This window comes from Taudactylus pleione, unplaced genomic scaffold (genome assembly GCF_031769625.1).
Source record: "Taudactylus pleione unplaced genomic scaffold, aTauple2 ptg000967l, whole genome shotgun sequence".
Lineage (NCBI taxonomy): Eukaryota > Metazoa > Chordata > Amphibia > Anura > Myobatrachidae > Taudactylus > Taudactylus pleione.
In genome coordinates, this window is record NW_028285368.1 from 2,980,616 (window position 1) to 3,268,973 (window position 288,358).

At 42.3% G+C, this 288,358-nt stretch overlaps 1 protein-coding gene across 3 annotated transcripts; it reads left to right on the forward strand.

Annotated features, from left to right (window-relative positions):
- Window positions 1-3,822: 3,822 nt before the first annotated feature.
- Window positions 3,823-203,864, forward strand: ZCCHC7 (zinc finger CCHC-type containing 7). 3 transcript variants are annotated; one of them, XM_088460051.1, is made up of 9 exons: window positions 3,823-4,024; window positions 7,435-8,120; window positions 118,507-118,550; window positions 124,066-124,191; window positions 131,607-131,777; window positions 149,595-149,630; window positions 180,708-180,803; window positions 196,491-196,608; window positions 203,272-203,864. In XM_088460051.1, exons 2-9 carry the CDS (start codon window positions 7,451-7,453, stop codon window positions 203,703-203,705), a joined length of 1,695 nt encoding a protein of 564 aa, XP_088316177.1. In that variant the 5' UTR covers window positions 3,823-4,024; window positions 7,435-7,450; the 3' UTR covers window positions 203,706-203,864. The 3 variants fall into 3 exon arrangements, with proteins under 3 accessions (XP_088316177.1, XP_088316175.1, XP_088316176.1); XM_088460049.1 differs by having other exon boundaries at window positions 3,942-4,024; window positions 7,438-8,120; XM_088460050.1 differs by lacking the exon at window positions 149,595-149,630 and having other exon boundaries at window positions 3,944-4,024.
- The last annotated feature ends 84,494 nt before the right edge of the window (window positions 203,865-288,358 follow it).

Below are 288,358 nucleotides of genomic sequence, written 5' to 3' on the forward strand. Positions count from 1 at the left end.
CCGTCCCCAGTGTGCGTCTCTCAGCCCCTTTCCCCCGTCCCCAGTGTGCGTCTCTCAGCCCCTTTCCCCCGGCCCCAGGGTGCGTCTCTCAGCCCCTTTCCCCTGTCCCCAGTGTCCGTCTCTCAGCCCCTTTTCCCCGTCCCCAGTGTGCGTCTCTCTCCCCGTTTCCCCCGGCCCCAGGGTGCGTCTCTCAGCCCCTTTCCCAATGCCCAAGGGTGCGTCTCTCAGCCCCTTTCCCCCGTCCCCAGGGTGCGTCTCTCAGCCCCATACCCCCGTCCCCAGTGTGCGTCTCTCAGCCCCTTTCCACCGTCCCCAGTGTGCATCTCTCAGCCCCTTTCCCCCGTCCCCAGTGTGCATCTTTCAGCCCCTTACCCCCGGCCCCAGGGTGCTTCTCTCAGTCCCTTTCCCCCGGCCCCAGTGTGCGTCTCTCAGCCCCTTTCCCCCGTGTGCGTCTCTCAGTCCCATTCCCCTGGCCCCAGGGTGCGTCTCTCAGTCCCATTCCCCCGGCCCCAGGGTGCGTCTCTCAGCCCCTTTTCCCCGGCCCCAGTGTGCGTCTCTCAGCCCCACTTCCATAGCCCCAGTGTGCATCTCTCTGTCCCACTGTCTCTCTGCCTCATTCCCCCGGCTCCAGTGTGCGTCTCTCAGCCCCAATTCCGCGGACCCAGTGTGCGTCTCTCAGCCCCTTTCCCCCTTCCCCAGTGTGCGTCTCTCAGCCCTATTTCTACGGGCCCAGTGTGCATCTCTCGTCTCCTTTCCCCCGTCACTAGTGTGCGTCTCTCAGCCCCTTTCCCCCGTCCCCAGTGTGCGTCTCTCAGCCCCTTTCCCCCGTCCCCAGGGTGCGTCTCTCAGCCCCCTTTCCCCGTCCCCAGGGTGCGTCTCTCTCCCCCTTTCCCCCGGCCCCAGGGTGCGTCTCTCAGCCCCTTTCCCCCGTCCCCAGGGTGCGTCTCTCAGCCCCTTTCCCCCGTCCCCAGGGTGCGTCTCTCAGCCCCTTTCCCCCGTCCCCAGGGTGCGTCTCTCAGCCCCTTTCCACCGTCCCCAGTGCGCGTCTCTCAGCCCCTTTCCCCCGTGTGCATCTTTCAGCCCCTTTCCCCCGGCCCCAGGGTGCTTCTCTCAGTCCCTTTCCCCCGGCCCCAGTGTGCGTCTCTCAGCCCCTTTCCCCCGTGTGCGTCTCTCAGTCCCATTCCCCTGGCCCCAGGGTGTGTCTCTCAGTCCCTTTCCCCCGGCCCCAGGGTGCGTCTCTCAGCCCCTTTTCCCCGTCCCCAGTGTGCGTCTCTCAGCCCCTTTCCCCCGTCCCCAGTGTGCGTCTCTCAGCCCCTTTCCCCAGTGTGCGTCTCTCAGCCCCTTTCCCCCTGCCCCAGTGTGCGTCTCTCAGCCCCTTTCCCCCTGCCCCAGTGTGCGTCTCTCAGCCCCATTCCCCCTGCCCCAGTGTCCGTCTCTCAGCCCCTTTCCCCCGTCCCCAGGGTGCGTCTCTCAGCCCCATTCCCCCGTCCCCAGTATGCGTCTCTCATCCCCTTTCCCCCGTCCCCAGTGTGTGTCTCTCAGCCCCTTTCCCCCGTCCCCAGTGTGCGTCTCTCAGCCTCTTTCCCCCGGCCCCAGGGTGCTTCTCTCAGCCCCTTTCCCCCGGCCCCAGTGTGCGTCTCTCAGACCCTTTCCCCCGGGTGCGTCTCTCAGTCCCATTCCCCCGGCCCCAGGGTGCGTCTCTCAGTCCCTTTCCCCCGGCCCCAGTGTGCGTCTCTCAGCCCCTTTCCCCCGTCCCGTGTGCGTCTCTCAGCCCTTCACCCGTCCCCAGTGTGCGTCTCTCAGCCCCTTTTCCCCGTCCCCAGTGTGCGTCTCTCAGCCCCTTTCCCCCGTCCCCAGTGTGCGTCTCTCAGCCCCTTTCCCCCTTCCCCAGTGTGCGTCTCTCAGCCCCATTCCCCCTGCCCCAGGGTGCGTCTCTCAGCCCCATTCCCCCTGCCCCAGGGTGCGTCTCTCAGCCCCATTCCCCCTGCCCCAGGGTGCGTCTCTCAGCCCCTTTCTCCCGTCCCCAGTGTGCGTCTCTCAGCCCCTTTCCCCCGTCCCCAGTGTGCGTCTCTCAGTCCCATTCCCCCGGCCCCAGTGTGCATCTCTCAGCCCCATTACCCCGGCCCCAGTGTGCGTCTCTCTGCCCCATTCCCCCGGCCGGCCCCAGTGTGCGTCTCTCTGCCCCATTCCCCCGGCCGGCCCCAGTGTGCGTCTCTCTGCCCCATTCCCCCGGCCGGCCCCAGTGTGCGTGTGCCCCATTCTCCCAGGCCGACCCCAGTGTGCGTCTCTCTGCCCCAGTGCATCATTCCCCAGCCCGTGTCACCCCAGCCCTGTGTTAACCCTCCCCTCACCTCCAGCACTTAGTACTGCTGCTCCATCCTCGGTTTGGCTGCTTGTGGGAAGAGCTGCTGCTGGGCATGCGCAGCAGATACCCCGGCGGCCATTTTTTTTTACAACGGTAAGCTTCTGCGCATGCGCAGAAGCTGTAAACTAGAGCTGCCGCGGCAGCGGGAGGGTGCAGGTTGGCTTCCGGCCACTGCCCAGGACGGCGGTGGGTGGGCAGCGGCGGTTTCGGTGAACTGGGCTAATGGGTGGTCCGGTGCACCCCCGGACCTCCCCCCCAGTTTCGCACTCATAGAGGTATGGGCAGCACAGACGGTGTAATGGTTAGCATTACTGCCTCACAACACTGAGGTTATGGGTTCAATACCTACAACAGCCCTACCTGTGTGGAGTTTGTATATTCTCTCTGTGGTTGCGTGGGATTTCTCTCACACTCCAAAAATATATTGGTAGGTTAATTGGCTCCCAACACAAATTAATCCTAGTGTGTATGTGATAGGGAATATAGGGCCTGATTCAGAGCCGGGCGCTATTTGCGCTCGCTTGTTCAGAAAAAGGGGCCGGCTATTTAAATTGAGCGCTCGCTCTTTGCGGTCTGTTGACGCCTCTATGTCTGAACGAGCGAACGAAACATGTGCTCGCTATTTTTTAAAAAACGCCCCCTGGCCGCTCGCATCCTACGTCATCTCTGCTATTTATTAGATTAATCGAGTACATCGAAAGGTGTATGAACTGCTCGCAGTGCTTGTGGTAGGATTTTCCTACCGCAATCATGCGAGCAGTTCAGGCTAAAAGACAACCAAGTGACGTGGTCGATGACGCTGCTTTGTTAATTATGCATACCCTTAAAACGCCCGTTTTGACCGTTTGGCATGCCTGCGTTCGGATCTCCACTCCCCGTTTTCAAGCACCTTCCCCTGTTACCACCCACAAACGCCTCATCCTGTCACTCAAAATAGCAGGCATTCGCTATTTTGCGAGCACAAAATTTCCGACCGCAATGACTGTTTCGCGCATGCGTATTAGAACCAATACACATGCGCAGTTGTGCAAACATCGCTCGGAGCGAACGACCGGCTCTGAATCAGGCCCATAGAGTGTAAGCTCCACTGGGGCAGAGCCTGATGTGAATGACCAAATATTCTCTCTGTAAATCGCTGCGGAATATCTGTGCACTATATAAATAACTGGTAATAATAACAGAGATGTGCAGGAAAATCAGTCATCTAGTGGCTACCACAACGGGACATCAAGCCTAACTGAATTGACCCATAAGTGTCTAATTGCTCCGAGCTGCTCCGATCGCGGCAGCGGGAGGGCAGCCCTCTTGTATACATAATAGGGGACAGTGTAGTGTTGGGTAATATTGAAAATTCGCGACATTTTCAGTGGGAATCATATTGTGGCTATGTACTATACGTGTCAGTAACATGTATATCGGGATGTGCATGTAACAGGAGAGCCAGCCCAGCAGTACGGATCCGAATTCCGACTGGTCTACTGCCTGCAGTACACAGTCACACACACCTTCAGAGCGGAACCAATGTGCTGCTTCCTGGGGAACCTGCTGGCAGTTACACCGTCCCCACGTGCAGCAGGGTCCGGCTCTGCTTCCTGCGGGAACTTCCTGTGATTACCTCAATGCTGCTGCCCATGTGGAGCCGGCGCAATCAGCTGTCAGGTAACAAGTTGGTGCTGCGCTTTGTTACACACAGTCTCCTTTGGCCCTGTTGCCTGTCTCAGCGGCGTAATACAGGGACACCGGGCTGTACTATGCCGCCAGCAGTAGCATAGTCTGATGTTACTTCCACTCCAGTATTACTGCCAACGTGCATGGGGTATTAATAGTGTGCACTAACTAGCTACACAACTTACTGTATTCGCTCTGTTCCCATATACCCTACTGGTGTCTTATTTCAGATGGATCCGCTAAAATAAAAAAAAATATATATTGACTTGGGGGAGACAGGGGCATAGTTAGACTGTAATGTCTTAATCCCCTTCACGGAGAGGACCCTGACTTTATCAGTCAGTGTCCAGCGTCATTCCCTGCCATCCAAGTGGGCATACAGGGGGAATATAACCATGTGGCAAGCGTGGCGAGCCACCGTGGCCGAAGCGTGCCGAGCACACAACAAACTTATTTAAGTGGGGACAAAGTACTTCTTTAGCTGGCCTTCGTGGGCAGGAACTGCACTTCCCCCCTCACTCACGTCACTTCCATGTCCCTAGCACGAAGGGGAAATACAGCCAACCATAGCTAGACCTATGGGGGGGGGGGCCCTCATAGCAAAATTTCTACGGGGCCCTGCCACAATTTTCCACAGAGTGTCCCCATTATGCAAAAGTGCCCCTGTATGAACATTATGCCCCAGTATTAAATATTATGCATACAGTGCTCCTTCCAGTATTCATATTGTGCTCTCAGTATGCCACACAAAGCCAAGTACTTACCTTTTGTGGCGGGCTCCACTGCTGATGATTTCCAGGAATAGTGCATGTACAGAACTGCTTCTAAGTACTTTAAGCGTAGCAGATGTGAGCTCAAGCGCAAGGGACTCTGGAGCCACTCTGTATGCACTATGAAAGTATGCATTCAGAAGCCGCAGCAACCTAGTGACAACCCGGGAGCGACACCTGCTCTCTGCATGCAAATGGGGGGTCGGACAAGCCCTGAGGCCCATCGTGATACAGAGAGGAAGCTGGCCCCATAGCAGCCACACCCCCTGCACCCACAGCAGCTACGCCCCTGGAGGGAGGTGTATCAACCCTTCGAATAAGGATAGTGATGGCCATCAATGGTTTTAAACTATTGATGGCTGAGTGCTACACATGTGCTGACCTACAACATTAGCCCGCGACCACGTTGTTCCTCCACATCGGCCTACTGCTGCCTGAGTTGCACCATTGGTGGCCTGCCCGTATTAACCAATAAGTTTCTAAGTATAATTTTATAGAATGTACTAGATTAAGGATAGCCAGAATCTGATTGGCTGATATGGATATCACAACCACTTTTCCTCCTTGATAAGCTTTCCCTCTAGATCGTAGAAGTCACCTCAGGCTTCTGACCAGTATAAATGCTTACTTCCTTAAGCCTTGTGCTTTTTATGGTCATGGAACTCTAATGTGAATTCTTATGTCACTATAATTAGGCTTGCCATAATATCTCTTTAATCCTGGACACCTATGATTTACACAGGTTTCGTGGATGATTAAAACCATCTGAAATCCAAGTTTGAATTTAGCCAGTCACAGAATCTATGTAATTCATATGTGTCCCGGATTAAAGGGATATTATGGCAAGCCTACTTATAGGGTATAATGGGAAGTGTATATGTATATAATAAGCTGATGTGCTGAACTTATCAAATACACGGTTATGCTTTTCTAGGTACTACAAGCTGTACTCTGTATTAGAAACACTAAATGTTAGAGGCACATGTTGCAATACATGTTCAGATGACCAACTCACACCAATTTTACTATGAACTAGGGGCTCATTTCAGACCCGCTCACTAGATGCGTTCGCACACAGCCAGCATATGCAAATCCGGCAAGCCCACAGCAAGGCAGACGATCGCACTGTAAGGCATTAGCACGCCCACTATGTCTTGGAGTGCGATCGCGCTGTGTATGCAGACACCCAGCAGCCTGTCTTAAGACGCCCACTTGTGCATGTCATCTCCAGGAAGTGTATGCAACCATTGGTAACATCGAGTACCATTGGATGCATACGCAGCACTTGTGGTTGACCATAGCCTGCCGCAAGCACTGCTAGCGCTTCAGTGTAAAAATCAGCCAAGTGACGTGTACTATGATGCTGCGTCTTAATTATGCATGCCTCTGAAACGGCGTTAAGACGCCCGTGCACGCCTACGTTCGCATCATCACTCCACCTTTTTCAGCGAGCAACCCCTGTCACCACCCACAAACATGTTGTCCTGTCACTCATTCTGCCAGGCTGTCTGTGCGCAGCGAGCAAAGGCTTCCCAATTGCTCGGACTGGTCCGCGCACATGCACTACGATGCGTATGCATGCGCACAATGCAAACATCGTCAGTCTGCATGCGAACTGTTCCTAGTGAGCGGGTCTGAATCGGGCCCTAAGTTTGAGTGTTAAGATGATCATTACTAGGCATATATTCCCAAGGCCCCCTGCACACAGCCTTTAAAGGGAAGTCTTACTCTAAGTCAGAGGTTCCCAAACTCAGCCATTACAGTCCAGGTCTTAAGGATATCAATACTTGAGCCCACATGGTTAAATCAAATTGACTGAGGTGCTAATTAAGTGACCTGGGCTCAAATATTAATATCCTTAAAACCTGGACTGTAATGGCTGAGTTTAGGAACCTCTGCCCTAAGTAGTGGCAACAATTAGACACTTATGGGTCAATTCAGTTAGGCTTGATGTCCCGTTGTGGTAGCCACTACTATTGATTTTCCTGCACACCTCTATGAGTGCAGAGCACATCAGTGAGCTAGGGATCGCGCTATGTATGGCACATCACAGCTACAGTAATTACATTGACTACTTAGGGAATCACCCAACACAAGCTGGAGTTAATAAATACAAATAATTGGTTTCAAGAATATTTCACCTGAGATGGCAGAGATCAGGCTTTTATGTTAAACAGGATGAATGAAAAATCCTGAGAAGTATTTTAGGAGAAAAATTAAAAAGTTAAAATATAAACTGAGTATTACTGTATTTACCATTTCCACCATTTTCAGTTAGATCAAAACTCCTACATAGGCAGAGACACCCTCTTTTTACAGAGTTAATTCTAAGTATCTGTAACTGGTTAGGCAATAGCAATTTTTACATATGAATACACTGTACCGACAATGATGGCGTTTCCAAATCGGCTAAAGGCTGAAACTGTACAACTAGTACTTTTGCACAAATAAAGTGATGCTTCTTGGATGTTTTAATACATCTTTTATTTTTTGGCTTCATTTAACATAAATAATTTCTTTCTATTGTGTTTTATTCGCTGTTAGTAGCACAGTCAATCATGGAACCCTTTTTAATATGTTGCATTCAATTGTTGCTAATTTATACTCATATTTGTTTGGCTTTCCTTGCAGCAGAAATTACCTCACTATGTTTAATGATGAGATGGACCTGGCTGCATATGAAGATGAGTTGTACCGTGAAGAGTCTTCAAGTGACGAGAGCATTGACAGTGAAGTGGAATGTTACCTGTATAGCCAGGTGCACTATTCCCAGAATCTCAATGAAGCCGACATAGAAGAGTTGGATGAAAATGGTCAGGGGACAGTGGTTGGTGCTTCACAAGGGATACACAATTTGAACTACAACAACTCCAGAAAGAAGACTAGCGTGATAGCCATTTCTGACAGTGATGACATAAAGGCTTCAGACTCCTCTGCAGTTATTATACTGTCAGATAGTTTGGATGAAGACAGTGTGTATTATTCCAAGATTAAAGGGAAAATATTGAGAATAGGAGGACAACCGGAGAACCAGTCCACTCCCAAAACATCTACATCTAAAAAAAAAGTGTCCAGAGTTCAGAGGTCAAAATCTCTAAACTCTAGTAAAAGTTACAAAGGTGGAGTAGTCCAGGAAGTTGTTGTGATTAGGGGAAGTTCAGAGGAAGAGGATGTTCATGTTGGGGAAGATGAGCTTTCAACGTCAGATAGCGACCAAAGTGGTGTGGAAAACTGGATGTTGCTAGGAAGAGCAAGAGAGGATGGTGATGCCAGTATTCAGCTAAATCTTGAGGGATATAGACGTTTTTCCAGTGAAGGTTTGTGTAATTACTAATTATTTAATAGTTTTCTTTAACATGCTTGAATATTTCAATGTATATGTATTTGCATTCATTGTGTTTTCAAGTTTTCATTACCATATATTCACTTCATTCATATATACACGTGGGTTATTGTTTAGTAGGTCACCTTGGTAAAGACACCAGGTGACCTATCACACTGGCGACGCCTCAATGTCTGGCTGAATGGGGTCAGTGTGAGCGCGTGGCACACTTGCTGTGTCTTTCGCTGCACTGCCAGATGTCACCACGGTGATTGGATCTGTACACATACCAGGGGCTGTTTTCAGGTGAGTACATGTTTCTGTTGTATATTTGTTCTCTGAAGAAAGAGATTGTTTAGACACGTCAGATTAATAGGCAATTTTTTTTTATTGTCTCAGAGTGCAGCCATTGCTTCTACTTATATACAGGGATCATTGTCTCGTGGATGGCAACAGGGCAAATTTTGTATATTATTTCAAATGAGTGCTGGACTCTTTTGTTACCTTCTCTCTCCCATGCACTTGCACTGATCTGTTTCTGTCTTCTGTGGGCATGTAAGCCAACTTCCTCGTTCGTTTACAACTTGTGGATGGAGATGGGATGCCTGTTTAAGATGGATATTGCACCCTGCATGGTGTGAGTGCAAGTCCAGATTCTAATGATGATGGGTGTAGAAGTTAAAACAGTGGACGGGCCTTCCTAATGCTGATACTCGCATTAGCTTACAATAGTAAGTAGGCTGGGGATGCATTTGTTATATATATGCAAAGTAAGAATGCTTTAAAAACAGGAAGTGGTAATAGTTTATTTTTATCAATTAATAAAATGCAAAGTGAATGAACAGAAGAGAAATCTAAATTAAATCAATATTTGGTGTGACCACCCTTCGCCTTCCAAAAAGCATCAATTCTTCTAGGTACACTTGTACACAGTTTTTGAAGGAACTCGGCAGGGAGGTTGTTCCAAACGTCTTGGAGAACTAACCACAAATCTCATGTGGATGTGGGCCTGCTCAAATACTTCTGTCTCTTCATGTAATCAGAGATAGACTCGATGATGTTGAGATCAGTGCTCTGTGCGGGACATATAATCACTTCCAGGAGTCCTTGTTCTTCTATACACTGAAGATAGTTCTTAATGACATTGGCTATATGTTTTGGGTCGTTGTCCTGCTGCAGAATAAATTTGGAGCCAATCGGATGGCTTCCTGATGGTATTGCATGATGGATAAGTACCTGCCTATATTTCTCAGCATTGAGGACACCATTAATCCTGACCAAATCCCCAACTCCATTTGCTGAAATGCAGCCCCAAACTTGCAAGGAACCTCCACCATGCTTCACTGTTGCCTGCAGACACTCATTATTGTACCGTTCTCCAGCCCTGCCTTCTGTTACAGCCAAACATTAAAAATTTTGACTCATCGGTCCAGAGCACCTGCTGCTATTTTTCTGCACCCCAGTTCCTATGTTTTCGTGCAATGTTGAGTCGCTTGGCCTTGTTTCCACGTCAAAGGTAAGGCTTTTTGGCCGCTATTCTTCCATGAAGACCACTTCTGGCCAGACTTCACTGAACGGTAGATGGGTATACCTGGGTCCCATTGGTTTCTGACAGTTCTGAGCTGATGACACTGCTGGGCTACTTCCGATTTCGAAGGAATGTAAGCATGATGTCTCTTTCATCTGATGCACTAAGTTTCCTTGGCCGACCACTGTGTATACGGTCCTCAACGTTGCCAGTTTCTTTGTGCTTCTTCAAAAGAGTTCGAACAGCACATCTTGAAACTCCAGTCTCCTTTGTCTTGTTGCTGTGCTCCGTTTTGCAATGTGTATGACCTGTGACATGAAACTGTCTTCCACAACCTTACCATTGTAGCAGATTTTGGCTGTTCCTCACCCAGTTTTAAGCCTCCTACACAGCTGTTTCAGTTAGTGACATATGAAAATGATGATCATTATCACCTGTTTGGTATGATTGGTTAATCATACACCTGACTATATTCCTACAAAATCTTTGACTATGTGCAAGTGTATGAAGAATTGATGCTGGGTATGATGTTAAAACCCCAGTGAACTCTGAGCTTGAAAAAAGTACTGTATGATATGCTGAATTAAGATTGCTTTCTGCTGTCCTTTCTGCTGCTATGATGGATTCTTGTGGAGATTAAAACGTTGTTATCACTTTGAAGACTGAGTGCTGGTCTCACATATACTTGAGCCCCTGGTGGAATCTCTTGGACTGGATCTTTTTTCTGTGTTTATTAAAGACACGGCACCGTCGTTATTGGATTTGGTGAAGTGTATACTGTATCTATAGCATACATACACACTCATACATACTTTTTTATTCATTATGTGTTTATCCTTCTGTATGACGATCCTTTGTTCTGTGTAATCCAGGGGGTTCGTTGATCACTTATAGTACTTTGTTTGATCTGCATATTGTTCTATTGTGATTTTTTTCCTGTTGCTTGATTAAAACTTTGCCTTAGATAACTTAACATGCTATGAGTTCCATGCAGCTGGGGTAAACTTTTTCTCCTCTTTTATCCATTTCTCTCTAGGTGATATTGGGAAACTTGGCACCAGGCGGATGCTTGTATATTTTGCTTTACATTGTGTGATACTCTTTGGTACAGTAGCATGTTCATATGTAATTATGTTTCTACTTCAGGGTCCATAGGGTATCCACAGGATACCTTGGGGTATAGGTGTGACGTCAGTCGCAGGGCACCAAAGAGTTAAGCTTTCAGCCTCCCAGGATGCACTAGGTCCCCCTCCTATACCCCGCCCCCGGGCCAAGGCACCTCAGTTTAGTTTGGTGCCCGGCCGGAGTCGGGTGCACCTGTTGGAGTGGGGGCTAGAAGAGCCCCTGAAGCTTTTTCTTCATGCAGCTGTGGCTGCACATCTGGATGAACAGCATGGACAGTCAGTCCTGACGTCCATGCTGTCTTCCCTACACCCCGCCGGTACCAGAACGCCGGTACTGATCCGGGGATGCTGGTGGGCGTCTGGGGTCACAGCTAGCGGTGACCCCAGATGCTCCGGACCATGGCCGGATTCAAGGGGGACAGAGGTAAGCAGCGGGGTCCCGCGGTGGGTCCCCGCTGATCACATGGTCCTAAGTCCCCAGGCAGGGGGCTCCCTGGGGACTGGCTGCAGCGTGGAGCCAGGCGACCAACCTGCGCTTCCACTACCCCCTGGGACAGCGGACCGCAGCAGAGCGGTAGCGCTGCGGCGTCCCAGGGGTTAAATGCATGCCAGGGGAGCGCGCCTTCCCTGTCTCACAGCCGGCGCCTCCCCCGCTGCACACAGCCCTCTCTGCACTGTGCTGACTGGTCCTGTGTCAGCGCTCCTCCCCCAGGCCAGCTTCTCTCTGCTCCTCGGCGGCCATCTTCTCTGCAACGCATGGTGAACGCTGCTGGAAGTCTGGAAGGAAGCATCGTGGTCTGGGTCCCCCCGCATACCTCTCCTCCGCTGTGGCTCAGGTCTGTGTATGCAGCGCTGTGTCCTACCAGGCCCTGTGTCTGTGTAGTTGAGTGATCAGCGCTGTTAGTGCAGGAATTGTTATTTCTCTGCATTGTATGTGACTGTGCTAGCGCTGCCTGTAACTTTTCTTCTCTAAACTGTCAGCTTTATTACTGTCCCTGTTCTTTCTGCTAAAGCCCTTGCGGTGCGGTGCTGCAGGGTGGTCTCTCGCCTATTTAATACTTAATTGGTGAGAGAGGTCACATACGTGGTGCCATAATGTCTGAAAGTGATTTTCCCCTCCGGCTACAGTGTACCACGTGCAAAGTACCGTTAGCGGAGGGGGAGGGTAGCGCGGAGGGCCTTTGCCGGCAGTGTTTGTCCATGGCGCGGCCTATTACGGTTACAGCACCGGTACAGGAGCCGCCCTGGGCTTGTTTCGCTCAGGCGTTAACAGCTTTAGTGGGCCAGTTAGCTCCGCAGCCCGCGTTTACTCCGATGGGTTTGTCCCAGCAGTCTGTGGTGTCGTCACCCATGCAGGGGTTCCCACGACAATTGGTGGTACCCCACAGTCTCCCTATTTCCCCGCTCCCGGGTTCTCAGGAGCCAGCGTGGGTTAACTCCCTGACGAGTTCTGTACAGCACTTGTCGGATGTGTTGCAAGGGGAGTCTGTGATGCGGCCTCATAAAAGGCCGGTGGCGTCTCTGTCCGCTCCTTATGAGGATGACGAAGGGACGTCTGATGATGGGGAGATTCTGGATCCTTACGATCAGGAACCTTTCCATACTAAGGACGCTGATGCTAAGTCCAAAGTATATATTCCTGGACTTATTCGGGCGGTCCGCACAGCCTTGGTGATTGAGGACGAAGTTCCCCCAGCGGCTAAATCTAAGTATGCCTTTTTCAAAGATGTGAAGGGCGATGCCACAGTCTTTCCTCTTTCGGGTCAGTTGGTGGACCATTTAGAGGAGGCGTGGAAACAACCTGGCAAAAGATACCAGCCGCAGAGACGCCTGGCGGTGGCTTATCCGTTCGCGGATAATTATTTTGCTAAGTGTGAATCCCCTCCACAGGTGGATTCTCACGTGACCCGTCTTGTCCGTAGTGCCACATTGCCGATGCCATCCATGTCCTCCCTTAAGGATGCTACGGACCGCAAGGTAGAAATCTGCCTGAAGTCCGCTTATTCCCTTGCAGGGGGGGCAGCACGGCCGGCTATGGCCATTTGCTCGGTTGCCAGAGCGATGGAGCGCTGGGCGGATTCATTAGAGGCTTCTTTTGAATCCGACTGTCCGGCCGAACAGGCGGAGTTGATTGGCAATCTCCGTGATTCGGCCACCTACATCAACGAGGCGGCTCTAGACATTAGTACTCTGGTGTCTAGAATTTCTTCAGCAGCGGTAGCTGCTCGTCGCACCTTGTGGCTGCGATCCTGGAAGGCGGACGCAGATCCAAGAAAGGTCTGGAAGCGTTGCCGTTTACCGGAGAAGTTCTCTTCGGTCCGGATCTGGATAAGATTGTGGCCACGCTGGCGGCAGCCAAATCTGCTTGTCTCCCGTCGGCCGCTGCTCCTTCTGGTTCTGGACCATCGTCCTTTCGGTCATCTAGGGCCCAGGGCAGGCCCAAACCACAGTCGTTTCCTCGACAGGCTGGCCCTAAGAAATCGGTCAAGCCCCGGAAACAGGCATGGAGTACCAGACGTCCGGCCCCCAAGCCAGATGACAAGCCTGCGGCCTGACGGTCCGGGTCTCCCCTTGGGGGATCCCAGGGTGGGAGGCCGCCTGCTGCAGTTCTCCCGGTGTTGGTCGTTCACTACGACAGACACTTGGGTTCTGGAGGTGGTCTCTCACGGGTACGCCCTCTCCTTCCGGCACAGACCCCCGGCTCGATTCTTCACCACGGGTCTACCATCAGACCGGAACAAGGCTACGGAGCTGCGGAAGGTATTGCACACTATGCTCCAGGCTGGAGTTATAGTGCCTGTTCCATTCTCCCAGAGGGGCCAGGGTTTCTATTCAAATCTATTTTTGGTACAGAAACCCAATGGGTCATATCGTCCGATTCTCAACCTCAAAGCACTCAACAAGTCTTTGCGGGTCCCGAAGTTTCGGATGGAGACCCTACGGTCCATCATTCTGGCGCTGGAACCTGGGGACTACATGGTGTCATTGGACATACAGGACGCTATGGCGGTCATGGCGGCTTCTCTGCGGCTGCAAGGAGTCCGCATGTTGCCGTACTTGGACGACCTGTTATTGGTGGCAGGATCTCCAGAGCTCCTGTTACACCACTTGGACCTGACCATTGCACTGCTGCAACGGCACGGCTGGCTAATCAACTGGCAGAAGTCCACTCTAATCCCGTCTCGGAGGATTCTGCATCTTGGAGCCTTATTGGACTCGGGACAGCAAAGGATCTTCGTGACGGAGGACAAGATCTCTGCTTTACAGTCAAGGGTGCGCAGTTGTCTGCACAGCCGCCGGGTGTCCTTACACTCGGCGATGAGGTTACTGGGCTCCATGGTGTCGGTGTTCGACATGGTGGAATACGCCCAGTTTCACTCCAGACCTCTGCAGCACCTGATCCTGTCCAAGTGGAACGGGCTGCCTCAGTCTCTGAAGTTCCAGACGATTGTGCTCACCCCGGAGGTTCGCCTGTCCCTTGCGTGGTGGTTAAAGACGACCCACCTCAACAAGGGACGTCCGTTCTGGGTTCCAAATTGGGTCCTGTTGACAACGGACGCCAGTCTTCGGGGCTGGGGAGCAGTTTCGGGTCCACACTTGTTCCAGGGCAGGTGGACACCGACAGAAGCGGAGCTTCCAATAAATATCTTGGAACTCCGTGCGGTCTTCAATGCTCTCCTGCAGGCACAGCGGTTTCTCCAGGGTCACCCGGTGCAGGTCCAGTCGGACATTGCTACTACCGTGACCTACATAAACAGGCAAGGAGGAACTCGCAGTCGGGCGGCTCTCGTAGAGGTCTCTTGGATCCTGGTTTGGGCGGAGCGTAATCTTCCGGCCATATCAGCGGTCTTCATCCCGGGAGTGCTAAATTGGGAGGCGGACTTTCTAAGTCGCCAGGACGTTCATCCAGGGGAATGGTCCCTGCACCCGGACGTTTTTCAACTACTGGTGGACAGGTGGGGTCTTCCAGAAATCGACCTCATGGCGTCCCGGCACAACAACAAGTTGCCGGTGTACGGGTCTCGCACAAGAGACGAAGGGGCGTCTCTGGTGGATGCTCTGTCCGTCCGGTGGACGTTCAGGTTCGCATACCTGTTCCCTCCGGTCTCCCTTCTTCCACGGGTAATCCGGAAATTCAAACAGGAAGGAGGGACGCTCCTGTTGATAGCTCCCGCGTGGCCCAGACGGCACTGGTTCTCAGACCTTCAGGGTCTGTCCGTGGACAGTCCTCTGCGGTTGCCGCTACGACCGGACCTTCTGTCTCAGGGTCCTTGTCTTCACCCGGACCTGACTCGGCTGTCTTTGGCGGCGTGGCTGTTGAGACGGCCATGCTGAGGTCCTGGGGGTTTTCCAGCTCTGTGGTGCGTACCATGTTACGAGCTCGGAAACCGTCTTCCGCGAGGATATACCATCGCGTGTGGCATACGTTCTTCCAGTGGTGTCGACCGAGAGGTTATGCACCGCGGGAGTTTCGTCTGTCTCGGATTCTCGCCTTCCTGCAAGCGGGACTAGATCATGGGCTTCGCCTTGCTTCTTTGAAGGTACAGGTTTCGGCCCTATCTGTCTGGTTTCACCGTAGGATTGCTACAATCCCGGATGTGCGCACCTTTATGCAAGGTGTTCTCCGTATTCAGCCGCCCTTTGTTCCACCTGTGGCGCCTTGGGATTTGGCTGTGGTCCTGAGGGCTCTCCAAGGACCGCCGTTTGAACCACTGGGCTCAGTGGATATTAAATGGCTAACAGCTAAGACTGTTTTCCTTCTGGCCGTTGCTTCAGCCAGACGTGTTTCTGAGTTAGGGGCTCTTTCTTGTAGACCCCCTTTCTTGGTTTTTCATGGGAACAGGGCAGTGCTCCGCACTCGGCCCGAGTTTCTTCCCAAAGTTGTTTCCCAGTTTCATGTTAACGAGGAAATAGTTGTTCCGGCCTTTAACTCACCGGGTCTTTCCGTGGGTGAGGCCTCTTTGGATGTTGTGCGGGCCTTAAGGACTTATGTTGACCGCACTTCTTTGTTTAGGAAGTCGGACGCTTTGTTGTCCTCTATGGCTTCTGTAAAAAGGGTTGGCCTGCTTCAAAGCAAACTTTGGCAGCCTGGATCCGTATGGCTATTTCTGAAGCTTATCTTCATGAAGGCCTACCGGTCCCTCCTTCTCTGAAGGCTCATTCCACTAGGTCTGTGGGTCCTTCGTGGGCAGCTCGACGTGGTGCCTCGGCAGTTCAGATCTGCAAGGCTGCTACGTGGTCTTCTGTCCATACCTTCGTGAGGTATTACAGGTTTGACACCTTCGCCTCTCAGGATGCTTCCTTCGGGCGGCGGATTCTCCTTTCTGCACAGGAGCGTCCCCACCCTTAAAGGATACTGCTTTGGGACATCCCCAAGGTATCCTGTGGATACCCTATGGACCCTGAAGTAGAAAATATGAGATATGGTAAGAACTTACCCTTGTTATCTCTATTTCTACGAAGTCCATAGGGTTCCACAGGACTCCCGCCCTGTCGCACCTGTGCTGCAGATGGGCTTTGCTCTGGTCACCGGTTTTCCGTCTCCCTCTGGTGAGAATGTGATTCTTGTATGTGTCCAGATCTTTGTTCTCTCTCTTCCTTCTCCTCCTCCGGCCTATGGCTTGGTAACTAACTGAGGTGCCTTGGCCCGGGGGCGGGGTATAGGAGGGGGACCTAGTGCATCCTGGGAGGCTGAAAGCTTAACTCTTTGGTGCCCTGCGACTGACGTCACACCTATACCCCAAGGTATCCTGTGGAACCCTATGGACTTCGTAGAAATAGAGATAACAAGGGTAAGTTCTTACCATATCTCATATTATTGTTTATTTAGGGCTGACCATTGCAGCTTTCCAGTCTGCTTTGTGGTTAGGAACTAATTAATTTGGTTTCTGGTAAATTGCTGTTCAAGATCTGTTGTTGATCCAAATGACATCAGAATGCAGGTTTCTAGAAGTAGGAGCACTTACTGTTGGTGAGGCATGGTCAGAAATCATGCGGTATTGTTCCTAGGCTGATGTCTTGCAAATATTATGAATTTTATGATTATTCATACTTCAAACAATAATGAGTTTACAGATGTATCCACATACACTATTGCTCCAGTCACGTTAAACAGCCCTTCTCGGCGCACCTGGTGCCGATGCGACGACACTGAGCTTTTCTTTTTTGCATCTTTGTTGCCCGAAACAGAAAACCAGGAGACTACACTGATTAATTTGCTAACTTGTATATCTGTGTCTGAATCTGTATACTTCTTTAGTCATGAAATTTCAGGGCACAGAACCATATATAAGCAGCACTTCACACCGAAGAAGTCGGCTTGTTCACTTCCTTCACAAATTTGTTATGAGCCTCAACTGAGGCTACTAGAGAGCCATGATCTTCTACAACTACAAGAGTGGTACGCAGCAGCAGGAGACTTTTGACCGACAGCAAGATGCTTTTGGGGAGGAAGCACCGTACCAAAACACTGTGTTTGAGTGGTCTGCAGAATTTCGGAGCCGGAGACATTCCCTGGAAGACTAGGAGCGGTTCGGTGACCTATGTCTGCCATCACCAAGGATAACATTGCTGCCGTGCGGGCCATAGTAGAGGTGGATGCCAGGGTGTCTGTGGCCAAGTTAGAAAAGGAGATAGTTATCTCACTGGGATCCATCCTCTCGAAACTCCACAAAAGCTAGACCTGAGCAAGGTTTCGCACGCTGGGTGCCCCATCAGCTAACTCACGGGCATAAGGAGGCTCAGATGACTTGGTGCCGCAACATGCTGGCCAGATCTTGGAGATCGTCACTGGCAATGAATCCTGTCTCAACCCCAAGACCAAACAACAGTGGGCGCAGTGCACGCCAGTGGGAAGTTGCCACCACAGAAGTTCCAAAGTGAGTGCAGCATAGCCATGCAGCTGGTGGCTGTTTTTGTGGCCAAGACTGGTCATGTAGCTACCGTTCCACTCATGCAGCAGCGCAACTCCACTGGGGACTGGTTCTCCAACCAATGCCTGCCGCAAGTGCTGGAAGCCATTTCCAGGCACCATCCAAGAACTCGTGCTCGTTGTGCCCTTCCCCATCACGACAATGCACCTGCCTACAAGTCCAGGACAGTATTGGGTTTTCTGGCCCTTGAAAGCATCCAGGAGCTTGGTCATCTGCTGTACAGTCCAGATTTGGACCCTGCAACTTCTTCGTGGTCCCACAAATCAAGCGCAACATGCATAGGATTTGCTTTGAATCACCGAAAGCCATAGTAGAGACCTTCATTCAGCATAAGACATACCTGCTTCGGACTGGCCCAGCTGTTTCACCAAGTGGTTTTAGACCATGCAACTTTACATAGACTCCTCTGGCGAATACTTAGAAAAAATGTAATGTTCACTTAGTTGTAAATATAATACTCTATGTGCATCGGGAAACTTATTGCACACCCCTCTGTCGCAATCCTTCTTCTCTTAGAATCAGCAAAGTAGCCCTTACATCAGTGTATGACTGAGAGCTCTGACATAGACCTACCTTAATATATTCTGTGAATGTAAGCATGCTAATAAGTTGCAGATGAATGAAAAGTGGAGGAGTAACACAGGAGGTGATATGCACACATAATTTCAGAATATTGAATTGTCACATTAGACCTCTGCATTAGAGAATACTGCAGTCATATAGCTCGGGTATTGCACCATCTGATTTTTTTAAAAATAATGTTACAAATGTTTAACATATCTATCAGTCTAACTATCAGTACATTTTTTATACTTACTGAAATAGTTTTGCACCCATTATGTGGCTGCATGAAATGAATCATCTTCTCAGCTGCAATAAATACTGACAACATCCTACTAGGAGAAGTCTGCCAGCTTTCGGCACATTGCCACTGCATGATCACATGATATTCGTTTTTACAATAATAGAAAGTACAAGATTAATAAGGAGTACACATTTATATCTGATTTTATGAAGAATGGCATACGTGTATAATACCTACGTAGCAAGGCTTTTACGTGATATTGTAATAATATCGTTATTTTAAATAAAAAAAAGGAGCACTTTAAATATTCGTTTTAAAATATCATACAATTTGGACAATCTATATTCTTTCTACCTGAAAAGCAAAAAACTGACTTATTTAGTTGTGTGTAAAATAAAACTGCAAAATCAGGTATGTGAAATGAAAATGAAAAGCTTAGTAAGTGCCACGTGAGTTTTTAAGGCGGGTATCCACTTAGAGATATAGAAACGAGAGCATGATTACGACATTGCAATCATGCTCTCGTTTGTATATCTAGTGATGTGCCTAGACTGAACGTTCGGATGTCGGAAGCGATCATGGGCACGCGCATCGCTGGTCGCTTCCGACCAAAACATGCCCGATGCATGCGCGATTTGGAAACGATTGCACGATAACGATGTCGTTATCGTGCAATCGCTTGGATAAGTCGCTAAATGGATACCCCCCTTTAGAGGGAGGGGAGATGCACACCAAGATGTCTTATGTTTTTTTGTTTTCTTTCTTCTTTCAATTAGACCTGTCATCTACTCAACATTACTTTGGAAACTGATATCTACATAAGCACAATGCGTTTTCTGCGTGTTATAGTTGTACAATTTCTTCTAAATTCATATTTTTACAAGTCTGCATTGAATTAACCATCTTCTGGGAATCTATAAATATTCATGAGTGTTACTGAGAATGAGAATGGTGTGTTGTTCAGAAACTTTCTGTGACATTGCTGTAAGTTTAGTAACTTCTTTACATTTTAAATAGTTGAAAAAAAAAGAAGAACCCACATATAAACACATCTGCTAGTCATACTGAGTTATATAAGGCCCAAGACAGGTGATATAGCTGCATTTAATTCAAAGTCATAGGAACCTTTTCGTTACATAAAATACCTGCTATGGTTTTATTAGATGACTGAGAAGCCTTTGTTACTAGCTATGTTTTTGTTGTACAAAAATAACTGTTTCTTTATCACAGTCAATGTGTGTTTTGAGGAGCATTCAGAATTTACTATTTAGGGTCTTTCTCCGCCCCCCCCCATTTGAGTTTCTGAAGCAAACTCTGTGATTACCAGATGTCTTTTTTTTTGGTCTTAGTTAAAATCCTGGTTACGTCTGGGAACACTAATTCCTATCCACCCCCTGAGACACCCAGATGCTTTGAATGCATTGACCAAGAACTACTAATAATATCAGTACTCTGTATATATGGGCATTTGTTTTAGTCTGCCCTAATAGTCTTCGTTCTAGAGATCCCTTTCCCAAAGGTAAGATAAAGTTCAGATACTGGGTTTTATTATTTATAAGTGACCCTTTCATTTTGTTGTCTCTAAGAATTTAATGTCTTACATTTACTGTTTTGTAAATAAAACTTAATAAATCCAGAAAGTTATTTCTTTAGTTCAGGTTGTTATTAATATAAGCTTTTATTGTAACTGATTTTCATACGTTAGAAAACTGTATTGGTCTCTGCTTTGATAGGTTGAAAGTTGTGAACAACTTTATTAAATGTGAATGTGAAGTTCAGTCACTCATATCTGGCTTACTGTCTGGTATGTGCCTATTGAGCTTCTATCATGTGCTTTGCATCTTTATTTATATAAATACAGAATGTTATATGATTAATAAGCCTGTGATTGTCTTATTTATTTTGTTTCCTTTAAAAAAGCATGTAGGCATGGTAAGTTAAGTCAGACAATATTTTCTCTCTTTCCAGCTTGCGTCATCTGTTGATTGATTTGCTGCAATGTTTTTTATTTTTTAATTTATTTTTTATTTAAATTGTTAAGGTACTGGAAAAATAGACATTATGTTTAAATGATCTAAAGTTTAAGGGTTAAAAAGCAATTCTAGGTTAATAGAAACTCGCAGCAAATCATTTATATTTGGAAAGCATCTAGTTCCATTTCTATTAATCCAGGTATGGCAATGAATAATGAATGTCTAGCCATATTAATCATCTTCAAAAAATACCCTTTGAACTGCCAGAAATCACACTTTAATAAATCTCTCTGCATAGTGTGAGATGTTTTAAGCTATTCTAAACCTATATCTGTTTGTGGCACTACTTAGCAGAGCAGCAATCAGGCCATGGTGTTGTATGTGGGCTAATAAAGTGGGCAAATGGGCCACTTTTTAGAAGGTGATTTTTTTTTTTTTTTAATTTAACAGTTTACTTTTTAATTCTTGTCAAATATACATTTACAGTGCTTTATAAATGGGATACTATTTTCATGTTGTGTGAATTTTCTCCACTTGCAATATATTAACTGGGTTTCCAAATTTTCTCCTCTCCTAAATAAGCGTGAAACCATGTATTGAGGTGTGCTTTGTGTAGGAAGTAGGACTGTAGTTACCTTAATCCTCTGAGGACCTGACATTTTGTACATAACATACACAAATAACATTTTTAAGTACAGTATGAGTTAACATGGTTTATAAAATAATGTCAGCAAGTGCCCTTATTCCTGAGTATCTGAGTATGTACTCATACATTGTAATTTGCAACAAACTCTTATAATTTAGCAGGAATGGCCTATGTTCTTGCTTTTCATAGTCCCCCTCCTTAATGCTTCCCAAATATTGTACTGATTGAAAAGACCTAAAATACACTCCTTATGGTATATACAGTGACGATAGGCTAGAGGAATTGGCAATGGAGGCAGATGTGTTGGTGATGCTCCTGACAACTGACCTTTTCAGTCTGTGCTTATACATTGTATCACCATGTTGTTCAGTCATTTTCCTCAATTTTACAGTGTTACTGAATACTTCTGCAAATCTTGCTCCAGCTTGTTAGGCATAAGAGCAAATATGGATACTTCTTAATTCTAGTTCCAAAGGGGTCTAGCGTGAATGGCAAATCAATTAATTGTATGCAGTTTGGCATATATATATATATATATATATATTTATATTTATACATATTCTTATCACTTATTGTCCTGATATTTTATATCTTTGTGAATAGAACTATACTGTTCTTATTGTGCTTTCTCAATCAATCTTCAGTCCCTGCTCTGTTAAAATTAACAATTTGATTTATTGAAGGTGTGCTCCTGCTGACCCCTACGTGTGCTGCTTGTCTTGTTGGTATATATAGATACTCTGTTATGAGTCAATTTACTCTGATCTAGTTCTGTCTCTAGGAATTCTATTCAAATACTTTAAAGATAGTTTTCTTCTATAATATAATAATGGCATACTACGTTATCTAGAACTGCTAATTGTCTTTGCACGTGTCATAAATTATCGTTTGACATTGTACATGTTTTATTCTGTTTTATCATTTTGAGGAGTTTGTGTCTGTAGTTAAACAATGAAATTAACAGGTTGCATTGATTTTGTTGTATGTATGTGCTCATCTGCAATGGTTTTAGCATCTTGATGAATACCATTTTTGGATCGAGAAGTACCTAATTAGTAAGATTTTCTGTGGACCTTCTTAAAATATATTTTCAGAATATGATAAAGTATTGAGCTTTTATGTGCAATGTGCACTTTTTCCTATTTCACACACTTCTACATGCTGGCTTATTTATTTGTAGAATATATAAAAAAAATGTTTTTATATGCTATATTTTTCACAGGTCGGTATGCCGATATCATATGTGTGTATATGTACAATGGGGAAGTATAGCTTAGAACATAAAATGAAGAGGTCCAACAGGCGAAGGAAAAGGCAGAACATTTAAAACAAATGTAATGGGGGGGGGGGAAAGAAAAATAATTTGTAAGACATACTAGAGGCGAAGGCACATAAAAATTATGTATATTTAGTTTCCATGTGTTAGATAGCTATATCAGATGTTTAGCACGCCTGTATTAGTTTCCGTCCTCAAAATTGCAAGTTGTCATTACCTTTGTCGGGACGCACAGGACTTGTACATAGATGAAATGGCAGAAATTTCCAACTTTTCAGTTTGCTCTATAAACCTTCATGTGTGTATGTATGTATAGCGTTCTTGCTAGGCTGTTTTAGCGGGGCGCCACTGCCTGCTCAATCTCAAAAGGGCAGAATGTGCCCTGCCCCCCTTGACAGTGCCCCGCTAAAACAGCCGCATTGTCCCGCAGGTGGTGAAAATTGTATATAGAGTACCGCCGGCATCTATTCTCAGAGACATGAGTGCTTGGGGGCAGTTCAGCGTGTTCGTAAGTGCTGGGCACGCCCCCAAGAGGGGATGCGGTTAAATTACCGCCGTCGGAATTCCAACCCGGGACTAAAGATAGGCGTCGAAATGCTGATACCTATCTTTAGCCCCACGCCGAAATCCCGTTGCCGGCATCCCAAACGAGGTAAGCCGGGGAGAGTTAGCTTGTAGGTACGGGGGGGAGGGTTATGTTTAGATACCCCCGAGGGGACTTAGGCTTTGGCACCCCACAGGGAGGGTTAGGGTTAGGCTAGGGGAAGGGGGGACTAGGGTTAGGTTTAGGATGTGGGGAGGGGAGGGTTAGGTTTAGGCACCCCCGAGGGGACTTAGGGTTTGGCACCCCACAAGGAGGGTTAGGGTTAGACTAGGGGAAGGGGGGGTTAGGGTTAGGCACCCCCGGGGGGAGGTTAGGGTCATCCAGCATCACTGGGCACGCACACACATATTTTTTCACTCTCTTTGTCCCCTTTTGAACTAAACAGTGGTTCAGCACATACAGAGAGTGAGTTTTAAGCGCAGACCTTCTGCATATGCCCCTCTTCAAACAAGGGTTAGGCACCCCCTGGGAGGGTTAGGTTTTAGGGTGCGGGAAGGGGGGGTTAGGTTTAGGCACCCTCGGGGGGGACTGAGATTTAGGCACCACTGGGGGGAAGGTTAGGGTTAGGCACCCCTAAGGGAGGGTTAGGGGGAGGAGAGGGAAGGGTTAGAGTACTTATAGGCCGCTGCCGGGATATCCTCCCTTCGGGCTTCCGGCGTCGGTATGAGAACCAGCGGCTATTCGTATATACTGTGTGTGTGTATATATATATTTATATATATATATATATATAGATATATATATAGATATAGATATATATATATACTCTTGTCTTGATGGTTTGAACATTATGTGACAATTCTGAACCTTGACAAAGGTCTCTCATGGGACCGAAACGTCGGATCTAGCCTTTCATATAACACTGGTGGTATGTAATTAAAAGGATATTTTTCTGCAATGGTGAGTGCCCTCACAGTTTGTGATTTTTTGGATACAAGTGGACCTCCAGACTTTTTCTGATGGACGGTATTGCTGCAGTGAGTGCGGGCCTTATTGGAACTATATATATATATATATATATATATATATATAGGGTTTATCATTTCATATACTGATTGGTCAGGATTCATCATTATGAGCTGTATTCATATGGTGTAACAGTTGATGTAAAAGTTTACCTGACCTTGGATAGAGTGTCTCATCCATTCTATGTAAGAAAAGATTCTTCAGGTATTTTATTATTGACCATTCTGTTTAATAAATATTTAAATATTAATGGTGGCCTTTTGGCCTGATTTGTCCGGGTGAATCTCTGGTGTGAGGGTGTATTTCAGCACATCCTGAATTAAGTGGTCAGAAATTTGGAGAAAATTATTCTCAAGTTCTCACTCTGCTGGGAAGAAGTCCTAGAAAACCTTTGGAATTCATCTTGAGAAAGAACTTTTCCCTTATTCCAATATCCATCCAGTACTGATCCGTTTTGAAATTTTAAAATTTCTAAATTGTATTTTATGTTTAGGTTTTTTCATTTTAGTTGAATGTTTTGATATTATTAGGTGGTTCACTTAACAAGGTGATTCCTTTAGAATTTAGGATAAGCGCCCTCTCTTTTTCACATTCACATTTTTTCTAAACCCTTCTAAAAGGGGGTTATTAGAGAGGAGCAGCTGATTTATAGAATATGGTATTAATTGGTACCACACAACCTAGTTTTAACGCATATTTGGGGTATTTCGTGCATATATATATATATATATATATATATATATACAGTGTGTGTGTGTGTATATATATATATATATATATATATATATGTGTGTGTGTGTGTATATATATATATATATATATAAAACTATGTGTGTGTGTGTAATATCTATACACACATTTCATCTGATAGTGTTCCATAGTCAGTCACTGGGGCGAGCAATGCTCATATAAATCAGGGACATACAAAGTGGACAACATAAATGCAGATGTGAAAGCAAAGGGCAGGGAGGCTCATAGATAACTTGCTAAGTTGAGATGAGGAGTGAGTAACTAAGTCTGGGTACACATTATTTGATCTATGGTTCGTACAGCCGACAAACTACATATTGTTAAGTGCATCTGTAAATGAGTACAGCCAATATGTCTGTGAACGACGTCGTTCGATGGTGTACCAGTGCTAATTGTATAGGTATGATCAGGGAATGGCCTGATAAAGTGATGCCATTTCATAGAACATGTGGAAAATTTTAAATTGGTGGAGTGACCAGGCATGAAAGGAAATTCCATAGGAATGTCAGTGTTTTGAGACAAAGGGATTTATTCATAGTGAAGGAAGTCTGTTCTGGGGCTGGATGCATCAATCATTGCAATTTGCATGTGATGCATCCCGCCACTGATCGCAAGCATACCAATGTTTAGTTATGCCGTATGCTTGTACAATTGTGGCTAAAATTGCACAGGACAGCTGTTATCAGGACTTCTGGGTTTATGACCCTGGAATCGTTCTGCGCGGCCTTCGGCCAGTGCATGCACGAGCAGCGGGTGACACTGGGAGGGATCCGAATGGTTCCCTTTCAGGGAACTATACGGAAAGAAGCTATACGGAAAGAAGCCCATAGGCTCCTATTTGGGCAACACCATATGTTTGCTTTCAGGAGCTTGGTGCATGTGGGGAATGTGATCAAACCTGAAAACAGCATTTTGGAGGTTTGACCACATTTTTTGTGTTGCTGCATACCGCCCCTGGATTGAGATTTTCTCCATTGTACTTTGCAGGTAGCAGGTTGTTTTGTGTCATAGTTGAGGTTTTGATATTGCCTGTTTGTGGTAAATGCAGCAAATCTTTTTAGAGCTGATGTTACTATGCTGTTGACAAAGAGACTTATATCGTTAAAATGTTTTTTTATAGAAGAGGTGTAGTTTTAGTGAAGATGAGAAGCGGACCAGTTAGCAAGCTTTTAGGTGTCGCTGTGTGCTTGCATCATTTGTTGCAGAGAGGACACATGAGTATGTCTGAAAGTATAAAGTTTGTGGTTGGAGAGCAGAAGTGTTGTGTCTTTTACAGATTAAGTCTAACTAGAGAGACCAAGGCAAGAAGTAAGCAGAAAATATTTTGTGGAAGCAGAAACAGCAGGTTGCTAAATTGATATTGGCTAATTTGAGAGTAGGTTGGTCAAAGGATAGGAAAAGTGTGAGCCAGGCAGCAAAACTACTAAGGGTTTGGGAGACTGGACCTGAGAGGTAATAAATGATCCTGCGGATCGGACAACATATCGTCCACATCGGCCAGTGTGTACCGACTATGTAGCTGATGATGTGCGGTCTCGCTCGTCGTCAGCGACATCGCCCGACGGACCTGCATGCAGGTCCAGCGGGCGATATAGTCAGCGCCTCCCACTGTCGCGCCGTCGCTGTTGGCATCGCCAAGTGTGTATGTGTAAGAGGGGCAAGGGGTGGACTGCTGTGTGCACCTGCTGCCGTGCAGGTGTGGCGGGACACTTACCTTTCACACCCCGTGACTCTCACCTTCAGGCCGCCTTGGTTTCTTCTACCGACGGTCCTGGGTCTTTCCGGTTTGACACAGCCGGGGACGGTCTAACCTGTAAGATAGATCGGACACGCTGAGCCTATAGACAGGACCTTGGTGCCAAAGGACTGACTGACGGACAGGTGTGCGGGGACTAGAAGATGGTCATCATTGGCACTTGTGGCCTCAGACTGGTTTACACCCGCATGCCAGGCACATGGGTGCAACCCGAACGGAAACGCCCGAAAAGGGGAAAGGGAGAGGGGATGACACACGACAATGAAACGACACACAATTGGCAATGCGCTCACCGGGTATACCCCTTGTCCCTTTGCTGGGCGAGTAGTCCTGGTCTCTGCTCCTATAAGAGAGCACGGCTGCCTGGCACCGCGCAAGAACAATACCTGCAGCCTAACACCGTACGGTGATGGTGCAGTGGATATGCAGTAGCCTAGCACAGATACAGTGGTCTCGGCCTAGCGCCGCACGGTGGTGGTACAGTGGGTACACAATAACCTAACACAAGGGTACAGTGGTCTCGGCCTAGCGCCGCACGGTGGTGGTACAGTGGGTACACAATAACCTAACACAAGGGTACAGTGGTCTCGGCTTAGCGCCGCACGGTGGTGGTACAGTGGGTACACAACCTAACACATGGGTACAGTGGTCTCCGCCTAGCGCCGCACGGTGGTGGTACAGTGGGTACACAATAACCTAGGTGGTACAGTGGGTACACAAAGATATACAGCAACCTAATACCAAGATACAAGGGCCTCACTGAGGGCTTACCTGAACCGCCAGCTCACGTTCGGGACTCCCTCCAGCGACGATCCGCCTGCTCCGAAGGCTCCTGCGCGCTCTCCTTCCGGGCCGCATGCCGGGTTTTAAATAACCTGCCACGCGGGCTTCTGGGCTTGATGACGCGGCGGGCCCTCATTGGCCCTCCGCGCCGTCGGGTGATGACGCGCCCCAACACGTGGGCGCTTCCGGCAATGCGGGGTCCGGTCCTTACCAGCGTCATGGTCCCACCGCGTCGCCGGGTGATGACGCGCCACAACACGTGGGCGCATCCGGTGACTGGACCCCCCGCCCCGGGTCCAGTCACCGCAACCAATGTCTTGCTTTGTACACATCGTTTAGTGTGTGTTCGGTTTATGATTACGGCTATAGGCATGTACCTCATAGGAGAGGACTGTCAGATACGTAATGTCAAAGGAGATAGACCAAGCTTCTGTATTTGCAAGAAGGTTAATGGACTTTAATTGTAGATCATGGAAGAATGCAATAATGTTACAAACCGTAAATTAACGTGTGTCTTAAAACCATCAGCGCTGGCCATGTGCCAAATACATACACAAAAATTGGCATTGCGCTGCAGTGTAATCCCAGCCGCAGTTCATTAAGGGGACTGTAAATAGAACTGGATGCTCGGTGCCTTATGGGATGCATTCCGGCTTAGCGCACAAACAGGAAGAAGTACTGTAAATAACTGCCCAAAACACCAGTAGCAAAAAGTCCAAACCAGAATAAAGTTAGCAGCATGTAAGAACACTGTTGTATTCTGAAACTGTGACTCAATTACTTTTTGATTATAGTTTGCTGATATCTTGAAAAAGGTCCCTTATAGGACTGAAACTTCGATTATGGGTCATTCCATGTAAAGTGGACCAATTTTGAAGACTGTCCTCACCTGCTGATTGTGGACTGCAGAGTTGGTGACTGTTGCACCTACCCCCACTTTCAGGGCAATAATTTTGCTACTATTGCATATTGTGAACTGCATTGTACTCAAAGTTAGCTCATGTATACATTTATCAAAATTGGAGATGGTAAGGGGGGGACCCCTGATCCACTTGACATGGATGACCCTAATAACAATTTTGTTCCTCTGATGTTCTTCTGAGATAATAAATCTCCAAACCTGTTTGCATCAAGCCTGGTGAGTGCCCTCTCATATCCTATTTTTTTACATATGGTAGCGGCACTCGAAGTCTTCATGAAAAGGTGAATGTATTCACATAGAAAGATACCAATGTTTTGGGGGGCCACACGCCTCTTTATCAAGGTGAGTTCAGATATCTTAGCTGCTCGCTTGGGATGATCCCTTGTCAGCGCAGGATCCAGAAAGGTCACAAGTTTCCCAAAGGGCGCCTATATTTTCATAATTGTTTTGTCTACTTTTTAAATTAGTTGCAATGTTCAATTTGATGTAAATCTTTATGATGTATTAGCTCACAGTTGGTATGGATGGAATCTTCACTTAAGTGGTTCACTTAGAAACCTTAATACCAGAGACACCAGAAAAATGGCAATATAGCGGCTAACATTTTTCCAATTTGTTTATTAAAAAAAAAATATATGAAATCCTTTATAAAATGTCCTTACATTTGGCACACTAGCAATGCAGTTCAAGCCACTTACCGTATATACTCGAGTATAAGTCGACCCGAATATAAGCCGAGGTACCTAATTTTACCCCAAAAAACTGGGAAAACTTATTGACTCGAGTATAAGCCTAGGGTGGGAAATGCAGCAGCTACTGGTAAATTGTAAAAATAAAAATAGATACCAATAAAATTACATTAATTGAGGCATCAGTAGGTTAAATGTTTTTTGAATATTTATTTCAAAGAAAAACAGTAAACTAGCTCTGTAAGTGGAAAAGAAAGTCAACAAAACCAATATGGTATCAACAATAACTTTACAAGTACAAAAAATCAGCATAGACATTGTCGTCATCACTGAGTTCGCAGTCATCACCATCACTGCTGTCGTTCTCATTCAAAGCGCTGTCTTCACTGCCATCCATAGCATTACTAATGCCACATTTCTTGAGGGCACGTTGCACCATGTCCTCTGGAATCTCTTCCCATGCATCACGAACCCACTTTGCTACCAATTCTATGTCGGGCTTCATCAGATTTCCAACTTTTGTCAATCGGGCTTGACCAGATGACATCCATTCATGCCACATTTTTCGCACACGGTCTTTGAAAGGTTTGTTTAAACACACATCTAGGGGCTGCAATACAGATGTAAGCCCACCTGGAATAACGGCCAAAGAAACTTGAGAAGACTTTGCCAATTTTTTTATGTTATCAGATGTGTGGCCTCTGAACATATCCCAAACTAGCAATGGTGGTTTTTTCTTTAAGGCTGTTCCTGGACGTCCGTTCCAAATTTCTTCCAGCCATTTTTTTGTTCCGTCTTCATCCATCCAGCCTTTAATATGTGCACGCACTGTAATTCGTGGTGGGAATTTGACCTTTTTAGGCAAGGTCTTTCTTTTAAAAATAATGACAGGCCGCAGCTTAGTTCCATTAGCCAAACATGACAGAACGACTGTGAAATGATTTTTTTCATTTCCTGTGGTTCCAAGTAAAATATTTTTTTCTCCCAAATTTGCCACAATTCTGTTGCTAGGAAGATCAAAGGTCATAGGTGTTTCGTCCATATTCCCAATATCTCCCAGGTCAAAGTTATGGATCCTTCTTTGTTTTATGATGAATGAATGGAATTACATCACTTTCTCATCAAGGTCTTTTTGGCAACTTCTGTGAAATCTTTGTTCTTTGCCGCAAACATAAGGCAAACCTATTCATAAAGCGGATACACCATCCTGCTGACGCAACAAAATTTTCAATGCCTGGTGCTTTTAATTTGTCATCTTTAGCCATTTGAAGGGCACGTAAGCGAATTCCCATACGTGTCACGCAGTAACCATTTTGACTACACTCCATAACCCATTTATGCAATTCAGTCTCTAGAGCTTCATATGAAGTCGTTAAACCACGTCGAGCTTTTTTTGCCTTTGGAATCTTTTCCAAGTTAGCTTTCATTTTCCGCCACTCCCTCACTTGTTTTTCGTCAACACAAAATTCCCTACTTGCAATACTGTTATTGCTCTCTTCTGCTCTTGACACAACCTTTAGTTTGAAACCAGCTTCATATGACCTGCGTTTTTGTTTTGCTCCAGGATTAGAAGTATTGGGATCCATTTCTAACAAGATAAAAAAAAGACTTTGAAAACTTTTGAACAGTACGCATGCACTAGGCCATGCTGCGTTGAAAGCCTGCTACAGTACTTCTATTTGCTCTGTTTGCAAGCTCTAGCCGTACACATCCATTCGCACAGTGAGCACGTTGATGCGCAAGGCAAGATTTCACTCCAGCTGACGTTGTCCAGCTGTTCCCGACATGGCTCTGCGCAGTGTGACGTGATGTCAGAGGTATTACCAGCACGAGCAGCTTTGTGGATGGCTTTGCATAGCGCTGTGCTATGGAAAGCTGTCCGCCCAGGGGGAAAGCCGCTCAGTGTGTATGGTTCTGGACACTGGCCCAAATTTTTTGGTAAGCGGGTATATTTTTTGGCGCCCCCACTATGCAGTGTTCCCGGTAGTGGTCCCCCCTATGCAGTGCCCCTTGTGCCCCCAGTAGTAAGCCCCCTATATAGTGCTCCCAGTAGTAGCCCCCCCTTGTAGTGCTCCAAGTAGTAATATCCCCCCCTGGTAGTGCCCCCAGTAGTAATATCCCCCCCTGGTAGTGCCCCCATAGTAATCCTCCCTTGGTAGTGCCCCCATAGTAATCCCCCCCTGGTAGTGCCCCTCAGTAGTAATCCACCCCCCTGGTAGTGCCCCCAGTAGTAATCCCCCCTTGTAGTGCCCCCAGTAGTAATCCCCCCCTGGTAGTGCCCCCATAGTAATCCCCCCCTAGTAGTGCCCCCAGTAGTAATCCACCCCCCTGGTAGTGCCCCCAGTAGTAATCCACCCCCCTGGTAGTGCCCCCAGTAGTAATCCTCCCCTGGTAGTGCCCCCAGTAGTAATCCACCCCCCTGGTAGTGCCCCCAGTAGTAATCCACCCCCCTGGTAGTGCCCCCAGTAGTAATCCACCCCCTGGTAGTGCCCCCAGTAGTAATCCACCCCCCTGGTAGTGCCCCCAGTAGTAATCCACCCCCCTGGTAGTGCCCCCAGTAGTAATCCACCCCCCTGGTAGTGCCCCCAGTAGTAATCCACCCCCCTGGTAGTGCCCCCAGTAGTAATCCACCCCCCTGGTAGTGCCCCCAGTAGTAATCCCCCCCTTGTAGTGCCCCAGTAGTAATCCCCCCCTTGTAGTGCCCCCAGTAGTAATCCACCTCCCTGGTAGTGCCCCCAGTAGTAATCCCCCCCTGGTAGTGCCCCCAGTAGTAATCCACCTCCCTGGTACTACCCCCAGTAGTAATCCCCCCCTGGTAGTGCCCCCAGTAGTAATCCACCTCCCTGGTAGTGCCCCCAGTAGTAATCTACCTCCTTGGTAGTGCCCCCAGTAGTAATCCCCCCTGGTAGTGCCCCCATAGTAATCCCCCCTGGTAGTGCCCCCAGTAGTAATCCACCCCCCTGGTAGTGCCACCAGTACTAACCCCCCCCTGGTAGTGCCCCCATAGTAATCCCCTCCTGGTAGTGCCCCCAGTAGTAATCCACACCCCTGGTAGTGCCCCAGTATTAATCTGCCCCCCTGGTAGTGCCCCTAGTAGTAATCTACCCCCTGGTAGTGCCCCCAGTAGTAATCCCCCCCTGGTAGTGCCCCCAGTAGTAATCCCCCCCCTTGTAGTGCTCCCAGTAGTAATCCCCCCCTTGTAGTGCCCCCAGTAGTAATCCCCCCCCTGGTAGTGCCCCCAGTAGTAATCCACCTCCCTGGTAGTGCCCCCAGTAGTAATCCACCTCCCTGGTAGTGCCCCCAGTAGTAATCCACCTCCCTGGTAGTGCCCCCAGTAGTAATCCACCTCCCTGGTAGTGCCCCCAGTAGTAATCCCCCCCTGGTAGTGCCCCCAGTAGTAATCCCCCCCTGGTAGTGCCCCAGTAGTAATCTACCCCCCTGGGAGTGCCCCTAGTAGTAATCTACCCCCCTGGTAGTGCCCCCAGTAGTAATCCCCTCCTGGTAGTGCCCCCAGTAGTAATACCCCCCCCTGGTAGTGCCCCCAGTAGTAATCCCCCCCTGGTAGTGCCCCCAGTAGTAATCCACCTCCCTGGTAGTGCCCCCAGTAGTAATCCCCCCCTGGTAGTGCCCCCAGTAGTAATCCACCTCCCTGGTAGTGCCCCCAGTAGTAATCCACCTCCCTGGTAGTGCCCCCAGTAGTAATCCCCCCCCTGGTAGTGCCCCAGTAGTAATCCACCTCCCTGGTAGTGCCCCCAGTAGTAATCTACCCCCCTGGTAGTGCCCCTAGTAGTAATCTACCCCCCTGGTAGTGCCCCCAGTAGTAATCCCCCCCTGGTAGTGCCCCCAGTAGTAATACCCCCCCTGGTAGTGCCCCCATAGTAGTCCCCCCCCCCCCAGTAGAGAGAGACTTAATAAAAAAAAACAAAAAAGCACTTGCCTGAAACCCCGCTCCTGGTCCCGACGCTCCTCCAGCCGCTGTGCATTATGGGAGAGATGTCGTCATGACGATGTCTCTCCCATTACCCACTGCGGGAGCCGGAAGATGGCTCCGGCTCCCGCAGTGGGAGCAGCAGCAGCCGCCGAGAGTCTGACAGACTCTCAGCGGCTGCTGATTACACCAACACGCAGCTGCCGGCTCCGGCGGCTGTGTGTTTGGCAGTGTGTAGCGCTGACCGAACTCCGTCCGGTCAGCGCTACACACGCGGTGCAGCTGTGTCACAGAGACACAGTCTGCACCGCGGCCCGCATGGTACGCTACTCAGCAGCGTACCATGCGGGCATGACTCGAGTATAAGCCGAGGGGGTTATTTTTCAGCACAACAAAAATGTGCTGAAAAACTCGGCTTATACTCGAGTATATACGGTATGTTTCTTTGTTTTCTTTTACCCCTTACGGGGCAGGAGCCTCCTGACAACAATATCATCTCCTAGTCGTCTATTTCTCTTTCATCCACTAGGGGACATTGGAAGCTTAGTACACTGGGGTATAGAGGCGTGGATAGCTGTAGCTGGCACTTTAATTAATTTAGAAGTGTGAAGCTCCTCCCCCTCTATGCCCCACCAGCCCCTCAGTTTAGAAAAAAAGTGCCAAGGGAGCTCCAGCAATATACTTTTCATTTTGTTTTTCATTTACTTCTTATAACACAATAGGGACCCTTCGCCACCTCTCTAAAAGGTGTGGGTCCGGGTCCTCAGATAGGAGTGCACATGGCTTCTGTAAAAGCAGCTGACAGCTCCTCTCCGCTGCAAGCAGCATGAAAGTGTCCTCCTCTAGTGGATGCAAGGGAGCACAGTATAAAATCCAAACGGCGCGTCCTCCGACGACCTGTTGATCAAAGCCCCATCGGAATCTCTTCTCTTGGACCACGCCTTACTGACATACAAGAATCTGACGCAGCATGGCTGGATGATCAATTTCAAGAACTCCAACCTAATTCCGTCTCAGAGACTCCAGTTTCTGGGGATGATCCTGGATACGACGTTACAACAGGTGTTCCATCTGGAAGAAACAGCCCAGGACATTCGACTACTAGTTCAGCTAGTCCCCAGACAGAGGAAGGTGTATTTGTCTTCGTTTCTTGGTAGCTGCCTTCGAGGCACTACAATTCAGATGATTTCACTCCTGTTGTTCCAGCTGGAAATCCTAACACAGGGGTCAGGGTCTCACTTACTAGTACATTGGATGATCCGGTTGGCCCCGACAACCAGGGTGTCTCTTCTCTGGTGGATGCAATCCCACAACCTCTTGGCGGGTCGAAGATTCGGAGTGTGGGATTGGATAATCACGACGACGGATGCCAGTCTCCGAGGATGGGGAACGGTGGTACTAGACCAGGGGTAGCCAACCTCGGTCCTCGTGAGCTACCAACAGTTCACGTTTTCCAGACCACCTAGCAGGTGCACAGGTGTATTCATTACTAACTAACACATTTGAAAAGATCCACAGGTGGAGCTTATTATATCACTTGTGATTCTGTGAGGAGACCTGCAAAACATGCACTGTTGGTAGCTCTTGAGGACCAGGGTTGGCTACCACTGTCCTAGACTGTCAGTTTCTGAGGCGTTGGTCTCCACAGGAAAGACTGTGGCGCATAAATGTGTTGGAACTCAGAGCAATTTACAACGCTTTGCTCGAAGCCACACAAGATCTCATCCAGTGAGAGTTCAGTCGAACAACCCAACGGCTGTCGCTTATATCAATCGACAGGGTGGAACTCGCATGGCGATGTGAGAAGTCACCCGGATTATCAGGTGGGCCGAGAGTCAATCAGTGATCCTGTCGTCTGTGTTCATCACAGGAGTGGACAACTGGGAAGCAGATTATCTCTATCGCCAGGATCTCCACTCCGAGGAATGAATGCTTCACCCAGTAATCCAAGCCTTGGTTGGCCTCAGGTGGACCTCATTGCATCTTGATTGAACCATCGGCAACCAAGATACGTGTCCAGAACTCTGGATCCGGCTGCATTGGCAGTGGACGCGCTAACCGTTCCATGGACCTACGACATGGTTTACCAATTTCATCCAATTCCTATACTTCCTCATCTACCAAAGCGGATAAAACACTAGTCGACCTTGGTCATTCTCGTGGCATCAGACTGGCCTCGGAGGAGTTGGTTCTCGGACCTTCGGACTCTCTTAGCAGAGGACCCGTGGCCCTTACCACTTCGTTCGGACCTCCTGCTACCAGGTCCTTTCGTGCACCCCAACTTAGCGCAGCTGCGTTTTACGGAGTGGCTGTTGAGGCCGCTATCTTGAGACGCAAAGATATCTGTTATCCCCACTGTGCTTTGTGCCAGAAAACACGGTTACAGCTGCGCATAACCACCGCATTTGTCGGTCTTATGTGGCATGGTGTGACGGTCGGGGCCTTCCGTCTAGGATTTTTTGTTTATCCAGGTTATTGCTGTTTCTTCAAATGGAGCTAGATACTGGTCTCCGTTTGGGGTCTTTAAAGGTGCAGATATCTGCCCCTTTCTATTTTTTTTCAATGCAAATTGGCCCTCATACCTGAGGTGCAGACTTTTCTTCAGGGAGTATTGCGGGTGGAGCCACCTTTTGTTCCTCCTATAGCTCTCTGGGACCTGAATTAGGTTCTTACGCTTCTTAAGTCTTCCATGTTTGAGCCACTTGATGAGGTAGATATCAAGTATTTGGCTTGGAAGACGGTTCTCCTCCTGGCATTGGCTTCGGCCCGTCGGGTTTCGGAGTTGGGGGCTCTGTCTTGTAAGCCCCCGTACCTTATCTTTCATGATGATAGGGCGGAGCACCGGACATAAGCCACTTTCCTTCCTAAGGTTGTGTCGGCTTTCCACATAAATCAACCTATTGTGGTGCCTTCCTTGGTTGAGGACTCCGGAGTGACCTCGACTCTGGATTTGGTTAGAGCTCTCTGTGTCTATGTGGCTCGGATGGCGTCTTTCCATAAGACTGATTTTTGTTCTGTATGATGCTGTTAGGAAGGGTTGGTCGGCGTCAAAACAGACGTTGGCGTGGTGGATTCAGCTGACTATACGACAGGCTTTTGTTAGCAGCGAAAGGCAACCGCCTCCATCTATTACAGCGCATTCCACGCGCTCTGTGGGTATGTCATGGGCGGCACGTGGGGACGCCTCCACCATGCAACTGTGCCGTGCGGCTACTTGATCCTCGGTACATACCTTTGTAAAGTTGTATCGGTTTGACACGTTTGCGGCTTCAGCCTCACACTTTGGCTGCCTTGTTCTGCAGGCTCCTCAGAGTGCTCCCGTCCGTGGGGCAAACTTTTGGACATCCCCAGTGTACTAAGCCTCCAGTGTCCCAGTGAATGAAAGAGAAATTGGATTTTGGTACTTACCGGTTTTCTCTATTTCCACAGGGGACACTGTTCACCCACGTCAGCGCTCTTCGCCTGCTTGTTTGCTTGGTTCTGTGTGTTTGTATGGTTCTGTTTGTTGTGTGATTTTCGCTTCTCTTTGCTCCTCTTATTCTCCATCTCCTCTCGGTCTTCATTTTTCTAAACTGAGGGGCTGGTGGGGCATAGAGGGGGAGGAGTTTCACACTTCTAAATTAAGTAAAGTGCCAGCTCCAACTATCCAAGCCTCTATATCCCAGTGTACTAAGCCTCAGGTGTCCCCTGTGGAATCAGAGAAAAAGATTTACAGGTACGTACTAAAATCCTATTTTTACACCCAACACATTTCATCAAATAGACTTCTTCCGTATAGTGTTAATTGGGTGGGTGTTCCCCACATATGCTCTATTCCTTACCTTGATGCTGATGGCACACAGGGGGAGGCGAGAGGCCACTGAAGGTACACGGGGAGGTGAGTTGTGGGGAGGAATAATGTGTAAGGGGCATTACTGTGTGGCATAATCTGCAAAGGGCATTACTGTGTGCTGTAATGTGTAAGGGGCATTACAGTGTTGCATAATGTATAAGGTGCATTACTACTACATGGCAAAATGTATATAAGGGGTAGTAATGTGTGGCATAACCTGCATGAGCTCTGTGTAGCATACCATGAATGGGCTCTGTGTGGGGGCAAATGTTTGTGGTTTTTTTTACCTCTGGAGGGGCCCTTTTAATGTCTTGCAATGTGGCCCATCCAAGTTCTAGTTACACCCTTGCATGAAAAAACAGAGGGCTGACTAATATTTATGGTCACTTCACAGTTTGACATTTGCTCAGACTGTGAAGTTAAAAGCATACTTTTGTAGCTTTCCCACAGGTTTTTGGCAGGCTGACAATTTTCACTTGACCCAGCCCTGGAATCTGTGTAGTTTAAGAGTATCCCCATTTTTAGGGATTGTGTGACAGTGTGTAGCCCTGCCGAAGTTCAACCCTAGGCAAAACCCTAATCCTGGTCAAACTGCACCACTCTGCCAAATTTGGTGGAGCTAGGTCCAACACTCTGGCCGTGCATAAAGGACAAACAGAAAAGTTTTTTCGCTTATTATATACTAGCTGGGATACCCGGCGTTGCCCGGGTTGAAGACTGGACCCTGAAGTACATCTTCAGCCTTTATTTGTTCACATTGTCCTCGTCTATAACTCCATTCTGTTGATCCTGAAAAGGACCCCACTGTTTGCTACCATGCATGCAAATCGTGGCGTAACTACCGTGGGTGCAAGGGGTGCGGCTGCTATGGTGCCCGAGCTGCCTCTGTGGCCCGTCGCTCCTCCTGCACCTAGGCACGCACACAAGTTGGGCCGATTCAGTCAGGGCCGTCGAGGGGGGCCCGTTTGTCAGCAATGTTGATTTGGTGCCAGCCCGCCACCTGATTACAGCTGGCACAATGGCAGGCAGTCATGGAGAGACAGCGCCGCCGGTTGCAAGGCAATCAGAGCTCGCAGACCGGCAGCCAATCAGCAGTGGTGAATCCTGGTTGATTGCCGGTCCACGAACTCCGATTAGGGGTTGTGTGACAGTGTATGGACTTGATGAAATTCAAACCTAGGCAAATACCTAATCCTTGTCAAACTGCACCACCATGCCAAATGTGGTGGAGCTAGGTCCAAAACTCTGGCCGTGCATAAAGGACAGACAGACACACTTTCTTGCTTATTATAAACAAGGTGTGTTACCCTTTATATTCCTGCAGCATATTTATTTACACACCATTGCATTGAAACTTTTTTTATATATATATATATATATATATATAATTAATTTACTAGCGCCTAAAATGTGGCAGCTGAGATGGCAAGACAGTATAGAAGGCTGTTAGTGGCCACAAGCAAATTATAGGAGGTTATTGGAAGTTTAAGGGTCATATTCAGTTGCAGGTCAAATTTGGAAAAACCACTTGGCGAGGCGTTTTTCCCACAGCCACAAGGTTTTTTCTATATTCATTTGAAGCAGAGCAAATCTTGCAGCTTCAGGGCAAGTCCAATGTTTTCTAAAATCGTTATTTTAAGAAACAATATTCGGGACTTCAGAACCCCTTGGAACGCCCTTCCCCCCATGACAAATTACACAATTGAAAGTTTCCAATTAGATTAATTAGTCCAATAATTGCATTACCTTCTGGCAGCCCTGTTTTCCTCCTACACTGCCGCAACATGCTGAAGGTCTCTTCTCCTGCCAAATGGCTTCCACAGGTAGCAGGGCAGCTTCCTATTCCTCCTCCTGCAGCTAGCTCTTCCTTCTCCCTCTCGCTGACCACCGATGGTCTGGGCTGGAGGGCCGGACTTTACTACTATTGCTGTCGGGCTGCCGCTCCAGAGCTCTTGCTGGTCCAGCAGGCGGATACGCATGTATCGCCATGTCTATGGCAGAGCGCACCTGGAGAGGACAGGTATCCATGTGTGGGTGAGGAAGGGCTTCCCTCTGGCATTAGCTGGGCATCCTGATAGGACCACAAATATACAGTATTAGGAATAGTATCACAGTAAAGCTGTGGCACTCAACTTCTAACCTGCAGTGTGTGCTTATTTTGGATTTTCACTGTGGTTTTTGTATCTCCTGCAGTTTATGCGGTAAATATTACCGCGGCCATTTTTAAAAAGTTGGATACCGTGGGTATTGGGAGCATGCACACCTGCCTTAATGATAAAAGTTGCAAAAATTACGTGGCCAATTGACTATGTCCCTAAGGGGGGAATTCAATTGTGTTTTTGGATGTCTTAAGTAATGGGCATCTATCGGAGCAATTCAAATGTTGCTCCGATCAGACTATGAAAAGTCCTTAGTTTAGACACCCAAATGGTAGTTTAGATGCCTAAACCAAGATTTTAAACAGGCTTAGCCACTTTTCACATCTAAACCCCGTGCTTTTGGGTGTGTAAAATTCTAATGGGTGTCTAATCAGAGCAACAATTGAATTGCTCCAATAGATGCCCATTAGTTAGATACCCAAACAACTGAATTCTCCCCAAAGGGCTGTATTCAATTGTCTGCGAAAAGTGCCGTTTGGAGAAAAGTTTTTGCCGATTTGGACCTTTCACCTTATCTCCGTATTCAATTCCAGGAGTTTTTGCCTAAGCAGAAAAAAAACAGGCGAAAAGTTTTCTCTATGTATAGGGTGGCGAATTGGAAGTGCAAAATCTCTATTTTAGGTTGCAAATGTGGGGATTTGGTCCAGGACCCTTTGGACACCACCCCTAATGACTTCTCAGTCAAAAAAAACATAATTTTTTTTTTTCAGATGAAAAAAGTGTTGGAAAATGGGGGGCTTGGTACTTTGGGGGGCTATATGGAAGGGACAGGTATTTTTGGGATTGCACGTGGTGCAGCAGGTGTATTTTTGATATTTTTAAAATCTTCACTTTAGAGACATGAAAATATGCTAGTATCCATTTTCATGTACCCCAAATTTGACCTCGGTACTTATTGTTTCCGAAAGAAATTGCTTTCTATCATTTTTCAGCACTTATGCATATGAGCATATAACAGACAATTTTGAAACTTTAAGAACTCAAAACACTTTTATTAGGGCTATTAGGACACTTCTATATTGATTTCTAATAGTAGAGCTTTTCCTGGGTACAGACTGATTTCCCCCAAATTTTAGGGACTTTTCACCAATTTCACTTTCTGATGATTTCGCCTGTTTTCTATTTTGCGTCTTTTGGAATTGAATACGGAGATAAGCAGGAGTGCGCACGGAAAAAGTATCGCCTAAAAACACGTGAAGGCGGCGAAAACATTGCGGCTTGGCTTTTCGCGGCTAATTGAATACTGCCCTAAGTGTCAAATGGTTGATTTTATATTATTGTCAGAAAGTGTTTTTCAGCAAATGAAAGTCTTTAAACACATTTTAATGTACTCCAAAATACTGTAATGTGATTTGCAAGATCAAAAACCTATGTCCCATTAATACAGTCTGTACCTACATGTCCCAGGACATTTAACCTATATCTGAGTTTTTAGGCAAAATTACTGCAAAATGGACATGTCTTCATTGTCCAATTTATACTATTTAAACCCATCCAAGTGCATTATTATTCATTGTGAAGGGTGTACCAGATGTTCTACACCGTGTCCCAACATTTTTACCTTAAAACAGAGGTTCCCAAACGTGGTCATCATGGTTGAGCACAGGTGGTTTGGTCAAATTGACTCAGGTACTAATTAATTCACCTGTGGTCAAGCATGGATTTCCTTAAAACCTGGACTGTTAGGGTGCCTTGAGGATTGAGTTTGGGGACCCTTAAAATAAGATATTCCGACCTCACAAAAAAAATTTGCTGGAAAACCTCAATGTGAGTTTGGATTTGAATTGCAATTGAGAATTGTGGTGTGAAACCAGCTGCAGGAACCAACTTGCAAAACTGACTTTGGGGCATATCCAATTAGCCCCAATAACCATTTTTTCTTCAAAATATTTTCACCAAAAATGATTATTTGGCTATTTTATTAGTCGTGGTTTCAACACATGTGAAAAGTGGTATACTGTAGGAATTATAGCAAATTTCTTTCAACACCTGTGGGCAGGTGGTAAGTTGTGCAAAACCCCTATTTTTGGTTAAAAATTTCAGGACTTGGTGCAGAACCAAAGGGACACTACTTAATAAAAAAATAATTAGCTTAATTTGGCCAATAATGACATGTCATTTCTGGGGTGAAAAATTAAAAAGTGATGGAAAATGGGTTTAAGGTAGTGGAATAGATATATTGGGGGCTGTATGGATGGGCCAGGTGTTTTAAACATTGCAGGTGCAAGTGACAGGTGTATTTTTTTTTTTTAAATGCCGTATATTGACACAAAAATATACTTACACCCATTTTAATGTACCCCTAATTTAACTACAGCATTTATTTTGCCCAAAAAATATTACTATAATATTACAGCCATTTGACAATTTAAGAACCCCAAACCCTTGGATTATAGCCACTAACACACTTCTATACCATTACAGTAGCTTAGTTTACCTTTTTTTGGGGTACTGGCAAATTTCCCCATTTTTACTTGTACTTATTGCCTGTAATCCATGCAAGAATTATCGTGTAAATTGGTTATCTCCAGTTCTGCAATAGGATAGCCATATAAACGGGAATGCGCAAACATGCGATAAGCTGCAAATTTGGGTGAATTGTCCGAAAAGTTTTCTTTTCAGAAAACGTATAGTTATCGCGGCTAATTGGATGCCCCCTGTCTGTGTAAACTTTGAATAGAACTGTAATAAACAACTAAGTGCTCTTTTCTCTGGTTGTTGAAATATAATTAATAAAAGGGTCTTCCCTCAAAGGGGTCAATTCAATTAGGTGCAAGTTGGATATTTTAAGGTAACACTGTTGGGACACAAAGCAGAACCTCCCCTTGGACGGGTTTGCATGACATAATTTGGCCAATATGTCAGTTTCCAGGTGAATGTCTCTAAAAAGGGTTAAATGATGTGGGACTGGTATGTGGATGTGTACATGATATGGAATAGGTATGTGGAGATGTAAGTGATAAGGGACAGGTATGTGGAGGTGTAAATGAGGAGGGACAGGTATGCGGAGGTGTACATGATAAGGGACAGGTATGTGGAACTGTAAATGATGTAGGACAGGTATGTGGAGGTGTAAATGATGCAGGACAGGTATGTGGAGGTGTAAATAATGCAGGACAGTATGTGGAGGTGTAAATGATGCAGGACAGGTATGTGGCGGTGTAAATGATGCGGGACAGGTATGTGGAACTGTAAATGATGTAGGACAGGTATGTGGAGGTGTAAATGATGTGGGATTGGTATATAGAGATGTAAATGATGTGGGACAGGTATGTGGATGTATAATGATGTAGGACAGGTATGCAGGTGTGTACATGATATGGGACAGGTATGTGGAACTGTAAATTATGTAGGACAGGTATGTGGAGGTGTAAATTATGTGGGACAAGTATGTAGAGTTGTAAATTATGTGGGACAGGTATATAGATGTGAAACAGGTATGTGGAGGTTTAAATGATGAGGGATAGGTATGTGGAGGTGTAAATGATGGGACAAGTATGTGGATGTATAATGATGTTGGACAGGTATGTGGAGGTGTAAATGATGTGGGACAGGTATGTGGAGGTGTAAATGATGCAGGACAGGTATGTGGAGGTGTAAATGATGTGGGATTGGTATATAGAGGTGTAAATGATGTGGGACAGGTATGTGGAGGTGTAAATGATGCGAGACAGGTATGTGGAGGTGTAAATGATGTGGGACAGGTATGTGAAGGTGTAAATGATGCAGGACAGTATGTGGCGGTGTAAATGATGCGGGACAGGTATGTGGAACTGTAAATGATGTAGGACAGGTATATGGAGATGTAAATTATGTGGGATTGGTATATAGAGGTATAAATTATGTAGGACAGGTATGTGGAGGTGTAAATGATGAGGGACAAGTATGTGGATGTATAATGATGCGGGACAGGTATGTGGAGATATAAATGATGAGGAACAGGTATGTAGAGCTGTAAATGATGTTGGGCAGGTATGTGGAGGTGTAAATGATGTGGGACAGGTATGTGGAGGTGTAAATGATGTGGGACAGGTATGTAGAGCTGTAAATTATGTGGGGCAGGTATGTGGAGGTGTAAATGATGTGGGACAGGTATGTGGAGGTGTAAATGATGTAGGACAGGTATGTAGAGCTGTAAATGATGTGGGACAGGTATGTAGAGCTGTAAATGATGTTGGACAGGTATGTAGAGGTATAAATGATGTGGGACAGGTATGTAGAGGTGTAAATGATGTGGGACAGGTATGTAGAGCTGTAAATGATGTGGGACAGGAATGTGGAGGTGTAAATGATATGGGACAGGTTTTGTGGAGGTGTACATGATGTGGGACAGGTATGTGGAGGTGTAAATGATGTGGGACAGGTATGTGGAGGTGTAAATGATGCGGGACAGGTATGTGGAGGTGTAAATGATGCGGGACAGGTATGTGTAGGTGTAAATGATGCAGGACCGGTATGTGGAGATGTAAATAATGCAGGACAGTATGTGGAGATGTAAATGATGCAGGACAGGTATGTGGCTGTGTAAATGATGCGGGACAGGTATGTGGAACTGTAAATGATGTAGGATAGGTATGTGGAGGTGTAAATGATATGGGACAGGTTTTGTGGAGGTGTACATGATGTGGGACAGGTATGTGGAGGTGTAATTTATGTGAGACAGGTCAAAGCCGTTAAGAGCCGGCCTGGGTGAAGAGGGTGTGGCCTAATCGCGAGAGGCGTGACCATGCCCCCTTCAGGAAAAAGAAAGGGGAGGGGGGTGCTATGAGTTCCTTTGCCCAGCGCAGATCCAGGGGGAGCGCGATCAGGATGATCTCTCCCCCCCACAGACAGAGGAGACTGCTGCTCTGCAGGAGAAAGCAGTCTCCCTTTGCAGCCCAGCACACAGCAGCATGTGCTGGGCTGCTCAGCTGACAGATAGTGGGGAGGGGGGCGACATCGGAACTGGGCCCCTCCAGCAAGCCCGGGTATATTAGTACACACTCTCTGCCCTCTCTCAGCTTCCCTGGGACAGGTATGTGGAGGTGTAAATGATGGGAGAAGGGATTTTGGAATTGCAGATGAGCGGTAAAAGTGTTTATTTCATATGTTTACAAACTTGTATAAAAACACTGAAAAGTTACTATACAGACATTTTCCTGTACCCCAAATGCTGTAAAGACTTTAATTTACTGAAGAACACTTGCTGCTATAATTTTTCAACTATTAATAAAAAATGCACAAATCAGTCATTGGACACTTTTTTGAGAACCTCCAGTACTTTCCCTATGGCCACTAACAGCTTTCTATATGGTCCTGCTGTCTCAGTTGCCACTTTTGTGGGGTCCAGTGTGGTTCCCCCCACTTTTTCATGCACTTCTCCCCGGTCGCTTTTTGTAGAAAGCTTCCACAAACTTGCTGCGGATACTGTAACTTGGCATTTCAAATTGAATCTCGCATTTCATATTTGCCTGCATTCATTCAGTGTATGTGAGTTTCATGAAACAAACTCACTTTCTGCTATATTAATTGACCCCTTAATGCTTCATTGTATATCTTATGCTGTTCCTTACAATGCCTGCTGGTGATTTTTGGGATACATTTTGGTAAGTTTTGCTTTATGTTTAAAAACGCTGTCTCTTCAAGTGCAAAGTTTTGGTTTGAGGGCAAGCACTTTCACATTGCGAGTTACGGCGCACATCTCTTCAAATTTAGGACATTGGGTTAGGGAAGGCTTTAGAGGGGAGTTGTCAATTGATAATAAAAGTTTTAGTAAATGGTACTGTTTTGTATATTTTTCGGTTTAGGTTTAACCCTTTAAAGGAATCTATCATAAATTGAATGGGTAACGTTAAATCAGGAATTTCATTTAAATTGTAATTCCAGTTTTGCACCAGGGATAACGTTGTTAAACCTGTTCTTTCCCTTGATAACACAGACTATCAAGCTTGATGTATTCAGTATGTCAATCAGCTTTTGATACAAAGGAGGTTCTTAAAATGGCTTATGCTTGGAAAGGGTTTTTTTCAGTGCTGAATTAAATAGCTAAGAAGAAGATTTCCTTCAGTGCAAAGAAATAAAATTCAACCTTAAGGCTTTATTTAGGCAAATGTGGACTTTTATTTTGACTGGCATTATGTATAATTGCATGGCTTGTTATCGTAAGTATCCTAAACTTGACACACAAATTAGAATCTCCTTTGTATAGTATGACAGTAATAATATACCTGCACAAGTTTAAGTGTATTTGCTCAGGAAAGATTCAGAAAATTAATATTGTTATGCTAAGGTTATAGAATTATATTTATTTATATTGGATGTATATGGAAAGCCTTTGTTTCTTTGTTAATCCTAGCTGACAAATTGTCCATAAAGTATCATCACTTTTAAATTTCTTGGACTGTTGAAATAGGCCCTCCAGTATAGAAGAAAACGACATAATAAACTTATTCTCAGATTACACGTATACAGTTCTCGATCACACCAGTATGAAAAATGCATAGCTGTACTCAACGAATGACGATCATTTTGTGGTTGATTCGCCAAATGCTCAATTGATATCCACACTCACCCAATATAAGCCCCACTGCTGATTTTGGCAGTGATCATTCTACAGAAAATTTTAACTGGGTGCACTCCATCTTGTAAAGAAATTGTTTGGGTCCAGTCATGGTATACTTTCTTCAGACAAGTAATTTTTCCCCACTTTTCAATGTAGTGACCAATTGCTGTTTAACACCATGGGGGTGATTCAATTACCCGCGGGACTTACTGCTGAGTTTTAATAGTCCCCCCCATGTTTGAGTTTTAAGTTTGGAGGGTGGCAAGAACTCTTTAAAGGAATGATTGCTTGTTTCAAGAGAGGATAGTACACTGAGCATTGACTCTCAGGAACTTAACTGACAAAATGTGCTAGAAAGTTGTGCTTTTTCTAGTTTTCTGACACTCAGCCTGGGACGGTTATCCATAATTCAGTTTAACGGATGCGATATGCTACTACAACAGAGGTGTAAATAGAGAAATCTCTTTACAAAAGGTTGAAATATGCAATGAACATAATATGTAAACTGTATTTTGCTTGAAATTAAAAGATGAATCCTATATTTATTTATTTTTAATTTGTTCATGAATGCGATTTTCTTTATTACAATAGTTTAAACCTGTATATCATGAAAACATATTACCATATGTTTCACGATATACAATTATCTCATCTGCCATAAAGAAGTATTTGTGGCTATCCAATAGAAATCCTCCTGACCTTGTGATGTCACAGCACAAATATATGGCAGTTACATAATATTTACAGCAGTTTAGGCTGTGATCGGATGTAAATATTTAAATTGCTTTAGAGTGGGAACACTTTGCTTGTAGTATTATCTTCTGTGATAGGGCCAAGGGCTTCTTTGGAGGCTACTGAAATATAATTCTGCACGCTACTGAAGTAACTCCCCTTTACTTTATATAGGGGATGATTCAGCTAGCTGCGGGACTTACTGCTGGATTTCAGCTCCCAGGTTAAGTAACCTCCTAAACTACAGAAGGTTTTGCTTTTACATTGGCTTTCATAGGTAACATTGATCTCTATGAATAAATACATGGCGTGATTTGTCATATGTGTTAAAAATGAGAAATATTGTTTATTATTATCAGTAATATGGATGAAAAATTCAGCATTATGTAATGCAGACAAAAAGCAATATAATTTTATTTTAGCACGCACATTACATCAAGTATTCTTATAGAACATGGAAAGTGGATACAATATACAGATGGAATCATTTATATAATACACAATAAAGACTATTCGACCTTTCATATATTGTTGGCGTAGTATAACAAAACAGGGAGCAGGTATTGTAATTATTTCTAAATGTGAATAGGATGTAAAGGATCAAAGTGCTAGAAAAAAAATTTTTTTTACATACTGCATCTTGAAAAACTTTTTTGGTTTTTCAAAAATATATGTAGGGAAAGCAAATTGATGTTTGTAGTATTTCATTCTCTTGTCTTCTACACTTTAAGATTACGCCAAATCCACAATTTGGGGTATTAATAAAATAAGGAATTCCTGGCTTCATAATCAAGACTTAGATTTAATAAAGCAAAGCACAACACAAACTGTATTTGTGAGTTTGAAATTGAAATGAGGTAAATTGAAATCGCCCATGGGTTGTAGATGAATAATACATTGTATTGTGTACCCTCATGACAGCTGACTGACAGCTGAGTGGGGTGACTATTACAGTGTATCCTGGACAGCTGTGAGCCAAAGGGCGCTCCTCACCGCATGTGCATCAAGCGCCAAATGCGGTAAAACAACATTGCTCTCTAGGATGGCAGAGAGAATTGGAGTGTCCTACAATGAATATGTTTAATGAGAGAAAGTTTGATGCACGTACGATTAGAGCAAAGGTGTTGCTTTTATTTTGTGTTCATATAAAGCATTTCACATTTTATGCATGGTATTTACATTACACTTAAGTGTATTCATTTTAGTTTGGAAGGTTAGCAATACCATCTGCTGGTAAGTTTCCATAGGTTATGTAGTAGCACAATTAAAAGTATTCCTTTTGTCTCGTTTAAATAAAGCTAATACATACAATGCTTTGCCATATTGTAAAGTGACTGCACAACAAAATAGGTTGATAGCTGTTTTTTTCTCATACAAGGAAAGCGATTATTATCATATTGAAATGTGCCTCCCAACCAAGTTTCAGGCAGCATAAAGAATTGATGCTTTGTCTCTTGAAAACACTAACTACTGCAAAAAGCTGCTGGTACATTAATTGCTTTCATGGTAACTTGATGATGTTGTTACCTCTGTAATGAATGTCCTACCGTGCAAAACTTATGACTGCATTTGCTCAAAGCATCACTGAAGCATTTAAAAGGCATGTGTGGAATACATGATTGTAAGTTGTGAAAAGACTCTGGTGGAAAAGATGTCTGCACTGTCAGCTCTGCGGAATATGACCAGGGTCTAGGGCTGGGAGTATTGCTGTATGAGCTATCTTAATGCTGGCCATACACCTGCACGATTTCGGGCCGATTGCCCGATTTTTGACGCGTTGTACGATGAATCGTGTAGAAATCGTGTATTTTTGCAGTAGGATACGATCCGATGCGCGCTCCCGCAGGTCCTAGAAACGTATCGTATGATCAGATGTGCAGCCCATATGATCCGTCATAATCGTATGCCAATTGTGCCGTGTTTATTCACCATGCCATGAATCGTGCGTCCAAGCAGCGTCATTTGTTAAATAAAAAAAAAGACATGCCGCCACGGGGAGATCCATGCTGCATGCATCTGTCTGTAATAAAATAAGCACAGATGCAGGGATGGTTCAGTGAGAACCATCCGTGCATCTGTGAAAAAAAAAAAAGTGTTTTTTAAAAAAAAAACGGCATGACCCCCCCAAAGAGCAACCAGCCCCGGGCTTTAGTGACCCAGTGCTGGTTGGGGAACATACGGGAGACAAACGTCGTATGTAAGCACAACCAGCATCGGGCTAGTCAGAGGCAGCCCTGGTTGCCAAAATACAGGGGGCTAACGTATTTGTCCCCCGTATTCTGCGCAACCAGCACTGGACTCTGATCCGGTCCTGGTTCTGGAAATACAGGGGGGAAAAATGCATAGGGTTCCCCTGTATTTTGCAGAACCAGCACCGGACTTTTTCTAGCAGGGAGCTAATGCCACAGCCAGTGGGAGCCCTTTCACCGCCCCCCGCCGAAGCATTAACCCTGATCGCCAGTCAGCCCAGGCCGGGGATCCCTGGGGAACCTAGGCGGTGGGTGCCGGCTTGATTATGTAGTTTAGTGTAAAAAAAGAAGTGAAAACATTGTCTTTATGAGTAGAACTGCAGGTCCCAGCAAGCCTCCCCCGCATGCTGGTACTTGGGAGAACCACAAGTACCAGCATGCGGGGCATTAAGGGCCCGCTGGTACCTGTAGTTCACCTGTAAAGAAATGTTTAAATAAACACAATACACACACACCGTTATAGTAAAGTTTTATTACATACATGCACACTCACTCACACATACTCACCCACATTACCTGGACTGGTCCCCTTCTCCCCGTAAGCATCCTAGGTCTTCGTAAAACAAAAAAAAGAAAAAAAACCTGAACCACGCAACTGATAACAACCACGATGGTTGTTATCTCCTGAATGAAGCGCTCATTCACGGCTTCTACCTTTGTAGTACTGTGTCTGAAAGTTCATTGGCTGAGAGAGGTCAGCCCCCGCCTCAGCCAATGAACGCCTCCCACCATTGACTACAATGGTGGGAACCATTCGTTGGCTGAGAGACGGAGGGATTGTCTCTCTCAGCCAATGAACGCTCAAAAAGTCTGGTGCTGGTTCTGGAAAATACAGGGGGACCCTATGCATTTTTCCCCCTGTATTTCCAGAACTAGGACCAGATTAGAGCCCAGTGCTGGTTGTGCAGAATACGAGGGACCCCTACGTCGTTTGTCCACCATATTTTGGCAACCAGGGCTGGCTCTGACTAGCCCGGTGCTGGTTGTGCTTACATACGGGGGACCACTATGTCGCTTGTCCCCCGTATGTTGCCCAACCAGCACTGGGTCACTAAAGCCCGGGGCTGGTTGCTCTTTGGGGGGGGGCACAGTTTTTTTTAAACACTTTTTTTTGTTTTCACAGATGAACTCCCCGGCAGGTCCCTGGCAGTCCCGGCCACACGATTGACACATGCTGTACATACGATCACACGATACGATGCATCATGCGCCCACCGACCGAGCGGCGTCATGCATCTGTCTTTAATAAAATAAACACAGATGCAGGGCTGTGTTTATTTTATTAAAGACAGATGCATGACGCCGCTCGGTCGGTGGGCTTACGATGAATCGTATCGTGTGATCGTATGTTCAGCATGTGTCAATCGTGTGGCCGGGACTGCCAGGGACCTGCCGGGTGGTTCAAGGGAAATCATAAGTAGAATCTTATCTTATGCTGGTCGTACTAGTGTATGGCCAGCATTAACCTGTGTGGTAGTTAAGAGACCTGTGTATGAAAGTGAATAATCTATAGGAAAGTGGTACAAATGGTTTTGCAGGTTATCATAAATCCATGCCTGCACACAGTTTATGCCAAAATCTAAGATATAAAATAATGTCTCCATTAACAGGGGCCGCTGGAATGCTAGATTGTCATTTTCGGATAACACATGAAACATTGCTTGATGGAAAGAGCCAGAGCTGCAGTGTAACATATGCTCTACCTTTTTATTTATTTATCTTTACGGTTAATTTGTATTATGCAATGTCATCTGGCTGTTGGGACAAATACAAAATGTTAAGGAATTTTGGCAATTGAAAGCTTAGTGGGAATTCTCATCTTATCACAGGTTGTATTTCTCTTATAGTGCAGGGCTTGTACAATTTAATTATGTTGTCTCCTCTATAAATACCCAATTGCATGACAGTTGTACAGTAAATATGTAGTAACACATGCTAACCTTTGTACAACAGAACGTTTTGCTTTATAACCTATAGTGTATACGGTTTCAATGTTCAAACAGTTAACTTCCCAAATTGCCTGCATAATATCACATTGGTCTCTTTCAAAACCTACAGTGGCCTATTTCTGTTCAGACCGTCAAATAGCCTGCTACATCTGTCTCCAACCTCTACTCTACATGTTAGGCTGCCGTCATTAGAGAATGATAAAATTGTAAATTTGATACATTTGTGGTTAGCATAAAGAGGGAAAAGGTAACTTGTAGAGATGAACCTGTGTTAAGCAGGGGATGTTGTTATATTGTCGGCGGACGGGATGCCAGACGCCGATATACCGATGCCGGCATCCTGCCGATGACAATAACCCAATGGATATCAGGATACCGGCATCGACATCCCAAACCGCCGGAATCCCGAATATCCACTCTCGGGTAAGTATACTAGTCTCCCCAGGGATGGGGGGGTTAAGTTTAAGGACCCCCGGGGGAGATTAGGGTTAGGCACCCCCCCTGGGAGGCTTAGGGTTAGGCTACGGGGAGGGGGAGGGGGGTATTAGGGTTAGGCACCACTGGGGGGGAAGTTAGGGTTAGGCACCCCCTTGGGGGAGTTCGATTTAGGGTGCGGGAAGGGGGGATAGGGTTAGGCACCACCAAGAGAGGGTTGGGGGGGACAGGAGATGGTTAGCATACTTACCTGCCCCAGTCGGGATGTTTAGTGTTCAGCCGCCGGTATTTCATACCCATTCCGTTAAGCAGCCATGATTAGGTCTTTCATTGCAATTCTTATTTTATATCTTAATGCATGGTTGATATCTTAAACTAGGTATCGTTTGTAAGCAGGCCAAAAGAGTTTGCTATTGTACAAATGTTGGCATATTTCATTATTTTCAGTAAATTCAATAAAACACTGATTTGGAAATCCAAATATATACATCAATGAAACCAACCAAATGATGCTTGGAAATGCATTTTACTGCATCTGTAACACATTGATTTGGTATATATTTGACCATTGAGATTTTTCCATTGTGTACTCAACTGTGCAATTCTGCCCACTAAGCATTTTGTGGCACTTTCCTATAAACACTTGTTTTGATACTATAATACTGTAAGGTTGGGTACTGGATACCGGAGTTCAGGATCCTTTCAGTCTGAATCCTGACAGGGTTAGGATACCCACACCTGTCACTAAGTATCCTACCCTACCCCCCAATCCCTGCAGCCGAAACTTAACCCCCCCCCACAGCCTAACCTTAATCCTCCCAATGGCGCCTATACTCTAACCCTCCCCCTAACCCCAATACTCACCGTCGGGATGCCGACGGTGGGATTCTGACTGGTGTCGGGATTCCAACGCCGGCATTCTAAGCGCTAGCATCCTGACCGCCAGCATCATGTGTCTAGCTCTATAAAGTAACCATGATACAAAGTTATGATCTTAGCACTCACAATTTTATTTCAGCTGATGCAGTACCAATTGTAGCCCAAAGGTTGTGAAACAAGCCAAACTTCCTATCTTAGGGCCTGATTCAGACCCGCCCGTAAGCGGGTCAACGGCCGGGCAGTGCGCACGCGCGAGCCCCGGAGCGAGCGAGAAATCACTCGCTGCGGCGCTCGCATCCAAAAGGGGTGGCTGTCGATGTTGATCGACATCTCGCCCCGTTTGGCAGACGGGTCGGGGGGGGAGGCTGGCCAATCGGAGGCGTGCCCATTTGGGGACGGCCCCACTGACATCACGAGTAATGTCATTGGTGAGCCTGAAGCTCACTAGGGTTTGCTGCAGACAAGACCCTACCACAAGGGTCTCGTCGCAAGCCCCAATGGTCGTGATGGTTGAGACCATCACCTGGCCGCTCGCTAAAGCTGTGGGTGGTCACCAACAGCTTAGCGAGCAGCCAGGAGGCCGGACAGAGAAAAAAAAAAAAACCCCTTCAGACCTGCGAGCGGGTCTGAATCAGGGCCTTAGTTACTTGTAGTGTATTATAATTTGTTTTAAAGCAATGTTTAAACAGTTATGCGGGTTGTTATCTCCCGAATGAAGCGCTCAGTCACGGCTTCTACCTTTGTAATGCTGTGTCTGAGCATTCATTGGCTGAGAGAGGTCAGCCCCCGCCTCTCTCAGCCAATGAATGGCTCCCACCATTAACTACAATGGTGGGAACCATTTGTTGGCTGAGAGGCGGAGGGATCGTCTCTCTCAGCCAATGAATGCTCAGTGGTGGGGTTTCCATTGTGAAATCCCGCCGCTAAGCTCTCATTCGGGAAGTACCCTTCTTATAGAAGGGTACTTTAGTTTGTGCCATCCTGCAAAATGCATGAGTGTCTTCTGGGGATGTGGAATGAGGCTGTTTTTTGTTAGATGTTTTATATTTACTTTAACCCTAAACCCCAAAATTGAAATCTTGAGATATGAAGCATGAAGGTCTATCCATGTCAAGTGGACCAATTTTGAAGATCGTCCCCAACTGCTGATTCTGCACTGCGGAGTCGGTAACAGTTGCATCCACCTCCCCACTTTGAGGGCCATAGTTTTGCTTCTATTGCATATTGTTAACTAAAATGTTCCCTAAGTCTGTCATATATGCCAACCTTCATGTGACATTTTATCAAAATTGGAGATGGTCAGGTGGGGACCCCTTGTCTACTTAATATGGAATGAACCATGAAAGTAACATACATAATTTGGTACTAAACTGACTCTCCACGCCAGATCTGTTAAAAATATTAATGTTTTAAATAATATTTAATATTTAAACATTTTAAGCTACTAACCGCATCTTCAGAGAATGTTTTATTGGGAAACTAAGACTGCACTCTGCTGAGCTGCTGTGATATCACTGCCTGCTTATCTGACTGTCAATCGAAACAGTGCATTTCTTTAAAGCATATCTGCAAACAATGCCCCAGAATGTGGGCTAGAGAATAAAATAACTTTACATGACTGTACAAATTTTTCTGTGTATGTGTGTATATATATATTTATATAAAACACACACACACTAGTAGTGTCGGCACTCCTGTACGATGTGTGGTTTCTCGCGTCTGGTTCCCTCTTGATTAACCCTGCCCTAAAGGAACAATAACATGTAGCAGACCTGCAGGCGGCATTATGGATGACTTGTAAAGAAAAATAATGTGAAACGATGTATCAGAACATGTATTCATTCATTCCTGATAAAAGAGCGAATACGAGGAGGGAGTGACCAGGAATTTTTGTATGCGCACCCGGTCAGAGCAACAATTGAATTGCTTCAGCAGGCGGCCATTAGTAACAGTGCAAACAATTGAATCGACCCCATTGTGTCCATTCCTTATTTTGCTAAATTTGAGAAGTAATATTACATCTATGTTTGAACCAATTGCATCTTATATCAGCAGTAAGGTTATATTAAGGACATCTGGGTAGCACAGTGTCCAGAAATTACAAAAGGCGTCTTTCAGATATGTTGCTTCTTTGTGATGTTGTTTTGAGACCATGTCTTGCGTAGGGTGAACTGTAAAATAAAACCATTTGTCACTGGGCTGTGGCATAGGTGGATTGGTCAAAGGTATTTTTAACCTATAGATAGACTATTAGATACTTAAACAGCCATTGTACAGTACAGTGTATTCACAAGACAATTTTGTTTAAAAAAAACCGGTGGAGAATGAAATGCAGAATTTATGAACTAGTCGAATCTAACAGCCATCAGAGTTTTATAGAGATAAAGGGAACTTGTGGCATCCATTTACATCAAGAAGTGTTCACTCTAGGAATTTTTTAGGGCAGAGTGCTCATCACTTAGGAGGGCACATCTGCACACATCAAAGGTGCCCAAAAAGAGGTGTGGCCTCTCTGGGAAGGGTGTGGTCTTGTGGTGCGCCCCTTCCTATCACTCTGGGAGCATGCCCAGCCTGTTTTACACAAAGAAGACGCTCATTGAGTAGGCACATTATAATAGGACACTGTGTGAGTAACAGTACAGGGTGTAGAGACAATTGCTGTGCTAGTACATACCGAGGACATTCAGGATACTCACCTATACTCGCACTGTGGGCAGGGGTCAGTATAGGCAGTCACCATGCACAGAGACCTCCTCCCCTACTAGCCTGCAGCAGAAGCTTCCACGCCCAGTGTTCACCTTCCCCAGCAGCTCATGTTTTCATGATTTCTCTGCAGAGAAATCGGGAGGCGGGGTGCCGCAAACATGCCGAGGTCAGCATGAGATGAACGGTGCGTCAGGGTGCCCTCCATAAGGGCAGGGTGCATTTTAGCAATTTAAAATAGGGCAAGGCGCTGCGCCCCGCTAAAACAACCTAGCAGGAACGCCAAATAGTTGCAACTCACAGAAGTTAGGAATCTTCTTGTACAGATTTGGCTAGCTGGTTTCAACCCTGGCCTATGAAAGGGGTAGATGGCTGGCTGTGCAGTCATTTGGAAGAGGGTTGGGTTCTCAGGGCAATAGAAACCTGGTCCCTGTTTATCTGTACTTTCATTCTTTAAGATGGGCAATAGATAGCCAAATGCATCCCAGAAACTTCCGTCTGTGTTATTAATCAGTGTGGTTCTCTCTAATAAAGTAATAATCAATTTGCCAATGACTCTTCTTCTGCAATAGATTGGGGAAGAAAGAACCTTTGTGTTAGGTTGGGATACCTTGATCCCCCCCCCCCAAATAAGAATACATTGAGGGCTCACACTTGATTTTCAAAGTAGTCTTCTGCATGTATTATATTCCCCTTAAAATGCCCTTGTATCATTGTACATGCAGGCTGTCTATGTATTGTTGTATGTCTAGCCTGTTCCCTTTTATCTCTGTGCATGCAGTCTGTCTTCATATTATTGTGCATGCAGCATGTTCCCTTTTATTGTTGCAGTCTGTGTCAAACAGTGACTGGACTTATATTGTTTTCAGCAGAACTCACACGCTCATCGTGCCCAGCACAAATGACATACACACTACGCTTTGTGCCCAGCAGTAAATGTATACATGTGGGTCGATACAAAGTCAATCACATTTTGGCAGAGATGCTACCACTTTTCATGCATGGAAAAAAAATGTGTATATGCTCATATTCATGAGATCTATACATGCAGAGTTGTGTGCATCTTGCAGTGAGTCGGCCCTTATATGGACACTTGATTAGATGTCATTATCATCAGTGCGCACTTACACCAGCCCTATACCAGATGCAAAAGAAACCTATTTACATGTTTGTCCAGTTACATCCTCACACGTTCACTGGACTTTACCTGCATGAGATTGCCCAGTTGCAACCTAGTTACTCCTACTGAGTCGCAAGTGGAGATGGCCCTAGCATGCATATGAATCTGCATTGTTTGTACTTAAACCATTCATTCTGCAGCTTGCGCAGTGCAAAAACATGCAAAATACTTTCCGCAAATAGCCATTCATTCAACTCTACATCACCCCCACTGTGGTGAACACAACCAGCTACACATTTTACATTTTGCCCACGACATGCAAATTAATAGATGATCAATTTATAATTTAAAGATCTATAATCGTATACAGGTACTACACAATCTGATCAATAGTTAATTGAGACCTTATTCTAGTTGGCTTTTTATAATACAAGGAACATTCTAGTAAATCCATTTACAATCCAGTGAGCATTCTAATGACAGATATGCTCAATCCAATGGCATATCTGTAATGGTTGCAGGTGTATGGTGTGCAGGGGGGCCCACACCGCCCTCCCTGCTTCCATATATAGTTATACTAACCGTTCCACAGTCTCCAGGGTCCTTCGTTTATCAGCGGCCTGGCGTTGCAGAGCAGCAAAAATCACAGGAAAATGGTGCAGCAGCCATTTTCCCATTGATTTGCTCATGTTCAGTAGAGATGTCCCCAGGAATAAGCCGCAGGCTCCATTTTCCCGGAGACTTGCGCGTGCTCAGTAGATTCTGGCACCAAGCCAGAGTCTACTGTGCTACCAGAGAGGAAGGCACCCACATGGAGTCTGCACACAGGCCCTCTGATCTTAAATTGCCCCTGGCCTCAATCCTTGTATAAATTCTGTGGATGCTGTAGAATATATGCACTGCACACACACCTCCCCATCCCCAAATGACAGTGGAACAAGTTCCAGACAGGCCATATACAGCGGTGAACCGTTGGTAGTTATTAATTTGCATGCAACTACAATAACCCCCCCTATAAAATATATATTTTCAAAATAAGATTTACTCCTTTAAAATGTTGTAGTGCTAACTGTATATTATCCCATTCTATAGGTGTCTTAGTCAGGGCCGGATTAAGGCCCACAAGGGCCTGGAGCTGAAAATGTTCAAAGGCCTATACTGAGAAGGGGAAGAGCTGTGATTGATGCTGTGTGGGTGTGATCAAAGGTACCCTGGTGTGTACACCCCGAACACTATGAACACAATGTCTCCCTAACTACATAGAAATAGAAAATTGCACAATATTTTTTTTTTTTTGGGGGGGGGGGGGGGGAACTAGAAAAACTATTTAAAATTTATGGCCATTTAGGCAGCTGGTAATCATGCTGTCATGTTGATTGGCCTATTTTTATGTGGAGGCCAGGAGCTGTAGATCCATCCACCCCATTGTTAATCTGGCCCTGGTCTTAGTATAAACCTGACAACATATTACAGTATATATATTTTATTTCATAGAGCAATGAAGGGAATTTTATCTCAATCTTGCCCTCTGGTGTAGCTTTTGTGATTTTCTTCTGCCTTTCTGTCTTTAGGGCATGTTAGCTTTTTAAATCAGTAAAACTGTTTAAAATAAAATTATTGCACATAGCTAAATACGTCAGCCAGGATAAATTGAGGGCAGCAGCATCACTGTGCGTACTGAGATATCATGTGTGGAACAATTGCTCTTGTGACGGTTTTTCCATTCAATACAAAGGACAAGGAGATTACCAATGACAAATGTACATTAGGCAGCCTTTGGAGTAGAATTAAGCTAGCTTCTCATTTTGTGACTCGCGTAAGATCCATTTGAATACAATTCCTTAATTCCTGGAGCAGCCGGCCAACTTAAAGCATTAGTCTGCTTTGCCTTCTGATATAATAACCACCTAGGGTATTAAAATTGGGTGGCTACAGCTGTGTCTGTTATACGGAAACAACGGCTCGAAATAGAACTGATTTGCATGCCAGAGAAATTTTCTTTGTCACTTGCTGTTTTTCATTGTATCTTACATGTAAAAGACCTCTGCACAATAGCTGTTTTCAACTACCCATCACTGTGCTCTTGCAGTTTAACATAGCATGTGGTCTGTGAATCTTCCCAGGTCCTAGAACAATGTAACAAGAAAATATAGTTTCAGAAAACATTTCGGACAGATACAAAACTCTTCGTGTATGTAGAGACCATCAAATCGAAATCTTTTTTTTTTTTTTTTACAGTTTTGTCTTTATCTTTTAATTCCACTTTCTTTATTCTGACTGGATAAATAGACCTTTTATCTATTTCCATATAGAAGTAGAGTATATGTATGCAATCAGGTTCCTTATGAAAGGTGGATACAAGAGACTTGCCACCTTTTGTAGAAGCACGAAATACTAACATTTTGTGTTGGGATTGTTATTGGAACCTTTTGCAGGTATTCATAGAAGACATTGCCATTTATATTAATGAAATATAGAACAATAAATATATAATTAGAATTGCATGTCAGTGGTGCGGCTTTGTTTTTGCCAATAATTTCTGGTAGAGAAAAACATGAAAAGCTTTAACAAAGGTAAAAAAAACAAAAACACATTAATTTAACCTGCAAGAAAATATTCACATTAAAAATTAATAATAAAAAGCCATGGTGGTTTTGTTTGTGGTTTCATAAAGGCAGTAGAAGGAAGAGATTAGAATAAACTGTTTCTGTAAAAATGCAACAGAAAATGATAAGTTGTTTTGCCTTTTTATAATCTGTACTACCTTCAAACTCTAACATGGTCTTTCCTTAATGTCAAAATAAATCACCACAAATTCTGTAGGTTTCCTAAAGCATGTTGTCCAAGTCTGTATAGACAGGCAACTAAACTGAAAGATTACTTCATGCATCCATTTAATTTAGAATAGAAGCTACGTGATGACCAAGTTATCTCTGTATTCCTTATTTATATGAAAAAAGGTACTGTACCTCATTGTTTACAAATTGTGAAGGCATTACTACTCAATACCTGTTCCACCTCATTTACACCTCCACATACCTGCCCCACATCATTTACACCTCCACATACCTGTCCCACATTATTTACACCTCCACATACCTGTCCCACATCATTTACACCTCCACATACCTGTTCCACATCATTTACACCTCCACATACCTGTCCCACATTATTTACACCTCCACATACCTGTCCCACATCATTTACACCTCCACATATCTGTCCCACATCATTTACACCTCCACATATCTGCCCCACATCATTTACACCTCCACATACCTGTCCCACATTATTTACACCTCCACATACCTGTCCCACCTCACCTCCACATACCTGTCCTACATCATTTACACCTCCAAATAACTGTCCCACATCATTTACACCTCCACATGCTTGTCCCTTACCATTTCCACCTCTGCATACCTGTCCCACATCATTTCCACCTCCACATACCTGTCCCACATCATTTACACCTCCACATACCTCTCCCACATAATTTACACCTACACATACCTGTCCCACATCATTTATACCTCTGCATACCTGTCCCACATAATTTACACTTCCACATACCTGTTCCACCTCATTTACACCTCCACATACCTGTCCCACCTCACCTCCACATACCTGTCCTACATAATTTACTCCACATACCTGCCCCACATCATTTGCACCTCCACATACCTGTTCCACCTCATTTACACCTCCACATACCTGTCCCACCTCACCTCCACATACCTGTCCCATATCATTTACACCTCCACATACCTGTCCCACATCATTTACACCTCCCCATACGTGTCCCACCTCACCTCCACATACCTTTCCTACATAATTTACACCTCCACATACCTGTCCCACATCATTTACACCTCCACATACCTGTCCCACATCATTTACACCTCCACATACCTGTCCCACATCATGCCTCACAATTGCGTCAATTTGGCCCTGTCCCCGCTACACAGTGCTGATAATACAGGCATTTTGAAGCAGGTCACTGCCCCCCCATCCCCTTGCTGTGGGGGATTCAGAGATAATTGCTGGGGGGAGGGATAGGAGGGGTGGGCGGCAGCTTGGAGGATTGCCTGCCTTCCCTGGAGGTCGGGAGTGGCACACGATTTTCGGGAGGCTCCCAGCCAAATCGGGAGGGTAGGCAAGTATGGTCTTTATTGCCCAAATTATGCTATTTAAACCCCTCCAAGGGGTGTACCAAAGATTCTGCTCTATGTCTCGACATTGTTACCTTAAATATAGATTTTCCCTACCTTTTTACATGCTTAGGGGGTGTGCACAATAAAATGCGAATTTCCTCTGTAAAATCAATGCACGTTTGGCAAATGTAAGTTGTGCTGAAAGCTTATCGTGAGAACGACTCGCATGTCCTAACTCGCACATGAATGAATTGAGCCCTAATACTGTTTCTTTCCATATGTTTAGCCTGATCATTGGTATCACAAGGCCGATTGCCAACTGTAACAACTATATTTGTGGCTTTGAATTACAAGATATTCCGCAGTATCACAACTCGTCTGATATGTACAAGCCAACAAGCATGAGTTATTAGAAATAACCCAAATTGCACATAGGCTGTGAATCTCTTGAGTCTTTCTCATTCGTTTTTTTTTTTTTTTTTTTTTTTTTTACAACAGTGAATTTATTTTTGTTCAAGATAAAACTGTTTAGATCATTGTGAACGTTATTTTTAGCAACTATTTAAATACATTAAGTGGCTGTCATCATGTGTGAGATTAGCTGCATAAAGCATAGTTATCTGTTGCTGTTGCTGGTTTATCTAGCATGTAAGATTTCCTCCCAGTGAAAATTTGACGTGGAAGTATCTTCTATGGCCACAGAACTAAAACAAATACAGACCCCAAACTTTGAAGTGGAAGTATCTTCTATGGCCACTTGCATAGTGAAAGATGTTAAATTGCAATGGCATTGCAATTATTAATATTAATGTTATAGAACTAGTTAACCTAAAAAATAATACCAGCATTTACAATTTTTTTATCCAGTGCATCCTGGAGAAGTGGTTGATCTATAATTGGTTTATCCTAGGTCACTGCTTTGCCTGTGATTTGGGAGAAAGAAGCAGTGACATAAACAGAGCTGTCTGAAATATGTTTGTGCGTTTATACATATATTTATGAGGGCAAAAATGGAAATGACTTACTGTCCTCATTGGCCTACTGCTGGCAGATAGTGATATATTTTTGTGTGTTTAAACTGAGTTCATGTATATATAGAAATTGCCTTTAGTTGTTTAAAATATATATATTGTATATCATTTTTATTTGTGCACGTTAAACTCTATCACCATTCATAGCAAATTAATGTGTGCAAACAAAAATTTATAGGCGCCAAACAAAGTAAAACTACTTTTTTTTTTTTATCAGCTTGTGCCTAAAAATGCAAACCTCTGGGATGATATTGATTGTCTGTAATCCTCATTTATCTGATGTTTTGCATACAGATGTGTCCACATCTATCTTCCGTGCGCTACAAGTCGCGTTACACATAACACGTGAGCGCCGTGCTTCTCAGTGGCACCAAATGTATTTTTGTGCAACCTTTTTCCCTTGAAATGCATCTTATTTGTAAAAAGATGTGAATAGGATGCACAAGCAGTTTATACTGATTAAAATGATCTACAGCATGCCTATATTCTGTGTGTGACTGTCGTAGCCAATAAGACTGTAACGTACCATTTCGCATACAGAAATAGCGCATGGAAGGGCTGTTTAACGCGCAAGGAGGCTAGATGTGTGTGGTCATATCTGTATATTTAAATAGTTGCTGGGCTATTCTGTATGGCATAATAAAATGAAAAATGAAACAGCCTACATAAGAATATTTTTGTTACTCATACCCCTTTCAGACATACGACCCGGGAAATTTCCTGCTCAGACCCGGGAATCTCTCCTGTGCAAATTCCTGGGTATTTGGTAGAGACCCCCCTTTCACACTACAACGTCTACCCGGGAAATTCCCAGGTAGACCCCTTTCAGATAAGAGCAGGGTTTTTTAGATTACATGGCAACTGCTGGACACAAAAATGAGGTGGAGCTGATGTGAGTGGTGCCAGGCCCTGATCACACACAACTATGTGCCCCCTGTGACTGGCATGCTGTGTATGTGGGGGTGCACATCATTTGAAACACTTCCCAACATGTCCCCAAACTACCTCCCATTGGTGCCCTGGCTGCTCGCCCCCATCCCCAGGCCTCTGGCTGGGCTGCCCCTGGACACAAGGCTCCTGCCTGGCACTGATCATGGGCACAGAGAAGAGCAGAACAGCGGCCAAGGTGCCGGGGCCGGACAGGCCGGGTACAGGTGCACGAAGAGCCGTTACCCACCCATATTTGCGGCAGCAGCAGCGTCCCACCCAGCCCTCCCCGCCTCTCACCTCTACAGTGGCCGGCACAACCCCCAGCGAGCCAGCATCTCACCCCGTCACCCGATGCTATGTTCGGGAAATAGGGGCAGTAGTGGTGGTCCAGCGGGAGTGTGGGCGGGTGGTGAGCAGCAGCGCTGAGCATTCTATAGGACGCTCTGCGCTGTCAGCTCAAAGCAGCAGCGCTGAGCGTCCTATAGGATGCTCTGCGCTGTCAGCTCAAAGCAGCAGCGCTGAGCGTCCTATAGGATGCTCTGCGCTGTCAGCTACATGTAAAAGCTGCTTGGTGCTGCCCGGGAGTAGTAAATTCCCGGGTAGCACCATTGAGACAGAAGCAGGGTAATTTCCCGGGACTTAAGTCCCGGGAAAAACCCTGGTCGATTGCAGGGGCGGCTACCCGGGAACGTGTTCCTGGGTAGGTACCTTTCAGACAAACAGGGCTACCCGGGAATTTGGCTGAGGCAGGCCAAATTCCCGGGAATCTCGAGATGTCTGAAAGGGGTATTAGAAATTAGATTCCTCAGTATATTATAATCCAAAATGTATTTTCATTCATTCTTCATATGCATGTATTGGGGTTAAATATCATTATCACATGAAATTTATATATTTTGTGTAAAAAAAAAAAAAAGGTAACCTGAAATGTCTATTTTTTTTCCTTTTATTTTTTTCCTAATACAATACATGTTGATTTTATTGTTAGCTAAACTCCCTTTCTAAAGTGTGCTATGACCATTATGGTATTATTCGTTTAACAAGCCAGAATGCCCAAAAGAACATTGTTCTGTGAACTGAGGAGAGAGAGGATAACAGCAATGCATAAGAAAATACAAAATGTAGCCATTACCTTTCATCTGGCAGTGTTACTCAAAAGGCTGAAACCTATAGACCAGGGATGGGGAACCTCAGGCCCAGGGGCCGTATAAGGCCCGCGGAATCATTTGGCCTGGCTCACTGAGCTTTTTTCTGCTAGCCTTATCTGGCTAGCAGGGTGCCTACAATGACACCCTGCAGCCAGAATCTATGCAGCAGTGCTGTCTGGAGGGTTCTTAGACGACCCTTAGACAGTCACACTGCTGCCCTTACAGCTCCCTCGAGCATCCCCAGGATGCGCCAGGCATTGCTGTAATCACCGGCGATTGTGGCCCGCCCCGTGTGACAACACACGGAGGGGGCGTGGTCTGCACCGGGCCTGCGAATAATAAGAGAGAAAATTATATATATATATTATATATATATATATATATATATATATACACACACATACATATACACACACCTCAAAATGGCTCTCGGCAGAAAAAAGGTTCCCCACCCCTGTTATAGACCAATGAGAATTAAACGGAAAGTGCTTGTGTTGTGAAAGTTACAGTTAATAAATGTATTTACTTAACACTACCCTGATAGAAACCCGTGCAGCCGTGGTCTGCATATAGTCAAAAGCACAGGTGTATTCCAGTGTTTTATCTTTTTTTATTTTATTTTTCTTCTTTAATATAATGAAAGGAAATGGCAGGTGGTGTCTCCTATATGTGACATTATTTATTTTATAGTCTACTAAAGATTAAAAGTAAGAGTAATTTAATGAAAAATTAAATTTTTTTATAGAACTTCTATATTCTAAAGCAGTTCCTATTCTGTCTAACACTATTTGGGTTCTCCTATTACCTCTCATTATTTTCCTTCTTCCCTCTCATGGTTGGTTTTTTGGTTTAAACAGCTTTTCTTTTTGTTTAAACCAGTTTTTTTTTTTTTGCAATGTTTTAATGAAGAAAAAATCGGACTCCTGCTTATTAAATAAATACTATGAAATATTACTATATAGTAGAAACCTTACCATGTTTTAATGCTTTCTAACATTAATAATCCAAAATTATTAGGATTTTTTATCTCATCAAAAGAGTGCCAGACTTATTCTGGCCATATACTAGTACGACCAGCATAAGATGCAATTCATAATACGTTTTCCCTTGAGCTCCCTGGCAGTCCGGCCGTACGATTTGGTGCTTTTTTGACATACAATGTACATACAATCTGACATACGATCACTTGCCCCTATACGAATGGCCGTGATATGTGTCCCCATCAGTATAATTAATATATAATAAAGATAATATCCCTTTTAGTATATTTAATGTTAACACATTTATTATAATAACCATTTCTCTCTCCCGCTTTGCTGCTTAGGTATTTCATAGTCTCCTTTCAATTTTCTTAGACTTGCATTCTCATGCAGCTGCTCCATTTCTTCTCAGAACTCTGTCTCAAGTTTACGCCAACCATCCTGCTTCTCTCATGCAGCCTCCTATCACACTACACATGAGGCAAAAACTGATTGCGAACTCAGGTTCTTTATCGCTTACTTTGGAGGCCATACTGATGAAGATTCTGCTCATGGGGCAGGTACATGTCTAAAGATGCACAAAGCAGGGATGTAGTGTCTGATGACACACAAAGTGGGTGCCCCACTTCTTGCACATTCTCACAGAAGGATGTAACCATGAGAAGGGCTTATACTAGTATTTGACACAATTCTGAAGAGATGGAGCGACTGATAAATGTGTTACTGACTAAAACAGTGGTCTCCAACATTAATTGAGGTGTGAGCTACTTTAGAAAAATTAAACCTACTGAAGAGCTACTAAAATTGTAGAAAAAAAATCTGGCTAATCGAACAATTGAAGGTCATTTAATGAAGAAAAAAAAAATGTTTCATAGAAAATAACAATGGATTTAGTTATTACAGTGATATTGTTGTAGTTTGTAAATAAAATTTAAGCACAGGCGCATTTCACTCTTTATTACCGGCTCCAAGGAGGCACATGCAGTAGAGGAGCAAATGATGTAGGCAGGGCTGCTGTGTGATTTTCCGGCAGGGCTGGGAAGGAGTCACTCGCTCCGCCGTAGCATAGACACCGTGGGTGGAACCTCAGTGAAGCACGTCAGGTGATTGCTGTAGAGGCTGTGGCAATCACCTGACGTGGTTCCCTGTATCTCCACCCATGGCGTTGATGCCACGGTGGAGCACACGTCAGAGGTCACTTCCTCATAGTTGACTCAGCAGTACTGCAGCTAGGTGAGCTACCAAAATGAAGACCGCGAGCTACCGATAGCTCGTGAGCTACAGGTTGGAGACCACTGGACTAAAAGCTTGTACTCTGGCCTCTCAGCTTCACCTCTGTAGCTTCTCCAGGGTAATGAGCGAAGTCCATTCACTTGTAAAGTAAAAATGTATATAAGTAATAGGAAGTATGATATTATAAGGGCTCTCATAACATAAAAAAGACCCTTGTGCCAGGTAATGCATGGACAGAAGGGACACAGACTAGCAAGCAAGTCGGTAAGTGTTTTGTTAGTGCTGTCAGCCAGTATAACCAGGGAGCTGATCATCCATCTTTTAACACTGATGCACACTTCATGTCTCATGCACAGAAACTGACGCACACTCCTTGTGTCACACACACATACTGACGCACACTCGGTATCTCACGCACAGAAACAATGACACGCACTGGTAAAAAAGGGGACGTGGCCTCGCGGCCCGAGCCCTCGTTCTAGTACATACAAATTAAAATGCTTTTCTAAGAGAAGAAATAGAGAAAAAATCGTAATGCATATTTTCATGCAGATCTATTAATATGTGGAGCATACTAACTGGAGTACCATTGAGTGTTGCTCCGCAGATGTTATGATTTCTTTGTCATTTATACCCATGGTTGGTATAAATGACAAAGTGCCTTCTCTTTTATCCACTCATCACCAGGGATGAAACCCAGCGTCTGGTGATGTCTATGCGTTCTAGACTTCAGGCTATAATTGCCTGCAAAGGATTTGCAACAGTATTAAAAAGTGAAAGTTAGATTTAGGATTGTTTAGTTTGTCCCATTACTTTTGGCCCCTTAAAAAGTGAGAGGTACATATAGAAACCGTTGTAATTCCTACACCGTTCACCTGATTTGGATGTAATTACCCTCAAATTAAATCTGAAAGTCTGCAGTTAAAGCACATCTTGTTTGTTTCATTTCAAAGCCATTGTGGTGGTGAATAGAGGCCAAAATATGAAAATTCTGTCAATGTCCCAATATTTATGCACCTGACTGTATATTGCTCCTTGATACAGAGGGTAATATAGCATATTAACATGCAATTTTGGGTTGATTTGCACAAGAGACTTTTTAGAACATTGCTCCAAAGAAGACAAAAAGAGAGGATGACTTGTCTACAATACCTCCAGCACACAATAAAGATAGTAATTAAAAAATCGGTTGCATAAATTGAAGTAATAGTAAAAATAGAAAATCTTCAGTATACTTTTTGGTTCCAACTCATGTCACAAACTATGGTACAAACTTTTTGTAAATATTTTACTTATTGATGTTCATCTGTGGTTCACTTTATATTATATTATTAGTGTCTTTGAATTTAGGATTTACACCAGCTATGATCTTATTATGCATAAGCATAGGTGAAACAAAACAGACCTATTAGGGTAGTCCTGTGTGTTTAAGTATATTTAGGCTATTAAAATAGTCCTAATTTGCATGCATGAAAATTACACAGTTTATATGGTACATTTGTAAATCAGTACTCTAACATAATTTGTAGTTCTAAAATCAAATATTTGATTTTGCCCATCACGTGTAATACTGGTGCAATAATAGGGTAGCAGTGAGACTAGTACTATATGAAATAGTAAAATCATTTGAACATTAGACCAAATGACAATATCACAGGTGTCCCTTGTAGTGCAGTTGTGCAAATGACCCAATTATCGGCTGACCAAATTTTTCAGATGTAAGAAAACAAATTGCTTATGACTTGTTGGCCTGAAATCCTCAACCAAGTGATCACATTTGAGAGCCATATTCATTGCCAGTTAATGGTCCTCTCCCGACATATGTGCAGTGGAACAGACAGTAGCAAACACATGGGAGTGGAGTAATTTAACATCTCTTCATACCACTTACCCATAAGTGGATTAATTAAAAGTGCTGTTTGTAGTTGTTGAAAGTAATATGGAGCGGCTTGTTGTAACCTTAATCTAATGTGGCTGATGTGAGTTTGTGACAAAGAGGCTTCTATAAAATGCTGCTAATCTACTTTTGGTTTAGTAGCTGGACATTTAACTCTAAGAATTAAAGAAAGCGCAGAAAAATTCCCTATATTACGACTGTAAGTCCAAAAGGATTACTGCCAAGAAATTGTTTTTCATAAACTTTTTAAGTGAGGAAATCACTGTCTTAGATTCGGTGCACTGACTATTATGAAAATGTTAAGTTCATTACACTGATGTTTTCTTATCCGTGTGAATATAATTTGAAGATTACATGTATCAGGGTTTATGCAGTTATACGGTTTAATCTCTAGGATCTTAACATATCCAGAGCAGCTGGCAAGGAGTGCTGTTTGCTTTAGTTTTCAGTATTTAATAGCATTAAGGAGGGAGAATTGAATCAGTTCTCCTATTGAAGATGAAAATTCAAATGTTTTATCTAGCCTATGCTGTCACTTAAATGTATAAATCTGCCGTACATCTGTACTAGCAATATGTGAGCTAGTACAAAATTCACTTCTTTGTGAAGCTAGCTAATCCTAATGGTGCGTACACACGGTCAGATTAGCTGTCAGATTTGTACGATAACGATCCTACCGTTATCATTTAAATCTGACAGCTTCTGGCCCCTGCAAACGACCAAACTATGGTCGATGCGGCCATGTATGGTCGTTATCGACCATCGACGGTAGTCCATGCAAGCAAGCATACCTGGTAGATATCGACCAGGTTAGCCTGTTTCCTATAGGGACCCGTGATCTTTAATCGCATGTCGTTATAGTTGTAAGGGGTTTGTAGCATGTGTTGGATGTTCGATAAGGATCATCCAACACATGCAGGACGATCAGATAACGATTGTTATCGTTATCTGATCGTCCCCCCGTCGTACCGTGTGTACGTACCATAACATTTACCATTAGTACTCTGCTACCTGCTTGTAACTTTTGTTCAGACTGATGTTTGTGTTGTCTTGCTTTAATGTTAATTATACATATGCATCACATTGTTGAATATAGATTATTGCAGTATGGTGTGATATATAAATTCTACACCTGCATGTTGAGACCTTACCATCTATTGGAGGCTCATGGTAACAGTGGGCCTGATTCAGACCCACTCGCGAGCGGCTGTCCGCTCGCAAGTGGGTCGATGGTCTGCAATGAGCATGCGCACGACGGCGGGAGCTCCGTCGTGCGCATGCGCGAGACGCGACGAGCAAAGGACTTTCCTTTGCTCGTTGTGTCTGATCAAAGGGGGCGTGCTGTCGATGTTGATTGACAGCACGCCCCCTTTGGTGGGCGTGCCTCCCTGACGGGGGCGTTCCCAAGGGAACGCCTACCGTCAGAAGCCGGCCCACTGACATCACTAGTGATGTCAGTGGGAGTGATTTTGGCTCTGATAGAGCCAAAATCACTCCGGGCCTTGCGGTTGACAACCTCAACCGCAGGCTCCGGCTCGCAGTTTCGATGGTCGCGATGGTCAAGACCATCGCGGCCATCAAACTGCACGCTCGTATAGGCTGTGGGTGGTGACCCACAGCTATACGAGCGTCCAGGAGGACGCTCCATAATTATGGAGGGCGGCCCTCATTCAGAGCGTGCGCTCTACTCAGAGCGTATGGCTCTGAATGAGGGCCAGTGTGTTTTGGTCAAAAGTGTTGATTCATAAGCAATATAGTCCTATTTTGTACATGTACCAGAATTACAAGTCATTATATTTTACTTCTAATCATATATGTCGTTTGGAAACAATTGTATTTTAAATGAAAGCCAATTCAAAGCAGGTCCACTCCGTGTCAAATCACTTTTTGTTAACATTTTACCTCACCAGCTCAGATTTTGTTCAAATTTGGTATATGGAGAGTATATATGTAGTCTAAGAAAAATACAACATTTTATTTAAATATCTCATGCCGTTTCCAAAATATGTAAAGTTTTCAAAAATCTGTCAAAAACGCACTACCAGCATATTTTCACAAGCAGCTCTCCTAATTAAGCTAGTGGTGTCATTTTACTGTGTTTTTTATGTCCTTTCCTATGATATACAACACAATAGGCTTTGTGAGGAAAAACTTTTTACAAATTCAAACTGAAATTTTTGATCATGATTATCTCAAAAAGTGCGTCGACAAAAAAGTAAAAAAAAAATCTGGAAATAGTCTGTACTAATGTTAAATGTTTTTCAAAATTTAAAAGTGGGAGGATAATGGGTTCATAGTTTAAAATAATTTTAAACAGGAGTAGGCACTGCGTTTGAAAAAATCAGGGCCTACTTTTAAATCCAATTTTATATGATGGAAGAACTAAAATTAGCCCAACACACAATGTTTGAATTTAATGTAAATTCTCTTAATTACTTTAGTCAATATCTACATGTGAGAATATATAATATAGATATTATATATTCTCACATGTAGAGATTGTCAAAAAGTAATTAAGATAATTTACAAAATATTCAAATATTGTAGGCCTAATTATAAAAGTTCCTATATGACTTTATTAACTAAAAACAATGAATAATGCTTGCAAGAAAAATAAATAATAATCTTCAATAATGTTAATGCATTGTTTATGAATCATTGTTCTCATGAATCAATGGTCAGGAAGCATGCTCAGTATTGCAGGACAGTTTGTAGCATGTCTGTGCAAGAAAACTTCACAAACTTGTGTTGTCACAAGCTAGACTTCGATGTTGAGGCCGAATGGCATTTTTCTGCCACAGCGCACGGGAAAGGCCCCATGTGATGGAGTTAGCGGCTCAGTCAAGAGACTGAGACTAGAGCCAACCTACCACGTCCATATGAGAATCAAATCCTCACACCTCTCCAACTTTATGAATGGGCAGTAGCAAATATATCTGGAATTAATTTGACGTTCACAACAGAAGAAGACTATATTGAGTCTGAAACATTTTTGAGTGATCGTTTCAGCCAGTCAGTAACTATTCAGGGAACACTACAGCAACGGAATTTACTGCGCTATATAAGAAACTGATAAATAAATAATGCTTTTATACCTGTTGACTCAAGTACATCAAAAATATCTGTGATAACCTTTTCTAAGGCTACAACATCATCTACAGTATTCGTTACAAAATCTCTAGACAAACTCCAGTTGACACAACTAAGGCTATATATCTATTGTGTATAAAAAGAAATGGTGGCTTCCTTATGTGATGGACAAGAATGAAGATGAATTAAAAGTGACCTTCCCTCATCCAGCTGGACCTTCACCATCATTCTTCTATCCAAGGAAGCCTGATATACTATAGATACCTCTAATAGATGTCTCATACAAAGTCGACCCTATAACTCCAACTGGAAGAATTTATTTCATGTCTCCTGATGACACTTTAAAAACCACTGAGGAATTGTCAAATTATCTTCAGCTAACATTGTTGACTGGCTAATACAATGTCAAGTATTTCTATTTAACTTAATTTATATAATTAAACTAATTAAGACATCAAATCTATTATTACCTATTACTACTTGTAATACATCCGGCTTTTTTTAATAAACTACCTTGCTTTAAAATTATATTTAACTATTATCCTCCCACTTTTACATTTTGAAAAACATTTAACATTAGTATAGACTTTTTCCAGAAATTTTTTTAACTTTTTTGTTGCTGCACTTTTTGAGATAATCATGATCAAAAATTTCAGTTTGAATTTGGAAAAAGATTTTCCTTACAAGGCCTATTGTGTTGTATATCATAGGAAAGGGCATAAAAAAATCACAGTAAAATGACACCACTCCCACCTCTCTAGCTTAATTAGGATAGCTGCTATGGCGATTTGAAAATATGCTGGTTGTGAGTTTTTGACAGATTTTTGAAAACATTACATATTTTGGAAACAGCATGAGATATTTAAATACAATTTTGTATTTTTCTTAGACTACATATATACTCTCCATATAACAAATTTGAACAAAATCTGAGCTGGTGAGGTAAAATTTTAACAAAAAGTGTGTTGATTTGACACGGAATGGACTAGCTTTGAATTGGCTTTTCATTTAAAATACAATTGTTTCCAAATGACATACATGATTAGAAGTAAAATATAATGACTTGTAATTCTGGTACATGTACAAAATAGGACTATATTGTTCATGAATATATACTGTACTCTCCATATACCAAATTTGAACAAAATCTGAGCTGGTGAGGTAAAATGTTAACAAAAAGTGTGTTAATTTGACACAGAATGACCCAGCTGGACTAACTTCAAGGCATATTTACTGAAAGGAACACTTTGCGGCGGAGGATGAGTGCTCCTCATATACTTTAAACTGAGGAGGATGTACCCTACTCATCCACTACAGCAATAAGGAAGCCAGAAAAAAAATACATGGAGTTTTTTTACAGGTCAGCAATGTGGATTGAATAGGATTTTTAGTTTAAAAAAATGGTTGGGCTACCATATTTTTCCTACACATTGTAACAAATAAAATCAAGACAGTGTAAATTGGTAAAAAAATATATAATTTTTAAGGGGTGAATTCATTTATTTTTCCGTGCCCGATCTCCCTTCTAAAGTGACGGGAAATTGATGTGCGATATTCAGTTGTTTTGGGCACCTATGCCTTTTCACCCCAAAACCACAAATTTATGCTCTCCACTTTAGGAGGGTTCGAGCAGAAATCTGTGCGCCCTCGGCCTTTGTGCCCCAATAGAGCAACAATAGAATTGCTCTGTCGGCCGCCCATTCAATTATCTGCGGGAATAACTGCACAGTTGCTGCTCCTTGGTTTAACGCCAAAAGGTATTCAGTTATTTGGTAATTTTCACATGCTGCAGACCTGCGGCTAACGTCCGTTAAGTCATAGCTCCTGGTTAAGTGCCCAGAGCTATGGAATTACCCTGCACGGTAAGTCACGTAGTGTGGAATTAACACAGATTTTTCCCCAGAGCTCCATGTATACACACACACACAGATGTGTCCTCACTCCTCTTTGCTGCAGTCATGCCAAACAGTCCTTCTCGGTGCGCCTGGTCCCATGAGACTATGCTAGTGCCTGGCATCTCTTTTGCCAAATATGTGTCTAAGTCACAATATGATGCAACTAGGACTCATCAGGAGACTGTGCTTATTTTTTTGAGATGTGACTGAGTTTTTCAATCAGCATGCGAAGTGCTACGATGCAGTGGCCACAGCTTTTTTCCACGCCAAGTTACGTTTACAACCTGAGTCGCACACAGATATACAAGTGTCACATATCAAATTAATCAGCACAGTCTCCTGGTGTGTACTAGTCACATCACATTGCCACTTAGAAGCACTTTCGGCAAAAAAATACACCCGACGCTAGCAGAATTGTATGGGACCTGGCGGCTCACTCATGCCAGGCATATCACGCATCATGACGTATTGAGGCTAGATGAGCAAGTTTTGTATACATATATAATTTCAGAGCAGTCCACACTCATGTCTATATGCAAAAAATGCTGGGGTAGCTATCCAAGAGGGATTTCAAAATTATCACAAATACACAAGAAAATCATACACAGGTGCACTCACCAGTCTACATAATATGTTTTTTATATGTCCATACTCCCAGCATGGCAAGGATATATAGCATCTACATTTCGGTCCCCCATATGGACCTTTGTCAAGATACCTATCTTGACAAAGGTCCATGAGAGGGAACGAAACTTAGATGCTATATATCCTTGTCATGCTGTGAATATGGATCAATAAAAAACATATTATGAACACTGGTAAGTGCATCCCTGTTTTTGATAAATATATATATATATATATATATATATATTATATATAAGATTTAAAATAATTGCTGCTTTAAAAATATGGCTAGACTCGCAGGAGTTCCCACAGTAGCTACAAGTCCCCTTCTATTACATAAGCCCCTGTATATTTTCTGAAAATGCACTGTATTCTGAAAAAAAAAAAAATAAACCATTAGTGATCTTGATGTTGGAATGTGACAAGCGCAAACGTCACAAAATTATCTCCGCATAGAACTGAGAAAACACTCATTTGCAAAGGCGTTAAGCTGTGGTTTGACAAACTGGGACTTATTGTTAAATAAAATACCTGGTTCTGGAAGGAAATATAGCTAATATGGTATGTTATTTCCACTATCTTACTTTATCTTTAAATTTTTTAAAAGCCAGGTCCCTAAAACGTTATCAGATTCCCACATCTAAAAGGTACCAGCCTAATGCTTAGTAACATAGTCCCTCTTTGTACCCCTAATATCTTTTGTTATGTCTGTTTTTTTTATCTTTCGTTCATTGTTCCGCATATGATCTTTGCAGAAACATTAAAGCTTAGAAAACACACACAATGGTTCTTCGAAAAGGAATGTAAAAATAAATACAATCAAAATGCTTTTCTATTACATTATATAAAAGGAGTTTATGCTTTAAGAAAAAAAATATAAAAATAAAACCTTGGCAATTATGGTTCCTTTATTACATTTAGAATAGAGTGCTTATTTCTGTATATATTCACATTTCTGTGCTTGTGTGTTTGAGATGAATGTATTAAAATATATGAGAAATTAATATTTTTTTAAAGCTTTTTAAATCACTATTTTATTTAACTGTTTGGTTTTATTTTTTATTTTTTTGTTAAGTTAAAAATAGTAGGAAAAATGGCATTAGCAATAAATGGACGGGTAGTGAGGGGATAGAATTGAAATCGGAAAGGTTCACAATCAAGTTTATTTCTAAACATAAATAATATCTCATTTAAGTATATCTCATTATAGAACGCATATAGTGAAAAAACAAAGAACACTTTGTCGCTTTCTACCATGTTCTGAGATGTTTTTCTGAAGTACACAGGTCAGGAGCAGAGATTTGGCCGTTTCCAGGCAAAGATGGGAAGAGAGACATCTGCATGTAAAAGTGGCATGTGAGCTGCTCCCCTGCAACAATACATGTCACCTTGAAAACCGTTTTCAAAACATAATTTCCTTGTTTCCTGCCTTGCATTATATCTTAAATTGAAGATTATGTGAGAAAGTAAACCTCAACGCTGAGGATTATACCTCGATTAGTAGTGTGTTTGCCCAAAATGAGATTTGGATGCTTATTTAACCTTTCAATGGAGGCAAAGGGACGAATGTAATTGAGTCTGTCTGAAAGCTAAATCCAGTTAGTCATGGGGAGATGTATTTAACTTTCCTTTTTCAGCTGAGCGGCTGTGTAACTTGTAGCTACTGGCATACAATGTGGCAGTGGTCTTCAACTACTCTAAGTATACACACATTGGAGGCTTTACTCATGCCTTCATTCTTGTGGTCAGTTTGGATTGAAGTCGTTTTGGTCCCTTGTTGAGTGCTCTTGGTGCCATGAAAGGCTCTTTGTGAGAAACATCGAGCAGTGCTTGTAAATAAATTTGACTTCTCCAAAATATTTCTCTCAAAATTGGAGAAAGGTTATGAAAAAAAATATTGAGCTGAATAAACTTAAGCAAGCTTCCTTAAATGGCTATAACATAATTTTAACAGGTATAAAAAGTTTTTTCAATTTGCAACAGCAAACTGAAATCACTCTCTCATGTATTTTATGAGTCTATCTGTAGTCGTTATCACTTGAAAATAACACAAGATTGCACATTACAGTAAGCAAGAAAAAAACACAAAACGTAATATATAGAGAAGATTGAACTACAGATTCTTAACTATGATACTGAACATGCAGGAGATTACTATTAAAGGGTTCTGGGCCACACACAGTGGGTCTGATGGTTATTTAGAAAGGGTAACACTTAAACTGATACATCATAGTGACAAGCTTTATTATAAGTTCTTTGAGTATTGCTAAAAGCACATATAACATTTGACCAGTATTTGTGCAGATGACACTAATAAAATTAATATTTGCTACTTATGTCTGTCACAATAGTGTAAATGTATTACTTAAATATATTTTCTAAAGATCAAGTAAGTGTTTCATGTATTCATTAATGCCAAGACAATAAAAACATTTTTATATCATGGATATAAAACAGTGTTTTGTTAGTCTTGATCATCCTTGAATCGAGAGGACCAAAATGCTGTTAAAATATTAAAATCTACAATTTACTATAGACTGCTAGTGTAATTTGTAGACTGGTGTGTGCTTGCTGCAAATATTAATTTTACGATGCATGTAACATTATATAACCTGTTTATAGAGGGTTAAAATAAATAAATCCATGAAATTTTGCCTTGGTTTTTTACTTAATTTAACATGTTTTGTGTGTCAATAGAGTGAGGATAATAAAAATGTGTCCTGTGAAAAGCTCACCTATATCTTTCTATATCATGTACATCGCTTCAGCTTGAACAGTTAAAATGTGTTAAATAATAATAAGCAATATTTAATTTAATATTTTTTTTTATTTGATAAGCTAATCAATAATTATATAAACTGGAGTTTCATACATGAAATTAGAATTTGTAGCTTTAATCATCCATGTGTGACATTGTTATTTCTCAGCCCATGGATATATATGCAATTTTGATGGTTTTTCTAAATTTGGAACATTATATTAAATAATTATTAGAAGTTGAATCCTAGTTCTAGATCATTTGAAGAAATTAAAAATAGAGCCCTACAAGGAATCAGAATTGAATTTATTAGGTACACGCTTATCATGATCTATAAATTTAATCAGAATACGTCCAAAAAAATTATTATAAAGTAGAATTCAGTTAAAGACTGAAAAATAATACACCTGCACAGTTTTAAATTCTCCATCTCATTGTGCGTTAAAGGTGCATTATAATAAATTAAAGTGGCAAGAGGGGAGCTGAACTACAAAAACATTTCTCCTTGCTTTCAGACCTGCCTGGGGACAGCATGACATTTTTAGTTCACAATGGTAACTTTTTCAGCAACCAAAAAGTTTGTGTATGTGACAATCACGGAAACGACAACTTAAAATTAAGACTAAAGGATATAAACCATGGTAAAAAATGACCATATGAGGCTGCTACTTCAAAGTCTCTCTATGTAACACTATCAGCTAGTTATTAATAAGTTTATAAGACACACAGATTTACAAAAATGAACCAGTTAGAGTGTTGTTGTACAAAATATTAATGGTTGAAAATTGTATTGAAAAAGCTGCATATGTTTTTTTATATACATAAATGACAGTCCAAACAAGGGACAACTAATTCCTCAAAACTGTTTAGATACAAATTATACACTATTTACGTTATTTCTCCTATGCTTTGCTTGTTGGCACTGGCTTTTATTCATTGCCTCAGACTTGCAGTTATCATGTTAGGAGTTAAATAATGTGAACTCTATTTGGTCACATAGGGGGGGTTTGAGAGCATTTTCTAGTTATCTACCACTTGTGCAATTTCTGTTCTTTTAGTCTCCTAACCTAAATCCCTACAATTCCCTTCGCCTCCGTGTCTCAACTGAGACCCAATTAGAAGGTTATGGTTCACCCAATTAACAGAGTATTGAACTCATGATTGCAAACCACCAAAATGGGATTTGAGTCTTCAGTCTATGTTCCTGGTGCTCAGCCACTCTTGCATCCTGTTCTGCTTGCCAGTGATGTACAATACTCTGCTAATTAGATGCACAATACCCTTTTAATTGGGTATCAGCTGCAGGCAGATTAAGTAAGAAGAATGTAGAAGTGTACAAATAAATGGTCTGAAGTTCTGAAAGTGTTTGCATCTCATAAATATTTTCACCTGTGTTAAATGCACCTATGCTTGAAATTTACTGCACAGATTGATAGTTTATGATCTCTATATTGTGATTTATGAACAAATTGTAATTTTTCAATACACAAACAACAGTCCAATATATTGTTTAATGCATTTAAGCAGCTATGCTCAGATGAGCACAAATCAAAACAAAAAAATAATCAGGGCTCACAATAAAACATTTTATATCCTTGGTACTTTCCTATTTTCCTTTTTTTGGCTCCAGTGTTTTTCTGATGTCTTTTAAAGGATTTATTGTTTTTGTTTTCTCATGCGGTGTGTGTGTTTTGTTATACAATTTTATATTGCATCGGGTGAGCTTGTGCGACTGCTGTCATAATAGTGTTTCCTGGCCGCCACCTTTGCTCAGCAAACAGGAAGACTTTGTATGGGAGCAGCTTAATGCTGACTTCTGCAATTCTAATAGAGAGCCACCAGACAGCAGCTCTCCATTGTCTGTTCAGCTTTCAATCAAACATTGGCATCTACTCTGATGGATGGCTGCTGTGTTGTCACAGTGCTGTACAGGTAACAGAAGAGATATTAGTAAAAAAAAAAAAAAAAGTATAGAGGGTAAAAAAAAACCTATTAAACTACTTTTCTTTTAAAGAGACACTAAACATAAAGGAGGAAATGTTTAAAACCTTGGAGAGAGATAACGTACCAGCTAATCAGTTTCAAATTCATTTTACAAACACTGTTTGAAAAAATGACAGGAGCTGATTGGTTGGTACTTTGGGGGAGATTTATCAAAGCTTGTAGAGAGATTAAGTGGAGGGAGATAAAGTACCAACCAATCAGCTCCTGTCATTTTTTAAACACGGGTTTATGTACTAAGCCTTGGAGAGAGACATAGTAGATGGAGATTAAGTACAAACCAATCAGCTCATAACTCATATTTCAAATACAGCCTGTAAAGTGACAGGAACTGATTGGTTGGTACTTTATCTCTGTCCACTTTATCTCTCTCCAAGGTGTAGTGCACAGACCTTAAGCCGGGAACACACTAGACGATATGTCGTCCGATCTGGCGGATTGGACGACATATCGTCCATATCGGCCAGTGTGTACCGGCTATGTTGCTGATGATGCGCGTTGTCAATGACATCGTCTGTCGGACCTGCATGCCGCATGGCCCCCGCTGTCGCTCCGGTGTTCCCGGCATCGGCAAGTGTGTACGCACTTGCTGATGCCGGCACCCCGCCGGGTCCCATCGCTAATGAGGTTGGTGTGTGTGTATCGTCTAGGGTGTACCGGTCTTTACAGTCTGTAAATTAACAGTTTATTAACGGTTTACCTGGCTGACAGCAGATGCGACGGACGACATATCAACATGATTTGGTGAGTGACCGCACAATATGTCGTTCCCCCGCCGCATCCAAATGTATGGAATGGTCAGTCATATCTTCAGATTGAGCATCATGTATGGTAGATCTGAAGTTGCAATTGACGATGAGGCGGCAGCTCGCATAGTGCGTACACAGATAATTTGTTGTTCCAATCCGTCAGAAAACGACAAATTGTTTAAAAAATATTGTCTAGTGTGTACCCAGCTTTAGAATCTGATTGCTTGGTAGTTTACCAATATCCATTTTATCTATTTCCAAGGCTTGAAATACAGTGCCTTGCAAAAGTATTCACCCCCTTTGCATTTTTCATATTTTGTTGCCTCACAACCTTGAATTAAAATGGATTGTTTGAAGGTGTGCATCATTTCATTCACAGAATATGCCTACAACTGTGAAGTTGTGTTTTCTTTATATTGTGAATCAAACAACTTTTAGGACAAAATAACAGAAAACTTCAGCGTGCATAACTATTCACCCCCTTAAAGTCAGTACTTTGTCGAGCCACCTTTTGCGGCAATTACAGCTGCAAGTCGCTTTGGATAAGTCTCTATGAGCTAGCCACATCTTGCCCCTGGGATTTTTGCCCATTCCTCAAGGCAAAACTGCTCCAACTCCTTTATATTGGATGGTTTCCACTTGTGAACAGCAATCTTCAAGTCTGACCACAGATTCTCAATTGGATTGAGATTTGGGCTTTGACTAAGCCATTCCAACACATTTAAATGTTTCCCCTTAAACCACTCGAGTGCTGCTTTAGCAGTATGCTTCGGGTCATTGTCCTGCTGGAAGGTGAACCTCCGTCCCAGTCTCAAATCACAGGCAGACTGAAACAGGTTTTGCTCAAGAATATCCCTGTATTTAGCACCATCCATCTTTCCCTCGATTCGAATCAGTTTCACAGTCCCTGCTGCTGAAAAACATCCCCACAGCATGATGCTGCCACCACCATGTTTCATTGTGGGGATGGTGTTCTTGGGGTGATGGGATGTGTTGGGTTTGCGCCAGACATAGCATTTTCCTTGGTGGCTGAAAAGTAAAATTTTAGTCTCATCTGACCAGAGCACCTTTCTTCATACATTTGGGGAGTCGCCCACATGCCTTTTGGCAAACTCAAATCGTGTCTTCTTATTTTTATCCCTAAGTACTGGCTTTTTTCTGGCCACTCTTCCATAAAGCCCAGCCTATGGAGCGTACGGCTTATTGTGGTCACATGCACAGATACAACAGTCTGTGCTGTGGAACTCTGCAGCTCCTTCAGGGTTACCTTTGGTCTCTGTGCTGCCTCTCTGAATAATGCCCTCCTTGCCCGGTCTGTGAGTTTTGGTGGGTGGCCCTCTCTTGACAGGTTTGTTGTGGTACCATGTTCTTTCCATTTGATGATGATGGATTTGATGGTGCTAAGGGGGAACATCAAAGATTTGGATATTTTTTTTATAACCCAACCAAGAATTATACTTCTCAACAACTTTGTCCCTGACTTGTTTGGAGAGCTCCTTGGTCTTCATGGTGTGATGCCTCTTGCTTAGTGGTGTTGCAGCATCTGGGGCCTTTCAGAAAAGGTGTGTTTATACTGACAGATCATGTGACACTTAGATTTCACACAGGTGGACTTCATTTTACTAATTATGTGACTTCTGAAGGTAATTGGTTGAACAAGAACTTTGAGGGGCTTCATAGCAAAGGGGGTGATTACATATGCACATGCCAATTTTCAGAATTTTATTTATAACGATTCTTTTTTTATATATATTTTTCAAATTTCACTTCACCAAATTAGAGTATTTTGTGCAGATCCATCACATAAAATTCAGATTAAAAAAATAAATAAATCACAGGTTGTAGTGTAACAAAAAAGGTAAAAAGCCAAGGGGGTGAATACTTTTGCAAGGCATTGTATATCCCCCAGAGTGCTGCTTACACAGCCTAATGTATTGTAGCATTACAAGGTGACTGAACAGCTGTATCTGTCCAAGTGGACCTTCCATATGTGAAAGGCCACCTGATCTAAGATCAAGTTATTAGGTGATCAGGTGGACTTGTCGTGTATGGATGCACCACGTGGTACTGTGTGACTTGTGTCAGGAAGGAATGATGGCAGTACCCGCATTTCTTAGCTCTTTTTGGCGTCACATACTAAGCAAAGGAAATCACTGATAACAGAACAATAAATTGCGCTCAGCTGCAGAGAAATAAAAGGCCATATCTTGAGTCCTTTGAAAGTACAAAATGTATATAATTGTGAATGTTATTAAATCAAACTTGTATTATTTGTTTAGTGGTCTTTTAAGATTAAAGTAGGAGATTTTATTCACCTGGTAATGTTGAATACACTCATTAGTACATTGTATCCAACACACCATTGTTCATAAGTGTGTAGTTTATTGACTTAAAAAACAAATACAAAATGTTGTTCTTCTTTTAGAATAAAAAAAGAATGGTCAACTCCAAACATAGTGCAAACAAAGTCAAACATATGCTGCATTTTCGTTTTCAACTGCCGATGGACTAATATAACAATTAAAACCCACTACATTGATATTTGTTTATTTCATAGCAGCTAACTAATTTTAATAAGTAAATATTCGCAAATATGTTGATTACGTTAGCATGATTTCTTTATAGTTCTATAAGAAGAGTTTTGATGTGACTTTATATTAATTTTATTATTAAGTAGCACATTTTAGGTCCCTGTGTAAGATAATTTTGATCAATGTTGCTGTTCTCTTACAGTAAGTCACATTACAGCCACCTGTTAGACAAGGTATGTTTGTGCCTTGAGGTTTGTGATGCAGCTGCAAACTCCCAAATACTGAGCCTGCAGATGGCAGCTGTTCATAATCCTCATGAGAGTTAATGTCCTGGAAGAGGCGCTTATAGCTCTAGTCCTGACGGTCTCTGTGACCCTAGTACCTGGGAGGGCGATAACAGAAGGCCATGCACCAGTTTCACTTCCTTGAATGTTGTCAAGACACAGGAACTTGTAGTGAAATCTCACAAAAACTGATTGTCTACACACAAAATAGCTTCTTCCTTTTTTAAAGCAATTTTATCAGTTAGTTAATTTTTGATTTGTAAAGTCAAATAAAACTAGTAACATAAGATACAATTACAGCATGCCTTAAGAACTTGGCTATAGTTTGCATTATGCAAAAACACACTCTAATTTTAAAATATAAAAAAAAGTTTGTTTTTTTGTGAGCGAAATTGCACAGAAGTTTTTATTTTATTATTTGACTGTTGCATTTAGCAATCCAGTCATAAAATAATATCATATGATTCTGGTTGAATTTAAATGTGAACCTATTACGGTATATGCTGTTTCATAAAATTGTTGAATTTGCTTGTGGTGGTGACGTGTGACAGAATGGCATATTTTAGCCCTAATCCCTAACTGAATAACCCTAACCCTCCCGGGAGTGCCTGACCCTAGCAGTCTGCATTCTGAGAATGTCGACATTTCACATGGCGACAGTGTAAACATGTCAACATTCTGAAAACGTCTACATGGTAACTGTCGACCAGTCATTGTACATCTTTTTTAAAGTGATTTCTGCAGTTACCAATCCTGCAACAAGTGACAATACTTTTGAATTCATCCTTATTAGTATTCTATTTGTCTGCTTTTGGGAAAAGGGAGGACAAATTCTATAGCAGTTCAACTTTCTACTGCAACCCATTCCAGTACCAGGAGCAGCGACAGCCCTTATAATGAGGTCTCCAGAAATGTCCTTGTACCATGGTATGATTCTGTTCAGTAAACCTATTTTGAGAAAAGTATACCATAATAATTACTATAATCAAATGATATAATATATATATATTTTTTTCGCATTTCTTAAAATTATTTGTAGACTTGAGGTACTTTAGAAATTTCTGGCCTGATCTTTTTTTACAACTTATGGCAGGTACGCACTAGATGATATGTCGTCCGATCCTGCCAGATCAGATGACATATCGGGCACATTGTCTAGTGTGTACTCTCTATGTCGCTGACGATGTATGCTCCCGCGCGTCATCAGCGACCTCGCCCGTTGGACCCTGCATGCAGGTCTGACAGGCGACATTGTTAGCGAGGGCCATGCTGCCGAATGCATCATGGCACCTGCTCTCGTGCCGTCGCTACCGGCATCGGCAAGTGTTCTTGCACTTGTCGATGCCGGAACCCTGCCGGATCGCTTTGTTAACGAAGTTCGTACATAGTCTAGTGTGTACCGGCCTTTAGTAATGTGTAATTTTTTTTCTTAAACATTTATATTCTTAAACTACCCTATTTGAATATTAGTTTTTTTTTCAGGACATGTAGTGGCTTATTTCCAGTTAGATGTATATGGGGGTTTTTTTGCAGAAATATACATATTCATCCTATGCATGCACACAAATAAGACTCCTGGGTCTGTATTCAGATTCAGCTATGTCTTATGCTCAAGGCTCCCTCCACTTAGACAGGTTGGAACGAGAGTGGGAAGTGTAGCCCAAGTACAGTAAAGGCACATACACACTTAATGATTCGCTCCATGATATCGTTAACGACGTCACGGACAGCATCCTTAAACATACATGTTCAGGGAGCACGCATCGTTAACAATATTTTGCATACACGCTGAACGATATTGTGAACGATAATAATATCGTTCAATGTTTCACAATATCGGCAAGTGTAGCATAAGTCTGTATTCATGAAAGTACATTTGAGTTAAACCTGGACACAGAAGCCTAGGCATCTGTCTGGAGGTGTGCAAAGCACACTTTTAATAGTGAAACTCCTTAAATTACACAGCGCAATTTACTATAAGTCTTAATTTATCTTATTACATGAATATTCATTTGTGTGTTTATATGTGAGCGCTCCGATTTAGTAGTTTCGATTAACAACAATGTCCTGTATCGTACCTATGGGCCTATTACGCTTTAAAAGACTGCTTCAGCTCCTCAGCATTTTGAGCTTTCATGCCATAACATTTCATTTGGGTTGAGGTCAGGTCTTTGGCAAAATCATTTCAAAGAATTTCATTTTTTTTCTGCTGTGCTATTATAATTTTTTTTTTTACATTTATGATTGTTGACTGGCTACATTAACAAATGCTTCCTAATCCTTTTGGTGTTAGAGATTTGGGAGAATTTTCTTAATTGATAGGCTAGGCTGATTAACAAAACATTTGTATATGTCACTCCAGGGTTTCAAACGGTCATTAGATTTTATTTTATTTTTGGATAAGTGCCGTTTTTATTTGTATCACGGTTGAGCTGGAATTTCCATCTGCTTTTAAAGCAACAATACCATGTTTTTATTTTTTTTTCAATCTAAATCACTGAAGCAGCTCAGTAGTTATTTTTTTGATGCCCTTAGCTTGTTTATTGATTGATAAAAGTGTAATCTGACTATAATGTAGTGGGCAAAGACACTTTGGAGCAGCCCTCTCTGTTTTGTTTCCACTGTGATGTACTCCCCTACTTTTCCCCAAACCCTATCTTCACATGACACCTTCGAGCCTGTCTATGTTTGGCAGCCAGGAAATGTGTTCTGTGCTTGCTCTTTGAAATATGACGACCTTCTCCTTCCCCTCTACCATCACATGACTTTCTGAAAGCTGTGATCCTGTGACAGACATTTTTATTTTCCCTCCAGAGAGGCATTGAAAATTAGATAATTTGTAAGAGGATAGCTAAAAAAAATCTAATCAAATGCATTATTAAAAGATACTTGCAATTTAATGATCAAAATAGCTGCTTTAAGATGTTGTAATAAACAAAAGTCATTGTTTTATTACCAATATGAACAACAGATTAAACACCGTTGTTAAAAATTAGCTTTTTAAATATAAAAAACTTTCTTTATTGAAGCCCGAAAATACAATTCAAGTGCACAATACAATAGTGTCATAGGGATAAGAATGAAAGACATAATAAATAAACTTCAAACCAGTTATACAGTAAAAAGGAGAACAAAACCAACAAAAAAAATGGTAAAGGTAGATCTGGAACCAAAGTAAAACCAGGAGTGAGGAACAACTCCCACGGACCACAACCAACTAGAAAAAAAATGCAACAATTAACTTGCAATCGGAAGCATAGTGTGGGTGAGGGTATAGCAAGTGAAAGTCGAATCCGGGGGTCCTGAGCACACACATGAGTTTTATACCAGAGCATACCCAAACTTGTACTTGAAGGAAGAGAAGAGTGGAAATGCTCAGTAACTCTCTTTTTGCATGGAGGACTCCAACCAGTCAATCCTAAAGACATGGTAGAACTAAGAAAGACATGGTAGAACTAGAGTAAGAATGAAGGAAGAGTGGGCTGTATCCTCAACTGAAGGATGCTTTTTTTTTTTTTGGCTGCTGCAGATAAAAAATAGCATTTTTAATAATAATTAAAAAAATAGGTTATTGGGGGGGGGGGCATTAATTTCAAATGCAAGCAGATATGCAAGGGATTGGAACCAAGAAATGACTTTCAATCTGACCCATGTCGTATGCGTTGCACTATGAGGGTTAAACTTTAAGTCATGGACTATAATCTGCCATTTTCCTGTGGAAGTTTATGGTACAACCAAGCATGCATTGTTCTCTCAGTTAGGATTAGATTGTTTTGCAGTGTTCTGTTTGCAACAATCCTGATTTTTTACAATTATGTCAAAAAGTTCTAAGTTTGCTTTAAGTGTTTAATGATCATTGTTCCCTTATCCTTGTATGTCATTTGGTGTCTTGTTCAGTGACTCTTGTTGTGTGGGCATTCTTGGAATAAGTAACAATAGTGTTTAGTTGTATTCAGGTCGCCTAGCCATGTATGACTAAGACAAAATTCTTGAGAAACAGTTACCTAATCTTACCACATAAGCAGCCACAGCCATTTTTAAGAGGACACCAGAAATTTCTGTTGATCTGGTTATGATTTATTTTGACAAACTTTCCTTAAGATCATAGTCTGATGATGACAGAAAATTAGATTTTTTTTTTTTTTTCTTGCTAACCATTTGTCACTAGTGTTCACTCTAGGTCCGGCGCGAGGAAGAGTGCCGGACTGTATAGAGGGCACTTTTGCGCGCGCCCGAAAAGGGGAGCTGTCTTGAGAAAAGGGTCTGTGTCTTTAAGACACTCTTGGGAGTGTGGCCAGCACTTACGGACATGCTGGGCTGCCCCCAAGCTCTCCTCTCTCTGTGAATAGATGCCGATGGTGATCGCTGCAGCACAATTTTTCCCTCCTGCAGGACACTTTCGTTCGTGGGTGGGGACGGCACCTGGCATGTTGTTTTACCGGAGCGCCGCCAAAAGAGCAGGGCGCATTCTGTTTTTTTAAATCTGGCGGGGTGCGGCACCCTGCTAAAACAACCTAGCGGGAATGCTAATCACCATACAGGGTTTACAGCTTTATCATCACAACCATGTCTGCATTGATTCCTTGGTTTCACCAATATTCATATTTTATATTGAGGTTATTGGGAGGATTGTTTTTATTATTATTATTATAATAATTTTAACAAATTAAAACATGTTTTATCTGTATTAGTTGGAGAAAAACTGTTGAACAGTTTTACAATAACAGTTCAAAAATTGCCATGAAATTATATAGTATATTGCCAGTATCCAATTAGCAGCGGAAAACTACCACTGCTAATGGATTCCCAGGGGCTATCCAACTAGCCCCAAAGTCCAGCCCGATGCCGACATTTACCTGGGATTTTTTTTTTCACAACTTGCTGTGTTTTCGCCGCTGCGATAGCGAAAACACATAGGTCCGTAAACTTATCATGGATCCTATGTGTTTTTGGCCGAAATGTACCATTTGTTCGGGCGAACAGATAGGATACAGTGCTAAAAACATTGTTTCAAAAACGGGGATTATCTGTGAAATATCCCCGAAATTTGCCCCCGAAAATGTATTGGGGCTAATTGGATACCGGTTTATATCTCTAGATTATATGGTTAAAAAAAAAAATTACTTCACTCAAGGTATTAGGACATTATAGTGTCAGAAAGAGGGTGGTGTTTGTTCATTTAATAAGAGTCGGACCTTTAGGAATCAGCAGAGAAATACGCTTAAACATTCTCCCACTGTGCATGAAATAGAAAATTAAGTAGCAATACTTTTGTATAAATAAAATGAATTAGAAACCTTAATAAATGAATACTGATCAAGCAAAACCCCTGTAATTTTGTCCCATATGTGATGTTTACTACAATTTTGTGATTTTCTATTAAGGAAATCAATGGTAAAAAACATTTGAAGCACAAACAGCAGAAAAATGTATAACTCTGGTAAGGATGGAGTGTACGTGTTCATTACCTGAATTTCAGTGGTTTTGTATAAATAAAGTAGCATGACTAAACAGTAGGTCTTCCCTTTGTTTGATGTGGTAAATAAGGCTAAAGGAACAATAGACACCTCCATTTTTGAACAGTTTTTTTCTTAATTTGTTAATAAACCAGTGACTTGTAAAGTTACTCTTGGTAGATCAAAAACAGGATCATGAGGATGATAAAATATTCAATATTTGAATGATGAGAAAATTTGTGCTGTAGCTCAGAGGCTCGAGACCTCTTTGTCTATTGAAATATATTTTCACAGCACTTAATTTGTCTGTAAAATAACAATGTACTATGTTAAGATTATTTTATTGTGTAAAGAAGGGAGCCATTTCTTGTTTATTGAAGATGCCCCTCTTTTATAAAGGTGTTCTATTTCGCTATAACAAAAAAGGAATAAAGAGCGCACCCACTATCTAGTGTTATAGAAAACTGGGGAGCGACAGATGACCTAGGGGTCCACCAACACCCTAAAAGGCAAAAACCCTTAAAACCAAAAAAGAGACTGTGGCAGAGCCATGATTAGTAATATAGGTGTTCAAAACCGAACCAACTTAAATACAAATCACAATTTATTCAAACAGCATTACTATAAGAAACATACTGTATATAAAACCAGCAAAACAGGTGATCTTAGTAAGAAATCGGCAATAGCAGGCAAAAACTCTAATCTAATAGGTAATATACTATATAAAAGTGAAAATTTGTCCTTCTATACAAATCCATAGTTTACAAGCCACGATCGTGAAATTTTACATACGAGATTATTTAAACATGGCGTGCGCAACTAAAAAAATTTGAAATCAAAATTATTACTGTTCATTTTTTAATGAAAAACCACAATTTTGGAATAGCATTCGCCCTCTACAGGTCAAGTACGGAATTACAAAAGGATTTAGCTTATCTACTATTTTTTCTTTTCTATCTTCCCTACTAAATGGAAATGAATTACTGTTAATTTTTAATTAATTAAAAAACACAATTTTGCCTGGATGCTCATTGTGGGGCCTCACGGCATATGGGTAGGGCCTCGGAGCAAGCGTTTTGTGTTGTCATGTTTTGTCATGATCTTAATGTTTATTCGAAGAGAGCTTTAGCAGGCTTTGCCAGCATTTTCAGCTCTCTGATTATACCAAATTATGCAACAACATTCACTTCTTTCTTCCAACTGTGTCAAAATGAGGACTTTGCAAGGACCCTGCTGTACTGTGAGCTGCTAAAATATTACACATGGAATGCTTCTCCAAAAGTTTTTCTGCGCAGAAAACAGGGAGTTGCTGTAGATGGTCATCCTGGTATCAGAGCAACAGAAGCTCTTGGCTGTGTTTACACTGTACATCCTACAAATTTTGAATGCTTCTATCTCCAAAGTTAGCTTTGCACCGTTACAGGTCCTACGTCCTTCGAAGACCTTAGGACTGTTGATGGGGAAGTTTGTCACACGTTTTGTGATGCCTCCCTAAGGAAAGGTTGGTTGGAGGATAATGGGTAAACAAACATTCTTAAAATCCCAGGCAACGCCGGGTACTCCAGCTAGTATAGAATATACAGCAGTCACATATACAATGATACAGGTGTTATTGGAGGTCTATGGAAGTAGGAATGAATTTATAAAGCTGAAATACTCAAATATTCCAAGAGTAGCAGAGAACACACTATATTTCACAAAAGATAATGAGAAGCGCTAGCAGGGTTGGCTGGTTTTAACTACCTTGGTTTAAACCAAAAGGTTTAAAAAGAAAAAACAGTTTTTTTTATTATGCTGTGACTTCTTAAAAAAAAGACTATTATAAGGGAATTCCCCTGGTATTATTCCACATTCTAGTTGCTTGTGGTCTTCATTTGAGTGAGCTGAACCAATACAGTAAATTCACACTCACTACAGAGAAATAGGGAGGGTGAACCAGATCAGAGAGGTACTAAATCCACCTAGCATCAGCTAAGACTTTCACAAACTTCTCCTCTAACAACCATTTAGGACAGGAAAAAAGCACAACTAACATTCTCAATCTTACAGGTTAAACAACTCCAACACATTAAAAAAGACAATACACAGAGAAACACCTCATGGTTTAATCTCCTTCATGTTTATTTCAATTCAAAACCTTCAGTCCTACTGAGATGAGTGGAAGGAAGAAATACTTAAGGTGCCCAGAAATACTTTAGGTGCAATCGCCCTTGAACTCTCTCCGGCAGCTGAGGTGAACAATATGCAGCAAAAACTGTACGATGTTCACCCAATCTATCGAGCATGATCTAATGATTTGCATAATCATTAGATTGAGTGCGATATGACATAGATGCATGTAGCACGGACCAGGGAGATCCATGTTACATGCATCTGTTTCATTGACACAGAAGCACGGCCAGGTTAGTGAGACCTGTCTGTGCTGCTGTGTATTTCAATGACACAGATGCACGCACGGACCAGGAGATCCGTGCTATGTGCATCTGTGTCATTGACACAGTGCACAGACGGGTCAGAGAGATCCATCTGTGCTGCTGCTGTAAGAAAAAAAAAACCTGTGTAAAAAATATGAAAACAAAATAGTGTGCCCCACCCCCCCCTCCAAACAAAAAGAGCAACTGGGCTTTTAGTGAACCAGTGCTGGTTGTGCTTAAATAAAAGGGACAAATGATGTAGGGGTCCCCTGTACTTAAGCACAACCAGCACCGGGCTAGTCAGAACCAGCCCTGGTACAGATGCATGTAGCACGGATCTCCCTGGTCTGTGCTACATGCATCTCTATCGTGCATGACATTATTCTGCACAAACACAGGACGATGTGTGCACGATAGGTCGAAATCTTACTGCAGATTCAGTTGATCTACGATGCCGATACATGATGCCGGGGACGCGCATCGGCATCGTAATCGTCCAAGAAAATGCCACTTTTTACACGATTGGTCGTTACGAACGGTCGAAAACTGCCATTTTGTGTAAAAAATCGCACCGTGTATGGGCACCTTTAGCCTGGCTCTCTTTTGATGAGATAAAAAGTCCTTAAATTTTGGATTGTTAATATTAGAAAGCATTAAAACATGGTTGATCAAGGTATCTACTGCATAGCAATGTTTCATAGTATTAATATAATATGCAGGATTCATTTTTTTCCATAAAACATTAATGCAAAAACCTGGTTTAAAAATAAATAAATAAATAATAATCAGTTTCAACCAAATTTTTTTAAACATGTTTTTTTTTCCAACCCTGATCTCTACTCTATTTTGCTATGCTTATATAGTCCTGTTATCTGATTTATTTACTTTATTCTTTTACAGTGTCTGACTAGTAGGGAAGAGGGGTCTAATGGAAATTATTGGATCAACTTTTGTGATGTCTTTCCTGCTTCTCTTTTTCATGTAAAGCCACTATTTATATACTTCACTAGTAAGCACACCATGCTCTTTCACTGACTGGTAGATAGGTCCAAAAATGCACTGTGCAGATTGGTTGTTTCAGGGGAATAGATAGAGATGGCATAGTAGGTCAGGGGTGCCGAGAGATGGGTGGGCGGGTACTAATTACACAGGCCTGGGCCTGCTGGAGAAGCAGCCGCAGCAGTCTCCTATTCCTGTGAGTTGGAGCAATCACAATGATCGTGCCCCCCCTTCCGGCTTTCCGCCGGGTTGCGGGAGAGCGCGCTGTAAAAATAGTTTTATTTATTTTTTAATCCTAAGGGGGCGTGGCCATTGCTGCCTGCGATTAGGCAAGGTCCGGCACAGCTCTCAGCGCCCATGGCTCAACATACCGCACTGCATTATCAGCTCTTTCCCTAGTATCAGGTCACATTAGGGCACTGTCCTAAAAATGTGGATGGCACTTTAGCTGTATGTACTGAAGTAAGGAGGTGTCATGGGTATAGTATCAAGACAATCAGGAAATAAATGAACACGATCTATAAAATCTGAAGTTAATTTATATATCATGGTTTTAAACAAATAACTGTTTGAGCAAACAAGGGGTCTATTTTAATGGGTTTGTAATTACAGTATATAATACTATTTTCCTTGTATATTTCAAGTTGACTAAACATAAATGTAAAATCCTATTTTATTATTATTATATAAAAATATTATAAAACAGATAAGCATAAATCTTGTATTTCACATGTTAAAATTACATGATTGTCCAAACTGCTAACTGAAAAACCTGAATCTATACTTAATAAAGTTGTAATGGTTGTGTCTATACATAGATATTTTATTAAGTGTACACCTGTGTGTATGAACTATGGAGGCAAAAAAAAATATTTTTTTTTCTGGAATTTTTATTTGTTCGTTCTGGCATCATGTAAAAATTACGGTATGAATTTTGATTGCATTTTCAATATTGTATAGCTTAGTCACCTAGAAAAAAAACTGAGGTATGTATTAGGGAGAGGAGTATTAAAGGAAAAAACAGAGGCTTGACAGTGTGCAGGCTCCTCAAGCCAAAAATGACTATAAATATATATTTTTTGAACAAATATACTTTTAGGGACTGTTTATGAACTATGGAGACTAAAAAATGTTTTGGCCAAATTCGCACAGGCTCCTCAAGACCAATATGACTATATGTATATATATATACACAATATATACATGTATTGCACACCCCGAATGCAAACAGTTATATAATTATGCATATAGAAATACATATATCTATATATCTCAAGATTTATTTTGCAGGAAAATCCAACTTTATATTAAGCACTAATCAGGCAACTAATCTGTAGTTGCAGTATACATGTCAGTCCAGTAGATGGCGCACCAAAGGAGCAGCTTAACATAGCTTGCTCACGAGTTAGTAGCCCCAAGCATCTTTTTGTGTTAATCCCTGAAGGAAAAAATGCAAATATTGTTTACAAAGACATTTTGTGATCAATGTCTACAATCTACATCACAATATTAGATGCCACTACTGTCTTTGTAAAATTGGTTCCACTGAACAGACATCCATGCGAGCAAAGCTGTGGGCAAACGCTAGTGCACAATATACTTGTTTATCTTCAAATTCAGTGAAACCAAATACCAGCAGTATCTATAACCTGTAGACCAGGAATTCAATATGTGGCCCTACTATACATCCCAGCATGCTTTGCCACCGTTTTAGCATGCCCTAATAGAAAAACTGTGACAGTTGCTAGGATGTGTAGTTCCCCAACAGCTGGAGGGCCGCATCTTGAATAACCCTGCTGTAGACAGAAGCAACTCAGGGGATTGAGGCTAGAAGGGAATAAGTAATTTTGGTAATAAGACACAGTGGAACATCTTTGGACCCATGGAGGCACACTTGCAGGGGGAGAAAATCAAAAACAGGTTGTGTTCCACTATAGACACCGATGTATGTGGAAAAACCAGCAAAGCTCTGCTAAATATCTTTAGAGGCCATGACTATTTATTCTTCTCACATGCTGGCATTAATGAATTCTGATACTTTTGTTGGGTGTTCTAATGCTGGTATGAGTTATTTTTGTACTGTTCCTCACATTTTTTCACTCAGTTGGTCAGACATTGACACAATGCAGTCTGTTTCTTTCAATTGAAAGATACACAAGAATATTTTTAATTCATGTTTTTGTGGACATCAGTGTTCTACTGCTGATATATTTATACCTTACAGACTTCCAACATGTGACAGATTATATTTCTACCACCTCCTCATTTCTTTTCCTAACAGTTCCATTCGGCTGCAACAAGATAGTTTTCACTATAACAGCATGAACAGAACCTGCTATTGTTATGAGAACAATAAATATCTAAAGCCTACTTTGTGATGGGCAAACTGAAAATCAAAATCATGGAAATCCATGTCTAGTTTGTTACTTCCAGATCAATCAGTGCTACAAAAATGTTAACAAATTCTTATTTACTAGTTTGTTTTTCCCTGATCTAGTATAGTTAACTTTAAAAATAGTTTTGCCTGTTCCACACTTGAGTGTTGGATGCAGTACATGTCTTCACAGAACTAAATACTTCTCATTGAATAAAGATTGAATGCTCTTGGATCCAGATCTGAAATTTGTAAGGTATTTTATTTTTAAATAAATAGTTTCATTACATGGGCAACTTAAACCCAAAATGTGTAATCAGTGGTTGTGATCATCGTAACCATTTTTTCCAGTGCCCAGTTAGAAAAAAAAACAGCTTTCTGGAGCTCATTTTAAAGTCTGGAGCTATCATGCAGACAACATTAAGTACCCTGTATTCCACAGTTGTTCCTCATTTGCCAAGTCTATCCAGGTATTCAGCCAAACTGGTTTATAATGAATTCATTATGCAATGTGTGACTAGCTTTCCTCAAACCTTAGTCCAGGCAACCAGTCCTTACTACAGCTAGGGAAATCTTTCTTTTGTGAGTTACTGTATGAAGTATAGTTTTTAAACCATAACGTAACCCAATGAACATGCTAGTACTTGTGTTGTGTACTTGTAAGTGCATTTTGCATACTAGTTTTACATTTCTAATGATAAGTATTTCAGAGACAAATATTGTATCTGTCTATAATGATTATAATGATACTCACTAGCTGGGTGAATATATTAAAGCAGTGTTCCCCAAACTGGGTGCCGTGGCACCCTGGGGAGCCACAGGGCACTTTTGGAGTGGCCACGGGTTGGTTGTTCAGGACCAAATGTAATTATGGTCCATGTGATAGACAAAACCAGTACCAATGGCTACTAATAATAAAATAAATGGACAATGAGAAGCACAACCCTGTCCACCACCACATAATTCAAGGATGACATGTAAGCACAATGTACTTAATTTATAAATTTTTGCTAAATTTCTCAATAAGAAACTTATGTGATACTTTAGGTCGCCATCAATCAAGAAAGTTTGGGAATCACTGTATGAAAAGTAATGTTCATTATTGCAGTATATTATAAGCAAGAACATGGCTATTACCAGTATCAGTCCTAAGTTTTAAAGATTTGTCATTTGTGTTTTTGTCTGAAATTGTGTCCCTATTAGAAAATAATAATTTATCACCTCTACAATATTGCTTTGCTTGTTTTACTGCATGCAACTCTCAGTATGTGTTATTTTTCTGTATGCTGCATATTTTAGTGTTTGCTCAACTAGTGCATGTCACATGTCATAAAAATACATTATTATCATGTCAGTGGTCATTTCAAGTGCCTTGTGTCTTCCTGAAGTGCAGAACTCTGCATACATACACCTGTCTAGAACAGCAAAATGTCTTTACAATTTTAGTCTAATGTTGGTCAGAGCAAGTTATGAGAAAATAGGTTGATCTTTTATATCCTCATTCATTTCCTGAACGCTGAAGAAAAGTAAAGAGAAATATATACTCTAGGATGCGTTATATTTAAAACTTTCCTCTATATATATTATGGCCATTTATTTAACTTCCCGAAAAAATAACTCTGCAATATTAATTAGAAATTGTGTTTCTAAAAAGTGTTGTAGGAATGGATTACAGGATTGTGGGCACACACAGACAAATTAGAAAACTGCTAGACAGCTAATTTTCTATACATAATGAATCTACTTTTCTTATGAAACCTTTTTTGCACAAACAGTTATGAATATGAGCACCTAATTTGCCTGATGATGAACTGAGGGGGGAATCTAAATTAAAACTTTAAATACCACTATTTAATTACCCAAATGGCCATGCCTGTGTTGAAGTGGGTTTGGGATTATTCTGTTTTTCAATTTGTTTTAATGCTTCCTTTGCAAAAGCTGATGCATCCCCAGGCCCATTGCGGTCACTGATGAACTATATAAAGATAAATGACATTATGGTAAATTCCACTTAATGACACATATTTAATTTTTAGAACACAGACATTTTCTGCCTGGCAAGCGGAGGCTAATTACCCGGAGATCGAAATAAAATAACTCCTCATTTTCTGAGATAATAGAAAAGAAATGTTACAGATTAATGATGCTATTTATCTCTTTAAAGTATAAAAAAAATCTGTCTTTATCTTGATAGAATGGTTCCCAAAGGAACCTGGTTATAAAATGAATCAGAAGTTGCAATTTAATAGGTTATTAAAATTGTTTGAGTACAGGCTGCTCTGGTTCATTCCTGTAAATTTAAATTAAAGATCTGTATTTTATTATGAGGTGCCAAAATGTATACTACAGGGAATAAATTCTATTATTGACAAAAAAAAATTTAATTTTAAACCCTCTTTATCTAAATGTTTTATCTAATGTACTTAAACAATAAAAAAATACACTGGAGTATAAATGGCATGTCTTGTATAGCACAACAAGCATTTGTAAACAACAAATTGGATATAAGAACATGCATACATTTTGGTGAATAAATGTAAATAAAAACCTTTTTTTTAAATAGACTTCTAGAAAAATATAAATTACAGTCAGTCACTGCCTGTCTTAGAGAAGTATTTAATTGTAAACACTCAGAAGTAAGGACACTGCCCAAGTTAGACATCACCTTGAAACAGTTCTTCTGATCCATGTTCCTTTAAAAATACTTTTAAAATTGTATGGCAGTAAATTAGGCCTTGGAAAATTAGGCCTTGGAAAATTAATTAGCATTTTCTCAATGATGTGGTGATGAGAATAAAATTCAGCAATATTGAGTAAATTCACAATTTTCGTGTAGAATTGTAAGGACTATCTTTTCATTTATGCGGTTTCACACATACAAGTTCAGAATATACTGTAGTTTATTTTATAACATATAGATCCTAGTAAACCTGTTTCCAGGCTTTATTGTTTTGTTTGTAACTCCACACCTTTTTGTTTGGAACCAAAAATTCTTCAGATTGTCAAAGCCTTAGTACATTTTGTATATATGTGGTTCTGATGGTGGTTAGTAGAATTGATGTATGCCTTCCTTGTGTAATACTGTCATTACTAAATTGAGCCGTCTACATTTTCAAATGTTTTTTTTCTTTTTAAAGAAAAAGAAACAAACTGTTATTAAATATTAAAGCATTGCGCCATTGTTTTTCTTTTTGTCATCATTTCTTATTACAGGCTGTTGTGTACAGGATTTTTTCTTTTAGAGGTGGACTATTCTTGCAGCTGTTGTTCCTTACCCATCAGTGCTCATTCAGGCTTTTTCTAGCGTTTTTCACATTTAAAAAAAACAACTATTTTTATTTTTTGATTAAAGAAAAAGACAAAAGTCAAATATGTTTATCCACTTGAGGCCAAAGGCCTAACAATAAAGAAGCATAACAGTGGTAATACAAAGGTGGATGTATTAAAAAAAAATCATATAGAAACACACAACAAAATACAGTTGTTACACAAAATAGAACAGTTAGTAATTTGTGAATAAGTATCACAGTAAAAAGAAATATAAGAGAGAAATAAATAAATAAAATACATAGACACCGAGGGGGATGGGAGAGATTGGAAAGTGTGGTAAACAATCGTGGTACAAAATATCATACAAAAACGAGGGCACAGTGTTCAACACTTAATATATGGCCAATAACTGAATACAGAGAAGAGTTGGATGTGTCCTAATAGGGGTGGTAGGGGTGTTTGCTGCTTTTCACACTCTAATGCATAGAAAGCACATTAATAATAAGTAAAATAAGAGGCAGTGGTGCTACTCATTACAATGTAATATTTGAATCCTACGTTTAACATTTTCAAACATAGTATGACTTATCTCTCATGCATTAACACATACTACTGGCACAATATAAGTCTATGGTATAAGAGTAACCCTTGAAAGCACAAAAATGCATTACAAAAACATGCTTTAAGTATGTTATATTTGTGCCATTTTACCCATTTTTCCAATGCATGTTTGTGAACAAGTACTCAGTGTGTCTTTGCTGGTTTGTTCATATACCTTGTCGACCTTCCTGACCCCCCTTCTGCCTTCATAGCTTTTTACTAGCAGGAACAAATTGAAAGCTGTTGTGGCAAGAGGAAAGGCTACAAATCACACGGGAGGGAGTTGGGGTAGAACATTAATTAGTATTCTAAGAATATCTGACACCTTCAAAGAAGCAAATAAGCATGCCATGTTTTATCTGGTCTCTTAAAACGGAAAGCATTCATTTAGAACTAAACAACAGAAATGGTTCTTTATTATATAGGTTCATTTTCTATTGATCTGATTAAATTGCATTCTTTCAGAGGTGTTCGGAAATGGCTTTTAGTCTATGGAAGGATGCCTCGCCTAATGTCTGTTAACCTCTTCATATGAGTAGAGCTCCTGTACTTTTGGGGAAATAGTCTTTGTGCAGTAAACTGATTGGACTAAATCACTGTATTCACTGATTAATAACTTTTCCACCATTTTAAAAGGAGCAACACGTATGTCCGTAGTTCATTGGAGTTTTGTACTAAACTAATGCTTTTCTATTTTTACAGACTTGAAAAAAAATAAATAATTTTTTGCCATGACTCTATGTCTACAGAACAGTTGAACATGGTTATGCAGCTATCTCTTAACTGCCAATATATTTGTTTCTGACAAAAATGTGAAATATAGAAAAGTGTATTTTTTTATACAAACTTTATCACCACATGCAACAGTTACATATGTCATCCCATAAATTGTATATGAATATCTGCATTTGAGGGAATTTTTTTGTAATGCATATGGATAAATATGGATAAAGGATATGCTTAAATATGGATAAAGGATAATATGTAATGCATATGGATAAATATGGATAAAGGATAATATGTAATGCATATGGATAGAGGATATGCTTAGAGCAGTGGTTCCCAACCTTGTGTGCCGTGACACCCTAGGGTGACTCCGGGCACTTGCAGGGATGTCTCAGGTTGGTGATCTAGTACCCTATAAAGTGATTTTTAGTCAGTGTGATAGGCAAAAGTGCTAATGACTGCCATATAAAAAATATGTAGACAAAAAGAAGTGCAGCCCTGTCAACCACCACATAACTGAACCTAAGGGTGACATATAAGCACAATTTACTTAAATTTTTGCTGAATTTCTCAAAAATAAACTTTTTGCCCAGGGGTGCCGTGAAAAAAAAACTAATACTATGGGGTGCCGTGATCCAAAAAAGTTTGGGAAACACTTAATAGGGGCATTTCAATTGTTTGTACCGGCGGCTGTCAGTGATGGGCGCCCAACGGAGCAATTCAATTGTTGCTCCGTTCGGGCGCGAATAGTCTCCGGCTCCGGGATTTCTGCTTGCAGCCTCCTGAGGTAGTGACCAGAAATGTGTGAAAAGTTCTGGTTTGGGGCGCCCTAACCAGGACTTTAGACGGGTTTAGCCACCGTGCACGTCTATACCCTGTCTACTTGGCTGCGTCAAGAGTGATTATTAGTGGGTGCCCAAAACAATTGAATTGCGCCAAGTAATTATCGAGGTGCCCAAAACAATTGAATTTCCCCCTTAGACTGAGATATTTACAGTTGATATTGGTTTACTTTTCAAAATGTCTCCATATAATGTTATGAGTTAGTCATTTGTTTAAGTACTTTAAAAAAGGATTAATATTTGATGTATTAATTTTTATGATCCTGGATAATAACTCATTCATGAGTGACTCAGTGGTTTGCATTGCTGCCTTGGAGAGCTGGGGCCATGGATACAGTTCCAACTAGGGCCCTGGCTATATGTGTGGAGTTTGCATGTTTTCCACATGTTTGTGTGGGCTTCCTACTTGTGCCCAGGCTTCCACCAAAACATAATGGTAGGCTTCTCACAAAAATGGACTCTGTGTTTGTGTGGGGAATCCTATTGGCGCTTCTAAGCTTCAATGGGACATTGACTGATGTGAAAGATTCAATAATTTCTGGAAAACGCCACATAATATTATGGTGGTATACAAATAAATCATGATAAAATAAATTCAACCTTTGTACTGTAAGTTGCTGTCGCCACTATAGATAACTTACACTGAGTAAGAGTGAGTAAATATGCTCTATATATTTTACCTAACGCTTAAAAAGTAATAGGTCTAACAGAAACTGAGATGAATAACAATATTACCTTAATTCTCTAAAGTGGTCTAATAATTTCAGACCTCTTTAACAGACATTTGTAAATACGTGTATATCTGCGTAAATATAGAAAAAAAATATGTTCTAATTGTTTGTGCGTGCTTTGTTATCAATTTATATTGCAGTAGCAGTAGGCTATGAAAGGTGCGCATATGACATATACTGTACTGCTAATTTATTAATAGATTTTAGATTAGTCAGTTTTGCATGAATGTTGTATGGTATTTTTATACCTGTAAAACTTTTTTCCTAATTTATACTAATATAATTAGAACGTTGTGTCTGTCTGTTTGTTCCGAGTTGGCTCAAAAACTACTGAAACGAGTTTCATGAAAACTGCATCGTATTGTAGTGGACACTCCTAGAAATAACCTGCACGTTGTTTCATCTCGATCCGTCAAGTTAAAGCTGAGCAATACCAAACACAAAATTTATTGACATTATCAATGCAAGAGTGTGGCACCATGCACTCGGCAGGTAAGGGTTGGGGGCAGTGGTGCTTTGGGCCTTGCAATCAGTTGATTAGGATAGACTACATAACAGTCTGTGCACAGGACACCCAGTGGTGGGTGAAGGCGCTGCTGCCACCAGTCTGTATAATGCTGCTGGTCACGTGGTTCACTCCCGCGACAAGGTATCTATGCAAAGCAATACAACTAGAAGGCCTCAAATGAATAAATGTGGGCAGAAGTGAATTTATCATGGGCGAAGCTGCGGGCAACAGCTTGTGCAATATATTTTTTCCATTGAACACTCTCAAATGGCCTGTTGGACAAACACCACCTTTCAAGTTGAGTTTAATTTAGCCATGCCATGACTGTCTTTCATGCATTTGCTCACACTGTAGCAAGCCTTGCTAAGCCTTTGTGAAAAGCCTCATTATAAATTCATTAAAAAAAAGTAACTGCCTTTTTTGTAAATTTGAATATGCAATTAACTTCTCCTCCTCCCTGCAATCTATTGTCTCCTGTTTTCAGCCATTAGACACCAAAATCCTACATACAGGAAATCTGATGTGCACAGGATGAAATCCCTGCATATGAGCAAACTGTTTTCAGTTCTACATCTATAAAAATTTGTCTACATCTGTGAATTATCGAAATCCTTTTGCATGTCAGGTTTATTGGTCTTTTAGTATGCAAATGTAATCTCTGACTGAAATACTGAAGCTTATCTGTAATTGTTAGATGTGACAAGGGCTTTCCTTTCTAATACTGCACGCAGAGCATGTTGTCTAATTTTTTTTTTTACTACATGTATCATATACCCACCCCCATTGACTGAAAATCTATATATGGAAATATTAAGCTGTGGACTTTCTCCATACTTAGGGGCATTTTCAATTGTTCCGGTGCTCCCGTTTAAATTAACCGAGAGCTTTTCAATTGTTTTGGGTGCCTGTCACTTATCGCAAATTTCTGCTCACACTGCTCTTAACACGGGAGAAGCTGCTTTTCGCGGCTAACCCTCTGCATTTTGGGCACGAGAATGCGATTGTCGCAACCAGTCCCGGGTTGGTTACGCAAGCAATTGAATAGCTTTTGTCACTTTGGATGGGAGCTACTGGCGCCCAGAACAATTTAATCGCCCCCTAAAGCTTAAATAATAAAGGCTCAGACTTCAGTTTCTAAATTAATTTTTCCCGACATGTAATGTCTCATTCTATAATAATTGCAAAGACAAAAAATAAAATTGGTATATATATAATATTATTTAGCCTTGAGAAAATCCTTCAGCCTCAATACAGAACAAGTGTGAAGTGTGTACTGATATGGTAGTTATGTTTGGGTAGCACCAAAATTGTAAAGTCATTGTTTGGTTCAGATGATCAACTGCTGCTATTCTATTTGCAGATTGCTGCAGTCGCGTCAAACCACCACGTCCTGTGTTTTTTGCACGAAAATGCGTCTTAGTTGCAATTCCATGCGACTAATGCTGGGTACACACTGACAGATACATTGACCGATTAATTGATCGGCCAATGTATCTGCTGCCCGTCGGCCAGTGTGTACCTGCGATATGTCGGTGAACGTCGGCGTTCACCGACATATCACATTGGCTGTGCTGCACAGCCGATGGACAGATATGTCTGCAGACATATCTGTCCATAGGCAAGTGTTTACGGGCGGTCTGCAGACATATCTGTCCATCGGCAAGTGTTTACGGGTGGTCTGCAGACATATCTGTCCATCGGCAAGTTTGTACGGGCGGTCTGCAGACATATCTGTCCATCGGCAAGTTTGTACGGGCGGTCTGCAGACATATCTGTCCATCGGCAAGTGTTTACGGGCGGTCTGCAGACATATCTGTCCATCGGCAAGTTTGTACGGGCGGTCTGCAGACATATCTGTCCATCGGCAAGTTTGTACGGGTGGTCTGCAGACATATCTCTCCATCGGCAAGTTTGTATGGGTGGTCTGCAGACATATCTGTCCATCGGCAAGTGTGTACGGGCGGTCTGCAGACATATCTGTCCATCGGCAAGTGTGCACGGGCAGTCTGCAGACATATCTGTCCATCAGCAAGTGTTTACGGGCGGTCTGCAGACAGCCCGTACACACACAGCAGCAGCAGCTGCGAGGAGGAGGGCGGGACACGCCGCTGGGACCCGAGAACACAAGCAGATAATGGATATTCAGTGTGTATGTATGACCATCACCTGCAGATATATCTGTCAGGTGTGTACCCACCTTAAGATACGCCAGGAGACAGCACAGATTAATTTGATGTGTAACACTTATATGTGTGTGACTGAGTCTGAATCTGTGTACAAAGTGCTTTGATGCAGTGGACACAGATTTTTTCCACGCCAAGTTCCATTGTGCTTCGTATACAGATTCAGTCGCACACATATAAACAAATGTTGCATATTAAATTAATTAGTGCAGTCTTGTAGTGCATCTTAATCACATAACATTGTGACTAAGGGGTATATTCACTAAGGTGAGAGTTTTTAGAAATGGAGATGTTGCCCATAGCAAAGAATCAGATTCTACCTAACATTTAACTAGCACCTTCTAAAAGATAATAGCTAGAATCTGATTGGTTGCTTTGGGCAACATCTCCACTTCTAAAAACTCTCACTTTAGTGAATATACCACTTAGACTCATTTTCAGAAAAAGATAAAAAAGGCGATCGACAATAGCTGAGTCGCACAGGATCTTGCGGCTTACTTGCACCTGGTGTCTAACACTGCATAGCGTATTGAGACTAAGGACCTCATTCAGAGTCGGTCGTTGCGGCCACACGGTCGTACGCCACCGATGTTCGCTAAACTGCGCATGCGTAAACTTTGCAATGCGCGTGCGCAAACTAGCTGCTACGATCAGAAATTTCTCTCTCCTTGAACACAGCCAGGTCAGTAGTTTGAGTGACAGGATGAGGCGTTTGTGGGTGGTAACAGGGGAAGGTGCTTGAAAACGGGGGAGTGGAGATCCGAACGCAGGCGCGCCTAGTTATGCGAACGGCGTTTTATGGAAGTTCATAATTAACAAAGTAGTGTCATGGCACACGTGACATGGGTGGTTTGTACACTGACCTGATTGTAGTGGTTAGGAGAGGGTATGGTCAACCTTAAGCTCTAAGACCAGTTCCGATGGTATCGATTAATCCTTATATGGCCGGAGATGACGTGTAATGCGTACGAGAAGGGGGCGTATTTTTTGTCTTACGGCCGCATCCTCCCCTTGGTCGGCCAGCTAACGATCCGATCTTAAGGACGCAACTTGCGAGTGCATCATTTGCATATCCGGCCCCTTTTCCCTTACGACCGTGCGGCCGCAATGACCGACTCTGAATGAGGTCCTAAGTGTATGAGAACACATCTGTACATTGTCACAATGACTAGACTAGGAAAGACATTCGGTCTGCTTGCTGTTTTGGAGTCGGGAAGAAATTTCTTTCCTTATTTAAACAATTTTTTTTTTCCTTGCTGTGACTAAGCAGAAAACAGACTATGGCTTGCAAGTGGTAAATGATTGTTGTTATTTTTAGAAAGAATGTGGTTGTAAAAAATTGAACATTAAACAAAAGTAAATGGAATAAATGACTACTATGCTGCTTTGTGTGTATGCCTAGTTTTGTAATTGCCCTGCTGTTATGACTATAGAGCTGAGGTGTCCAAATTTTTCTTGGAGTGCCATATTAAAAAGATTACATTGAGCGGAGAGCCAGAGACCCCCTCGTTCTTATATTCCAGCCCAGAGCCCCCTAATGAACTTTTATACCAGCCCCAAGTTACCCTTAAGGGATTTGTATACCAGCCTATAAAACACCCCCTTCCCCCCTTATGTCTTTATATGCTAGCCTAGTACTAACCTCCTGTCGATACTCTCTGGTTCCTATAGTCTATTTGCGGCTTGTCCAACACCAGCCACTGTACTGCCTCTGACAGCTACTCCAGTGGCCGCTGATTCTGGAGGGGTAGAGGAGCCAGACCAGCATTGACATCGCCACGCCAAACATTTATCTTCTCCAGATTCTAGACAGTGGTGTCCCGAAGAATCCCGGACAGGGGCCACAGTTGGGATACCCCCTGCTATGGACATAGGAAGAGGCACTGTAGTTCTGAATACCTTTATTGAGGAATTAAAGTGATTGTCGGGATCCCAGTATTTGAGAACAAAAATGCAGAGATATGAATCCTGGGATTGGCACTTTCAATTCCAGGAATTACGGGATTAAACTGTGCATGATGAGCTTAGCCAGGCAGCGCTGAGTCAGAGCATGCTGGCCTGGTGGGCGTGACGTCAGAGGTCACATTGCGCAGCCGCACACCAGCCCGCCCCCTCAACAGCCGCGCCTGCCTGCCCGCCACCCGCGGAGGTGAGGTGAGCAACTGAGCTGCTGCCTGAAGCGATTGGCAGTGGACTGAGAGGGGACGGAGAGAGTGCTGGGCCAATTGGTGACTGGTGGCGAGGTGAGTGACACTGGCACAGTTTCACTGAGTCCGGTCTCTGGAGGACTGGGTGGATTGTTGCTGCCACCAGGTTCCAGTGATGTGCTGCCTGCTGTGTGGTTTGGGTGCAAGCTGCAAGGCTGAGTGAGGAGGACTGTCACTGGAGTGAGGACGGAGGCTGTCCTGCCTGGAGTGTGCTGCTGACACAAGTGCTGCTGCTGCCTTCTGGACTGGACAGTGGACTCTGTCTGGAGTCCATGATTTTTTTTCTTCTTACTGTGGTGTGGCTGGCCTGGCAGGAGGGGGGGTGTTCATGTAATTCAAATTATTTTGTTCCTGTAGCGGATAATTTTTTCTGTGTTTCTGGGCATTGATGTCTGATGTTATTTTATTCCTGCGAATCATGTGTGGGGATGGGCTGGCTGGGGGGGATAGGTATGAAAGTTATTTTTTCGTTTCTGTGGGGGCTAGGATTGGGGGGCCCAGAAAGTTGGGGGTGGTTGTGTGTGGTAATCTATACGAACCACCTCACGGATTCCCCCGTCTCCCCATCCGCTCGCCTCCCCCCTGTACACCCTCATCCCCCTCCACCTTTCCCCCAGTCACCACCATCCCCCACCTATACCTGTGCAGCGCCACCCTTCCAAACCTTCAGATACCCATTTAGAGACCGGACACCTCTCAGGGAAGCTGCACACAGACTACCTCCCCGCTCCCCTCAGCCACCATCATCCCCCACCCTCTCCCTCCTACAAACCCCTCCCCCGCTCCAACCAGAATTCAGTATTCAACCATTGTTATATGGGCCTGTTCATTAGACCACACACACACACACCACTGTAATTAAATAACATTGGGGGTCCATGAAAGTTTTATTTTAATAATAATATAATTTTATAGCTCAACTCAATCCCTGGACTTAGATTTTTTCAATTCCGGCATTGAAAAAAATTAGACGGGATTGGCTTCTCTAGTGCCTGATATTTAGAGCTCTAAATATAGCTCTAAAGCTGGGTACATACTAAACGATCTGTACCCGATGATGTTGCGACGATCCCAGCGCTGACGGGCCGACATATCTCGCGGTCCGTACATACTGGGCGATCAGGTCCCCTAGCATCCTATATTCAGGGCCCGCGCATAGCGTTGCATGGTATTGTCAGCTGACGACCCCACGGGAGCGCTCACTACACAATGTATACACACTACACATTTTTAACGAATTGTCGTTGCGATGTTCCGGAATCGGCCAAATCGTTAAAGATATTGTGTAGTGTGTAGGGGCCATAAGGCTTCCTTGATTCAGTTTAAATATTGCAGTTCTATTTCATAGAGGCAAACCATTCTTTATTTTATTATTATTTTGTTTTTACCAATTTTACCTTAAATAGCTCACTTCACTTAGGGAAACAAAGCTCTATAACATATTAATATAGGCATTCACAGTTGTTGTTTTTTTTGTTATGAATCCTGTGTGAGGTAGGAGATGCTGACCTTCACATGTTCTCTATTCCAAAAAATTTCAAAACGCAATTATACAAAGCCCTGCAGATACTGCTAACAATGCAGTTATTGAGAGAAATGAGAATGATTTATACTCTGATATTATAGCTAAAACATTTTAGCACCGAGTATGAGTTATGTAAATGAAAAATGTTGCCATTCTGAACAAAGCTCCATCTTCTGCTGAGTCGGGCATGAAACCTGACATTGGCTTTCTTCTTTTCATCCTGATGACCACATTCCTGCCTGTTTTTAACTTCATCTTCTTGTACACTAAATTGAGTGAGAATATAACTGGCTTATTAGTATTTAATGTATTGAACTGTTACAAAGAAACATTAAGTAGTGCTCTCACTAAAGAACCAAATGCAATATCTTAACCTTGACTGTAAAGCAGGGATGGGGAACCTCAGGCCCGGGGGCCGTATAAGACCCCCGGAATCATTTGTTCTGACCCTCTGAGCTTTTTTCTGCTAGCCTCGATTGGCTATTCAGGGTGCCTAGAGTGGCACTCTTCAGCCAGAATCTATGCAGCAGTGCCACCAGGAGCGTCATTAGGACACTTCAGACCGTCACACGGTCACACCGCATCCCTTACAGCATTGCTGTAATCACCGGCGATTGTGGCCCCGCCCCTGTGTGTCATCACACAGAGGGGGAGTGGCCTGCACCAGGCACGCGAATAATGTTATATATATCAAAATGGCCATTGGCAGAAAAAAAATTCCCAAACCCTGCTGTAAAGTGTGGCTTTGCTGTTTTGTGTTATTTTATTTTATTTTCGTTTTGCTACATCATCACTACTCTGCATGCGTAGTTGAGGTGATAATGCGGACTACATGAACTGGGTGTTAAATCAAAGAGCTTATGGGGGTGATTCAGTTGTTTTCCCCAGAGGCTCTTACAAATGGGCACCCAACGGAACAATTCAATTGTTGCTCCATTCAGGAGCGAATAGCCAGCGGCATTTCTGCTCACACCCTCCTGAGGTAACGAGCAGTAATGTGCCATAAGGTGGCACTTTGGGTGCCCATAAAGAGCCTTTAACAGTTTAGTTACTGTCTTGTTGTAAACGCATGCTGAATTATTAACTTAATAATTTCCAATCCATCATATATTGTCAACTCAAATGTTTTGCTTATTTTAAATTGCTCAATGAGAAGCCTGTAACTCTCAAGGAACACTGTTGCCATGAAGGTGGTGTACTTGGTCTGCATGTTTCAGTGGCACAGTCCTTAACACGTTTCAATATAATGATGTTTTTATACCTTTTCATTAAGATATCATATTTAAACTTGTTAAGGACTGTGGACCTCATTCAGAGGCAGTCGCAAGAAGCGATCGCTCTCTCTGAATGAGGGCGGGCGCTTCTTGTTTTTTGGTGCGGCCTCCTGGTCGCAAGCTAAGCTGTGGTGCTTAGCTAGCGACCAAGGTGATGGTCACGATGGTGATCACCATCGCAACCATCGTGGCTTGCGACCAGACCCTAAGGTTGGGTCTGGGCACTCGCAAGCCCCAGGGAGCCTTCTTCTCTGATGCGGCCACCCACAAAACGGTAGGCGTTCCTTAAGAAACGCCTCCATTTTGGAAACCACCCCCCCCCCGACCGCCTACAAAAAGGGGCGAGCTGTCGATCAACATCGACAGTCGCCCCTTTTGTAGCGAGCTCTGGAGCGAGAGAGTTTCTCTCTCGCTCCGGGGCTTGCACACGCACCCTCATGTTGGAGGAATTTTATGGGAAAAAAGAGAATCACCAGTAAGGCCTTTCTAAATTTATGCTCGAGTAAGGGTATTCAATGTGTGCGGTGAACCCTTGTGGTGCTGGATATTTTATTGGTAAGCTTTGTACTTTCAATTAATGGTATATATTTCACAAGGAAGTTGGTACATGGAATATTGTCTGCAAGCAACTTTATCTGGAAAGCCTAAGATCACTTTCTTCTTCATATTTTAATCAAATCACAAAGGTGATTTTAAACATAGCACTGGAGGAGTAATATAAATGTACTGAATAGATAAATTAAGGTGTAAGTGCAAACCCTTTTTCACTGGAGCTAGAAACGGCACTCTTGCGCACGGCCGGAAAGGGGGCGTGACCTTGAGAAAAGGGGGCATGTCTTTAAGGCGCGCCCCATTTTTATCACTCTTGGGGGGCCTCCCAGATACTTGATGACATGCCGGGCTGCCCCAAGCTCTCCCATTCCTGTGAATGCGCCCGGCATCTATTCACCGGCGGTGATCGCTTCACCGCAATTTTCCCTGCACGTGGGTATGGCACCCGGCAGGCTGTTTTAGTGGGGCGCCGACAAAAGGGGCAGGGCGCATTCTGCCCTTCTGAAATCAAACAGGGTGTGACGACCCGCTAATACAGCCTAGTGTGAACGCTATATTTTGTATATTGCCAGACCATATCATAGCCAGCATTGATGTTTTCTGCAATTTGTGCTACAGTAGGTCTTCTTCGGGATAGGACCAGGTCGGCTATTCTTTGCTTTCCATGGCCATCAGTGAGCTTTCACCGGTTGTCCTTCCTTAGACCACTTTTGGTAGGTACTAACCACTGCATATCGGGAACACCCTACATGACCTGCCGTTCTTGTTCAAGTCGTGTAATTTGGCTCTTATCAAAGTCGCTCATATTCTCACACTTGCCCATATTTCCTGCTTCCAACACTTAAACTTCAAGAACTGATTTTTAACTTGTTGCCTAATATATTCCACCCTTTGACAGGTCCCATTGTAAAGTGGTAATCAATGTTACTCATTTCACCTGCCCGTGGTATTAATGTTATGGCTGATTATTGTATATGGTGTATTTGTACATTAGACTCACAAGAGGAAATAAAATGCTAGATTGCACCTCACTATCTCCCTATTCTTCCCCTTACCTGATATTGTTTTGGTCTTTAGATATACATATTATAAATCTGCACCCCCTGATGAGGTGCACTGTTCCAGGGCGCAGGTGTGCACATGTGATTTGAAAAACATGTTGCCTCATTTGTTAAGCCTACTTGTCGCATTGTCTGATCAATAGAATATGTAAGTAAAGATGCAGTATGTTTACTGTGTATTAGAGCTGTATAGTTTATCGTCTATTCTTTACTTTATTTTTGTTTTTGTTTTACATGACAGCACAAAACTATTTATCTTCTTGTGAATTAATGCACACGTAACGATTTTTGGAATGATTTAACTATAATGATGTCGTTCAATCGTTCAAAAAATCATTTAGTTTCTGAGTTATAACGATGAACTAAAATCGTTCAAGCGCGCTTCCGTTTGAAGTTTGTAGTTCATTTCAGACTGTCCAACAGAACGATTTTATTAAGGGAAGGAACATTTTTCATCGTTGTAAAAATCGTTGATTACACTTCAAAAAATCGTTCACTTTTCAAAGGAAAATCTGACAGATAATCTGACTGATAATCGTTGGTTACAAAATCGTTACGCGTGTATGCAGTTTAAGAAATCTTTTTTGACTGGAGCTATGCTTCTGACATTATCAAGCTGTTAGCTTTCTTTATACCTCTAATTCAAATGATGTCCAAAGCATTTATTACACAGAGAGAATGGGGCACAGTTTTATAATTTTAAAGCCCTATTTTAGCCATAAGGCGGAGACCACTTCTTAGCTATATTTGGTTCAAAAAGGTGCACCATCTAGTTTCTACCTGAAAAATAAAAGCGATAGCTGCTTTTTATGCGCACTGGTGTTTTGTCTGAATTGCCTGCACTTTTTGTGTTTTTTTTATGACTTATACTGTATGTGGTGATGTGATTTGCATTTTTTGGCAGTTTAGTCTAGTTGTCTACATCTAGAAATACCTTACTAGACCTTCTTATGAATCACTGTAGTAAGAGTCCTAGCCTATTATGTAAAAAGCCCAGGGCCGGATTAAGGGGGGGCGGGGCGACAAGGGCGGTCGTCCCTGGGCCCCCACACACAGAGGGGCCCCCACACAGGGTCGATGTAACCCTGCCGAGAACAGGTACCAGCTGCACCTGTTCCCAGGAGGAGGGCGCTCTGCAGTTGCGGCCATTCTATTGCATGCAGCAGAACAGTGAGTGCTGCTGCATCAGCTTGGGGCAGGGTTGTAGTGTGGACGGCACATAAGTGCTGTCCGCACTACACAGCTCAAACACACAGCCGCCGGCGCCGGCAGCTGTGTGTTTGTTTTAGCAGGCGATGAGAGTCACACAGACTCTGATCGGCTGCTGCGCCCATGGTTCCGGCTCCCGCAGTGGCTGATGGGAGAGACGTCGTGACGTCTCTCCCATCATGCAGAGCGGGCCGGCCCGGGAGGACGCCGGACGGAGGAGCAGATGACGGAGCGGGGATTAAGGTAAGTGGAGTTTTTTTTTTTTTCCTGTTTGCGTCTGGCAAGCGGACGGACGGACTACCACTAGGGGCACTGCTGGGGGGACTACTAGGGGCACTGCTGGGGGGACTACTAGGGGCACTGCTGGGTGGGCACTGCTGGGTGGACTACTACTGGGGGCACTGCACACTGGTGGGACCACTACTGGGGGACACAGCATAGAGGGGGATTACTACTAGGGGTACTCCTGGGAGGACTACTGTTGAGGGGGGACTGCTACTTCGGGCATGGCTGGGCTGGGCTCTGCTCTGTGTGGCTTGAAGGGGGCCCCCGCAACTTAGTTGCCATGGGGCTCCCACAAACCTTAATCTGGCCCTGAAAAAGCCACTAAGGTTAAATTCAAATAATTTTATTTAAAATTGCTTATATAAAGTTATTTGAATTAATATAAATACAACATTTTCAGAAAGCGTCAGATTTAAAGATATTCACAATCCGATTGTAAACATGGGGCAGTGATTTTTTTTTTCTCCATGCAAACTGGAGTTCATGGGCATCCGTGGACGATTTTCTGTTCAGCCGCTGTAGCCTACTTACTTCCTTATGCTAATACAAAAATCCGCCTGTGCGTCTGCATGGGGGAGCCTATCTCACCCACTGCTTTTACATCTGCAGCCATCATCATCATCATTTTCTGCACTTGCACCCACCCCATGCTGTATGCAATGATCTATCCGAAAGAGGTGTCCATTTTCCATCTGTGCATGAGCACAGAAGTAGGCATACCAGCCCACGACACTCCCATGAGATGCAACAGTTCTGTGCATTCACCTGGTTGCCTCCCAGAAGCGCCTATTTTCCGTATAGTGTGCTCCGTCAATGGACAGGTTAGTCCGCACGCACTAGCGAACTCTGGGCCTGATTCAGACCAGCTCGCAAGCGGGTCAATGTTGGGCCAGTGCGCATGCGCACGACGGACCCGGCTCCGTCGTGCGAATGTGCGAGACCCGGATAGCGACGGGCAAGCCGTCGCTATGGGTCTTGCTACAAAGGGGGCGTGCTGTCGATGGTGAGTGACAGCACGCCCCCTTTGGTGGGCGTGCCGGGGGCGTGGCGATCCCATGGGAACGCCTACCAGCTGGGGCCGGGCCCACTGACATCACAAGTGATGTCAGTGGGAGTGCTTTTGGCTCTGATAGAGCCAAAAGCACTCCAGGGCTTGCGGCAGACGAGACCCTACCACAAGGGTCTCGTCGCAAGCCCGATGGTCGCGATGGTCTTGACCATCGCGACCATCTTTTTGGCCGCTCGCTATAGCTGTGGGTGGGCACCCACAGCTATGCGAGCTGCCAGGAGGCCGCTCTAAAATCAGGAAGGACGACCCTGATTCAGAGCAAGCGCACTGTCAGAGCGTCCGGCTCTGAATCAGGGCTTCTGTCCATCTACGTATGACTTATCCAGCGAAGGCACAGATTTCTGTCTTTGGCACATGAAATCCGAGAGATCTGGCCATTTTTCCACTGTCAGAATTACTGACTTAATGCTTGAAAGAGGTGACTTGAATTTAGCCACATAACTTTTTTACTAATATAGTACATTTAGTTTTTTTCTAAATTGAGCATTTACTTATATGATATGCAGTCACTATGTCGGCATTTAAGATGTCGACATTCACGTGTCACACACGTCGACATGCTGAATGTTGACAGGGTCAATGTAGACATCATTAACATGTTGACATGATGACCATGTTGACTTTTTCATGTAGGCATGATGAGTGTCGACATTGTGACTGTCTAATATATTGAACCCACTTATATTAGTAGGAGTAATATTCTGGTTTGGATCAGCTGCATCTTGGGGTTAGTGGAGTCTCTCTTCTGTGAAAAACTTTGCTGCTAGCTATGAATTTAAATGTCACACAATTACATTAATTTACAAAATGAAACTATTTGTAACTATTTTATGAGTATATGTGTTATTTCACAATTTAACTTTATCAGTGGTTTAATAAAGTGTAATGATCTGAGCCACTTTACTAAAGACTGAAATATTAAGACCTTTTTGCAGCTGAATAGAGATCACACACAAGAAAACCAAACACTCATTTGGAAGCATAGTAAAATAATGCTACGCTCTACGTATATTTAGTTTTTTTTTATTTCTATTTGGTTAACCTTTATTTCCCCCAGACCTTTTGAGTAGATGACTTAAAATGTTTTCAACTTTGCCATGTATTGAGTGTCATATGCCCTCTTCCAGGATGCTATCAAGTGTCTCTTTCCGCAAATTATTTATTTATCCCTGTTGTATCTTTTAAGCCTTGTCTATTGTATAGCAATTTAATGAGTTGTGTATCCACCAAGATAGTGAAAGATCTCCCTTAAGCAATTTTTCCTCTCGCTTTCCCACTTCCCCCAAACTTGCTTTTGTTATGTATTGCCTTGCTAATCCTTGTGTTGAACGGTATCAGACATCACCTTTCTTTGGGGCAGATAGTCCACTCTTCCGCTTTCTTTGTTCCCCTTCTCCTTTAATAGGAGAAGTCAACAGGGAGGACAAAAAGAGACTGAAAGTTGTATTTAATCAGGGTCAGAGGGGTGGTGTTCAGACTGACGGGCCCACAGGCAGACTGGTCTTTTATGCTTGCCGACACAGATGGCCCAGTTGCATTCATGTAAAAGAAGAGAATGCATCCCAGTCCAAGCCATTGTAGGCCAGCATCGTTACACTTGACGAAGGTTGCCGAGGGCAACAGACAAGTATCACCAGAACCGTGTGATCACCAGTCTGCGCCATTGAAAGCATTGAGTTAAAGCACAGCTTTCCAAGGGGCTTTCTGGCAGGTTGATGCTCATGTGTTGCATTAGCCTTCTTTTATCAGATGTAATTTGTTTCCGGACTCTCTTGCCATCATCAGAGCTTTAGAAATTCATCTCTCTTTAGCAGTAGCCTTTCTTCTGATGCAGACCACAATTTTATTTGATCATGACGGTTTATTGTTGTATTTACTTAGTCAGTTATTGCTCTTTGTATTCATTGTTACCTGCTGACCTCTAACAAGATGATTTTTATGCTCTTTATATACAGTAGATAATGAGCACCACAAAATTTATTGATGCATTGTCATTTTTTTGGTCCCACCGTTCAATGTCAAAATGTAGCATTGAACATTTTTGGATAAAATTGCTTATTAAAGGTCAGCAAATTTAATAGTATGTGATGTATTCAGGTTTTGGATAATTTTCTCTTTCTTGATAGACAAATATTTCTCGTCTGTACTTGATGACCTTTGTCAGTGGAGGTGCAGAATATTGGTCCGTACTACATTTTAACCTTTCCTATTTTTGCCAGTCATGCTATGCATTTTTTCCAGACAGACTATTTTACTTGTCCCTAGGGTGAAACAAAGGTTAACTGAAATTTCCTCTGTTCTGTACCTGAACAAATCAGCAGTTTGAGGAGGAAGTCCCATTGATGTCTTTTAAGAGTGACAGACCCTATTTAAAGAACTCCCCCAACTGTGTGGCAGTCCAAGCATGCCATGAATTTAACTCTTCCTGTGGTCCACTTCCTTGTAACCTACAAAGAGGGCAGAAGAAAGTGAACACTTTGTCCAGTGAACATCATGCTAATCTTTAACAACCCTTGAACCCTTTACACTAAACCGCTATTCTCTGTCTACAAATCTAGAGGGTTAAAATAAACAAAACGGTCACATTGAAAACAAGGACTCATTTTGTGGACATGCACAAACGTCAATAAGTACTAACCTTTCAATTGTAAATATAGTAAAACAACTTTTTTTATTTATGGCACATGAACTTGCTTAAAAGAAAGTCATAACCATTTTATGCTGGCTATTGGATTGCTACAAAGGAAACAAACATGCAAGAAATCTAGTAGGCATGTGTTGTCTGTTCTAGGTCTGCAACATAGTTTATGGGTCACTCACCAGAGAAGAAGTCAGTGCTAATCATACAGCTTCAGTCTGACATTCAAATTAGCCTCTTTCTCCTGTTCTGAAAGTACCATGTTGTGGTTTTAACTGCTAGCCCTACTAGAGAATGTACAGTGTTCTAGGCTTTACACATGAGAAACTGGATGCTGCAATTGAATACAACAAGTAATCAGTGTCTCTGTCTTTACATTTAGTATTTACCTGTAGAATGTACAATGTGGACAACTTGTGGTTTTAGTGTTAGATATCTCATTAGGTGGCAGATATGGACACAATACTGTAGACTGCCAAATAGAGCAGCCAGCTAGCTCTTCTAAGCTTCCAGAGAAGGTGTCATCTCCTTTTTCAATTCAAAAACTTAAGCACAATCCATAAATTTTTAATTGTTATTCCCCCGGGATTCCTCATGCAATCCTATTTTCACAATATATATAAAAATGTTATTTAGAATACGTAGCAGAACCTATGGGTATATTTAAAAATCATCAGCTTGTAATTCTTTGTGGGCTAGCTCAAAATTTAAAGCAGTACTATTTAATTGCATAGCCCACAGTGTTTTGCATTTGATATTAGTTATTTAAGTACATCACAGTGCACACAAACACATAGAGGCCGATCAATTCAGCGCGCTGTTGATAGCGCGGGGAGGGAGGTAAGCTGCAGAATGATGGTTCTCACGACTAAAACTATGTCTCATTCTCCGACTAAAGTGCCGGCCGCGGGGCTGTTAGCGCCGCGCTAAGCTGGAAAACAGTCTCGCTGCCGGCACTTTAGTCGGATTTCTTTTAATGAAGAAATCATTTAGTCACCCTAACAGCGCGCTTGATTGAATAGCTCCAGGAGCTCCCTCCCGGAGCGCGCTGAATTTAATCAGCCCCAATGTGTTTATCTATTCCCTGTTACACACACACACGCAGGTCAAGAAATGTTGCATATTTTCAGAGAATAAGGTAGCAATAAGGTTGGCTTTTTTACTCAAAATTAGTTAGTGTGGAAAACATTTTTAATACAGGGCAGTGTTGTACAGGTTAGTAAACAAGGGCAGCACTGTGCATCACAGCACTGAGGTCATGAGTTCAATTCCTGTTTGAGTACCCTCTGTGTGGAGTGCCTATGTTCTTTTTGTCTTTGCATGGGTTTCCTCACACACCCCTAAAAATATACTGGTACGTTAACTGCATTTCTGACAATAATAACTTGCATGTGTGCTTGTATTTTAGGGGATGTAGACTGTAAGCTCCAATTGGGCAGGGAGTGAAATGAATGACATATTCACTATACAGTGCAGTGTAAATTGGTGGCTCTATATAAATAATAATGAGTACTTTGCTTAAATAAAAGGCAAGCCTTTTCTGCATAGCACAGTTTTCTAGACTAATATGTATAGTACTAGTAATAAAGATCAATATACTTGTACAAATACCCATACACACTGTACACATCACATAGAGGCCTCCGCTATGACATATTTTATATGGCTTGTCTGACAGCTTCTAAACGTAAGGATGTAACAAAGGCACCATTTGTTTCTCAAGTGTGCAGCACCTCACAATGGAGTTTGTGCACAGAGACTTGCTCTTCAAGTTCCTTTTGTTTTCATTAATTCCAACGGGTTCAATACCATCTTCTAATTTCTGGTAAAGGTCTTTTGTATGAAAACCAAAAGCAGCAGCTACAAACTCATGCAACAACCAATCCAATTCCGAAACAAAGGTGTTTTAATTGAGTGGAGCCGTGTAACTCTGCAGTTGCCCATTGTTTCACCTTGTACTTTTCTGCAGTGATTACAAGAGGTCACTGCCCCCAATTTGCACAGTGTTGTGACTGTATCTCTTGATGCATAATAATGTAAGCATGGCAAACAGATTTTTGGCAAGCATGGGGCATTAGGAGGGCATAACTGTCGCAGCGTGTGCAAGATTTTCCTTTTATGCTTTATTAGATCTGGTTTTCTGTTCAAGCTGCAGGTCAGTTAATGATATTGGATTTTATAATTTAGTATTTTCTTTTTTTAATTAACATGGGAACAATAAAGTCAATTATTCATGAACACGTAGATGTAATATTATTCATCTATGTTTTCTGTTTCATATTCCTGCCAGGATTATAATACCACCCCTATGTTGTATTTTTCTATACTGGAAACCTTTTCCATAGCTGTTTTTTTTTCTACTATCATTTAAAACGAACATAGAAAATATAGTGAACAAAAGCATTTCTGGTATCATATATGGTTCTCTGGTAACACAACATAGTGCAGTCTACAGCTCTCACTCTAAAGCTGATGTTGTAGGTCCAGTAGTGTGTTGGAAAATTAGATTATAATTTCTTGCATGTTTATACATCCTGTGCAAAGAGATTATTTTGTTTGAGGACTAGTATTTGGATCTTGGAAGTTATTTCCTCCTTTAATTTTTTGATCATGTTATTAACAAGTGGCCATGTGCAATATAGAAAGTGGCCACATGATTTCCCAAAATTATTAGATTAAATTTAATAATTTGTATTGAACATTTCACTTTTGTACAGAATTATTTCTGAAACTAACAATCCAACAGTACAAAATCTGAAACTGTCTGAGGTTGTTTGATCATCGCATAGAAAATAATATATTAATAATAATGACATATAACAGAATACATAACACGCTTTATTAATTTCTTAAATGATAAATTCAGAAACCTATTACTTTAACAAATATATAAACATATTGCATTGACTTACTGGGGATTTGCTCAAGCAAATTAATTTAACCCTGTTTTTTTGTCTATTGACTATCAAAGTTCTGTTAATTTAAGCTTTAGAGATGTGATGTTTAATATTGTTACATTGTTTTTCATCACATATGTATTCTCATAGTGTGTTTTTTATGGACATCCTATCTAACCTATTATGTAATTGTATACGCATCCAAGTTCAAGAAATTAATTTCACATTTCAGTTAAAAACTTATATTAAAATGTTAAATCGAATATCAAGCCCCTTTTTTAAAATGGTCTACAATTGTAGACCGTACTAAAAACACCTATATAATAGTATAGTTTGTTTTTGCTAGAACCCATTTAATAGATGTATGCAAGATTTCTGCAAAAATGTGTCCAAGTGCACTGACTTTATCAATAGTTAAATATTAATCTTATTCTGTTTTTATTTACTTTTTATGTTTGATTATTTTTTGAAATATAATATCTTTGTGAAGTGATGTAAAACAACATAATTCGCTAATATGAACAGTTACATTTATTTGCATTTGAACACATTTCCAAAAGCAGAAAAATAATGCAAATGTTTTTCACATTCTTTGTACAGCCAGTCATACACAAATATTGTCCACATTAATGATGTCATCTGACACCATTTGCTATACATTTTATACACAACAAGATTACCAAATACACATATAAAAACTAGATGCTTTCTATGTTATAAAAAAGCTTCCTCAATTTTGACACCTCTACCCTTCAAACTCCTTTTCTCTACCATGCCCCCCCCCCCCCCTCCCCACATTGCACCCATTCTCCTCTCCGGCGCTGCTGACAGTTCTACTTGAGTGTCTCCATGGTTAAAATCCTCTCCCTCCCTTGACCATATATCCTCTTCTGTTCCCTCTCTTGCAGCCTGCTCCTACATTGCCAACATGTTCAACATATCTTTCTCTTCCCTCAAATCATGTCTCTCCACCCACTCGCTCTTAGACCCACTGCAGTCCATCTTTCAGTGTCATTATTCCATCAAAACTGCACTCACCAGGGTCACAGCTAACTCCCAAGGCTATTTCTCTAATCTTATACTCCTTATACTCCTTGACTACACAGTAACATTCAACACTGTTGACCAAACCCTGCATTCTTTTGGGATGATTTTGCACTCATCTGGCATACTGCTTCCCCAGCTGCTCCTTCTATGTCTCTACACTGACCTTCCCTTCACTAACCCTTCTTATTAAGATCCTTCAGGGTTCTGTCCTTGGCTACCTTCTCTTCTTCCTCTGTGAGTTTATCTGCTCCATGGGCCTCTATTACCAAATCATTTCCCAAATTTGCCTCTCTTCCTCTGATTTCTCCCCTTCTGTTCTCTCTCGTGTTTCCTCCCGTCTGTTGGCCCTTTCCTCAAAGATGTCACAATGCTACCTGAAACTCAATATTTCCAAAACTGAAGTCCTCTTTCCCTCCCACTCACACTGTGAATAACCTCTCCCTCTTCTCTGTTTTCCAATCCTGATGTTTGGGTGACATTTGGACTCTTTGGTTTACATCTCTTCGCATCCAGTCCCTCTCCCAAACCTTTCATTGTCACATCTGCAGCATTTTCAGGACCAGGCTGTTTCTCACTTTGGAAACTACCAAAAGTCACATCCTCATCATTATGGTAATCTGTCAGTCACTGGCTACCTGTCAAATTCATTATCAAATTCATACTTCTCTCACCTATCAACCAATCTTCTCTTCCCTGTTTTAGTTCCCTATGTAGTTAACAGCTTCATTCCCTCTCATACGCCATCCTGCCCTATTCTCTTTGCTAGTTACAGCCGCCTCACCTCATCCTTGATTATCACTTCCCATTCTCTCCTTCATGATTTCTCCTGGGCTGCTTCCATTCTCTGGATGCCCTCCCATGCTCAATTGTACTTTCATCCAGCCTCCCAGTCGTCAAACATTTTTTTAAATCTCATGTTTTCATTCTAGCTTAATAACGTTTCTCCTAACTCTTCAGTCCTCCTCTACTTTGCCCTCTTTTCCCTACTGTGTCCAGCCCTCTAGATTCTAAACTATTGTGTGCAAGGTCCTTTCCCATTTGTCTTCGCTACATAATTATGTAATTATATGCAGTAATTGAGAGGTCTATGTACTAAGCCTTGGAGAGAGATCAAGTGGACGGAGATAAAATACCAGCCAATCTGTTCCAAACTCATTTTTCAAACACAGGGCCTGATTCAGACCCGCTCGCGAGCGCATAGCGCTCGCAAGTGGGTCGATGGCCGGTCAGTGAGCATGCGAGCCCCGTAGTGAGTGAATTTTCACTACAAGACGGGGTGGTGGTCCATTGTGATTGACAGCTCGCCCCTTTTTGTAGGCGTTCAGGGGGGGTGGCTGGACAAACGGAGGCGTTCCTGAAGGAACGCCTGCCGTTTGTGGGCGGCCCTACTGACATCACTGGGGCTTGCGGTGGACTAGACCCTATCACAAGGGTCTCATCGCAAGCCCGATGGTCTCGATAATCACGACCATCGCCAGGCCGCCCGCTAAAGCTGTGGGTGGTCACCCACAGCTTAGCGAGCGGTTTGGAGGCCGGTGAAAAAAAAAGCCCCTTCCTGATTCAAAGCGAGCGCTTGCAAATAGCGACCGCCTCTGAATCAGGGCCACAGCCTGTAAACTGACAGTTAGGAGCTGATTGGTTGGTACTTTATCTCCGTCCACTTTATCTCTCATCCTGGCTTAGTACATAGACCCCTATGTATTTATGTGATGTTGTATCAGTCTGCACTATTGTAACATTATTTGTACAGTGCTACAAAACTCTCGTGGCTTCTTTTATAAATAAAATATCATTATCAATTTTGCATATAAAATAACCATTCTTATTCAAATTAAAATTTTATTTTGTATCTTGTTCTCTCTAATATAGCAGTATGTTATTTTGATCTTTACAAATATAACTAATATAGGGTTTTGTTTTTCCTACAGGTGATGGTGGACTTCAGTGGTCAGTTAGTGAAAAGGATTCGGAGGTAAGAACATAAAGAATTATTTAAAAAAAAAAAGACAAACTTGGAAATAGTACAGTAAAATGTCAGTGCTACTTGCACGTACAGTATAGTCAAAGTAAATAAACAAAACATTTATAAGGATTGTGTGAAAGAGTCATGGCACAGCCAATACACTAAGATAAGACACAGTACTTACATGGCAACAAATATTTAGTCTAGACAAATCTACACAGAGAACAGGTAACACAAACTATAGTAATAGAGCAGGGAAGCTACTTTAAGTTTAGTATCCCCTATTATCTGTAAGCAATGAGTATTTTTTTCAACTAAAAATTACTCTTGAAAATCCTTCCTATAAATGGACTGGAATATAGGGATATCATTGAGAGGCCAACATTTTGCCTTGGAGCCAAGCTTAGAGGTACTTTTAAAAATGTATTCCATTTTTATGGCTGATAATTTTTTATTAAGGCAAGTGACACACAGACACTTTGAGCTCCAATGGTTTTTTTTCTGTAATCTGGTGCATACATACTGTATTTTTCTGCACATTACAGGTAATGTAAGTGCCAATTTTCTGTCACTCAGTGAGACCATGTGAACACTGTATACAGCACTCAATAGAGTGTTTCAGCACTGCTGTGCTAGGAATTCATTGTTTGCCGGATTTCTATAGTGGCAAATATATGGGGGGATTCAATTCAATGCGAATTGAATAGTGCCGGGAGAGAGCTCCCAAAGCTATTCAATTCAGTGCACTGTGTGGTCGGAGAATTCCGGTTATCGCGCCGGTGTTAAGGCGTGTTAACCGGCATTCTCTGACCAAAGTGCTGGGCTAAGCAGAAAAATAGCTGCACGCCAGGCACTTTGGTCGGATTTCTTCTCACATCCCCAGGGGGGTGCGAGAAGAAATCCTTAGCGCGCCCAAACAGCATGGTGAATTGAATAGCTGCGGGACCTCCCTCCCGTGGCTATTCAACATCGCATTGAATTGAATTCCCCCCATAGAGTGGAGTTCAATCTTCCATATGACCTAAATTTACAAAAGCACTGGTTTTAATATTAGCCGTAATCTTGATGTGATTTAAATATGTCCTTGTCCATGTGTTAGGTTTTTTTTTTTTTTTTTTTTAGAGTTCCACATAATGGAGTAGGGAATTCCTGATTCTCTTTATTTATGGCCATGGGTCTCATCAACGTTATACTTCAGCAGATATGTTGCTGACATAATAGTGCCAGCATTGGGCTTTCACACAGCCTGTTCTGGAACTCAATAATGGTCTTGTTCCAACTTTAGTAGTATTACCAATCAGCCACTCATTATCTTTGGGCTTGGATGCCATGAGCTTGTTACTCTTGTGGTGCAGTGGCCTTCAAATTGCAAAAATCTTGACTGTAATGGACAGCCCCCACAAACAACCAAAGGCCACAAACAAGGTGCAAATATATATAGACATCTATTTGTTTGTGTGATCATAAAAGGATTGGCATCCAGAGAGATACAATAAAAAAAGTACCGGGTAATTGTCATCCACAGTAAGGTTTTATGATCATGGCCTCCAAATAGGATAGCCATTGCAGTGCCCTACGGTTGTGGAAGTCAAAGGGGTCAATTCAGTTAAGAGAGGGCCACCACGATGGACGCGGCCCAATCTCGTCTCGAAATTGTGGACTTTTGCACGGAGCCCTATGGGGCTGCAAACAAAAATCCACAAGGCCAGCGGGTACCATAAGTGTGGTATATAGCCCCACTTAATTGAGGTTGTGACATAGTCGCATGTAACTGAATTGAGTCCAAAGCGTAAAATGTAAAGCACTCTGAGGTCCTTTGGAGAAAAGCGTTGTATATAATAAACATTATTTTTATTCTTATAAAAACACAGAAAAGCATCAACAAAAATTGGCTTATTAAATGTAAGGGCAAAACAAACACCTCATGTGTAAGCCGGCTGTAAAGTGTTCATGGGCATGATAAATTGGGGCAACCTATGAAAACAATATATATATATATATATATATACAGTACCAGTCAAAAGTTTGGGCACACCTTCTCATTCAATGGTTTTTGTTTATGTCAATTATTTCCAACATAGTAGATTAATACTGAAGACATCAAAACTATGAAAGAACACATATGGAATTATGTTGTAAACAAAAAAAAGTGTTAAATAAATCAAAATATCTTTTATATTTTAGATTCCTCAAAGTAGCCCCCTTTTGCTTGAATGACAGCTTTGCACACTCTTGGCATTCTCTCAATCAGCTTCATGAGGTAGTCTCCTGGAATGGTTTTCCAACAGTCTTGAAGGAGTTCCCAGAGGTGCTGAGCACTTGTTGGCTGCTTTTCCTTCATTCTGCGGTCCAACTCATCCCAAATCAGCTCAATTGGGTTTAGGTCGGGTGATTGTGGAGGCCAGGTCATCTGACGCAGCACTCCATAACTTTCCTTCTTGGTCAAGTAGCCCTTACATAGCCTGGAGGTGTGTTTAGTGTCATTGTCTTGTAGAAAAACAAATGATGGTCCCAGTAAGCGCAAACCAAATGGGATGTAATGGCATGGCACTGCAGAATGCTGTGGTAGCCATGCTAGTTAAGTGTGCCCTGAATTTTTAATAAATCACCAATAGTGTCACCAGCAAAGCACCCCACACCATCACACCTCCTCCTCCATGCTTCACAATGGGAACCACACATGCAGAAACCATCCGCTCACATTCTCTGCGTCTCACAAAGACACGGCGGTTGGAAACAAAAGTCTCAAATGTGAACTCATCAGACCAAAGTACAGATTTTCACTGGTCTAATGTCCATTCCTTGTGTTTCTTGGCCGAAACAGTTCTCTTATTCTTGTTGTTCATCCTCAGCAGCAGCAATACGACCATGAAGGCCTAATTCACGCAGTCTCCTCTGAACAGTTGATGTTGAGATTTGTCTGCTTCTTGAATTCTGTGAAGACCTTATGTGGTCTCTAATCTGAGGTGCTGTTGAGTAGCGGTTTCTGAGGCTGGTAACTCTAATGAACTTATCCTCTGCAGCAGAGGTAACTCTTGGTCTTCCTTTCCTGGGGCGGTCTCCATGAGAGCGAGTTTAATCATAGCATTTGATGGTTTTTGCAACTGCACTTGAGGATACATTCAAAGTTCTTGAAATTTTCCGTATCGACTGACCTTCATGTCTTAAAGTAATGATGGACTGACGTTTCTCTGTACTGAGTTGAGTGGTTGGTGCCATAATATGGATTATAACAGTAGTCAAATAGTGGTGTCCACTGTGTACTAACCCTACCTCTGCACAACACAACTGATAGTCTCAAACATATTAAGAAGGCAAGTAATTCCACAGATTGACTCTTGACAAGGCACATCTGTTAATTAAAAACCATTCCAGGAAACTACCTCATGAAGTTGATTGAGAGAATGCCTAGAGTGTGCAAAGCTGTCATCCAAGCAAAAGGGGGTAACTTTGAGGAATCTAATATTATAAAACATATTTTGATTTAACACTTTTTTGTTTACAACATGATTCCATATGTGTTCAGTATTAATCTACTATGCTGAAAATAATTTAAACAAAAATTATTGAATGAGAAGGTGTGTCCGAACTTTTAGTTACTGTATGTATATATATATATATATATATATATATATATACACACACATATACACAGACACTCAGACACTACCGTTCAGAAGTTTGGGATCACTTAGAAATTTCCTTATTTTTGAAAGAAAAGCATTGTTTTTTTCATTGAAGATAACATTAAATTAATCAGAAATACACTCTATACAGTGTTAATGTGGTAAATGACTATACTAGCTGCAAACATCTGGTTTTTAAAGGAATATCTACATAGGTGTATAGAGGCCCATTTTAGGCAACCATCACTCCATCACTCAACCATCACTCCGGTGTTCTAATGGTACATTGTGTTTGCTAGAAGACTAGAAAGCCCTTGAAAACCCTTGTGCAATTATGTTAGCACAGCTGAAAATGGGTTTGCTCATTAGAGAAGCTATAAAACTGGCCTTCCTTTGAGCTAGTTGAGTATCTGGAGCATCACATTTGTGGGTTAAATTATACTCTCCAGAAGTTGCCAAGAAACTGAAGGGAGTAGTACACACCGTTGTAGGAAATGCGTACCATACGGTCAAGCTGCTACCACAACAGCTCAATGGGGTTGAGATCTGGTGACTTCATTACAGACAGAATACCAGCTGCCTGCTTCTTCCCTAAGTAGTTCTTGCATATTTTCAAGGTGTGTTTTGGGTCATTGTCCTGTTGGAGGAGGAAAATGGGTCCAATCAAGCACTGTACACATGGTATGGCATGATGTTGCAAAATGGAGTGATAGCCTTCCTTATTCAAAATCCCTTTTACCTTGTACAAATCTCCCACTTTACCAGCACCAAAGCAGCCCCATCACATTACCTCCACCATGCTTGACAGATTGCGTCAGGCAGTCTTCCAGCATCTTTCACTTGTTCTGCGTCTCACAACTGTTCTTCTGTGTGATCCAAACACGTCAAACTTCGATTCGCCTGTCCTTAACACTTTTTTCCAATCTTCCTCTGTCCAATGTCTGTGTTCTTTTGCCCATATTAATCTTTTAATTTTATAGGCCAGTCTTAGATATGGCTTTTTCTTTGCCTTTGTGCCTAGAAGGCCAGCATCCCGGAGTCGCCTCTTCACTGTAGATGTTGCCACTGGCGTTTTGCAGGTACTATTTAATGAAGCTGCCAGTTCAGGACTTGTGAGGCGTCTATTTCTCAAACTAGAGACTCTAATGTACTTGTCTTCTTGCACAGTTGTGCATCGGGGCCTCCCACTTCTCTTTCTACTCTGGTTAGAGCCTGTTAGTGCTGATCTCTGAAGGGAGTAGTACACACCATTGTAGGAAATGTTCAGTTTCTTGGCAACTTCTCGGAATGGCCTTCATTTCTTAGAACAAGAATAGACTGTCAAGTTTAACATGAAAGTTCTCATTTTCTGGCCATTTGGAGAGTATAATCGTACCCACAAATGTAATGCTCCAGATACTCAACTAGCTCAAAGGAAGGCTAGTTTTATAGCTTCTCTAATGAGCAAACCCATTTTCAACTGTGCTAACATAATTGCACAAGGGTTTTCAAGGGTTTTCTAATCATCCATTAGTCTTCTAACGCGTTTAGCAAACACAATGTACCATTAGAACACTGGAGTGATGCTTGCTGTGAAATGGGCCTCTATACACCTATGTAGATATTCCTTTAAAAACCAGACGTTTGCAGCTAGTATAGTCATTTACCACATTAACAATGTATAGAGTGTATTTCTGATTAATTTAATGTTATCTTCATTGAAAAAAACAGTGTTCTTCTTTCAAAACTGAGGAAATTTCTAAGTGACCCCAAACTTTTGAATGGTAGTGTGTGTGTATATATATATATATATATGTATATATATACTTACATTTTTTTAATTTTAACTTACTTAGACTATGAACCTCACTCAAATCATTACTTACAGTTTGACGGTTATCTTTCCTCCAATGCTTTAGGCTCAAATCGCTAATTATTCTCAATTCAGACGTTTAAACAACCGGTACTACACAGGAGACAAGAATGTTGTATGCAGGAACTGTAATCGTCAGGGCCATCTGTCCAAAAATTGTCCTGTTCCTAAGGTAAATCTTAATTTATGGTTTAATATGAAGTACCAGATTAAAACACATTGGGGGTTGGATCACCGTGAATAGAATTTTAGTGGTAACATTGTGTTTTGTCACGTTAGATGTGTGTGAAATGCAAGATTTTTGGGGAATAAATGTAATACAACATATAGGGCCAAATGTAATAGGTAGTCTGTTTTAGTAACAGTACAAACTCGCACTTTCTCGCACTTTTAAAAAGTGCGAGTTTGTGCTGAAACTCGCAAATTCAATAGCCTGCGAACTTTTCAGCTCGAGGCTACTGCATTTGCGAGTTTAGGCGAGTTTAGGACTATGTAAACTGACACCTTTTAATGTGAGTAGCATTAAAAGGTGCGAGTTTTAGAGAAGCCATCACAGATCAGTGAGATCCGTGATGGCTTCTGTGTGTGTTTTAAAAAAACGTGCACCCTCTCCCCAAAAGCATAACCAGCCCCGGGCTTTATAAAGCCTGTTCTGGTTCTAAAAATACAGGGGCCAAAATGCGTAGGGGGCCCCTGTATATTAAGAACCAGCACAGGGCTTTGTTGAGCTGGTCCTGGTTCTGGAAAATCGGGACAAAACGAGTAGGGGTCCCCTGAAAATTCCAGAACCAGCACCGAACTCTTTCTAGCGGGGGGATAATGCCACAGCCAGGGAAAACCTTTCACCGGTTTCCCCGGCCAAAGCATTATCCCTGACCGCTAGTCAGTCTAGGCCGGGGATCCCAGGGGAGTTGGATACCCCCCCCAATAAAGGGGTACCCCTCTCCAGGGCACCCCAAGCCTAGACTGATAGCCCGGGGCTATCGCCGGCACCCTATGGCCGTGGGTGCCGGGTTGATAGTGTTAGTGTAAAGTGTAAAATTAAATGGTCCATATTGTCTTTAGTTGTAGAACCACAAGTACCAGCAAGCCTCCCCTGCATGCTGGTATTTGGAGAACCACAAATACCAGCATGCGGGGCATTATGGGCCCGCTAGCACTTGTAGTTCCACAACTAAAGAAATACGTAAATAAACAAACATACACCGTGAATGTAAAATTTTATTAAAACATACATGCACACTCACACATACTCACCTAGTATCCGAAGTAATCCATAGGGGTGTACCTGAAAACAAAAAATCCATACTCACCTTTCCTATGCATAGATCACGTCCACTTGTCCAAGTAGGCAATCCAGGGGTTAAAATAAAAAAACGCAAAAAACCCGATCCATGCCGGACTGAGCAAAGGTATGTGTGTACACATACCTTTGCTCCGCGTAAATGACCGGGGCACACGTGTGCCCTGTCAGTGAAGGGGCCGCCAGCTAATCAGGGAGCATCTCCGTCGGAGCAGCTTCCTGATTAGCTGAATGTGGCCAGCCTGTGTGTCCCATAGACTTCTATGGTGAGAAATCCCCATTGAAGTCTATGGTGGGAACCGCTACATCGTAGCCGCAAGATTAATAGAGGTTAATCTTGTGGTTACATCAATGATACAATGTCGCAGCGTCTACTGCTTCCGCCTGCGGATCTCGAGTTCTTGACACGAATACTGGAAGCTGACGATTCAATCGTGACGCCATGAGGTCCACCTGAGGACATCCCCAACGACATATCAGCGCGTTGAACACTTCCATTCCCCGGGATGGATATCCTGTCGATTTAGGTAATCTGCTTTCCAGTTGTCCACACCCGGGATGAATACCGCCGAAAGTATCACTGACTGATTCTCGGCCCACCGGAGGATCTGAGTTACTTCTCGCATAGCCATGCGACTCCGAGTCCCTCCTTGGCAGTTGATGTAAGCGACGGCCGTCGCATTGTCGGACTGAACTCTTACCGGACGAGCCTTTAGAAACTCTGTCGCCTCTATCAGAGCATTGTAAATCGCTCTGAGTTCCAACACATTTATGGGCCACTTCTGTTCTAGAGGGGACCATCGACCCTGAAAGTGATAATCGAGGACTACTGCTCCCCATCCTCGCAGACTGGCATCCGTTGTTACGATGATCCAGTCCCACACTCCGAATCTTCTGCCCGCTAACAGATTGCTGGATTGTGTCCACCAAAGAAGAGCTACTCTTGTAACCGGGTTCAGACGGATCTGTCAATGTAGAAGCAGATGAGACCTTGACCCCTGTGCTAACAGGTCCAGCTGAAACACCCTGGAGTGGAACCGGCCGAACTGTAGTGCCTCGAAAGCAGCTACCATTTTCCCCAAAAGACGCAGACAAGGAAGCATGGACACCCTCTTTGTTCTGAGGACCAGCTGAACTAACAACCGGATATCTCTGGCCTTGTCTGTTGGAAGAAAAAATCTTCTGTGATTTTGTATCCAATATCATGCCCAAAAACAGAAGTTTGTGGGACGGATTGAGATTCGACTTCTTGAAGTTGATTATCCAACCGTGTTGGATTAGAGTATGATATGTCAGTAATGGCATGATATGATAAAAGAGACACCGATGGAGCCTTGAGTAACAGGTCGTCCAAATAAGGTATTATGGGCCTGATTCAGAGCCGAACGCTCTGACCAGAGCGCTCGCTCTGAATCAGGGCCCTCCTCCTTGAAAATGGAGCGGCCTTATAGACGCTCGCATAGCTGTGAGTTACCACCCACAGCCATAGCGATTTTCCATGATGATGGTCGCGATGGTCAAGACCATCGCGTCCATCGGGCTGGCGACGGAGACCCTGCGGTAGGGTCTCGCTGCCGCATGCCCTGGAGTGATTTTGGCTCTATCAGAGCCAAAATCAGTCCCATTGACATCGATGTCAGTGGGGCCGGCTTCAGACGGTAGGCGTTCCCATGGGAACGCCTCCGTCTGGCAGTCACGCCCACCAAAGGGGGCGTGCTGTCAATCAACATCGACAGCACGCCCCCTTTGGTGCGAGACCCGGAGCGACGGAGAGCCCGTCGCTATCCGGGTCTCGCGGATGCGCACGACGGAGCTCCCTCCGTCGTGCGCATGCGTAGTGGGGCAACATCGACCCGCTTGCGAGCGTCCTGCGCTCGCGAGCGGGTCTGAATGACCCCCTATGTTCACTCCTGATGACCGAAGGAGAGCGATCATGACTGACATGAGTTTGTGAAGATGCGGGGAGCCGAGGATAACCCGAATGGTAATGCCCGAAACTGGTAATGATCTTCCAAAATGGCGAAATGCAGACAGGCCTGGCGCGGTTCCCAAAAGGGAACATGGAGATAGGCGTCCCTGATATCCAGGGACATCAGGAACTCCACTGGTTCCAAGCTCGCCATGACCGACTGCAGAGACTCCATCCTGAAACGATACATCCTCAGATACAGGTTCAAAGACTTTAGGTTTAAGATGGGCCTTACCAAGCCATCCGGCTTGGGACTACAAACAGGTTTGAGTAAAACCCCATACCTTGTTGAAGTTCCGGAACCGGAACTAGCACGGAAGATACTACTAGAGACTGGATAGCCTCCTGTAGAACCCTGGCTTTGTCTGCCTGTATTGGCAGACTTGTAGTGAAGAACCGAGGTGGAGAGGGTGCTTCGAAGTCTATTCGGTACCCCAGGGAAATTAGTCTGCGGATCCATGGTTCTGTAGAAGTATGGTTCCAAATTTGCTGAAATCCTTGCAGGCGGGCTCCCACTGCAGATGGTCCGAGGTGGGATGGAAGACCATCATGCCACCTGTTTGTCAGCTGGTTTAGCCTCCTGTCTACGAGCAACTGTGTGTGGGCGACCTCTACCTCTGCCACCTCTTGGTTGTGTGGGCGCACCTCTGGCCCTACCACGAAAGGAATGTGGCGCACGAAAGGATTAAACAAAGGTCCAGTGTATGATCTTCTGGGAGCCGGTGCAGTTGATGGGAGGAAGGAAGACTTAGCCCCCCGTGGCCTGGGATATCCATTTGTCTAATTCCGATCCGAACAGCATGTTGCCAGTGAATGGTAGACCTTCCACCGCACGCTTGGATTCTGCGTCAGCTTGCCAAGCACGCAGCCAGAGGGCTCTGTGGCCCAAAATCACCAAAGCAGATATGCGAGTACTAATCTGACTGATATCTTTTGAAGCATCTCCCATGTAAACTGCAGATTCACGGATGTGTTCTGCTAGTAGACGTAACTCTTCTCTGGAAGTACCTGAGTCCAAACCTGTAATCAATTGGTCGGCCCAGCAAACTACAGCCTTGTTAACCCAAGCGGTAACAAGTGTGGGCCTAAGTTGAGCACCCGCTGCAGTATAAATAGATCTTAGCGTTGTCTCCAACTTACGATCCGACGGATCTTTTAATACTGTAGCTCCCGATACTGGGAGTGCAGTTTTCTTTGAGAGACGGGAGACAGACGCATCTACTGGAGGAGGTGTTTCCCACTTCTCCATCATGGATGATGGAAATGTGTAGCTAGACGAAAACCGGCGCGGAATTTGGAACCGCTTATCCGGCTGTTTCCAGAGAGCTGTTGCTGAAGATGCTGTGAGAACGGAAAAACCGCAGAGCTCTTCGGTTGTTCGTTAAATAATTCAAACTCCTGTGATGGAGGAATTATATCCTCAGGTAAATTCAGAGTCTTTCTGACCGCCAAAATTAAAGATTCCACCCCGGGAGGGGTGGACTCTAACTCCTGAGCGGTGTCGTCCTGTAACGCAACCTCCAATTCCCCTTCTTCGGTATCCTCCATAGTAAGGAATTCTTCCTCCGACTCCTCTGACTGGAGAACAGTCGTCAGAGTGCGCTTCGGTCTCTGGTAGGAAGTGGAGGGTGCGGATGCCGCTGTGCCCATAACCTGTACCAAGGTGTCTAGAGACTTAGTTAGCCCCGCCACCCAGGGAGGTTGAGACTTACGTGCCTCAGCTAACTCTGACGTTAAGTCCGACATAACTCCTACCATGTCAGCGGCCCATGGCGGAGCAACTGAGTCAGGAATAGCCTTCGGTGGATCTATTGCTATTCAAGCATCACATAACGAAAACCCAGTGGCATGCGGCTTAGTTAGTTTGTTGTTACACCTAAAACAGACAAACATCTTTTGAGCCGCTTTTGTTCTGTTTGACATTGATACACACAGTCACACGAGGTACACAGTAGAAACAAAATTGAATTAGAAATAAAACAGAAGGCTGGTTGGGACACAGAGGAAGAGGTACCCCCTCCCACAGATTAGATTCCCTGTACTTACACCCCAGTGATTACTCACAGCCTCTTGCCAGGGATGTAGTCAGGAGAATCAGCCTTCCGCATGTGCCGCACCCTACCTATTATGGAGAGATGCAGGCAAACAACAGGTTAACAAACAGCAGCCACGCTGTTCTCACAGCCGCTCCCGCGTAAAACAGACAGGGAGCCCGCGCAGTTAAGCTCCGCCCCCCTTCCTCAAGCCTACAAGGCTTCTAGTATGGCTGCCTGCAGTAATCACCTCCCCCTGCAAGCCCCATCGTAGGAGCTGCCAGCCGCGCTCAGCGGGGAGCTGCTATATCAGCTGTTACCAGCCCCGCTGAGTAGGAGCCATTTAGCCGCACTCAGCAGCGGGGTAAGGGCTGTAACCACAGGAGCAGCGCTAGCAGCTGTTACCAGCCCCGCTAAGTAGGAGCCGCTCAGCAGCGGGGAGAGGGGAGCTGTAATAACAGGAGCAGCGCTAGCAGCTGTTACCAGCCCCACTAAGTAGGAGCCGCTCAGCAGCGGGGAGAGGGGAGCTGTAATAACAGGAGCAGCGCTAGCAGCTGTTACCAGCCCCGCTAAGTAGGAGCCGCTTAGCCGCGCTCAGGAGAGGGGAGCTGTAATACAGGAGCAGCGCTAGCAGCTGTTGCCAGCCCCGCTGAGTATGAACCGCTTAGCCACGCTCATCAGCGGGGAGAGGGAGAGATGACTCATGCTCCATAACACTCTCTGCATCCAGCGCTGACAGCGGGGCAGGAGACGGGGGATGCGCAGGTGATATACTCACTTCGCTCCCTGGACAGCTTCAACAGCACTTGTCTTTGTGTCTCTGAAGGCAGTTGAATTGCTGTGTATGTGAGCGGCGTTAAGGAGCTGTCAGATGCTTTTCTTTGTAAGCACTGCACACTCCTTCCTGTTAACCCTTGGAGGTAAAACAGGGCGCCAGGTGCCCGGACCCCACCTTTAGAGAGGTGGCGAAGGGTGCCTCAATAAAAAAATTTAAAAGATGTTTAAAATAATTTTTTTAAAAATTAAAAGAATAAATGTCAAATAAAAGAAATAAAATAAGTGTCCTGCTGGAGCACAGCAGATTGTGACCAGCTCCGTAGGCACATTTTCTAAACTGAGGGCTGGTGGGGCATAGAGGGGGAGGAGCTTCACTCTTTTAAATTATTGAAGTGCCAGCTCCAGCTATCCACGCCTCTATACCCCAGCGTAAGCATCTCCAGTGTCCCCTAGTGGATGAAAGAGAAATGGGAGTTTTAGTGAACAGACACCCTATTACATTGGAGAGTTGTGAAAAATTGCGAGTTTAGCACCAAACTCGCAATTTACCAAAACAGACACCCTATTACATTTGGCCCTTAGTATTTAAGTAATACAACTTGAAAAAAAGTAAGATTTCGCTAATATCAGGGTACACAGTTTTTGTAGGTTACAGTTGTGCCTAAAAAGTCTTGAGAATACTAGTGGATTTTTCAACATGTATATTTACAAGTCTATTACTTGTCATTGTTACACTCCAAAACAGTGTAGAGACGTGGGCAGTTCCACATCAATGTATTAACCTGCTCATATGAGAAGAGAATGCAGCATCAGTGCATGTCAAGGTAGTGATCTTGTGATCACTATGACAATCTGTAACTACACACAGGTCCGTTTTTTCAAAAAGCTGTGTCCATAATTCTTCCAGCATTTAAAAAAAAGTACAACTGTGAGGAATATAGTTATAGTACTTGTCAGGATGAAAAATAGATTACTGCCACTATATTACAGATACATTAAAGTGGGACAGGTAGGAGTGGGGGACATAATATAGCTACCAATTTCATTTTTCTGTCAGGTGTGGAGCAGTTTTGCTCAACACAAAATAGCTTTGTGCGGTTGGGAAAGAATTGAGTGCGCTATTGGCTGTTCCTTAATAGAGGGATGTTTTTTGTTAATTCTATCTTCATGACATACAGATGTGTGACCTCTTGCCTCCTTGCCACACGCGCTGCAAACGTGCGCACAAATCGTGCCATGCGATTTACCGCGGCTGCGTGCGCCATGGTGAGCCATGCCGCATGCTGCGTTCGCACCATGTAATCCTATAAGGTCATGGGTGTGAAGGCAGCACACGTACCCTTTTGCAGGCGTGCCAATCACACAAGCGGCAAAGATACAACTCGACATATCTGTATTCGCATATAGTATTGATGGGGTGTACTGTAGCTCGGAAATGTTACTAACATTTTTCATTGTCTTAGTGAGTAACTCCTTTTATTGGTGTTGGTTTTTTTTACTGTCAGAAATTGCCTGCTTGTTGCCTTTGTGGTAAGCGTGGACACTTGCAGTACTATTGCCCTGTTCCATACTGTTCAAACTGCTTTTTGCCTGGTCATGTCCATCAAGATTGTACAGAACGACCTCACTGGCAGAAGAATTGTCATCGTTGTTGTATGACTGGTCACTACGCCGATGTAAGTATGACACCACCTTTCCCTCTTTATGTAAATTATTTGTCATAAATAATGTCTCACATTTTTCAGGCCAATATTTTATTTTATATTAACTTAACATAATTCGTATAGAGCCTGTTTTGGCACATATGCAAGGGAACTGGAGTAGCACACACTTTAATTGTGTTTTAGTGATACATTTTTTACTTATTTTCCATTTGGTTTATGTTATTATTATCATTATTATATTTTATTTTTAAGGAACCGCAAAAGATCTGTGGGGCCGAGCAAAGACTATACTTAGTTACAGTAATTCTTAGCATATCAAAAGTAAAATATGATGTAAATTGACTTTTCTAGGAACAATAAAGCTCAACAAAACTGTAGACTAGATAGGACACAGGATGAGGGTAGGGCAATGCAGTGTATCTTGTAAAGAAAGTGGTGGTAATTCGCATGGAGGGTGAGACAGCTGAGCACTTGAATAACCTGTACCAAATGTAAGGGTGAGCTTACAGAATCAGAGTTCCTGAATGGGTCTTGAAGACAAAAGACAAATAGCAGAGGTAGTATGGATATTGCCAAGAGGAGTGTCTTTACCAGTACTTGTAACCAGTGGTGGAATTTTACCTTGGCACTGCAGGGCTGCAGACACCCCCCCAGTAAAATCTGCCACCCCTAGTGCCATCTGCTAATCATACATCGGACAGGCAGTCCCAATGGGAGGTATTTTCCTCCTGGCACTTCCAGTCTGGACTGAAAATATTGGAGAGATCTTCCAATGGGAAGCCATTGGGTTGGGTACAGGTTACCGAAGGTCACAACGCCGACGGTCAGAATCCCGAAGGTCAAAATCACAATGGATTTTGGCAAGTATTCTAACCCCAATCCTAAATCTAACCTAAACCTAACCCACCCCTCCCGCAGCCTAACCCTAACCTTCCCCCTAGTGCCTAACCCTGACCTAACCCAAATATTCGCTATCGGAATCTGTCGTGATTGTGACCGCCGGTATGACGCTGACGATATTGTGACTGTCGGCAATCTGACTGTCGGGATTCTGACTACATCACAATCCAGTCTCCTGCCTTTGCATCAGCCCTACCTTAAGTCGGTCCTGGCGCCTGCCAGGTTCAGTGCGCTAGCGCAATGGACCTATCAGGTGCCATGATACTCCAGACTGTGGCGCCAACCGGACTGCAGTGCAACAAAAGGTAGGAGCCACCACTGCATATAAAAGCATGAAAAGGTTCATGCCATGTTCTGAAACGTTCAAAACTACTGTTTTAAAACTTTAGGAAGGATTACACAATGGCATTAATGATTCTTAAGCTGGGCACACACTAGACCAACTTACATCCAACCAGCCAACTTGTTGATTTGTTGGAATGAAAATCTGGTAACGTATGGGAGTAAATGATGATCAGCAATTTGCTCCTAAATGCCAGAAAACAGATGAAGATGGTGTTCAGACATTTTTTTTTAAATGTTTGATCTATGCTATTTGTTCAAACAACAGAGTTGGTCCATTTTCCAGCGTTTGGGAGCAAATTGCTGATTATATACCTTACCAGATTTTCATTCCAACCAATCAACTAGTTGGCTGGTTGGACAGATAATCTTAAGATGTGTGGCCAGCTTTATGTTCAATAAACTTTTGATGCATTTATTAACAGTAGGAAAGCATAATAAAGTTTATAAGTGTGATTAAGCGTAAATTCATACAAAATAGTACAGAAATATTTCCTTATCAGAAACTACATCTTGAAAATGAGTTAACTTATGTGCATTGTCAATATTGACTTTTCCTACCACAGAAACATTTTAAATGAAGTTGGTTTTGTATGTCTGCAATGTATGGTAAATGTTGGAACACTTGGATAGTAATCACCTATCTATGTTTCTGACGGTTATGGATTGATAGATCTACAGTAAAAAGGGAGACAATGTCTAGATAGACACCAGATGTTAGAGAGGCAATATGGTCCACAGGGACAATATGTTGACGCACTAAAGGTAGACGTGTAAGAAGGTCGACGGGGTCAAAAGGTCGACATGATAATGGCCGACACATGTATTTTTTTGTTTTCTAACCCTAATCTTCACCCTAACCCCTCCCCTTGGTGCCTAAACCTAACCCTCCCTCCTGGTGCCTAACCCTAACCATCGGGATATGTGCCTGAGCCTAACCGTTCCTTCTAGTGCCTAACCCTAACAAAAAAAAAATCATGTGTCGACCAATTTCATGTCGACCTTTTGACCCTGTCGACCTTCTTACATGTCTACCTTTAGTGTGTCGACCTATTGTCCCTGTTGACCTTTTACCTGTCTAACATCTGATGTCTATCTAGACATTGTCTACGTTTTTACTGTAGATCTCCTGACCGGATACCGTTTCTGACGATCACCACAGTGAACTGAAGGAGTAGTCTTTTTCTATTTTATATGTATAATATGTGATTGTAACTAAATATTTCTAATTGTAAATGAAGTAGTCCCTCTTTGTAAGAAACTCCTTTTTCTCAGGTTGTATATACACAAATGCACATTTCCTAAACATAAAAGCAGCATAGTTTTGAGGTTGACAAACATTGCTTAAAAATCTGAAACAAGAATTGATTTAAACATAGCTCAGTGGAGATGGAAGCGCCAGTTTTGAAGTTCAGAAATATAATCAATATCAATATAATTAGTCCTGACTATTTTGTCAATTATGAAAGTACCTGCCAGCTCTTATGCTGAGTAAGTTATATCTTATGAATGTCAGATGAGATCTGTTTAAGCATGCTAAATCATATTGAGCAAGGATATCCTTACTAATGTGTCATCATTGTCACTGGGCATACCATCTGCAATAGGCACTTTTTATTGTATTATTATTATTTTAATATTTCAGTTTGTACTATTTGTGTTTTTTTTTTTACAAAATATTTAGTTTATAAACATAATTTAATTTACATAGTGCTATGCATACAGCTTATATTACCTATGAGGATGACCCCTCTGATAATAATTTTGAGGTTTATAAACAACATCATCAATTGCTAGAGAGTTTTCTATTGACCAATGCTCGGACCCAAACAGATTATGCAAAAAACGTTACTATAGATGGGGCAATAGATCTGGACGATTATTGGCTAACATGGCGAAATTACACAATACTCGTCACACTATTAAAACATTACGTCACCCCACTACATCTGCCCGCTTGGTGTCTACACCTGACAAAGTATCCACATTTCAAGATTATTACAAGTCTTTGTATAGAGCCCCCCCAGAATTCCCTAGCTTGCATTGGGACCTGCTAAATGAGGCGGTGTTTCCAAAACTTACTCCTGCCCAAAGAGACATTTTGACTCAAGATATTACAGAAACAGAGATTTCCGAGGTTATCTCTCATCTCCATAATAACAAAACTCTGGGCCCCGATGGTTTTTCGGGGGAGTATTACAAGATGTTGCAACCCCAACTAGTTCCATTTCTTACTACTCTATACAAGGGAATATTAGAAGGTCGACTACACTTTCCGAATTTTAATAGAGCATATACCATAGTTATACCTAAGCCTTCTAAGGATCCAAAATTAGTTACATCCTATAGGCCTATTACACTCTTGAACCAGGATTTTAAAATACTGACCAAAATTATGGCCAATCGCCTTCAATTATTTTTACCCTGTATCCTAACACACCATCAATTGGGTTTCACACGTGGTAGATTTTCGGTAAAAGGAGTTAGAACGGCCCTGGCAGCTATAGTGTCATTCCAATTCCCCGTCCCATTTGGAAGAAATGCTTTTGAGCTTAGATGCGGCAAAGGCATTTGACACAGTGTCTTGGAGTCGTTTGCTCAAAATTTTTGAGCTACGAGATTTCGGTAGACCTTTTTCGGATCTGTTTCGGTTTTTATATTGTGCACTGACAACTACATTGATAATTAATGGCATCTGTAGTTCCCCCCTTACAATGATGAGGGGCACTCGGCAAGGGTGCCCTCTATCGCCAGTGTTATTTAATATAGCTTTGGACCCACTGTTACGTATCTCCAATCTTGGCCAGATTTTAAAGGTATTCGGGTGGGTTCTCAAGAACTTAAAGTCCAGGTCTTTGCAGACGATTTATTATTTTATATCTCTGATCCAGAACAAACCCTACCTAAAATTTTTGAGAAGCTGTCAGATTTTGCCAAAGTTTCTGGTTTTAGTATTAACTCAGATAAATCAGAAGCACTATATTTGGGTTCTATAGTGAAACCATACTGGGGTGATTTATATCCTGTGGTATGGGCTCCCATTTCCCTTAGATAATTGGGAATTGAATTACCACATTATATATTGGGGATTTACTGTATATGATCTCAATATGAGACCAATTATTCGAGAGGTGGTGGGTGAACTGTCCAGATGGCGTCACCTTATGTTTTCTTATTTGGGCAGGATTCATTTATTGAAAAATTATATATTTCCCTAAATTACTGTACCCCTTACAGATGTTGCTGATCTTGCTTTCACAGGCGGATGAAAAATCCCTATATAAAACATTTTGGGATTTTATCTGGAAGAATAAACGTCCTCGTATTGGATTCTGCAAACTTCGTATTGAAACTTCAGCAAACCCGGGCTAATGGAGGGGTTAATCTAAAATTGTATAGTCATGCTGGAGTTTTGAGATATGTACGAGATTGGATGCATAAGACTGATTTATTTACTGAGTCACAGATGGACCAGTCTTTTCTACCTGTCCAACACATATTGGTGTTCCTTCATTCCCATAAACAGGAGTTATCCGAAGTTATTAATAATATGCCCCTACTGATGGTTGCATGGCTTGTTTGGCACTATACTAGAAAACAAAGAAATTGAAATTGCCACCATTCTCTTTTCCTCCCATTACTATTAAATCCCAAGTTTCAAAACGGGGAGGCTTCTATGCCCTTCTCATCATGGGCAGATAGGGGGATCCTATGTCCGGGCATTTGTCGTCATAAAGAACTGCCGGCCCTATCGGGTGTCGGAATTAGTGCATAAATATAGTTTGCCTCAAAACCACTCTTTGGCGCTATATCAGGCACAGTATTATGTGAGTTCTATGATACGTACTCTCTCTCCAGTAGATTGGCCAACTCTCTGGACCTATTATTAGCTAGACCTATGGGAGGAAGGGGGGTCATTTCTCTTCATTACAAAATTCTACAGATTCCTTTAGACCATTCTAAAATGTCTACGAGGCTATCTACTTGGTGTACCGTATTCCCCCATATTACCATGGAAAGTTTATTACGTTCATTCCTTTATTCACAATCAGTGCTCTCATCGAGTATGTATAGAGAAATGTTCTATAACATTTACCACAATGGATATCTTTCCCCCCACCGCAGGGATTGTCCCATCAACTAGTGTTTGTGCTAAATGTGGGGCTTCTGATACAACCTTGATACACTGTATGTGGGAATGTCCCCTTATACGTGGATTTTGGTCATCAGTTAACAGATTTGCATCTAGGTGTCTAGTTAGTTACCTTCCATTATCGGCGGAATGGGCGATTTTGGGTATTTTACCACCATCTGCTTCGGGTAGGAGAGATAGTAAAAAACTATTATTGATTATATCTGCAGTGGCTCGTGTATATTGCAAATGTGGACCCGTGCAGATCACCCATCCGTTCCTTTATCCTTTATTCAAGGCCAAATTATTTTTTGCTTTTCAAATGGATTGGCTAGAGACCACACTACACAAGGAGACCAAGACAGCTGGTATTTTTCAGCTGTGGGAAGGCTTTATAGACTCCTTTATGCTGGAATTACGACGCCAAATCTATTTACGCTTCAGAAATACTTCATGGTATGAAACAAGAATTTTACTGGACGATCCACCTATTTCTCTACCTGTTATAGGTTAAGATGGAATCTGTTTCTATTTGGACCTCTTTTTTATTTTTATTTTTGTGGTTTCATTTTATTGGATATTTCTTTTTGAGGGGTGTGCCAGACACATCTAGATTACTTTGACTAATATATACCTTATTTTGGCTCTGTTTTGTAAAGAAAATACTTTTGTATATTTATTTTGTACTATTTGTATATTACTGCCCTTAATGGGCCTTTGTTATATTTATTATTTACCATTATTTTTTGTTGTATATATGCTATATTATTGCTTTGATGAATAAAAGAAATTTAAAAAATAAACATAATTTAGATTGAAATTGGGCATTTAATTTTTTCCTGTCTGGATGGGGAGTACATTGATTTAGTGGATGACCATACCTAATTATATGTCTGGTTGTGAATACAACTGTATTATTATTATTATTATTATTATTATTATTGCTGTCATGTTTGGTTCATGTGTATTTTTTTCAGGCCTTATGAAATTTCATTTCTCTCAGACAATATACAAACATTCTGTGATTTCGATATAAGGCAACATTAATTTTGTTTTATATTTACTTTAAGTAAAACTATAAAATTATAAGGACCCTTTATATGAGGAGTGTCTTACATGTTTAGGCTTTCAGACTGAAATTTCATTCAGATAATTTTCCTCCTTGACCTTTAACCTCAATATTGAAGCTTAAATATACAACACCAAAAGCTAATTTTTGGCTTTGTCTTCCTTATGGCGAACTGTTTTGAATATTGCAAGTGTTATTAAAGCCTTTGTTTTATAGCAGAGACTTGTAATGGGAAGGCTGTAACAGCAAGCAGCTTTGACAAAGCACCAGAGGATTCTGTTAAAAAGTTGTGTTTAGTAATTGTAGGCATCGTGTCAGAGCATAACTGACTGGGAGCTGAAGGATTTTCTCTGCGAGATGAGTTGCTGTGCCAGCAGGGACTCGAGTCTCCTGGGCCAGCCGCGCTCTCATTAAGATTTGCCGCCAGCAGTGGCGGTGTTTTGCCAAGTATGTGACGTCCTGTTATTGTATGCTTGGCTTGTCAGCCCACAGCTTCCTGACACTCACTTATGTCACCCTTTTTATTCAGAAAAGGAAGGAGCTTTTGATAATTTGACAAGACAAGCTCTTAAACGATCTAGGTCATGGCCTTCCCTGTCTGTGATTGTGAACATATTTTCTGAAAGCCCTGTCACTCATCACAGCAACATTTTCTCCCAGGGAGCACACAGGCTTGTTCTGAGTCTCTTGTCAATGCATACATTTTGGTTATTCATATATCAAATACTGTAGTAGATTTTTTTTTTTTTTTTTTTTGGTCTTCCCTCCCTTTACTTTTTTTTTTGCAAATACTAGCATGTTAGTGCAGCTAATCCTTTCTCCAGTGCTGTGTTCCCAGAAGGGTTGTGTACAAGAGTTCTCTTTGGTACAAGGCAGACAACTGGCCAAGAGGAGCTGAAAAGGAGGCAAGGCCGCTTAGTGGTGTTTTTGTGTTTGCTCACTGTTGTGGAAATACGAGAACTGGTGGCAAGGGCCCTGCCTATTGAGCACTTGAGTCTCAGTCTGCTGTCAGGGGCTGTTTAAGATTGAGTGTTTTATTTTCTTTGATGTTCACATTTGAGATTGGGGAAGTGGGAATTAAACAACAGATGCACTAAGCTGTTTTTAACTCATAAAACAATAATTAGCAGTAGATAAAATTCAATATGGGTGCACAAAAAGCATCTCTAAATCCTAATTTCTACTGATGTGGCAGTTCCTTTTATGAGATTATTTTACTAGTACCAAAGCACCTTATTTACTGTGTTATTAGATTTCTAATAAAACATTTCAGGGGATGGTGAATTGTAAAAATTATATTTTAGAAATTCCTCTCTTTTATATAGCAGCCAGCTTCATGCAGTGTTTAACATTTATGTAATATATGCAGATATTACTGTGAGACCCATACAAATTGGTTGTGGTACCTTGAGAATGCTATGGCAGTGTCTCATAAACCATGAAGGCAGTATGCCTGTATTTATGTAACAATTGCTTTTCTGTCTGTCTGAACAGGGAACAATGAATTAAAATGAGCACATTTGTAGTTCAGGTGCAGAGACAGTATGCACACAAATACATTTATAAAGGTACTTCTTCGAAAAACTTTGGATACACCTAAAAACGCGGACCTGAAACATATTATGCAATAACGCCTGATTTGGGGAGCCAAAACTGTAGTTTGCAGGACTTTAGACGTGTTAGCCGCTTTACGTGACTAAACCCTGTATCTTTGGGCGCGATAAAGCATGAGCGAAAAAAAAACAATTAAATATCACCCCCAGATCTCCTGTCATTTAGCCGAGAGCTAGGGCACAATAAAACAATTGAATAGCCCCCTATGAGTCATTTATAAAAAGGTGCACAGGTCACTGGAAAAAGTGTTGTAATGTATAGCAACCAAACAAATATTATCATTTTCTAGTAGAATTAATAAAATGAAGCAAATGTCTGGTTTCTATGGATTCTTTCATAAATTAATCTGCTGCCTGTGCACCTGTTTACATGCCCTATACATTTCAATTGCAGAAGAGATATTTCATATGGCTTTTGTTATGAAATAAAACAAGATTACTCCCATCACTTGAATTCTTTTTCTAAAGGTATTGCATGAAAAAACTGCAAGTATTTTACCATTTTGCTTGATAATGTGTACAGTATGGGCATTGTTGTCTCTCATACCTCCAAACTGTTCCGATTTAAGCCCGACAGTCCTAATTCAATCGGCAAAGGTTAGCGGTATCTCCCATTCACCATACCTCCATGGTGATATAGCCACCACTCTTGTTGTATAGACAAACCCATTCCCCTCCCCCCAGTTTCAATTCAAGTATCATAAATGTTAGGAGGTATTGTCTATGTAGTCAGTAGATCAGAATTATTCATCTAGGTCAAGCAAGCAATATAACAGTCCTTATTCAAAGTGATATATTCACATAGAATAAAGAAGTATAAACAGCATGTGCACTTTTGATTTACAGGGCATTTTAGTATATTTACAAATGATCTGGTCTTTGCATAACAGAACAGTTAGATACATCCTGGTGAAATATGGGTGATGTTTGCATTAGTAACTTGGCTGTCATTGGTAGGGGAATACCTTCCAACGCCCAGTTTCCTCCACCTCACCCCCTCCCCAAATAACAACAAATGTCCTGATTGCAGAGCGGCAGAACATTTCCCTTGAATTGTGACTGTCCTGCGAAGATTGGGTTGGTTGAGAAGAAGATATTGTTTGTTAATCTTTTTTTTTTTTGTGCTAGAGCTTCTTCCTCTTTAATATATAACATTACTTATTATGCAAAGCCTTAAACACCAGTTTTTACCACTTCATTTGCAGAAAAGATGATCTGCTATTGTTAGGCTTTGCAGGTGAGATCTGTCCTCCTCTTAAAGCTGCCTGTGCATCTTGAGATAAACATACTTATAAGTAATCTATTTTTGTTCTAAAAATAAAATGCTACGTGGCCTTGCTAAATTTGACTTATTATGGCTAATACAAATCTTTTTATGAAAAAAATGATAAAACATTTACAATTTGTTTTTATTCTTATGATATTCTATGTCTATAGCTGTAGTAATATTGTTGTTCCTTATCTACTGTATATAAAGATTGTTTTCTTGGAACATAATCATGGTGGGTTTATTCTGCAGCGTTAGTCAAAATGAACAGTGAATTTTAAGATGGCTAATTTGCTATCATGGTGGGATGTCTGGATTACATTGCCGATTTAACAGTGGTTCATTTGCTACATATCCCTACCCACTGCAGTCACTCTAACTATGTTCACAATATAACATTTATCCCCGCATACAAATGGTTACAGAGACTGGAGTAATAACTGATGGCTATTAATGCAAACATTTTTCTCCCCTGTAGCTAGCTTATCCACATATAAAAAGGTCGTTCAACAGGGTGGCACTTTGCCAGCATACAGCATATTCGTAATTGTGATTTTTCAACCATATTATTCTGTAACTGTGTGGGTAATCGAAAACTAACCATAACTAAAGTGGAAATGATATGATTCCCTGCGTTCAAACCATTGGAAATGGTAGAAGCGTGCAGCTCATTCAGGGTTTACATGATGGTGTCCCAAGCTTAAACAATGTGTCTTCTAAGCACCTAAACAGATGTGTTGGATGCTGAACCTAGCAGGGAAGTATATCATCATATATATTCCCATGTGACATAAATTCATGTGCTCTCACTAGCAGATGTACTTCTCTTGCCTCAATAGAAGAATACAGTTGTTTCCTATGTTAGCATGTAACCAAATATGGGCAGGATATATGTACAAGTTTGTTATAGTTTAAAAGGTGTCAGACAACTTGTATGAGAAGACTGTCATTTGTTGCCGACAGTACAATAGCTGGAACGTATGAAAACATACTCATCTTTTGATGTCTCCAATAGCAAAGTCAGATTCTTATTAAGAGGGACAATATTTCCCTTAAATACTATATCATGCCTGAGTTATATTTCAGAGTATTCACTAAACCACAGGTTCTCAAACTCTGTCCTCAGGACCCCAAACACTGCATGTTTTCCAGTTCTCCTTACACAATTGAAATAATTAGCTTCACCTGTGGATCTTTTAAAATGTATCAGTGAGTAATGAGTAAACCTGTGTACCTGCTGGGTGACCTGCAAAACATGACCTGTGTGGGGTCCTGAGGACCGAGTTTGAGAACCACAACTGTTTATTAAATAAGTCACTATAAATTATGTAAAGCATAATTAAATGTGCATCAATTGTAAAACACAACTCTGAGCACTGTGCTTGCTTGGCCTTTGGCTCCTTATGCTAGAATTTGGCTATACTCATGCCAACTGATATTGTGTGAAATATAAAAGTAGTCCTGAGCTGTATCTCAAACATAAAAAAAAACGCACAGTAATTATATAGAAGTTAGTTTATGCAACTACTACTATTGCTACTGTATTTCTAAGAATACTATAAGCCATCAAGGGGTTCCGTGCACCTAGAAAGACTTTTCCAATAATGAGCACCCATTGAGACTTCTACACTACACAAAAGGGCTGTTCCAGAGTTGTACTCCAAATCACAGGTTCAATTTGTGTTTATAAAAAAGCGACTGTAACCATATGCAAAGTTACATCTAAATTAAATTGTGTGATGGTCGGCTACAACAGAATATATATGTGTCTGTTCTACACCAGGCATAAGTCAATTACATTTAAATCTTACTTTTGGACATGTTTTTAACAAGTATTTTATATGCAATAAATGCATTTGACAGTAGCCATGAAAAAACTTCTAACAGCAGAAACAACTCATGTGCGATTAAAGATTGAATTAACCTTTCTCTCACCGCTCCATGAATCCTTTGCTTTGAAAGTTTAATGTGGTGAATTTAGATTGAGTCTAAGATTTTATGCAACATTTGGAGTTGCTATGTAAAATAGAATGGAAATAGACATATGTTCCACTTGTGAACGTTGGCAGTACGAACGACATTTGCGTGATGTTGCACATTTTTATTTTGACATGTCAAGGACATGGCACAAACACAAATAGCAAAATGTAAACAACAAATAATACACTCTCTGAGGGTATTGCTAACTAATCAGTGTCACTACATGACGTATTTCAAATGTTCAATGGCTTAAACAAATATTTCAACAGTTACAGCTTCACAAAGCTGATGTTCCACTTGTGGAATGTTGGCGGGTAAAGGGTGAAACTAGCACACCATGGCATAAATATATGGTCTAGCAATGAAGAAATCCCCAGTCAAGGTCATTAGAGAATTTACAAACAGCCAATTAAAAGTGATTCACTAGTGCTGTGGTCAGTCATCATTATTCCCTATTTGCACCTGCCTCTGACCACCCACATACTGTTTAGTGCTCTTTTCTGGACATGCACATTTAAATGTGTGTACACAGGGCTAGTTATGGGAAGCTGTTACTGTAACTAATCCTTTGGGGGTGCATAGGATCAACACACGCTGCAAGAATTTAATTCTACTTCTCCCAAAAGTTAGAATCCCCATGAGTCACAACAGTGTCAGCATGCTGCCGGTTATGTGGGCCATAAGACTACAAGTGCGTCATGTAGCATTATTTCCCAAGTGAAAATGAGCACTGCTGCACACACCACCGTTACACAGTACTGCCACTTAACATTGTTAGTATAAAGTTGTCTTTTAATAGTACAGTAAAAGTGACCGTAGCATCCATAACCTAAAGCTGATCTTCTGACAATAGTTGCAAATTCCCAACTCAAAACTTACCATCCACCTGTTCAAAAGCCACCACAGTTTATAATACTATGTTTTGTTACATTTGTTTGCTTTATCTACCCCCAAAAACAACACACATACAGATTAGTCTTCTTCTGCCGAACCAGCTCTGACCCATCAATGCATGGACACCACAAGACCTCTGAAGGTATCCTGTGATATCTGGCAGCAAGACGTTAGCAGCAGATCCTTTAAGTCCTCTAAGGTGTGAGGTGGGGCCTCCATGGCTCAGACTTATTTTTCCAGCACATCCCACAGATGCTCAATCATATTGAGATCTGGGGAATTTGGAGGCCAAATCAGCAGCTTGGATTTTTTCTCATGTTCCTCAAACCATTCCTGAACAATTGTTGCATTGTGACAGGGCGCATTATTCTGCTGAAAGGGGCCATTACCAGAAGAGAATACCATTGCCATGAAGTCAGCTACTTAGTCTTCAACAATGTTTGGGTAGTTGGCACGTGTCAAAGTAACATCAACATGAAGTCCAGGACCCATGGTTTCCCAGTAGAATGTTGCCCAGAGCATCACACTGTCTCTGCCAGCTTGCCTTCTTCCCATAGTGCATCCTGGTGCAAACTTTTCGCTTTCCCCAGGTAAATGCCGCACACGCACCTAGCCGTCCACATGATGTAAAAGAAAACAAAATCAGACCAGGCCACCTTCTTCCATTGCTTGCATGGTCCAATTCTGGCACGTGCCCATTGTAGGCTGTGTACACTGTGTGTTCTGATACCTTTCTTTCATAGCCAGCATTAACATTTTCTGCAATGTGTGCTACAGTAGCTCTTATGTGGTATAGGACCAGAAGGGCTAGCCTTCGCTCCTAATGTGCATAAATTAGCCTTGGGTGTCCATGACTCTGTTGCCGGTTCACCAGTTGACTTGCCTTGGACCACTTCTGGTAGGTACTAACCGCTGCATATCAGGAACATCCCACAAGACCTTCTGTTTTGGAGATGCTCTGATCCAGTTGTCTAAGCATTCCCAATTTGGCCATTGTCAAAGTCACTCATATCCTTACGCTTGCCCATTTTTTCTGCTTCCAATACTTCAACTTGAAGAGCTGTTAACTTGCTGCCTAATAAATCCCACCCCTTGACATGTGTCATTGTAGCAAGATAATCAATGTTATTAACTTCACCTGTCAGTTTAATGTTATGACTGATTGATGTATATGTATATATACATATATGTATATATACATACATATACGCACGTGTGTGCCTTCAAAATGTACACCATCTCCATCCCCTGTGTTTTTTTTTGTTTCTATCCTCCTTTCTCTCACTCTCGCTAACTTTCTCTTTCTCCTCATCTTTCTCTCTCAAAAACCCCTCCATCATTTTATCTATCTACCTCTATACTTTCTATCCACCTACACCCTTGTTGCTCTGCCTCAGCCCTCCCTGGTCGCTCTGCCTCAGCCCTCCCTGGTCGCTCTGCCTCAGCCCTCCCTGGTCGCTCTGCCTCAGCCCTCCCTGGTCGCTCTGCCTCAGCCCTCCCTGGTCGCTCTGCCTCAGCCCTCCCTGGTCGCTCTGCCTCAGCCCTCCCTTGTCGCTCTGCCTCAGTGCCTCAGCCCTCCCTTGTCGCTCTGCCTCAGCCCTCCCTTGTCGCTCTGCCTCAGCCCTCCCTTGTCGCTCTGCCTCAGCCCTCCCTTGTCGCTCTGCCTCAGCCCTCCCTTGTCGCTCTGCCTCAGTCCTCCCTTGTCGCTCTGCCTCAGCCGCCCTTGTCGCTCTGCCTCAACCCTTCTTGTTGCACTCAACCGCCCCTTGTCGCTCTGCCTCAGCCCTCCCTTGTCGCTCTGCCTCAGCCCTCCCTTGTCGCTCTGCCTCAGCCCTCCCTTGTCGCTCTGCCTCAGCCCTCCCTTGTCGCTCTGCCTCAGTCCTCCCTTGTCGCTCTGCCTCAGCCCTCCCTGGTCGCTCTGCCTCAGCCCTCCCTGGTCGCTCTGCCTCAGCCCTCCCTGGTCGCTCTGCCTCAGCCCTCCCTGGTCGCTCTGCCTCAGCCCTCCCTGGTCGCTCTGCCTCAGCCCTCCCTGGTCGCTCTGCCTCAGCCCTCCCTGGTCGCTCTGCCTCAGCCCTCCCTGGTCGCTTTGCCTCAGCCCTCCCTGGTCGCTCTGCCTCAGCCCTCCCTGGTCGCTCTGCCTCAGCCCTCCCTGGTCGCTCTGCCTCAGCCCTCCCTGGTCGCTCTGCCTCAGCAATCCCATGTTTCACTCAACCGCCCCTTGTCGCTCTGCCTCAGCCCTCCCTTGTTGCTCTGCCTCAGCCCCCCCTTGTCTCTCTGCCTCAGCCCCCCCCCTTGTCGCTCTGCCTCAGCCCGCTCCCCTGGTCGCTCTCCCTCAACACCCCATGTTACTTTCAAACCCACTTGTCGCTCTGTCTTAGCCCCCGTGATGCTCTGTATTGCCCCCACATGATGCTCTGTATCTGCTCCCCCCTTATTGTTCTCTCTGTTTCTCCTTTTGACTTTTCTCTGCCCTTCTCACTTTTCTCTGACACTCTCCCCTTCTCACTTTCACTGCCCTTCTCCACTTCTCACTTTCTCTGCCACTCTCCCCTTCTCACTTTCATTGCCCCTCTCCCCTTCTCACTTCTCTGCCCCTCTCCCCTTCTCTGACACTCACTTTCTCTGCCCCTCTCCCCTTCTCACTTCTCTGACACTCTCCCCTTCTCACTTTCCCTGACACTCTCCCCTTCTCACTTTCCCTGACACTCTCCCCTTCTCACTTTCCCTGACACTCTCCCATTCTCACTTTCCCTGACACTCTCCCCGTCTCACTTTCACTGACACTCTCCCTGTCTCACTTTCCCTGACACTCTCCCCTTCTCACTTTCACTGACACTCTCCCCTTCTCACTTTCCCTGACACTCTCCCCTTCTCACTTTCACTGACACTCTCCCTGTCTCACTTTCCCTGACACTCTCCCCTTCTCACTTTCCCTGACACTCTCCCCTTCTCACTTTCCCTGACACTCTCCCCTTCTCACTTTCACTGACACTCTCCCCGTCTCACTTTCCCTGACACTCTCCCCTTCTCACTTTCACTGACACTCTCCCCTTCTCACTTTCCCTGACACTCTCCCCTTCTCACTTTCACTGACACTCTCCCCTTCTCACTTTCACTGACACTCTCCCCTTCTCACTTTCACTGACACTCTCCCCTTCTCACTTTCTCTGACACTCTCCCCTTCTCACTTTCCCCTTCTCACTTTCCCTGACACTCTCCCCGTCTCACTTTCCCTGACACTCTCCCCTTCTCACTTTCCCTGACACTCTCCCCTTCTCACTTTCTCTGCCCCTCCATTCCCCCCTTTTCTCCTTATTGTCCCCTCTCACACTCGCTACGCCTTTCTCATCACATCATAAATATATATTTTTTTAAATCTAATACTTATCAACCACATTTGACAGTTATTGATGGATCATAAAAAATTATTGTTTAATCTTGATCTTCTTAAGGACGTGCATATAGAAATCGATGTAAAATTTTACTTTATGTATATTAATTAAATGTACTGTCTAAATCAGTTCTTGCTTAACTACAGATGTGTCCTCATTCACCTAGCAGTTTTTGAGTCATATGGCACGAGTTGCTACTCTCTGCCACAGGTAGCAAATCATACTTTCTTATTCGCATCGTAGCCGCAAACAAAGTCACTTACAATGTACCAAGCATACTAGATAGTACTTTTGTCACAAGGGAATTGGTATAACGTCACAGATTAAGCATATCGATACGTTGTGTGAAGCAAGCATGGCACTGGTCGCTGGTATTAGAACTGTTTTTGTCTTTTGTATCCAGTTTAGTGTCTGGGTCGCACACAAAAGATACATGAAATGCCAGTGTCTGTATTCAGTGTACCCTTGCATTGTACTTTTGTCGCATTAGTGATGCAAATTTGAATAAAAAGTCTTTAGCGGAACGCTTGGTGCGGCTAAGAGCCGTATTCAGTTTGAGTCGAGCCGCGTTAAATTAACGCGGCCCGGACTTAACGCCGACTTCGCCTGTTTTGGAGGCGCGCGTGCATGCTTTACCCCGTATTCGTTTTGAAAGTACGCGTAAACGGGACCCAGCGATACTGTTACAAGCGGAAAGTACTGTCAGTTTTGGGGAAATCAGCCTGACCCCCCAATTGATGCTCTGACATGGGGGTTCACTATGGCACCCCCCGATTTGGCTTGCTGAAGGTATTTGGTGTTTTTAAATGGGCTCAATAGCTGCTAAATAGCGTTTTTCTATACCTGATGCAGAATAGTATTTAGGAGTATTTTTTCCAGAAAATAAGTTATCCCAGCAAATTTGGGGTACTTCGAAATGGGGGTCAGCATATTTAAAAGTAGCTAAAGTGAATTTGTAAAAATCGTGAAAAATCCACCTGCCGCAAACACCTGCAATCCAAAAAACACTTGGGGCATACTTGGGGACACCCCCGGAGTCAAGTTCGCTAGTTTTTAAGTTTGTACCCCAACATTTTTTTTTCGCCTCCTTTTTCAATGGCAATTTTTGGGGTGTCCTTAAGTTTTAAAAAAAAATGTTTTGACACAGATTACCTTTGAGGGACTGTCTGAAGGCTGCACGGGGGTTCCCGCAGCGTTGCACCCCAAAACCCCAATTCTGCACGGTTTTCCGCCTGCCATTCATAGGCGATACTCTACCGCCTATTACATTGCATTGACTTTCCGCCTAGACAGAAAGTCTTTCAAATTGAATACGAGGTAAAACCAAAACAGGCGATTATGACGTCATCGGCGGAAACTTAACGCAGATCCGGACTTAACGCTTCAAATTGCAGAGTTCGTGACGCGCCAAACCTGACTATTTGAAGCAATTTGAACAAAGGTATATGTGGGGGTTGGGTACGGGATGCCGGCGCTCGGGATCCCAGTGGTCTGAATCCCAATGCCAGCATCCCTACAGGGTTAGCATACCAACACTTGTTGGTCTTTATCCTAAGCCTCTCCCTACCCTAACCCTCCCGCCCCGGGGCCTGACCTTAACCTCCCTCCCCTAGTGCCTAAACCTAAAATCCCACTCCCCAAACCTAACCCTCCCCCCTTCGTGCCTAAGCCTCCCTGTAGTGCCTAAACCTTACCCTAACCATCCCCGCTACTTAACTTCGGTATCCCAGCGGTCGGGATGTCGGCGCCAGGATTGTGGCACCGGTAATGTAAGCGTCGGCATCCCGACCACCGGAATGCCAAACATATCCCATATGTAGACACATCTCTATCTACTTCATTATTTCATTGCTAAAATGTATTTCCCTAATATAGTCTTCCCAAAATAGAATAGACTACCAAGAATTGTTCCCTGTTTCACTCTTAAGTCACAGTAGGGCTTTTCTTTATTTCCTAAGATGCAACTACTGTAGCTAAAGAAGTACGGGAAACATTCCCAGAAGTTCTAAGAAGGAAGAGGCTTTTCTGGCTTACTTACAATGAACAGGGTGTGTTAAAGCAGTGTAAAATTCAATTAAACAGTGCAGCCAGGTTTTTTGAAGCTTAAATACAGACCCTTTCACTTAAGCTTCTTCTTTCCCTGTGACCGGCACCAGCAGATGCTGTATTATGCCAAAACCAACAGGCTGTAAAGCACCTTGTTTCATGCTGCTAACTGATCAATATTTTTTATATTCCAGGCTTGCCCAGAAATATGGAGGCAGTACCACCTAACTGTAAGTAGATCCTCCTTGATTATTTTCTCTTACACTAAACTATTTACTCTTCCATGACGTGCAAGCACAGAAATGTAGTAGTGCCCTCAGCTGAAAGATAATCAGTGACTGAAGACATTCTTTCTGGAATGAAATATGAACTAGGAAGCTGGTCTCATGGTGTACAGTCACAGCTTAGCCTTGGAAAATACACTGAGAAATACTGATTAGTACAAATCCCGACAAGTTTTATCTATCCAGCCACTCCACTTAGTTGACCTAATTTAGATTTACGTGCGATATGTTTTAATGACATTGTTTATGGACAGTGCTTATGTATATTCATATTTTTACATAGATTTAATACTTTTACCATTCCCTTATCAATGATATTAAGATAAGATTTCTCAAGTTTTGAAAGATGACACCACCATTAACCTGGAGAAAATCAATTTCTCTTTACAGAACACAACTACTGCTAGAGAATTTAAAAACACTGCAGTTTATCATAGGGCTGCACAAATGTTATCTATAAATTGTGATTACCTAGAAAAAAACAAACATGTAGTTTAATTTAAAACCAGAGCTATTTACACATGCCTTGTACAAGACATGTTACGCTCCACTCCACTTTTTAATCTATATAACTGCTATGATTATATCTTTAACACTGATTTGGGCAAAAGCCAGACAAGCATTTGTATTTTTGCCTGTACATGAATGTAACAATTGTTACCACTTCATCAAATCTACAGAATTATAGGTAGAAAACTATTTTTATGGTATTGTTCCATTTGTTGTGCTGCCACAGCATTCGAACATGTATTTGCATAAGAATATTTGTGTTTTGAAACATTTGTTTAATGTGAAAATATTTTGTGAACTATATGCGCAAACACGTTTTGTCATGATGGCAAATTTTTTATTTTGTTATCTTTTCAAAATGGCTTTCTACCCTCTTGCTTTGCATGGTTTCAAACAGAAACTAAATGGTTTATCTAAAACTAAAAACATAGTATTTTTTGATGAATATGAACAAAACAATTGGTCACTTAGATTCCAATAAGACAGTACTCCTATTGTTTAATAAGGATTTCTTTAATTTTGGCAGTTATATTGTTCTTTTCTCCAATTATATAACACTTGTACATTAATACATATAATCTTTATTGTTTTTTTCGTAAATAGATAATAATTTAATGACATTATTTTTGCGATGCATTTGTCATAATGCATATTATAGAGTGCTTTGTGGAGATGTTAAGTCTGTATGTGACTTTGCATTATATTCTTGGGTTACAGTCCACAGTGGCCTCCTGGAAGATAATTTTATTCACCATTAAATTGTAAATAAGTTAATGCTACCTTTGGCAACCTTATTTTGTAAAACAAACACTGTAGCATATGATATTAATGCTTTGTAATAAATAAACTGACATGAATTGCCACAGTTTAACACAGTTTTTATAACCAAGAGAAAGAGTGCCATCTGCAGCACTACAGAGGCATTATTTGGAGTTTGCCGTTAGTAAACCTGTGTTCCCTGCCTACTGTAAACTGTGGCAAAGTACTGGTCATCTGTTTATGAAATTATGATGCAGTCACCCAGTTGACACATATTGATTGATCATGCCAACGAGCTAAATGATCTGTTCTTAATGAGATGATGATCAATGAAATATTATACAGGTCATTTGTTTGGAAATTGTGAATATTTGTTCTGAATTAAGAACTATAATAGCTGCTAATAAAAAACACCACCAATAGGATGACATTTATGTACATTACTCTGCAAATGTATTACTATCCCAGAACTTGTTTACTACATTTATTTTATTAAAATAAATGTATTAATTTATTAATTAAAAGAAGCTTTGGAGACCCATACTTTTTATGATAAATTAATTTCAATCTAAACAACAATTGTTATTTAATATAACACTAATTATTTAAAATTATTTACTTGGATTCCTAGCATATTACTGTTTTTATGTAGATGAAGTGTTTTCTCTTTTTACGCTTCTTCCAATATGTAAACCTTGTTACCTTTTAAAATTGTGCTAGTAAAGTTTAAATCTGGGCAAATATAAATGTCTATGCATATGTACACACATACAATAACTTAGTCTTGTGTGTGTGTTATTGCACTCTTAAACATTTTAAAATTAAGCATATCTCTATGCTGTGGTATGAAATGTATTATTATTGTAAAATAGGGACAGTAGCAGTTTAACAGGGGTTATTAAATACATTTCAGAAGTGCATTAATTTCATTGTAAAATCTTGAGAAGCCTAGTGTGAAATGAATTTCTTGCACTTTTTACATGTATCGGTTTCAATGTATCTGTTTCATTTTATACTTAAACATAAAATTTATATTGAGCCACAGGTGCATAGCATGCTTTGCAGAACAATAATTACAAACCTAGAAATGTATTGCCACTTTCTAAGAAACTAAGTGCACAAATGAATGTCTTTCTAAAACATGAAGGATTATGTGTAACCTACAATGTAGATTTTAATTTAATTTAAAATATTATATGTGAAACTCAAAATCTCTCAAATGAAATAAAATTAAAGAATTGTTATTTAAGAGAATACTAATGTTCCCAGTTTTATGGATTGAGCAGGCCTAATATTTGTCTGAAAGACTACTTTTTTGGAGACGGCTTCCAGGTTTATTAAATCCCTCTAGGGATTTTATTTACTTGGTGTTCTGTTAGTATTTATTAAGACATTGGTCCAACTAAATGTTAACACTAGTTGTAAAAAGAATCCCCGTCTTCCTTTGTCAATGAAATCACTTACATGTTGACATTGTGGCCACTTCCTCCCCTATTTCTTGTTGCACATGTGGTGACCGCTTATTTCATGCAATTTACGTATTATACAATTGAGTGTGACAGGTGTAGCAGCATTTACCAGGTTTTACATTTCTGTTGGACAATCAACGCAAAGGCCTTTGCTCAGAATAAGCAGTAATGCAATTTGTTTCTTGGCCAGCATTGTCTTCTACTAAAGGCTGCCTTGGTCTTGATTCTCCAGCAGAGAGCATACTGCTTGCTTGTCACTGGCCTGGGAAAGGGATTGGGGGGGTTGTGTAACAATGGGTGGATTAGGCTATGAAATCTCTGTACTGCTTCTAAAAATGTCTGCAATACCACAGTTGGCAAATTAATCATTAGGTTGCATTCAGCAATACAAGAAATGGTCAGATTAACCCAAAATATATTTATCATTCGGATTTAACCTTTGTTACCTGTTTGCAGTATTCACAGCGTGTAGACCTACAACATAACATTTTCAATATTTTATACATTAGTGACCTACTACATAAATTTGAATTTTATTGGCAAGCAACGTATTTTCCATAACCAGCTAGTATGTTGCTGAATGAAGCAAAATGTCTGTAAATGCCACTGAAGCCAATGGAAAGCTTCCTGAAATTGCTCAGGGATCAGCAATATCACATATTAATGATCAGTCCTGCAAAAGTGGATTACCATAGGTCTGCATGTCCTTTTAAGAGGATTGTAGGGACCGCCACCAAAGTCATCAGTCCGAACTAGTTTTGAACCTTATGATTTTTAATCATAAACGTCATATTATGCATTATTTATGCTGTAGATTTGTTCTGTAAAACTATTTCTGCAAGAAAGAAGAAATGTTTTCCCTTTGTTTTTGGTTGTTTCCTTCAATATGTAATGTACAATTAATGCTGAAATAGTAATTAGCCCGTAAAAAACATTAGCTATAATGAGACACCAGTAGTAGTGACATTTAAAACAATAGGAATGTTATTTAAAGGAGAATTAAATGTGTTTAAAATTATTTAACTTTTGTTGTGGTCTATTAATGTGATACAGGTTGAGTCTCCCATATCCAAAATGCTTGGGACCAGGTGTATTTTGGATAACAGAATATTCCGTATTTTGGAATATTTGCATACCATAATGAAATATCTTGGGAATGGGACCCCAATATACACACAGAATACATTTATGTGTTATATACACCTTATACACACAGCCTGCATGTAATATTATACAATATTTTCAATAATTTTGTGGCCCAAGCAAAGTTTATGTACAGAAATGAAATTCATTTATGTTTCATATACACCTTATACACACAGCCTGAAGGTAATTTTATACATTATTTTTAATAATTTGTGCCTTAGACAAAGTTGGTGTACATTGAGCCATCAAAAATCAAAGGTTTCATTATCTCAGTCATGCCAAAATTTTTCAGTATTTCGGAATATTCCGTATTTCGGAATATTTGGATATGGGAGACTCAACCTGTATTATATTATGCAATAACAATTCAAGTGACTGTTTACAAATCATGTCAGATGTAAGTCCAGTATTTTTTGCCAAAATCTGCACATTACCTCCAGTACTTATGCATACGTCATTCTTTTGTTGCTGTTTAAAGGCAAATTGTCATATATCACAACTGCTTGTGTAAGTGTAACCATATGCTTTACATTTTACACCATACTTCTTACTGCCATGCTTTCGTACATGGTTTCACTTGGTCTATTACTATACTTTTTTTGTAAAGTTTCCTACGCTTATGTAAATATTCAATTACTTATTAAGGCATTCTACCAGCCTTTAAATAATTTATATAACCTATTTGTATTTATTGTTTCCTTTGTATTTACCTTTGTAGGTAATAATAATTTATAAACTTTTATCTTGAATATTATTATCACCATTAGTTGTCAACTCTACCCTTATTTTATTGGAAAGAGTTTAGATATGACTAAATCCTTCTTTTTTATTATACCTAATTGCTTAACAGTGTAAAGTAGTTAGTCTCTTGTAACACATGAATAATTAAAGTTAGAATACAAAATACAAATGAATGTTATAATTATTATCGTACGTAGTACAGTATGATGCGGGGAAGTTTTGTGGCATGTTAATGAATCTGCTCCATATGCTCTGCTAAAACTAAGGACAAGGCATTGTTCATGCTTCAACTAGTTTTATTTTTCAGTTCTGTGTTTATGAGCCTTAGATATTAGTTTTTGCCTTTTCCTCAGAACAATACATTTTTTCTTTGTAATCTAGTTGACATTAGTCTATAAATAACAACCCATATTAGAGTCCGTTTTCAGTCTGCTTCTTTTTTTTTTTTCACGTCAGATCCTTGGAAATTGAGCAATGTACTTAAATGAACCTTCATACATTTCTTCCTGGAACTTGTTTGTAATTATTGTAGTTTTAGGACATTAGTATAATATCAGAGTTTTACTCTTAAGCTTGTTAGTTATGTGGCTTGATGGTCAATACAACACAGGTTGAAGCATGTGAATTTGATTTGGATATGCAGCTGTTACAGAAGTGCTGTTTGGCCCTAAATATGTAACATCTGTAAGATAAGGCTTAGTCGCACTGGTTTTGCATTTGCTGCTAACTCTTTGTGTCTGATCATTTATGATATAATACGATAAAGAAAACTGATGAACAATAACACAAAATTAGTTGCAAAACACTACAAAGTGTGAACTATTGTTGTCAAAGCAGAAATCATTAGTTGTATCCTGCTCTCAGGATGTCTCAGTACCTGAGTACACACTAGGCGATATATAGTCTGTAAAGCCGACGAACAATATATTGTTCAGTTCATCTGGCAGTGTGTACACACAATATTTCTGTGAACGACGTCTTTCATATATATATTGCATTGGCTGTGCTGCATGGCAAATACGGTATATCTGAAATATATCTCTTTCACATCTGCTTGTGTGTACACAAGACCGAACAACCCATATGCTGACCACAGGAACCAGCGATAATGCCATCACAGCTGGTTCTTCTGGCAAGACGTATTGGACAGCCGATTGGTAAATGTGTATGCACCAGGTCGTTTATGTATAACCTTGTCAAATCGTTAGATGGGCCGGCCGATCTAACGAATTTACATTCAAATGTGTACCTCACATAAGTGTGAGTATATACCTTAACTATTAGCAGCCCTATTATGCTCTACAGCAGATTATTTAACATTTTCTGTTTTGCTTTATACTAGAACTATACTTCAGCTCAAAATGTATCCTTAAATACTTGAGTATCATGGGTCAAGTTGTCCACTGCATTAAAATTATGTTTATTGCAGTTACTTCACTTTTTTTTTTTTTTTAAAAGAAAATAATCTTTTTATTGAAAGTTTTTCATGTCAGCGGAGAAAATATACAAAGAGCAATACAGTATAAATGAGGACATCGTGAATGGAGGTTATCATTATACATGTGGATACTGAACATTACAAAATTCAAAATATAAGAAATTAGACATGAAGAATTGGACAGTATAGACAAATAGAGATATGAAAGACGTGGGTCTACACTTTATTTTCTAATAACTGTTCAGGGCATAAGTTATTCTACACAGAGGGCTGTAATTCTTTGCATATTGCTATATAGAGGTAAGGAGAAACATTCATAGATATCAATGGTACAATGCCCCAAATGGGCAGCTTAGTTTGTTAAGTGATATAATACTTGGCATCATCAAGTAATAACCTTTTGGCGCTTTTGATCACAAGGGCTCAGCTGGATACAAATAATTAATCATCTCATCCTAGCTTTAGCTTTGTTGAGGACAGTTTTGGCAACCACTGGCTGATTTCAGACATTTAGATTTATTTTATTTAAAGCAATTAGCATGTATACAATTTTATATAATCATATGATATGGATGTGGATTAGTAATCTATGAATGAAATACTCAAATAGTTGAAAACCTAATATATCTCTCTCACGGATTTTGATGACGTTTTCACTATTCTATGCAGCATTGGTCGAGGAAGGTTTAGGTGTATAAACCATTAATTTGTGACAAAATACAGCCAAGCAGTGATGATTTTAGTGAAGCAATCACAGAAAAAAATCTTGCACCAAGCTGCTGTAGAGGAGTTGCCTATGGTGCTGAGACAGCATCTGAAACTGAGGCTTGGAATGAAGCAAGTCACAGAAAAAACTGTTGTGCTGTGTGAGTAACTGCTGCTGCAGGGGCGAGGGCTGCACTCTGATTAGCTCTCTAAGACAGTAAACAAAAAATATGGTAGTTGCTCAAATCAGCTTAAAGACATACCACAGGTGCTTCTAAAGGGCGGGGTTTACACTGAACAAAAAAGGGATTTGCCCCCCAGCACACTGTAGCAAAATCAATCGTCAAGGCTCCTCTATACTGGCGTCCCTAACATTAAGGGGTTCACGTCCGAGAAGCAAGGCACCCCACAAAATTCCAGCCAAGGACCATCCCCAGAGCATCAAACTAAAAGGGGAAAAAAGGTATGTGTAAGAAGCAGGAGGCTGTTGTGAGATGCAGGGGTATGTGTAAGAAGAAGGAGGCTGTTGTGAGATGCAGGGGTAAGAGTAAGAAGCAGGAGGCTGTTGTGAGATGCAGGGGTATGTGTAAGAAGCAGGAGGCTGTTGTGAGATGCAGGGGTATGAGTAAAAAGCAGGAGGCTGTTGTGAGATGCAGGGGTATGAGTAAGAAGCAGGAGGCTGTTGTGAGATGCAGGGGTATGTGTAAGAAGAAGGAGGCTGTTGTAAGAAGCAGGAGGCTGTTGTGAGATGCAGGGGTATGAGTAAAAAGCAGGAGGCTGTTGTGAGATGCACTGGGCTGTGGTGAGATGCAGTGGATTGTGGTGACATGGCGTATGTTGTTATGAGATTCAGGGGGCTGTGGGGAGATGAATTGCTCCCGTGCGAAGCCACAGCAGATCTCTAGTTTTGCATAAGTAAGTAATCCTTCTCTACCTCTCAGAGATCGTTACATTTTCACAAATGCAGCAGAAAACTGTATTTTAAAAACATCACTGAAGTCTGTTTATAGGAATGGATTGTGAAGGTGCAATAGCACACTGTCATTTATCTTATACATCATATATAGCTTTATAGCAAATGTGGTGTGACAGAATCTGAAGAATATCTGCATTTTGCAACACAGATTCCTGTAATGTACATCAATTAAATGTTTAGCTCCTAAAGGTTTGCACTTCAATTAGGGTGTTAACTAAATGTCTAATGGGGCCCATACAGCTGCGACTGATTGCAACTTGTTGGATTTTGTGGTGGTGAATAGAGGCCAAAATATGAGAATTCTGTCAATGTCCCAATATTTATGCACCTGACTGTATAGTGATTCATTATACCTTTTTAAGAGACATAATAGATCATGCTAAGATAAAAGGGGGTATGGCTGGATGGCTGGTACGTTTCCTTAAGTTGAGTATACAAAAACTTGATAAGGCTCTTTGGTTTTCTAGGACTACCTTGACAGCGAGCACGTATACAGAGCTCTTCCTTAATATTTACCACAATACTCATTTATCTCCGATCTGACGTTTACGTATAGGGACCTCAGTTTCTTCTGCATGCCCGAAATGTCATCAAGAAGAAGCGGATACCTATCATTGTTTATGGGAGTGCCCAATAGCTCAATATTTTTGGCACTAAATCCGGAGATACGCTGAGGCGAAATTTATAGATTATGTACCTTTCACTCCAGAATAGGCAATATTAGGGATTATTGATCCAACTATAAGAATTACGAAAGCAGGGAAAATACTTCTGATAGGATGGATTGAAACAGGTCCCCTCCAAATACCATTATTTCTAAATAAATGTAATTTTATATTTAGAATGGACTGGATAGAAATGTTTCTACATAGGGATATGAGAGTGGAAAGATTATTCGCCACATGGGAGTCCTTCCTCTTACTGTGAGATTACAAATTCACCATAGTCTCAAATATTCAACATGGTACTTAACCAGATTAGCAGTGCAGGACCAACCGATTTTGTTGGATTAATTATTGGTAGGTCTCTCACCTGGGTCACCTGTCAATGTTCTAGTCTACGGAAATCACAGCTTTGATAATTATTGTTGTTATTTTAGGTAATGTCTGTAGTTGTATGTATATGTTTTACGATTCACTGATAATACTCTACAAATACAGTGTCTGATGTAAGGAACCACACTTTAATGTATTTCATGTATTTTTATTTCTGAGACATTGAAAGTATTTTGACAATGTATTTTTGAAAGTTTCTTCTTTATGGAACGGTTTCAATGATTGTGAACTATTGTTGGACAATGTTTCACTGTGCTTCAATAAAAGAAATTGTTTAAAGAAAGCAAGCCTTTGTAAACTGCTACTTACCTTTGAGAATGAGCGCTGAAACACAATTTTAGACAGAGGATTGTTCGTGCATGCTAATTCCATTGAAGCCGATAACCAACATATGGATTCTGTCTTTTTATAAATACCTAAATTAAGTCCCGGCATTGCTAACATATCGGCACAATCTCGGAGCAGGTTTACCGGCACTTGCATTTAGCAGCTCCTACCATCAGGTTGTTTGGATGGACTATTACACTATTTAAAGTGCAGTACTTATTCCGAGAAAGCTTCTGTGTATTCACCTGTGTTGCCACCAGCACCGGGATATCCAGAGGGACTGTTACATCTTTTTAAAATGGAACATCATTTCCTAAGAGGCCCTGTAAGTGTGTGGCAGTGTTAAATTAGATTGATATTTTGGACACTGGTCATAATGAACCATATCCATTAATATGTCCTTATAATTTACTAAAAAGCTTTACGAATTTTATAAGGATCCCTAAGTAGAGTATCCAAGTGGAAATTTTCACTATACATTAATATATTATTATACAGTCAGGTGCATAAATATTGGGACATTGACAGAATTTTCATATTTTGGCCTCTATTCACCACCACAATGGCTTTGAAATGAAACAAACAAGATGTGCTTTAACTGCAGACTTTCAGATTTAATTTGAGGGTAATTACATTCAAATCAGGTGAACGGTGTAGGAATTACAACAGTTTCCATATGTGCCTCCCACTTTTTAAGGGGCCAAAAGTAATGGGACAAACTAAACAATCCTAAATCTAACTTTCACTTTTTAATACTTTGTTGCAAATCCTTTGCAGGCAATTACAGCCTGAAGTCTGGAACGCATAGACCTCACCAGACGATGGATTTCATCCCTGGTGATGCTCTGCCTGACCTCTACTGCAATGTCTTCAGTTCCTGCTTGTTCTTGGGGCATTTTCCCTTCAGTTTTGTCTTCATCAAGTGAAATGCATGCTCAATCGGATTCAGGTCAGGGAATTGACTTGGCCATTGCATAACATTCCACTTTTTAGCCTTAAAAAACTCTTTGGTTGCTTTTGCAGTATGCTTCGGGTCTTTGTCCATCTGCACTGTGAAGCGCCGTCCAATGAGTTCTGAAGCATTTGACTGAATGTGAGCATATAATATTGCCCGAAACACTTCAGAATTGATTCTGCTGCTGTCAGCAGTCACATCATCAATAAATACAAGGGAACCAGTTCCATTGGCAGCCATACATGCCCACGCCATGACACTACCACCACCACGCTTTACTGATGAGGTGGTATGTTTTGGATCATGAGCAATTCCTTTCCTTCTCCATACTCTCCTCTTCCCATCACTGTGGTACAAGTTGATCTTTGTCTCATCTGTCCATAGGATGTTGTTCCAGAACTGTAATGGCTTTTTTAGATGTTGTTTGGTAAACTCTAATCTGGTCTTCCTGTTTTTGTGGCTCACCAAAGGTTTACATCTTGTGGTGAACCCTCTATATTCACTCTTGTGAGGTCTTCTCTTGATTGTTGACTTTGACACATATACACCTACCTCCTGGAGAGTGTTCTTGATTTGGCCAACTGTTGTGAAGGGGTTTTTCTTCACCAGGGAAATAATTCTTCTGTCATCCACCACAGTTGTTTACCGTGGTCTTCCGGGTCTTTTGGTATTGCTGAGCTCTCCGGTGCGTTCTTTCTTTTTAAGAATTTTCCAAACAGTTGATTTGGCCACACCTAATGTTTTTGATATATCTCTCTGATGGGTTTGTTTTGATTTTTCAGCCTAATGATGGCTTGCTTCACTGATAGTGACAGCTCTTTGGATCTCATATTGAGAGTCGACAGCAACTGATTCCAAATGCAAATGTCACACCTAGAATCAACTCCAGACCTTTTACCTGCTTAATTGATAATGAAATAACGAGGGAATAGTCCACACCTGTCCATGAAATAGCTTTTGAGTTGATAGTCCCATTACTTTTGGCCCCTTAAAAAGTGGGAGGCACATATAGAAACCGTTGTAATTCCTACACCGTTCACCTGATTTGGATGCAATTACCGTCAAATTAAATCTGAAAGTCTGCAGTTAAAGCACATCTTGTTTGTTTCATTTCAAAGCCATTGTGGTGGTGAATAGAGGCCAAAATATGAAAGTTCTGTCAATGTCCCAATATTTATGCACCTGACTGTATATCAGTGCATTCTGAAAATCTCAAACTGGTTGTTATGTAAATATTTGTGTATGTTTCAATAAATAATATATACATTTAGTCTACTCTGGGACATATTACTTTTTTTGAGTGAAATAGTAGCGCAGGTCCCGGTTGTTTTTCCTGTTTTTAAGAGATTTCTTTGTTCTCTATTGTCCTGCAGCTATTCATTCACTAGTTAATATATTACTAATAATTAATTTTTAACAACCATTTTGCAATACCCTTTATCGTTTCAAGTGGAAAATTGTTTTATACTTGAGCCAACTGCATTTTTGTTTTACTCTCATAATAGTGCAAGTGTTCTAATTCCCTCACCAATACCATCCTGAGCTAGTCTGGGAGGCCACAACTTGCAGACTCTCTGCTGCAAAAGTCCATGGGCCTCATTCAGAGTTGAACACAGTACACACAGCAGCTGCGTATTTGGACGCAGCTGCTATGTGTAAATAGGCGAAAGTCGCAGGAGGCATCTTCTGTAAATAGAGACCTCCTGCAAGCTTCTTTGATCCACTGCTGTGTCTGAGAACGCAGCATCGGATAATCTGCGAAAACATCACCCATCTGAGTAACCCTTAGGTTACACAGGGTGGTCGGTGTTTTCACTATGCCAGGGCCAATGAAGCTACATCATAAGACGCAGCCACTGGCCTCAGTGCGTCTTCAAAACGCTGCTGATGTGCCCCGATTTTCAAAAATGCTGACCATCGGTGCCCCTTCCCCACCCCCAAATGGCCACAGCATGTCAATCATTCTGCAGTTTAGGGAGGACTGCCGTCGGAGTCAGTGGTCGTTAATCATTAAACATTGGAGTTGGGTGTAAACCATGTGGTTTACGTACAACTCTGAAACAAGCCCCATATCGCCTGGCAACAGTTCTTGGTAAACACCAGGGAGCTTGCAGCACTCCGCGCCTCCAGACTAGCAGTGCTAATCACGCTAGATTGGGAAAAGATTCCATTTGAAATTCCTGTGTCATTATATGAATCAATAGAACAGGAAATTGTTATTCTTCCTGCTGTGTTTGTAAACTAGAAAAAAAAAAAGAATTGTCCAATGCTTTGAGAGAGACACATCTCTCCACAGTGGTTGTTCATTTTATGCCCATAGTAGTGCTCTAGTTAATTTTATGTCCTATAGTAGTGTCCCAGTTCACATTATGCCACACAGTGCCTCCACCTAACATTATCACATTGTAGTGATCCAAGTCAAACTGTGCCACATTGTAATGCCCCCAGTTCACATTGACGATCTTCAGGTTACCACACACCTTGCTAACATCCATTATTGGTGAACCATGTGAGATCTCCTGCACACACAATGGAAGAATGACACTTCAGCTGACGACCTCCTCCCAATGTCTTCCCCATGGCTGGGGCAGATGTTTTTTCACGGTCTCTCTCCACAGTGTTCAGCACCATGAACTGGGTTCAGGGGAGCTGCATATCAATGTAGTTATGCCCATGGCTGAAATCTCACATACACTACATGGCCAAAAGTATGGTGGCATAGGCGGTTACTCACCCCAATAACATCCTAGATATGTAGTCCTTGGGGTGTTCATCACTGTCATCCCATACTTGAATAAGACCAACAACCAGCCCATGAGATTAGACATTCATCTGATTTGGGGAAACAAATTTTTATTACCGGTGTCCCAGCCGTTCTCTTACCTTTAATCTTGGTAATGAAGCTTGCCTGGTGGGAAACATATGTACTGGGGCAGCCAATGCAGATACAATCATGGAGTTGATGTTCATCTTGTTAAGAAGACATAACTCTGTCTTGCTTCATTGTGCATATTCTGTACATGATTCAATTATATATAGTACTTGTAACAACGCATAAATATCAATATTGCGCTCAAATTAATGTTGATGGCTTTAAGATGAAACATCGATTTTGACAGAAACAGATGCCCAATATCTGTTGGCTTTATAATGCATCTCCTCCTCCTCCTATAATTATGGCTGACGATGATGAAAATCAAACCCCAGATCTCTGGGGGCAGTCTGATTGAATTTCTTACCCCGATATGGTCCTTTGCAGTCTCTTGCTCACAGTGTGGAATATTTGACAGCTTCCTGTACTCTGATTGTTTATTGTTACAACCAATTCACCAGTCAGTGTATACAAGCCTCCCACAATTCTGATTAGTAAATAACCAGTGCCATCCTCTATCAGCGTACTAGCAGCTGTCGACTGGGTATGTTAGAAGCCGGTCATACCCAGTTACTGCGCACACTGCATGCACTTGCCTACCTGCTGAGTACTGTTATTTTCCACTAATATTCTTTATATGTCCTGCGTTTTGAAATCCATGCTTATTAATCCTCCGACAATTGTTTGGGGTCAAAACAGTGTTAAAATGCATGTTAGTGATCCCATGTGAAGTGAATGTCAGGGCCTCTCTGGACAGTTGTCAGTGCTTCCCAGAAATATTCCTCAGAGGATTACTTAACCTTTCAATTTGGAGGGCACAAAGCCAAGCTGATTAATGAACTTTCTGATGGATGCTGATAAGCAGATCCCTCCTTTTATTCTCCCAGAAAAGTGATTCCATCCTGCTGTCCCACGCAGCTTTAATCTTCATAAATGTGGCAAATAGATTAAACACATATTGTACTAAAGAATTTATCTGGATTTCAACTAAAGGAGGTAAATTATAGTCAACAAGAAATACAGTTTACCATCCAGATATGCGTGAGTGTGTATATTATATATATAGATAGAAAGATAGATAAACATATATATATATATATATATATATATATTATAGTAGAGAGTGTTATGGCTTAAATGTCAGTAAAACCAGGAAAAATGGGTTGTTCTAAAATGGTATACAGTGTAAGTGAAAATTATTTTACCGTTTTCTTTAATTGGCTATGTGAAATGTAATGAGTGGGTCTTGTTGCGAGATGTGTGGTTTGAAACCAATCTCTCAAAGTTCAAATTCCCTGCTGCCGGTTCCGCGTTGATTCCACTTCATCAGGAGCCAGCTTAAGAAAATGGTGACTAGAAGAGAGCATAAGGCATTCTGTTTTCTTGATTTTCATACAAACAAGTCTGTCGTGGGTGTTCAACAGCATATTCGGACAATATCTGAGAGAGACCCACAATTTCAAGACAAGGGCTGCATTTGCAAACTAAAATCGACTGGGCATCTGTCAATAGGGGAAGAAGCATTGGAGCATGTCCAAACACCCTCAGAAATCCACCTACCGAGCAGGCAGAGAACTTATACCGTAGAAAACTGTATGACGGGAAAGAAAGTTGATGAGTTTTCCTTTCATCAGTACTTAAGGGAGAATTTATGAAGCAACCGCTGCTTCCCGGCGAGTTGCAGGTATATATTTAAAACGGCACCCGGAGTCAGTGTAAAGCCCGGCGTGCTTTACACTGACTCCGGGTGCCGTTTTAAATATGTACCTGCAACCCGTCTGGAAGCCGCTGCTTCATAAATTGTCCCCTCAGGGGGAATTCAATTAGCCCGGAGTATTTTTCATATGCGGAAACACAGGACTTTTTTTGTTTTGTTTTGTGTGTTTTTTCATTTTATCACCTTTTTTTTTGCACACAATTCAATTAGAGACCATTTTTCTCATGTGAAAAATTATCAGTATTCACAAGAAAACACATAGGACCTACAGATGGGTCCTCATACATCTAGCCTCCTTGTGCGTTAAACAGCCCTTCTAGTCGCGCGAGCATATTTCGCGCGACTTTTTGCATTCAAATGCGTCCTATTCGCGTTGCGATGCACATAGGACACACAACACACAAACAAAACACACACGTCGGCCTCCACTGGAAAAAATATATAAAACGCATTACTTGCCCCCTACAGAAGACTGAACTGAGCTCACCTCCTGTCAGCAAAACTAACTTGCAGGCTGCAGCTACTTCAACTTACAGCAGAAACATATGCAGTGGAAGAAGAGAGGAGCTCCCAGACTTTTCCCAGTCCCTCCCCTGCTGTCGCCCTCAGCCACCTCAGTCACTCACTACAGTACTGCTGACTCGTCTTTGCAAGACAGTGCACTGTGTGGGCTTCATGACCTATGATGTCACGCGCCGCATTGTCGTTCATAGGTCACGGCAGGTGCAGCCAGATTCTTATCTAATGTGCAGCACAGCAGATGAGAAGACGTGATGACCAATGCTCGTGAACACGCAATTGTGTGTACACATTAGACCACAGGTTCTCAAACTCAGTCCTCAAGACCCCAAACAGTGCATGTTTTCCAGGTCTCCTCACAGAACCACAAGTGAAATAATTATCTCCACCTGTGGATCTTTTAAAATGTGTCAGTGAGTAATGACTGCACCTGTGCACTTGCTGTGTCCTGGAAAACATGCACTATGTGGGGTCCTCAGGACCGAGTTTGAGAACCACTGCATTAGATGATACGGACGAAATGTCGTTCCAAATTGCCTCAAAATGAAAAATCGTCAAATACTTTGCCTAATGTGTGCCCCCCCTTTGAACTGATTTGAATACAGCCTATAAAATGTTAGTTACAATTCTTTGATGGTGAGCGGATTATTGTCTATATTATCTATGCCTATTGCACAATATACATAACATGGCATGTGTTTTTATACATGTACACGTAATACATGCAGTATGTATTTTGCAGGCACTTAGAGTACTACTTGCTACAAAATAACTGCTTCTGGTCCAAAGGCCTGTGTTGGCTCCTGTTATCCAAAGGGAAAAAAATGAGTTGTGTTATCTGGATGAATGCAGACACATATGCATCCCCCTTTCTCACTGCATGGGCAGACAAGGTCGATAGCATTACAAGGTATTTGTGGCAGTGCTTGTTTCAGTTTTCAGAGCTGCCAGTTTTCAACCGGATTTGAATTACAAAAGAAGAAGCTGGCATGAAAATTGAAAAGGGTTTATCGGCTAGTCTGAAGCCTCATAGCACATTGCTTATTTATGCAGTCCATCTGCAACGAGAAGTGTAGAAAAGCAATACATTTGAAAGTGGAAAAAAAAATAAGACTATAAAGATCCAGATATGTTAAGGATGGCAAATAAAATATAGATACCTGCAGTATATCTTCTTAGAAAGTGATTTCACTGAAAGTTGCATATTACTGCATAGAAGCATTTGTATAGGTGTCGTAAATCGTAAGCCCATGTGATGCTCTATACTGTAGGTAGCCTCCAGGGAATTCAAGGGAAGCTGTTGCTAAGTCACTTTAAAATTAAAATGGAGGAAAGATAACTGTGCTGAGAGCTACGCAGGGAATCTGCTGGAGTTTAATGCTCTGGCCCAATTTAAATAAAATTTTTCCATTGCATGTAAAATTAGCCATGGACGAGTGGATAAAAGTCACCACCTTTTGGAGAAAATTGGGATGCGTTTTAAGCCATGAAGATTTTGGAGCCATTGATTTACATTTATTCACGGTGTGAATTGCTGCTATCAGACGATCTTGCATATATTATGCATTGTTCCACACACACTGTAGGTTTTATGTCCGTTTAAGAGAAACTCCTGGTTAACATTTCAGTCTTTCCTTTTCAGGTTCAGGCAGCGAAATCTCAGTTTACCGATGACCAGGTTATCTTCTGTTTCTTTCCTTGACAGTCGGATTAGCCCTAAAGACAAAAAAGAACAATACAGCCTTAAAGACCCCATGTTACATTTGCATCAGTCAGAATTGGTTATTTGTACCTGTTAGTGAGATCCATGACTGGTTTAGTTATCATAAAGTGGCAATCCATGGAAATGAGGAGTGTAATTCCTCACATTTCAGCTGTGAAGATGCTGCTTTATGTGTTGGCTGTTGTGATCCATTAAATGGGAAAAAGGAAGAAAAAATATTGTTCTTTAAATGCAATAAAGTGCTTTAATGTGAGAATAGGAAGATAATGGGCTCTGAACATAGTGACTTATCTGTTTTCTTACGCAAAATGTTTACAAGCAGTATTTTATTTTTCCTAATGCCATTCTGCATAGGCTAACATAGGGCCTACTTTATTACGGATCGCTATTGCTATCGCAGCTGCGTTTATGCATGCAGTCTCACTGCGAAAATACGCTAATGATTGCTATCGCAATGCCATTGCAGCCTAACATAATGATGCCCACTTTACCTTACACACATCCGTAATACTTAGCAAGTCTGCAAAACCATCGGCAACATCGAGTACCATCGGAGGCTCACGCACGCTTGCACAAGGTCTGACCTTACTCAGAAATTGCTAACCTCATCGCACGCAGTGAAAGGCCAAGCTGCGTATGGCGTTGCAGTGGCTACTTTATGCACGCCCCTGTAACGGCGTTCAAACATACTGGCACGCCTTAGTTTCTCCGAACACCCCCCATCACCTCCCCAAACGGTCACTTCCTGTCAATCACTCTGTGATGGATCTGTGTAGTCACTGTAATCGCAGTGGAGCCTTCATGCACTCGCACTGCGATGCATGCGTAGTACGCAACAATCGGCCATGTGCGTGCCTAATCACAGTTGCGATCGGTAATGAATCAGGCCCATAGTCCCCTGCAGAAATAAATTATGTTCTCAGAGAAGCCTTGCTTCAGAGTTATTGAAAGCATGAAAAGGAAGCAGTCAGTTGTTTTCTTTTTTATCTTTTGCTTTTGGATACTTGACAAAATCTTTTTGATTAGTGGCTGAGAATGTGATGTTTAGTCTAATAAAGTCAGTACAGTTTTGGAAGTAATTCTGGCCCTCATTCAGAGCCACTCGCTAGCGGCAGTACGCTCGTTCCGAGCGATGTTCGCACATCTGCGCATGCGTACGGATCGTTATACGCATGTGCAAACCAGTCAGTGCGGCCGAAATTCATGTGCTCGCAATATAGCGAATGCCTGCTATTTTGAGTGACAGAATGAGGCGTATGTGGGTGGTAACAGGGGAAGGTGCTTGAAAATGGGGAGTGGAGATCCGAACGCAGGCGTGCTTAAAGGTCAAAACGGGCGTATTATGGGTGTGCATAATTAATACAGCAGCGTCATTGACCACGTCACTGGGTTATTTTATAGCCAGAACTGCTCGCAAGTTTGTGGTAGCAAAAACCAACCACAAGAATAGCGAGCAGTTCATACGCTGGTCGATGTACTCGATTAATCTAATAAATAGCGGACATGACGTATGGTGCGTGCGGCCAGGGGGCGTTTTTAACAAATAAACGAGCGTATGTTTTGCTCGCTCATTCAAACTTAGAGGTGTGAACAGACTGCAATTTGCGAACTGATCATTTGAATAGCCACCCCTTGTTTTTGAACGAGCGAGCACAAATAGCGAACGGCTCTGAATCAGGCGCTCTGTTCACTATGAGGCAGATCCTGAGTCACACTTAATGAGGAAGCAATTCCGGACGCATTAGGCAATTAGATGTCTTGTGCAAGCATCTGCCTGTATTATAAATCTATGCGACCACACCACCTTCAGCCACGACAGCAGCCGTCATCACTACTAACAACATTTACACCTAATTCATGATTGGTGCAGAAGTTCTAGGTGAAAGTGACATGAGTTCTGCACACCTCAACACGCAATTGGTCACAACTATGTCTACACACCTATGGAAAGTTTTCCCTACATTAAAACGTCCTGCTCCCACCCAGTAATGCCCATTCAAACTTTCGAGAGAGGCGACTATGATGAGTACAACTCATAATGACTTGCAGATGCTTTAAGTTGCACCTGTAGGCCAACTAAATTCTCTCCTAAGTTTTCTCTATCCCTACATGTCCTGCAGTTATGTGACCATGAGCCAGTTCTAACACCGTTCTTCTATATGTTTTAGGAAGTATCAATTGTAGCACAATGTCTTTCTGTTTCTTGGACACTTGGCACAACAAATCTTATGGCCATGTAAGGATATGACAACCTCGTATCAGACTATACTGGGTTTCCATCAACCACTTTTACATTCTTTCTAGCCTTTACTAGAGTAGGGTCTTTTAACTCTTTAAATTCTGTGCCCCACTGCTACTCTCAAAAAGGAACACTTCATTAGATTCGGAGGACACTCCCTATGCCACTGCATCTGTAAAAATATCAAACAGGCTTGGGTAATTTACTTCTAACACATCAGGTTTCCCACAGCTTCCAGTAGTGGGATAAGTCCAATATAGCTTTATACATCAAATATTTAACTCATCCCACAGTGTCTACAGTGGGACAGCATGGTGTTTCTATGTTCACTTCAGCAGTAACTTAATACAGAGTATTCCCATGTATACAGGTTAGACCAACAGTTTTCACATGACGTTTTGAGGGGTTTACAAACTCAACTTTTTACTACTGGATTGCCTTCTACATTGATTATACACATTTGTTTATCTGGCTCAGCCTGTTGGTCTGCAGTGTAACATGACCAAAGCCACCACGTCTAAAACATCCGATTATATTTTTATTACGTTTTTTACGAGGCGGGAACCTTACAGACACAGCTGACCAATCTCCGGATTCTAAGCCTACTATCTCAGGATTTTTAAGTTCATTCCACCGCCCAGCACCCTTTTCCCTGGAACAGTCTTACTATAAGTCACTGGAGTTCGCCATACCTCTCCACCATTTCCACAAGCTGGTGTGTTGTTTTAGGGTCCCCATGGCTTACCCACTGCAGACAGTGGCTGTAGAAATCAATCCATAATGACCCCTTTCAACGATCCGTGGCCCTATTAGAGTCTCTGGCTGTAGCCACTTCTTGGTAATATAGATAAGGTCATGCATTTGAGAGCACGGAAGCTTATCCACTTGCAATCCCCAGCGTTGACTAGCCTGTATGGAGCTGTAGCTAGTTGTGACATCTGTGGAAGCATTTCCAGATAGTGCTGCTAGACGCTGCACTAATTATTTTAAGGCTTCCTGGTCTTGTTGCTGTTGCCTACGGTTTTCATCAATATCCATTTGCTTTTACCTCTGGAGTTCATCAGTGGGCAGTAACTTAATGTGATTCTAGCATCCTGTACCTGTCACAACCTGTGCAGTTCCTCTTTCCTGCCTGAGGTGTCACTCTCTGCTCTGGTACAGCCACTCTGGTCTGTATATCAGCAGATTGTTTTATCAGCAGAGTGTGCTAGAAGCACCAGAGAATAGAGGGACACCCCAGGCAGGAAAGAGGAACTGCACAGGTTGTGACAGGTGCAGGGTGCTAGAGTGAACACTAGTTACTGCTGCCTTTGGTTTTCTTAATGGCCAGTTGCTGTTGCTTCTGATTTTCCTCAATGGCTAGTTGCTGTTGCTTCCGGGTCTTCTCAATATCTAATTGCTGTTACCATCAGGCCTCCTCAATGGCCAATTACTGCACCTTGGTGGCTTTCTGCTTAACTGATGTAGCCTATAGCAAGGCCTTAAATATGTCTCTCATGTCATCTCTTGGTGTGGGTGGGAAGCAGAATCTGACACCACCATGAAGTAGAAGTCTGTCACTTTAAATTTCTCACAAATTTTTATGGCTGCTATTTAAGTGCATTGGTCAACTTCTCCACAATGTGTCACAAGATCATATCAGGGGTTCCATCTCCTTGGGTAAACAATAGCACTTTCTCTTCACCAATCCTGTGCCTCTGTGCAATTATCCACAGCTAGTTTTATTGAGCAGAACAAAAATAAACAAAACCTAAAAATAAATATTGGCCTGTCCAGCACTGACTAGACACAGATCTCCCTCTGTAAAGGTGAAAAGACCTAATGTCCAACTCACAAAAAAAAAAACATAACTTAAACACAGCGGTTATATTCACCAGTAAAGTATTTGCTAAGGTCTATCTCCCTGGGTGTTTGGTATGTATGTGGGGTGGGAGGCAGATCACAGAGTGGAAAGGGGTGGGGCAGAGTGGTACTTATCTGCTGACACTCAGTGGAGCAGGCAGAGAGGTGGGTGTGAGACATGGCCGAGCAGCGGAAGACACTGAGGTGGTCCCTTTACTAGTATATATGTATATGGAGAAAATAAAAAAAAATTCACAAGGTTTTGACATCTTGCTAAGAACACAACAGGCTTTAATTTGACAGATCACACGACTAGGTGTAACAAAGTCAATATTTCAAGGTACCAGACATTTTAAATGACATTTCTAAAAAAGAAATCATATGGTTTAACTTTTTCAAAGACTTTGTGTTTATTCCTTAATGTTTGTAGGATTGCTTATACCAAAGTTAGGATCTCCATGGGATCTTATGATCTTATACTTTTAGTATTTTTGTTGTTGTGGGGGGGGAGGGGGGGGTCACACTGCACCTGTACTGACACTTACGCATTACCTCCAAGCACATTTTCATTGGCCATGCTCTCCAGTGTTGGTCTGCAATGTGGAAAATGAAGGCTGCATATGTACTTCAAGGGGGATGTAATTATAATATCGGCATGCGGAATCCCGGCTGAAGGAATCCCGGCGCCGGAATGCCACTACCCAGCTAGAAGACAGGCGCCGGAATGCCGACAGGAAGTGATATCTCGACGCCTGAATCCTGACAGCCAGGATTCCGAATGTAAGTATAGCAGGGGCTGGTTAGGACAGCCGCGTTTAGGTTTAGGCAGTAAGGGGGGAGGGTTAGTGTTAGCATGTGCAAACAGAGGGTTTGGGGGAGAAGAGAGGAGGGTAAGTATACTTACCCGACCCTTGTTGGGATCCTGAACATCCGGATGCCGCTGTCGGTATATTGACAGCAGGCATCCCGACTGCTGGGATTTCATACCCATTCCCTGCAAGGTCCATTCTTCAACCCGGGCAACGCCGGGTATACCAGCTTATAATTAAATGATTATACATAAATAATAATCTTATTGAATTTCATCTAGACGTTGGTTACCGACCTCTTTTCAATCTTACAAACATTTAAAACAAGAAAGCAACAGTCTAGTTGATTTTTCAGCCTCATGTTCTGCATGAACTAGTTATTGTACCTTGTAACAAAAGTTATATATAGTTGTGCATATCTATTGAACACAATGGGGCAGTTGAAGAGTTGAATGTAAGTTTTCCATGATCGCCTCCAAACTAAATGCTAATATTTAGCCATATGGAGAGTTGTATACGTCGACTGCACCTGTCTGTACACTTGGTTTGATACCCATTGTCAGTTCACACTTGTACGATCCCTACAGATGTTGCCACATACACCTATCCTCAAAGGGTGCCAAGTAGCCCAATTTATTGTGCCACAAACTTTGTAGAGCTAAATCATTGATACTAAGTGCCTAGTAAACTATAAGCAAACTAAGACGCAAAATTGAGGAAGTAGCACATTGAAGGTAAAAAGGCAAAAGATAGCTCCAATTCCTTTGCAACAAAAAAACTAATCCCAAGTAACTATTAAACTATATGCGTACCAAAACGTAAAATTAAATGGCACAGGAATCGCTATCTATGCCTAGAGCCAAGAGTTTCACGCCATATGGCCAGGGCCAGTGCAAGGTTTCTCGGCACCCTAGGCAAAGATTTGGCCTGTGCCCCCAAAACCCTCTTCCCAGTGCCTTGTACACTTAACATTTGTAAAATAAAAACCACTGTCATACTCAAGACTATTGTTCCTAATTGCAAATCCTCCAACTCCTTTTCCCTTCCATCATATCTGCAAACTGTTGGGTACGCTTTGGGCAAATTCGGTTCTGTTAGCTTAGAAACATTGTCATTGGTCTAATCAGTGATCATGAAGACGCCCATATTTGTGCATGTCCTGTGGACATTCTGGGTGGGAGAGGAGGCATCAATCCACCAACTAATGGTAAGTAATCAATGGACAGGGGGTCTGCTGTCTCCTCTGCTGCAGGGTACCTGGACTCGACAGAGTTATGCTGATATCACAGCAACCTCTGACCCAATGCACTACTGCGCATCTTCATCTTACACCATTGACACCCTATATCACCATCTACAGGTTATGCCAATAAATCCTCTCTATGCTAGACTGCAAGGGGAGCAATAGTGCAATCAGTGGCGTAGGCAGGGGACGGTGACTGCTCCCCCTTGCAAGCAATGCTAATTTCAGGGGGTGTTCGCGGGCATGGAGTGCTATTGTACCTGGCTTATCTGAAGCTTGTGCGCTGTTTGGACAGTGGAGCTCATTCAGACCCGTTCGCTAATTGCGGCCGCTCGCTCGGCAAGGCAAAAGCACTCCCACTATGTCTTGGCGAGCGATCACTTTGTCAATGTAGACGCCCATTAGCATGCCTTTACACGCCCACTAGCGCACGTCATCTCCAGGAAGTGTCTTTAAACATTGGTACATTGAAGACCATCGGAAGCGATCGCAGCGCTTGTGGTTGACTCTACCCTCCCGCGAGCAATGAGAGCAGTTCTGGCTAAAAAACAACCAAGTGACGTGTTCATTGACGCTACTTTGCTAATTATGCGCACCCATTAAACTCCGTTCTGACGGCCAGACACGCCTGCGTTCACACATCCACACCCCTGTTCACAAGCACCTTCCCCTGTTACCACCCTCAAACGGCACATTCTGTCACTCAAAGTAGCGGACAGTCTGAGTACTATGAGCGGACGATTCCCCATCGCTAAGACAGGCTTGCGCACGCGCACTGCGAATTATACGCACGCGCAGACAGGCGACTATCGTTCAGTGCGAGCAGCCGCAGCTTAGCGAGCAGGTCTGACTCAGGTCCAGTGTTTTTAATTGGCTGTGCTGAGAGTGTCTGATTGCCTGTACTACTGTGAGAGTGTCTGGCTACACTGTGCATCATTATAAGTACCATGAGTGTGTGCACGAGGCTGATTGAATCTCGGTCAATTTATCACATATCTATATACTGTATATATATATATATATATATATATATATATATATATATATAATATATATATAATGTATATTTAGAGAAATAAGCAAGTACACAACCAACCATTTCCACATCACAGAAGGTGCCGCCTCCAGTGCAGTCATTGTACTGCCATCCACAAATCCAAAAAATTAGTGGGCTCTACTCCATTTTTCAAAAAATGCAAAAACTCCTTTATATTGATTGTTCATCACTTTACATTACTTTTTCAACACCACTCAGTTAAAGCACACTTTATCATCCAAGTGTATTAAAGCAAGTTCATGCACCAAAAATAGTCACAGTATTCCAGATATACTTGTACACATTCTTGTCCACGTGTGTGTGTATGTTTGAGGAATGAGTGTGTATTGTATATCAAGTATTGTTTGTGCATACCTCCCAATACTGTATCTCTCTGTAAGGGTAGTCCCTATTTCTGTGTGCTGTGTGTGCAGACCACTATATCAGAAGAATGCTCTTCTGAAAATAAAGAAGGCATACAGTAGCTACAAACCTACACTGCAGTACAAATGTCCGCGCCAATCTGTTAATATATACACAGAAATGTCTGGCAAATTGCCCTTCGTCTTCGGCAGTGGAATGGAGGATAGAGCCGGGGAGTAGGAGCCAGCGCTGCTACACAGCACGTCAGTGCTGACAGCCCAGGCTGCTGCAGAAGAGACCTGCCACTAGAAGTGACCAGTGACGCCATGGCCGGGTCACTGTGGGGTCGGGCTGCCATATAAAAGACTTTCCTGTGTAACAAACTCGGTGTCACCCTAGGCAGCTGCCTTATGGTGGCGCCGGCCCTGCATATGGTACAAAAAGTATAAGTGTATGAAGACACATCTAGGTGATAAAGTTCCATCTGAAGACAGGTTTATTTATGTTTCTGCACAACTCTGCATAATGCGCTATTCAGTTGACACGCCCCTCATGGAATTTTACCTATCTGAGATTGCCCTGTTACAGCTCAGTTGTGTGGCTTTGGCGATACGATTACATTGCGTACAAACCTGCATCACCTGTAGTTGCTTATGCTTGGATCTGCAGCATGCACAGGGGGAGATTCAATTGCAGCTTATTACCCGTGCCAGCCAATTAAGTCAGTGGGGGTTTACTCCGCACTTTAAGGCTCAGAGGTGGACTTTTCCTCTCAGCTTCAAGAGCTGCGAAGAAAAAGTTTGTGTTAAAATGAAGATTCAGCATTTTAAAGCACATGAAAACCCATTAGCTCACATTAACCCACTGCTTTTGCATGTAGCTGGGAAAAGGATTTTTAATTTAATAGGTTTTTCCTGCGCAGAGTGTATCCCGCAGCTAATTGAATTCCCCCCACAGTGTGAAAACATGTGAGATACGCTTCACAAATGGACTTGTGTTCAACTCTGCATCAACCCCAATGAGAATAATATCGGGTACACACTAGACGATATGTTGTTCAATCCGGCGAATCGGAACGACATATTGGGCACATCGTATAGTCTGTAACCGTTATGTCGCCGTCACGCGATATGATCAGCAGACTCCATGCTGCCGCAAGTAGCATTGCCCCACTGTCGCTCCTATCATCGGCAAGTATGTACACACTTGCCGATGCCGGCACCCCGCCTAGTGTGTTCCGGCCTTAAAAGTATGTTTCTTTTCTCCATTCTATGCAATATGTAGATGTCCTCATGTGTCAGGTTTGAAATATATAGGTATTTGTAATTTCTCATATTGAAATGATCTGTCTTTAATTAATACTCCTGGGCGGCCCATTTATCATTGTATATTTGAGGTATAATCCCCAAAAACACCCGTTGTGTTGCATTCCAAATATTGGCCCCCACAGCTACCGCCATCTGAAGATGGCTTTAGCGGCTGTAGCCAAAGGGACTACTCATAATTAGCTGGCGGAGGGTTTCTCCGGAACCCTGCCTGGCAATGGCGGCAGTGCATGTGCAGTCAGCGTGACTGTGCATGAGCAGCAGCCCCGGCACTAGCTGACAGCTCTCTGGGCACATTGCATGTCCCGGATGATACATCCGGGCGCTATGATTGCATATTACAATGCGATCATAGGCGGTAATGACATGCCCAGATCGCATTGCAATAGCGATCATTAATAAATGGGGGCCCTTGTAATACATATAGTAAACCTTCATTTGCAAGCTTAACAGCATGTTAAGTCAGTTCAGATAAGGGCCAGTTCAAGGTCACTGGGAGAGCTGCCCAGAACTCCCATTTGCATATAATATTGCTAGCAGACGCACTGTGCTGAGGCAGTTTACCTGTCTGATCTTCTGGTCTTTGTCATGGAGATTCCTAGTAGTTGAGGCCAGTTCCCAGATAATGATTAAGTGTTTTAATGGCATTCATTCATTCATTCATTCATTCTGGACTAACTACTCAAGCAGAAAAAAGGGTTATGTAAAAATCACATTTAAGAAAAAATGATTTGTAATCTTTGCATCAGCAGCACTCTGAAGAGACATTAGGACTTAAATCCTTGGTGTGGTGTCTCATACCTTATCTTCTGATATTTACTGAGTTTACTGGTGCATGAAAGGTTCTCAGCAATAAAAGCAGATGGGATGGGCTCTTTATAGGTAATGCTATCTAACAGGCTATTACCTTCTATATATTGATAGTGAAGTAATCTTCAAGATATCGCCCAGCAAATATACATTATTTAAATGTTTGTAACAAAAGAGCAGAACTGTATTCATGAGCCCTGTTGCGTTGGTTGTCTAGATTTTTTTATTATTATTATTTTTCCCATAGCGTGTTTTCAATTCATGGCAAGAATGAGTTTCTACAATGAGAAACTTTTTCATGCCTTAAAACATTAAAAATAAATTTCATAGTTCTTTATCTTATTTCAGTCTGTAAATAAGGATTGCACCAAATCTGCAATTATGTGTTACAAGGCACAACATTAGCACTTTCAGGAACTAAAATTTACAGATAAAATTTGTATTATTTTGCCTTTTTCTTAATTTAATTTAATTATGCTATTTTGGGTTTACATTTAGCTAATTGTCAAAATCTTCTTCAAACAACTAAATATATAGCCATTCACATTATCCATGCCCCAATGGAGCTTGCAATATAAATTCCCTACCACATGTACACACGCATATACACTAGGTTTATTTTATTTTTATTGTCAGAATCCAGTTAACCTACCAGAAAGATTTTGGATTCTGAGAGGAAACTGGAGTACCTGTGGAAAACCCACGCAAATACAGAGAGAACATACAAACTTCACACAGACACAGCCTTGTTGGGAATCGCACCCAAGTCCTCAGTGTTGTGATGTTGTGATGCTAACCAATATGCCAACCATGTTGATGTATGCATTATGATTTAATGTGTAAAATGTATTGTTTTGGAAAGCTTAGGTTTCACCTTCCCCTGTCTGAATACTAGTTTAAAGTTAACCTCTGAAACAAAACAATGCTGAAAACCTGCTTGCATTGGAAAACTGGGCCAGAAAATAATTAGCAAATAACAAAATACATTACCAGACATTTCTAGAATAGTTTAAATTAGGTTGAATTGTATAAAGATGGTATAATCCCCTAGTAATTTGCAAATATAGGGTCGTTCCATGCCAAATCATCACAAAAAAAAGTCACTTTTCAACCCAACCGTCTCATATTTTCGTGAAATTTGGTAGGATGATAGATGACATAAAGTAACTTTCATATGTAAAATTTTTGCCCTCAGGGATACACTGTGTTCATGCAACATGGTTGCAAACATGACAAAAAATTTAAGATTGATGCTTGCAAGGTCAACTAAAACAAATGATTACTTTGCTTCTAATTGTAGAAGAACTTTCATGTTGGTGTTGTTTTATTATTTTTATTATTTATTAACAGTTATTTATATAGCGCATACTTATTCCGCAGCGCTTTACAGAGAAAATATTTGGCCATTCACATCAGTCTCTGCCCCAGTGGAGCTTACAATCTATATTCCCTACCACATGCTCACACACAGACACACACTAGGGTTAATGCTGTTGGGAGCCCATTAACCTACCGGTATATTTTTGGAGTGTGGGAGGAAACCAGAGTACTCATAGGAAACCCATGCAATCACAGGGAGAATAGGGCCATGGTGGTGTTGGGAGCCCATTAACCTACCGGTATATTTTTGGAGTGTGGGAGGAAACCAGAGTACTCATAGGAAACCCATGCAATCACAGGGAGAATAGGGCCATGGTGGGAATTGAACCCATGACCTTATTGCTGTGAGGCAGTATCGCTAACCATTACACTGTCTGTGCTGCCCTTTATTTGAAGCTAAGGCATCCTTAGAACACAGAGAGAGACACTACAAGAACAGTCTGAACTTGCCAGTTGCATGGTTAGTGCAAGAAGGGTTCAACTGCTGTACTTAATATTTTTTTACTCCTGTTCCCAAAGACTTCCCAAAATGAAACTTATACTAAAGAGAGATTGTATTTAAGTGTATAACATAGTTTATGTAAAAAAAAATAAACATACACTTTTTTTTAGGTGTTCAAGGTCACATCATGCCAACAAGTTACTTTATGCGGTCTATAATTCTACTAAATTTCATGAAAATCTGAGACAGTCGGGTTGACAGCTGTGATTAGATGGCATGGAATTACCCTATATAAAAAAATAAATGATTTTAATAGAATCTTATACAGGACAGTTCGTATGTGAGGTTTTATTTGCACACACAGCTACTATAGTGTCCATTCAAATTACCCAGAAGAAGGAATAAAGGGATGCGCTGTAACTGGGCACAAACAGTGCATTCCTTCTTGATGTGACATCAATTTCAGCACTGCACCTTTTGGCCACAGTTCCCTTAACCTTTATATTCAGGTTTTATAAAAAAAAATGACAAGTTGAGGTACTGTATATCAAAGTGACAGCTGGTTGTTGACATTAGAATGCATGTATTAATAATAGAAAAAAAGCCAGTGTCAGTCACCCAGTTAGTTTCCTTGCAACACAGAAATACAATAAAGCTGGCCACACATCTAAAGATTATCTGTCCAACCAGCCAACTAGTTGATTGGTTGGAATGAAAATCTGGTAACGTATGGGAGTAACTGATGATCAGCAATTTGCTCCTAAATGTCATAAAGATGAAAATGGTCGTCAGACAAGTTTGTTAAATGTTTGATCTAAACAATTTGTTCAAACAACAGTTTTTATCCATTTTCCAGCGTTTGCGAGCAAATTGCTGATTGTCATTTGCTTTCATTCCTTACCAGATTTTCATTCCAACCAATCAACCAGTTGGATGGTTGGACAGATAATCTTTAGATGTGTGGCCAGCTTAAGGGGCATTAAGGAGCAGATATTTGTGGAAGATATAAAGAGTATGTAGTGAATACTGTTCTACATAACGAGTAAATAAGTTGTGGGTGGCAATATATGATAGAGTATTGGGTTACATACTAAACTAATATATACATCAGCAATAAGAAAAAGAACAATTCAACACTACTGTGTTTTTTCCCACCTGATTTATGATTCTCCAGTTAACCAATATGCATTATGCACTCATACATTACTGATAGCTTTCAGTGGTTTGCATCATTTTCAGCAAATAACAGATCTGCCAACCGTGAAAGGCTTATCATTTTAATAGTAACAGTCTGCAAATTGGCTTATCATTACCATACACTAGCAGTCTATACAGCTCTGATTGGTTGGTGACAACCTGATTTACATATTCTGATCACTTTTTGGTTGGAATCGGCAATCGGTGAACCCCATACTTGGAAATATTTTTACACAGTCATCTGCAATTGCCCCAATTGATTGCTGAAGTATGGGCCCCATGTTTTTTCATAGGACACTTGAGACTTTATTTCATTTAAGAAGTTAGTCAGTTTTGGCAGGGTTGGTACAGCTTGGTGAGGGACTGCTTTTAAGACCCTCCTATTGTCCTCACTTCCCCAGTCAGAAATACAATAAAATCTTGTATTATTTTAAGATGCTACAAATGATTCGGATCATTCAATATAGTAGTTTTTATTAATCAGAATGTCAGAGACAACGTGTGGGCGATAATAAATCCAATACAATTTTATGAAGATGGCTACAAAAATCAGTCTGTTTTTGAAACACACGAGCAGTAAAATGGTGTACCATTTATTTTTAAATATTATGTTCTTTTTAGATAATTATGCAGATAGATAGAAGTCCATCTGTTTACTTGTTATAGTTAAAACAAAATGTTCCTATATGCTAAATTAGCAGGGTTTTTTTTGCAATATATGTTTATTGTTTTATTTTTCAAAATAGATTACAAAATAGTCAAAGACAGTATATCAAAATGTGGAATAGAAACTACGCACAGCATAGACTAATCATAAAGAATACATACAGAATACAACAACAATATCCAGAAGTATCCAGGTAAATAGCAGTTTTTATAGGTAGTATTGTGTCTCATTCTCAGTGGTTTGTCATTTCTCTCAATGAAACTCAATTCATAGTTGCACTGTCACCAATGAACTTGTATTGATGTTGGCAGTCAATGTAAATGGGCTTTCTGAGTGAATGGGCCAATTGTAATAAAGTGAGACTGAATGATGTGTAAGGTTCCTATAGATGCACAGTAGACATGCACATACAGCGAGACATGCACATACAACGAGTCCATATCTTAAGGCTAGAACAGAATACAATGACAGTTTAATCATAATTGCATTTATTTTTGTAACACATTTCAGAATATAATGCCTTGTAAGTAGGGATTGCTGTAGTAAACAATATTAAGGATGGTAAAGGGTGGAATTTCATACACCGCTATAAATCACATTGGTCAATTAACATATTTTTTGTTATTATAGTTTTATCAAAGCCTTTCTCATGTCTTAATTAAAAATAACTTCTTTCAAGGATTTTTTTTATGTTATATTTATGATGTTAAGAAAAAATTACAATAACTAAATTTTTCTTGTGATGCTTTTTATTTTAGGTGGTCCCGGGACCAATAAAAAAATCCATGTCTGCCTCCAACCCGAAGGATATAGTCTACTGCTGTAACTGTGGCAGGAGAGGTCATTGTGGTTATGTGAGTATTTTTAGGTTTTAATTATTTTTATTGACATGTTTGTTAAGTTGATCATTCTACCTTGGCTGCTCTACTTTAACAATGGGTAAGCCTTTCTTCTGAATCTCTCTTCTCTTTTAAGAGTAGCCAAGAGATGAAGGGTTAATTATTATGATTTGCAGCTAAAAGTGGAATATTTCTATTGAAACTAATATGAAAATGAGAAATTTAAAGTGTTAAGAAAACCATTAAAAACACTTAAAGCAACTTATAAATATGCTACTTAAAGGTTCTCAATAAGTTTAGTTACATGTTTAATTCGACACCCTCCTCACAATCTTCTGACACTCTACACAGTTTGCTGTACAGGAATAGACTGGTTTTTTTTTTCTGTTTTGTTGTGTAATTTAGTATATAAATAGATATATAAGGTACAATACAGGTATGGGTACAATCCTGTTCCTTACAATAGTAACACTGGTTAAGGTGGATATAATGATTTCAGAATTTTCCAGCAGTTGAAAAATTAAAAGTCGAAGCTGGCTGCAACTTTCATACTGTAATTGCTACAGCATGCTTAAGCAGTCTAGAGGATCTCCACTTTAGAAGCCACACCATATTTGGTTATTTAGTTCCACAGTTGCTAGAGAGACACAGATTGTGTGGGCAACAGTAGGCCCCCATACTGCCCGCAGCCCTTAGATCCTTTGCCCGCGTACTCTTTGCCTTATGTAGTTGCACAACAGCTTGGAAGCACAGGTTGTCTAATTCAGGTGTACACAGCACTCATTTGATACTGCTTGTCATTAAGCAGAGAACAAGACTTCACATTACCTAATCAGCCAACTTCAGCATCACATGACCTCCTGCACAGCAACAAAGGAGGCGAACCTCTACACTAGTTGATAGAAGGAACCCCATATAAATGTTAACTTAGTTTTGAGATATAGATTTGGGGTGCTGCCCACAACAATTATTGTGGGTATTAATAAACATTGAGAGAAAGAAAAGAGTTGTCACAAATTGGAACACAATCAAAAAAGATAAAAGCGCACAATTCCCAATAATGTTGATTTTAACAAGGACAATAACAATAATAAAAATAATAAAAAAATCCTAAACTATAGCTGCTGTCCAAGTATAGGTAAATGCTCTAACACCTATATAAAAAAAGAAATAGCAAAGGATAGACAGCGCTCACAGATAGGAATAATTTTAATACATATAATTAAAATATTACATAAATACCATGACAAAATAAAAAAATCAATGAATATAAGATCAAAAAATAATAAGATCAAAAACAACCGGCCGGTCAGTGAAAAAATAAAATAAATAAATTCCTTCAATTAAGAATGTAATATGGATGAGGCTTCAATGATGGCTACAACATGGCATGGCTTGTGTTAGTAATCAAGCACAGTTTGGCACATGATGATTGTTTAGTTGGTTAGTGAAGCATAAACAGCAGTAATATAGCTTGTATTAGTCGTTTGATAAATCATCAATCATCCAAGCAACCATATATACTTTATATCTTATAGCAGAGCTAGAGCAAGTGAACAGATGGATGGTTTGGATATAAATCCTATTAGATGTGCGGTTATCTGTTAGTAGCAGCAAGCATGATTAATGCCAAGAAATACTTCAGACAGCATTGCAGTAGGACTTATTGAGCCACATACATCACAGGTTTGAATCCACCTCCGTGGAAGTATTAGGACCAACCAAATCCAATCCTCAGCTCAAAAAAACGAGCTTGTACTCACAGTTCACCGTTCTCCCGGGAGATGCAAAAAAATATATATTTAAACCAGCTGGTTGTATGATCAAGTGCAGTGTGATCAGATGCAGTCTTTCACTTTACGCGTTTCTCCGCCCTCCTTGACGCTCAGCGGCTTCCTCAGAAGTGTATCTGCACTGTCTTACTCACCCGGTTTTTATCACGGGGAGCGGCGTTATGCGCATGCGTCCTGGGTCTCAATCCAAGACTCGTTATGGAAAGAAGTCACATGACATTTTAAAATAGCTTTATGCATATCCTCCACCCGGTTTTTATCACGGGGAACAGCGCTATGCGCATGCGTCCTGGGTCTCAATCCAAGACTCGTTATGGGAAGAAGCCACATGATCATTTCACATAGCTTTATGCAAATCTTCCACCCGAACATCCTTGGCATGTTAAAATACATATGGGCTTTTTTATTATCACATATTTCTCAATTGAGCTTAATCAAGTAACATTTAGGTCTTAGGGAACTCTGAATATTGATAATAAACATTAATTGAAAACACATACATATATATAAAAAAATAATGATAAAAAGTATATATATATGTGCACACATAGATAAAGACATGTGTATAATTATAGATCACAGTTAGACACATAATCATGAGATATAAGAGGAATAAATAACAAAATATAGAAAAGAAAAAAATAATAAATAAAAAATATATATAATATAAAAAAATATAAAAAATATATATAAATAAATAATAAATAATAAAAAAAGTTATACAATAGCCTAATTAAAAAAGGAAAATTCGCAATTGGCGCACTTTTTTAAAAATAATGTTTAATGTATATAATTAAATACAAATTGTGTAATGTTAGCGAAATATTGTTGAAAACCAATTAACATAAATAATTGTGTAGATCTACACAATTATTTGTGTTTATTAGTTTTAAACAATATTTTGCTAATGTTACACAATTTTTATTTAATTACATAGATTAAACGATATGTTTTAAAAAGTGTGCCACTTTGAGACAACTCCTATGCACAGCATAGGAAGGTCACACAGCACATGCAGTAATGGAAGGAGGAGCGAGTGCATTGCTGTCTGTCCACTTCCTCTTTGGGAAATTACTAAAGTGAAGGCAATAAATATTTTTTAAGGGTAGCATTAATAAAATTAATTTAAATTAATAATTTAATGAACGACTTAGTAGAGGGCGCTTGCTGGCTTTGCCAGCGCGATGTGAAGGGAGTGGGCAGGTATGAGTAACTTATGTGGGAGGCCTGAGAGGCACATGTGTAGGCAATTTTATAATATGTGGTGTGGGGGTGAGGTGACCTTTTTTTATTACATTGAGTATATTTTTATGAATGAGATTAAGAGCATTGTTTGATTTTATTTATTTGAAGATTAGTAGATCAAGTTGCCCATCATTGGTATAGGCCATTGGTTCTCATTTCTTTAGTGCTTGTAACCCTTCAGTTTTGATAATTATTTCTTATACTCCCTTGTCAATTATTTCTATTATAAATTATAATTTTGTAGTAGAAAACTAAATAACTTGGTCCATAGGACATAAGCCTAATAGAAGCTTACGGGATACGGTCAATTGACCGACCGCTGGGATGCCGATTGGCAAAATCCCGGCGCCAGAATCTCGATCAACACGGGAAGACTGGTGACGGAATCCCGACATGGCTGGAGATACGGATGCCGGAATCCCGATCATAAGTACATTGGGGCCGGGTAGCTATTAACTGGGGGGGGGAGGGTTGGGTTTAAGTTTAGGTTGGGTTTTAGGGAGAGTGAGGGTCAAGCACTAAGGGGTTAAGCACTAAGGGGGGAAGGTTAGGTTTAGGCACTTACCGGGAGGGTTAGGGTGCGGGGTAGGGAGGGTTAGTGTTTAGGGTGCAGGAAAGCAGAGTTAGGGGGTAAATAGGATAGGGGAACACTACTTACCGTTCCCCTGTCGGGTTTGTAGCCACCGGTATGCCGCTGTCATTACATTGACAGCCGGCATGCTACACGTCGGTATATCATACCCAACCCAAGCTTACACCTATAATCCAATATTAGGAAAACGAAAAAGCATCCACTCCGACTACTAACACTACACTTCACACTACAACTCTTCATTTCACATAACCTCATTTCTTCTTCAGGGTCCATAGAGAGTCCACAGGGATACCATGGGGAAATGTGGGTTGGAGTGATCCAGGCATCAAACAGTTAAGCTTTCAGTTTCCAGGATGCCTCAGGTCCTCCTCCACCCCTGGCCATAGGTATTCAGTTTTTCGTTTGGTGCGCAGGATTCAGACGCACCTTTATAACAGGGGGACTACTCCGGCGGTCCCAAGCTTTTTATTTTATGTTTTATCTTATTTATTTTTACTTCAGAGCAAGCATTGATAGGTGTCCTAAAGGAAACCTACTCCCGCCGGCGCCGCAAACACCAGTAACTAGATTGGTGATTTCGGTGGGCACAAGCGGAGCTTGGCTAGCGGCGATGTTGGAGCCCATCACTGCAGCCGGAAGCACGGGGAAGTAGCTAAGGTGATTCCCCGCTCACGGTGAACTACACGGCAGTCCGTACCAACGGCGATTGGAGGTTGCTGTAGTGGTGCGACCGGTGCGTCCACTCCCACACTAGACCACCCGGACAAGTGAGTCTGGTGCCGTGGACAGTGGGGGTGACCATGTTATAAGGCCAGCACACCCGGGGGATTGATACAGCATAAGGGAGATAGGCTCTACCCGGCAGCCCCAGCCCAGACGCTGATCCAGCTGAGGTTTTCTCACGTCTGGGTTGCTCCTCCTACCCTCCTCTGTATATAAGATGCCCAGCGACCACTATCAGTGCTCTGCTGAAGCTGCTGGTCTCAGGAGGTTTTGGATCTAGTCTCCCTGTATACCTGTCTCCCCAGAGGCCAAGTTATACAGCCCTCAAATCCTACCAAGCTTTGTGTTTTGAGTAGTTGATTCAGGGCCCATTTCAAGTGTTAGGTGTATGCCTTTATTATCTTTACTGTCAGTTATAACTATCACTGCTATTTCTCCTTAAACCCTTTGCTACAGGTGTGTGGGATTTTTATTCTCTATTGTACTTCACATTGATTGATACTTGTGAAGGCAGTCACAGTTACACTTATTTATTATGTCTAAAGGTAAGGGTAAACCGGAAGCTGAGGCCCCGGTGCTGGTTTCATGTAAAAGCTGTTTGGTGGGCTTGTCCACTCAGGATTTTATACAGGATGGTTTGTGTGCTATTTGTTATAAAGACCACCTCACCAGTCCAGTCTACCAGCCCCTGTACAGGAGCCATCTTGGGTGTTCTCCTTGTCTCAGGCTATGACACAACTAGTGGACAGTTTGGCTGCTCCCACACTGCCTCCAATAATGGGATACCCACATCAGTTCCAGCCTGCTATGTTTGCCCCCCCCCTTATACATTTTTCCTGGATGGATGTTTATGCCCACTCAAGTCAGAGTACGGCTCAGTCAGCTGCTGCGTTTCAACAAACAGACCGGTAGCCATTAGAGAGTCTAAGCGGACAATATCATTTTGTCAGTCTGCCCTGCATGTAGATTCAGACGCTTCATCAGATGAGTCAGATGATGCACCAGGTACTTCTCCAGGGTCTATCTCAGGAGAGGAGGACCATCCTTCTACAGTGGATGTCCCTTCTTTGGTGAGGGCGGTCAAATCAATCCTAAATATAGAGGATGATGCGCCAGCTCCTAGACCTAAGGCTCCAGTGTTTAAACAAAAGCTGAGTTTCCTAAGTCTGAGAAGCTCGCTGAACTTACGGGAGAAGCATGGAGTACTCAGGATAAACGGTTCCATGTTACAAAAAGATTAGCATCTTTGTATCCTTTCCCACCTACTAAATGTACTAAGTGGGAAGTCCCCCCTACTGTGGATGCTCATGTGACGCATTTAGTCAGGAGTGCTACATTGCCTATACCGTCCGCATTTTCCCTTAAAGATCCTACAGATCGAAAACTTGAGACATGTCTTAAATCAGTGTTTTCATTGTCTGGAACTGTTACTCGGCCGGCTATGGCTGCAGCCTGGGTATCCAAAGCTGTTGAAGAATGGACGGGGCATTGTAAGATACTGTACCAAATGCTACCAGAGAACCACTGACATATGTCTCCCACATAAGGGAAGCGACCTCCTATATGGGAGAAGCTGCAATAGATGCTGGATTCCTGGCTTCTAAAGCATCGGCAGCTTCAGTTGTTGCTCGTAGAGCCCTTTGGTTAAGGTCCCGGAAAGCAGATGTGGGATCCAAGAAGGCTCTGGAATCCCTGCCTTTTTATGGAAACATACTTTTTGGAGCAAAATTGAATAAGATAGTGCCTACTCTGGCAGCTTCAAGATCTGCAGATCTGCCATCAACAGCTACATCAAAGCCTAAGCAATCCTCCTGTCGGTCCTTTCGCCCTCAGGGAAGAGCAAAAGGATAGACTTTCTCCAGACCATCTAGTTTGCGCAAGACCACCAAGCTGCAAACTAAGATGTCCTGGTCGGTCAGACGTCCAGCTTTCAAGCTGGACAACAAACCCTCTGCCTGATGGGGCGGGCCTCCTCCTGGGGTATCCCAGGGTGGGAGGCCGACTTCTTCATTTTGCGGACTCCTGGCATCAAACAACAGCAGACGCCTCTGTTCGAGAAGTGGTTTCTCAGGGGTGTGCCCTCATCTTCCAGAGACATCCTCCCCAGAAGCCTTTTTGTAGGACTCCCCAATCAGACTCTATTAAGGCTGTGGCCCTCCAGGAGGCTATTTACTCCCTGTTGTGATCAGGAGTAATAATCCCGGTTCCTGTGGTTCAACAAGGAAAGGGTAATTATTTCAATCTGTTTTTGGTTCACAAATCGAATGGGTCTCATCGCCCTATTCTGAATCTGAAAACTCTCAACAAGTTTATCCATGTACCCAAGTTCCATATGGACACTCTTCGGTCAATCATTCTGGCAATGGAACCTGGGGATTTTATGGCTTCCCTGGACATTCTGGATGCTTATCTGCATGTGCCCATTATGCCATCCCACCAACAATTTCCATGGTTTGCTGTCCGGCAACAACATTACCAATTCCAGGCACTACCCTTTGGTCTATCAACGGCCCCTCGGGTCTTCACCAAAATAATGGCAGTTATGATGGCCCACCTCAGGCGTCAGGGAGTCAGAATACTGCCATACTTGGATGACCTCCTGATATGGGCACAGTCTCCAGCTGTTCTACAACACCATCTACAGCTGAACATTGTCTGCCTACAGACACATGGCTGGATCATAAATTGGAAGAAGTCCTCCGTTTTTCCAATACAGCGGATGGTACATCTGGGGGCACTTCTGGATTCTCAGACACACAGGGTGTTTCTGCCAAGGGACAAGATTTCGGCCCTATTATTGTGGGTGCGCAAATTGCTCTGCAAGCGAAGGGTATCCATTATATCAGCGATGCAGGTCCTGAAGTCAATGCTATCTACCTTGGACATGGTGGAATATGCTCAGAGAAACCAGCAGTGGTGAGATTGGACAGGTCGCAAAGGACTGATGGTTTCTATCACAAATGGTAATAAGGGATTGGAAGAAATAGCCCTCCGAATTGCCTTCTCCAGTTACCGTGCCTGATTCTGATTATGAGTTTTACAGAGTTGCACAAATATTTTTATACTACCGTACATGTGCAAAAAAACTTGAAAACTCTTAAAGCGCATGCGTTACACTGAGCGCAGTTGCGATTGAGACGCACAGTATCAGAAGTGCAGGGCGTTCCGGGACGGTAACTGGGCAGTGGCTATTTAGAAGCACAAAAATGGTCTGTTTTATGGGCTTTTTTTGGACATTCCGCTGAAATGTTTGCATACACAGATGCTTAACCACTCAAATTGGGGGGCATACTGAGATGGAAAATCTGCGCCTACCATAAGGCTGGTGAAAGCTTAGATGGGGCGACCAATGGTGACATCTAAAGACTCACCAAGTGATAGTACAGCATCTTTAGACTCTCAAAGTAGGTGTCTCAGTCTTTGCATAACACTTGTACACCAGGGGAAGGGCTGATACTAGCATTGGCATATAGTAACAGACGCGACTACGGCAAAGACACTAAAGCACTCACAGCAACATGCAACTCAGAATCAGCCCCATAGTCTTCCAGCTGTGCTTTTAACCTGCCCATTCCTAAAAAGAATAATATGTAGAAAAAAAAGATATGCAAACAAAGAAAAATGTTCCAATCTACAGTATGCTGGGACCTGTAGTTTCACAGCAGCCGGGTGACCACAGGATGTCTTATTCAGATGTCACCTTTCTCATTTGATGACGCTCGGGCAACTCGTGTCTGTCCAGCTGTTGTAGAGCCAAAAATCATAGTAGAATGCTCAGAGGGCTAAAATATGCATGGGTCATTCTACATTAACTGATACAATGTTTCATTCCATTGTACTTTAGGTTTTCCAATTTTTATTGCACTCTGTATTCAAATTTTGGAATTTGTGTTTTTGTAAGCATACAAAAACCAAACAAAAAAACAAAAGATTTTGTTCATAACATAACAGGTTGCAATTTTGTATACCAGATGACTAGATTTAAGGAAGTCAATACTTCAAGCTCACAGACTGACTCATTAAAAAACAGATTGTAGAAAAAACACCATGATTTAAAATTTTCAGAAATGCAACATCTAAGGGTGCATATATTAAATTACGGGCTTAATGGACATCTCACAGTTGTGCACTAGAGTGCTGCAGGTAGGCCAAGCCCCCTTCATCCCTCTTTCCCTTCCTCCCTCCCCTTACAACTCTCACTGGTTGCCTGCTAGATACAGCTATAGCCTCTCTTCTTCCCAGCCAGCACTGTCAGCACCTGGAGATTAATGTGAGCAAAGGGAGACAGGGAAGAGAGAGAGAGGGGGATTGGGACTGAGACAGAGGGAGTGGAGGAAAGGAGGAACAGAAATGAGATAGACAGGGTGGGACAGAGATGGGAAGGTGGGGAAGACACCTGTCAGCACTTTGAGCTGGTGTAACCACCAACAGCCCCTGCGTCCCAACCCACAAATATACACTCTCGGCCAATGGAGACAGAGATCTGAGAGGGAGATAGAGAGGAGGGGACAAAGATAAAAAAGACAGTGGTGGCATGAGGCTGGAGAGACACATGAGGGGCTACAGGCTGTAGAGGACATTGACGAATGGGGCTGGAGAACACAGAGGTAATGATGCTATATGGCAGCCACACTAGCGAGCATCCTGGCGAATGACATTTCAGATATACTAGTTATGTTATAAATTGAGAATCTCTTTCTCTGAAATTGAAAAAAAAAAAATCTGAAAAGTTATTTGATTATTATAAAATAATCCAAGACATTTTTCAACAAATCTAAAATAAGGAAGATCCAGGCCTCTGGTTCTTGTCTGGACTTGGCATTTGATGCATTAACAAACAAGTTTTTTAAAATGTTAAGGTTATGACCATAGCATCCTATAAGATTCTAGCTATTGTGACACAGTTAGGTTAGGGGGTCCCTCTCCTGGGTAGAGGACTCCTTCCTTACACACACACACAGCAGCAGGGAAGCAGCACACCAGTCTGGATGCAAGTACAAGCTGGTCGGCGCCAGTCTTTATTGTACCATGACAGAAATATAAAGAAAACATAAATATAAATCCTAGCCCTGTCGGGGCACTAACTTCACAGGTAGTTCCCTCACTACCAGAACCTGGCAGGGCCTAATGCCCTCGCCAGCAACAAAGCACAGTACAGTACTCACAAATAGGTTTTTCAAGTGTCTCTGAGCAAACTCCCTGCCTGCTCTCCCAGGTGAGAGAATCAGCCCTCAACACACTAGGCTTATATTGGCCACTCTCAGGTGGGAACCCAATCAAGCCTGTTACCAGGCTGCGAGAACCAAAACCTGGAGTGGCAGTGGGTGGAGCCCTCCCTCTCCTCTCACCCACAACCCCCAGGTCCCAAACCGGCTTTTCAAAAAGCCGAAACTCAAGCCTGCTACACTGCAGACTTTCTCCTGGGGGTTTAAAACACAAAAGACAGGAATCTGGGACAAATGTACCTGCCACAGACCACTTTACCAGTGATCCTATCACATATCCCCCCCCCTTTGTTTCGACCTGTGGGGCGGAACAACTGAAGCCCCCAAACAATGAACGCGTGACAACGCGTCAGCATTGGCCAGCTGGCTTCCTGGCCTGTGTTCCACTGAAAATTTAAAAGTTTGTAACGCCAAGAACCATCTTGTAATTCTCGCATTACTGTCCTTATTTTCAGACATCCACTTCAGAGGGGCATGGTCAGTGATCAATTTGAACTTTCTTCCGACCAAGTAGTACCTGAGAGCCTCTAACGCCCACTTTATGGCCAACGCCTCCTTCTCCACTGTGGCATAGTTTCTCTCATGTACATTCAACTTTCTGCTAAGATAGAAAATAGGGTGTTCCTCACCCTCCTTGTTCTGGGACAGGACCGCTCCTATACCTACTTCTGATGCATCGGTTTGTACTATGAATTCCCTTTCAAAATTAGGAGTCATCAGGACTGGTTGGGAACACAATGCTACTTTCAACTCCTGAAAAGCTTTCTCTGCCTCAGGACTCCATTCTACCATGACTTTTTGTTTGCCTTTGGTCAGGTCAGTCAGTTGGACTGCCATGGTGGCAAAGTTGGGTATAAACCTCCTGTAGTACCCCGTAATTCCCAAGAAGGCTCTCACCTGCTTCTTATTCAGAGGCCGTGGCCAGTTTTGTATGGCATCAACTTTATTGAGCTGAGGCTTTATCAGGCCTCTGCCAATTGGTGTATCCCAGATATTTTACTTCCTCCATGCCTAGACAACACTTTTTTGGGTTGGCTGTCAAACCTGCCTTATAGATGGAGTCCAACACTGCTTGTACCCTGGGTAAGTGAGACTGCCAATCAGGACTATGAACGACCATGTCATCCAGATAAGCAGCCGCATACCGTCTATGGGGCCTTAGAATCCTGTCCATCATTCTTTGGAAGGTAGCAGATGCCCCATGTAGCCCGAAGGGCAACATCTTGTACTGAAACAAGCCCTCTGGCGCTGAAAAAGCTGTCTTTTGTTTGGCGCTCTCGGTTAACGGTACTTGCCAATACCCTTTGGTTAGGTCAAGAGTGGTTAAATACCTTGCCGTCCCTAGTCTCTCAATCAGTTCATCCACTCTTGGCATCGGGTAGGCATCGAATTTTGAAACACTGTTCAACTTTCGGAAGTCATTGCAGAAACGCACACTCCCGTCGGGCTTTGGAATCAACACAATGGGACTTGACCATTCACTATGTGATTCTTCAATAACCCCTAACTCTAGCATATTTTTAATTTCTTTCAACACCGATTCTCTTTGTGCTTCTGGTAACCTATAGGGCTTTAGATTAACTTTAACCCCTGGGTCAGTGATGATGTCATGTTTAATGACCGAGGTTTTCCCAGGTACGTCAGAGAACAGCACCCTATTTCTAATCAGAAACTCCTTGACCTCTTGTTGTTGAAGTGCCGACAAGGTTTTTGCCACTGTCACTTCGGGAACTAAGGGCCCTGGACTTACTGGAGGGTCTCGGACGGCCGACAGTACCGTTCTATCTTTCCAGGGCTTTAACAGATTTATATGGTATATCTGTTCCGGCTTTCTTTTCCCCGGCTGGTAAACTTTGTAATTGACCTGCCCCACTCTTTCTAAGATTTCAAAGGGCCCTTGCCATTTAGCCAAAAGTTTATTTTCCACAGTGGGAACCAATACTAACACTCTGTCCCCAGGAGCAAAGCTGCGTAACCGAGCATTGCGGTTGTATACCCTCTGCTGTGCCTGTTGAGCCTGTTCCAGGTGCTCTCTCACTATCGGCACTACCGCAGCAATTCTCTCCTGCATTTGAGAAACATACTCAATCACCGTTTTGTAAGGACTAGACTGCCCCTCCCATGTCTCTTTGGCAATGTCTAGTAACCCCCTTGGATGTCTCCCATACAACAAGTCGAAGGGTGAAAACCCGGTGGAGGACTGGGGAACTTCTCTTATGGCCAACAATAAATACGGCAATAAGTAGTCCCAATCCCTACCATCCTTGTCGACCACTTTCCTAAGCATGTGTTTTAACGTCTTGTTAAACCTCTTGACCAGCCCATCGGTTTGGGGGTGATAAACCAAAGTTCTTAACTGTTCGATTTTGAACAGGCGGCATAACTCTTTCATGACTTTGGACATAAACGGTGTACCCTGGTCAGTTAGTATCTCCTTAGGTATACCCAGCCTGCTCTCTGGCAATGGTCTTGGTTGACGTATTGCGCAATGGGATCGCTTCCGGGTACCTGGTAGCGTAATCCATTATGACCAGAATATACTGGTGTCCCCTGGCAGACTTCATTAAGGGTCCAACCAAATCCATCGCTATTCTTTCAAACAGCACCTCTATGATAGGCAATGGAACTAGTGGACCCTTAAAATGTGGCCTGGGAGCATGATACTGACACTCAGGGCAGGATGCGCAAAAGTCAGATGCCTCTTTATGAAGCCCGGGCCAGAAAAACCTCTGCATTATTCGCTCAGTGGTTTTCTCTACCCCTAGATGGCCTGCCGTTATATGACCATGGGCCAGATCCAACACTGTTCTTCTGTAGGCTTTGGGAACTATTAGTTGTTCCACAACATCTTCCCCCTTCTTAGTCACCTGATATAACAAATCCTGACACATTGCCATGTGGGGATAGGACAAAGGACTATCAGGGTCTACGGGTTTACCATCAACTACTTTTACATTCTCCCTGGCTTTTACCAAAGTAGGGTCATTCAACTGCTCCACGGCAGACCTCTCTTCTGACCTCTAAATCAGGCAGACGATCACCTGGCCCAACAACACTTCCCACCTCAATGGGAGACACATCAGTTGGCGGGCCACCGTCACGTTCCGCATTCTCTAGTTCGCCAACCATAGTAGAAAAAGGGAATAACTCTGACTCAGAAGAAACTCCCTCCTCCACTACATCGACAACCTTCTCAAATGGATCGGGGTTGTTCACCTCTGGAACAAAACGGCTTTCCCACAACTTCCAGAAGTGAGCAAAGTCTCTCCCCAATATTGCATCGTACACCAGACCATGCACCAAACCCACAGAAACTATAGCAGAGCCACATGGTGTCTCGATGTTCACCTCGGCCGTAACATAATATCGAGTATCCCCAAGTATGCAGGTCACACCAACAGTTTTCCCTGTATGCCTCAAGGGGTTCACCAGCTCAGCTTTTATAAGTGTCACCAAGCTACCAGAGTCTAACAGTGCCTCTACTCTGTTGCCATCTACAGTGAGTACACACATGTGCTTATCAGTCTCAGCCTGCCGGTCAGCCGTACAGGCTATCTGTGCAAAGAAAGACCCCCTGCGGTAGACATGAGCAGTATCACATTGCATAGGTTCAATTGTAAGTGCACAATTAGCGGCAATATGGCCGAAGCCACCACATCGGAAACACTGAGTCATATTAATGTCTAGTCATTTACGGGGCAAGAACCTTCCCAGCCTGGCAGGCCTGTCTCCAGGTTCTACACCCTCAGTCTTAGGTACATTCCACCGCCCAGCACCCTTCTCCCCTGGAACAGTCTTACCAGTATCTCTTGGAGTTCGCCGGTGTGCCATCGGGGCTCGGTGGGGCATACTCATCAGCTCCTCAGCCGCCACGTACCTCTCCACCAGCTCGACCAACTGGTCCGCGGACTTAGGGTCTGCATGGCTCACCCACTTGCGCAGAGTCACAGGTAATGATCGTAGGTACCGGTCCATCACGACCCTTTCCACGATCTGTGGTCCCGTCAGCGTCTCGGGCTGTAGCCATTTTGAGGACAGATGGACGAGGTCATGCATCTGTGAACGTGGAGGCTTGTCCTTATGGAACTCCCAGCGGTGGACCCGTTGGGCACGAACAAAGGTGGTGACTCCCAAGCAAGTTAGGATCTCCTGTTTTAGTTTTTTATAGTCCTTGGCATCAGCCAGGCATAAGTCGAAATATGCTTTTTGTGGCTCCCCAGACAAAAAAGGTGCCACCAGACTTGCCCACTGCTCCTTGGGCCAACTCTCCCTCTCGCCCATTCTTTCAAATGCGGCGAGATAGGCCTCCACATCATCGCCCGAAGTCATCTTTTGCAGGAAGTGACTGGCTCGTACGGAGTGAGTGGTGGGAGGACCAGTATTAACATCTCTGGGCCAGGCGACCAGCTGCTGTACCACCTCTCTTATGGCCTTGCTGTTTTCCGCTAAGGCCTGGCGGGTTTCCTCGACCGCGACCTGTTGTTGCCTCTGGGCTGTCTCCAAGGCCAACAGTTGCACCCTGGTGTATTCCTGTTGAGCCCAGGTAGCTTCCTGCTGAAGTTTGTTTGTCTCCTGCTGAGCAGCTGTAGCTTGGAGCAAGGCTTTAATAATGTCCTCCATTTTGTCCTGGGGAGTAGGTTGGAAGCTGAACCTTGCCTCTCTGAGCATTGGCTGACGCCTCCTCTATGGGACTCCAAGGACACAGTGTTATTTCCACACTCACCAATTGGGTGTCTGTCCCTTTAATTTTTAAACGGAAAGTTTTCCTCTCGCTGCAACTTCAGTGTGTGTGGTTGCCCGCATTCTCCACCATTTTGTGACACAGTTAGGTTAGGGGGTCCCTCTCCTGGGTAGAGGACCCCTTCCTTACACACACACACAGCAGCAGGGAAGCAGTACACCAGTCTGGATGCAAGTACAAGCTGGTCGGCGCCAGTCTTTATTGTACCATGACAGAAATATAAAGAAAACATAAATATAAATCCTAGCCCTGTCGGGGCACTAACTTCACAGGTAGTTCCCTCACTACCAGAACCTGGCAGGGCCTAATGCCCTCGCCAGCAACAAAGCACAGCACAGTACTCACAAATAGGTTTTTCAAGTGTCTCTGAGCAAACTCCCTGCCTGCTCTCCCAGGTGAGAGAATCAGCCCTCAACACACTAGGCTTATATTGGCCACTCTCAGGTGGGAACCCAATCAAGCCTGTTACCAGGCTGCGAGAACCAAAACCTGGAGTGGCCGTGGGTGGAGCCCTCCCTCTCCTCTCACCCACAACCCCCAGGTCCCAAACCGGCTTTTCAAAAAGCCGAAACTCAAGCCTGCTACACTGCAGACTTTCTCTTGGGGGTTTAAAACACAAAAGACAGGAATCTGGGACAAATGTACCTGCCACAGACCACTTTACCAGTGATCCTATCACACAATCAGGATAGTCTAGAAGATGAAAGAAGACATCACATATGGTGTTATCAACTGGTACCAGTATATTGCGTGCAAATTGTTCAGCTTGGTTAGTAATCTGCTGAAATTGCCCCCTGAGAGGCACGAAACACGTCAGAATTTTCCAACACATGAATCACATAGATGTACAAGCAGCTAATTGATACCAATCTTCAGCCGGGACTTCTATCAGTTGTGGCATCGGACACCATAATCTCAGTGAGAGTATATATTAGCTTTTTTGATATATTAATAAATTGTGTGAATTAATATACTTGCCAGCTCCTCTATTCTTCTTTTTTGGTTTATTTTAATTAGTACTTGATTTTACTAAAAAATAATTATTTTGTGACCAGTTTTTGGTCCTTACCTTAATCCCAGTTAAATGTGTGGCAAGATATTAATCTTGCTGTCCATTACCACTCCGAAACTGTTGAGCAAATTGCAAGGAGTAATGGTCAATTTTTGCTCTGTTGTGTTGATCAAAGTTAATACACACAGTACCAATCCAAAAATACAGTTGGCTGTAACAACTGGCAGAGGTGTTTAAGCATTGTATGAATGCTTATGTCTTAATTGTATTTTATTAAATTATGTTTCAATATTGTTTTTCTTCTTTGGGGAAGGGGGGATTACAATGAGGAGAAGTAATGTTCACTAAAATTAGTCTTAATTTTGCAGGAATGCAAAGAGAGGCGAATGTACAGTTCAGTCTACCCCAATTGTGAACTTGTATTTACCTATGATGAGAATCATGACATCTGGAGAAGAAAGCTGAGAGCAAAACGCAAGTTTAAAGGTACTCTTTATCAGGGCAACAATCAAAATATATACAGTCATTTTTCACTCCTACTGTACACAGAGATTTGCTGCCTTCCATTATTTTAAATAAAGTTGCAATCTGATTATTTATTGACATTTACTAATATAGCGCTGGCATATTCCTATTGCACTTTACAAGATTGGGTAATAATAGACACAGAGGTAAGAGGGCCCTGCTCACAAGCTTGCAATCTATAGGGAAATAGGCATTGATACACAAAGGTAAGTGCTCCAAACTGTAGATTGGTCTAGCCAAATTGCAGAGGTTCTTGGTGGGCTGTCACACAGCAAATCCTCTATATTTATATACAGTGTCACAGAAAGAAAAGGAACAATGGGCCTGATTCAGAGCCTCACGATGTCGTTCACAGACATATCAGGCCAGCCCTGCAGCACAGCCAATGCTGACATATATGAAAGATATATCAGTGCTGCATGTGTGTAAGGGCGACCCACCGACTGCCCATATACTTACTGCAAGGACCGCCAACACTGACATCACAACTGGGCAGGCAAATTTAAATGCCCACCCAGTTGTGATGTCTGGCAAGACATATCGAGCGGCCGATTGGTAAGTGTGTATAGCTTACCAATCGGTTGCTCTGATGGCATATCGGTCTGCTGAAAGATCCGTCATGAAAGTGTGTGCCCAACATTAGATGTTGAGGCCGAACTTCTTTCTATTATCTGATTTTATGATTCTCCCGATATTGCAGTGGCTGCTCCATAGTCTCTCCTTACCCCAGACATTCGTTTGTTATTGTTCTATCACCCTTTTATATGTTTATTTAACCACTGTTAAAGAGCAAAGTACACCTTATTATGCGCATAGATCAGGGTGCCGCTATTTCACAAAAAAGTTACCACCAGCCCAATAAATATGCAAACAATATAAAAAGATGTGATGAAGCGCTCCCACCTTAGCAAAAAGTCTATAGTAGTCCAGTGAGTCTCTTGATATATGTTTCATATACCAGTTCAGCAGATCCTTGACAGATAACAATTCCAGATCCAAATCAGCTTTAGGACCCAACAATAATCCACAGCAATACTTCAGTTGTTTTGATTTACTTGTGTTAATGGACCTCAAAGAAATCATAAATATATGTTTCTCATAGTGTAAAACTGTACAATTTATTCCATGTTAAAAATATTAAAATATACTTTCATTTCATATAGTGATAATAAAAAAATATAATGATAAAAATGGCTGCATACCAGTTTGGAAATGAACTAAGGACCTCATTCAGAGCCGCTCGCTATTTGCGTTCGTTCGTTCAAAAAAAAGGGGTGGCTATTCAAATGAATCGTTCGCTCTTTGCGGTCTGTTCACGCCTCTATGTCTGAACGAGCGAGCAAAACTTGCGGTCGAAATTTTGAAAAATACGCCCCCTTGCCACTCGCACCATACGTCATGTCCGCTATTTATTTGTTTAATCGAGTACATCGAACAGCGTATGAACTGCTCGCTATTCTTGTGGTTGGTTTTTCCTACCACTATATTGCGAGCAGTTCTGACTATAAAACAACCAGGTGACGTGGTCGATGACGCTGCTATATTAATTATGCACACCCTTAAAACGCCCGTTTTGACCTTTAAGCACGCCTGCGTTCTGAATTCCACTCCCCGTTTTCAAGCACCTTCCCCTGTTACCACCCACATACGCCTTATCCTGTCACTCAAAATAGCAGGCATTCGCTATTTAGCGAACTAACGATTTTCGGCCGCACTGACTGATTCGCGCATGCGTATTACAAACCGTACGCATGCGCAGATGTGCGAACATCGCTCGGAACGAACGAGCGGCCGCTTACGAGCGGCTCTGAATCAGGCCCTAAGACAGCATGTGTGCAAGAGTCCCGGGGCAAATCACCTACACGCTGTAGATGGTCCACCTCAGAGGTTCCAAGAAAGGATAGCAGGTCCTGTACTCCACCGACGCGTTTCGACTCTTAAAAGTATTTATCAAGGTGACACCTTGATAAAAACTTTTAAGAGTCGAAACGCATCATGGTAGTACAGGAGCTATTCTTTCTTGGAACCTCTGAGATAGACCATCTACAGCGTGTAGGTGATTTGCCCCGGGACTCTTGCTCACATGCTGTCTTAGTTAATTTCCAAATTGGTAAGCAGGTATTTTTATCATTATATTTTTTTTATTATCACTATATGAAATTAAAGTATATTTTAATATTATTTTTAACATGGAATAAATTGTACAGTTTTATACTATGAGAAGCATATATTTATGATTTCTTTGAGGTCCATTGACACAAGTAAATCCTAAAGCTGATTTGGATATGGAATTGTTAAGGATCTGCTGAACTGGTATATGAAACATATTATATCAGAGACTCACTGGATTGGTATAGACTTTTTCCTAATTTGGGAGCACTTCTTCACATCTTTTTATATTGTGTGCTTATTTAACCAGTGTGATTTATCTATTGTAATCTCAGAGATGCACTGCTATCTTTCAATTATATGAATCATTTACTGTACTGTGCTCCCCCATTGGCGCTGCCTGCCTCCTGCTACCCCCCTACTATAAATCTTATATGATTTATCTACAATGTTTGATTTACTGTTGTTGATTATTTATTCTCTTCACAAAATACTTCAGTTCACCTTTCTATAGCACTACTGCTAGCTAGCATTGGTTATGTCATTCCCATTAAATTAGATCTGGTTTTAGCAACAGTAATATTAATCTACAAAAATGAATGGTGTGCACAAGAAGCATTTAATGCTGGGAACCAGTTATAATGGTTCTTAACACACAAGTGATGGAACAGTGGTTCTCAATAATTTTCCGCAGGGTACCCCCAGGCAGCTCATTTAATTATTTGTATACCCCACTTTTGGGGGGTACAAATAACGCTGTTATATATAAATAATGCTGTCATATATAAAAGTGAATAAATGTGCCATAAACAATACATAGGGCTAGAGATTCCTAGGACACTATTTCCCCGTGTGTCAAATTATCATCTCGAAATCCTGCCCTACCGTTACATACCCATTACCAATTACATACCCTTGAATGTCACAGAGAGTAACCCTGGGGGTACTAGGTTGCGAATCACTGATCTAGAGCATAGCTCCTGTGCAGGATCCCTGTAAAGCACACGGATGTCAGAGACTTGATTTGGTTATTTCTTATTTGACAAGGAAACCAGGATTTTATTGTTATGTATTAATTGTAAATTGATGTTTAACACTGGAAACATTTGTTCCAGATCTTGGAAGTGTGAGCAATGCTTTTATGAGAAACTCTAATGCTGGGTACACACTTCTCGATATATTTTTTCGTTCGACGAACAGTATGTCGCAAGTGCACAGACATATGTGGTTGGCCCTGCTGCACAGCCGTTGCTGATATATATGAAAGTGAATGGGTAAATCCCGACGACTAAAGCCCAATGAGTGAAAATCCCGATGGGCAGGTAAGTACTCTATTCCTCCCCTCTCTCCCCCTAACCCTCCCTTAGTGGTGCCTAACCCTAACCTCCCTGGGGGGGTGCCTAACCTTAACCCCCCCCCCCTCCCGCACCCAAATCCTCCCTTAGTGGTGCCTAACCCCCCTCCCTGCAGCCTAACCCTCTCCGGGGGGTGCCTAACCCTAATTTCCCCCCGGGGTCCCTAAACCTAACCCCCCATCCCTGGGCTAACGCTGATGCTAATCGGATCCTTCATTCGGGATTTCGGCGGTTGGGATGGAGACGCCGGTATCCTGATCCCCTTTGGAATAGCAATGTCGGCATTTTGCCGGGCGGCGGGATTCCAGCGTCGGTATATCGGCGGCCAGCATCCTGTCCGCCGGCATATTAATTACATCCCATATGAAAGATATATTGGTGCATCTGCATGTGTGTATGGTCGACCCACCAACTGCCCGTACAGTGCTGCAGCGACCGCTGACACTGACCATCACAACTGGGCAGGAATTTAAATGCACGCCCAGTTGTGATATCAGGCCAGATATACGATTGGTAAGTGTGTATAGCTTATCAATTGGCTGCTCGGAGGGCGGATTGTTTTGCTGACCAATATGTTGTGTAAGTGTGTACTTAGCATAAGTTGTAAAATGTCCCTGCTATCAAACATTGGTATGTGAAAATGACACCAAGCCACAATGAGATTTGTGAGAATAGGGTGTTCTACTCTATTTTCAGATCTTACAATGCTTGGAGTCTACCGAAAGCTAGCCCTGGCTTCTCGGCAGTAGATAAGATTTGTGGTATCGGTGACTTCACACAAAAGCACAATTAGATCTATACATATTTTTGTGGTCATGTATGAACATGTATGAACATGTTTTTAAATCAATAAATATCAGTATAGTATATTTCAGTCTTGTTGATACTCTATTTTGTTGTGTAAAAACAATTAGTACAATTAGGTATAAGTTTACTAACGTGTGAGTTTTCAGAAGAGAGTTTTAAAGCTGATGTTGCCCATAGCAACCAATCAGATTCTACTTAACATTTAACTAGCACCTTCTAGAAGATAATAGCTAGAATCTAATTGGTTGCTATGGGCAATATCACTTTTAAAACTCACTTCTAAAAACTCTCACTTTAGTAAATTACCCCTAAGTGTGAGAACTGTGTGTGGTTACATTTAGTGTGCGGAAGCCTTACACATCAGGATTTCAATGGTTAGACTAGGGGTAGGCAATAAGCGGCCCCCCAGCTGTTATAGAACTACACATCCCAGCATGCTCTGCCACAGTTTTGCTATTTGGCCGTGCTAAAACTGTTGCAAGGCATGCTGGGATGTGTAGTTCAACGACAGCTGGAGGGCCGCTTATTGCCATTTGTATAGCCAAAAAATGCAATGAGAAATGTAATAAAAAATAACTTGAACAAATGTTTGCCATTACAGTCCACCTATATTGTATTATGACCACATACTGTCTTTCAGTGATGCACTTTATTTATTGAAGTATAAATGCTTTCAAAAAAGGAGTGTGTATTAAAAAACTTTTTTAAACATGAGGTAAAAAAAAATGTGTAATATAGTTGAGCATTAATTTTATCTACCATTGCTTTAATTATACTCAGAAAAGTATTTAATTCTAATTTATTTAATTCCTTTTCAAGTTTTAGATTGTTATATTCTATGTACTGCGTAATATGGTGGTATATAAATGGTAAACAAAAAATGTCTGTCATGGATTATTGTTGCTATTGCTGGCTATGCATGGATTTATTTTATGACTGAAATCTGATTTTTAATAGTAATGGGAAGAGTGATACTATGGGTCATATCCAATTAGCCGCGAAAATCCACGTTTTGGCGATAAGTGTTCGCAGGTGCAAACTTTTCTCACAAAAATGCGTATCGTGCAATCATATTGCCGAAGTTTTTGCATGTGCAAAAACTCCATAGACGAAAAACGGCGAACTGTTTTCACAATCTCAGAGGTGAAAAAAATTTTTGAAAAATCCCTATTTTTGATAAAAAATTTGGTGATTTGTTTCAGAACCCCTTGGACCCCCCCGCCCCCCATATGACAAATTAGGCAAAAATTATTTTTTAATTATCTTAATTTGGCCAATAATGGCATGTCATTTTTGGGGTGAAAAAATTAAGTGTTGCAAAATTGGTTTAAAGTAGTGGGTCAGGTAATTTGGGGGGCTGTATGGATGGGACATGTGTTTTAAACATTGCAGTTTGCTGCACAAGATGTATTTTTAACATTTTTTAAAAGTGCACTTTTAGGACACAAAAATATACTTGCACCCATTTCATGTACTGCAGCATTTATTTTAAACAACTTGCTATTTATCATTTTATATTGTTATACAAATATGCACATAACTGCAATTTAACACAATTTAAGAACCCCAAATACTTTTATTAGGGCCACTAATATACTTCTAAAATTATTTCCTATGTCAGTTAGCTTTTTTAAGGGATACAGTGGCCTATTTACTAGGCAGTGTTAGGAGACAGAGTGAAAAGAGATAAGGTTCCAGCCAATCAGCTCCCAAATGTCATTTTTCAAACACAGCCTGTGACATGGCAGTTGGGAGCTGATTGGCAGGCACCTTATCTCTTTTCACTCTGTCTCCTAACACCGCTTAGTAAATAGACCCCACAGACTTGTTTCCCCAAAATGTGATGGTTTCAAAATGCGCAGTTTTACATGATGCGTTTTTGCAAGAGGATAGTGCAAAATATGAGAGCGTGCATAGGCAAAAGACGCAAAAATTTTGCACCAAGACACGCATATTTTGTGTTTAGTTTTCGCTTTTTTGCGGCTATATGGATATGGCCCAATGACTCAACAAAATAAAAAAGTTGACATTATTAAGTGATTTTATGCACCCCAGTGATATATACATTTAATTTGAACGGAATCCCTCAAGTTATATTGTTATCTGTTAAAGGAGCATCTTTTTGAAATGCAGAACTAGTTACCTTGCTAAATATTAGAGTGTATTATACATGACCAGATATGTACTCTTTTTTTTTTTTTTTTTTTTTTTAAATTGTAGAACTGTTTACACGTTTCACCTCATATTAAACAGTTATACAAAATAATTGATGAATTAAAAAATAGAACATATTTTAGAAAAAAAAAACTAGAATTTCCACCATCAATAACACAATTTTTGTTTGTTTGTATAGAGTTTCAAGAAGCCGGACTCTTGCCATTGCAGATTAGAGAACCCTACGTAGAAGTTGATATTTCACAGCCTCCAAAACGACATAGGAAGAAACTTAAAAGAGATAACAAACGGCAACACAAAGAAGTAAACCAGCAATTGCACACTCGGAGACAATTAAAAAATCAAAAGAAAAAAAGCAGGACTGTATACAGTCAAGAAAGAGAAGAATATTTCCCTAGAGGAAAATCGGAAAAGTCTGCTGGGGCCAGAAAACCACACACAAAGAGAAAATCTCACCACTTTTTGTTTAAAGATGGCAATAAGAAAGGGGAAATAGATGGGCAATTAAAGAAAAAGAAGAAGAAACACAGGAACAGAAATAATACCACAGTTGATGAGAGTTTGCTTATAATAAAGCAAAGGAAAAAAAAATCCAAGAAAGGTGTTGACTAGAGCCTCAAACTCACTCATTTTATGATACAATTGTTAAGTGGCACAAATTCAAAACATGAGGCAACAAGGATTTCCTACAGTCTTTTTTTGATCTTGATCAAGAAATGTTTTCTACACTTGTTAAAAAGAACTACAATGTCAAATGAATGCCAAAGTAGAGATCTGTGTTGTTATTTTTCAATAATAGCTTAAAATAAACAAAATGCATCTTATTGCTTTTGTGGGTTTTTTCCCCCCATTACAAAAAAATTATCCAAATAAAACCTAGACAAAAATATACATCAATAGTATAATGAAAAAAAGCACATCACAATAAAAACAATCACACCTCTATGTTAATTGTAAAGTTTTCCAACAGCTGTAAATACAAATGTATAGGCTGCCTTCTATTCGCTATTCATGTTGAGAATCCTGGCCATTGGATTTGATTTCTGGTTAAATTCAGACCTATTCCTCAGTGATGGCACAGCTTGTTTTCCTCTGTCCAAAGGGCTGGAATCGCATATGATTTAAGACCGATTACATTACATGTTTAAATCAATTTTTTTATTGTAAAGTTAATTTATTTTGTAAGGTATAATTGTGATCTAGCACACATTTCATCTGTATAATAAGAAATAAAGTGTCTGTCTGTTTGTCCTTTATGCACGGACAGAGTTTTGTACCTAGCTCCACCAAATTTTGCATGATGGTGTACAGTAGTTTGACCAGGATTATGTTTCTGGCTATGTTTGAAGTTCATCAGGGCCATGGAGGTCTCCATGAAGTCCACCAAGTAGGCTGTGGAGTCTCTGAGTTAAAATTTTGGTTTAAGCAAGTGCGCTCAGGATGTCTTCCCTGCCGTGATCTGAAGGCACAGGTTGATATGTACCAGTGAGTGGGGACGGGGGGGGGTCAGGCAGAGCTCCAACAGAAAAGCAGTGAGTCGGAGGATCAACTGTCACACTGCACCTGCACTTATACCCCTTTTACACTGACATGAAAATCCCGGGTTTTTGCACGTGAATGCGCATCAACCTGGGATTTTTGTCAGTGTAAATGGATCAACCCAGGTCCAGTGACCCGTGGATTCAACATGGCTAGCTTGCAGGGTTGGGCACGGGTCGTTCCCATGTCACCCTGCAGTGTAAACGACGCGACCCGGGTCACAATGACCCGGGTCGTGCCACATGCTGCCTGATTAGTCCGCTTCAGTGGTGCTTGTACAGACCCGGGTCCGGTGTGAATGGCGCCGACCCGTGGATAAACCGGGTTGGCTCCACAGTGTGAAAGTTTATATGCCATATACTTTTGTTAAAGGTTGAAAATACAATATTATTTTTCTACTTCCAGTGCATCATTAGTGTGCTATTATGTATATATACAGGTTTGTTGAAACAAGGATCTATCTTCATATAAAGTCTGAGTTCAGTAGTAATAAAAGCTTTTCTTTTAGAGATGGTCATTTGCCTGCTTGGAAAATGTTGGGAATGTTTCATCTAATACTGTGTGTGTGTCTGTGTCTGTGAGTTTCCTTTTCACCCCATATGGGTCACACACAGAAGAGGAGACAGAGTTGTTTCTAAATGGTGCATTAACTGATAGTGTGTGAGGAGACAGAGTTGTTTCTAAATGGTGCATTAACTGATATTTATCTATATAATATGCTAGAAAGCATGTCTGTCTGTTCTTTATGTACGGCCAGAGTTTTGGATCTAGCTTCACCAAATTTGGCAGGGTGGTGTAGTTGACCAGGATTAGGTTTGAACTTCGTCAGGGCCACACACTGTCACACAATCCCTAAAAATGGGGATACTGTTCATTTCACAGATTCCGGGGCTGGCTCAAGTGGAAATTGGCAGTCTGCCAAAAACCTGTGTGATAGCTACAAAAGTATCCTTTTAAACTCACAGTCTGAGCAAATGTCAAACTGTATGACTCATGAAAGTTCATATTAAATCCATCTAGTCCTTTCTAAAGTGACCATATGTATTAGCCAGCTCTCTGTGTTTGCATGCAAGGGCCTAACTAGAACTTTGGGGGCTACATGGCAAGATTTTAAAAGATTTTTATACCAGCTAAGGTATAAAAACATGGTAAGTTTAGTTAGTCAGTGGAAATGTGAGGGAGGGGTCGCACCTTTAGCAGCTCTCTATGCTGGACAGTCTGAACCGTGACTGTGCTGGGAATACTCTGCTTGTTTGAACTGCTGTCTCATGTAAACTGTATTATTGTTCCTGAACTGTGTTTGCCTTATGCAAGAAGTCATTGCACTGGCTCTGCCTTTTCAAGCCTGGAATAAAAAGCTTTCCTGTTTGCATAATTTCAGTCTCCCATTGGTCGTCTGAACTTAGGAGTTTGAGTCAACCAAGGTTCTGATATGTTGATTAAGATTAGTTCTGCGCCTCTAGACAAAATATCCAGGCCATCAATGGTGCCAGTTTCCTAGTTATTAGGAAAATGCTTGAACTAGTGTCCAAGGAAGATAGAAAAGAAAAGCTCTATTTGCCATGTACTGAAGTAGTGTGGTCAAAGCTTGGACAGCAAAACTCCACAGATTAAACAAAAATAAAATATGTATTCTTTACTCTAGGAACCAAAAGGGTATGGCTTTATTTGTATGACCAGATAGTAGCAGAAGCTTAACCCACCTCATATTTGGCTACCTTAAAGTCCAAGGCAAGATGAAGTGAAAGCATAGGCTATATGACCATTTATTGAACTCCTTAATCATGGCTCAGTATCTGGACCTCGTGCAGTGTCTTAAAGAGACATTGATCAGAACCACCGTAGAGGAAGATTATGCAGAATCCATTTGAAGACAAACAATATTGCCATCGACATACACTGGGGCAAGTAGTATAGGATATGTGGAGTTCCTAGGAAACAGTCACTGGAGAGACCGAGAAACATTTAGAGACCTTGCTCAGTTGGTTTATTATAGGGAACCAGACCTTGAATGACCAATGGGGTAAACCAGGATTAAGCGAGACACCTGTGGGAAATGTAATAGAGTGCAACTTTTAAAAATAATAATAATTTTATTTATATAGCGCTTTTCTGGACTCAAAGTGCTTTACATTTGCCATAACAGTACAAAATACAAAATAAACTTAAATAAGGGACATTAATGAAATGCTTGGTTGAAGAGGTAAGTCGTGAAGAGGTAAGTCTTGAGTCTATTTTTGATGGATTCTAGAGTGGATGCCTCTCGAACTGTGCGGGGGAAGTGAGTTCCATAAGGTTGGAGCCCCAAAACTCAAAGCTTGACCCCCAGACGAATTCCAGGAGATTCTAGGTACTGTTAATAGTCCTTCGTCAACGGATCGCAGTAATCGAGTGGGACGGTAAGGAATCAGAAGCTGCTTTAGGTACCTTGGGCCATGGTTATGTAGGGCTTTGTAAGTTAGTAAGCCAATCTTGAAAACAATTCGCCATCTGATAGGCAGTCAGTGAATGGAGTAGAGAGTGGGTGTTATGTGGCTGGAACGGGGTGAAAAAGGTGCAAGTTTGCTGCAAAAAACATGCGGCTTTCAATTTGCCGGGTTATAATAGAGATAAGAGATGGGTTACGTGTGCTCCTGGGAAATGCATGCATGGACAGGAAGGGGGGGGAGAGAGGGAGGGGAGTTGGAGGGGGTGGGTGGTCAGTGTGTATTGTGGTGGGTTTGTTGTGGTTAGGTATAAAGAACACAGTAGGCTGGGTGAGTGAGTAAAGGTGATGTGTGTTCTTTATACCTCATCACAACACACCCACCCAAGAAAGAAACATTTCCCCACCCCTTGGTACAGGTCCTTGTTCCATGTAGGCATCCAAGGTCTTGTTAAAATAAAAAAAACAAAATCACGAAGCCCACCGGACTTCTGAATAACTGTTCGGCCGCAGCGTTTCCCATAGAAGTGTAAGGGCTGACTGTTCATTGGCTGAGAGAGGCAAGCCCCTGGATCTCTTAGCCAATAAATGCATCCCCCATAGAAATCAATGGTGGGAATGAACTTCAACAACCAAACAGTTCCCACTATTGAAGTCTATGAGGGAAGCATTTATTGGCTGAGCGAGCTGGGGAGCTCGCCTCTCTCAGCCAATCAACAGTCAGCCCATACATTTCTATGAGAAATGCCGCGTCTGAAACGTCATTCAGTAAGTACTGTCCACAACCAGGACCATCTCACAGAGCCCAGTGCTGGTTGTGCTTTTTAACATTTTCATAAACTTTTAACATTCAAAAGTCTGCACGGACCTTGCTGATCTGTGCATGCTTCTCATACCTTGTAATGAAACACCCGTTTCAGATTATTTTAGTATCACTTAAATGTATTAAAGGGCTTTTGGAGCAGTGTTTGTAAAAAAAAAATACTCCAAGCCCTTAAATTTGCATTATTTGAATAAGCATATCGCATTTCCCATACTTGTAATGAGAAATATGATATGTTCAAATTTACCAAAATAAAATTGTAAAAAAATAGCGGGAGAGCCCTGTGAAAATAATATCACCTGGAGATGACATCATTAGTGCTTTCCCCCATTTCACCGACTCCTGCTCTCTCTGGCAGAGCTGGAAGCTGGCGCCTGTGATCAGCCTTGTGTGTCTAAAGTCTAAACAGACCACAAGCTGATCACTGCAAAAAATAATATTTAAAGATAAAAAATACTTACCTGCCCCCAGGAACCGGTGATCTGGTGAGCTCCTCTGTTACTCCGGTCAGCTGATCGCCGGGCTCCTGCTATGTGATCCCGGTCAGCTGCTCTGTGCTGTAAACTGAGATACCTGGGGTCACAGAGCAGGAGCTCGGCGAGCATCTGACCTGAGTCACAGAGGAGCTCACTGGATCACCAATCATCGGTCCCTGGGCTCAGGGTGCATGTGGGGGCACACTCTAAAGGTATTTTTTGTAAAAATACCCAGATAAGTGTAGGGAAGAGATTCGCAGGGCCAGAGCTTTATCGCAAGCTCTGTCTCTGCATGCAATATTTGATACATCTTTGCGATTGTATTACAATACTACCATTTGCCCACAGCTTTGCTCATGTGGATGTCTGTTATTGCTCAGAGGAACTAAATTTACAAAGCAGTAGTGGAATCTAGGGATGGAACTTCGAAAGAAAACATTGGAAGTACCAATGTTTCTACTTCAGGGTCCATAGGGTATCCACAGGATACCTTGGGGTATAGGTGTGACGTCAGTCATCGGGCACCATAGAGTTAAGCTTTCAGCTAGCTGTGACCCCAGATGTTCCGGACCATGGCCGGAATCAAGGGGGACAGCAAGGTAAGCAGCGGGGTCCCGCGGTGGGTCCCCGCTGTTACATGGTCCAGAGTCCCCAGGCAGGGGGCTCCCTGGGGACTGGCTGCAACGTGGAGCCAGGTATATAACCTGCGCTTCCACTACCCCCCTGGGACAGCGGACCACAGCAGAGCGGTAGCGCTGTGGCGTCCCGGGGGTTAAATGCATGCCAGGGGAGCGCACCTTCCCTGTCTCAGCCGGCGCCCCCTCGCTGCACACAGCCCTCTCTGCAACACGCCGACTGGCCCTGTGGCAGCGCTCCTCCCCCAGGCCAGCCTCCTCTCTGCTCCTCGGCGGCCATCTTCATGAACGCATGATGAACGCTGCTGGAAGTCTGGACGGAGGCATCGTGGTCTGGGTCCCCCCGCATACCTCTCCTCCGCTGTGGTCAGGTCTGTGTATGCAGCGCTGTGTCCTACCAGACTCTGTGTCTGTGTAGTTGATTTTCAGCGCTGGTTAGTGCAGGAATTAATTTTCTTTGCATTGTATGTGACTGTGCTAGCGCTGCTGCCTGTACTTTCCATTTCTGACTGTCAGCCTTATTACTGTCCCTGTTCTTTCTGCTAAAGCCCTTGCGGTGTGGTGCTGCAGGGTGGTCTCTCGCCTTTTTAAAACAATTGGTGAGAGGGGTCACATACTTTCTACCATCATGTCTGAAAGTGACTTTCCTCTCCGGCTACAGTGTACTACGTGTAAAGTACCTTTAGCGGAGGAGGAGGGTAGCGCGGAGGGCCTCTGCCGGCAGTGTTTGTCGTTGGCGCGGCCTATTACGGTTACAGCACCGGTACAGGAGCCGCCCTGGGCTTGTTTCGCTCAGGCGCTTACAACCTTAGTGGGCCAGTTAGCTCCGCAGCCCGCGTTTATGCAGATGGGTTTCTCCCAGCAATCAGTGGTGTCGTCACCCATGCAGGGTTTCCCAAGACAATTGGTGGTACCACGCAGTCTCCCTATTTCCCCTCTCCCGGTTTCTCAGGAGCCGGCGTGGGTTAACTCCCTGACGAGTTCTGTACAGCACTTGTCGGATGTGTTGCAAGGGGAGTCTGTAATGCGGCCACATAAACGGCCGGTGGCGTCTCTGTCGGCTCCTTATGAGGATGACGAAGGGATGTCTGATGATGGGGAGATTCTGGATCCGTACGATCAGGAACCTCTCCGTACTGAGGACGCAGATGCTAGGTCCAAGGTGTATATTCCTGGACTTATTCGGGCAGTCCGCACAGCCTTGGTGATTGAGGACGAAGTTCCCCCAGCGGCTAAATCAAAGTATGCCTTTTTTAAGGATGTGAAGGGTGACACCACAGTCTTTCCTCTTTCAGGTCAGTTGGTGGACCATTTAGAGGAGGCGTGGAAAGTCTGGCGGTGGCTTATCCGTTCGCGGATAATTATTTTGCTAAGTGGGAATCCCCTCCTCAGGTGGATTCTCATGTGACACGTCTTGTCCGTAGTGCCACATTACCAATGCCATCCATGTCCTCCCTTAAGGATGCTACGGACCGCAAGGTGGAGATCTGCCTGAAGTCCGCTTATTCCCTTGCAGGGGGGGCAGCGCGGCCGGCTATGGCCATTTGCTGGGTTGCCAGAGCTATGGAGCGCTGGGCGGATTCGTTGGAGGCGTCCTTCGATTCTGACTGTCCGGTTGATTGGTAATCTCCGTGATTCGGCCACTTATATTAACGAGGCGGCCTTAGACATAAGTACCTTAGCGTCTCGAATTTCTTCAGCAGCGGTGGCTGCTCGTCGCACCTTGTGGTTGCGATCCTGGAAGGCGGGCGCTGATTCCAAAAAAGGGTTTGGAGGTGTTGCCCTTTAACGGAGAAGTTCTCTTCGGTCCAGATCAGGACAAGATTGTAGCCACAGTGGCGGCAGCCAAATCGGCATGTCTCCCGTCGGCCGCTGTCCCTTCTGGTTCAGGACCATCGTCATTTCGGTCTTATAGGGCTCAGGGCAGGCCCAAACCACAGTCTCTTCCCCGACAGGCTGGTCCCAAGAAATCGGCCAAGCCCCGGAAGCAGACCTGGAGTACCAGACGTCTGGCCCATAAGCCAGATGACAAACCTGCGGCCTGACGGTCCGGGCCTCCCTTTGGGGGATCCCAAAGTGGGAGGCCGCCTGCTGCAGTTCAACCGGTGTTGGTCTGTCAGCACGACAGACACTTGGGTTCTCGAGGTGGTCTCCCACGGGTATGCCCTCTTTTTCCGGCACAGACCCCCGGCTCGATTTTTCACCACGGGTCCACCATCATACCGGAACAAGGCCACGGAGCTGCGGAAGGTCTTGCACACTATGCTCCAGGCTGGAGTTATAGTGCCTGTTCCATTCTCCCAGAGGGGCCAGGGTTTCTATTCCAATCTCTTTTTTTGGTGCAGAAACCCAATGGGTCGTATCGTCCGATTCTCAACCTCAGGGCTCTCAACAAGTCTTTGCGGGTGCCGAAGTTTCGGATGGAGACCCTATGGTCCATCATTCTGGCGCTGGAACCTGGGGACCACATGGTGTCATTGGACATACAGGACGCTTACCTGCATGTCCCTATTCTTTTGCGCCATCAGCGGTTCCTCAGGTTTGCAATCCGCAGCGACCACTTTCAGTTCCGGGCGTTACCTTTTGGCCTGGCGACAGCACCACGGGTTTTCACCAAGGTGATGGCAGTCATGGCGGCTTCCCTGCGGCTGCAGGGGGTCCGCATGTTGCCGTACTTGGACGACCTTCTATTAGTGGCAGGATCTCCGGAGCTCCTTCTGTGCCACTTGGACCTGACCATTGCGCTACTGCAACGGCACGGCTGGTTAATAAACTGGCAGAAGTCCACTCTAATCCCGTCTCGGCGGATTCTGCACCTCGGAGCCTTTTTGGACTCGGGACAGTAAAGGATCTTTGTGACGGGGGAAAAGATATCTGCTTTACAGTCGAGGGTGCGCAGTTGTCTGCACAGCCGCCGGGTGTCTCTACACTCGGCGATGAGGTTACTGGGCTCCATGGTGTCGGTGTTCGACATGGTGGAATATGCCCAGTTTCACTCCAGACCTCTGCAGCACCTGATCCTGTCCAAGTGGAACGGGCTGCCTAAGTCTCTAAAATCCCAGACGATAGTGCTCACCCCGGAGGTTCGCCTGTCCCTTGCCTGGTGGTTGCAGACGACCCATCTCAACAAGGGACGTCCGTTCTGCGTACCGAATTGGGTCCTGTTGATAACGGACGCCAGTCTTCAGGGGTTGGGGAGCAGTTTCGGGTCCACACTTGTTCCAGGGCAGGTGGACTCCCGACAGAAGCAGCGCTTCCAATAAACATCTTGGAACTCCGAGCGGTTTTCAATGCTCTCCAGCAGGCACATCGGGTTCTCCAGGGTCGCCCAGTGCAGGTCCAGTCGGACAACGCTACCACCGTGGCCTACATAAACCGGCAAGGAGGAACCCGAAGTCGGGCGGCTCTCGTAGAGGTGTCCCGTATCCTGGTATGGGCGGAGCGCAATCTTCCGGCTATATCAGCTGTCTTCATCCCGGGAGTGCTAAATTGGGAGGCAGACTTTCTCAGTCGCCAGGACGTTCATCCAGGGAAATGGTCCCTGCACCCGGACGTTTTTCAACTTCTGGTGGACAAGTGGGGTCTTCCAGAGATCGACCTCATGGCGTCCCGGCACAACAACATGTTGCCGGTGTACGGGTCTCGCACAAGAGACGAAAAGGCGTCTCTGGTGGATGCTCTGTCCGTCCGGTGGACGTTCCGGTTCGCTTACCTGTTTCCTCCGGTTTCCCTTCTTCCACGGGTAATCCGGAAATTCAAACAGGAAGGAGGGACGCTCCTGTTGATAGCTCCCGCGTGGCCCGGACGGCACTGGTTCTCAGACCTTCGGGGTCTGTCCGTGGACAGTCCTCTGCGGTTGCCGCTACGACCGGACCTTCTGTCGCAGGGTCCTTGTCTTCACCCGGACCTGTCTCGGCTGTCTTTGACGGCGTGGCTGTTGAGACAGCCATGATAAGGTCCAGGGGGTTTTCCAGCTCTGTAGTGCATACCATGTTGCGAGCTCGGAAACCGTCTTCCGCGAGGATATACCATCGCGTGTGGCATACGTTCTTCCAGTGGTGTCGACCGAGAGGTTATGCACCGTGGGAGTTTCGTCTGTCTCGGATACTCGCCTTCCTACAAGCGGGACTAGACCATGGGCTTCGCCTTGCTTCTTTGAAGGTACAGGTTTCGGCCCTGTCTGTCTGGTTTCACCGTAGGATTGCTACAATCCCTGATGTGCGCACCTTTATGCAGGGCGTTCTGCGAATTCAGCCGCCTTTTGTTCCACCTGTTGCACCTTGGGACTTGTCTGTGGTCCTGAGGGCTCTCCAAGGACCGCCGTTTGAACCACTGGGCTCAGTGAATCTTTAATGGCTAACAGCTAAGACCGTTTTCCTTCTCGCCATAGCTTCGGCCAGACGTGTTTCTGATTTAGGGGCTCTTTCTTGTAGACCCCCTTTCTTGATTTTTCATGGGAACAGGGCAGTGCTTCGCACTCGTCCTTAATTTCTTCCCAAAGTTGTTTCCCAGTTTCATGTTAACGAGGAAATAGTTGTTCCGGCCTTTAACTCACCTGGCCTTTCAGTGGGTGAGGCCACTTTGGATGTTGTGCGGGCCTTAAGGACTTATGTTGACCGCACTTCTTCGTTTAGGAAGTCGGACGCCTTGTTTGTCCTCTATGGCTTCCGTAAAAAGGGTTGGCCTGCTTCAAAGCAAACTTTGGCAGCCTGGATCCGTATGGCTATTTCTGAAGCTTATCTTCATGAAGGCCTGCCGGTTCCTCCTTCTGTGAAGGCTCATTCCACTAGGTCTGTGGGTCCTTCGTGGGCAGCTCGACGTGGTGCCTCTGCAGTCCAGATCTGCAAGGCTGCTACGTGGTCCTCTGTCCATACCTTCGTGAGGTATTACAGGTTTGACACCTTCGCCTCTCAGGATGCTTCCTTCGGGCGGCGGATTCTCCTTTCAGCACAGGAGCGTCCCCACCCTTAAAGGATACTGCTTTGGGACATCCCCAAGGTATCCTGTGGATACCCTATGGACCCTGAAGTAGAAAATATGAGATATGGTAAGAACTTACCTTTGTTATCTCTATTTCTACGAAGTCCATAGGGTTCCACAGGACTCCCGCCCTGTCGCACCTGTGCTGCAGATGGGCTTTGCTCTGGTCACCGGTTTTTCTGTCTCCCTCTGGTGAGAATGTGATTCTTGTGTGTATCCAGATCTTCTTTCTCTCTCTTCCTTCTCCTCCTCCGGCCTATGGCTTGGTACAAAACTGAGATGCCTTGGCTCGGGGGCGGGGTATAGGAGGGGGACCCTAGTGCATCCTGGGAGGCTGAAAGCTTAACTCTATGGTGCCCAATGACTGACGTCACACCTATACCCCAAGGTATCCTGTGGAACCCTATGGACTTCGTAGAAATAGAGATAACAAAGGGAAGTTCTTACCATATCTCATATTTTTTATTATTGAATACAAAACATTATTTAGATGTAAACATTGGTTCTCTGGAACCGATGTTAACCAATGTTGTTGTTTTTTTTTTTAAAGCAAACTGTATACTTAAACATATAATAGACATTTTAAAAGTGTATTAGTCTATCTACGTGGAGGCAAACAGTACATATTATATATATATATATATATATAGCAATGATTTGTAAACAAACAGCGGCACTTGGGGACTTGTGGCAAAAATATAAATAGTGTATTGCAGTCAATACATAGGGCCTGATTCAGAGCCGCTCGTTTGTTCCGAGCGATGTTTGCACAACTGCGTATGCGTACGGATCGTAATACGCATGCGCGAACCAGTCAGTGCGGCCGAAAATCGTTTGTTCGCTAAATAGCGAATGTCTTCTATTTTGAGTGACATGAGGAGGCGTATGTGGGTGGTAACGGGAAGGTGCTTGAAAACGGGGAGTGGAGATCAGAACGCAGGCGTGCTTAAAGGTCAAAACGGGTGTTTTATGGGTGTGCATAATTAATACAGCAGCGTCATTGACCACGTCACTGGGTTATTTTATAGTCAGAACTGCTCGCAAGATTGTGGTAGGAAAAACCAACCACAAGAATAGCGAGCAGTTCATACGCTGGTCGATGTACTCGATTAATCTAATAAATAGCGGACATATGACGTAGGATGCGAGCGGCCAGGGGGCGTAGTTTTCCAAAAAACGACCGCAAGTTTTGTTCGCTCGTTCAGACCTAGAGGCGTGAACAGACCGCAAAGAGCGAACGGTTCATTTGAATAGCCACCCCTTTTTTCTGAACGAGCGAGCGCAAATAGCGTCCGGCTCTGAATCAGGGCCATAATCCCAACGATTCGGGACACACACGTCCCTTAATCAAGGTGTATGGACATACAAACATTAACTAACCTTATAAAGGGAGAGGCCCACACAACGTGCTCGCACCGGAAAAGACCCGGCAGTTGGTCATCAGTGGACGTCGTGCCCCACATTGATGACGTCATTACAATGGACGTGCCCGGTCACCATGGTGATCAGAACGCCGGAAGTAACTGTGCATATAACATGTAAATAGAAATGGCCAAGTGTCAGAATAGTACCCTGTCACCCACCTAACTAATTGAAAAAGAACCAAGTGACTACATAGTCCAATAGCCCAAAGAAAAAAAACTGTAAGATACAGAGTAGAAATCAACAATCAATAGGCATTATAAATACACGTACATGAAAGCATATATAAATGAATAATGAGAACAGCATAAAAGAACCATGTTTTCTATGTCATTTAGAGCCAACTGACTTTAAGACTGGATGTAACTAAAAATGAAAATAAAACAAATATAGTAAAGATAAAAATGAAATATATAAATATATAAAAAATATAAAGAAATCAAATGTGAAAATGTGTGAAACAATGTAAAAAAGGACAAAAAATTGTCCTAAAAAAGAAACTAAATAATGTGAATAATATGGTGAAATAACACGACGATGTATGAAATGTGACCATGTTAAAAAAATGTATGTATCGCAAACTAAGTGAAAAAATGTGATGTATCTATAAATGAAATCTATAACGAGAGTGTAGTGTTACAAGAAAAAATGTAAGAATGTGCCAATAATAAATTGATGCATTTTTACAGGTGAAGTCGTTCTCACTCAGTGTGGCTGTCACTGTGTGTTTTTCTATTTGAACTTTGTTTTTTCCATTTTTTTCACTGTGTATTTTTGCTGTTATTTCAACATGAATGCTGCATCCAACAAAGTAATGCAGGACAGTATGTCATGATACAGTGAGGTACATGCATCCATTGGTGAATTATACGGATTCTCAGAGGAGGATGCTGACAGAGTTCTGTTCAAGGAGAAATTATCTATTACTGACCAGACAAACGATATTGAGGATGTGTACCACCAACTACATAAATTGAAACGCCGAGAGGTTGATTTTTTGCTTCATGGCATTTCCTTATCTGACTACTTTAGAGAGAAAATCATACCAAGGGGTTTCAGAATACGCAACGTACCCACGAATGGCAGATTCAACCCTGAGTTTTGCAAAAAAAATGGGTGGGCATACTCAATAGATGTAGTTTGGAACTAATATTATTAGTCACGGAGGAGGCTGGTAGAGAGCTGAAAGTCACTCGTGATAAAATCAGCGCTCTTGAAACTGAATGGAAATCTATCTTACAGCAGGAATCCAATCTGGAATGGGTCCGCAAATTGAACATGCATGCAATTGAACATTCGGGAGGGATGTGTATGCGTGGCAACACACATACACATCCTGTGTCCGTGTGGTCAATAGAGTAGGTTTTTTGTTTTGCCAAGTCCCGAGGATGCTGCGGAGACCAGCGCAAGGATATAGGTGAGTATGAATTGTTCTTTGCAGAGCCATGTATTAAGGATATTCTACTGGAGAAGGGGACAGAAACATCTGGTATAGGTAAGTATGTGTGAATGGGTAGGTGTCTGAGATAAAGTTTTACTAATGACGTTGTGTCTGTTTTGTCTTTTTTTAACTATTTATTTTACAGTGAAGTTACAAGTGCCGCATGTCTGCTGGCTTTTGTAGTTCCACAAGTGCAAAATGGCAGGCATGCTGGCACTTGCAGTTCCACTGTAAAGTGAAATAGTCTAACATTATTTGGCCCCCCCATTACCCCCATGCCCACCGCTCCAGGGGTATGGGGAAGAGCTTCAGCGTAAGCCTGGGGTGCTCGGGAGGGGGGATCCTTCTTTGGGGGGTCCCCGACTCCCCCGAGATCACCGGCTTGTGCTGACCGACTTGGGGTGCTAATGCTTTGGACCTGGAGCCCCGGGGATTGGGTCTCCGGGCTGTGGCATTACACCCCGGTCTTTTGGGTCTGGTGCTGGTCTTAAATATAGGGGATAACCCACGTCTTTTTTTCCCCCTATATTTAAAACCAGCACTAGTCCCTGCAGCCTGGTGTTGGTTTCTAAAATACGGTAGAACCCTACACATTTTGTTCCACGTCTTTTTAGAAACCACCACTGGCTGCCAAGCCTGGGGCTGGTTTGGCTTTTGGAGGGGGGCCCTATGTCATTTTTTTTTTTTTACTTTTATCCCGTTTTTTTACAGCTAGAAACAATGGGAATTTTTGGGAAATATTCCAGGGGACACCCTAAAGATGTTTAGACATAGGGGATCACTATGGGTACCCCCATTATTATCTCTTGAAGGAAGTCAGGGTTTGTAATAGCCGCGGCAGGTGCATAAATGCGCTTGGAAGAAATTGCTGCAGAAGAGCATTTAGAAGATTTTTTTGGGAAAAATAGCTATGCCCATCAGGTTTGGGGTACTTGAAAATGGGGGTCGGCATATTTTAAAGTTGCTAAAGTGAGTTGAAAAAACGTGAAAAACCCACCTGCCGCAAGCAGCTGCGATGAAAAAAACACTTGGGGCATACTTGGGCACCCCCCCCCCCCAGAGTAATGTTCGCTAGTTTTTAACTTTGTCACCCAATTTTTTTTTTCACCCCCAAAATTAAAGTGATTTTTTGGGGTGTCCAAAAGTGTTTTTTTTTTTAATTTTGACACAGTTTACCTTTGGGGGACTATCTGAAGGCTGCATGGGGGGTCCCGCAATGTTGCACCCCAAAACCCCAATTCTGCACTTTTTAACGCTTGCCATTCATAGGCGATACTTTTCCACCTATTACATTGCGTTAACTTTCTGCCTAGGCGGAAAGTCTTTCAAATTGAATATGGGGTAAAATGAAAATAATTGAAAATGATGTAATCGGCGGTAAAATTATCGCCAATCCGGACTTAACGCCTCAAATTGAATACGCCCAAAGCAGTGACAGCACCACACAGTGTCGCCAAAAAAAATAAAATTTGGAAAAGCAGGGAAAAACACTAGGGGAGAAATCTTGTGATGGTGATGAGACATTGGATCCTAAACATTGCAGGGTTGAACATCGGAGTCATCTGACAGAAACATCAAATGATTCCCATCCCTAGTGGCATCTGATATTGTGATGTATATTTTATATTGTAGACATTGATCGCAAAATGTCTTTGTAAACAATATTTGCAGTTTTTCTTTCAGGGATTAACACAAAAAGATGCTTCGGACTACCAACTCGTGAGCAGGACACTTAACCTACAGTAACGCTGAAAGTTTGCAAATAACATGAGCAACAACTCTATGATATGTTATATTTATTTTGTGTGCGCCATCTACTGGATTGACATGTATACTGCAACTTTATGAACAAGATAAGCTGCCTGATCAGTGCTTAATATATAGTAGGAGTTTTCTGCAAAATAGATCTTGAGACATTTTTATCTGTGCATTTATATATGCATACATATATAACTGCATTTGGGGGGGTGCAAAATATTGTGTGTGTGTGTATATATATATATATATATATATATATATATATATTTACAGTCACAATACCGGCACTCACCCTTTCCAGACTTGGCCCAGGTGCTCAACCAAATATAAATATAAATCACAAGCAGTAAGTGGCACTCCAGGACTTGTAAAGGACCAAAGTAATATTCACTGCACAACTTTGCAACATTTCGGTTTATTGCTTTAAACAGTCATCAAGCATACAAAATGTAACAACAATTCCTACCTTAAATACCACCACCAATAATACTCATAGAAATGCTCACAGCTGCATGCTGCCAACCGCGACTTCCGGTGCTCTGTCGCGCCGGCTAATGACGTCAGCAGAAGCCAGACAAGCCCATAGCAACCAAGAGTAACCATAATAAACAACGCTAACTGGATCGCGGGTGCACAGCAGCACAGCATCCAGTAGCATGTCAGCACAATACCTAAAGAGGGACATACATAAAAGGACCACATAGCGTTTTCTGACACAGTCTGTGTACTCTGCTAAATAATGGGACCAGGGGGACATGAAAGTACAATGACATACCTCTGGGTCTGTGAACCACAAGTCATGCTGGCGATTATGTGGATGTCATAACTATAGCCCGAATCAGGGCAAACTGTAAAAAAAGGAAAGTGAGAGAAATGTTTACAACCTAGATGTATAAATACAAACAGAGATATCAGTAAGACTATTGCATATACCACAAAAAAAGCTTCTGCTTGAATACTAATCAATCAGTTTATGTAAAAGCAAAAACCAGAGTAACCCGTACTCCCATGTACGTAAAGATGTTAAATGCTAACAAATCATAAACATCAAGTTAATGATAATGTTTCATTTAGCCCATGCGGGGACACAGTGTTGAGGGTGAAAATCCATCTTGCTTCTAAGCATAAGAGAGCCTTAGCTCTATCACCACCCCTTGCTGAGAGGGGGACGCAATCAATAATCTTATACTTGAGACTGGCCAAACCATGTCGGAAAACTTTAAAGTGACGAGCCACCGGTTGGTTGTTGTCTTTGCCATCCAGGGCTGCCCTAATGGTTATCCGTTCCTTAAACTGGCGCATAGTCTTGCCCAAATAAACTAGACGACAGGGGCACCTGATGGTGTAAACTAGTTATCTTGATAAACAGGTGAGAGCGTGCTTAATCTGGTATCTTTTCCCTGAATGTGGGTGCACAAATGAGTTTCCAACCTCTAGATACCTGCAGGTCATGCAATTAATGCAACGATAGCATCCTGGTTTCCTGCTTAAAAAGTGGCATGAGGTGTCGATATCAAGTCCCGAAATGTCCGTTTTGACTAATAAATCTTTGATGTCCCTAGGGCGCTTATAGCAAGGCATCCCTGTGGTACCTTCAAGTGCTGGGAGGTTAGGGTCCTCTGCTAACCAAATGCCATAGTTCTTTGGCATATTTGATAATTTGAGGGCTAAACATATTGAATTGGTTAACCCAAGTGATGCGCTTGGATGCCTGTGTTTTGGGTTTCTGACGTAATGTTTCCTGTATGGGGATTGATAATATGTTCTTTTTGATATTGGCTAAAGTGGTGGGGCTGTAGCCCCTAGCAACAAATTGCTGGATCATCATATCCATTTCCAAGTTGTCCACAACCGAGTCATCTGTGATTTTGTGGACCCAAAGAAGTTATGAGAAGGGTAGACCGGTCTTGAGGGACTGAGGATGATGGTTTCTGCCTTTAGGATGGTATTCCTGTCAGTCAGTTTAAAGATGGTAGTGTGAAGCGCCATATCGTCTTTAGTGACTAGTACATCCAGGTAGTGAATTTTGGAGGGATCAATGGGCCTGATTCAGAGCCGAACGCTCTGACCAGAGCGCTCGCTCTGAATCAGGGCCCTCCTCCATGAAAATGGAGCGGCCTCCTGGCCGCTCGTATAGCTGTGGGTGACCACCCACAGCATATGCGAGCGGCCAAAAAGATGGTCGCGATGGTCTTGACCATCGAGACCATCGGACTTGCGACGGAGACCCTGCGGTAGGGTCTCCCTGCCACAAGCCCTGGAGTGATTTTGGCTCTATCAGAGCCAAAATCACTCCACTGACATCACTAGTGATGTCAGTGGGGCCGGCTCCGTCTGGCCGCCACGCCCACCAAAGGGGGCATGCTGTCAATCAACATCGACAGCACGCCCCCTTTGATGCGAGACACGGAGCGATGGAAAGCCCGTCTCTCCCCGGGTCTCGCGCATGCGCACGATGGAGCTCCCTCCGTCGTGCGCATGCGCAATGGGGAACATCGACCCACTTGCGAGCATACTGCCGCTCGCGAGTGGGTCTGAATGACCCCCAATGTTCCAAGAGAATTTGATGTGCTGATCTTGTTGGTTAATGTCCGCCATAGTTGACTCAAATTCCTCTTTTGACCCTGTCAAGATGATGAACAGATCGTCTATATATCTGCAGTAACAATGTATGTGTCCAGCTATTTCTTGATTTTCAAAGAAAAGATTTTTTTTCTATTTCAGACATAAAGATGTTAGCAAAGGACGGTGCGACGCATGACCCCATAGTGCAACCTAGGAGTTGAAGGTAATATCTATTATTGAACAGGAATAATTCCTTTTCATAGTTAACTCAAGTAATCTGATAAATAGGGAGATGTCTGGTCCCAGATATTTGTTATTATTCATTAGAAACCTTCGTACTGCCTCCAAACCAGCATCATGTGGAATGTACAAACTTGACACATCGAGTGTACATTAAAAAACTTTTTTATGGGTTGGGCAAAATACTGTGCAGTTTGTTAATGAAAGCTGAGGTATCTTGTACGAAAGTTGGTTCTGCCTGAACCGCCGGTTGCAAAAAATAATCCAGAAATTGTGCAACTTTATAATATAAGGAGCCCCATGCCGAGATGATGGGGCATCCTGGAGGCAGCTCCAAGTTTTTATGGATCTTAGGGATAGTATAGAAGATTGGTATGGGTTCAATGAAACATTATCATTAAATTGCTGTTTATGATTTGTTGAAATTTAACATCTTTACGTGTGTCGGAGTACGGGTTACTCTGGTTTTTGCTTTTACATACACTGATTAATTAGTATTCAAGCAGAAGCTGTTTTGGGGTTTATGCAATAGTCTTACTGATATCTCTGTTTGTATTTATACATCTAGGTTCTAAACATTTCTCTCACTTTTCTTTTTTACAGTTTGCCCTGATTCGGGCACATCCACATAATCGCCAGCATTTACTTGATCAGCTGACTTGTGGTTCACAGACCCAGAGCTTTGTCATTGTACTTTCATGTCCCCCTGATCCCATTAGTTAGCGTTTTCTGACAGAGTCTGTGTACTCTGCTTTGCTTTGTGGTCCTTTTATGTATATCCCTCTTTAGGTATTGTGCTGACACGCTACTGGATGCTGTGATGCGGTGATGCTGTGCACCCACGATCTATTCAGCTTTGTTTATTATGGTTACTGTTGGTTGCTATGGGCCTGTTGGGCCTCCACTGACGTCACCAGTCAGCGCGACAGAGCGCCGGAAGTCATGGTTAGCAGTGCTGGCAGCGTGCAGCTGTGAGCACTTCTATGGGTGTTATTGGTGGTGGTATTAAAGGTAGAAATTGTTGTTACTGTTTGTAAGCTTGATGACGGTTTAAAACAATAAACCAAAACGTTGCAAAGCTGTGCAGTGTACAATATTACTTTGGTCTTTAACAAGTCCTGGAGTGTGATTTATATATATATATATATATATATATATATGTATATACATACATACAGTCAGGTGCATAAATATTGGGACATTGACAGAACTTTCATATTTTGGCCTCTATTCACCACCACAATGGCTTTGAAATGAAACAAACAAGATGTGCTTTAACTGCAGACTTTCAGATTTAATTTGAGGGTAATTACATCCAAATCAGATGAACGGTGTAGGAATTACAACGGTTTCTATATGTGCCTCCCACTTTTTAAGGGGCCAAAAGTAATGGGACTATCAACTCAATAGCTATTTCATGGACAAGTGTGGGCTATTCCCTCATTATTTCATTATCAATTAAGCAGGTAAAAGGGCTGGAATTGATTCTAGGTGTGACAATTGCATTTGGAATTAGTTGCTGTCGACTCTCAATATGAGATCCAAAGAGCTGTCACTATCAGTGAAGCAAGCCATCATTAGGCTGAAAAATCAAAACAAACCCATCAGAGAGATAGCAAAAACATTAGGTGTGGCCAAATCAACTGTTTGGAACATTCTTAAAAAGAAAGAACGCACCGGAGAGCTCAGCAACACCAAAAGACCCGGAAGACCAGGGAAAACAACTGTGGTGGATGACAGAAGAATTATTTCCCTGGTGAAGAAAAACCCCTTCACAACAGTTGGCCAAATCAAGAACACTCTCCAGGAGGTCGGTGTATATGTGTCAAAGTCAACAATCAAGAGAAGACTTCACAAGAGTGAATATAGAGGGTTCACCACAAGATGTAAACCATTGGTGAGCCTCAAAAACAGGAAGACCAGATTAGAGTTTGCCAAACAACATCTAAAAAAGCCATTACAGTTCTAGAACAACATCCCATGGACAGATGAGACAAAGATCAACTTGTACCAGAGTGATGGGAAGAGAAGAGTATGGAGAAGGAAAGGAACTGCTCATGATCCAAGACATACCACCTCATCAGTGAAGCATGGTGGTGGTAGTGTCATGGCGTGGGCATGTATAGCTGCCAATGGAACTGGTTCCCTTGTATTTATTGATGATGTGACTGCTGACAAAAGCAGCAGAATTAATTCTGAAGTGTTTTGGGCAATATTATATGCTCATATTCAGTCAAATGCTTTAGAACTCATTGGACGGCGCTTCACAGTGCAGATGGACAATGATCCGAAGCATACTGCAAAAGCAACCAAAGAGTTTTTTAAGGCTAAAAAGTGGAATGTTATGCAATGGCCAAGTCAATCCCATGTCCTGAATCCAATTGAGCATGCATTTCACTTGATGAAGACAAAACTGAAGGGAAAATGCCCCAAGAACAAGCAGGAACTGAAGACATTTGCAGTAGAGGCCTGGCAGAGCATCACCAGGGATGAAACCCAGCGTCTAGTGATGTCTATGCATTCCAGACTTCAGGCTGTAATTGCCTGCAAAGGATTTGCAACAAAGTATTAAAAAGTGAAAGTTAGATTTAGGATTGTTTAGTTTGCCCCATTACTTTTGGCCCCTTAAAAAGTGGTAGGCACATATAGAAACCGTTGTAATTCCTACACCGTTCACCTGATTTGGATGTAATTACCCTCAAATTAAATCTGAAAGTCTGCAGTTAAAGCACATCTAGTTTGTTTCATTTCAAAGCCATTGTGGTGGTGAATAGAGGCCAAAATATGAAAATTCTGTCAATGTCCCAATATTTAGGCATCTGACTGTATATATATATATATATATATATATATATAGTCATTTTGACTTGAGGAGCCTCTTCAAATTGTGTTAAAAAAATTAATCTCCATAGTTCTTAAACAGTGCCAAAAAGTATAAAAAATGATATTTATATACATCTACTAATTTTTGGCTTGAAAAGCCTGCACTCGTTGAGTGCCAAGCATCTGGTTTTTCCTTTATTGCACCTCTCCCTGAGGTCACATTGAGATAATACATACCTCAATTTCTTTCTAGGTGACTAAGCTATACAATAATGAGAACACAATCCAAATTTATTCTGTAGTTTTTGCGTGATGCTGGAACAAATAGTCAGACCAACAAAAATTTTGAAAAAAAAATTGTCTCCATAATTCATACACAGTACCAAGGAGTACATTTCTCCCCAAAAAAATCTTATGTATAGGCACAACCATTACAACGTTAGTGTAGATTGCATTACAACTGATTTGTCCAGGAGCAAATTTACAACCATTACAACTTTAGTATAGATTGCATTGCAATATTGCGCAAATTTATTGCATCCCATTCACACCTGAGATGTGGATTGTGATAAATATGCCTCCTGAAGCAGTACCAGGGCAATAAACTACATATTTAAAACACAACATGGAGCTGATAAAGCTGTCCACCATTTGTGGGCTACATGCAAAAGCAGTCAGTATTAATTCTGCATGCAAACAATAATGTATTCACACCACTTGCATTACAACTGATTTGTCCAGGTGCAAATTTACTTGTTTTTTTCTTTATTTTTCTATTTGCTTTGCTCCCACCTCTGAATCAGAGTCATAATATATAAATTCAATGACTGTATAAATGGTAACATTGCAAGACTGTCGCGGACACGCGTTTCGCAGACACCAAGCTTTTTCAAGGCAGCCTTGAAAAAGCTTGCTGTCAGCGAAATGCGCTTCGGCGGTAGTGTGCATGAACTTGTATAACATGTACATGTAGCCTTTTATGTGAACTGTCAGTTGTTGGTCCAGTCAAAGAAAAAGACTGGTATCAACCTATATGTATGAATGAACACAACACTAACCATGTCTGTTTGAAGATCTGAACAGGAACTGACAGCCTGTGTGCTCAACCGCTACAAAGTTGACATTACGAATTTAACAGTGTATAGTAATTGACTGCCTAATTCCCAGGGTGGTCAATAAACAGAAATATCTTGAGGTGGGAAAAGGACATACTTAGGTTGATACATAAACTAATAATTATTGGCTCACTGGAGCAGGGAGGTTGTAACCTTCATACATGAATGTACAAGTATCATCTGGTTAATGATCTGAGCACACACATGCAGCCTGTTTGTTTATCCCACAATACATAATATGATGTGGATACAGTTTCAATATTAAGTGGGAATCAGTAACCTAATTCCCTAAACTGTATAAAAATGATAAATAAGAATTTCTCATATATTCTTTTGTGAGAAATGATAGGTCTATTTTGATACACAAACTAATAAACAAATGGATGTGTCTTGTGATATTTAGATGGAGTAAATCTACAACCAAATTGTTATTGATTAGGGAATATCACGACAGTCCATACCTGACATATATATAATTTAATACGGGAATAAGGAGGAACATTTTGCAAACCGTAGATATATATTTTATGTATACTCAGTAGTATACCTAGCATTTAATTGAGCATATTATGGACAATATTGGATGATATAACCTAATAATTCTTTGTTAAGAGCCTTAATACAAAATCTACTTGACCAATTATATACTAGGAGGTGTCAATAGAACTACAAATAGCACATTTTATACAGTAGGGAATGTGTGGGAATAGATTACTATTTGAATACGATGAAATATTTGTTTGGTGAAGTGTCTTTAAAGTGGGAGGTGTTATCTTGGACTTATATATTTTTTGTCCATGTGCCAGTAGATTAAATAGAGGTTAAATTAACCAGTATTAATTACCCACCAGATATTGAAGGTACACGCTACAGGATTTATTTCCCACATATATGAGTACACTACTTACCCTCTGTATTTTCCATTTATTTATTAGGTTCTGTGCACCTAATAGTCAATAGGATGCATATAAATATTTGATTCCTAGTTTAAGGAGATCTGTGCACAGAGTTATTTGATTTATAACTCCAATGGAGGTCTACTAGTTGACTGTACATTTAAACTTATTACAAGGAGCATGTTGACATCTGATCTGCCTCATACTCTCTAAGTAATTTGATTATTTCTTCTTCAGGGTCCATAGGATTCACAGGGATAACATGGGGAAAATGTGGTTGGAGTGATCCAGGCACCAAACAGTTAAGCTTTCAGCTCCCAGGATGCCTCAGGTCCTCCTCCTTATATACCCCGCCCCTGGCCACAGGCACTCAGTTTTGAGTTTGGTGCGGCAGGATTCAGATGCACCTTTTATAACAGGGGGACTGCTCGTGCAGTCCCAAGCTCTTTATTTTATGATTTATTTTATTTCTTTTTTACTATTAGAGAAAGCATTGCTAGGCATCCTAAAGGATGCCTGTGCTGCTGCTCCATCTACCCCTGCCAGCACCGCAACACCAGTAACCGGACTGGAGATTTTGGCGGGCACAAGCGGAGCTTGGCTAGCGGCGATGCTGGGACCCAGGGTACCACGTGGCAGTCCATACCTCTGGCGGTTGGAGACCTGCCAGAGGCCGCTGTAGTGGGGCGACTGCTGCGTCCGCTCCCCCAGTAGACCACCGGGGCAAGTCAGTCTGGCGTCAGGGACAGTGCCGGTGGTCATGTATAAGGTCAGCGCACCCAGGGGTTGTTATAGCATAGGGGAGGTAGGCTCTCTCCGGCAGCCCCTCCCCCAGCCCAGGCACCAATCCACCTGAGGTTATCCCGCATCTGGGTTGCTGCTCCTACCCTCCTATGTTATGAGATGCAGAGTGACCACAATTATTGTTGGGCTGAAGCTGCTGGTCTCAGGAGGTTTGGGTCTGGTCTCCCTGTATACTTCTCCCCAGAGGCCAGGTTATACAGTGCTCAAAATCCTACCAAGTCTTTTGCTTTGAGTAGTGGCCCATTGCAAGTACAGTCAGGTCCATAAATATTGGGACATTGACAGAATTTTCATATTTAGGCCTCTATTCACCACCACAATGGCTTTGAAATGAAACAAACAAGATGTGATTTAACTGCAGACTTTCAGATTTAATTTGAGGGTAATTACATCCAAATCAGGTGAACGGTGTAGGAATTACAACGGTTTCTATATGTGCCTCCCACTTTTTAAGGGGCCAAAAGTAATGGGACAAACTAAACAATCCTAAATCTAACTTTCACTTTTTAATACTTTGTTGCAAATCCTTTGCAGGCAATTACAGCCTGAAGTCTGGAACGCATAGACATGACCAGACGCTGGGTTTCATCCCTGGTGATGCTCTGCCAGGCCTCTACTGCAAATGTCTTCAGTTCCTGCTTGTTCTTGGGGCATTTTCCCTTCAGTTTTGTCTTCATCAAGTGAAATGCATGCTCAATCGGATTCAGGTCAGGGGATTGACTTGGCCATTGCATAACATTCCACTTTTTAGCCTTAAAAAACTCTTTGGTTGCTTTTGCAGTATGCTTCGGGTCATTGTCCATCTGCACTGTGAAGAGCTGTCCAATGAGTTCTGAAGCATTTGACTGATTATGAGCATATAATATTGCCCGACACACTTCAGAATTCATTCTGCTGCTTTTGTCAGCAGTCACATCATCAATAAATACAAGGGAACCAGTTCCATTGGTAGCCATACATGCCCACGCCATGACACTACCACCACCATGCTTCACTGATGAGGTGTTATGTTTTGGATCATGAGCAGTTCTTTTCCTTCTCTTCCCATCACTCTGGTACAAGTTGATCTTTGTCTCATCTGTCAATAGGATGTTGTTCCAGAACTGTAATGGCTTTTTTAGATGTTGTTTGGCAAACTCTAATCTGGTCTTCCTGTTTTTGTGGCTCACCAATGGTTTGCATCCTGTGGTGAACCCTCTATATTCACTCTTGTGAAGTCTTCTCTTGATTGTTGACTTTGACACATATACATCTACCTCCTGGAGAGTGTTCTTGATTTGGCCAACTGTTGTGAAAGAGTTTTTCTTCACCAGGGAAGTAATTCTTTTGTCATCCACCACAGTTGTTTTCCGTGGTCTTCCGGGTCTTTTGGTGTTGCTGAGCTCTCCGGTGCATTCTTTCTTTTTAAGAATGTTCCAAACAGTTGATTTGGCCACACCTAATGTTTTTGCTATCTCTCTGATGGGTTTGTTTTGATTTTTCAGCCTAATGATGGCTTGCTTCACTGATAGGGACAGCTCTTTGGATCTCATATTGAGAGTTGACAGCAACTGATTCCAAATGCAAATGTCACACCTAGAATCAACTCCAGACCATTTACCTGCTTAATTGATAATGAAATAACGAGGGAATAGCCCATACCTGTCCATGAAATAGCTTTTGAGTTGATAGTCCCATAACTTTTGGCCCCTTAAAAAGTGGGAGGCACATATCGAAACTGTTGTAATTCCTACACCGTTCACCCCGATTTGGATGTAATTACCCTCAAATTAAATCTGAAAGTCTGCAGTTAAAGCACATCTAGTTTGTTTCATTTCAAAGCCATTGTGGTGGTGAATAGAGGCCAAAATATGAAAATTCTGTCAATGTCCCAATATTTAGGCATCTGACTGTATATATATATATATATATATATATATATAGTCATTTTGACTTGAGGAGCCTCTTCAAATTGTGTTAAAAAAATTAATCTCCATAGTTCTTAAACAGTGCCTAAAAGTATAAAAAATGATATTTATATACATCTACTAATTTTTGGCTTGAAAAGCCTGCACTCGTTGAGTGCCAAGCATCTGGTTTTTCCTTTATTGCACCTCTCCCTGAGGTCACATTGAGATAATACATACCTCAATTTCTTTCTAGGTGACTAAGCTATACAATAATGAGAACACAATCCAAATTTATTCTGTAGTTTTTGCGTGATGCTGGAACAAATAGTCAGACCAACAAAAATTTTGAAAAAAAAATTGTCTCCATAATTCATACACAGTACCAAGGAGTACATTTCTCCCCAAAAAAATCTTATGTATAGGCACAACCATTACAACGTTAGTGTAGATTGCATTACAACTGATTTGTCCAGGAGCAAATTTACAACCATTACAACTTTAGTATAGATTGCATTGCAATATTGCGCAAATTTATTGCATCCCATTCACACCTGAGATGTGGATTGTGATAAATATGCCTCCTGAAGCAGTACCAGGGCAATAAACTACATATTTAAAACACAACATGGAGCTGATAAAGCTGTCCACCATTTGTGGGCTACATGCAAAAGCAGTCAGTATTAATTCTGCATGCAAACAATAATGTATTCACACCACTTGCATTACAACTGATTTGTCCAGGAGCAAATTTACTTGTTTTTTTCTTTATTTTTCTATTTGCTTTGCTCCCACCTCTGAATCAGAGTCATAATATATAAATTCAATGACTGTATAAATGGTAACATTGCAAGACTGTCGCGGACACGCGTTTCGCAGACACCAAGCTTTTTCAAGGCAGCCTTGAAAAAGCTTGCTGTCAGCGAAATGCGCTTCGGCGGTAGTGTGCATGAACTTGTATAACATGTACATGTAGCCTTTTATGTGAACTGTCAGTTGTTGGTCCAGTCAAAGAAAAAGACTGGTATCAACCTATATGTATGAATGAACACAACACTAACCATGTCTGTTTGAAGATCTGAACAGGAACTGACAGCCTGTGTGCTCAACCGCTACAAAGTTGACATTACGAATTTAACAGTGTATAGTAATTGACTGCCTAATTCCCAGGGTGGTCAATAAACAGAAATATCTTGAGGTGGGAAAAGGACATACTTAGGTTGATACATAAACTAATAATTATTGGCTCACTGGAGCAGGGAGGTTGTAACCTTCATACATGAATGTACAAGTATCATCTGGTTAATGATCTGAGCACACACATGCAGCCTGTTTGTTTATCCCACAATACATAATATGATGTGGATACAGTTTCAATATTAAGTGGGAATCAGTAACCTAATTCCCTAAACTGTATAAAAATGATAAATAAGAATTTCTCATATATTCTTTTGTGAGAAATGATAGGTCTATTTTGATACACAAACTAATAAACAAATGGATGTGTCTTGTGATATTTAGATGGAGTAAATCTACAACCAAATTGTTATTGATTAGGGAATATCACGACAGTCCATACCTGACATATATATAATTTAATACGGGAATAAGGAGGAACATTTTGCAAACCGTAGATATATATTTTATGTATACTCAGTAGTATACCTAGCATTTAATTGAGCATATTATGGACAATATTGGATGATATAACCTAATAATTCTTTGTTAAGAGCCTTAATACAAAATCTACTTGACCAATTATATACTAGGAGGTGTCAATAGAACTACAAATAGCACATTTTATACAGTAGGGAATGTGTGGGAATAGATTACTATTTGAATACGATGAAATATTTGTTTGGTGAAGTGTCTTTAAAGTGGGAGGTGTTATCTTGGACTTATATATTTTTTGTCCATGTGCCAGTAGATTAAATAGAGGTTAAATTAACCAGTATTAATCACCCACCAGATATTGAAGGTACACGCTACAGGATTTATTTCCCACATATATGAGTACACTACTTACCCTCTGTATTTTCCATTTATTTATTAGGTTCTGTGCACCTAATAGTCAATAGGATGCATATAAATATTTGATTCCTAGTTTAAGGAGATCTGTGCACAGAGTTATTTGATTTATAACTCCAATGGAGGTCTACTAGTTGACTGTACATTTAAACTTATTACAAGGAGCATGTTGACATCTGATCTGCCTCATACTCTCTAAGTAATTTGATTATTTCTTCTTCAGGGTCCATAGGATTCACAGGGATAACATGGGGAAAATGTGGTTGGAGTGATCCAGGCACCAAACAGTTAAGCTTTCAGCTCCCAGGATGCCTCAGGTCCTCCTCCTTATATACCCCGCCCCTGGCCACAGGCACTCAGTTTTGAGTTTGGTGCGGCAGGATTCAGATGCACCTTTTATAACAGGGGGACTGCTCGTGCAGTCCCAAGCTCTTTATTTTATGATTTATTTTATTTCTTTTTTACTATTAGAGAAAGCATTGCTAGGCATCCTAAAGGATGCCTGTGCTGCTGCTCCATCTACCCCTGCCAGCACCGCAACACCAGTAACCGGACTGGAGATTTTGGCGGGCACAAGCGGAGCTTGGCTAGCGGCGATGCTGGGACCCAGGGTACCACGTGGCAGTCCATACCTCTGGCGGTTGGAGACCTGCCAGAGGCCGCTGTAGTGGGGCGACTGCTGCGTCCGCTCCCCCAGTAGACCACCGGGGCAAGTCAGTCTGGCGTCAGGGACAGTGCCGGTGGTCATGTATAAGGTCAGCGCACCCAGGGGTTGTTATAGCATAGGGGAGGTAGGCTCTCTCCGGCAGCCCCTCCCCCAGCCCAGGCACCAATCCACCTGAGGTTATCCCGCATCTGGGTTGCTGCTCCTACCCTCCTATGTTATGAGATGCACAGTGACCACAATTATTGTTGGGCTGAAGCTGCTGGTCTCAGGAGGTTTGGGTCTGGTCTCCCTGTATACTTCTCCCCAGAGGCCAGGTTATACAGTGCTCAAAATCCTACCAAGTCTTTTGCTTTGAGTAGTGGCCCATTGCAAGTACAGTCAGGTCCATAAATATTGGGACATTGACAGAATTTTCATATTTAGGCCTCTATTCACCACCACAATGGCTTTGAAATGAAACAAACAAGATGTGATTTAACTGCAGACTTTCAGATTTAATTTGAGGGTAATTACATCCAAATCAGGTGAACGGTGTAGGAATTACAACGGTTTCTATATGTGCCTCCCACTTTTTAAGGGGCCAAAAGTAATGGGACAAACTAAACAATCCTAAATCTAACTTTCACTTTTTAATACTTTGTTGCAAATCCTTTGCAGGCAATTACAGCCTGAAGTCTGGAACGCATAGACATGACCAGACGCTGGGTTTCATCCCTGGTGATGCTCTGCCAGGCCTCTACTGCAAATGTCTTCAGTTCCTGCTTGTTCTTGGGGCATTTTCCCTTCAGTTTTGTCTTCATCAAGTGAAATGCATGCTCAATCGGATTCAGGTCAGGGGATTGACTTGGCCATTGCATAACATTCCACTTTTTAGCCTTAAAAAACTCTTTGGTTGCTTTTGCAGTATGCTTCGGGTCATTGTCCATCTGCATTGTGAAGAGCTGTCCAATGAGTTCTGAAGCATTTGACTGATTATGAGCATATAATATTGCCCGATACACTTCAGAATTCATTCTGCTGCTTTTGTCAGCAGTCACATCATCAATAAATACAAGGGAACCAGTTCCATTGGTAGCCATACATGCCCACGCCATGACACTACCACCACCATGCTTCACTGATGAGGTGGTATGTCTTGGATCATGAGCAGTTCTTTTCCTTCTCTTCCCATCACTCTGGTACAAGTTGATCTTTGTCTCATCTGTCAATAGGATGTTGTTCCAGAACTGTAATGGCTTTTTTAGATGTTGTTTGGCAAACTCTAATCTGGTCTTCCTGTTTTTGTGGCTCACCAATGGTTTGCATCCTGTGGTGAACCCTCTATATTCACTCTTGTGAAGTCTTCTCTTGATTGTTGACTTTGACACATATACATCTACCTCCTGGAGAGTGTTCTTGATTTGGCCAACTGTTGTGAAAGAGTTTTTCTTCACCAGGGAAGTAATTCTTTTGTCATCCACCACAGTTGTTTTCCGTGGTCTTCCGGGTCTTTTGGTGTTGCTGAGCTCTCCGGTGCATTCTTTCTTTTTAAGAATGTTCCAAACAGTTGATTTGGCCACACCTAATGTTTTTGCTATCTCTCTGATGGGTTTGTTTTGATTTTTCAGCCTAATGATGGCTTGCTTCACTGATAGGGACAGCTCTTTGGATCTCATATTGAGAGTTGACAGCAACTGATTCCAAATGCAAATGTCACACCTAGAATCAACTCCAGACCATTTACCTGCTTAATTGATAATGAAATAACGAGGGAATAGCCCATACCTGTCCATGAAATAGCTTTTGAGTTGATAGTCCCATAACTTTTGGCCCCTTAAAAAGTGGGAGGCACACATCGAAACTGTTGTAATTCCTACACCGTTCACCCGATTTGGATGTAATTACCCTCAAATTAAATCTGAAAGTCTGCAGTTAAAGCACATCTTGTTTGTTTCATTTCAAAACCATTGTGGTGGTGAATAGAGGCCACAATCTGAAAATTCTGTCAATGTCCCAATATTTATGGACCTGACTGTATATTGTATATGCATTGTATGTGACTTTAGCTAGCTCTGCTGTGTTACTGACTTTATTTTACTGTCAAGTAGAACTATCACTACTATATCTCCTCAACCCTTTGCTACAGGTGTGTGGGGAATATTTTTTTTCAAATTGTACTTCACTTTTATTTTGTTATTTGTGAAGGCAGTCACATTAGCACTTACTTTTTATGTCTAAGAGTAAGGGTAAACAAGAAACTGAGGGCCTGATTCAGACCCGCTCGCGAGCGCTGAGTGCTCACAAGTGGGTCAATGGTGCCCTATTGCGCATGCGCATGTCGAAGGGAGCTCCGTCGTGCGCATGCGCGAAACCCGTGGAGTGACGGGGAAGCCGTCGCTCCAGGTGTTGCTCCAAAGGGGGCGTGCTGTTGATGTTGATTCACAGTACACCCTCTTTGGTGGGTGTGCCGGGGGCATCACTAGTGATGTCAGTGGGAGTGATTTTGGCTCTGATAGAGCCAAAATCACTCCAGGGCTTGCGGTCACCGAGACCCTACCGCAGGGTCTCGTTGCAAGCCCGATGGTCGCGATGGTCTTGACCATCGCAACCATCATCATGGATGCTCGCATAAGCTGTGGGTGGTAACCCACAGCTATGCGAGCGTCCAAGAGGCCACTCCAAGTTTAGGTAGGAGGGCCCTGATTCAGAGCGAGCGCTCTGGTCAGAGCGTCCGGCTCTGAATCAGGCCCTGAGGCCCCAGTGCTAGTTTCATCACAAAGTTGTTTGGTGGGCTTGTCACCTCAGGACTTTATACTGGATGGTTTGTGTGCTGTTTGTTATAAAGAACCACCTCACCAGTCCAGTTTACCAGCCCCTGTACAGGAGCCATCTTGGGTGTCCTCCTTATCTCAGGTTATGATGCAGCTAGTGGATTGTTTGGCTGCTTCCACAGAGCCTCCCTTAATGGGATACCCACAGCAGTTCCAGCCTGCTATGTTTGTTCCCCCTGTACATCCTTCCTGGATGGATGTTTATGCCCACTCAAGTTAGAGTACGGCTCAGTCAGCTGCTGCATTTCAAAAAATGTTGCAGGTGAACAGATCGGCAGTCATTAAAGCGCCTAAGCGGACGATATCATTTTATCAGTCTGCTCAGAATGTAGATTCAGACGCATTATCGGAGGAATCAGATGATGCGCTGGGTTCTTCTCCAGGGTCTATCTCAGGAGAGGAAGACCATCCTTCTACAGTGGATGTCCCTTCTTTGGTAATGGCGGTCTAATCAATTCTAAATATACAGGATGATGAGTCAGCCCCTAGACCTAAGACTCCAGTGTTTAAGCACTAGAAGGTGGTAAAAGCTGAGTTTCCTAAGTCAGCTCACTGAACCTATGGAAGAAGAATGGAGTAACCCAGATAAACGGTTCCATGTTACAAAAAGATTAGCATCTTTGTATCCTTTCCCACCAACTGAATATACTAAGTGAGAAGCACAGGTGAAACTAGAGATCTGGTAATGGGTGGTCCCAGTTTTAGCACCATGTCAGATATTGTGTTACTGTTTCTTGGAAAAAAAATTCTATCACACACAAACCAGTGGCGTCTGTCCCCACGGTGTTACCCTGTGCGGGGAGGGAGGTTGCCAAAAAGGGGGCTTGGCCTCATGGACATGGGGCATGGTCTCTTGGGAAGGGGGTATGGCCTCGCGGCCCAAACCCCAGTGGTCCGGTTTGTGGGGGTGCCAGAAGTACCGGTGAGCACTGTGGAGTACCGGCTCCCTCACACTGTCAGGAGCCGAGTGCTACACTTAATGTTACAGTGCAGTACCCGGCTTCTGTCACCTTGGTGTCACCCCTCAGTGGGTGTTTGGGGCCCCAGTCAGTTTGAAAGTCTTTTCTTACCTATATGCAACTAGGAACCTCTGCAACTAGGAACCTCTGAGGAATTTGGGCCTCACTGGGCAGCGCCTTCAGCCGGTATTCACTATTCATGTAGGAGATCACATTTCTGGAAGATGCTTGTTTACGTAGAAATATAACCCATGTCATCATCATATCCAGATAATACATACTGTAGTAATAGAAGTTTTTGTGCAGGAAAAAATTGAATTTCCCTGATCAAACTTCTGTGTCTTTCCAGGCTCCCCTGTGTTAGATCCCTCAATGTCTCCATCCCCAGGCCACCCTGTGGTTCTCCAGGCTCTCTGGGTCTCTTTATCTCCAGGTATCCATGTCTCTCACCAGGACCCCCTGAGCCTCTCCAGTCCCATGGCCCCCTGGGCCTTGCCTCATCCCCAGGACCCCCTGGGTCTCTCCATCCTCAGGCCCACCTTTGTCTCTCATCCTCATTCCCCAAGCCCCAGAGTAGGGGTCTCTGCCCCATTCCCCCAACCGAGTGTGCGTCTCTCAGCCCCAGTGTGTATTTCTCTACCTCAGTGTGTCTCTCAGTCCCATTCCCCCAGCACCAGTGTGCATCTCTCAGTCCCATTTCCTGGCCCCAGTGTGCATCTCTCAGCCCCATTCCCCGTCCCCAGTGTGGGTATATCTGCCCCATTCCCCTGACCCCAGTGTGCATCTCTCTGCTCCAGTGTATCTCTCAGCCCCATTCCCCCAGCATTAGTGTGCATCTCTCAGCCCCAGTGTGCGTCTCTCTGCCCCACTGTGTCTCTCAGCCTCATTCCTTCGGCTCCAGTGTGCGTCTCTCAGACCCATTCCCCGGCCCCAGTGTGCATCTCTCAGCCCCACTTCCCCGGTCCCAGTGTGCATCTCTCAGCCCCATTCCCTCGGAGACCATCTAGTTCTTGCAGGACCATTAAGCAGTAAACTAAGAGGTCCTGGCCAGTCAGACATCCAGCTTCTAAGCCGGACGACAAACCCTCTGCCTAATGGGGTGGGTCTCCTCCTGGGGATCCCAGGGTGGGAGGCCGACTTCTTCATTTTGCGGACTCCTGGCATCAAACAACAACAGATGCCTGAGTCCGAGAAGTGGTCTCTCAGGGGTATGCCCTCACCTTCCGGAGACATTCTCCCCAGAAGTTTTTTTGTACAACTCCCCCATCAGATTCTATCAAGGCTTTGGCACTCCAGGAGGACATTTACTCCCTGCTGCATGCAGGGGTGATAATCCTGGTTCCTGTGGTTCAACAAGGAAGGGGTTATTACTCCAATCTATTTTTAGTTCAGAAACCAATGGGTCTCATCACCCTATTCTGAATCTGAAAACCCTCAGCAAGTTTATCAGTGTACCCAAGTACCGTATAGACACTCTTATTTTTAGTTCAGAAACCAAATGGGTCTCATCACCCTATTCTGAATCTGAAAACCCTCAGCAAGTTTATCAGTGTACCCAATACCGTATAGACACTCTTTGGTCAATTATTTTGGCAATGGAACCTGGGGATTTTATGGCTTCCCTGAACATTCAGGATGCGTATCTGCATGTGCCTATCACGCCATCCCACTAACAATTTCTACGGTTTGCTGTCCTACAACAACATTACCAATTTCAGGCACTGCCCTTTGGTCTATCAGTGGCTCCTCGGGTCTTCACCAAAATAATGGCGTTTATGACAGCCTACCTCAGTCGTCAGGGAGTCAGAATACTCCCATACCTGGACAACCATCTGATATTGGCACAGTCTCCAGCTGTTCTACAACACTATCTCCAACTGACCATTGCCTGTCTACAGACACATGGCTGGATCATCAGTTGGAAGAAATCCTCTCTTTCTCCAATACAGCAGATGGTACATCTGGGGGCACTTCTGGATTCTCGGGCACAAAGGGTAATTCTGCCAGAGGACAAGATTTTGGCCCTAATGTTGCCAGTACACAAATTGCTATGCAAGTGAAGGGTCTCCATTGTATCAGCGATGTAGGTCTTGGGGTCAATGGTGTCCACCTTCGACATGGTGAAATATGCTCAATTCCATTCCAAGCCTCTGCAACAATTGATTCTCTCCCGATGTAACTGGCAGTATCATCTAATGCGGTCCATCCTTCTCACTCCAGAGGTTAGTCTCTCTCTTGTGGTGGCTACAGATGGCTCATTTGGGGTCGCCCATTTTTGATTGATTCCAAATTGGGTGCTCCTCTCCTTGGACGCCAGTCTTCACGGATGGGGGGTGGTGACAGGTCATCATACCTTTTAGGGAAGATGGACAAATCGTGAAAGTCACCTGCCTATAAACATCCTAGAGCTGCGCGCAGTATACAAAGCACTCATCCTGGCACAGGATCTGCTCCAATTTGCACCGGTCCAGATTTAGTCCGACAACATGACCACAGTAGCCTATCTCAATCATCAGGGAGGCATGTGAAGTCATGTAGCCATAAGGGAAGTGACAAACATTCTGATCTGGGCAGAACGTCATCTTCTGGCTATCTCGGCAATGTTCATCCCGGGAGTCCTCAACTGGGAAGCGGACTTTCTTAGTCATCAGGACATACACGCCGGAGAGTGGGCTCTCCCTCCGGGGGGGCTTTCAAATTGTGGTAAACAAATGGGGCCTACCAGACGTGGACCTCATGGCCTCACATCACAACCACAAAGTTCCAAAGTACAGGTCCAGGACCAGAGACCCATCAGCAGCCTTCGTGGGTGTGCTGGCAGTGAAGTGGGACTGCAAGCTGGTGTATCTCTTTCCTCCGATTTTCCTCCCCCCATGGGTCCTCAGACAATTCAAGCAGGAAGGCGGCACAGTAATACTGGTAGCTCCTTTTTTGCCCAGGCGCCATTGTTTCACTGACATATGGATTCTATCCAAAGACACTCCGTTTCCTCTTACTCTATGGCTGGATTTGTTAGTGCAGGGTCCCAGCCTGCATCCGGACCTATCTCATCTGTCTTTGACAGCGTGGCTCTTGAGTCTTCCATCTTAAGAGCCAAAGGTTTCTCCAACTCTGTGATTTAAACGATGCTTAGGGCACGACTATGCCCACATCTATTACAGTTTGGCATTCTTTTCGTTAATGGTGTTCCCACAGAAAGTATGACCCTAAGGTTTTTAGGGTTTCCCGGGTACTTGCTTTTCTCCAAGCTGGGTTAGACCGCTGTCTCCACCTGGCCACTCTGAGAGTACAGATTTCTGTGCTGTCAGTTTGGTCCCAGCGAAAGATTGCTTCTCTGCCAGATGTTAGAATTTTCAGGGTGTTCTCTGAGTGCAGCCACCCTTTGTCCCACCGGTGGCACTGTGAGATTTGTCTTTAGTTCTCAAGGGGTTACAAGCTCCCCCATTTGAACCTCTGGACTCAGTGGATTTGAAGTGGTTGACAGCGAAGACACTTTTTCTCCTCGCTATCAGAGTCTCTGATTTGGCAGCGCTCTCTTGTCGCTCCCCCTTTTTGACTTTTCACCGGGATAGAGCTGTTCTCTGTACAAGGGCGGGTTACCTTCCTAAGGTGTCCCGTTTTCATGACAATGAAGAGATTGTGATTCCAGCTTTTCAGTCTTCAGACCTTTCTGTAGGTGAAACCTCCCTGGATGTGGTTAGTGCTCTCTGTATCTATGTGGATCGTACAAACTCTTTTAGAACATCAGACGCTCTTTTTGTGGTATATGGTTTTCACAAACAAGGCTGGCCAGCTAATTAACAAACTCTGGCTTGATGGTTGCATATGATTATTTCTCAGGATTACACGCAGGCTGATCTCCCTGTTCCAAACATGATGACAGCACATTCTATCCGGTCTGTGGGACCATCGTGGGCGTTTCGCAGTGGTGCCTCTGCTGAACAGTTGTGCAAGGCAGCCATGTGGTTTTCTGTACACACTTTTCTTAGATTCTACGCCTTTGACTCTTTTTCCTCTAAGGATGCTTCCTTTGGGCGGCGGGTTCTCGTTTCTGATTATGGGCGTCCCCACCCTTAGGGGAATCCCTATGGACCCTGAATAAAAAAATAAGAGTTATGGTAGACTTACCTTTGTTATCTCTCTTTCTTCTAAGTCCACATGGCACCCACCCTGACTCACCTGGCTGCATTGGGTAATTTTTCTTTTGGTCACGGATTCCCTCATCTTCTGTTGTTTCTGGTGTACATTGTTCTTCCTTCTCGACTTTCCTTCTCCTGCCTTGGGCTTGTTTACAAAACTGGGTGCCTGTGGCCAGGGGAGGGGTATATGTGGAGGAGGACATGAGGCATCCTGGGAGCTGAAAGCTTAACTATTTGGTGCCTGGATCACTCCAACCACATTTTCCTCATGGTATCCCTGTGGACCCTATGGACTTCGAAGAAAAAATAGTTAACAAAAGGTAAGTCTACCATAACTCTTATTTTTTAGTCAATAGACAGAATATATCATCCCATTTTCCAGTATGTATGATAATTCATAGCGCTAGAAGACGTATACCATTAATTTTGTGGAGTATCCTTTAACACATAAAAAAGGCAAACCTAAAAATAACATCCTAAAGAAACACACAGTCGGACTTTTTCTTTTAATAACATTCTTTATTTGTATTGTCTTCACAATTTTTTATGTTGTATGTGAGGTTTTTAAATATTTCGCTGTCTGCATCTATATTTTATTAAAAAGAAATAAAAAAGTTATATTTTAATTTGAATTAGTGCGCCGCAAGAAAGACAACTCCTGTTTGATTTTCAAATATGTGTCCCAATTAGTTGTCAGTGGCAGCACCCCGAATATAATCTGATTATTTCGATACCTTAAATGTATATATATATATATATATATATATATAATATTGAATTTGATCACATGGGGTTTTTAGACAAGAGATGTATGTATTAATATACAGACTGGTGTAGTGGTCATCTCTTTCTCTTTTATACATTATTAGGGTTGTAAGCTCTGACTGAGAAAACTAGTTGTATCTGAGATGGTAGTCATCAGCTACTAGAGAAAGCATACCATGTTGTTCTAGACTGTCTTATTTGATCACAGATCTTTACCTCTAAGAACACTGGGCCTGATTCAGATGTGGACAGTATTGCACAGCCACAAGGAAGTCCCCGTTTTCTAGAACGCAATCAGGCTTCATCTCGGGGCACTGCGACCATAATCGCAGGACCCGTTCTGCACATATGCAAACACCCTACAATCACATATGTACGTAAACCATATTTGAATCAGGCCCACTATCTGATAGATCTGCTTTGATCTGGACAGTCACTTAATGGTCTTTTCTTCCTCCTCCTTCCTCATTTTTTCTTACCATAGTTTGCAGTTTGTTCTTTTGCATTTTGTACTTTTACAATGTTTCATTCTGTACTGATTACAGTAGCTATGCCTTTGATGTTTAATCAGTGAATTGTGTTTACCACAATGTTAAAAATGAATAGAATATTTAGAAAAAAAAAAATGTTTAAAAGCAGCACATTTTTTATTTTATTCTTTTCAAAAGTATTGCTATGAAAAAAAGTACATTTTATGTGTCATTAATTATTTTGTGTGTATTTGGATTTTCCTGTTTACTGCAAATTAAATATCACAATTATTCCAGTGATTTGAACACAAATATATGGTTGACAAAGCAACCGGTAATTTTCTGATAATGAACTATTAAGTTTTGTGTTAGCTTGGGTGAATTGCAAACATCACACCAGATAAAACAAAGCATACTGGGGTATGAGTAGAATTCATTTACATACATTTGGAAATGCTCAGAATTAACCCTAACAGACTAGAAATGTTGCTGTTATGCGGGAATATTTACTTTCTGGGTTTTTCGATTCTGTGATTTGCTGTCTTTTCCCAGTGATCATCTTTTGAATTTTTTATATGAATCTGGATAGATGCATTTTTAATTGACTATATTAAGTAAATATATAAAAATTTAGCACCCCCATGGATGCCATGGAACAAGCAAGTTCAGCAGTACTTGGTCTCCGTCCGTCCGTACTTGTTCACATAACCACAGGTATTCACTAAAAGGCTTAGCAGACAGCTGGCCATAGAGATTAGGTAGTAATCTAGAATCTAGCAGCCAAAAAGTCCAGGTCAAGAAATTATTGACAAGGCTCAAATTTACTAAAAATTAAAAAAAAAAAAAAGTAGCAAAGTTACTTCCTATTAAACTCAAGTCAGTACAGAGGGCCTGACTCAGCATTGCACGCAAGTGCAACGCTGAATGCAGATTCCAGATTATCGGGAATCTGCGCTTGCGCAGGACCCATTCTGCAAATGTGCAGGCAGAGATATTTAAGGGGCGGTGCGGGGGCTGGGACGGCTGGTGTTCCCGGAAATGGGGCCATGTCAGCCCCATTTTCCAGGAGTGGCAAGGCCAGGGACTGCGTCTACGGATAATACACCCAAGTTCAGCAAAGGGAGACCCATGGAGACTGTTACAGTTGAATGTATACTCTGGTGTGCCAAGCATATCAGGGCTGTGGGGATGGCACAGTCACTGCCCCATTGCACCTGCATGTGGCTTGCAGGTTACCTGGAATAGCATTATGCAGCCAGTAGCACTACTCAGTGAATCCAAGGAATGCTTCGGACAGGCAGCCTGTGGTACTGCCAGGAGCACCCTTAGTACACTCCCGGCAATGCTCTATTTCCTAGAAGCCGGTGGCCCCACCCCCTAGGCATGGCATCATGATGTTACAGATTTAGGGGTGGCATAGAGCACTCTGCACCGCACATTCCCCGAAAATGGGTGCATGCAAATATGGGCAATGTAGAGTGTCGAAGCTGAATAATTGGCTGAGACAAGTTCAGTTTAAAATTTAATCACGGCGACGCCACCTTGCGAATTGCCGCAAGACGCCATCTTGAAAATGAGATCGCAAGACGCCATTTTGCGAATGGCCGCCTAAGCGCCATTTTAGATAAACTCACATTTTAGTACATGTAGCAATAATACTAATAGCACCATGCGTTTGCATCTTTCACCATTTCTCATACACACATTAATACATACAATAGCGCTGTTAACTAGTCGCATATTAGCGAATCATAGGACTTTGTATGAAACCGCTGTTTTATTAGCTTTATGCGCACGCAACTGCCCCGAGTTAACTAGCATCCTTATATCAAACCCTCAATACCCACACATTACATATCCACACATAAGGTTCAATAAGCTCTAAAGTGTATGACTTAAGTTGGTTCAGTTAGTTTAAATGCTGAGAAATAAAGATATTTGATAACTAAGGTATTATACATGCTAAACAAGTCATGTTTGGAGTTGTACTGATGCGTATCTTTTTTACAGTATTCCGGTGTTATCGGTGGGGAGATCGCATCACGCATTCCCGAGTTATGGATCGCAGAGCCTACAAGCAACAAAATGTATATTTTAGAAGCAACTGTTAGGATGCTGCAGGAGGCGTGAAGAGGAAGACCCCCAGCTGTTAGAGGCCGGGAGAGTCTGTTTGAACCAGCCTGTTAAATGTGCTGTAACAGATGCTTCACCCCTGGGAACCAATGATATCAGCAACAGACTTCCCTATTGTCCTGTTTATTCTGGGTGGGTATAAATATGAATACACGAATGCTGGTTCTGGGTCTTCGTGCTGAATGCTGAATGACGAACGGTCTCTTACTGATGCCTATCTCTGGGTCCGGAAGCGCCTGCGTATGTATACTGTACTTGCGGTCTGTATAATTTCCTTTTGCGCCTAAATTGTGTCTTGATCAATTGCGTGTAACTGTCTGAACTTTTACCTAAATATCACTTGTGCTTTGGAACCACAGATTCCACGTCTTTATTTATGGTATGACTGTGTACGCAAATTAGTGTCATCCTTAGAAGGTATAGGCAGGACATTAGAAGGTATAGGAAGGTGTGTATAGAGGTTCTGATCCAGTATCGTTAAGAGTGATACGTATTATCGTATCTACACTATGACCACTGGAACAGGTAGGCAAGACATCTCATAGAGGCAAAGTTCAGTGAGGACATGTGCAATAAAATGCTGCCCATGCCGACCAGCGTGTAAGCAAATGTACACCTGTTAGGAGGCATATATTTTGAAAATGATGACTAGTAGTAAAGTATATGCTATGCAAGCAAAAGTGAGCGCATCTCAAGATGCCTACAAGCTCTACAAATGTGCAAAACTATTTTTTTAATTTACATTTTTTTTGAGCATTATATGCTCAATTTACTTTCAACTCTGCATCAGTCCCACAGTGACCAGGTTGACTTTGCAGTGGTCTGCAAACACCACAATAATCATTAAACTGGTATACTGTACCAAGGGGCATATTCAGTTAGTTGTGTTAACCCGCAATTCAACTTAATGTGACAGGCTACGAGTTTTGCGCAAATTTTTAATAGGTTTTAAATAAAATAAATAATAAATAAAAATTTCGGGAACTTGCTCCAGAAACCCTGGAGCACCCATTCACCCTACCTAATGCTTAATGAGGCTTACATTAGACATTCAACTTACAGGCACCTGTATGTACCCCAAACTAATATAGAGCATTTATTTGTTTATTACCGTATATTTTTTCCACTTTTATTAAAAAATGAAAAAATCTGCAACTTGAAACACTGTATCCACTAATAGACATCTATTATTATCTACTAGCTGGGATACTCCGCATTACCCGGGGTGTAGACTGGATCCTGAAGTACACCTACAGCCTTTATTTGATTACATTGTCCTCGCCTATAACCCCATTACATTGATCCTGAAAAGGATCCCACTGTTGTCTCACATGCATGCAAACAGTGGCGTAACTACAGTGGGTGCAAGGGGTGTGGCTGCTATGGTGCCCGAGCTGCTTCTGTGGCCCGCCACTCCCCCTGCACACAAGGTGGGCTGGTCCAGTCAGGGCCGTTGAGGACGGGTCCAAGCAGGGGCATTTCTAGAGAGGGGGCTCGTGTGCAGTCTCTGACACGGCCCCCTCCTCTCCACCCGGCGTCCGCCAGCGCTGGAGTTATAGACTCTGGGCACTAGAGTGTGCCCAGAGTCTATAGTGTATGCACAGATTAGGGAAAATGGCCATGGCGGCCATTTTCCCTGTACTGCGCATCCGCAACGATGGTAAAATGGCCAACGGACCCCCGTGCCAATGTTGGACTCCGGAGAGGTAAGTAACATTATGGGTGCAGGGTGTGTGGTGCGGGACCCCCCTGGACCCAGGGGCCCGTGTTCCCTGCACACCCTGCATCCATTACAGATACGCCCCTGGGTCCAGGTGTCAGCAGTGTTAATTTGGTGCCAGCCCGCCAGGTGTAATTAGGCAAGCAGTCATGGAGAGACAGCACAGCCGGTCATGAGTTAATCAGAGCTTGCGGACTGGCAGCCAATCAGCAGTGGCGGCTCCTGATTGGCTGCCGGTCTGGGAGCTCCGATTGGTTCGCAACCGGTGCCAGATTCAAATTGTGCCAGAGCTGTCTGTCCATGTCTGCTGCTGCCTGCCAGTATGCCAGCTGAAATTAGCTGATGGCCCAGCCCCAAAGCCACACATGCTGATGGCACACAGGGGGAGGCGAGAGGCTGCTGGAGGAACACAGTGAGGTGAGTTGCTGGAGAGGAATAATGTGTAAGGGGCACTAATATTTTGTGGAATAATGTGTTCTATGTGGCACTAATACTATGTGGCATAATCTGTAAAGGGCATTACTGTGTGGTATAATGTGTATGTGGCATTACTGTGTGGCATAATGTATTAGGGGCACTAATACTGCATGGCATAATGTGTATAAGGGGTGCTACTGTGTGGCATAACCAAAATGTGGTCTGTGTGGCATAACATGAATGGGCTATGTGTGGGGGCAAATGTATGGGGGTTTTTTACCTCTAAGGTAAACGTATGTGGCCCTGACGAAGTTCAAACCTAGGCAAATAGCTAATCCTGGTAAAACTACACCACCATGCCAAATTTTGATGTAGCTAGGTTCAAAACTCTGGCCGTGCATAAAGGACAAACAGATGGACAGACACACTTTCTCACTTATTATATAGATATATTAGTATTATATATAGCTCATTAATTTCAGAACACCCCCAGATTCACCAATTCCTCTGTAAAGGATGAACTTAATACGTGTGTTTTGCACAGAAATTAGTCCATCTGCTGTGTTGGGCCTTCCTGATGAAGATTTGCTTAGAAACGAAACGTTGAATCTGCTGGCTACTATTTGAACTACACTTGAATAAATAAGCTAATTATCTGCCTCTACCTACATGGCGAGTGCCCTACTTGTAGTTCCTGGATTCCATGTGTGTGTGTGTATATATATTTAAAAAAAATATATATATATATATATATTATATATATACACACACAGTATATATATATATATATATATATATATATATTGTGGCAATACCAAGCCAGGTGGCAATAGTGATCCATGGATTTTGTGTGGGTCTGGAGGGATCCACCCACAGAGGGTAGAAAAAGGGAGAGTGACCACTGTTTTGTGGACAGAACCCACTGTTTTATGGACAGAACCCAGATGAGGCTAACGAGGCAGACAAGTCAGGGTGCCAGAGGAGACAGTCCAAGTGGAACTGTGGCAGTTATAGATCCCAGTGTGTGGTGCCAGGTGGCCGGTGTCCAGACCTGCAAGAGGCAGGGAGGACCACAAAACTCTGACTGTGTTTGTATGAAGCTGTAGCAGCCAAGCTGCAGGCCGGGTTCATACTTGCAGGAGGCAGGGAGGACCACTAAAGAGATGGTGTGACTGTGAAAGTCAGGCCATGGGGCCATGTCTATACCTATGAGAGACAGGACTAAAAGAGATAGTGATACATTTACACACCCACACACACACACATATCTATACTAATATCCAGTATATTTTTGCACTTTTTGGGGGCACATGGTGATTTTCCCATTTTCCCCCATACTTAACGAGGCTATTAAAAGCCAAAATTACTGCACGAGTGCTTTTTCCAATTGAATTTGTTGAGAATCAGGAGCACCATAGATGCGGTAATCAGAATTGCCTTGCGATAGGTACGTTAACTCCATCTGCTATAAAAAAAAAATTACTGTAGATAATTCAATAATTGAATATGCCCCTAAATGTCGTCTACTAAGAAGTCACATCAACTTCTGTTAATGGATGCGGAAAAAATATTTTACAGAATAAAATATTTTTCCTTAACCAGGGTACTGGAGCACATGGAGATTAATTGCATTGTACCTCCATAGAATGCTAGATTTAGTTGTGGAAATCCTACTTGCCAGTGGACATTTCACAGAGTTTGTGTGTAGCATATTTTGTGAGTGAGCGGGTATAGGGGGTAATTCAGAAGTGGCTGCAGAAGATGTGTGCAAATATGCTAATGCTGGAGGATGCGTCTTGTATTAATAGACACCTCCTGCATGCTTGTGTGATCCATCGCTGCTTTCGAGGATACATCATCAGATCACTTTGCGAGAACATTGGCCATCTGAGTGACCCTTAAGCCGCATACACTACACAACGGGGTTCTCAGCATCGGCAAGTGTATACATACTTGCCGGTGCCGACCAGCAAGAGATGATGGCGGGAGGGAGTGGGGCCATGCTGCATTCATGACCTTGGCATCGCTCACGATATACCTATATTGGGCTGTATGGACAGCCGACTAGGGTTATGGTAAACGACCAGCAGGAGCATGCATCGCCAGATGTTTTCGCATACACACTTGCCAATATTCTGAACGATAACGACATCGGTCAAAATATCGGCTAGTGTGTACGCGGCATTAGAAAAGATGTCTCACATCCATAGCCAAGGCCAGTAACTCTGTATAGGAAGGTGATTGCTGTAACGGACACTGGTCAGGATTGGGGTATGGATGCTGCCTCTTCCCAGGAACACTGTGGGGGTAAGATCTGAACTAAGGGACTTGTGATTAACCTGGTGATTATTTAAGTGTATGATTTATGGAGCATACACACGGGACGATGAAACAACGATCAGATATCGTTGTCTGATCAACCTCCATGTGCTGGATGTTCGATATCGAACATGCAGCAACATGCACCAACCCCCAAAACGACATAACCCACGATCTACGATCGCATGACCCTATAGTAAATAGGTTATCCTGGTCGATATCGACCAATTTGGCCTGTATGCATGGCCGATGGTCGATATCGACCATCGTTTGGTCGTTGGAGGGGGTTTAAAAAAGGATGATTTAAACGATCAAACGATAAACTATATCGTTATCATTTAAATCATCCTTTTTATCTGACTGTGTATGCAACATTATCACAATTAGGCCAAGAGTTCATTGATGGTATATATTCCTTGTAATGTATATAAGTCCATGAATCTTCTCCCCAGAGGATGTCCTTATGCATAGGGGTGGGGGCACTGCATAGGGGGGACTACTACTGGGGTCTCTGCATAGTGAGGACTACTAGGGGGGGTACTGATCAGGGTGGCCACTACTGGGGGCACCATATAAGGGGCACTACATAGGGGGGACCACTACTGAGGGCACTGCGTAGGGGCACTACTGGGGGTACTGTATAAGGGGCACTGCATAGGGGGACCCACTACTGGGGGGGAGGGGGGTCTTTAATAACTCATGCTAGCTGCATTTATTTGCCTGTTGCATTCATGTTTTATCGTGATAGAGGTATGTGTGCCTGTCTGTGTGTGTCTGTGTCAGTCATGGTGTGTGTGATTATATATATATATATATATATATATATATATATATATATACACACACACAGGATCAAGGCGGCACTCAAAGACTGGTTAACCAGTGAAAAAAGTTCAGTGTTTATTTCTCTTTCTCAACATTTCGGGGGTACGAATTTCCGTCATCAGGATATAAACAAGTGCAATACAATGTGAACATTTAAATAAGCTTTCCTTCATACACCTCCCTCCCCGGTCACAGCGGCCACGCCAGACACCCTTCCGGAATGCATAGTTATGGGAACAGTAACTCAGAGAAACCGGAAGTTGCAACACTCTGGGCCGGACTGTGGTCATGGGAACGCTAAAAATACAAGTGAGTGCAAAAAATGCATATATATATATATATATATATATATATATAAATCCCATAAATATATGCAGCAAAGTGCTATAACCGTCACCTCTCTAAAGTACAACAAACTACTAACAATACCATTAATACCTGTAAAAGTTACTAATATCGGCATCTATGCCACATGGTCTGACTCTAAATAAAGAGTGTGACTGAAACTGCAAATACTTCAGTTAATCAGAAAGTAAAACAAATAGTACCTCAACATAGGTTTATAAAAAATTGGATAAACCCAAGGAGTCATTTAACTCCCTAGGGTGCAAGGTGTCCAAGCGAAAGATCCATCTTGATTTAAGTTGCATTAATTTTTTGGATCTATTGCCTCCTCTAAGAGAAAGAGGAACATGGTCCACAATTTTATAACGTACGGTGGCCATGCCATGCTTCTGTAGGGCAAATTGGCGAGCAAATGGTTGGTCGCTAATTCCTGCAAGTAACGTTGCCTTATTATTAAAATATATCCTGGGGTACCATCTTGCGAAATATAAAATCAATAACTGATATTTATAGAAATAAACAAAAACAATAAGGAGTGAATGATATCAAAAATATATGTGAAAATAAAAAGTTTTCCAAATACCGCTGTCTTTTATTCTTATTATTACTGATAGGTTTCCTTAATCCGATGTAGATCAATATATTAATATGTACTGATATCTTTATTCCTGTTGCTTCAAGCTGTTGCCAAAGTTATAGTTAAATTATATTTCTCAGTTTTCTGGTTCTCATATAATATACCAATATATCAGAGAGTCATGTTAACCATTTATCATCCTGGTTCTCTCCGTATATATCACATTCTGCTACTATTTATTCATTATGTAATATCATCCCATTTATTGAGGACAATGAAATATGTATTCAATTCACTCTATCACAACCTAATGGATTTTTAGTTGGATATTCATCGATTCATCGATATATGCTGAAATAATTTTTATTATTATTACTAAGAACTATTGTCAGTTTAATAAATGAATTATAGGTATCAATTTTATAGTTCTTTTAGAATATATCCATGTGTCATAGAGTAAAGTAACCAATTGTAACTCTGGTTTTCTCCGTTGATGTTACATTTAGATACCATTTAGTCATTCAATAGTATCATCCCATGTACTGAGAACAATGGAATATATGTATTTAATTCACCCTATCACAAGTTTGTTATTGCACTTGTAGCGTCCGTTCAAAATTACTAGCAAACAGTATACATTTGTTATTGCACGTGTAGCGTCCGTGCATAAATAAATTACCAGCAAACAGAAACTCCCCTTAATAGCATCAAATACACAGTCATTATCACTAAGGAAACATTCATAGATATCTTATTACTAATAATAAGTGAAGTTATGGTTAGCTTCACATTTTACATGTCAAAATACATGAGGCAGCGGTATATATGGAAACGCCGACGTGTGTTTCGCATAAAGCGGCTTTTTCAAGGCAAATCAACCAGAGCGCTATTTCCTCTGATCCTATATACCCTTGACCTTTATTGTCATTGGTCAGTTCAAATCATCTCATTACCTCGCTATCCTTCCACAGGCATCAGCGTGTCTCCTCAGTTCTCTTTCATACACCCGCTGTTAATGCCTTCCAATGAACATAGTATTCTTACAATTACAGCCGTTATGGCCCTGACGTCATATCTTTATCTATTCGGACTCATCACTAAATATATACACATTGAATCTACCTCACTTACTTAATAATCTAACTATATTCTGTTATAAATAATAATATGAACAATATTTTATCAATACTATGCTCCTAATTATTATCGTATATTACACATATAATATAATATTCTATAAATGTAACTAATGTCACATAATCTCCAGATGTAACAATTAGCCATAATAAATATATATGTATAAAGAGCATAAATTCTCAAATGACATCCACCCTATACTTATGATTAATTAGTAAATATTAAATACATAAATAAATCAAATAAGTGATTAAAAGTGTATAATCATTATATTAAATTATAATAATTTCTCTAAACTTCAAAAAAAGGTGTGATATTTGATGATGTGTATGTGTAAAATAAATATAAACTTAACAAACATATATATAAATATGTAAAATTGTGTGAAACTCATGAAAAAATACATTATTAAGTGATAACTCATTATATTAAGTCCCTAATGTGTATATAAATAAATATTGTGTAAAAAAAGGGGTGTGTGCAATATTATTATAGGTGTAAAATATACTTCAATAAAAAGACCTAGGGTGTCATATCTACATACAATTTATAGAATCCATAAATCCATATATATTGATAAAAAACAACCTATACTGGTATATATGACATGAAAAACGTCCATTTCATAACCAGTATGAATTAATAACATCAACTCAATGATTCCAATTTAAATTTATATATTTTATAATACAGTTATCTAATATTTAGGGTTTCCAGGGACCTAGAATAACCCTATCCTCCTATCTTCACCAAGGTACATAAGAATATGGAAAAGCCACCAGGTAGACCGATTGTTTCGGGTATAGGAGGGTTGACCGAAAAAGCGAGTACCTTTTTGGATAAGAACTTATGTAAATTTGTAGAAGAACTACCCTCCTATACAAGGGACACTTTAGACATCTTGGGAAAATTACAAAATCTGACAGTAACATCGAACACATGGTTTTGCACATGTGATGTCGAATCCTTGTATACGAGTATAAATCATGAAATAGGTATACAAGCTGTTGAATTCTTCCTGAACATGGGGGAGAGAAATTAGTTCAACAAATTTTTAGTCCAGCTTTTGAGATTCGTACTCACCAAAAATTATTTCACCTTTAATGAAAGGTTCTACCTGCAGACCCGGGGTACAGCGATGGGGAGTACTTGTGCTCCCACGTACGCTAATTTGTACCTCGGGTGGTGGGAGAAGAGGCATGTCTTCACCTCGGAACTTGATCTATATACTGAACATGTAACAGCTTGGTTTAGGTATATAGATGACATTCTTATTATTTGGGAGGGAGAGAGAGACATGTTACAGGAATTTATAAAGACACTGAATAACAATACCTTGAATTTAAAATTGACTATGGAGGCAAGCCAAAAGATGGTCACATTTTTAGATCTAAAAATAGAGATATCAGATGAAGGTAAGATCATCACAGATATGTTCCGCAAGGTGACTGCAACAAATAGTATTCTCCATGCAGAAAGTTCGCATTTTCCAGCAACCATTAAAGGAATACTGAGAGGGGAATTTTTGAGGACAAGAAGAAACTGTTCCGAAAAAGATACCTTTGAAGAACGAGCAGTTGAATTGACTGACAGATTGAAAAACAGAGGTTATAGTAGGAGGATGATTAGAGGAGTATACCACTTCGCTAGAAACCAAAACAGAGAATCTCTGATCATGACTAATACAAAAAGAAATAAAAAAGAAGAAAAAGAGCCAAGAGTGAGATTCATATCTTCATTCTGTAAAGATTGGAAAGAGATTCGTCAAATACTACAAAAACATTGGAATGTACTCACTTTGGATCCGGACCTAGTAGAAATCCTTGAGTGGATATTAGTTGGCGGAAGTCTCCCAATTTGAAGGACCGTTTGGTCCATAGCCATTTTAGACGAGCTGGAAAACAGAAAGATAAAATTATGGGATGCTATACATGCACTAGATGCAAAGCATGTAATTATATTGAACAGAAAAAAGAAACCATGGACAGATATGGTAATACGATTGTTATTAAGGAATATATTAATTGTAGTACAATAGGAGTAATCTATTGCCTGTACTGTACATGTAACCTTAAATATATAGGGATGACGAGCCGACAATTGAAACAGAGGATCTTGGAGCACATTGGGAATGTAAAAAATGCTAAAATGGATCAATCTAAATCTAAACCATTAACTAGCGTAGCTAGACATTTTTTGAAAAAACACAATTGTGACCCAAGTCATCTGAAAGCCTTTGGCATTGAAAAAATCAAATTAGGAATAAGGGGAGGTGATGTACATAAAGAATTACTAATGAGGGAAGCAAGAATGATTTTCCTGATGAATAGCATTGAGCCTCATGGACTAAATGAAAATAATCAATACACTGCCTTCTTATAACAACATAAATACTATACACTTTTATATAGATTGAATGCACTTTCTTTATACCCAAAATCTAATGGTGAATATAGGAGGATAGGGTTATTCTAGGTCCCTGGAAACCCTAAATATTAGATAACTGTATTATAAAATATATAAATTTAAATTGGAATCATTGAGTTGATGTTATTAATTCATACTGGTTATGAAATGGACGTTTTTCATGTCATATATACCAGTATAGGTTGTTTTTTTATTGATATATATGGATTTATGGATTCTATAAATTGTATGTAGATATGACACCCTAGGTCTTTTTATTGAAGTATATTTTACACCTATAATAATATTGCACACACCCCTTTTTTTTACACAATATTTATTTATATACACATTAGGGACTTAATATAATGAGTTATCACTTAATAATATATTTTTTCATGAGTTTCACACAATTTTACATATTTATATATATGTTTGTTAAGTTTATATTTATTTTACACATACACATCATCAAATATCACACCTTTTTTTGAAGTTTAGAGAAATTATTATAATTTAATATAATGATTATACACTTTTAATCCCTTATTTGATTTATTTATGTATTTAATATTTACTAATTAATCATAAGTATAGGGTGGATGTCATTTGAGAATTTATGCTCTTTATACATATATATTTATTATGGCTAATTGTTACATCTGGAGATTATGTGACATTAGTTACATTTATAGAATATTATATTATATGTGTAATATACGATAATAATTAGGAGCATAGTATCGATAAAATATTGTTAATGTTATTATTTATAACAGAATATAGTTAGATTATTAAGTAAGTGAGGTAGATTCAATGTGTATATATTTAGTGATGAGTCCGAATAGATAAAGATATGACGTCAGGGCCATAACGGCTGTAATTGTAAGAATACTATGTTCATTGGAAGGCATTAACAGCGGGTGTATGAAAGAGAACTGACGAGACACGCTGATGCCTGTGGAAGGATAGCGAGGTAATGAGATGATTTGAACTGACCAATGACAATAAAGGTCAAGGGTATATAGGATCAGAGGAAATAGCGCTCTGGTTGATTTGCCTTGAAAAAGCAGCTTTATGCGAAACGCGCGTCGGCGTTTCCATATATACCGCTGCCTCATGTATTTTGATATGTAAAATGTGAAGCTAACCATAACTTCACTTATTATTAGTAATAAGATATCTATGAATGTTTCCTTAGTGATAATGACTGTGAATTTGATGCTATTAAGGGGAGTTTCTGTTTGCTGGTAATTTATTTATGCACGGACGCTACACGTGCAATAACAAATGTATACTGTTTGCTAGAAATTTTGCATGGACGCTACAAGTGCAATAACAAACTTATGATAGGGTGAATTAAATACATATATTCCATTGTTCTCAGTACATGGGATGATACTATTGAATGACTAAATGGTATCTAAATGTAACATCAACGGAGAAAACCAGAGTTACAATTGGTTACTTTACTCTATGACACATGGATATATTCTAAAAGAACTATAAAATTGATACCTATAATTCATTTATTAAACTGACAATAGTTCTTAGTAATAATAATAAAAATAATTTCAGTATATATCAATGAATCGATGAATATCCAACTAAAAATCCATTAGGTTGTGATAGAGTGAATTGAATACATATTTCATTGTCCTCAATAAATGGGATGATATTACATAATGAATAAATAGTAGCAGAATGTGATATATACGGAGAGAACCAGGATGATAAATGGTTAACATGACTCTCTGATATATTGGTATATTATATGAGAACCAGAAAACTGAGAAATATAATTTAACTATTACTTTGGCAACAGCTTGAAGCAACAGGAATAAAGATATCAGTACATATTAATATATTGATCTACATCGGATTAAGGAAACCTATCAGTAATAATAAGAATAAAAAGACAGCGTTATTTGGAAAACTTTTTATTTTCACATATATTTTTGATATCATTCACTCCTTATTGTTTTTGTTTATTTCTTTAAATATCAGTTATTGATTTTATATTTCGCAAGATGGTACCCCAGGATATATTTTAATAATTTGACAAATAAAGATTTAACATTTTAATACATACATTACATCTTACATTAAGTGGTACACTACAATGGATTAGAGTGCACCGAATAGAACTCTATCTTTTTTCTTTTTGTTTCTAAAGTGTATGTGATATATAGAGTTAGCGGTTGCACCATCCAAGTGATAGAGTATTTGAATATAAGGAACAATTTATAATGAATTACTATACTTGAAAATCATTTGGAATACAAATATGAATATGAAAAGTAATAAGGATTACTAAATATATACAAGGGTATACATTGTAGTGTACGTTTTTCTCTTGTGCGGGATTTTACTTTGTTCTCATGATTTAAGTAAAGTTGCCTGTATGGTGGCACTCCTATGTTGGGCCATTCTTTCTTTAAACTGTAGTTAGGGTTTGCCAACATAGTAGAGGCCACATGGGCAGGAGAGGACATAAACAACATATTTAGAGGAACATGTAAGTGGCCATCGAATGTAAAATTTCCTGCCTGAGTGTGGATGTCTAATCTCATTGCCCGGAATTAAATAATTGCAGGTTGTACACCCTAAGCATTTGAAACAGCCATTCTTTCTACTTACAAAATGCTGCTGCTTAACAATCTTATTAAACCCAGTGATGTCAGTTTTAATAACGTAATCTCTGAGGTTTTTACCCCTCAAATAGCAGGGCATAATATGGGTGTCTTGCAGCAGGGGTAATTCTGGATCCGTGGCTACCACTGGCCAAAGCAGTTTGGCCCAGTTCTTTGTGTGTTTACTTTGGGTGTTATACTGGTTCACCCACGGGATTTTGTTCCCCCGTGTGTTCCGTGGGACACATTTCAAAAGTGTCTCTCTGTTTTTAGAAAGGGCTTTATTTTTTAGTTTTTTGAGCTCCCTCAAAGGGGACTCCCTAATCAAAAATGTATTTATCATTTTATCCAGCTGTTCTTCAGTTTCAAACGGGTCACTGGTAATCCGGCAAACCCTCAGAAACTGGGAATAGGGTAAGCCTTTAATGGTAGATGCTGGGTGGAAACTGCATATTTTAAGAGCGTGTTTATATAGATCTATTATTTAGGATCACTATGGCAACAGTCAATTTCTGGTTGTGTTTTTAGCGTTCCCATGACCACAGTCCGGCCCAGAGCAACGCAACTTCCGGTTTCTCGGACTTGCTGTTCCCGTAAGTATGCATTCCGGAAGAGTTTCTGGCGTGACCGAGGGGAGTGTATGAAGGTAAGCTTATTTAAATGTTCACATTGTATTGCACTTGTTTGTATCCTGATAACAGGGATTCGTACCCCAAAACAGTGAGAATGAGAAATAAACACTGAACTTTTTTCACTGGTTAACCAGTCTGAGTGCCACCTTGATCCTGCGCTTTGTATTTGGAGGTTTCATCCCCCTAAGGAGGGCACCTGAGCAAGTATATCCTTTGGGCACCAGAGTGTCGGGTTTTGAAGCTGATGTTTTTTCATTGGTTTGGAAACCCCCCTTTCAAAATCCTGCATTTGCCACTGCATAGAGATGCCCACTACCGCTTTCTCACATCCATAAAGCATTGCAGTCCTGTGTATACATCAGTAACATCAACTAACATCGGAACCTCACGCAGAATTACAGCACGTCTGACCTGTCTTAGAAATTGTGGCTAATTTAGGAAACTGCATTCAAACGGACAGGCATGTCTGCGTTTCTCCACCACTCCCCCATCACCACCCCCAAATCATGATGTTCCGTCACTCACTCTACGATGGGTTTGTATCTGCGCACATGATCGCAGTGCGATCGCAATACTGGCCTGCATACACAGTACACACTATCGGCCGATCTGTGTACGCTGTTGCAATTGCAATCTGTGCTGTATCAGAAACTTGGTGCATCCATTGAGGGTTTATGGGTCATCATCCACAGCTTCTATGGCCTTTGCGTAGTACCTTATTAAAAGCAAATCCAAATCTATGAAATTCTCCATGGCCAGAATCAGGAGTGGCCTCTGTGAATATGCATGAAGTCCAACAGGAGAGGTATTGGTCAGCTTAAATTGTAGAAAGGAATGTTTAGGTAGAATTGCCTCAAATGTTTACTGAACGTGCCTCATGTTATGATGAGTAGAACCATCTCCAGGCATCTCAGATTTTTCCAATTCTGGACACACTTTCTTCCAGTGACATCATTGGTCATAATAAAGACACCCATCTCTCAGTAACAAATTCTCTAGTTCTTGGGCAAAGAAAACTTCCTTAGATGCATAGGCTCCTTAAAGTTCTAACCTGGCATTGAATGGAACATCAGTGACTGGTGAGCTAGCGGGAGATGATGTGCTGCCATCTCTTTCCTCTGAAGCTGATGCTCCTGATTGCATGAATTGAGCCAAATGCAAATGATGATGAGTTCCTCAAGGTGTTGGCAATTGAGCTTGTGTTTCTTGGAGTCCATTAGTCCTCTCTTACCGTAGGTGAGCTGCAACTCATAAGTCCATCTGGTTTCTGTTGTAAGAGTGCAGAATTCCATGACATACTGGTGACTGAGCAACCATATTGCTTGATCCAGGACTCTCTTGCGAAAGCATTAACAATGTGATCCAGAGAGTCAAAGATCAACTTCAAAAGCTTTTTGCTGTGAGCTATCAATGGATCATTCATTTAGTAAAGTAGTGTGGTATGGACCAGACTAAATCTGGCCAGTCAGCAGTGAGATAGCATGCCTCACTTTAATCCACTCTTTGGGGTACAATACTGCATTTATTTCAGACTGCAGGCAAATCTAGGTCAGGAATCCCCTGCACCTTTCAGGGTTGCTATCAAATTGTAAAGGCCCAGCAATTTTTAGGTTCTGTAAACAGGTGATTTATTTTGCTGACCAAAAACTAATAGCAGGCAACATCAGAACAGACTGCTTGCATTAAAATGGCAGTCTCTGCAATGTATATCTCTTAGCAGTGTTGTAAAGCATCATATCCAGGGCTGGATGACTAATGGGGTGGGTGGAGCTATGAAACTAGGCCCACAGGATTCAACGTAGTGCAGACAGGAAAAAATAATCCCTGTTTAGTGAACACTGTTGGCACTGCTCTGAATCCGAAGTCTGGACCATTCACCCCCTCCCCACATCCGCCGGGGCTCTGTCACTGGCTGTCCGACGCTCTGCCCCCATGCCGACTGAAGCTCCACCCCATGCAGCTGAAGCTCCGCCTCATGCTACCCAATGCCCCACCTCAATGCTGCCAGAAGCCCCGCCCCCAGGTTGTAGTATAGCTTTCCTAGCCATTTAAAGTTCTGTCCCTTGGGTCACCAGATGTCTGGTCCCCCGGGTCGTCTGAAGCCCAGCCCATTCACTCAAGGGGCCACCACCCTCCTCCCTGGGCTACTTAATTGATAGCTGGGCACAGAAATAAAATTATGAGGTCAACCCTTCAAGTGGAGTGCAGAGGGTGAGCTGCCTTACACACAAGGGAAGGCAACTGTTACCAGCCGTTAGAAGAAACCAGCATGCATAACCAGTCTACCTTCACATAGGTCAGTGTAATGTCCGGCACCTATGTAGGGGCATATTCAATTGGGCGTGAGGTTTAGCGAGGTAAAAAACCTTGTGCACCTCATGCCAAATTTTGGAATACTGCGGGTATGCGCACTCCCGATACCCGTGGTATCCAATTTTTTAAAAGCGTTGAAAACCCCGCGCCACGTTCAAAAAAAATAATTCTTCACTTACCTGCTTTTGGGGGTCTCTGCTGTTCCCAGTGACCTCCCCTCTATCTTTTCACTGGAGACGGGGCTGCTGGGAGTCCCGGCGTCTTCTGGGAGGGACAAGGGCTGCTGGGAGATGTAGTTCTCCCAGCGCCCATTCCAAGGGGCCACACAGACACTGGAGGGGCCAAACCAACCGGGGGGGTCACACAAAAACTCACAAATACACACTGTCATATCACCCTGTTGCAGAAGACCCAGCTTCCGATGCCGGCTGAAGAAGACACCGCTTCGGAAGGTGAGTAATTAAGGACTAATTAAGCTAATTGGTAACTTCCAGTTGCTTATTTAGTCCTCTGGGGGGGTGGGGTACCACCGGGATGCCATGGCAAGTCCTGCTGATTCATTAATTTTAGGAATATTTTAGGAAAAAAATCACACTTGTTCTGGAGGTGCATGATAAAAAACCGCCCGCAGCGTATAATAAAAGAGAAAGCCTGCAGCTAATTGAATAGCAAAAAACCCGCACCTGCAGGAAAATTCCTCGCAGGTGCGGGTTTTTTGCTATTTTTGAAACCCAATTGAATATGCCCCAAAAAATGTGTGTGTGTATATGTATATATATCGTCAAAGCTGGATTATTGGCTGAGACAAGATCAGTTTAAAATTGAATCACAGCGACACCATCTTGCGACTGGCTGCAAGACGCCATCTTGGAAATGAGATTGCAAGACGCCATTTTGCGAATGGCTGCCTAAGCGCCATTTTAGGTAAACTCACACATTAGTACATGTGGCGATATTACTATTAGCATCATGCGTTTGCATCTGTGACCATCGCCATAAGTTACGGCGATTCACCAAAAGCCCATTTCATGACTTTACGTAGTTTGGGTGCTTTGGATAAAGTGTATATTATTATAATTCCCCTAAAGGATATATTTCAGAAATGGCTGTACAGTATGTCAAAATTGGATTGCATTAGCTAAACAGAGCAAATGGCCACGTGTCAACTAGTCTGTGAAGACAAGCTTCATGGACATAACGTCTGCTCTCACTCCAGGTGGCCCTGCTCGAATACAGCAAGAGGGTCGTTTGTAGCACCTTTCATTAGCAGGCTTCCTACAATAAAATACCTTCAAAGCCAAGAGTGTTATCTGAGGTTTGGGTCTTGTAGCTGTGCTAATTTGCATTTACACAAGAACCTGGGAGAACAAAGGACTGTACTTTTGAGCCTGGGAAGGGTGGGGGCTGCTGAGAGAGGGGGGCATGTGGAGCTATAATGCTCAGCATTCCACACTGCTAGGTGTTCACTTAGTTTAAGTGACATTTAAGTGCACCATTTCTCATACACATTAATACGCACAATTGCGCTGTTATCTAATCACATATTAGCGAATGCATAAGATCCTGTATGAAAACGCTGTTTATTAGCTTCATGCGCACGCATCTGCCCCAAGTTAACTAGCGTCTTTACATCACACCCCGCATACTTACACATTACATTTTCAAATAAAAGGTTTAATAAGCTTTAAAGTATAAGATTTAAGTTTGTTCATTTAGCATAAATGCTGTGAAATAAAGATTATTTGGTAACTAAGGTTTTATACATGATAAGTAAGCCGTGATTGGTATTGTACTGATGCGTACTCTTTCAACAGTATTCCAGTACCATCGGTGTGGAGATCGCATCATGCATTCTCAACTTATGGACCGCAGAGACTTCAAGCAACAAAATGTACATAATATGAACAACTGTTAGGATGTTGCATGAGGCAGGAAACCAGAGACCCCCAGTTGTTAGAGGCTGGGTTGTGTCTATTTGAATCAACCTGTTAAATGCCTTGTAACATATGCCCTCTCTTTTAGGACCAATGGTATTAGCAACAAACTTCTCTATTGTGTTGTTTATTTCTGGGGGGTATAAATATGTGTGCTCTGACCCTGGGTTCCTAGTCTTTGTGCTGAATGCTGATGTCTAATATCTGGACCAGAGAGCGCTGCGTATGTATAATTGTACTTGGCTCTGTATAAGCTCTTTGCGCTAAGATTATATGAGGATCATAGCGTGTAACTGCTGTACTTTTACTTGAATAATACTTTGTGCTTTGGAACCACATGTTCTAGGTCTGGAGTCTTTATTTACTGGATGACTGCGTACGCAAATTAGCGTCATCCTTAGAGGTTTATCGGAAGGATATTAGAAGGTATAGGCAGGGGTATATAGAGGTTCAAAGGCCGTATCCTTAGTTGGGAAAAAGAGTTTACTGCACTCCAGTAATGTTGCAGGCACACAGGGAAAACACAAATCACGTGAGTGTTCAAAGTTTAATTGAAGAACTGTAATAAACACAATGGCAATAAGAATATGAATAAATTGATATGACAATGCGCTTCAATGATTATTGGTTATAAAAATAAGTAAAATGAAACATGAAAAAATATAAAAACAATAATATCAAACATAAATTCACCAAAAAGGGACAACAAAAGGAGTTGATCAGGCTCCAATATTATGTCCCCAATAACACCTGTAAAAATTAGAATCCACTTAAAAACAATTGATTAACTGGAGAATCGATGCTATAACAAATATTGTACTATAAACCAGGTTAATACAAAGAGAAACCTGATATATGTGCACACTCTCCCTCTATATAGATGGACCTCAGTGCTACTAGCCCTTCATTGGAATGAGCCACCAGATATATCCAGTTCACATATGTTTTCAGCTATATATACAGCTGCTAATACAATCTGATAATCTGTAATGGGGTGTAAATGCTGATCCTTTTATAGTAAATTGAATAGCACAAATGTTATTGTACAAAGATGATAGCAAAGCCAGTAGTGTGCTTGTACAGAATGAGTGAAATAGCACAGTCTCTGAGCATCAGAGAAAATGTACTTTTGGGTAGCTCAGCGTGATGAGCTATTAGCTGATATCCAGCAACAGTGTAACAATAAAATGATCCTCTCTAATTAGCGTTATTCACCGTCTGGAGAACAGATGTAACGACAATGCTGACCAATATGGGGCTGATGTCTCCTTTTGTCAGACAATACTGTGGACGGAGACCTCGGCTGACAATGATTGTATGTAGACTCTTGTCTCAATGAAGCCAGCAGTGGAAGAAATGAACCGCGTAGTTGTATTCTAGCGGTGTGCACTAATACCTTCCGTCTCCTATGTTGGAGTAGATCGTGGAAGCCGCTTGCAAAGGTGTCAACTGGCGGCGGGGAAATGACCTCTCATTCGTAAAAGCCAGCAAGGACACTAACAGCGGAGCCGCCGGCGGTGAAGATGATAGCTCCCGTATATCAGGACCAGTGGTGCGGGCTGTATATGGTGTAATTCAGTAGCCACATAGGATAGATAACAGCGACAGCCCAGAAACGTGAATGACCAAAGGTACCAAAACCAGCTTGCAGTGATCAGCAGCAGAGGGTCTTCATATAGGGAGAGACTCCAGTGACTATAGAGAGCAGCAACGCATTTCAGATACTCCTGTATCCTTTTTCAAGCTGAGTATCCTTAGTTGGGGGCTCATAGTGAAGTCACTTACCTACTCACACGGCACATACGGTTATCGATATCTCAGCAAAGGGTGGAGTGGCCATGTGCAGGGTTTACCTGCAACCGCTTTGTGCTGAAAGATCGCTATCCATTTTCGTGTGAGCAAAGGAAGCTGACTAGAATCCAGGGACAAGAGATGAAAAAGTTTGTTTTTCTTTGTTGATAGAACCTAACGTTTAAAGGGGTGCCGCAGTATTGAGCATGCGGCTGAGTTGCAGTTTTGCTCACAGTAAAGACGCACTTTTGCGTACACAGCTAAAAAGTTGTCATACGGTTGTGTGGTAGTTGCATTATTGTGTATGTGACTGGTTGCACAATAGCGTATACGTACTTCCGGTTGTGCTGCCACGTGTTTAAATAAAGCCGTTGAGGTTTACATTTTTCAATTGTTATCAATATCTGGGTTAACGTGTATTTTTCTGCGCAGGAAAAAGTGTGTAACAGTGAGTATTTGTTGGTAGGGGTAACTTGTTCCCTACAGTTAGAGGTACCGTATGACCTTTAAGGGCTAAGTGCTAGTCGCTCGGTAAGCAGCTTACCATTCTATACACAGTAGCAGGTGTACATGTTGTCTTTGTTGTAGAGAGGTGCGTGGAAGTAGCCTACTTAAACTTCCATAGGTGTGAAAGTTGCCTTACTAAATCTTATCCGGGTGTGGAAGTTGCCTTTTTCAAATCTTATCCAGGTGTGTGGGTGCTGCCGTTTAAATCGTCCATAGGTAAGTGAAAGTATCTTGAGTGTCTTTCACCAGTTTAAATCTTTAATGAAAAGCATAGGAGTTGTCTCAGAATGGGGGCCATGCAAACAATAGGGATGTTAGACAATGATGTGCTGCTAATGGAAGCACCGTTTGGATCGGTTCATCGTATTATGCATACTAAGTACGGTACTTATACGATAAGGTATTGTGATGTATGGTTTAAAATGACGATGAAGAGTGTTAGACCGTTTCCCAGAATTGGTAGTTTTGATAAAAATGTACTAGATAATGTCCAGGATCACATCAGTCTGATGCGCTCCCGAGAGAAAAAGGCAAAATATTATGAATGTTTAAAGTTGTGGCAGCATGAAGGGGATGCGTGGCTTAAAAATGTGTAAGTGACGCAAACTAGCGTTGCGAGCGCATTGCCAGAGAATACATCCGCGACGCAAAATTGCAATACGGGCGAGCCGCAAAATGGTGTGCACGTGCAGCAAGGTAGCATTGTGGAGAGTATTGCCAGCAGTTCACGCTCACCACTCCCACCTTATGTGGATGGAGGTGCAAGTACAGTTACCAAAAATACCCATAAAAATGTAACAAGCAATTTGTACCCTCTCCTAAGCAACCATAAAGAAAATGTTTATGATGTGGATGATGAGCCTATTGTAATATCTGCCATTTCCCATGCTGTGCAAATGATAGATGCTGCATCACCACAATCACGAGTGGTGCCGCCATCTTCAAGGTCAAAGGTAGCAGCGCTGCCGGTCTGCATCCCATTCGGACAATAACCGTTCCGAATGGAAATGCAGATGCGAACGTGTAGTGCCCACGAGGGAAGTAGTAATGCATTGTCATTGGACAAGAGCAGAACTAAATTCCATCATAAATGATTTCCCCGATCCCAAAAAGGAACTAGCCAAATGTCAAAGATTTTTGAGAAATTTGGGTAGTTCTCATGAGCCAACTAATAAAGATTGACGTGTGGTGTTAAGGGCCTGTCTACCACGCAATACCGACGTCACAAAATTTATCACGGATTGTGTATTGGATGGTGACGTTCCCTTAACAGACCAAGTAAACCAAGGTAACATTTCCCGCATTGTAACTCAATTGGGTATATATTTTCCAGTAGTAGTTAACTGGAACAAAATTTTCACCATTAAGCAAAAGGAGAGTGAATCTGCAGAAGATTATTGTGACCGGGCTCTGCAGGCTATCACCCAGTACACTGGGTTAGAAGATATTAAAGATAGCACTCACCACAGGGGAATGATAGTCACGGTACTCATGGACGGTCTGATAGAGAATTTAAAGACTCGGGTTCAGACCTCACAACCTGGCTGGAGGGGAGTCACAATAGATACCCTCATAGAATCTGCCATAGAACATGATAAAAACATCTCAAAGAAGACAGAGACCCAGAGCGAAAACTAATGGCTGTCAGTATACAAGCTCTGGAGGGAATGACGGTAACATCACAGCCAACAGACACTCGCATCTGCACACACACTTACACCTGAACAGTTATATGCCCTCACTAACCCCACGCAACAAACACAGCTCTATTCCACAAACCCTATACAACCACAGGTCCCATACTTCTCACAAACCTCATATCCCCCACAATACACTTACCCTCCCTATCCATACCCATATCCACCACCTTTGCCCTCTGCTCAAACCTCATAACAACACGTGTCTTCTCCCGATCCACGAACATGTTTTAATTGTAAACAAACAGGACACTTAAGTAGAAACTGTACAGTAAAAAGAGTAGGAACCCCAAATCAGGGAAGACCTGGACATCCCCATAAGGGATATGCACAGAGACCAGCAAATGTCCAGCAGGCACCAGCTCCAATTGTGGCCGTAAATGCTTTATTGGAGAATGGTAGCCAACGCTAGGGGTCAGGTCATACCTGTAGTCTACAGATAGTCAGGTTAACGAAAAGTACTAGGGAAGAACCGATCATGATGGTTGATGTAGCTGGTATTGAATATCCTTTTCTTGTAGACACAGGGGCGACCAGGTCAGTGATGAAATCTCCCATTAATTTACAGGTGACCAACGAGACACTACCAACAATGGGTGTAACAGGTAAAGTGGAACATTATCCTTTAACAAAGTCCACAGAGGTTACTATTGGGCCGTTGCATACCAGGCAATCTTTCCTTCTGGCTGCTGCGACTCCTACTAACCTGCTGGGTAGAGACTTGTTATGTAAGATGGGATGTGTTATATATTGCACCCCTGATGGTGTATTTTTAGATATCCCAGAGAGAGTTGCACACTAGGTGCGGGATATGTTGGACACTCCCCTAAGGATAATGTATCACTATACAAGTTTAAATGAAAATCCATCTCAGGTAGATGAAATTTTGTCCCAAATTCCAGATTCCCTTTGGACTAAGGATGGACAGGACACTGGACTAATGGCAAACGTAAACCCTGTAATGGTAAATTTAAAAAGCGGTAGGCAAGCTCCAAAAATTCCCCAGTACCCACTAAAACAGGAGGTAGAATTAGGGGTTTTTCCAATAATTGAGCGATTATTGCAACAGGGAATTTTAGTTAGTACAGCTAGTGTAGCCAACAGTCCCATCTTCCCGGTGAAGAAGAGTGGTAGGGGGGGGTTATAGGCTGGTACAAAACCTTAGAGGTGTTAATAAGGTAGTAGAGAGCCAATTCCCTATAGTGCCAAATCCAGCTGTCATTTTGATGCAAATCCCACCAAATGCAACCCATTTCACTGTCATTGGCCTCTGTTCTGCTTTCTTCTCTGTGCCTCTTCACCCTGACTGTCAGTATCTATTTGCATTTACGTACAAAGTAGTACAATACCATTGGACACGGTTACCCCAAGGTTTCATAGACAGCCCCAGTATTTTCTTCCAGGCATTGCACGACTGTTTACAATCTTTTCAACCTGCCAATGGATCTGTTCTAATTCAATATGTTGACGATTTATTGCTATGTTCTGACTCGTTTATGTCATGTTTGAATGATACTAAACTTTTGTTGCTTCATCTCTCGCATACAGGACACAAGGTGGCTAAGGACAAACTACAGCTGTGCCAATCCAGAGTAAAATATTTGGGACACTGCCTAACCCAGGGGTTACGACATCTTACAAATGATAGAATCCAGGCCATACAGAACATGACACTGCCGCAGAATCAACAGCAAATTCGTACCTTCTTGGGAATGTGTGGATACTGTAGAATGTGGATCCCAGGTTTTTCTATTTTGGCATTGCCTTTACAGGAATTAGTATCTTCCTCAAAGCCCAATCATGTCATACACACAGAGGAAACAGAGCAGGCTTTTCTTAATCTTAAGGATAGTCTGACAAAAGCTCCTGCATTGGGAATACCTGATTATGAAAAACCTTTTGATTTGTATTGTACGGAAGCCGATGGTTGTGTTGCAGGTGTCCTTACACAAAAACATGGTGATGCCAGTAGGCCCGTAGCATACTACAGTGCCCAATTGGACACTGTGGCAAGATCACTCCCCACTTGTTTGAGAAGTGTAGCAGCTACCGCTTTATTGGGGAGTAAAAGTGAGGACATAGTATTGGGTCATGATATGATTGTCTACACTCCCCATGCTGTATCTGCTCTGTTGAACTCAGCTCAAACCAGACACGATTTTTCGGCTAGGTTTACCAAATGGGAACTAGCTCTAATCGCACCTGCAAACATCACTGTTAAACATTGCAGCACGCTGAATCCAGCAAAGTATTTACCATATGTACAACATGATGTACAAAGGGTGGAAGGAGGTGAGTTGCTGGCGGGAGGTGGGTTCAGCGGACATAATGATACGCACGATTGTATGGAATATCTGAATCAGACCTTTACTGCTAGACCTGACATACATGACACACCTTTAGAGAATGTGGATGTGACTTTTTTATATGGATGGGAGTTGTCATAGACAAACAGACACAGGTGAATTATGTACAGGTTATGCTGTTGTAAATGACACAGACATCATAGAAGCTAAACCTCTTGGTCCTCCTCACTCGGCCCAGGTGGCAGAGTTAGTAGCACTAACTAGAGTATGTGAACTGGCAGCAGGCAAATCTGCTAACATTTACACTGACTCTAGGTACACGTTCGGGGTGGTGCACGATTTTGGGGCTCTATGGCATCTGAGAAATTTTATGACAGCAGCAGGCACACCAGTTGCACATTCCCGACACATAAAACATCTTTTAGAAGCAATCCAACTGCCCAAAGCGGTGGCAGTAATTAAATGTAAGCCCATACATGTGAGGATGATCCGGTGTCACTGGGCAACAACAGAGCCGATGAAGCTGCAAAATGGGCAGCAGGGTTAAAAATGTTTTCTCTCACTGAAAAAATTATGTCTTTCCAAACAATTGATATGCTGAAATTAATTGAGATGCAAAATGTGTGTTCAATTCAAGAAAAGTCCATTTGGAAGTCCAAGGGATGTGGGCAAGAGTCCTTCGGGCTCTGGAGGGATGGACAAGGTAAAGCAATAGCCCCCAAGGCATATTACCCCAGCCTGGCTGAGGCAGCACACGGTCTGACTCATCTGGGAAAACAAGGTATGTGCAAGTTGGTGAGAGCATACTGCTGTGCACCAGGTTTTTCTTCACAAGCAGAAAAGATAGCAATGTCCTGTCTGACCTGCTTGAGGAAAAACATAGGGAAAGTGATCCCTACCAAACCGTCCCACATTCCACCGACTGATGGACCGTTGCAGGTGATACAAATTGATTTCATTCAATTACCACCCGGTAGGAATCTTAAGTATGTATTAGTGTGCACTGATGTATTTTCTAATTGGGTTGAGGCCTACCCAGCGGCCACTAATACTGCTGCGTTTACTGCCAAGAAAATAGTTCAGGAATTTGTATGCAGGTACAGTATCCCTAAAATCATTGAGAGTGACAGGGGTACTCATTTCACAGGAGATGTTTTTCAAAATATGTGTAAGCTGATGGGTATTAATAGCTGACTTCACACCCCCTACCGACCGCAAGCCAGTGCCAAGGTAGAGAGGATGAACAGGACTATTAAACATAAGTTAAGTAAAATCATGGCAGAGACTGGACTAGGATGGCCAGAAGCGTTTCCTTTGGTCCTACATAGCATAAGGACCACTCCTAGACCCCCTCTAAATCTGTCCCCATTTGAAATACTGTTCGGTAGACAACTTCATTTGATTATAAGTCCACAGGAAGACTTGAAGGGTAACAACGAGGTAACTGTAAAGTATCTTATATCAATGAGTAAGCAGTTAAAGCAACAGCAGCAGAAACTGAAATTGTTGTCCCATGATATGCCTGAAACTAACTGTCATGATATTGAACCAGGAGAATATGTTATGGTCAGAAATTTCATGTGTTCAGGTTGTTTGACTGATCGGTGGGAAGGTCCGTACCAGGTGCTGCTGACAAGTACTACATCTTTGCAGGTGGCTGAGAGAGATACCTGGGTCCATTCCACTCACTGCAAAAAGGTCAATCAACCGGTGGAGAAACAAGTCGGAGACAAGGCTGATAGCGTGGACCTGTCGCTCGCGAGCTTGTTCCGGGAGGATTGAAAAGGTTGTAGTAAGATACCTGAACTAAGAAATTTGCAGGTCTTGTTGTGACAATGGACGGGCCTGCTGTGTTCATTTTCATATTCTCTTTTAGAGTGTTCACCATCCTGGTCGGTTCGGGAATATCCAGTTTCTGTGATGGGAGACCGATTGAGGAAATGGGAGCTGATGGAGTGGAGCCAAGAGGAGTGCAATGCCAATCAGAGGAGTGTCTGACCAATCTTAGTACTGTTATTGTTAAGAGAGCTGTCATTCCGGATACTCGGGGACGGTGTGGAGGTTTATCGTCTGAAGATTCCTGTATGTGTGAACTTTGTGGGTCCCTAGTTGATGAGAACTATATCCAACGGTGCCAACCTTTATATAACCCGTACTGGGGTTAGTATCCTTTAGAGGATTATCATAGCATGGTAGGCAAAGTGTTAAATCAAACTGATTGCTGGGTGTGTTCACATGTGCCACAGGGACAGCATAATGTAGGGTTGGTGCCATTTCCGCTGAATATAACGGAAATTTTAGAATTACAGAAAGGGAAAACATTGGATGGAAAATTCCTCTCATCCAAACCACCTCATTTCAAACTCTATCAATTCCAAGTAGATAGATCACTTTTGTGTTTAAACATAACCAACCCCAATAAACCCGGGAGTTGGGAAGTGATGGGGAATAATCAGACGATGACCTTCTCACAAAGAGCTGATAATGAGTCCATAAACCATGATCTGTTACGCTCAATTAAATCTAGTGGGAGACATTTTAGGTACCGGTATGCATTGAGTTCCACCAAAGAAATTATTGGTAAGGTGCCAGATGGTTATTGTGCTAAAATAATACAGCCAGAAACTTGCATGTACCAGATGGAAGACCCAGAAATAGGATTGTTTGCAAGGGAAATGTGCTTAATGATAATGATGCATACCATTCCTTATGTTCTCCCTGATAATTAATATTTTATATGTGGAAGAAAAGCGTATAAGTGGCTCTCCCCGAGTTCCGAAGGTTTGTGTTACCTGGGAAGAGTAGTCCCAGAAGTTATGACCCTCACACATGTTGAAATGCTTGGTATACATAAAAACACACCGTCACCATATCTTCACACACAATATGAACACAGAGGCAAACAAAATATGATACCTGGTGACGTACACAAAGCCACTCAGTTAATTAGTGAGACAACTGGCTTTCAAGTTTTAGTCGCATTGGATCCCACCAGGATCGCTCAGGGTACATTAAACTTTAGATATATTCAGGAACTTGCTAAATTGATAAATAATATCACTGAGATGTACGATGACACATTCAGGTATACAGGGAGAGAATTGCAAGCGTACAAGAAAGAACTGGTGCAACACAGGCTAGTGTTAAATTATTTAACTGCTGTTACTTGAGGGTATTGCGTAACGTTGGCCACCCAATTTGGAGTAAAATGTTGCACCTATGTCACCAATGATACCAGCGACCCTAAGGAAGTGATAGACCGGAAAATGGATGAAATTCTGCAGCTAAAATGGGAGTTTCATAAGAACCATAATGCTTCAGTGGCTGAAGTAAGGGAGAAGATAGAAAAATGGGTTTCATGGCTGAACCCAGTGAAATGGTTCTCAGGTCTAGGGGAATGGGTCCAGGAAATGATCGCCAGTATAGACAAATTCTTAATCCTTATACTGATTGTCATCATAATAATTGGCATATGTGTCCGGTGTGTTCCTATTGTGTTGAAGTGTGGAAAATTTAAAAATAGATTAAAACAAAAGAACGAAATTATGCTGGTGGTCATCATGAATACCGAGGTAAATACAGAACTGCATTACAACCCTGAACTAGGAAATACCATCATTTAATGTATTATATTTAGACATGCATAGAATGTATTAGTGAAATGTTATTTTTAAAAACACCTCAGATAATGTAAAGTCTCAATTCCCCTTCAAGACTGCCTTTATAGGACTGGTGAATCCCCACACCTTTCACATGATCTTCCAAGATCCGCAGTGTGCGTATAATAGTAGTTTTATGTCCCCACTCAGAGACACATTATTGATGGATTAAGAACCACCTTGTGCCATCCCATAATAACACTAAATAGTATATAAATGTAAGCCTAAATTATATTTTAAAATCAGATTGTGATAGCATGTTGTTCACTATCAAAGGGTGGACTGTTGAAGCTGTATTATTGGCTGAGACAAGATCAGTTTAAAATTGAATCGCAGCGACACCATCTTGCGACTGGCCGCAAGACGTCATCTTGGAAATGAGATCGCAAGACACCATTTTTCGAATGGCCGCCTAAGCGCCATTTTAGATAAACTCACACTTTAGTACATGTGGCGATATTACTATTAGCATCATGCGATTGCATCTGTGACCATCGCCATAAGTTAGAGTGATTCAGCAAAAGCACATTTCATGACTTTACGTAGTTTGGGTGCTCTGGATAAAGTGTATATTATTATAATTCCCCTAAAGGATATATTTCAGTAATGGCTGTACAGTATGTCAAAATTGGATTGCATTAGCTAAACAGAGCAAATGGCCACGTGACAACTAGTCTGTGAAGACAAGCTTCATGGACAGAATGTCTGCTCTCACTCCAGGTGGCCCTGCTCGAATACAGCAAGAGGGTTGTTTGTAGCACCTTACATTAGCAGGCTTCCTACAATAAAATACCTTCAAAGCAAGAGTGTTATCTGAGGTTTGGGTCTTGTAGCAGTGCTAATTTGCATTTACACAAGAACCTGGGAGAACAAAGGACTGTACTTTTGAGCCTGGGAAGGGTGGGGGCTGCTGAGAGAGGGGGGCATGTGGAACTATAATGCTCAGCCTTCCACACTGCTAGGTGTTCACTTAGTTTAAGTGAGATTTAAGTGCACCATTTCTCATACACACATTAATACGCACAATTGCGCTGTTAACTAATCGCATATTAGCGAATGCATAAGATCCTGTATGAAAATGCTGTTTATTAGCTTCATGCGCACGCATCTGCCCCAAGTTAACTAGCGTCTTTACATCACATCCCGCATACTTACACATTACATATTCAAATAAAAGGTTTAATAAGCTTTAAAGTATAAGATTTAATTTTGTTAATTTAGCATAAATGCTGTGAAATAAAGATTATTTGGTAACTAAGGTTTTATACATGATAAGTAAGCCGTGATTGGTATTGTACTGATGCGTACTCTTTCAACAGTATTCCAGTACCATCGTTGTGGAGATCGCATCATGCATTCTCAACTTATGGACCGCAGAGACTTCAAGCAACAAAATGTACATAATATGAACAACTGTTAGGATGTTGCATGAGGCAGGAAACCAGAGACCCCCAGTTGTTAGAGGCTGGGTTGTGTCTATTTGAATCAACCTGTTAAATGCCTTGTAACATATGCCCTGTCCTTTAGGACCAATGGTATTAGCAACAAACTTCTCTATTGTGTTATTTCTGGGGGGTATAAATATGTGTGCTCTGACCCTGGGTTCCTAGTCTTTGTGCTGAATGCTGATGTCTAATATCTGGACCAGAGAGCGCTGCGTATGTATAATTGTACTTGGGTCTGTATAATCTCTTTGCGCTAAGAATATATGAGGATCATAGCGTGTAACTGCTGTACTTTTACTTGAATAATACTTTGTGCTTTGGAACCACATGTTCTAGGTCTGGAGTCTTTATTTACTGGATGACTCAGTACGCAAATTAGCATCATCCTTAGAGGTTTATAGGCAGGATATTAGAAGGTATAGGCAGGGGTATATAGAGGTTCAAAGGCAGTATCCTTAGTTGGGAAAAAGAGTTTACTGCGCTCCAATAATGTTGCAGGGACACAGGGAAAACACAAATCACGTGAGTGTTCAAAGTTTAATTGAAGAACTGTAATAAACACAATGGCAATAAGAATATGAATAAATTGATATGACAATGCGCTTCAATGATTATTGGTTATAAAAATAAGTAAAATGAAACATGAAAAAATATAAAAACAATAATATCAAACATAAATTCACCAAAAAGGGACAACAAAAGGAGTTGATCAGGCTCCAATATTATGTCCCCAATAACACCTGTAAAAATTAGAATCCACTTAAAAACAATTGATTAACTGGAGAATCGATGCTATAATGAATATTGTACTATAAACCAGGTTAATACTAAGAGAAACCTGATATATGTGCACACTCTCCCTCTATATAGATGGACCTCAGTGCTACTAGCCCTTCATTGGAATGAGCCACCAGATATATCCAGTTCACATATAATGTATTCAGCTATATATACAGCTGCTAATACAATCTGATAATCTGTAATGGGGTGTAAATGCTGATCCTTTTATAGTAAATTGAATAGCACAAATGTTATTGTACAAAGATGATAGCAAAGCCAGTAGTGTGCTTGTACAGAATGAGTGAAATAGCACAGTCTCTGAGCATCAGAGAAAATGTACCTTTGGATAGCTCAGCGTGATGAGCTATTAGCTGATATCCAGCAACAGTGTAACAATAAAATGATCCTTTGTGCTTTGGAACCACATGTTCTAGGTCTGGAGTCTTTATTTACTGGATGACTGCGTACGCAAATTAGCGTCATCCTTAGAGGTGTATAGGAAGGATATTAGAAGGTATAGGCAGGGGTATATAGAGGTTCAATATATATATATATATATATATATATATATATATATATATATATCATATATAGTTATATAGTTCCACAGTCTGCCGGCAGTCCCAGTAAAAGGTCAAATTGCTCCCGTGCCCGTTTAAATAAATAAATACAATGCTCCAGCAGGTTAAACAGCACTCAGAGACTTGAATAAAATTAGCTTAATTAGTCCAATAATTACGTCATTTTTGGGGGTAACAAAAAATTTCCTCAAATTACCCCCAAAATCAGCTTTTTCGTTAGTTTAGGCACCCCAAATGTAATTACAATAATTTTTTAGTTGAAAATAATTGTTTTTATAATTTTTTTTTCAAGGTGCCCTCAAAGTACCCCAAAATCACCCTTTTTCCTACTTTTTTTGCATTTTTCATTTAATTTGTTTGAGTTTAAACTAAAAAAGTTTGTGTATCATTTTCATTTAAAAAAAAAACACTAATCAGCCATTTGACACCATTTAAAAACTTACAGTACCTTCCTAATGCCCACATACAGCCTTCTATACGATCCTGCTAACGGAAATTATCCACTTTGGGGGGTCCAGGATGGTCTCCCCACATTTTCAGGCATTTCTCGCAAATCTCATTTGGCAGTCAATTCGCTGTGAGTAGTGCGAATAGGCATTTTTAATTGGATTGGAGAATTCTCGGGAGCGCGCTTTGCTGCGAAGTGTGCGAGTTTCAAAAACAAACTCGCAATTCTCACCTAATAGGATTGACCCCTAAGTAGGGAGGGTTAGGTTTAGGGTGCAGGGGGGAGAGGTTAGGTTTAGGGTGCAGAGGGTAGAGGATTATTTTAGGCACTAGGGAGGAGGTTAACATTAGGCAGCAAGGGGGAGGGTTAGGATATTGACCGAAAAGTGTTGGTTACCATAACCCTGTCGTGATGCCGGCGTCTGGTGTTTTTGACCGGCAGGATCCTGTACTTAATCCATTTGTGTATATATATATATATATAATGGCTCTTTGTGTGTGTAGTTAGGGAGCTGCTGCATCAATGAGGGATGATAATGATCATTCATAACCTTCAGAGGTGCCACAGGCCGTGGACTACAGCTGTGTTTGCCCTTTCACTAAAACAAAAACAGTAAACTTTTTTGTTATAGCTCCACTATAAAGTTGTTAAAGGTAGGTGCAAGTTATGCCACCCCATGGAGACCCAACCCGTGTAGACCACACCCACACACTAGGCATGCCTCCACATCACTAGTCACACTGCGACAGAGGTTGTCACACTCCCCTGCAGTGGCACACAATAGGCCCTTCATAAATTTAAGCTCCAGGCCCGTGGACCTTAATCTGGCACTCATCACACCACAGCTGTACCTTAGTCTATATTGAGGCATGAGTGAAATGTCACAGTGCTGGTTACTCCCAGGAGAGAACCTCTTGATTGAAAGACACTCTATGGGGTAATGTTTCAAATGATTGGGTGATGTGTAAAGAAGAATGGACCCAAAATGTTGCAAGATAATAGTTTACTGGTCTCAATAGACTGCAGCAGTAAACAGAATATTGGTGTCACGGCCAGGGTTTGTCGGCATGGTACCCGCCGGGTATTACCTGTGAGGTCGTTGTGGTGGGGGGTCTCTGGCAGCGGTGCTGGTGTTTGGTGAGAGGCATTGGCTGTGCGTGGTCCTGTGCGGGCACATTGTCACTAGGCCTGGTGAGGTCTGGCGGTGTTTTCGTTCCGTCTTGCCTGTGACCATATGATCCCAGCTGTCCAATCCTGGTAGGTCATGTGCTCATTCCAGCCAGTCACAGCACGGCACTGAGTATTTAGGAAGGTCCAGAGCCTTCCTTCCTTTGCCAGTGCAACGTGTTTCTCAGCTGCGGCTGAGAGAGAGTACCTGTGCCTTATCTGCCTGCCTGTCGGTTATGCTACTAGCCTGAACCTTGCCTGCTCAAACCTGCTGGACTTACCCTGCACCCTCCATATACCTTCTTACCTGCCTGAGTACCTGAACCTGCTGTTTCCCTGCACCTTGCTTCATTTCACTCCCAGCAGGACTTCACTACCTCTGTCTGCATCAGTTACAGCTCACCAAACCTGCATTCACTTACAGCTCATCAAGCATGCATTTTGTTACAGCTCATCATACCTGCATTCTGTTTTAGCTCACCATACTTATACTGTACTGTTCCTGCCTGTCACTATCTGGACATTTCCCCATTAACCCCAACTATAGTTATCAAGTGCACTTTAGTGCTATACCTAGACTTTTGTTTGCCACTCCCATGTCTTCTCAGTCACTTATTAAAAACCCCACTTTTTCATTTAAGTCTGCTCCTGTGTCTGCTTCTATCACCACCCCAGGTCCACAACAAATTCAGAACCGAACCTCACAGTTTGCACTGGCCCCATGGATCCGGCCATGGAACAGGAGTCTGGAGTGGATTTATTTTGCTGTATTGCTGGTCGTTTAGAAAACCTGGAAGCTATGCAACATCAAATGGCCCAGTTCCTACAGGAGATGTCTAAACGCCAAGATACTCTGCAAACCTCATTAATCACCACTGGGGTATCAGCAAATACACCTCCTCCTGTGCCTGGTAATACAGGGACCAGGGTGTCCCCTCGTCTACATCTACCCATGCCAAGCAAATCTGACGGCAATCCTAAGCTCTGTCGTGGTTTTTTAAATCAGTGTGATATACACTTTACGTTACAGCCTGATAACTTCCCCACCGCTAGAACTAAAGTGGCATACATCGTGTCCTTGCTAACCAGCTCAGCTTTGGATTGGGCCTCCCCACTCTGGGAGCGCTCTGACTCGCTGCTGGATAACTATATAGATTGTGTCTTCATTCAGGAGGATTTTTGATGAACCTGGATGCACAGTGTCAGCATCGTCCAGCATCATGACCCTGAGACAAGGAACCCATCCTGTCAGCCAATATGCCGTACAGTTTCAAATCTTGGCATCAGAGCTTAAGTGGAATGAGGAGGCCCTCACCTCAGCTTTTTGGCATGACCTATCCGACCGATTAAAAGATGATCTGATTACCTGTGAGCTTCCTACCAATTTAAATGATATGATCTCACTCTGCAACAAAATTGACCTACGCTTCAGAGAACGTCAAGCTGAAAAGCACAGAACTGACCGGCAAAGGTCATTTACGTCTCCCGTACCTAACCGTCCACCCCATCCTCCTATAGAAGAGGAGCCCATGCAGGTGAACCAAACCCATCTCTCCAAAGAGGAACGTCAGAGAAGAATGCTAAAGAAAAGAACCTCTGTCTGTACTGCGGAGATTCGGGTCACCTGGTGGCCTCCTGTTCCCGCACCTTGGGAAATGCCCGTTCCTAACTGACCTTGGGGACATCAAGTTAGGAGTTATGTGCCCGTCCCCAAATACTAAAGATTTCAAGATTTTCTTAGTTTTGGCTTGAGAGCCAAATCCTGTCTTCGTCTCTGCTCTATTAGACTCTGGAGCAGCCGGAAACTTCATGACTTCCAGCCTAGTTGATAAACTACAGATTCCTTGTTCATCTCTCAAGCACACAATCTCCCTGACTTCCGTAGATGGACGTCCTCTAGCTAATGGAGTGGTCACCAAGGAGACTCAACCAGTATTAGTTCATGTTGGGGCACTCTACTCCGAGTCTTTAAGTTCTTAGTGATACCAGAAGCTTCTCAAGAAATCATTTTAGGACTACCCTGGTTACGCCAAAAAAATCCCAGGATAGACTGGTGTTCAATGCAGATTCTTTCATGGGGAACTGACTGTCAGACATCCTGTCTTCACAAAATACGACCTGTAAGAAAGACAGCTTCGTTACCATCTCCTGCTATACCCGTGGAGTACCAGATGTTCTCTGATGTTTTTTCCGAGCAACAGGTGAACATCTTACCTCCCCACAGAGAATGGGACTGTCCTATCGAGTTGCTGCCTGACAAGATGCCACTCCGTGGTCGCACCTATCCTCTATCTGTGCCTGAGACTCAAGCCATGTCAGAGTACATCCAGGACAACCTAGCAAAAGGGTTTATTCGACCTTCCACCTCTCCCGCTGGAGCTGGCTTCTTTTTTGTTGGCAAGAAAGACGGAGGCCTAAGACCTTGTATAGATTACAGGGGCCTCAATGATATAACGATTAAGAATCGGTATCCTCTTCCCCTGATCACAGAATTGTTTGACAGAGTTAAAGGGTCCATCATATTCTCTAAGCTGGATCTGAGAGGGGCTTATAATCTCATCCGCATTCGTGCTGGTGCTGAATGGAAGACCGCCTTTAATACTAGGGATGGACACTTTGAATACTATGTGATGCCCTTTGGGTTGTGCAATGCCCCTGCCGTGTTTCAGGGCTTTGTTAATGAGATTTTCCAGGACCTGTTGTATGTCTCAGTTGTAGTTTACCTGGACGATATATTGATTTTTTTAGTCATCTGTAACAAAACATCATGAACATGTGAAGGAAGTATTGTCCCGTCTGAGAAAGAACCACCTTTATTGCAAACTAGAGAAATGTGTCTTTGGGGTTCCCAGTGTACGATTCCTTGGTTACATCATCTCTGGCTCCAGCCTAGAAATGGACCCCAAGAAGGTGCAGGCGATTTTGGATTGGTCCCCTCCTCAAACTTTGAAAGCCATCCAGAGATTGCTTGGGTTCGCCAACTACTACAGATGTTTTATTAAAGGATTTTCATCATTGTTGGCTCCCATTACTGCATTGACCCGAAAAGACGCTAACCCTGCCCTATGGTCACCTGAGGCAGAGACTGCCTTCCAACTTTTAAAACAGGTGTTTATTTCAGCTCCAGTCTTATGACAACCAGATCTGGATAGGCCGTTTCTAGTGGAGGTGGATGCGTCATCAGAGGCCGTGGGTGCAGTTCTCTCCCAGCGTTATGATGATAATCGAGTTCATCCCTGCGGGTTCTTCTCTAAGAAGTTTTCTCCTGCCGAGAGAAATGATGCCATTGGTGAACAAGAACTTCTAGCAGTAAAATTAGCATTAAAAGAATGGAGATACCTGCTGGAAGGGGCCAAGTTTCCCCCAACTGTCTTCACGGACCATAGAAATCTTCTCTTCCTCAAGAATCTTCAGTGCGTGAGTCCTCGTTTGGCCCAATGTACAATATTTTTTGCTCGGTTCCAGTTCACCCTGACCTTCCGGTCTGGAGCCCTTAATCAAAAGGCAGATGCCCTGTCCAGATCTTTCCTCTGCGATGACAAGTCAGAGAATCAACAAGATGCCTCTGTTTTGGAGTCAAGAGTCTTTGCCACCGTACAGTTACAGCCTCCTACAGGGAAGTCCTTTGTGGCCCCGGAGTTAAGGAAGCAGCTCCTCACTTGGGCTCATTCCTCTCACTTTGCAGGTCACTCAGGTACTCGGAAGACCATGGAGTTTTTAAAGAGAGGCTATTGGTGGCCATCCATGAAAGCAGACGTGTTGGAATTTATTTCTTCATGTTCTTTGTGTGCCCAGCATTAATCTTCACATCAGGCACCGGCTGGTGAGTTATTGCCACTGCCTATTCCATCGCGTCCATGGACGCATCTCTCCATGGACTTCGTCACAGATCTGCCGAATTCTCAAGGGTTCACTACCATCTGGGTCGTAGTAGACCGATTCTCTAAAATGGTTCATTACATACCACTAAAGAAATTGCCTTCTGCCCCTGACTTGGCTCACTTGTTCATTCAACATATTTTCTGTCTCCATGGTCTTCCTGCTGAGATAGTCTCTGACCATGGTGTTCAGTTCACAGCAAAATTTTGGAGAGCCTTATGTTCTGTATTGCAAGTAAAGCTAAATTTTTCTACAGCTTATCACCCACAAAGCAACGGTTCCACTGAGAGGGTTAATCAAGATCTGGAGACCTTCCTGAGGATTTTTATGACATCTTCCCAAGACAATTGGTCTGTATTGCTGCCATGGACTGAATTTGTGCATAACGCCTCCTACCACTCTTCCACGAACCAAACACCATTCCAAGTAGTCTACGGCCTACATCCACGAGCCCCTGAATTCCAGAGTCTGCCCATCTTTGACGTCCCAGCTGTAGAAGACACTGTATGGAGATTTGCTTCAGTCTGGTCTAAAGTTCATTCTGACCTGGAGAAGGCGTCCTCCTGTTACAAATTTCAAGCTGATAAGAGGCGTAGGAAAGTACCACATATGCGAGTTGGAGACCAGGTCTGGTTGTCCACCCGGAACCTATGACTTTGAGTGCCTGCCATGAAATTTGCTCCACCATTCATCGGGTCCTTCTCCATCATATAGGTCATTAACCCCGTGGCTTATCGCCTTCAGCTACCCCCTTATCTGAAAATCCCCAATTCCTTTCATGTCTCCCTGTGAAACCTCTGGTGCTAAACAAGTTCCACAGAGTCCTGCCTGCTTCTCCCCGTGTCCAGACTGAGAGAGGCATAGAGTTTGAGGTCTCCCAGGTCTTGGATTCCCATCTCTGCAGAGGACATTTGCAGTACCTACTAGACTGGAGGGGCTACGGCCCAGAGGAATGTTGTTAGACCAATGCCTGAGATGTCCATGCTCCTGCACTCATCAAGAGGTTCCATGCTTGCCCATCCAGAGAAGCCTGGTGAGTGTCCTGAAGCCACCCATAAGGGGGTAGTACTGTCACGGCCAGGGTTTCTCGGCATGGTACCCACCTGGTATTACCTGTGAGGTCGTTGTGGCGGGGGGTCTCTGGCAACGGTGCTAGTGTTTGGCGAGGGGCATTGGCTGCGCATAGTCCTGTCACTAGGTCTGGTGAGGTCTGGCGGTGTTTCCGTTCCGTTGGTATGGGTGCCACCATCTTGCCTGCGGCCATGTGATCCCAGCTGTCCAATCCTGGTAGGTCATGTGCTCATTCCAGCCAGTCACGGCGCGGCACTGAGTATTTAAGAAGGTCCAGAGCCTTCCTTCCTTTGCCAGTGCAACGTGTTTCTCAGCTGCGGCTGAGAGAGAGTACCTGTGCCTTACCTGCCTGCCTGTTGGTTACGCTACTAGCCTGAACCTTGCCTGATCCAACCTGCTGGACTTACCCTGCACCCTCCATATACCTTCTTACCTGCCTGAGTATCTGAACCTGCTGTTTCCCTGCACCTTGCTTCATTTCACTCCCAGCTGGACTTCACTACCTCTGTCTGCATCAGTTACAGCTCCCCATACCTACATTCACTTACAGCTCATCAAGCCTGCATTTTGTTACAGCTCATCATACCTGCATTCTGTTTTAGCTCACCTTACTTATACTGTTCCTGCCTGTCACTATCTGGGCATTTCCCCATTAACCCCCACTACAGTTATCAAGTGCACTTTAGTGCTATGCCTAGACTTTTGTTTGCCACTCCCATGTCTTCTCAGTCACTTATTAAAAACCCCACTTTTCATTTAAGTCTGCTCCTGTGTCTGCTTCTATCACCACCCCAGGTCCACAACAAATTCAGAACCTCACATTTGATGCTTGTACAGAGAAATGTAGCTATCATAGATGTGGGTTGATTGGTATGAACAAATATTGTAATGTGCAAAATTACACAAGTGGGGCAATATTGGACATGCAGGATGCAGCAAAACAAATGCAAAACAACAATGTCCAGTAACAATTTTAGTGCGGCAAGTGTTTGCCGTAAAGTCGAAGGTGGTAGAGTGGGTATTTTCAGTACCCGGGATGGTCTATTCCGGTATTCAGAGAGTCCAATACATGGTTAAGCAGAGTCTAATTTTCACATAGTGTTGTGGACTTTTCCGAGCTAGGAGCGGCGTCCTGCTTACCTGTCTGGTCGTCCTGGAGATGCGTGGTCGATGCCTGGATACTTGTGGATGTGTAGCAGAGAGATGTGGGCATGGGTGGCCTGGTTTGGTTAAACCATGTGATGTCGATCTCACACAATGTTGACCTTCAGGAGATGTTCCTCCAGCAGTTCAACCCGCAAAATCCCAGGATTGGGGAATCGTGCCTCATCACAACGTGCCAGCAATGTACCTGGATGTAACAGACAAGAAGGATCGATACACCACAGTCAGTCTACATTTGAACTGCTAGAGGAAGAATCTCCTGAAGGTCCCCATTGTGCAAGATCAACGTCACATGGTTAACCACACCAGGCTTTATCCATGGCTATTTGTCTGTTACTTATCACCATGACAGTTGGCACGCCATCTCTCTTAATGCCCACCATGACCTTTTATGTAAATGCTAATATTGCCCTAAATGTGAATGGCCTCAAGAATGGACCATTGCGGTGATGCTGATCTGAATGCACATGGGTGCCAAATCATTGGCATAAAGTGTTTACACTAAAAAAGCTCCAATTATTGGGATTCACAAGTTTTCATCTACTGTGAAGAATAGCTGCCTCTGCAGAAAGAGTGAGGACCCCTTGTTATTGTATTGGCTATTTATATGTAAAAATGTTTTTAAAAAGTCTCTCCTTAAAATGTGAACTAAAGTATAAAACAACATAGAGGAATAAAAAACAAAATAAGCACAATTTATATAAATTCAATGTTTTTTTTTGTCTATAATGAAACCTTAGAGAAGTATATCGCATAGAAAATTGACCTGTCACATTTCTAAAAAGCATTTTGTATTTTAATTAGGTATGTGGAGATACATTTAAAAAGCTCAGACTATAATTGCAAGGAATAAGTCCTAATTTTCTTTTAAGTTTCTGAAAGGACATTGTTGCGCACATTATGAGAAAAATGTCAAACATCCTTGATATAAAGACGTGACCTGTATGTATAACACAAGATTGAACAGCAAATCTGAGGAAGGGAGACCAAGTAACTGTAACTTATTATTACATATGTAGATGATGTGGGATCTACTCTAGTATTCCACTTTAACATTGGACACAGTGGGTTTCATGCAGAGTTAGTCATATGCACTGGAAAAAGAAACCCTCTAAAGAAGACAAACTTAAAAATATAGTATTCATGTTACTCTGGAGGTCTGACACATCTCAGCATGCTTTCAGGTCTGCAACAGGAGCAAATGCTCCAGGTTTACTTACTGCATACATCAAATATACAGCACCTAAAATCAATCTTGAACATAACAATGTGTCTTGTGAATGGATAGAGCAAAGTATCCCACATTTCCGAATTTTGATCACAATAAAGAAAGGTCCCCTTATATACTCCATAATCACAGACAGTCTAGTTACATTAACACTGCATATTTGTTTTGTGTTTTGTTTTATTTGAAACATGATTCTTAGTACCCTATGTATGTTTTGGTTGTCTCTGTATTGGGAATTGCATAAACCACTATTAACACCTAATTAGGTATATGTATAGTGTACAGTCACTGCACCACTCAGGTAATGTAAATCACTGTTTTTCATAACAATGCATTCACTTCATTTGAATAAAACCATACACTTTATGGTCAATAAAACAAGGTAAACTTAGCAATAAAAACATCTTAGAATAAAATGTTGAAAAATTTTAATTAGGAATATTAAAAAAATTATGATTTGCATACTTCATAAGTTATTTGACCCAGGCAATATCACATAACACCCATCTCTTGATAAATGCCATCCATTTATGCCTGATCATCGTTATTTTTTCAGGCATTCCAATGTTCCAATCTGCAGCAACTGTAGAGGAGAAAAAAACTAAATATAATTTTATTAACCCCCTTTTCTCACCCATATGCTGAGCCTATTCTGGTGACTTTTGGGCTGATCACATACCGGAATCGGTATGAATGACCGCCAGACCTATGCTCGGCAGTTCAAATACCGACAGTGGATGCCTGACGGAGGAGATCCCGACAAGGTAAGAATTTAACCTATCCCTAAACCTCCCCCCCTAACCCTAACCCTCCCTTAGGGGTGCCTAAACCTACCCTACCCCCCCTAGTGCCTATCCCTAATTCACCCTGTAAGTGCCTAAACCTAACCCCCCCTTCCCTGCAGCCTAAACCTAAGTCTCCTGGGGGGGTGCCTAACCTTAACCCCCCTTCCCCTAGCCTAACCCTAACCTCCTGGGGGGTACCTAACCCTAAGCCCCCCTGGGAGCCCCAATACCTAACACTTTCACACACACACACACACCCCCGGCGCGGCTGTCAGCACCCGGCTCCCAGCTTACCTTCGTTCGGTATGCCGGGCGTCGGGCTAATAACAGGCATCGGTATTTCAACGCCTGTCATTAGTTACCTGTCAGGATTAGACAGTCGGGAAGCCGGCGGTCGGCATTGTGACCATCGGCTTCCTGACTGCATCCCCACATACCAATATTAATATTTATTTATCATTAATTACCAGTTATTTAAAGACGCTGTCACACTTTATGGATATAGGATGAAGAGTCACAGGCGCAGACCAATTATACAAGCCAGGGTGGTACACTGGAATTAATCAAACTGGACCAGAAATAATCCTGGAGCTCATGCAAGAGACCTCGAGTACTAATATGGTGCACAGAGTGAGTTTAAATAGACTGTGAAATCAAAGCCTTTTGCCAAAATTATGTCTCCAGCCAGCTGACCTAAAACATCTGTAGTACCACATGCCCTCCACTAGAGGGCAATCCAAATAAAAGGTACAGTATCACAGCAGACACGCTGCACAGCGAGGATGACAGCTGGGGCATGCCATGGCAGCACAAATGAGGAGGGACCTGGCCAATGCCAACACAGCATTTGAAGACCAGAGGGACCCGACAGACCCAATTCTGGATGTTGGTGTGGCAAACCTGGAAATCCTAATATCACAGCCAGTAAATTGTAACCTAGCCCAATTCTTTCAAGAGACAAAGCACATGGACATCTTTAGACCTCTCTGAAGACTGTTCTTTTCGAACAAAGCCCTTCCAGTCCATCAGGAAATAGAAAATTCGTTGAGATATTTTGGAGCCTGGAATCTTGTTGACCCCATATTCTTCTTGATCTTGAACCCTAATGACATGAGGATAGGACTGAAGAGAAGAGAAACAATTTATTACTAAAGGCTTCAGTTTGGAAATGTGAAATTAGTTGGGGATCTATAAAGACTTGGTTATTTCCAAGTGATATGTCAACGGATTGATCTTCTGGGAAAAATTTGGAAGGACCAATAAGTTATGCGAATGTCATAGAAGGGACTTTTGATTGAAGATGATGTGCTGACATCCAAACTTTATCACTAGGATTGAGTTTCAAAACCATCTTCCTCTTCCTGTCAGATGAGAAGAAGATTACATTTTATTTATGCCCAGGTACTGGATTTTTTTTTTTTTAAGAAACTGGTTAACAGTAGAAACTTCAGAGGCAGGAAATGAGAAGGGCACAGGCAATTTGTCACGATCCGAAGCTAGGAATTCCTCTGTGGAGGACTGGGAGCCGGGGTGTTAGGATGGCTAGGAGGCAGCGAGGGAAGTGACAGTGCTAGTATCCTCTATAAAGGTCAGTCCCAGGTGTTGGCTAGACCTAACTAGAGGTGCAGAGTCTAATCCACTCAGTGGTCTTCACCAGTGACCCCTCCTGTTGGGATATGGGTTTCGCTGCACCGAGTAAGCAGGTCGCGGCCCTCTGGTTAGGTACCTGGGAGGGACGAGGAGACTAGAAATTGTCACTGCAATAATGAGTGGAAGGATGCACTGGTATGCACTATGAGATGTTACTGGATACACCAAGAAGTGACACAGGAGGACAGGCACAAACTAGTTGGGAGTGATGATGAACAATGGAAGGTCAGGTACTGGATGCTTTGGGTAACTTGGAAGATCTGGACGCAGGGTAGTGTAAAGGTAGCTCGAGAATCCAGACACAAAGACCCACTGGGTGTATAGGGGACCCAGATGCAGGGTACTGTACTTGGTGCACTGCAGATCCAGGCACGGAACACAATTAACTGTGCAGGGAACTCAGACGCAGGTGAGTGAACTTGATACAGTGTAGAAACAATTGTGGGAATAAAGGAAGGTGCTTCTTGAATCCAGACGCAGAGAACTGAAACTAGTGCTTGGGAATGGTACAGGAGAAGACACAGGAAACTTGGTAAATGAGCCAGAGATGGGTAAACAAGAGTATTAACTGAAGCAAAACTTGAGGCAAAACAGGAGTTTCAGCACAGAGCCAGACATATACACAGGAGAGTAGATGCTGATTAGTGCTGAACTAGTTAAACTGGTGTCTCAACACAGAGACAATTGTTGACACAAACACAGGAGAATTAGACAGTGATTAGGGCTGGAGTTCCAGCACAGATACAAGTATTTGGAGAAACACTGGAGGAGTCTGATCCTGGAAACACTGGAAGAATTACTGGTAATAAACAGAATAAAGCTAGGAGCGACTCCAGATGCTAGGAAATAACACTGATAGGAAAGAATGTGGAATTTGGAAAGCTGCAACAGCTAGTAACCACAGTCAGTGGAAAAGTGAAATTTAACAGCAGCTTCCTGTTCCCGGAGTCAGACTAAATACCTTTAAGTAGTCGGTCATTGGATCAGAGGACCTCATTCAGAGTCGGTCGTTGCGGCCCCACGGTCGTACGCATACAATGTTTTTCTTTCTGCCCCTGCGCACGGCTAGCAGTGCGCATATGCGTACGAGCTCTACCGATCAAAACTACTGTCGGTCATAGGGCTTCCGACAAGAAAGTGGATTGCTAAAGTTGATTGACAGGAAAGACCGTTTGTGGGAGTATACGGGGGTGGTGGTCTGCAAACGGAGGCGTTCTTCAGCGTTTCCAGGCGTTTTAGGGAGTGCATAAATTACCTGCTTCGTACGACCAAGAATTGCGGATGCATGAAAACATCACTCTACGAACAGGATGATCGTCCAGGCTAAGGTAGGCAAGAAGCGTCCGTAAGCCACAACAGTACAATCGTTAATCTGATGTTACCTGCGATGTTTTGATTTGGAACCACACAAACCAAGCAGCTAAGATTGCTGCATTGTAACTATTAACACTGCTAATTATCTTGTAACTCATTTCACTTGCGTGTGCATTAGGGAATTCGTAACACAAATGTTTATTTCTGCTTTTTAAACATTTTTTTGCTAAAACAGTTTTTAAAACATCTAGCATTGTGTTTTGCGTAGCAGCCTTTTCAGATACCACACTTTCTAAACCTTGTATACATTGATATAGTTAAAGATAGACATTTTTGGTATTAAATTTTTTTATTATTTTGAAATTTGCCTTTCATCACAATGTAAATAATAATTGTTTCGGCAACATTTGTATATAATAAAAATATATTTTTTTAATTAAAAAAAAAAAAACATTTAAAAAAAACAAAAAAAGAGCTTGAGACATTGGTGACAAGAAATATGGGGACTGGACAATAGGTGAGGGAGGAGATATCTAGGGCTACTTGCGTCGTTTGGGCCGGCTCAGAGGAAGAGGTAAGCTACGGACAGCTGACTGGCGTGTTACACGCCGACTGGCCTGGCCAGAGGTAGATGGGATTTCCTCTGGCCAGAGGTAGATGGGATTTCCTCTGGCCTAGGCATAGGGCTCTCCATACTTGCGGGGCTGCCAGAGGTGGTGGTCCTGGGAGGAAGGGAGTCTCGCTCCATCATGGCAGGTGGGTTGGCCTGCCCCTGGGTATTGGCCAAACGATCTAGGGCCCCAGCAATGGTCTCCAGGGCCACCGCCACCCTCACCAGAGTGGTCTCCATCCTCAGAAGAACACATCTGTTCTCCTGAGTTTGGGAGACCAACCTGGTGAGGAGAGGCACTGCTCGGTCTGATGCTTGCCCTGGAATAGACTCCACAGGGTCCCCAGATGGAGTACTTGGATCCTCCCCTGCAGAGTCTCCATCTGTGCTGGACCCAGACCTGACCTCAGGAGCAGGCACTACCTCCTCTGAGTCTGGAATATAAAAAAAAAAATTTTATTTGTTTTGCCAAAAAAAAACCCAGACGTTTGAGCTTTATACTTTTTGTCTAACAAAATAAAATTACCTTCTTGCACATGTGGAGCATTGAAGTCGGCCATGTCAGTGTCCATAGTGGACATGCCGACTATCTCCTCTTCCTTCACACATCCCTGAGCCAACGTCTCCAACCTTGTCAAGGCCAGCTCCTCAGGGATGGGACCACCACCTGTCCCCGCAGCATGGTCCACCCTACTCCGTAGCTTCCTCTTCAGTTGGTACTTGAAATCCGTCCAGCTGTCCATGTTATTTTGGAAATTTTAAGTTTTACTTTATTTAAATAAGATCAAGCTTTGGACTTCAGTACACTCACAATATCATTTTCTTACAGTTTTTTAACGACTTTCTGTGTTCTGTAGGTTGTCCCCACAGCATTAACAGCCCTGGATATCTCCTCCCAAATCCCATCTTTGGCTCCAGCCCCCATATTTCTTGGTGCACTGACTAGGTTCTCCATTGTCATGGTCACCAATGTCTCAAGCTCGATCCGTGAAAACGGAGGGTTTCTTGGCCTTGGCCTGCTTGGGCCCGCCTCCTCCTCCTCTACTGGTGGACTTTGATTCCCAGCACCTACAACAATTTTTAAAATAGTAAAAAAAAATTATATTTTTTAAGGGAAATATGACCAGTTCTTGTGTTGTGTAAAAAATGTGAATTGCACTTACCTGGCTCAGTTGGCCTCTGCTCACCATGCTCCTCGCTTGACATTCTGCTAAGCTGTGAGAGAGCATGAAGAATACTGCTTGTGCAGACTTTTTTATAGATGTGATCGCATCCCTGGATTGGTTACCCGTGCATCCTTATTTCCCTAACTACAAATGCACACCTTTCCTGCATTCCGTAATTACTGCGTGAGTTGTGTTAGATGTGAGCGCATCCCTGGATTGGTTACCCGTGCATCCTTATTTCCCTAACTACAAATGGACACCTTTCCTGCATTCCGTAATTACTGTGTGGGTTGTGCTAGATGTGAGCGCATCCCTGGATTGGTTACCCGTGCATCCTTATTTCCCTAACTACAAATGCACACCTTTTCTGCATTCCGTAATTACTGTGTGAGTTGTGTTAGATGTGAGCGCATCCCTGGATTGGTTACCCGTGCATCCTTATTTCCCTAACTACAAATGCACACCTTTCCTGCATTCCGTAATTACTGCGTGGGTTGTGCTAGATGTGAGCGCATCCCTGGATTGGTTACCCGTGCATCCTTATTTCCCTAACTACAAATGCACACCTTTCCTGCATGTTTAAATAATTGGGGTTTGGTTTCTTTATTTAAGGCAAAGCCAAATGTTCCCTTACTTGTGGGCTGTAGTTGGAGTGTTTGGTGGTGCAGGAGGTGTTTGATAGTAGTTAAATTGTTTGAAGTTGTTTGAGAGGTGCTTGTGTGTGTTGATTGAGAGGTGCTTGTGTGTGTTGATTGAGAGGTGCTTGTGTGAGTTGTTTGAGAGGTGCTTGTGTGAGTTGTGTGGTTTTTTTTTTTATTATTTTATTTTGGTTTTGGGTTTTGTTTTTTGGTTTTTTTTTTAGTTCTTTTTTTTGGGTGGTTTTGTGTTCCTTTCTTTCTGGTGGTTGTTTATTGTGTTCCTTTATTTTTGGTTGGGTTTTTTTTTGTTTAATTTATTTTT

Coding starts and splice junctions, on each gene's coding strand:
- ZCCHC7 (XM_088460051.1), top strand. CDS start 7,451: ATGTTTAATGATGAGATGGACCTGGCTGCATATGAAGATGAGTTGTAC. Junction 149,631..180,707: donor GGAGGCAGTACCACCTAACT/GTAAGTAGATCC, acceptor TTTTTATTTTAG/GTGGTCCCGGGACCAATAAA. Junction 196,609..203,271: donor AGCAAAACGCAAGTTTAAAG/GTACTCTTTATC, acceptor TTGTTTGTATAG/AGTTTCAAGAAGCCGGACTC.